This window comes from Pelophylax lessonae (genome assembly GCF_965119305.1).
Source record: "Pelophylax lessonae genome assembly, chromosome: 12".
Classification (NCBI taxonomy): domain Eukaryota; kingdom Metazoa; phylum Chordata; class Amphibia; order Anura; family Ranidae; genus Pelophylax; species Pelophylax lessonae.
In genome coordinates this window covers 77,490,207-77,778,564 of record NC_138779.1, presented here as the reverse complement: position 1 = coordinate 77,778,564, position 288,358 = coordinate 77,490,207, and the positions used below count along the sequence as shown (strand labels likewise).

Genomic DNA, 288,358 nt, shown 5'->3' with positions numbered 1-288,358 from the left:
GGGGTTCTCTTGATCACAGAGCTGGCTGAACAAAGCCAATTATTGACAGAGGGGATGGCTAAGGTATATGTTTTTTTATTGGGTTATTTAAATCTGGGGTTTAGCCTTGGGGCACGCTGAACACTCAACACAAAGCTAACTGAACATGATGGCGCACAGTTTCTTTTTTTTTAGGAAGAACTTTATTTAATTGTCACAAGTGACATTTAATCAAATTCACGCTGCGATGTTGGTATGCAGTAGTTGCTGCTTGCTGCAAGAGTACTGCATGCAGTTCTTTTTTTTATAGCTCACACCACTGCAACCCAGTGGTTGGACCTGACACCATAGGATACCAGGCAGATTACCTTGCCTTTTTGTTGGAGCTGTGCTGGGCAATGCTGCCCAGTTTATCCCATTTCAAGTAATGTGAATGGACCCTTATGTTGCTCTGCTTTTTTTTTTTTTTTCAAATGTTACATTAGAGGTATATAGCAAAAACAATGTGGAAGGCAGCTGCAAAGACTACTTTTGGTGTTCTTTTGCATAAAGGAAGTAAGTGGGTGATTTATTCCGCCAAAGCTTAGTCAGAAGTCCAAAATACCCGTTTCAAGTGGCATTAACCTTTACATAGAGGTGTATTTTTGCATTTTTGGAATAGCAGGTTTCTTTTGTCAAGGTGCCTAAAATATTTAATATAACACCATTCATGATTCATCAGAATGAGTATAAATAAAGGAAGGGAGGTATTCGGTAATGCTTTTGTCAGGGTGACATGCACGCCCTGGGTGTGAATACTTCTATTAAGTGTGTCATTGTCCCAATTATGCTACTGATCTCCCTACCACTCCTTTCCTGGAGCAATGTTGAAAATCATATTATGCTGTCTGTCTCTCTGATGATCCAGGGGGACTACAAACTCCAACATAATCACTTTAGCTACTGGCAGTTGAAGAGCCTTTGCATGTCTCCCGACATTCTGCCCGTGTGTATGTCGCTTTAGCATGAGAAGCCCCTTGTTTTTGTCGGTAGTTAGCTGTCAGTCAAACTACCCATTCATCAAGGCGATAACAGCTTGTCTTCATGTTTCCACAGATATGAGTTGTCACTGTGCAACCTGAAAAGGACAGGAGTGATGCTGAATCTAACTGTGCTGGTTAATAGTATTGTAAAGTATAAAACTATAGTATACAAGGTAAGTAGAGACATCCAAAATGACTAAACTGTTAGTAATCTAACAAATATTGAGTTGTGTATAGTATTATTTATCTTGGGTTAATAAAGTGTATCTAAAGGCTATACTTTTTACATTTTGGATAAAGTAATGAGGTGTTAGGACTCCGTTGTGTCCGATCCCTTCACAATTTTCCAGCAGTTATGTCCTGTGCTAATATGCATTGCGTTAAGCCAGCCAAGTCCAAAGCAAGAACCGACTGACTTTCGGTCAATTGCACAGCAGTCTGTCTGACCACAGAAGCTGATCTAGCGACCAGCTTTTGTTGAAGGGACATGCTGGAAAACCAGCATCCTGATCAGTGTATTCTGGTGGGGGTTCCCCTGTCTGAATACAATGGCACAGCAAGGGAGATTGCCGCACCAACATTGCTTCTTTTGGTGTAACGATCTGTCTTTTTTTTTTTTTTTTTTTTTTTCGTTTAGGTCGCTGAGTTGAACGAAGAAAAACTTGCAGTGTGTACCCAGTTAAAATAAATGGGCTGCCAACACTTGTCAACAGACAAAAATTAGAACAGGACACTTTTTTGCTAATGTACATTACTACAACTGTCATGTATGTTGGGGTACCATTCTAATGAATGGCAAAGCAGATTATTGTTCATTAACGCATATTGGGCTAATGTGTAGTAAATAGTAGGTTACTGTAGCAAGGGGCCTCCACGTTGAAGGGATTCAAAATCTCTTGTTTGTCCCAGTGACCATTGTAACTGGATGATAGATTTGTAGTAAATCCAAAATTTTGAGTTTTAACCAGACTAGAAATAGAGGTAAATATATGGGGACATTGCTTCTAGTGACAAAGAGGGGATTTATCTCACTTTGGAGAGACTTGCATTCACTTCCTGTTTTGTCTAGAGGAAAGGAAGTCGAGGGAAATCCCTTGATGGGAAACAAAAACCCAAACAAAGTTTTAACTATACTCTATCCAAAGTGAAAAGAACTTCAGCTTTAGATATACTTTAGGGAGCAAGCAGACACTAGTTGATCACCAGTCATATCCACGTGTTCATTTTTATAAACTTTTTATACAAAAATACAAATTTATTTTGGGCATAATTCTGGCTACACAGCAAGTAGGAGCACTCAGGTGCCATCTTATCTCATGTAAAGAAAACAGTGATCAAACAGGAAAATCTTACCCCAAAGGATTCTCAACCCAAACAAGGGATGCTAGGGAGGGCTTACATGCATGTGACTATTCCCCATCCTAACCCCACAAATGTTAAGCCGGCCATAGACAGTTTGAATCGATGCCTTAGACGATGCTGAACTGGCCGAGATTCGAACCACGTATGGGCAGGCTGATTGTACCCAAGTTGATTGGTTGATCAACCTGGGTACAACCAGCCTTTCGGATTTTTATTGCGATATTTGACAGCGGCTATAGCCATTCGCAACAATCACTGTGTGTTCTCCCAGCAGGGACAGCTCCCCGCGCTCCCTCTTAGTACAACACAATAGCTCCACGGGAGGGAGTCCCCCATGAACACTGACTGTGGTTGCAGAAAAGAAAATCGTACCATCAATCATGAAGGCCTTGTCTGCGCCCTTCCCTGTTTAGTGGCCCTTAGTGTAATGTAAGGAGGGGATCACTATAAGGCTCCTTTCACACGGTCCGCTGTCCAGTGCGGACCTTTCTCTGCTCAGCGGGGATCGATCCGCCGATCCCCGCTGAGCAGGCAGGTGACAGCTCCCTCTCTGCTCTGTGTGCGGAGAGGGAGGTGTCAGAGCCCCGCTGCTCTCTATGGGGGAATCGGATGAGAGCGGACCGCCTGTCTGCTCTCATCCGATCCCCTGGACGGATGGAAAATAGGGTTTCCATTCGTCCGGATTTCACGGACAGGATCGGATGCGGGTGTCAGCGGACATGTCTCCGCTGACATCCGCTGCCCCATAGGGATGCATGCAGGATCCGATCAGATCCGCCTAAAAAACTGACAGGCGGATCTGATCGGATCGTTCATGTGAAAGGGGCCGAAGGCTAATGGTTTGGTATCAGGAATGTGTAAATAGTGATTGACACTTTGCTCTTCAGACACTTCTTGAAGCATTTTAGGTCACTGGAAATGAATATTGCCCCCAGCACAAAACAATTTTTTTTTTTTTTTTTTCCCTTGCGGACAAATGTCTCATAGACCATTTCCTGTTCACTCCCATTCTGATTTTAATTTGACTAAATTATCTTCAAATTCTTTTTTATGTAATCATACACATATTTCAGAGTTGATTTAAATATTTTTTTATATGCTTGGCACAAAAGCCACAATGATTTATTGGAATGTTTCTCGATAGCTTGTTTTTTTATTCTGTGAAACTACAATTTTTTAACAGTGATCAGCCCATAAGGCGCCACTTGTAAACCACAATTGGAAGTGATTCATTTTCTGGCTCCTTGATAGAGGTCAAATGCATTGCGTGTTTTCCTTCTTTGTAGGGGTGACTCTCCGGAAAAGAGAACAACACGGCGGGAAGAGATCCAACACTTGTTTGCAGTCTGTGAGTGTTTCTTTGGCAGTGTCTTAGCTGGTTGTTGTGACATTAAAGTAGCAATCAGCAAATATACCGCCCTAGAAGTTCGACACATTTATAAGCTGAGAAAATCATGCTGGTGCCAAGACTAGGATATCATTGTGGATAGTAGGACAGTCAGCCTACAGGTAATTATTTGTGGTTATGCTTATTAAGTGGATATAAATTTGAAGGGCGATGTCAGGAATTTGCTTTAAGTTACCTTTTATCCTGTTAAAGAAAATGACAGCGTGAAAAGTTTCCCTCCAACTGGGGGTGGACATCACTCCTGGGCATCCTGTGCTACCGCGGAAGAGTTCCAGGGGGCCTATATTGATGTAGAGCTGAGTCCTATGGAGCTTCCAGAGGTCAGAGGAAAAGAAAAAATGCTGGGACCTGTGAGACCCTACTAACTGGCTGGATCAATGATATGCCCCAGTGTGCCAACTCCATGACCCCAGGTCTTTGTGGGCTGCCAAATGGGTATATTATTGGGTAGAGATGTATGAATATTTTTTTTTCTCACAAAAATGATACCTGTAAAGCCTCACGCACATAGGCTTATGAAAAAAAGTAGCATTTTTTTCTGCCAAAATTTGGCAGAAAAAATGCCTCTAATGTTCCAATACATATTGCTCGTGTATGCATGTATTTGCAGTACATGCATTTATGCGCCTATGGTGTTTGAGCATAAATGCATTATCATTGCCAGTTTGCATGCCGATGTGCATGAGAGAAGCGGCTCTCTCGGGTCTCTCTGCTGCTGTAAATCACAGCCAGTGAGCTAATGATGAGAAAGAGAGGAGGTGGGGCCAAGCTGTGCTTTGTGTGTCAATGGACAACATCCAATCACAGGAGCACAGCTCAGGATCAAGCCTGCTCGAGCATCCCATAGTAAGAGGCTTGCTATTGGGGGCACTTGCAGGGGGGAGGAGCCCAAAGCAGCGGCGGGGGATCCAAAAAGAATAGGATCAGGGCTGCTCTGTGCCAAACGATTGCACAGAGCAGGCAAGTATAACATGTTTGTTTTTTGGGTTTTTTTTAAATGTATTCTGTTAGAATCGCTTTAAGGCCCCTTTTACACTTGTGCGACTTGTGCTGCGATTAGGGACTGCAAAGTCGCATGACAAGTTGTACCCCATTTGTTTCCAATGAGTACCATTCAAATCTGTGCGGCTTCAAATCGCAGAGACTTTAAAGTAGTCCCTGCTCTACTTTGGTCCGACTTTGATGCAACTAGAGGTCAAAAGACCTCAAGATTACACAGGTATTTCTTCAAGTTGCGTCAGTCGTATCTCAAAGTTGCACAACTTTCAGGTCCTACAATTGTGAAAGGGTTCTAAAGCTGAACTCCAGCCAAATATTAAAACAGTCTTTTTCCCAGGTATGTATTCGTTCAGCATTTACTCTTACAGCTAGCATGGATTCCAGAATTTTGGGATAATGGAGTAAAGACTTCTGCACAGCTACAGTGACGATGGGAGAGAAAGAATCCGCATGGGAGGGTCAGCTATCTGCACCAATTAGGACTATATGCTTTGTACAGTACTGTCAGGAACATGGTTACATGATGGAAGAGCATGGGATGACCTTTGTCAATGTGATCTTAAATTGTATAACCATAGGCTGGGAAAGGTTGTGATGCTTAAAGGACAATGAAGGTGAGAAAAATACTGTGTACGCAAGTTAATGCATTTAATGATAGTATTTTGTAAATTTGTTCCTCTTCAATTCACATTTCCTTATTTATTTTGTATATACATTTACATTCAGACAAAGTTGACCGGCAGATGTGGTATTGATGGGATTGTACAAATGATTACAGTGTTTGGCAGATGTACAATACTTAGTTGCTGCTACTGCTCAGTGTTCTAGATTGTTCCAACCCCTGTCACTCTTTCTTTTTCTAAAACACTTGGTCTACAGGTACACAATGAAAAATATTATTCAAGGCATGTGAAATGAAAAATGTTTTCTTCTACCAAGCACTGTCTTAACGTATATCAACCACAATACATTATTCCGAAATCACCCACAATACATTATTCCGAAATTAATTACTTTCATGATGTTTAGCATTTAATTAAAGTGGACTGAGGTCCAAAACCTGGTTGTGCTGTCTGACAGGGGTGCCAGAAACACAAGACTGGCTGAACAAAATTACAAATCCTTTGCCAGCTGTGTATTTAATGGTTTGCCTAGAGTTCAGCTTTAAAGTATAATTAAAGGCAAAACTTTTTTTAGTGTTGGGTAGAGGGGAGAGGGAGTAGACCACCCGTCAGGTTTCTATTACTGGGCTCTCTATTTGTCATATTTACCATTATCACCAAAACTGATAGTGGAAGAAAATCCTAAATGTTGGGGGCACTAACTGGTGACAACTAGGTATTCTCTCACTTTAACCGGATTTCCTCTCACTTTCTTTTTTGTATTTATTTTTTCTTCTGGACAGGAAATGAGATGAAATTTTCCATTGGGACCCAGATGGCAAGAAAACTGACAGGACTTAACCCCCCTCCCCAAACCCCCTTAACTCTAGGCAAATTTTTTTGATAGAGTAAGGGGGCTGGGGAGGGGGGGGGGGTTATAACTCCTGTCAGCTTTCTTGTCATTTGGGTCCCATTGGGAGATTTCTCTTCACTTCCTGTCCAAAAGCAAAAAAAAAGGAAGTGAGAGGGACAGCTTAGTTGTCACCAGGGTCACCATAGTGCCCAGATTGAAGGAATTTCCCTGTATTACAGTTTTAGTGGCAATTTTACATCAATTGATGGCCTCCTGTTATTTCTGGTAACTAGCAGTAAAATAGCTTTATCAAAATGGCAAATGGCACTCAACTGCTACAGCCATTAGTAAGCCAAGCGATGGGATCAAACCCATCAAATGGAAGGATAGAATAAATATTGGAAAGAATAATTATGAAAAGGAAAGACAGACAGAAGGGAATGGTATATTTGCTGTTTCTTCGTTTTGATGTTATTACAAAACGTAGGTAATTTTTTTTCATATATCATTCTTTGTTATTTTGTTTTTACTCTTAATACAATATATTAATTTTTATTTTGTTTTTTAATCTCAATACAATGTACTCAAATGCTAATCTTGTATCTATCATGTACTGAAAGAACTCATACTTGTTTACTATATAAATAAAGTGCTGTTAAACAGAACATTTTAAGGCTTTAATTTTTTTTATTTTTTAAAGAGGTAATTAAATAATTATTGCCAAGTGAATGAATCAGTCTCAGTATTTTCCAGTGAAGGTTATCACCTATTAAAGGTAAACGCAGACGTTCGCTGACTGCTCAATCATTTTGCTGTCCATGTGCTACCTGAAGCAAATGCCTGCAGAGGGTCATTAAAGGGACTCGTGCAAAACTTCTAGAAGTTCTAAAAGGTGGCAGAGGGTTGGCTACACATAATCAGAGTGTAAGGAAACAGTGATGATTTATAAAAAGTAATTCTCCCATTACCACACTTCCTTTTCTGGTTACAGCCACACACGCTTGACACCATCTGAACCAAATACGTTTATCTTGGTCTCATCAGACCACAGGATATGGTTCCAGTAATCCATGTCGTTAGTCTGCTTGTCTTCAGCAAACTGTTTGTGGGCTTTCTTGTGCATCATCTTTAGAAGAGGCTTCCTTCTTGGACAACAGCCATGCAGACCAATTTGATGCAGTGTGCAGCGTATGGTCTGAGCACTGACAGGCTGACCCCCCACCCCTTCAACCTCTGCAGCAATGCTGGCAGCACTCGTATGTCTACTTCCCAAAGACAACCTCTGGATATGATGTTGAGCACGGGCACTCAACTTCTTTGGTCGACCATGGGCGAGGCCTGTTCTGAGTGGAACCTGTTGTATTAAACTACTGTATGGTCTTGGCCAGCTGAGTTTCAGGGTCTTGGCAATATTCTTATAGCCTAGGCCATCTTTATGTAGAGCAACAATTCTTTTTTTCAGATCCTCAGTTTTTTGCCATGAGATGCCATGCTGAACTTCCAGTGCCCAGTATGAGAGAGTGAGAGCGATAACCCCTAATTTAACACACCTGCCCCCCATTCACACCTGAGAACTTGTAACACTAACGAGTCACATGACACCGGGGAGGGAAAATGGCTGATTGTGCCCAATTTGGACATTTTCACTTAGGGGTGTACACACTTTTGTTGCCAGCAGTTTAGACATTAATGGCTGTGTGTTGAGTTATTTTGAGGGGACAGCAAATTTACACTGTTATACAATCTGTACACTCACTACTTTACATTGTAGCAAAGTGTAATTTCTTCAGTAATGTCGCATGAAAAGTCATAAAAAATGTACAAAAATGTGAGGGGTGTACTCACTTTTGTGAGATACTGTATATCCCTGAAGTGAAAGCTACCTGGTAGTTCTGCTAAACATGAATTTTCATCCCCTGCCAACATACATTATATTGCCAAAATATTGGGACGCCTGCCTTTACACATATATAAACTTTATTGGCATCCCAGTCTTAGTTCGTAGGGTTCAATTTTGAGTTGGCCCACCATTTGCAGTTATAAAAGCTTCAGCTCTTCTGGGAAGGCTGTCCACAACGTTTAGGAGCATATCTCTGGGAATGTTTGACCATTCTTCCAGAAGTGCATGTGTAAGGTCAGGCACTGATGTTGGACGAGAAGGCCTGGATCGCAGTCTCTGCTCTTATTCATCCCAAAGGTGTTCTGTTGGGTTGAGGTCAGGACTCTGTGCAGGCCATTTAAAATCCTCCACCCCACACTCTCTCATCCGTGTCTTTATGGACCTTGCTTTGTGCATTGGTGCGCAGTCATGTTGGAACAGGAAGGGGCAATCCCCAAACTGTTCCCACAAAGTTGGGAGTATGAAATCATTCAAAATGTCTTGGTATATGCCTTGCTGATGCCTTAGGAGTTCCCATCACTGGAACTAAGGGGCCATGCCAAACCCCTGAAAAACAACCCCACACCATAATCCCTCCTCCACCAAATGATTTGGACCAGTGCACAAAGCAAGGTCCATAAAGACATGGATGAGCGAGTTTGGATGGAGTCCTGACCTAAACCCGATAGAACACCTTTGGGATGAATTAAAGCGCAAACTGCGAGCCAGGCATTCTCGTCCAACATTAGTGCCTGACCTCACAAATGCGCTTCTGGAAGAATGGTCAACCATTCTCATTGACGCACTCCTAAACTTTGTGGACAGCCTTCCCAGAAGAGTTGAAGCTGTTATCGCGACAAAGGGTGGGCCAACTCAATATTGAACCCTCCGAACTAAGACTGGGATGTCATTAAAGTTCATGTGCGTATAAAGGCAGGTGTCCCAATACTTTTGACAGTATAGTGAATATCTGTCAGGACAATGCACTGCACATCACCAAAAGAACACCATACCCACAGTGAAGCATGGTGGTGGAAGCATCTTGCTTTGGGGCTGTTTTTCTTCAGCTGGAACAGCGGCCTTAGTTAAGGTAGAGGGAATTATGAACAGTTCCAAATACCAGTCAATATTGGCACAAAACCTTCAGGCTTCTGCTAGAAAGCTGAACATGAAGAGAAACTTCATCTTCCAGCATGACAACGACCCAAAGCATGTATCCAAAAAAAAAGGAATGGCTTCAAAAGAAGAAGATTAACATTTTGGAATGGCCCAGCCAGAGCCCAGACCTGAATCCAACTGAAAATCTGTGGGGTGATCTGAAGAGGGCTGTGCACAGGAGATACTCTCGCAATCTGACAGATTTGGAGTGTTTTTGTAAAGAAGAGTGGGCGAATATTGCCAAGTTAAGATGTGCCATGCTGATAGACTTATACCCAAAAAGACTGAGTGCTGTAATAAAATCAAAAGGTGCTTCAACAAAGTATTAGTTTAAGGGTGTGCACATTTATGCGACCATATTATTTTCGTTTTTTTATTTTTACTTCCCTCCACCTCAAAGATTTAAATTTGTTGTTCAATTGAGTTGTACAGTTTATAGGTCACATTAAAGGTGAAAAAAGTTCTGAAATGATTTATCTTTGTCTCATTTTTTTACATCACAGAAACCTGACATTTTAACAGGGGTGTGTAGACTTTTTATATCCACTTAATACACACACATACATATAGTACTGCGTAAAGATGTAAATAAATGCTATAAAGTAAATATGCTTTCAAAAATATACATTTTAATCGTTAGAAATCTAAATCAATCAATATTTGGTGTGACTACGCTTTTCTTCAAACCCGCATCAATTCTTCTAGGCACACTTGAACACAGTTTTTGAAGGGACTCAGCAGGTAGGTTGTTCCAAACATCTCTGAGAATTAACCACAGATCTTCTGTGGATGTAGGCTACCTCAGATTCTTCTTCTCTTCATGTAATCCCAGACAGACTCGATGTTGAGCTCAGGGCTCTGTGGGGGCCAAATCACTTTTAGGTCTCCTTATTATTCTTTATGCTGAAGATAGTTCTTAATGACATTGACTGTATGTTTAGGGTTGTTGCCCTGCTGCAGAATAAATTTGGGGTCAATCATATGCCTCCCTGATGGTATGGTATGATGGATAAGTATCTGCCTGTATTTCTCTGCATTGAGAACACCGATTGGGCAACGTTGAGGACCGTAGATGCAATGGTTGGCCAAGGAAAAACTTCAGCTGAAGAAAGACACGTCAATGCTGACTTCCCTTTGAAGATGTCCAGTAGTACCATCAGCACAGAACTGGCAGAAACCAGTGTGCCCCCAGGCACACCCATCTACTTAGTTCTCCTAATTGAGACAAGTACACACTATAGAGGGATATAATTTGTTCATATTTTGTATAAGAGGTTTGACAACCACTTTAATAAGTAGAGTGCACAATATGCATACCAAAAATAAATTTCTATTTGCATACGAGGTTCTAATGAAGATAATACTGAAGAACATGTAAGTAGGTTATTAACCGGTTGCCGACCGCCGCAAGTACATATACTGCGGCGGTCAGCCCGGCCAGGCAAAGTGACGTACCGGTACATCACTAGCCTGGGAGCCAATAGCGGGCGGGCGCTCCCCCGGAGGCGTGCTCCCGCCTCGGCTCATTCACGGACACCTCCGTGCGTGTGACCGGCGGACCTGATGTCCGCCGGTCACTCGCGATCGTCCGCTGTGAAGGGAGAAAGGCAGGCGGCTAGTGTAAACAAAGCCGCCTGTCATTCTCCCCTGTGTAAAAGCACTGATCTAACGGTCCTGCTATGTAGGACCGTTGATCTGTGCTGTTACACACACAGCCATGTCCCTGCACAGTAAGAAGCACACCCCTAGCGACACACATAGTCACTGCATCTCTAATAAAGTTAACCCCTTCCCTGCCAGTGTCATTTTTACAGTAACAGTGCATATGTAAAGCACTGATTACTGTAGTAATGTCACTGGTACCCCCAAAAGTGTCAAAAATGTCAGTCAAGGGTCCGATCTGTCTGCCGCAATGTCGCAGTCCCGCAAAAAAAAATCGCAGATCGCCGCCATTACTCGTTAAAAAAAATGACAAAAATCTTTCCTTTAGTTAGTAAACGCAATAACTTTTGCGCAAACCAATCAAAATACGCTTATTGTGATTTCTTTTTTTACCAAACATATGTAGCAGAAAACAAATTGGCCAAAAATTTAAAAAAATTTTGATTTTTACATTTTGTTTGGGGAATTTCATATAAAAAAATGTGAAAAATATTGTTATTTTTGCAAAATTGTCACTCTTTTTTTTTGATTATAGCGCATGATCAATAAAATCGCACAGGTGATCAAATACCACCAAAAGAAAGCTCTGTTTGTGGGAAAAAAAGGTACAGCATTGCACAACTGCGCAATTGTCCGTTAATGTTACGCAGTGCCGAATCGCAAAATACCCCCTGGTCAAAAAGGGGGTAAAATCTTCCGGGGCTTAAGTGGTTAAATGTTACCCTTTTACATATTATATTATACATGTGTAATGCACCCCCATAGGAGCCACTAGTTCGATAAGTTCTCTAAAACTGGTTTCTTTCCCAATTAATTGGAATGTCGCCTCTTCCACTCTGACACACCCCATTTCAGTACGGTGAACAACATCAGAGTAAATTGACACCCATTATATTAGAAAATGGATTGGCAAAAAGAAATAAGGTAATATAAGCTGTGACCAAAATGTAATAACACACTGTTCCTTTACAAACTTATTCTATACCAGAATTGCATACAGAAAGCAACACCAGAGGTAACCGGGCCCAGGTTTCACCATATACCCTGACCAACTAAAAGTAGTATTAAACCCAAAAGCTAACACTTATTAAATTGCTGCTTACCAAATTTTAGATGTGATGGCTGCATTTGTTTTCTTTTTACGCTTTTTTCTTCTATATTTTAATCTGGTAATCCCCAGCTAGCAAGTCTGTTGTTTTTCACAGTTCGAGGGCCCCAGCAGAATGTGTCAGTTTTCATAGATAAACCACTTAACACTGGCAGGGGTGATTCAATTGATCAGCGTTTATTTATTCATGCAAATGTTTTATCTCAAAAGGAAACAAATTTTCTGTAACTGATTATGAAGTGTGAGCCGAAGTTTGGCTTCAATTTGTTAGTGGTTCTATATCTGCTAATATATGTATTGCTCTTGCACTAAAGTTTGTGGCGATACCTTACATGTGTGGTGCGAACACCATTTACATATGAGTGCACGACTTACGTATGCATTCTCTTCTGCACGCGAGTACAGAGGAATGGGGGCGCTTTCATTTTTTTTTATTATTATTTTTTTTTTATATTTTTACGGTGTCACTTTTACATTTTTTTTTTATCACTTTTATTCCATTACAAGAAATTTGAACATTCCTTGTAATCGAAAAAAGAATGACAGGTCATCTTTATGGGGAGATCTGGGGTCAAAAAGACCCCAAATCTCTTCTTTACCTTTAAAAGCAAAGGATAAAACAAACACATTTTTGTTATCTTTTGCTATAGAAAAAAAAATTGTTTACTTCTGTCATAGACTGGAAGTGATGTCTCTCCCGGTCCTCCAAGACCATAGAGGCAATCAGAGAAGATCTAGGCTCTCACTGCCTTTGTGACCACCTGGCTGCATAGGATCATTTAGAAACACTAGCGGGATGGGGGGGACGTACCTTCCCGCTGCTTCAGATATTGATCCAGTGGCTAATGAGCCGCTCGGAACGCTTTCCTGAGAAAGCCAGCCGCCGGGTGAAAAAAAAAAGATACCGAGGGTTATGGCTGATAGCTTCAGCCATAACCCCGTAAACCCCCTGCAAACTGCAATGTGTATATACGTATTGCGTGCGGCAAGTGGTCAAACTATAACAGGGTCACCAGGAGTGCTAAAGGACAGCTTAATGAAGGTTAGTATAAACCCCCCGGAGGCTACACTGCCACCAAGACCCCGCAGTGACACTGCTAGGTCCAAGTCTACCTGCAGGGCAGTTTATGTTTCAGTGTGAGCAATGGGTTAACATCCCTCTCACCAGATCTGGATTTTAATGATGGAGGGGGCCTCATGGGTCGATGGCTTGAGCCCTGGAGAACCCACTCTGGAATGCTGCAGATGTAAAAGATGACCAGGGAACCCGCACTTTAACACTGTGGTCTCTGCTGCTGTGGGGCAAGTACCTAGATGGCTCAGTACGCTAGCCACTTCAGCTCCGGAAGATTTATCCCCTTTATGACCAGACCATTTTTTGTGATACGGCACTGCATCACTTTAACTGTCAATTGCGCTGTAAATAGAGCTTTCTTTTGGCGTGTTTTTTTATTTTTTTATGCTATAAACAAAAAAAGACCGACAATTTTGAAAAAAAATAATTTGTTTACTTTCTGCTATTAAACACATCCAAAAAAAAAACAAAAACATTTCTTTATTAATTTAGACCAATCTGTATTCTGCTACATGTTCTACTAGTAATGGTGGTGATCAGTGACCAATAGTAAGACTGCGACAATCAGACACTGACACTTTTTTGGGGACCAGTGACACTAATACAGCGATCAGTGCTAAAAAAATATGGTAATGATTAGGCACACTTGCTAGTGTGTGAAACGCGCCTACCTGTTGTTTTCCACACTGGGATGTTCGGTTATGGGCCATACACACTATAAGATTTTCTGAAGACTTTTTCCTTTAAACTTATCAAAACCATATAATATGAGGTCACACCTAAACACTTTCAATTTGTATGCAATCTGGCAGGCCCTTGCACTACATAGAAAAGGTAAATCTGAAGGAAATCTGACCACAAAAGTTGGGTAGTGTGTATCCAGCTTTAATAAACCAGAAATTTGAATTTTGATGATACTTGAGTGCAGCCATTTCTTCTACATTGATTGTCTGTGGAGGCGAGCCGAGGCGGGCACCTGTTCATCATCAGGCTTCTCATTTCACCTGGTGCAGTGAGTCTTTCTTGTCTTTCTAAAAAAATGTGCACTGTCACTGTACTAATGACAGTGAAGGGTTAACATCAGGGGCGATCTAAGGGTTAAATGCGTTTCTAGGGAGTGCTTGTTAACTGTGTGGGAGGTACTCTAACCATGGGAAGACAGAGATATGTGTTCCTGCTTAGCAGAAACACAAGATCTTTATCTTTCCTACAAACAGAATGGGGATCTGCCTTGTTAACATAGGCAGACCACCGTTCTGCCTCTCTTGGGTCCACTGAACCCGCTGATTGGCTCCCGCTGTGTGCGCGTGTGTGCCCCGGACCTGGAAGTGCAGAATCATGTACCTGTATGTGATTCTGCGCACGGGAGCCACTGCCCCGCAGTAAATGTATGTGTGGCAGTCGGAAAGGAGCTAGCCTGGACGTCTCTCTCTTCCTCAATTCTGGAGCCAAGAACCCTGAGTCTTTCCGAGCAGTTCACTAATGTCTCCTCTCCTCCCTCAGGCCACATGGCTCCCTGGGAGCTGTAGTTTTCTCCCTGCTGTAAAGCCTGTAGTGCTACCTGTACAGTAAAACGACACCTCCCACAATGCTTTTTTAAACAGTGTCTTCTCCTCCACAGTTTGATGTTGTCTAATCAATGGAGCACATGCAGTGCTAATAGGAACATAATGAATGAGCATGTCAGGACTTATTGTCCCACAGCTGTAATCTGTGAAATTTGCTTTTCTTTTTCCATTAAAGGGGCCCACGTGCCAGCACCTGTATACACATGGGTTATGTCGATATGTAAATTCAACCCGTAGGCTAAAGGGTAGCCGGAGGCTCTTATTTTATCAGGAGAATTGTATAGTTCCCAGCAAATTATAGGTTTCTATAGGAAAGAAAGGAGTAGCACTGTCTCCTGATACCACCACCACCACCACCACCCTTGTTCTGATCCTTGTGCCACAGACATATGAAAGCTCATTTCTGAGATGGTTCTTGGATTTAAGGTCGTCTTGGCTAAATCTGACTTGGAGATGACTCCTTTCCTTTGGTTAAAAATAACACAAAATAAATGATGATCATTGAGAAACCTAATAGTGCGGTCATTTGTTTTTCTTAGGAACCTTGGCAGATTTCCCAGGGGTTTCCAGTGGGACTTCTCTTGTTTTGACCTATTCCGTGGGGGAGTAGGCCACATATGTTTGACATTTGTACCTTGGAATGTGGACTAACATTATACTATTTCCCTAGAGGGGAATTACTAGGTCACCGTTGCCATTATAATTTTGGAACTAGCAGTATCTTACTATCCTTCATTTTAGTGACCTTCCTTGACCGCCTCCCCCCCTTCAGCTCGATAGCAATTATTTCTTCAGAAATTATTTTAATTTCTTGCTGCTGAGAAATTTAAGCCAGGTTCACATCAGTGAAGTGCATTTTTATTTATTATTTTGGTGTTTTTAGGTTTGCTGCCATTCAATTCAATTACAATGCACATTTTCTGAAAGCACATCAAAGATGCAGCCTGCAGGATTTTGATGCGCTTTTATGAAAACGTTTTCCAGTAGAGTTTAATGGAAGAGTACCTTAAAACATGTAAAACGCACATAAAAACAAGATGTGCAAAAAACTACACCGGGACCTTAGGCTAAGTTCGCACTAGTGCAGCTGCAGACTTGTATAAAGTACTCGAAATTTCTACTTGAGTAAAAGTACAAGTGCTCGATCAAAAAGTGACTTGAGTAGAAGTGGAAGTGCTCGCAGAAAAAGTTACTTAAGTAGAAGTACTAAAGTATTCAACATTTTTTTTACTTAAGTATTGCAAGTAGTTTTTTCAAAAAATTTGCTACTTAAGTACTAAAAGTAAAAAGTACCAGTAGTTTTGAAAAAAAAATTCTACTCAAGTACTGAAAGTAGAAGTACAAGTACTGTGTCATGTAGTTATTAAAGAAAGAAGTCAAACGTTTGAACATCATATTGTTTTTTATTATTTCAAATGATTAACTTGTGTTCGTTAGTAGTTTCTTGATGCACTTTAAGCGCTGTAGCACCATTTATTTGTTTGTTTCATATTTTCTTTTTATTGGAAAGATTTGGTATAGCAGCTTTTATTATACACAGCCTTTATTTTCCTATGCGCTGATTTACAAATGACATTATACACATTTTTTTGAGCTTTATGCAACCTGCCATCTACTGTTCTGGCAGTGGTAATTTTTTTAAAAGTAACGAGTAACTATGCAGCACAAAAAAAAAATACTTGAGTAGAAGTATCGAAATCATCGAAAAAATGTAGTGAAGTAAAAGTAGAAGTAGGAGAAAGAAATTCTACTCTAGGAAAGTACAGATACCGCATTTCGGTACTTAAGTACAGTACTTAAGTAGTTCTACTTCGTTACTATACATCTCTGTGCAGCTGCGAGGTGATCTGATTTTCTGTGCGACTTGAGTAGTGTGACATTTTTTTTCACATTTTGATGCATTTTTCATTCTAAATGCGTTTTTTTATTTATTTATTTAATTTTTTGTGGATTAGGGATACTGGGGATTTTTCAGCTCAGGGATGCTGGTTGTTACGGAATCGGTGTCCTAACAACCAGTGACTCATTCCTGCTGTCAGTCGGGGATTTTCCTGCACTGGATTAATGCAGGTCACTTCTAAGGCACATAGAAAACAATTGTTTTCTGTGTCCTCTGCACACCACAAGGCTTGTGTGATAAGCAGTGCAGAAAAATTCCTGTGCGACAGGAGTCGCATCTGAAATTGCACTAGAGTGAACGGAACTTGGGCTCTTGTACATTAGGGCATATGGCCGTAAAGGTAGCCGTACAGAGTAAAATATGCCTGTTCTACTCCAAATGCAGTATAATTTTGGCCATTGGCTCAGCACTGGATTAACGCAGCTCAGCTAGGGCACATAGGGCATTGTTTTCTATGTGCCCTGTTCACACCACACGGTTTGCCCACCACAGTGGACACTGACACTAGTCTATATAGTAAAACACTGTGTTTTACAGAGCAGGCTGGTGTGAACCTAGCCATACTGCCAGGGCAGCCATCAGGGGGGGACAGCCCATACACATGTAGGGGGCCCAGGCGTTCAACCAATGAGACCAAGTTGTTGCTGCTGTAGTAACTAGCAATTGCTAAAGCATGGAGGCAGAGTAAGCCGATGCAGGTGAAGGGATGGTCTCTTTGCTGAAAATATGAGGCTGTCTCTTTAGTGGATTGGGATGTGTCTTTGCTGAATATCTGAGGCCATCTCCTTACTGGATTGGGATGTCTCTTTGCTGAATATATGGGGATGTCTCTTTGATGGATTGGATTAATTATCATTTATTAAGTTGTAAGAGTGTTAAAATAGAAGTGGGTGCACTGAAGGACTCGGTGGGATGGCCAGTAGGCGGATTCGGTGTGGCGGCCAAAGGGCAGGCCCTGCGGAATGTTGGTGGTCAGGCCCAGAGGGGTCGAGGCCTAAAGCTGTGTAAGGGACCCCAACATTTCTGATGGCTGCCCTGCATACTGCATACCTCCCAACCGTCCCAGATTGCAAGTCCGGGCAAAATCAAGAAGTAGTTCCAGCACTGGGCTCAACTAACCCTTCTAATGTGGGCACCTGACATGCCTACCCCGCATCTCTTACGCAACATGTTCACCCCCTCTATGGCAGCTGCCATCCCTCCCTGCCAGCTGCCTGTATAATCACTCACTGCAGACTGAGTGATCCCACATCCTCCTTGGCTCTGACATTTTCATGTACACAGGCCAGAAGGAGGAGCCAGGGAGGAGGGACGCTGCTGTGCATAAACCCACGCTTATCTGAGGTCTGTGCAAGAGGGGAAAGACAGTGATTGGGAAGGGAGAGAAGACGGTGACTTCGAAGGGGGAAAAGACAGTGACTGGGAAGGAGGAGAAGACAGTGGCAGGGAAAAGAGGGTAGAAGTCACAGGTAACAAAGTTTCATGCAAGGAGTGATTTGAGGGGAGGATATGCGCTGGGGGCACTTTGGGAGATTGGAGAACTCCTAGAAGGTGGGGGGGAGGGGACTCGTACTTTTAAGTCCCACCTCCCCCAACCCCCCTTACTTTCTAGCACAAGTCTTCTCTGCCCCCCCAGCACATATCCTCCCACCCCCCCCCCCAAAAGAGATACCAGCTGCCATGCCTGGGACCCCAAAAACCCCACAAGAGATGCTGGGCATGCATCTTGGTTACCCAAAATAGTGCACCCCTGCAAGCAGGTTAGTGGAGCCAAGTTCTGGATCTTGTTCTGGCATCTGACTCTAGGATTTTGTTCAAATCTCAGGAAGGTCCTGTCAAATCCAAGATGGTTTGGGGGGGGGGGGTTATTCTAGCAGTGCAGAGAGGATTTGTGCTGGGAGGAGGGACTAGGGGAAGGAGGATTTGTGCTGGGAGGGATTTGAAGTGGGGGAAGAAAGGTTTGTGCTGGAATTAAAGGGGGTAGGATTTGTGCTAGAAGTGGGGACAGGATTTGTGCCAGAAGGAGGGATTTGGGGGAAAGGGGATTTGTGCTGGGAGGAAGTGTCCTGGGATGAGGAGTTGTGCTGGGAGAGGTGATTTGGGGGGGGGGGGGGCGTCGAAGAAGATTTGTGCTGGGAGGAGGGTTTGGGGGAGAGAATTTGTGCTAGTGGAGAAAGGCTTTACGCTGGGAGGGGGAGGTTTTGTGCTATAAGGGGGATGCGGGTTGGGGAAGAAGAGGAATTTGTGCTGGGAGGAAGAATTTGGGGGGTGGAGTAGAATTTGTGCTGATTAATGAGGAGAAGATTTGTTCTGGGAGGGGGAGAGGATTTTTGTTGGGGGGACAAAGATTTTCTCTGGGAGGGGTGAGCATTTTTTTTTTTCTCTTGGTGGAAGGGAGTGGGAATTTTTTTCTGAAAGGGTAAAGTGGGGGATACATTGTATTGTACATTACATACTTCACACCAAAGTGTTCATTGTCTCCGTTACTGGTTTCTAAGCAGTCCCTGACTATTTTAAATCATTTCTTCTGTAAGGTAGGCTCAGATGAAAAAGTGATAGCTCTAATGTATGTGGAGTGTGTGAGACTCTTGCATGTGGCACAGCAATCAAAGCAAATTTTATCCCAGATTTTGTTTATCCATGCCCCTTAATCCCCTCCCACTGTTAACAATTGGGCCACACCCACTTGTTGCTAAGTGTCCCTGATTCTCAAGTTCAAAATTTGGGAGGTATGATACTGCCCCCCTAAGTAATGCAAAGTCGGTCTGAGTAGTGCTCAGTAATTCCTAGGGAGCTTTGTATTCTGCGAATGAATACAAAGTTTCCTCTGGCTGAGTCGAAAAACAGGACGTCATAAGCCTGCCCCTCCGACTCAGCCAATCAAAGGAAGCTTTGTATTTATTCACAAAATGCAAAACTGCCAATGAATAGCTGAGCGTCAATCAGCCCGAGACTGCATTGTTATGAGTGTGAAGCGGGAAGTCTGTGTCTCACAGCCAGAACCCGGCAGTGTGTATGATATGTAGCGGAAGCTACATGCAGTTTATACAGTGCTTAGAGACACTGCAGCACTGAGTGATGAAAATAGCTAGTTTGGACCAGTTTGGTCAAAACAAACTATTTAAAGCGACAGGAAAAATGGAAATCAGCTTTAACCACTTCCCGCCCGCCCTATAGGCGATTGACGGCGGGAAAGTGGTTGCATTATCCTGACCGGACGTCACATGGCGGCAGCAGGATAATGCGATTTGCGCGCCCCCCCCCCCCCGGGGGCGCGTAGAGCGGCGATCCGTGATGTGGCGTGTCACTCTGACACACCGCAACTCCGATCTCGGTAAAGAGCCTACTGTCCAATCACAGCTGGTCACATAGTAAATAGGAAGAGCCGTTGATCGGCTTTTCTTAGTTCGTGCCTGACAGGCACGAGTAGAGGGAGCCCCCCCAGTGCCCTCCCCATCAGTGCTGCCCACCAGTGCCCTCCCCATAAGTGCTGCCCACCAGTGCCCATCATTGCCATCAATCAGTGCCCCCCACCAGTGCCCATTATTGCCCACCAGTGCTGCCTATCAGTGCCCATTAGTGCCCATCAGTGCTGCCCATCAGTGCTGACTGTCAGTGCCCATAAGTGGCACCCATCAGTGCCGCCTATCAGTGCCACCGATCGGTGCCTATCAATGCCGCCTATCAGTGCCACCTATCAGTGCCCATCAATGCTGCATATCAGTGCCGCATATTCATGCCACCCCATCAGTGCCACCCCATCAGTGCCTCCTCATCAGTGTCTGTCAGTGCGGCCTCATCAGTGCTCATCAGTGCAGGGGAAAAAACGTATCTATTTACAAAATTGTATAACATAAACAAAAAACGTTTTTTTTGTTTTTTTTTTTAATTTTTGGTCTTTTTTTATTTGTTTATCAAAAAAGAAAAAACCTTGCGGTGATCAAATACCACCAAAAGAAAGCTTTATTTGTGGGAAAAAAATGACATAAATTTGGTTTAGGTACAGTGTTGCATGACCGCGCAGTTGTCATTCAAAATGCAACAGCGCTAAAAGCTGAAAATTGGCCTGGGCAGGAAGGGGGTGAAAGTGCCCGGTATTGAAGTGGTTAAAGTTCATCAAGCAATACATTTCAATAAGACTTCCCCTAGACCAGTGATGACAACCCTTGGCACCCCAAATGTTTTGGAGCTATATATCCCATGATACTCATGTACTCTGCAGTGTAGTTGAGCATCACGGGAAATGTAGTTCCAAAACATCTGGGGTGCCAAGGTTCATAATCACTGCCCTAGACTGAGATATTGGAGCCAGGGTGCTTGGTCTGGTGCTTGCGGGGATGGGCAGCCTTTGTACTATTTGGGAAGAACCAGCTATGGGGGTAGCGCTACATTATAGCAATCCATTGATCATGTCACTATGTAAGACATTGGATGTACAGCATTGCAGAGTGTCCTGAACAAAAGCAGGAGAGTAAATAGCTCCAAAATATTTAAACAGTGAATCAGACTGCACTATAAGTATGAAAGATGAAAATGAAAGAAACATCAGCAAAGTTCAATAAACCAGCACAATTTTTCCAGCTTTATATTTGGAAATGTAGGGGAATTTAGAGTGACACAGACATTTGCAATACATTTCTGCATTTACGTGTAAAAACTGGTAAATTTTCTTCACTGTGTTTAATGTAAACAATATCTCGTGACTGAAAAGGCCTTAATATTAGCTTACAGAGAAAATACATTTTTTTTTTTGCTCATGAAAAAACATTGGATGCCAATACGCAGATAAAAGAACAAGTAGCAGAAGAACCGATACATACACCCTTTTTTTTCTGGCCAACTCTCTGTAGCCCTCCAACTCCTGAAAATCAGAGCATAGACAAACTCCAACAGCATCCCAGAATGCAATGTCAAGTCCTCAGCAGTCTTTCAAGAATCCCAGTTATTGCTATGTGGGATGCCGGAACAGGCATGTCTGTGTGGTCTTATACAAGTTATATTTGAATAGGCAGTGTCTGATGGCTCCTAAGGACTGGCCTGTAAAATAAAAGTTAAGTCTAATGGTCCTCTTTCTTCCATGCATTTTTAATTTCCAGTGATTTGTTGTTTCTTTCATTGTATTTTGTAGGCATGAGGCTACACTCCAGTCAACCATGGAAAAAATGAGATCCTACGGTTACCTGTAGCTTAACCACTTGCCGACTGTTTACAGTAATCCTACTGCGGCAGTGCGGCTCCCCTGGGTCCAGCAAAGTAGACCTACGTTGCTGGACTCCTAGTGGCCTCAGCGGCACGTGCACACCGCCGGAGGCTCGCTCCCCCTGTGTTTAGACACAGCGGGAGTCCGGCCAGAGAAGGGGAAAGTGTGAGAAGACCCGCCTGCTTATGTAAACAAATCAGGCGGATCTTCTCAGTGACAGACAGAAAGAGATCACAGGATTCAGCATAGCTGAACCTGCGATCTCTGTCTGTGTCACAGAACCCCCTCCCCCCCACACACGTCAGTAAGCATGAGCGCATACATTTAACCCTTTGATCACCCATAGGGTTAACCCCTTCCCTGCCAGTGTCATTATTACAGTAATCGTGCATATTTATAGCACTGATTACTGTAGTAATGTCACTGGTCCCCCCAAAAGTGTCAAAAATGTCAGTTAGGGGTCCAATCTGTCCACCGCAATGTTGTAGTCCCGCTAAAAATCGCAGATCACCGCCATTACTAGAAAAAAAAAAAAAACTATAAAAATGACATAAATCTTTCCCGTAGTTAGTAAACGCGATAACTTTTGCGCAAACCAATCAAAAATATTTAGCAGAAAACAAAATTGGCCTAAAAATGTTAATGTTAACATTTTAGGCTAATTTGTTTTCTGCTATATATTTTTGGTAAAAAAAATTGCAATAAGCGTATTTTGATTGGTTATCACAAATGTTATTACATTTACTAACTACGGGAAAGATTTGTCATTTTTATTGTTTTTTTTTTTTTTTTTTTTTACTAGTAATGGCGGTGATCTGTGATTTTTTGCAGGACTGTGACTTTGCGGCAGACAGATGGAACCCCTGACTGACATTTTTTACACTTTTTGGGTTACCAGTGACATTACTACAGTAATCAGTGCTAAAATATGCACTGTTACTGTAATAATGACACTGGCAGGGAAGGGGTTAACACTGTGGGCGATCAAGGGGTTAAATGTGAGCCTAGGGGAGGGATTCTAACTGGGGGGGGGCGTGGCTTCTGAGATGACCATAGAGACATGTGATCCTATATAGAAGGATCACATGAGCTCTGTGATCATCCCAGGGAGAAGAAGCTGTGTTTACAATACTTATGGCCCGCGCTCGCCCCCTAGACTCCCGAGAGCGAGCGCCATATATGTCTATGCCTTCCCTTAGTAAAAGCACCTCCCCACAGTGAGAAAAAAACATGTAAGGCACACATTTAACCCTTTGATTGCCCTAGATGTTAACAGTATGATTACCCTAGATGTTTACAGTGCATATTTTTAGCCCTGATCACTTATTGTCACTGGTTCCCACAAAGTGTCACTTATGGCACTTTTCCACTGCAAGTACCGGCTCGGCTCTACTCGGCCCTGCTTGGCCCGGTTTGCTTTTCCACTGCTGGTACCGCATGGTATAGTGTCGGAACGGTTCAGTACGGTACGGTATAGGTTTGCTTTTCCACTAAAGTAGTACTAAAGTTAAGTGGGTGGGATAACAACGCTGTGGGTGGGATTCTCTGACCAATCAGTGGCTAGTAGTGACTGCATGCAAAGGATTGTGGGATATGGTACCAGTTTGGTACCTGTTGGAACCACAATCGAGTAGGTACTGTTTTTTCAGAGCCGTACCGTACCGTACCGTTCGGTTCCATGCAGTGGAAAAGCAAACCTATACCGTACCGTACCGAACCGTTCCGACCCTATACCATGCGGTACCAGCAGTGGAAAAGCACAAAAGCGTGCCGAACCGGTACGGTTCCATGCAGTGGAAAAGCGCCATTAGTGTCCGATTTCTTTATTGCAATATTGCAGTTCCGCTATAAGTCACTGATTTGTCGCCATTACTAGTAAAAAAAAAAAAGTCACCTTATTCAACTAGTTACCCTTTTGCCTGATTGTCAATTCATCCTATCCATTACAAAAACTGGATGCTTATCTATGCCCTTTGGATTGGAAATTATTGTTTCCCTATACTGAATTATGCACATATTCTCATAGTTCACTATTCTTGCTGTTACTTTACAGCTCCCTTTCTGGATTTTCTCTCTCATCCCTTGTTCTCTACCCTTCCCTTTCTTACCCAGAAATCTGGATGGGGAAAACGTTCTGCAATAACTTTCAGATACAGAAAACTCCTAGCACTGAACAGGTGGGGCCTCCTCTGTCAAGTGTACCACCATGTTTGATTTTCTGTATTCCCACAGAATAAACATAGCCTGTCTATAAGAAACCCATCTCCTGAACACCTTTACATCAAAATATTTCCATTCCAAATAAAACGTTTTTTTTTTTGGTATCTGCCTCTACTAAATACAGGGGAGTTCTCGTGGCCTTCTTAAAGAATTTGGACCTCTGCTGTTCAAAAAGGATTCCAGACCCACAAGGACGGTACCTGTTTCAAAGTGGATCACTATAAAGTTACAAAATAATATTCTCACATATTATTCCCCTAACTCTTCCCATCTTTTATTTTTGTCTTACTTGCTGAACTGCTACAGGTGGCAGGGGCCTCTAGCCTTGCCTCTAACCCCAAACTAGACTGTTTCTGTTCTCGTTCTTCAGCTCCAAACACATTTTAGAATATTTTGTGGCCTTGGTTTCGTGGACCAACCATGATCCTACCATAATCCTCCATCCTGTGTATCCATGTTGATCCTGGATACTCAAACCTAAAGCAAACTCATGGTCATCAAATGACTCCCTTCCTGAAAAAATGGACAAGTTCTATATATCTACAGAGTACTTCCAGCATACCATCAGTTCTGTCATTTCCCTGATCACACTTTGAGAGACCTACAAAACAGTGCTTTGGGGACACCTGATTGTGTCTCAATGCCACTGGTAATGTGAACTTGAAGCAGTGTTGTATAAAATACACGACCCTTCCAACTTGCACCCGCCTCAACCAACTCTTAAGAGAACTTAACCTATGCTAAATGAACAATCAAAGAACAAATTGCGTTGGGCAAAATAGAAATTCTATGCTCGAAGCAATAAACCAAGAATGATGCTTGCCAAGAGGCTTTGTTACCTAGAGCTATGACCTAAGTTTCAAGCAAACATTCTTTAGTTAGAAACCCGGTTGTATTACTAAAGGAGTTCATAACCCAGCTGACTCATCTATACAACCGTCCTACCCTCATTCTATATAAAATTCTGTGGCATTCTCACTCCCTACTTAACATCTGCCTGTAATTATATCAAACAAGGCCACACAAATGTTAAGGGATGTCATCCAAAGCAAACATAGTTATGCTCCCCAAGCCCTTCACAGACCAATGCTCAGGATCAAGCTACAGGCTTATTTTACTTTTTAACACAGACACGGGACTCCTATCAAGGATTCTGACAAACAAAATGAACCACTTTCTAGGTCAGCTTATAAAGGATAAAGTAGGCTTTATACCCTCGCAACAGGTGGGAGACAGTGTTCAAATTGCCGTATAGTTCATTCATCCAGCCTGTTTTCGTTCTATATTAACAATGCTACTGTCTCTTGACATACATAAGGTATTTGATTCCATATGCCTTTTAGATTGTAAGCTCTAATGAGTAGGGCCCTCTGATTCCTTCTGTATAGCATTGTATTGTAACTTTACTATTTGCCCTAATGTTGTAAAGTGCTGCGCAATCTGTTGGCGCTATTTAAATCCTGTATTATAATAATAATATCATGGCAGTGTATATCCTTCGCACTTTGAAAATCAAGCTTCAACACTGACCTTCTCTCATGGGTCTCTGCTCCCTATCCAAACACAGGAAGATAGACCGCACTCCAAAGTTTAGATCAAACTGACTTTATTGAACAAAAATAACGTTCCATGGTACAGACATCAAAGACACAGGAACAGGAGCAGTTGACGCGTTTCACGAACTAAATTCGCTTACTCATAACTGAAGACTGACATTTGGATGTGTTGCTTAAATGAAGACAAAGCAGCTATATATTGTATGATTGTATTTGTCATATTCATATACACATTTTGGATTGTTTTTGCTTTGCACAATGTTTGTTACATTGTTTCCATTTGTTGCTATTTTGCATACCTTTATGCGTGGAATTTATGTTGGATGTGTTTGTTGAACTAAGTCGCAGCAGCCAGGCATATCATCTATTAGGTGGCTGTTCACCCTTATGGGAGGAGTGATGGGAGGAGTGATTTAATTATGTCAAGTACATTCAGCTGCTTTATCTTCATTTAAGCAACACATCCAAATGTCAGTCTTCAGTTATGAGTAAGCAAATTTAGTTTGTGAAATGCGTCAACTGCTCCTGTTCGTTTGTCCTTGATGTCTGTACCATGGAACGTTATTTTTGTTCAATAAAGTCCGTTTGATCTTCATTGCAGAGTAGGGATGCACCGATCTGGCTTTTTTGGAGCTGATACCGATATCTGACAAGGTGAAATCGCCGATACCGATACGGAACCGATCCGGAGCTACACACAAAGCAAGCGGCTGCAAAGCCGCTGCTTCATGTGTGTGGCTCCTCCATTCACAGGCGGAGTGCATCTGATATCACTCCGCCTGTGAGCCGGACCTAAACAGGAAGTAGCGGCTCCCATCCCATACTAGTACTGCACCTAGTAAGGGACGGCTGAACTTAACCGATCTCCGATCCAGCTATTTTGTCCGGATCGGGGCCGATTTCCGATCCGAATATCGGATCGGTGCATCCCTACTTCAGAGTGCGGTCTTCACTTCAGAGTGCGGTCTATCTTCCTGTGTTTGGATATTGCTGGGTTCACGTGACGTGCACCTGTTGTTTGAAGACTTCATTGCTTGTACCTGAGCGGCAGCAGCTCTATGAGCTATTTGTGATTTTGATCTCTGCTCCCTATGCCAATCCCTCAGCTGCTTTCAAATACATGAGCTTTGAATCAGAACCATTCCCGCACCCTTTGCAGAAATCTCTGATTTGTATATTAATAAAAATAAGTCCAGGTCTTTAACTGTCGCTCTCCAAAAGGATACTCTCTGACAAATCAAATCTATTTACAAATTCACTGGGACAGCTAGTTTACCTTACCTGAGGAGCTTACGCGCTTACTCACAGCAGAGCAATCCTCCTCATTTTCCTCATTGGGCTGGATCAATACGCCCAAAATGACACATCTACCTAAGCTGCTTTATTTCCTTAGGCTCCTGCATATCCTCGTACCCAGTCATATCCTACGTATTGAACTGAATAGGATTTAAAATGTTATTTGACACCACAGACTGGTGTCAAATAAACATTGCCAAGTATGGTATTAAATCTATATATTGTAAGAAGACCTCAGCGTCTGCTCAATAGACAAATATTTTGCCATCATGCAGATTTACATCCTTAATATCTCTACACGCTACAAACAAATTCCCCCAATGGACATATTCAGACATAGTTGAGAACACACCAACTCCCATTTCTAATCTTTTTTTGGTTACCGGAAAAAGGACAGGCCATTCATTATAGACCAGACACTATGCCATCCTCTTCTACTGTGGGATAGAAGAAAATTCTCTAGTGGCCTGGCCTCGCCCCATCCACACTTGGCTGGTGTAGTGAACTTCTCCATTTTCCCTCCAGTCTGTGAAGGTCCACTGGCTTTTGCTGGCGAACCTCCAAGAGTGTGAATTACGTCTACAACTTACTGACATCAAACATTACAGTCTCTTCCCTCCTAAAGGATTGCACAAACACTTCCATTGTCCTCACACCTTTCAAGGACCAAAGCCTTCAGAACCTACAGTGGACATCAAATATTAAATACTATAAACTTTCAGATCTCGTTGGAAATGTTCTCCTGACTGGAGCCTCCCCCTATGCTGCCTTTTCCCTTACCGCTCTTTCAATTTATTTTCTTGCCCACACATCCTATCCCACTGGGGTCTCTTTTGCTCCCCCACCCTGTTTGGCCTTCATGCTGCCTGAACTTCCCCAACAGTAGCACCCATAGGTAGTCAAGCTTAGCAACTATTTTTACTCCTTCTCCCAAAGCAGTCAATAAGAATCACTCTCTACCCTATCTCAAACGAAGGATACACTTCAACAACCACAAAGGTGTTTGTCCTTTTGTAAATTAACATCAGTATGAGGCTCACCAGCCCATCTGTCATTTTTGTTACTCCTCCCGCACCCTCCCCTTCCTTGTTTTCGATCCCTGTCTGAAAATACCACTGCTTGTATCCCAATTTCATTTTTAGTGTGATTTAAAAGGATTCTTCATGATTAATAGATTTCATGCAGTTCAACACAGTCATGTCACTCTTCATGAACCTAATGTATGACAAAAACCTCTTCAGCCCCAGAAGGTTTACCCCCCTTCATGACCAGGCCATTTTTACAATAGGGCACTGCAATCATTTAACTGACAATTACGCTATCATGCTATGCTGTACACAAATAAAATGTAATTTTTTTCCCCACAAATAGAGCTTTCTTTTGGTGGAATTTGATCATCTCTGTGTTTTTTTTTTTTTTTGCGCTATAAACAAAAAAAAAAGACAGACAATTTAAAAAAAAAACAATATTTTTTACCACATGCTATAAAAAAATACCCAATAAAAAAAATATAAAAAAATAAAATGTATTCATCAATTTAGGCCAATATATTTTCTGCTACATGTTTTTGTAAAAAGAAAATCACAAAGAGCTTATATTGATTGGTTTGCTCAAAAGGTATAGAGTTTACAAACTATGGGATATCTTTATTGAATTTTTTTCTTTTTTCTTTTTTTACTAGTAATGGTGGGGATCAGCGATTTTTAGCCGAACTGCAACATTGCGGTGGACAAATCTGACACCAAGTGACACTTTTTGGGGACCAGTGACACTAATACAGTGATCAGTGCCATTTTTTTTAGCTGTACTAATGATACTGGCAGGGAAGGAGTTAACATCAGGGGCGATCAAAGGGTTAAATGTGCTCCTAGGGAGTGCTTGTTAATTGTATGGGGGATGCTTTGACTGGGGGAAGACAGAGATCTTAGCAGAAACACAAGCTCTCCATCATCCCCTCTCACAGAATGGCTGTCTGCCTTGTTTACATAGGTAGACCACCGTTCTGCCTCTCTTGAGAACAATCGCGGGGTGGCGCGAACATCGGGTCCGCTTGACCCGCTGATTGGCTCCCGCCGTGTCCAATCACAGTGGGAGCGGGTTGCCTGTGGGGAGCATGCGCGCCCCAGACCCAGCGAACAGGTACGTGATTTCGCGCAGGAGGGCCGCCCTGCTGCAGTTTATCTGCGTGGGTCGGCCCAGAAGGTGTTAATTATAACTAAAGGCAAAAACGTTTTTTAAGGCTTTACACACGATAAGAAAATCAGAAGTAAAATGACGTCTGACGAACGATCCGACGATTTTCAGATCATTAGTATAGTGCTTTCAACAGCCGATTACAAATTTTCGGACGACAAAAACTGGATGTGCAGGCTATAAAACTTTTATCGTACGTGAACACAACGTCCGATTATCGTTTAATTATTTTAGTTTTTGTATGAAAAAAATTGTAAGAGCAAGACTAGGCATGGCCGGAAATGAAAGAACACAAACAAAACAATGCAACACATTACATCACTTCTGAAGCTGAATTCTGCCGAGAATTGTTGTATGAAAGTAACCTCTTCACTTTCCATATGAGACTCGCATGCAACAAAAAACGGACGAAAATTCTTATCGTGTGTATGAGGCTTTAGATAGAGTTAAGGGGGAGTTGAACAATTGTCAGGTTTTTCTTGCTTTGTGTCCCTTTGAGGGAAATTCACCTTTTCTATTCGACCTGTTTGCCGTATTCATCGAAAGTGAAATAAAATCTCAAATTTAGAGTTGCAACTAGAACAGGAATAGATAAGTACATTTCTAACTGGAACACTAGTTCTGGTGACCCTAGTGACAACAAGAGATTTCCTTACTTTGGATGAATTTCCTTTCACTTTCTGTTTTGGCTATGGGACAGGAAGTGCAGAGAAATCACCCCAATGGGATGCCCAGGCAAAAAAAAAAACTGACAGGGATAACTCTCCCCTGCTCTATCCAAAAGTTTTGCCTTTAGTTCTATTTTTATGTATATCTGAATCCTACATTTTTTTTTCACTTTGGAAAGAGTAGGACTGGTGTTTGCCGTCTGTGTCCTTATTGGAAGATTTATTTATATATGTTTTGAAGATCATTTTGGGAGTATCTTGGATTTTAGTATATATACCTGTGTTGATTGTAAGCTCTTTTAGAGCAGGGACTGATATGAATACAGAATATATATATATATATACATATCAGTGGCGGCTGGTGCTCCATGGGCCGGGGGGGCAGCAGACGGACCGCACCATATACCCCCCAGACCACACCAGGAGGGAGGGCAGGCAGCAGCAGCAGCAAACGATGGCAGCGGCGGCGGCGGCTTCGGCTTCGGCTTCTTCCCCCTGTCTTCTGTGTCTCCTCCCTCCTCCTCCATAGCTAATGGCATGGCTTCTCCTTGCGGCCCAAGCCCGCCCTTTTTTTTTAGCCTAATAGAGCCTCTGGCTCTAATCACATGGTTAAAAAAAAAAAAAAAAAGCCCCATTGAACTCCATGCGTCCGGTGCCCTGCATGTAGATTAGGAGCCCGGACGTATGGATGGGGGGCCCCAATGCACCAACCGCCACCGATTATATATATATATATATATATATATATATATATATATATATATATATATATATATATAAGTGCTGCATAATTACCTGTAATAAATAAAGATATAAATAAACTTGTGTCTGTGTGTCTTTATACTTTCTATGTAATAAAATGTATTAGTTATACAGTTAGCTGCAAAGAGTCTGAGATTTTTTCTATAAATATATATCAGAAGTTCCATGGTAGTCCTTTAAAAGTAGATATTTTTACAGATATTTTCTGCTAAAGGCAGATTTTTTTGTGCGTTCCTACACTGCAACCAGGGAGAACAGGCTGCCACTACTGGGTTAGCTATAGTTATCACTGGAACAGGTGGTCCCCATTGTAAGATTTTGTCTCGCTTCTTGTTCCGGTGACAACTGTAAATAATGGATTTTTGCATCACTTAACAGCAAAGTCCTCCCCCTTCTGGCCATGTTTCAGGGTACAATATCTGCCACCGCAGCAGAGCGAGTTGGAGATCTCAATGAAGCTCAAGTGCAGTGACGTTACCGCATTTGTATTCCATTCCAAAACTTAAGTTCTGTACCTTGGGGGGGGGGGGGGGGCAGTCTATGCATTGCACTTGCGATCCATTGATTATGGCTGCAATACTCTGCAGGTTCTGATGCAAAAATATAATTAATGCATATTTTATATTTTATTAATGTGAGAGAAATGATTGTTTTTTCCAAGAGATGTACTATGTCTCCGTTGCAGTAACAATGCAGGAAAAATAAAGCAAGTGAATCTCTGCAGGGTCACAGGCAACAATAAAACCCAACAGAGGTTTTAACCCTTTCACTTTATATCCAAAGCAAAAAAAAACAAAAGTTGGCTTTAGATATACTTTACATTCTAGCTTTACATCTTTTGTGTTAACACAAGTGTAGCAAAATAGGATTTCAGACACAATGACTGCATGTCCTGTTGTCAGAGGCCAGAACTGTGAGAAACTGGCAAATGGTTTATACATATGTCCTATCACATATGTCAGTTTGTGAGCTCCAAGAAACAGCCATATTTATACTATGCAGGTATAGCTACTGAAGGATAGTGATGAAGATACACTATATTACCAAAAGTATTGGGACGCCTGCCTTTACAGACACATGACCTTTAATGGCATCTCAGTCTTAGTCCGTAGGGCTCAATATTGAGTTGGCCCACTCTTTGCAGCTATAACAGCTTCAACTCTTCTGGGAAGGATGTCCACAAGGTTTAGGAGTGAGTCTATAGGAATATTTGATCATTCCTCTAGAAATGTATTTGTGAGGTAAGGCACTGATGTGGATGAGAAGGCCTGGCTCGCAGTCTCTGCTCTAATTCATCCCAAAGGTGTTCTATCAGGTTGAGGTCAGGACTGTGCAGGTCAGTCAAGTTTCTGCACCCCAAACTCGCTCATTCATGTCTTTATGGACCGTGCTTTGTGCACTGGTCCAAATCATTTGGGGGAGCGGGGATTTTGGTGTGGGGTTGTTTTTCAGGGGTTGGGCTTGGCACACCAGGACATTTTGGGCAATTTCATGTGGGAACAGTTTGGAGATGGTCCCTTCCTGTTCCAACATGACTGTGCATCAGTGCACAAAGCCATGGATGAGCGAGTTTGCGGTGGAGGAACTTGACTGGCCTGCACAGAGTCCTGACCTCAACCCAATCGAACACCTTTGGGATGAATTAGAGAGGAGACTTCAAGCCAAGCCTTCACATCAGTGCCTGACCTCACAAATGCCTATCTAGGAGAACGGTCAAACATTCCCATAGACACACTCCTAAACCTTGTGGACAGCCTTCCCATAAGAGTTGAAGCTGTTATAGCTGCAAAGGGTGGTCCAACTCAGTATTGAACCCTACGGACTAAGACTGGGATGTCATTAAAGTTCATGTGCGTGTAAAGGCAGGTGTCCCAATACTTTTGGTAATATAGTGTAAGTGTCATATACACATTCCAGAACCAAACACACTGGGGTGTGACACAGAAACTCAGCCACATCCCTTCCCATAAGGAATCATCAAAACTAGAGTGACAATAAGACAGGCTGGATGGGTACAGGAATTGGGCCTCTCTCATAAACTCATTTAATTTGTTGAAGCTGAACTCCGGAGTAAACAAATATTGTCTATATACAAGAGGCATGTGCATTTTTAATTGAACCTTCGTGTGATTTGTACATTTTTTCCAGATCTGTGCAGTAATCCAGTGTGAAACTTCTGTGCAGTATCTTCCTTTAATAAAGACCGGTCACTGCTGCTCTCTCTCGATGTGCAGGATGACTGGTCCTGTCTCTGCCCCCACCTGTAATTTTCTATAGGCAGCATGTAGTGGGTGGAGCCTGCTGAGCCCCTCCCATAGCTCTGCTCTCTGTACAGTCTATGTATAGCATAGTGAGGATGTCACTGCTTCTTTTGCTAGGTAGTATCTGGGTTTGAGGGATGGGAAAGATAATTTTGATATTTTTTTGAGGACATGCAGATATCTAGGAGATTCTAGTGGCACAGTTGGGTTCTGGTGTTCTTTTGTATCCTATGGGAAGTTCATCATAAGAGTTTAGAGCAGTGTTTCTAAACCTTTTTTCAGGCAAAGCACCCTTTAAAATTATGGACAATCTCAAGGCATCCTTTCAAATTATAGACAGTCTCAAGGCACCCTTTAACCACTTGCCGACTACTTAACGTACATTTACTGTGACAAAGTGGCTCTATTTCACAAAATCACAATCTGTATGTCATTTAGTTCAAAAGCCACTAGGTGGCTGCTGGCAACCAAAAATGAGTACACCCCTAAGTTAAAATGTTCAAATTGGGCACAAAGTGTCAAAATTTTGGGTGGCCACCATTATTTTCCATCACTGCCTTAACCCTCTTGGGCATGTAGTCCACCAGAGCTTCACAGGTTGCCACTGGAGTCCTCTTCCACTCCTCCATGATGACGTCAAGGATGGTTGATGTAAGAAATCTTGCACTCCTCCACCTTCCGTTTGAGGATGCCCCACAGATGCTCAATAGGGTTTAAGTCTGGAGACATGCTTGGCCAGTCCATCAGCTTTACCCTCAGCTCCTTTAGCAAGGCAGTGGTCATCTTGGAGGTGGGTTTGGGGTCATTATCATATTGTAATACTACCCTGCAGCCTAGTCTCCGAAGGAAGGGGATCATGCTCTGCTTCAGTATGTCCAAGTACATGTTGGCATTTATGGTTCCCTCAATGAACTGTAGCTCCCCAGTGCCGGCAGCACTCATGCAGCCCCAGATCATGACACTTCCACCACCATGATTAACTGTAGGCAAGACACATTTGCCTTTGTACTCCTCACCTGGTTGCCACCACACACACTTGACACCATTTGAACCAAATAGGTTTATCTTGGTCTCATCAGACCACAGGACATGGTTCCAGTAATCCATGTCCTTAGTCTGCTTGACTTCAGCAAACTGTTTACAGCCTGGCTTCCTTGTGCATCATCTTCAGAAGAGGCTTCCTTCTGGGATGACAGCCATGCAGACCAATTTGATGCAGTGTGCAGCGTATGGTCTGAGCGCTGACAGGCTGACCCCCCCACCCCTTCAACCTCTGCAGCATTGCTGGCAGCACTCATATGTCTATTTCCCAAAGACAACCTCTGGATAGGATGCTGAGCACGTGCACTCAGCTTCTTTGGTCGACCATGGCGAGGCCTGTTCTGAGTGGAACCTGTCCTGTTAACCACTTCAGCTCTGGAAGGTTTTACCCCCTAACTGAGTAGGCCATTTTTTATAATTTGGCACTGCGTTACTTTAACAAAAGTGCGGCGCTATACCCAAACACAATTGATGTCCTTTTCTTCCCATAAATAGAGCTTTCTTTGGTGGTATTTGATCACCTCTGGGGTTTTTAGATTTTGCGCTCTAAACAAAAAAAGAGCGACAATTTTGAAAAAAGCACAATATTTTTCACTTTCTGCTATAAAACATTCCCAATAAAAAATTAAAAAAATTGAATTTGTTTTATCAGTTTAGGCCAATTTGTATTCTGTTGCATATTTTTGGTAAATAAAATCCCAAAAAGCGTATTTTAATTGGTTTGCGCAAAAGTTTTAGCGTTTACAAACTACGGGATAGATTTTCTGACTTTTTATTTATTTTTTTTGTTTTTATTAGTAATGGCGGCGATCAGCGATTTTTAGCGGGATTGCGACATTGCGGCGGACAGATCGGACCCCTAACTGACATTTTTGACACTTTTTGGCGACCAGTGACATTAATACAGTAATCAGTGGTAAATAATATGCAGTTACTGTATAAATGACACTGGCAGGGAAGGGGTTATTACTGGGGGTGATCAAAGGGTTAAATATATGCCTATTTGTGCTTACTAACTGTGGGGGGAAGGACTCTGTGACAGGCACAGAGAGATTGGGGTTTCAGATTAGCTGGATCTCATGATCTCTCTATGCCTGTGTGACAGAAGAGCCGCCTGCTTTGTTTACATAGGCAGGCGGCTCTTCTGTCAGTTTCTGTGAAGATCCCGGGAGGCCAGCGGCGATCGTGCCCGCTCCTCCCACGGTCTGGCTCCTGCTGTGTCTAATCACAGTGGGAGCGTGGATCCAGGGGCGCACATGCCCTGCCGAGACTGCATGCATATAATCACGTAGATCTATGTGATTAAGTGCAGCCGAGTCGCCCTGCTGCAGTAAACCTGCGTGGGGCAGTCGGCAAGTGGTTAAAGCATAACTCCACTTTTGTTGAGAAAAAAACATCTCCCTCTGGGTGATCTCTGTACATTGCAAGGATTTTAACAAACTTTGTTGCAGATTCCTACATTTTTGTATACTGGAGAAATCATTGTTTGTGCCTCTGTGCTGAGTGGGTCTAATGGGAGTGGTTTTATAATTATCTGTCAGCTTTGGCAGCTGCAGGGCTCTAATGAGGAAATCTGCTGGGCCTGCATCCCTTTAGACGTGTTCCTATTGGGAGTATCTCACCAAAAATTAAATTTTTATTGCTGGGGATGCCAGAAATCTGACTTGTATCTTAGGCAGACTTCTGGGAAAATTGGGGAACCAATCACACAAGCAGGAAATTATGTTTCTGGGGTGTGGTCAGTATACATTCTGTGCACAGAACAGCTCCAGGTAGCCATATTGCATTGCATTTTCAGAAAATTACAACAGCTGCAGATTTCAAATAAAGAGTGTGTTTGTAGCACAAGATGGTAAATAAAGGTACCGCATCCCTAATCTGTATATAATCTATACTGGGAAAGATATCCCAAAGAATGAAACCGACAGCTAAAACCTGAGGTGTACAGGTAAGTGCTGGGGTAAAAAGAAAAAAAGGAAAGGTATAGGGAAGGAAGGGAGAAAAGAAAGGAGGGAAGTAGGGGAAGGGAGAGGGATGGGAGGAGCAAGGAAGAGAAAGCGAAAGAAAAGGGACTGGGGAAGGGAACTGGGAAGGACAAGAAATGGGGAAGGATAGGACAGGGAACTGTAAGACAAAGGAGGTGAGAAGAAAAATAGGAGGGCTGGTGGGACTTTTAAGGTACCAGGTAATTCAAAATGGTAAAGACATGATTAAAAACTAGAAATGTTTATTGACATAACATAACAGTGTAACATAGATACATATATTTTGACATATACAAATACAAAAGGAACAAATACATGAGACATAAGGCAGTAAATAAATGGTGAGGATGAATGCGTCCAATGATGAACATCAGACCAGTCCCGACATGTTTCACGGGCAACAATGCTCCGTTTCTTCAGGGGAGTAAGAATATATCAATATACAGTGCCTGTATGATACAACAACAGTAAACGTTTGTTATTGGTTCAAATGCATATATGTATATCGACAAACATAAGTTGCATGCCACCATAAAATATCGAGACGCATCCAAGACCACCACCAAGGAAAGACCCACTCACAGACCAGTCGGATAGAAGCACTCCCCAAGAGAAACGTCTCACCCGCGGATGTGGAGGGGCATATGGAGCAGGATAAAGATATAAACTGAAAAAACCTTCACCACCAGGGAAAATGGAGGAAAGTAAAAAGAAATCTGTATATTAAGCTGGTATATATACCTCATTCGATGTATAAGATAGACTCATTTATATAGTCAGGATAGACAGGGTTAAAAGCAGGAGGGCTCAAGTATGGCGGCCATATTGGAACCAACACGCAGGGTAATGAACTATTAAAATGAAAATAAAAAAACGTATACCTGTAATTAGGAATCTATGGAATGACTCTCCAATCATTAATTGGGAAAAAAGAGGGGGAGAGACAGAAGAGCAAAAAGGGGGCTTTACCTGCAAAATAATAAATAGATAGGCCCTTTCTAGTACGGGTTTGTAACTAGAAGTCTGAAAAAGAGCCCAAATACTGGGTTTGTGTGCTGTTATCGCTGGGTCAAGAAAGGCCAGCCGTTAGGCAATTCTATAAAACATTATCGGAGAGATGGAAAAGTTCAAAAATTAGTGAACCATTCTGTCACCAGGTAACAAAAAGCAGTGTGCTACACAATTCTTACCCGCGTGGGACCGCCATACCAACAAACGCCAACTCCTGACTGAATAAGGCATCGAATCCCGCTTGATATGGCCCTCAACCCGACGCCACGCTGCGCATGACGTCATACGCAACGTGGGCGGGTCAGGTCCTCAACTGTGCGCGCATCCAGGGAGGCGCGTGCGCAGTGTCGCTCTTGTCGGGCCACAAACAGCAGCCCAGAACGGCCACAACAGCGCAGATTGAAAAGGAAAGGTCATTTTTAATAACATTCACTTACATTACATTAGGATTTGTTTCGCAATTATATTCACTATATTTTTTCTTTATTTGCTGATTTTTTTCCCCACGAAAATGGAGTTATCCTTTAGGTTTACTGGTGATTCTTATCATAACTACATTGAATTTTTGTTATAATAACATCTGACCACTAGGCGGAGCAGCACTCAAACAAAGTAGAAAAGCAACAATCACAAGTGAAATTTGGAGCCAACGTATTGCTAATGCCCCATTTTCAGACACTTGGGACCATTAAAAGGCAGGCGAATCCAGACACATTTGAGGGGCCTGAATGTGCTGACATTTGCCCTACAGTTTTTTTCTTTATATAAAATAATGTATGTTTATGGAGAGAATAAATCCAACCTGTCAATCAGTGATGACAGATTTTGATCTATCTATATATAATAATACTTGTATTAGCAAGTTGTATTTTGCTGTTCATTATATTTTGCTGTTCATTGTTCTTTGGATGTTTTTTTTTTCCTCCTTTGTATGCCTCATGAAAAATAATAGTTATATTAATAAAAAAAATGCATAGCAATTTGCCCAGTGAAGGTACATGTACATTCCTTCTGTTTGAGTCACTGAATGTTATTTAGAAATTTTCCTTTGCTGGTTGCATGTTTCTCATTGCTCTAAAATGTAAAATACCAAATTTGGCCATTAGATGGCGATTAGTAGCATAGGAAATTCCTTTAAAACCTAGCACCAGCACCATCAAATGGCCAAATGTTATATTTCTGTTTTAAATCAATGAAAAATAATTAAAAAATGGGTGAGTGATATTTCTTTCTGCCAACATCCCTAATATAATTTAACATAACTTAAACAATCATACAAAACTGCCTTTATGGGACTTTGAGCCTGGGTTCACACTATTGCAATGCGAGAACCAGTGAATTCCAGACAATCGTGCATTGGTTATTAAGGCTAGTATGCCAAGTATCAAGATGGGAGTGGGTGGCTGCTTTGTTTTACACATGGTATGAAGGTTCAGTATTTTTCCATGTCTATATTACTTTTTTCTTTTCACCTATTTGAGAGGTTTTTTTTATGGGATACTATATCCTTTGTAGGGGATTTTACATCAGTCCTTACCTTACCATCACTCTTTCTTTTTCCGCTGATGGGAACATTCACATTCAGAATCATAGCAACCACTTGCTTGTCCCTTTTACAAGGGGTTTATATTTAGAATTTAGTTTTCACCATGTATTTTTCATTGGTATGGCTTTTGGGATTTTTTTTTCCTCTGGGTAAATGGATTTTTTTACATCCCCTTTTCCCCCCTAAAACATTTATCATATAGGTAATTAGACCAGTTTAAAATATATATATTTCCTGAAAGAAATGTATTACCCGTTTCTTTCTATCCATCCCTTCCTTTATGACATCCATGGTGGATAATGGATATGCTATTTGTAATGAAATCGAAAAAGTGAACATAAAACGTTGAATGACATAATGTTAGCAATGCCCAAATGTTTTGTTGAACTACAAGAATAATGTTCTATGAGATGATGTTAGTAATGTACAAATACCCTAATGAATGTTTGTATATAATTACAGAATATTTTAAAGGATCTAATGCCCTGATGAAGTGGGGTAATACACTAGGTCCAAAGGCCTAAAGAGAGACTGATATGGCCATTGCATGCGTGAATATGTTTTTAACATACAGTATCTCACAAAAGTGAGTACACCCCTCACATTTGTGTAATTATTTTATTATTTCTTTTCATGTGACAAAACTGAAGAAATAACACTTTGCTACAATGTAAAGTAGTGAGTGTACAGCTTGTAGAACAGTGTATATTTGCTGTCCCCTCAAAATAACTCAACACACAGCCAATAATGTCTAAACCTTTACCAACAAAAGTGAGTACACCCCTAAGTGAACATGTCCAAATTGGGCCCAATTAGCCATTTTCCCTGCCCGGTGTCATGTGACTCGTTAGTGTTACAAGGTCTCAGGTGTGAATGGAGAGCAGGTGTGTTAAATTTTATGTTATCACTCTCACTCTCTCATACTGGTCACTGGAAGTTCAATCTGGCACCTCATGGCAAAGAACTCCCTGAGGATATGAAAAAAAGAATTGTTGCTCTACATAAAGATGGCCTAGGTTATGAGAAGATTTCTAAGGCCATGAAACTGAGCTGCAGCATGGTGGCCAAGACCATACAGCAGTTTAACAGGACAGGTTCTACTCAGAACAGGCGTCGCCATGGTCGACCAAAGTTGAGTGCACGTGCTCAGCGTCATATCCAGAGGTTGTCTTTGGGAAATAGTTGTTTGAGTGCTGCCAGCATTGCTGCAAAGGTTGAAGGGGTGGGGGGTCAGCCTGTCAGTGCTCAGACCATACGCCACACACTGCATCAAATTTGTCTGCATGGCTGTCGTTCCAGAAGAAAGCCTCTTCTAAAGATGATGCACAAGAAAGCCCACAAACAGTTTGCTGAAGACAAGCAAACTAAGAACATGGATTACTGGAACCATGTCCTGTGGTCTGATGAGACCAAGATAAACGTATTTGGTTAAGATGGTGTCAAGCGTGTGTGGCGGCAACCAGGTGAGGAGTACAAAGACAAGTGTGTCTTGCCTACAGTCAAGCATGGTGGTGGGAGTGTCATGGTCTGGGGCTGCATGAGTGCTGCCGGCACTGGGGAGCTACAGTTCATTGAGGGAACCATGAATGCCAACATGTACTGTGACATACTGAAGCAGAGCATGATCCCCTCCCTTCAGGGACTGGGCCGCAGGGCAATATTCCAATATGATAGCGACCCCAAACCCACCTTCAAGATGACCACTGCCTTGCTAAAGAAGCTGAGGGTAAAGATGATGGACTGTCCAAGCATGTCTCCATACCTAAACCCTATTGAGCATCTGTGGAGCATCCTCAAACGGAAGGTGGAAGAGTGCAAGGTATCTAACATCCACCAGCTCCATGATGTCGTCATGGAGGAGTGGAAGAGGACTCAAGTGGCAACCTGTGAAGCTCTGGTGAACTCCATGCCCAAGAGGGTTAACCTTCCTAGCGGTATTCCCGAGTGTGGCTCGGGATAAATTTCAGTGCCAAAAGCGGTAACCCCGAGCCACACTCAGGGTACCGCTAGGAAGATCGCTGGATCCTGGTAGAGGGGTTACTTACCTTGTCACCGGGATCCAGCGATGTATCCCGGCGGTGTGTGGCGGCAGATCTTCCTCCCGATCCACTGTGTGCTCCGGCTTCCGTCTCCTGCGACGTGACGTTCGCATGGGGGTGGAACCGGCGGCAAATTCAAATGTAAAACACACCAAACACACTGATACAATGCAAAATAAAATAAATTCACATTACTTTTCCCCCCCAGTGCCCTTTCCTGCAGTTTTACTGTACTTTTTATGTATATATATATATGTGTATATGTATGTATATATATATACACACACACACACACTTTAACTTATTTATAGTTTTTTATTATATTATAATTTATGATTTTGTGTTTCAAACTTTATCATACCCGAGATGTTATAAAGAAGAACGCACAGGAAAAAAAAAAATCATATGTAAATAGTTGGTTTGGGCTGCTTATTCTTAAGAATTACATGCAAAATAATGGTACCGCTTTCAGCACCTAAAATCCAAAAGAATCATACCACCAGGGAGGTTAAGGCAGTGCTGGAAAGTAATGGCGGCCACACAAAATATTGGGCCCAATTTCGACATTTTCACTTAGGGGTTTACCCACTTTTGATGCCATTAATGGCTGTGTGTTGAGTTATTTTGAGGGGACAGCAAATTTACACTGTTATACAAGCTGTACACTCACTACTTTACATTGTAGCAAGTGTCATTTCTTCAGTGTTGTCACATGAAAAGATACAATAAAATATTTTTAAAAATGTGAGGGGTGTACTCACACTTGGGAGATACTGTATGTATTTTGACTAGGGATAGACCGATTATTGGCAAGGCCGATATCGCGGTGGCTGATATGCACTTTCCCCGATATATCGGTATCAGCCCCAGAACTGGCCGATATTGCAGATATTTTTGTGATGTCATTCTGCCTTCTTACGCCTTGGACAACCTCGTCTGGAGTTGGGACTAGTGTATCACAGCCATACACTCACCCACAGCAGCCCAGTGCCAGCCAGCCACTCACATCCACAGGCCCTGTACCAGCCAGCCACCCACAGGCCCTGTACCAGCCAGCCACCCACAGCCCCTGCGCCAGCCAGCCACCCACCACAGGGTGCCAGACAGATGGTGTTTATCTACTGTACCATTGCTGTATAGTATTTTATTATGTGTATTCTAAATAAAGTATATTTTATATATCTTTTTGTTTGATCTCTGTCTCTCATAGCGGTTGGTCCAGCACCGATATAGCCCTCTGTTCTTTACAATTTACACATTTTTGATTAATCTTTTATATATCTTGTGAGTTAGTGATTACTATACCCTACATATAAAATCCCATTCAGTTTCGTGGTTGTTGTAGAAGTACATGTGATTAATGTGGATCCCAGTCAGCGCACCCTCTGTATCATATGCCAGGTAGCCCCAGTGGATGTGCATTGGACCCTGGGATATATCCTTATCCAGGCCCGGCGTGAACGAGCAGTGTATTGGCAGCCTTATTCCTGCAACCATCTGTATCTGTATTGTTGTTGATCTACTATGTAAGTATAGCATGGAATATGAAATACATGTTGATATTACAGTATATTAGTACTATCTGAATAATGTGATCTACTTAATAATGTCTTATTGCTTTCTAGACTCTGTTTTATCCCTGAAGAAGGAATTTTTCCAAAACGTGTTGGGTTTTTTCCTAAAGTGTCTCTACAAATATGTAAGGCATGACAGCATACTAAAAATGTTTATATATTATGGACACATGGGGTTTTAATACTTTTAGCTGTGTTTATGTAATAACATTGATATTTGGTATATGTAATGTACTTGTATAATCTGTGGATCTTTTTTAATAAACTTGGCAAACTAGCCTTTTATTGAAATATGTATAAAAATAAAATTAAAAAGGTCAACAGACTTTAAACGAGGCTGACCACTTTGCCAAAATTAGTAAACAGAATACATATAATAGATTTACTGAAAAAACAGCAAAGCAAACAGCAATGGGAGGGAGAATGTTTTTTTCTCAAAAAAAGTGGAGTTACGCCTTAACCTTATGTGCGTTAGGCCAATTAAATTCATATTTATCTCAAAAAATATTTAAAGGATTAGAGTTCTTCCTTAAAGTGTAACTCTGCTTTTGTTGAGAAAAAGAAAAATTCCCCTCTGGGTGATCTATGAGCATTGCAAGGATTTTAGCAAACATTGTTGCAGATTCCTTCCTTTTGTTATTCTGAAGGAATCCCTGCTTGTTCCTCTGTGCCTCTGTGCTGGGTGAGTCTAATAGGAGTGGTTTCATATTTATTAATCAGCTGCAGCAGATGCAGGGCTCTAATGAGGAAAGCTGCTGGGCCTGCATCTGTTTAGACGTGTTGATATTGGGAGTATCTCACCAAAAATGACATTTTTGTTGCAGGGGATACCTGAAGTCTGACTTGTATTTGAGTGCAGATTTCTGGGAAAATTGGTGAGCCAATCACACAAGCAGAAAAGATGTTTCTGGGGTGTGGTCAGTATACATTCTGTATACAGAACAGCTCCAGGTAGCCATATTGCATTGAATTTTCAGAAAATTACAGAGCTGCAAACTGGAAAGGAAGAGTCATTTTTAATAACATTCAATAACAATATGACGTGTGTCGCAATCGTATACGCTACATTTTTTTTCTTTATTTGCTATTTTTTTCCCACGAAAGTGGAGTTACCCTTTAAAGTGAACCAGTGCATTGCCTATACACGGCACTTCAACACCTGCTACACGTTTGCGCTCCTGCAGATACATGTGCAAATAAGTACAAGTGTACTGTAAACATCTTAAAATGGGGATCGTAGATCTACAGCCCGGGGTGGCAGTTCACTACAAATTAAGGTCTCGCACTGCATCTCTTGGTCATTAAGGGGTTAAGTATAGCCTTGTTTACCCCCATTTAATAGGAGAGATTAAAATCTTAATCCTTTGATGAAACCCAGATATCAGATAAATCTAAATACTGTATAATTGTTAATTAAGAATTCCAGGGCTGGGCAGGGTTGGAGCTAATATAAAGAAGGAAGCAACCAGGTACGCCTCAGGATCCTGTGTGGATCTCACATAAAGCCTAAGAGAACAATTATTACCAAAGTCATTCGGATTGGTTTTATTTGAGGGATCATTTTTTTATTACCTTGGTTTGCATTGATGGCCAAATATTCCTGAAAGGCCCATACCATAAAATACCTTGTAGATGTGGATTATCCCCCTATATTTCTGGCTTTTATTTTCATTTTCACTGAATCATCTTATCATTTAAGTATACATATGTGTGTGCATGTGTATATACAGTATGTATATATATATATATATATATATACATACACAGTATATACTGACGGTGTCAGTAGAGCAGTGAACACTGTCAGTAGGGCAGAGATTGTTTTTTTTTTATTTATATTATTTTATTTTTTATTCTTTTTTACCCTTTTTTATTTTATAACTTTTACACATTTTTTATGAGGCCCATTAGAGGACTTTGGTAAAATATCAGGGGTTTAAGCAGGGGGAATCTGCGCCACCCAGAGTGATTAGGGTGTGCCCTTGCACACCCTGTGCGCATGCCTATGGATAAGTTCACCTTTGGAAACATGTTACATGTTCCACCTGTTTATAGGGTGGAACATGTACAATAATATGTTCCCACTTCTGCAGCCACTCCCCCATCCCCCACTCCCTGTGACAGCGGGCCAGGGATCTTCTCCATGCATCCTCTGTCATTTGAAAATAACATTATGTGAATAAATGAACTACAAGTACTGACAGCCTTTGAGGCATATTTTTAGCACTGATTACTGTAGTAATGTCACTGGTTCCCCCAAAAATATCAGTTAGGGGTCAAATCTGTCTGCCGCAATGTCGCAGTCCCACTAAAAATCGCTGATCGCCACCATTACTAGTAAAAAACAAAAAAAAAGAAAAATTACAGAAATCTTTCCTCTAGTTTGTAGACGCAATAACTTTTGCACAAACCAATCAAAATATGTTTATTGTGATCAAAAATATGTAGCAGAATACATATATGGAATAAAAAAAGAATAGATATTGGCCCAAAATAATGAAAACTATTTTTTTTTCGGGGGGGGGGGGGGGTGTTATATAGCAGAAATTGAAAAATATTGTTTTTTTTTATTCAGAATTGTTTTTTTTTTTTGTTTATAGCGCAAAAAAATAAAAAATCACACAGGTGATCAAATACCACCAAAAGAAAGCTCTATTTGTAGGAAGAAAAGGACTTCAATTTTATTTGGGTACAGTGTCGCACAACTGCGCAATTGTCAGTTAAAGTAGCGCAGTGCCAAATTGCAAAAATGGTCTGGTCATTAAGGGGGAAAATCTTCCGGTCCAGAAGTGATTAAAACTCCTTTCAGCGCCTGTTTGGAAATGTTAGGCCAGTTTTATACAGACTTCAGCTTGTATAAGAGCGAGCTTGTGTGAATAGCGAGCTTTGACAAAGCATCTGCCGAGTTTTTAGCAAGCTTTGATAAAGCTTTTAAAGTACCATTCAGCTTCAGTTTGTAAATGTTGAACACGGATGCTAAGCAGCTTGCTTAAAGTGGCAATCAGCACTCTCATTAGGATCTGTCTGTGCTCAACATTTACAAACAGGAGCTGAATGGTACCTTAAAAGCTTCAAAAAGCTTTTATCTTAATGCATTCTATGTATTAAATAAAAAACCTTTTGTGTGAAGCAGCCTTCCTAGCACCCCTAATACTTACCTGAGCTCCATCTCTGTCCAGCGATGTCCAAGAGTCCCTCGACAGTCTGGGACTCCCACTCCTGATTGGCTGAAACACAGCTACAGTGCCATTGCATCTATCAATCAAAGTCAGTTAGCCAATCAGAAGAGAGAGGGGGCACGGCCATACGGCAGCTCCCTGCCTGAATGGACAAAAAAAACAGCAGCTTGGCTCGGGAGCCCTCATAGCAAGCTGCTTGCTGTGGGGGCACTCCACAGGAGGGAAGGGCTAGGGACAGCAAAGAGGGACCCGAGTAGAGGAGGATCTGGCCTGCCCTGTGCAAAACCAACTGCACAGAGGAGGTAAGTGTAACATGTTTGTTGTTTAAAAAAAATAAGAGAGACTTTACAATCACTTTAAGCATAGTAAAATAAGTTTACTATGCTTCAGTTTGTGAATGAACAGGAAGCCGCTCAGCAGAGAGCACTTCCCATTCATTCCCTGTCCAGTGCAGCTGAAGACTGGGGAATCTCTGTCCTCTTTTTCTTTTCTCTGTCTCAAAAGGTGGACATCAGGGGTCTGTATAGACTTTTGATATATCATTAAAGCCCCCCCCCCCAACAGGGCTCCTAAAAAAAAAAAAAAAATGTAAAAAAATAATAAAAATAAAGAAACTACTGGTAGAGGATAGACTAAGCAATAGCATGCAATGTCGAGCGCCAACTGCCAAAGCCGGCAGAATATTAGCATGCATAAAGAAAGGGATGTATTCCAGAGATAAAACTATAATCCTACCACTTTATAAAACTCTGGTCCAACCACATCTGGAGTATTCTGTCCAGTTCTGGTAGCCAGTCCTAAGAAGGGATGTGTTGGAGCTGGAGAGAGTCCAGAGAAGGGCAACTAAACTAATTAGGGGATTGGAGGACCTTAATTATGAAGAGTGTCTGCAATCGCTTGATTTATTCTCCCTGGAGAAGAGACGCCTGAGAGGGGACATGATAGCAATTTATAAATATCTCAATGGTGATCTCAGCATAGAAAAAAAGCTATTCAGTCGGAAGGATTGCATGAGGACTCGAGGACATACAAATTATTAATTGAGGATTAGAGGAGAAGCGTTTTAACCTCAGGCAACGTGGGGGGTTCTTTACTGTTAGGGCTACAAGATTGTGGAATTCTCTACCACAAGAGGTGGTTTCTGCTGGAAGTATGGTGGCTTTCAAAAGACTCTTAGACGTACATCTCAAGAATCAGAACATTCTGGGGTATGCGAGATGATTACGGCCACATACACCTACACAGGTTGAACTAGATGGACTATTGTCTTTATTCAACTTCACCTACTATGTACTGACACCGTTCACTGCCCTACTGACACCAATCTCTGTCCTACTGACACCGTCCACTGCTCTGCTTACACCAATCTCTGCTTTACCGACACCGTCCACTGCTCTGCTGACACCAATCTCTGCCCTACTGACACCGCCCACTGCTCTGCTGACACCAATCTCTGTCCTACTGACACCATCCACTGCTCTGCTGACACCAATCTCTGCCCTACTAACACTGCCCATTGCTCTGCTGACACCAATCTCTGCCCTACTAACACTGCCCATTGCTCTGCTGACACCAATCTCTGCCCTACTAACACTGCCCATTGCTCTGCTGACACCAATCTCTTCCCTACTGACACCGTACACTGCTCTGCTGACACCAATCTCTGCCCTACTGACACCGCCCACTGCTCTGCTGACACCAATCTCTGCTCTACTGACACCGCCCACTGCTCTGCTGACACCAATCTCTGCCCTACTGACACCGTCCACTGCTCTGCTGACACCAATCTCTGCTCTACTGACACCGTCCACTGCTCTGCTGACACCAATCTCTGCTCTACTGACACACCGTCCACTGCTCTGCTGACACCAATCTCTGCTCTGCTGACACCAATCTCTGCTCTACTGACACCGCCCACTGCTCTGCTGACACCAATCTCTGTCCTACTGACACCGTACACTGCTCTGCTGACACCAATCTCTGCCCTACTGACACCGCCCACTGCTCTGCTGACACCAATCTCTGCTCTACTGACACCGCCCACTCCTCTGCTGACACCAATCTCTGCTCTACTGACGCCACCCACTGCTCTGCTGACACCAATCTCTGCTTTACTGACACCGCCCATTGCTCTGCTGACACCAATCTCTGCCCTACTGACACTGCCCACTGCTCTGCTGACACCAATCTCTGCTCTACTGACACCGTCCACTGCTCTGCTGAAACCAGTCTCTGTCCTACTGACACCGTCCACTGCTCTGCTGACACCAATCTCTGCTCTACTGACACCGTCCACTGCTCTGTTGATATACATGCATGTGTGCTTGTGCTCTAGGGTGCTTTAGGTTGCGCACACCAATGGGTGCCTTTAACAATGATAAGGGATAATGAGGGACTATATTCTAGAATTTGCTAAGTCAACAGTATCATCAGCAGTAATCAGCACGGGTTTACAAAAGGAAGATCTTGTCAGACCAATCTGTAAACATTTTACAAGGAGGTGAGCTGTGAGCTAGATAGGGGGAGACCTGTGGATGTGGTGTATCCACAGGTCTCCCCCTATTTTTGCTAAGGCATTCGATACAGTTCTCCACAAATGAATCATTTACAAACTGAGGTCTGCAGGCACCGACCACAAGGTTTGTTCTTGGATAGAAAATTGCTTACATGGTCGTGTCCAAAGGGTGGTGATAAATAACGCGTACTGAGACTGGTCTGGAGTGGTAAGTGGGGTCCCCAAAGGCTCAGTCCTGGGACCAATATGGTTCAATTTATTCATAAATAGCATTGAGGACCGAATCATTAGCTCAATCTCAGTTTTTGAAGATGACACAAAAATTAAGCAGGGCAATAACTTCTCATCAAGATTTAGAAATCTTGCAGAATGACCTGAACAAATTAACAGAGTAGTCAACTACATGGCAAATGGGGTTTAATGTAGAGAAATGTTAGGTACTGCACTTGGGGACAAAAAATATAAAGGCAAAATACGCGTTAGGGGGGAAACACCCCGGGGGGGAATCAAGAATAGAGAAAGATGTGGGAGTCTTAGTAGAAGATAGACTTAGCAATAGCATGCAATGTCAAGCTGCAGCTGCCAAAGCTGGCAGAATATTAGCATGCATAAAGAAGGGGATATATTCCAGAGATAAGACTATAATCCTTCCACTTTATAAAACTCTGGTCCGACCACATCTGGAGTATTCTGTCCAGTTCTGGACGCCAGTCCTCAGGAGGGATGTGTTGGTGCTGGAGAGAGTCCAGAGAAGGGCAACTAAACTGATTAGGGGATTGGAGGACCTTAATTAAGAAGAATGCTTACAAGCACTTGATTTTTTCTCCATGGAAAAGAGACGCCTGAGAGGGGACATGATAGCGATTTACATATACCTCCTCGGGGATCTCAGCATAGAATAAAAATGATACAGTCACAAGGAAGGTAAGAGGACACGAGGCCATACAATGCGATTAGAGGAGAAGCGATTTAACCTCAGGCTACGTAAGGGGTATTTTACAGTAAGGGCAATAAGATTGTGGAACTCTCTTCCACAATTGGTGGTAGCTGCGGGGAGTATGGCTACTTTTAAAAGACTCTTGGACGTACATCTCCAAGATCACAACATTCAGAGTTATGGGAAATGAATACATCCACACACACCTACACAGGTTGAACTGGATGAACTATTGTCTTTATAATTCAACCTCAACTACTATGTAACTATGTAACAATGAATGGCACTGCCAGCGCAACGCATCTTTTTCATGCATTTCCTTCCAGAATGCGCAACCGAATGCAGCATGCCGATGCACATCAATGCCACCTGGGCTCAATGCCATAAGTGTGCGCAGCCCATTGGATCAGGGTGTGTATCCCAAAGCTCATGCATGTGTGTCTACATATACAGTATATGGCACTGGCACATTTATCTCCCTGCTGGCACAGTGAAAGAGAAGTATGTAAGCACTTCTCTTATGGCAGAGCCGATAAGAGGGAAATCTTTCCCATCCCCCCCGCTGCCACACACAGCAAAGATGCTAAAGCTCACTAGGTGATTAGGGTGTGCCCAGGCACAACTGGCACACCCTGTGCACAGCCTATGCTCTGTGCTCACCACTTTGCATTATAAATGGACCTTAAACATTAGGGGAATTTTAATCATTGAGTTTACATTTTATTTTTTTATGGAAATGAAGGAAATCTTATTGATGTGCTGCATCTACTCCACTATCAGCGCTGACATTAGAGGCATCCCCAGGCAGGGTGTGTTACACAGAGCGCTCAGTAGAGGGCGCAGTGGGGCGGGATGTGGAGGGCAGTGTGCGGCTCTCCTGTCTCTCGCTGCGGGTGAAGATTTCTCCCATCCAGATAGAAGATCTCTCCTTCCCCTACCGGATGTCCCGGATCAGAGCTCCTCCCCCTACAGGACTGAGAGGAGAGACCGCCGACACCGAGCTGGAGGGGAGAGCCGAGGCAGGTCAGTGTTCCCTCTGCTCCCTATCCCTGTATTATACAATCACTGCTTCCCTCTCCATGGAACTCTCGCTTCATGTCCTACAAATCCGACAAGTTTCTGTCACTTTCTACTTTGTTTACCTCTAGAATTGTTATTTTGTTGCAGGATGAGATTCTATGTTCCCTTCTGTTTATATAAATATTCCTCCTGTAGAGTAGTAACAATGTAGAAGTCAGGGTGGGAACTTAGTATTGTGATGATAAACCTAACAATCAGATCACAGAATCCTGCAATACGATTGGATAAATCATTGGGAAGTTGTACTCCACATTTTTCACTTATTAACCCCTTCTGGATTGGAAGGTTTTACCCCCTTAATGACCAGGCCATTTTTTGCGATTCGGCACTGCGTTATTTTAACTGACAATATCGCGGTGTTGTGACACACTACCCAAATAAAATTGATGTCCCTTTTTTCCCCACAAATGGAGCTTTCTTTTGGTGATATTTGATCACCTGTGCGATTTTTTTTATTTTTATTTTTATTTTTTTTTTGCAACATAAAAAAAAAAAGCGACAATTCAGAAAAAACAATATTTTTCACTTTCTGCTATAAATCGTTCCCAATAAAAAAAATATAAAAATCAAATTTTTCATCATTTTAGGCCAATATGTATTCTGCTACCTATAATCCCAATAAGCGTATATTGATTGGTTTGCGCAAAAGTTATCGCGTCTACAAACTAGGGGAAAGATTTGCCTTTTTTTTTTTTTTTCTTAAAACGTAGCTGCTTTTTAAACAAAAGAAGACTAAGCACTCAAACTACAACTCTGAATGAGCTCTCACCTGCGTCTTCCCATCTAGAAAGATGGCCAAGTCATCAAATGGTGGCAGCACCTGCATGGAGCAGCCATGCCAACGGGATTCCTTACGCCAGTGGTCCTCAACTCTGGTCCCCGGGGCCCACTAACAGGCCAGGTTTGCCAGATAACTAAATTACATCACAGGTGATCTCATTTGCTGCTCAGTGATTGCAGTATTCTAGTCTGCATCTCCCCAAGGTAATGCTTAAAATCTGGCCTGTTAGTGGGTCCCGGGGACCGGAGTTGAGGACCACTGATTACGCAACAAGAGCCCTAAAATTCATCTTTGAGAGTGAGTTTGGACAATTTCGAGCACATTTCTCCCTTTGAAACCTACAGAAATGATCCCTGAAATTATAGTTCATCATTTTTTTTTTTTTTACTTTTAATGGCGGCCATCTGTGATTTTTAGCGGGATTGCAGCAGACAGATCAGACACCTAACTGACATTTTTGACACTTTTGGGGGGGGACCAGTGACATTACTACAGTAATCATTGCTAAAAATATGCACTGTTACTGTACTAATGACACTGGCAGGGAAGGGGTTAACACCAGGGGCGATCAAAGGGTTAAATGTGTCCCTAGGGGGTGTTTTCTAACTGTGAGGGTTATGGACTTAAGGAATGAACACAGAGACCTGTGTCCTTAATAGGAGGAACACAGGATGGCTGTGTTAATTGCTGACAGAACAGCGGTCTGCTGTATTTACAATGGCAGACCGCCGTTGTGTCTCCACGGGGAGCGATCGCAGGTGCCCTGCGGCACTCGCGGCTGCCGGACCCGCAGATCAGCTTCCCTTGTGGCAAATGGGCGTGCGCCCCCACTCGCGGTCCTGCAAAGTGACGTGCAGTTACATTGTTTCGCAGGACAGCCGACCTGCCGCAGTATATGTACTGCTGGCGGTCAGCAAGTGGTTAATGAGTTGCGCCGAATTAAAAAACATCAGTGACTGTTTGGATCTTGACAGCAACCCATGCGCCACATTCCTGGGGTTCTAAAATGTCACACTTTTACATTGCAGTACAACGCATGCGCCAAGTTCAAAGTAAAATGCCGACACTTCGTATCTTACAAAAGTGGAGAGAATTAATTATCACCAACTTTCTTTTGGCGTGCGGAGACAGATTTTTGTGAACAATATCTCACATGCGTTCTAAGCGCCCAGCCACATATTTCAGCCTGTCGTTGAGTTAAACAGGTTGGTAGCAGTGGGCTGAACACTGCACCTGTGCCACCCTTGCAGCCAAAAACCACCCATGTTCCTGGGCCTTTATTATAGAAATGCAGCTAAATTTGAATACTCCTGAACTCCGGTAAATGCACAGTGTGAACTATCATTAGCAATGTCCTAAAAAAACATGTATGTCATTGCAGTGTGAACAAGACCTTTGGCTTCCATTGCTGCCTCTATATATGAATTTGCAAATTATTTAAATACGTAAGTGATTGTCCTGCAACAAGTATGCCTGACTTCACTTGCTACATGTTTACTCTAGGTCTGTGACTCAGAAAGCTCTAAGGCAGCCAGACCAACAACATTTTCAATAGAGATGGTCTCAGGTGTGTTTGAGCTCGATCCCGCCAGGAAGCCAACACTGCACACCGCTAAACACAGGCACAGAGACATTTCCCGGTCCGCAGCTGCACAAATAAGGATTTGTTTGCACTTAGTACTTTATTTGTATATTATTGGATAGCACTTTATTTTATCTATTTGTATATTATTGGATAGCACTTTTATTTATTTGTATATTATTGGATAGCACTTTTATTTTATTTATTTGTATATTATTGGATAGCACTTTATTTTATCTATTTGTATATTATTGGATAGCACTTTTATTTTATTTATTTGTATATTATTGGATAGCACTTTATTTTATCTATTTGTATATTATTGGATAGCACTTTATTTTATTTATTTGTATATTATTGGATAGCACTTTATTTTATTTATTTGTATATTATTGGATAGCGCTTTATTGCTTAATATATACAGTCCAGCAGCGCTGATACCTCACTCAATTCATTTTTTAAAGGACCATTCGTTTGTAATCAGCAGCAGCTAATTATCAGTTGTTTCACTTTATTATTTTATTAATTTACTCCTTAGCGCGGGTGCACACAAAAATTTAGATTCCTGGCTGGATCGGGCACGTGGGAACTCAAACACGCCTGAACCCATCTCTATTATCCAACAATGAAGTTTGTGTTTGTTTTTTGTTTTTGCTATGGAAGGATGTGGAGTGTGTTGAATTATGATATGGTGACACTGGGATTCCTGGCATGCAGCATATTAAACATCAGATCTTGTAAACATGCTGCTAAGAGTACTATAAAGTCTTTGTACATGACTAAGCACACTGGCTTAGTAGTTAACACTACTGCCTTGCAGCATTGAGATGTTTGGTTCAGATCCTGCCTATGACACAATTTGCATAGAGTTTGCAGCACTCCAAAGACATAGTAGGTAAATTCGTTCCTATCAAAACTGGCCCTGGTATGTGAATGTATGCATGTGGAAAAGGGACCTTAGAGTGTAAGCTCCTAAGGGCAGGGCCAATATGAATGTACAGTATGTAAATGAGTGAGTTGTCTGCGTTATATAAATGCCAGTAATAAATAACGATCAGCTGTATACTTTGATGTGTAGAAATGGCCCAGACACACACGCAGCTTTCATTCTGTGTCCGGTGTCATCTGTCAGCCAGTAACCAGTCTGTGTTATTATTCCTGAGATTACCATGGAGGAAGGAGCTAATAAAAAACAGGTGACGTGCTTTAGTGTGCTGGACGCTCCATCCTGTGTATTATCCCCTACTCAGAATAATAACCACTTATCTCCTACAGCCTACTTCTTCCTTTGTCCTTTCTGCTGGCTCAGCATATGAGAGCACACGCTACTATGGATTGCAGATGGGTTAGCTTACTGGAACTGTAAATGGCTTCTTCTGTAGATACTTCTCCTTGGGCACTCTCTAAATGTTGAAATCTTTTCCTGATGTTATATTTAGATCTCTGTATGCATAAAAGAATGAATCTATTATATTAATCTTGACAAATCCTGTGCCCTGTATCTCTCATCCCCTTATCATTCACCCTGTGCCCAGAGTATACTCCGCCATTGGTACCCTTGTGCTGTCTGTAATGGTTTCTATGCTGGGTACAGTGTGTGAATTCCAAACTCCTCCTATGAATTTTGAATGTGAGGATTTAAAAAAAAAAAAATAATAATAATAATTTCAGGAGTCCGGTGTAATGATTAAGGATTGGTTCCTCATTGGTCAGGTCCTGCATTTAACTTGATGAGCTAGAATACCTATTTTAAGGTAGTTCACACTATGAGCTGCATGTGAGTGGCACAGGAACCACACCGCATTCCTGTGCAATTCACATGCATTTTGAATGGACTTATTCCGCATCACACCAAAGTCATGAATGCACCAATTTTCAATGCGCATTGCAACCAGATCAAATGGTCGTTTTGTACCATTCGATTTGGTGCAGGTGTAACATTAAAAAACCATACCTCGTAAAAAATTCCCTACCCTCGTCACTTCCTGTCACATACGTCATGGAACAGCTGAGCAGCTTACCACTGCGCATGCTCACAGCTCCGGATACGTCATGGAACAGCTGAGCAGCTTAGCATTGCGCATGCTCGAAGCTCCGGAGGGTAGGGAATTTTCACGGTAGTGTGTTGCAACGTTACACCGCATCAGCTGTTGCCGCGGGTACATTAAATCATCCCCGATGCAACATGAAATCATCTCCGCTCCTACCCCTGTGACTTCCCTGATCTAGACTCCTAAATGTAAAAGCGGCGGCTGGTCTATGAAAATATATATCACGGAGCCGAAATCTCTGTGATTTATATTTTCATACACCTGCCACTTTTACATTTAGGAGCCGAGATCAGGGAAGTCACAGGGGTAGGAGCGGAGATGATTTCATGTTGCATCGGGGATGATTTAATGTACCCGCGGCAACAGCTGATGCGGTGTAGCACACACTACCGTGAAAATTCCCTACCCTCCGGAGCTTCGAGCATGCGCACTGCTAAGCTGCTCAGCTGTTCAATGACGTAGGTGCACCGGAAGTGACGAGGGTAGGGAATTTTCACGGGTATGGTTTTTTCACAGAACACAGGCAAACACACTGCATTTGCAGTTTGCATTCGGCATGTTGTTAAGGTTGCCCTGACACTCACTGCAGATTGCAAGGGCAGTGCGACTTAAATGTGGTGCGGGAAACGCACAGAGATTGTGAGTTTCCCACTCTGCATTCTAGTGTGAACCAAGGCTAAGTGTAGATCAGCCTTTCTGAACCAGAGGTTGCAAAGGGTTCCTTGTCTAACCACAAATGTCATCACTAATGTTAAGGACATACCTTCTCCAAGATGTAAGCGGTCCCTTGTCCCAATGACCATGAATGCAAAAGACTTTCTGCTGACCACTAATGTAGGGAGAGGCTGAGCCATACAGAATTCTCTTTTGCCCAAAAAAGTATTTCCATCGATACTGGTGTTTTTTATGGTATTTCCTGTACACTGCATGGCCAACCTAATTCTTGGCATACAAGGTGCTGGGGACAATGGTAAATCGTTGATGTAGATGGCAAGGAGGATGTGCTGGCAAGGAGGATGTGCTAACAGGATCTTGGAGCTGTCATTGCTGGAGGAAAACACAGAAGTGAACTTGTCATAAACTGTGAATGCTTATGGTGAAAGCTCACCCCACCAACACATGTTTAATGTCATTTTAGGAAGAGCAGAGAGAGCAGTACTGCTGCAGATGGGCACAATGCTGGGTTGAAAGAGGACTCGGGTAAGTATTTAGGGAGGGGGTGGAGGAGCAGCAAGTAGAAGGTAATGCATGAAGGTTAAAAAAATAAAATGTTGACTTTAGAACCACATTCAATAGTTTCTGCCCTGGACATTCGTCATTCCATTCATTACAGGTCGCGCTGTATCACAACCACAATACCAACACCAAAACAAAGCTCTATTTGTGTGAAAAAAGTGATAAAAATGTAATATGGGTACAGTGTTGCATGACCAGGAAATTGTCATTCAGTGCAAAAATTGTCCTGGGCAGAAAGGGGGGGGGGGGGTGCCCTATATTGAAGAGGTAGTGTGTTAAGGGTGTGGCAGCACATGTGAGCACAAAATAATCTGGATATTTGGAGCATAAATTCATGTGCCCGTGAGCATGAGGCCTTTAATTATCAATAGAAAAAAGCAAGTACCGTATTTGTAGAAGTAAAAAACAATGTGCTTTGCCATTAAGGCTGCTCTCTGTATGATTAATACTTTTGTGTCTCTTTGTAGGGTTTGTACTACGTTTCTATGGATTGGCTGGGGATCCCACGAGAAAACCTTTACTTGTCCGAACAAGTGATTGTTCTGCTGTCTTGTGCCCTGTCTTTCTTGGGTTCTGCTATCATCATCTTTACCCACATCCGCTGGCCAGAGCTCCGGAGTCGTCCACGTCAACTTCTCCTGTTCCTGTCGGTTGCAGACCTGTTATCAGCTGCCTCCTACTTCTATGGAGTCCTGCGTGACTTTCAGGCCTCAACATGGGACTGCGTGGCCCAGGGTGCCCTGTCTACTTTCTCCAACACCAGCTCTTTCTTCTGGACTATGGCAGTTGCCCTCTACCTATACATCACTATTGTGCACTCTCAGCAGAGCCTTGCTGAGCATATGATCTACTGGTTCCATCTAATCAGGTTAGTAGAAGCCATAACCTTTCTGCCCTTAAAGGGAGAACCACAGAAGTCAAAATCCTATTTGCCTGGCTGTCATGCGTACCCTTTTGCTTCAATACTTTGAGGCACTAACCTAGAGCTAGTGTGTTTATATATGGACTTGTGGTACACAGATTAATCTTAGACTTAGTCCAATCTGGGTACCATTTTCCATATTGAAGTTGAATTTTGGTTTTCATTAATGACAATAGAAAAGACTCCCAAACCAGTATAATAATATAGCAAAATAGGGGCTACTATTGCCTTTTGTAAAGTACAGACCATAACCGTCCTTCACAACTCAGTAAGTTTTTGACCAAGAACCCAATATATGCATTGTAATACTTGCCTCTCCTCAGATCTAGCACTGTGTCTCCTTTCTGGTGGGCAGCTGCTAGCACTTCCCAACACCATGGTCAATCAGGAGACAACTCTTATGATTGGCATTTGAGTGATGCATCACAATGGCTTATTCGAGCCTCCCTGCTTCTGTGCTTACCTGCACCCCTGTGTCCTCTCGTTACTCTGCTTTTCATGTGCACACCAGTGCCATTTAGTGTGCTCCGTACAGCCTCGATATTTCCAAGTGTCACCAGTGTGCCCAGTGCTATCTAGTGCTCTCCAGTTCCCTGATAATTTAGGGACTCCATGTGTTCTCCCAGCCCTAGAGTAATCTTGTGACTCCCAAGTGCATTCCCCTGTGCCTCCAATGCAGCTGTGTCTCCACTCCAATGTTTTCCTGCATCATTTGAAGTTTTGAACTATCTCTAAGGGAATACAAACCAATGTCCCTGAAACATCACTGACTGCATTCTTGTTGCAGGTTTAGGCGGTAAACCCAAAAAGCCCCAGAGTTTGTATTTTCAAAAACAACACCGCAGTGGTTCTGTCAGTTGTAACTGGTTATAAACCTGTGACATGAAAAAACGAACAAAGCATATCCTTCTATAGTGTGTACCAGGGCCGTGCAGAGACCTTTGGAGGGGCAGGTGCTCAAAGTATAAAAGGGGCACATGGAACAGGCTTTAAATAGGGCTGTGCTCAAAATATCAATAGAGAATGTATCATGACGCATTCCTTCCTGATATGTGTATCAATACAGATGATTCTGTATTGATAGGGCAGAAAAATTCTATGATATAGCTTTGAAAAAGAAACAGAACAGAAAATACTATTTTAAGTTAAAAAATATTTTGTGTCTTAAGTTGTGCCAACCTGAAGACTTTTTCTTCTGTTTTATACAAAATAATAAAGAAAGTACTGCTGGCGAGTACTGCTCAGATGTTACTGCTGGCTGGTACTGATAGTGGTTACTGTTGGCTCTTACTGCTGGTGGTTACTGTTGGCTGGTACTGCTGGTGGTTACTGCTGGTGGTTACTGCTGGCTGGCACTGCTGGTGGTTACTGCTGGCTGGCACTGCTGGTGGTTACTGCTGGTTCCTCTGAGACGCATCAACGCCAGAGTATGAGGAGCGGCGCTGGAGGAAGCATGCAAGGCCGATGCTTCCTGTATCTCTACTCTCACAGGCAGAGTGCATTTGATATCACTCCGCCTGTGACAGGACTGAGTCGGAACTATGCAGGAAGCATCGGCTTCATTCTGACTCGGGGATACGCTGACAGCCAGGACATTGGGCGGCACTTGCGGGTGTCAGGGAGCCGCAGCCCAAATGTGGGAGACTCCGGCAACTCGCGGGAGACTTGGGATGTCTGCCTTGACAAAAGGGCACTTTGGGCATCAAGGGCAGGTGCTCGAGCACCCTCTGCCCCCCTCCGTTTGCATGTTCCTGGAGTGTACGTGCCTCTATCCAAAGCACAGTGTAATTTCTGTCTGCTTTCTTCTCTCTATCTACATGAGTCACTCCTATATGGTTAAGCTGACACAACAGAATCCTAGTTGATGGTCTCACCCTCCTCCAGCACACAGCAGGTGACTGGCAGCCTCTGATATGTATGTTTCTTTGAGTCTTTCTACATGGGTGTGTGTGTCCCTTCCCTTCACTCAGGTTTCACTAAGCTCTCTGCTTTAGCTATCAATGTGTATGATGTCAGATCCCGCCCCTGCCTTCTGATGCTGAGGAAAATCCTTTGATCTCTGTACTTTATATAGAGGAGAGAGGGCTGCAGACAAACGGGTACAACCTATGTAGGAGGATTTTTGATCTGTGTATCACCTGAGGCCAGTCACTTCGCTGGATATATGTAAGGGTTTACAATCCCTTTAAGTACTGCAGTAATGGTCATCTGTATATTGATCTGGTTGCACACTTACTGCTTTTTTTAGAGTTTCCATATGTTCTGCAGTTTGACAGTCTAATTTCTGTTTGCAAGGTAAATATAGTATTACCTCCGTAAGTTTTAAACACCAGGAGATCAGAGTTATTAGCTTTCAGTAAGGAGTTCATATTGCAGAAAGTGAAACCTAAACTAAATACTATCTTCACCTTTAATTAAATTTAAAGGATAACACAACTTTCATTCAGCAAAAAAAAAAAAAAAATTGTAGCATATACAATTTCTACATAAGTCATGTTGTAATTAAATGTTATTAAAGCTCAATTTTCCTTTTCACTCTACAGCCGGTGTAATTTTCTGTAAAATTCAATGCAATATGGCTACCTAGAGACGTTCTGTACACCATTGGTGTATTGAACACTACCAGAATTGTAATTTCCTGCTTGTGTGATTGACTCACTGATATTCCCAGAAGTCTGCAAGACAAACTTTAGGCACCCCCTGCAATAGGAATTTTTGGTGAGCTACTTCCTAAGGATTAAACAAATTTAAGAATGGCCACACAGTAACCTCTAAGTTCTTCTGGCTGCAGTGCAGTGTTAGGCAGTGGACTGCTTCTTGCTGCACTGTGCTGAAAAAAGTAGTGTATGCAGTACTTAAAGGCCCATAAAGGCCCTAATGATAACAGCCATTAGAACACTGAGAGTGCACCAGCTAATTATAATGGATCTCCCCTTCCCATTCAAAATCACTACCCAAAGGATATGGTGGAACAAACAACTATATTTTCAGAGCAACAAAATGTAGGATTCTGCTGCAAAGGTAGTTAAACTCCTCGCATTGTACATTGATCACCCAGAAGGGGATTTGTTTTGTTTTTTTAACCCAAGAGAACTTGAATTACCCTTTTTTAAAGCGCATCTAAACTCAAAAATAAAAGTGTATTATATTGTAGCCTATCTGTCCCTAGATTAGAGGGCCACAATAGCTTTCTTTTTTCAGGTTTTTTTTTTTTTTTTTAAAGTCTTCACCTGCTAATCCTGCCAGTTTCCTTAGGGTGACTACGCTTTCCCACTTTACTGTATTTATGGAAGAACACTGTGGTCACCCTAAGATAGAAAATGTGTTGCTGGCAAGATCACCTGTTGAAAATGGAAGAAAAATAATGCAGCCACCATATCTAAGGACCAGTGAGCTGCAATAGATCTCATTTTCGGTTTTGGGTTTTAATTTTCTTGCCTCCACTTTGCCGGGATCCTCTGCACATATCAACTTTTTGCTGTTAACCAGAATTACGGTCTAATTTCGTTCTTCCCCTTTTTCCTTATGCAAATGCCGTTCTGAAACCAGTATGATCTGTCAAAGTATTTCACAGGTCTCATTCAAACAAGCATTTATATATCTGCTGTAATAAGTAAATGTAAATAAAAATATACAAAACTAAATTTTTTTGCTGCTTCCTTCCTCATGCTGAGGAAAACTCATTGTGTGTAAATTAAGTTTAATTCCCAGCCTTCACTAGAAATAAAAAGGCAAGTTGATATTAATTTAAAGTTTAGTCCCTTGTGTAAATTTATTTTACTCTTTTATACTAAACTTTTGTTTTTTTTTAGATGTCTTCGACCAATCACAAAAAATGCAGGACTCTTTCCAACCTTCCAATCCTCTCCAGGGATGGGTGGTCCCTAATGGCGTAGTGATGACATTGGTGCCATTGTGTGCACCCTTATGAGTACAGGGTGCCCTGGTGATGCTTGCCCATAGAGGGCAGGTCCATGACACCTTGCCCTTGATGAATGACTGCAAGCATCAGAAGAGGACCAGTCCCGGACCATGCAGTGGTATGGGGACAGTTTGAGAGTAGGACTATTGTAGTCGGAGCTGCCTTTTAATTTTTAGAGGTGGACAATTTAGTTTAATAACACAAAAAATACACTGGATTTGAACTTAAACAGTCCTGATATATTGCATAGTGCTTTATAAATGCTTAAGTTATTAGCAACTCTTCAGGTCCCAGAGGAGCTTTCAGTCTACTGTCATCTACTGCCTCTATGAATACACATTTTAGGAGAGAAGTTCATTTACTTACCGATATTTTTTTTTTTTTTTTTTTGGCGGGGGGGGGGGTCATTTGGGTAGGAAATTGGCACATCAACTGCAAAATATATTAGGATTACAGAGCAGAAAGGCAAGTGTGCTAATCCTTACTCTGTAGCATAGTTTAGTATTAGGAAAAACGGGGTGGCATCTGTATTTACCCAACTGTAGTTCTATGTGGGACACAGTTTAATATTGGGTCACTGTAGAGCCACACCGGCAGTGTCACTCTTAAAATACAATACACAGTCCGATGGTTACATATGCATATTGTTGGAAGCGTTGCAAACCGCGAATGGTGTATATATAGGAACGTGTGTAGCGCAGAGAAAAGCTACCACTAGCCAGCGAACTACAGTTTGTTGGATGATAAATGTAAGCAATATAAGTTGTAAGCGTGTACCCACCAAGCAAAAGTGAGGTCTTTGGGGGGTCAGATCATTTTGGTGTAGTTTTTATATTTATTTCAATCCAAGGCCCCAAACACTCTTAGAAGTAGCAGACTTAGAGAGATGGAATGTAGTTGGTATGCATGTTTGTAAATACAACTAACTGCATTTTACGGGTAACAGGTTCTCTTGGAGGCTTTGTGACCTAAATACAGTATGTGAGCTCACTAAATCTGTTGAAAGAATTGCCACGAGTTCCTGACTGAGCATGCTTACTTGTGTCGGCAAGAAGAATAGCTCAATAGTATTTAACCTTTTGTTCAGTTTCATTATTTCAAAAGTCTACAGGAAGGGTTAGTGAACCATGGTGCCTGCCCAGCTTGCAGCTGTTTATTGTTGTCTGAGGTTTTAAAAGTCAGAAGGAACTTGGTGAATCTAGCAGGAACAGGGAGTGTTTGGAGGGGGAACAACACTTTGTGGGTCATTGAGGCATATTTAAATTCAAATTAATCTCTCAGTTTAAATAGTTCAACTTTTCACAAAAATTGAAAAGAGATTTAACTACCAACACCCTCCACACCCCTCCAGTTCCTGCTTTGTGTACTGCATGGTGAGCAATAATGAGCACTCATTGGTCAGTGCTGGTCATGTGACTGCAGAGACCAGAGAGAAACTCCTTGTTATGGGACACTGTCCTGGAAGAAAGGAGCCTCACATCAAGCCATTACACGTCCTCCAGCACTGTGTAGTGCTGTTTTAAATCAGTGGTCTCCAAACTGTGGATGGGGAACTATTCCTCCCACTGACGCAGAGGATGGGGCGCTATTCCTCCCACTGACACGGAGGATGGGGCGCTATTCCTCCCACTGACACGGAGGATGGGGCGCTATTCCTCCCACTGACACGGAGGATGGGGCGCTATTCCTCCCACTGACACGGAGGATGGGGCGCTATTCCTCCCACTGGCACGGAGGATGGGGCGGCTATTCCTCCCACTGGCACGGAGGATGGGGCGGCTATTCCTCCCACTGGCACGGAGGATGGGGCGGCTATTCCTCCCACTGGCACGGAGGATGGGGCGGCTATTCCTCCCACTGGCACGGAGGATGGGGCGGCTATTCCTCCCACTGGCACGGAGGATGGGGCGGCTATTCCTCCCACTGGCACGGAGGATGGGGGCGGCTATTCCTCCCACTGGCACGGAGGATGGGGGCGGCTATTCCTCCCACTGGCACGGAGGATGGGGGCGGCTATTCCTCCCACTGGCACGGAGGATGGGGGCGGCTATTCCTCCCACTGGCACGGAGGATGGGGGCGGCTATTCCTCCCACTGGCACGGAGGATGGGGGCGGCTATTCCTCCCACTGGCACGGAGGATGGGGGCGGCTATTCCTCCCACTGGCACGGAGGATGGGGCGGCTATTCCTCCCACTGGCACGGAGGATGGGGCGGCTATTCCTCCCACTGGCACGGAGGATGGGGCGGCTATTCCTCCCACTGGCACGGAGGATGGGGCGTCTATTCCTCCCACTGGCAAGGAGGATGGGGCGTCTATTCCTCCAGGGCATTTTATACTCCCACTGTCCACAGTATGGACCCTCTTAAGTCTTAAAGATAGTAAACTGGCACTTTGTTTAGAAAGTTTGGAGACCCCTGCTTTAAAGTGTTAGACTGTTATACCAATTGGAGAGGGCAGTGGACAATGATGAGTTTAAAAGGTGTATGCAGTGGGGACCAAAGGGTTGGAGAGGCTGCTGTGAGTTAGAGCACCTTTTAATTTTTTGTGAAGAAGTGAACTAACCCTTTAAATTGGCTAAACATGTTCCAGGTGCATGAAAACAAAAGCTTATGCTTTCAACAGGGGGCATGTCAGACCTCTGGAGAAAACTTGCTTCTACACCAAAATTGAGGATCCTTTATTGCAGCATGATGGTAGAGGACAGGTCACGATGTGGCGCTTTCTAAAGAAAACAAACTTTCAGATATTGCACGTCTTTTGTTTTGATGGATCTGGAATGTATTTAACTGATTTAAACCCTACAATGGATTAAATAAGCTAAAGCAAACATGCTGTACAAAAACAATGCCACAAGCTATAAAGTGGATGAGTGTAGTATCTCCAATCTTCTTCCATGATGAGGGACATAGGAGGAGCACTATACAGGGAGTGCAGAATTATTAGGCAAATGAGTATTTTGACCACATCATCCTCTTTATGCATGTTGTCTTACTCCAAGCTGTATAGGCTCGAAAGCCTACTACCAATTAAGCATATTAGGTGATGTGCATCTCTGTAATGAGAAGGGGTGTGGTCTAATGACATCAACACCCTATATGAGGTGTGCATAATTATTAGGAAACTTCCTTTCCTTGGGCAAAATGGGTCAAAAGAAGGACTTGACAGGCTCAGAAAAGTCAAAAATAGTGAGATATCTTGCAGAGGGATGCAGCACTCTTAAAATTGCAAAGCTTCTGAAGCGTGATCATCGAACAATCAAGCATTTCATTCAAAATATTCAACAGGGTCGCAAGAAGCGTGTGGAAAAACCAAGGCGCAAAATAACAGCCCATGAACTGAGAAAAGTCAAGCGTGCAGCTGCCAAGATGCCACTTGCCACCAGTTTGGCCATATTTCAGAGCTGCAACATCACTGGAGTGCCCAAAAGCACAAGGTGTGCAATACTCAGAGACATGGCCAAGGTAAGAAAGGCTGAAAGACGACCACCACTGAACAAGACACACAAGCTGAAACGTCAAGACTGGGCCAAGAAATATCTCAAGACTGATTTTTCAAAGGTTTTATGGACTGATGAAATGAGAGTGAGTCTTGATGGGCCAGATGGATGGGCCCGTGGCTGGATTGGTAAAGGGCAGAGAGCTCCAGTCCGACTCAGATGCCAGCAAGGTGGAGGTGGAGTACTGGTTTGGGCTGGTATCATCAAAGATGAGCTTGTGGGGCCTTTTCGGGTTGAGGATGGAGTCAAGCTCAACTCCCAGTCCTACTGCCAGTTTCTGGAAGACACCTTCTTCAAGCAGTGGTACAGGAAGAAGTCTGCATCCTTCAAGAAAAACATGATTTTCATGCAGGACAAGGCTCCATCACACGCGTCCAAATACTCCACAGCGTGGCTGGCAAGAAAGGGTATAAAAAGAAGAAAAGCTAATGACATGGCCTCCTTGTTCACCTGATCTGAACCCCATCGAGAACCTGTGGTCCATCATCAAATGTGAGATTTACAAGAAGGGGAAAACAGTACACCTCTCTGAACAGTGTCTGGGAGGCTGTGGTTGCTGCTGCACGCAATGTTGATGGTGAACAGATCAAAACACTGACAGAATCCATGGATGGCAGGCTTTTGAGTGTCCTTGCAAAGAAAGGTGGCTATATTGGTCACTGATTTGTTTTTGTTTTGTTTTTGAATGTCAGAAATGTATATGAGGGGTTGCTGGTGCCTCAGACCAGATGGGATGGGACTTTATGGGCAAGTAAAGGTGTATAAGATGAAGTAGTGAGCATTGACACTCAAAATAAGGTAGAAAAATATTAAAATACAATAGTATTTAATCTGAAAATACCGATAATATATGCAACAAACATTTGGGTGACAGTAGTGCTTGGGATAGAGGCCCAAGTGTGAGGAAGAAAAAGATGATTCCGTGGAATCAGTGACAGTAGTGTTATTGGGTGACTAAACCAGTGGATTTTTTCGTTGTCCCTTGAATGTTGATTGGGACATGGTCCTAGAAAAAATCCTAAATAGCTGACGCGTTTCGGCTTTCATGTAAGCCTTTCTCAAAGCGTTCAATCACTCAGTCAGTAATCTATAAAGGTAATACAAGGTATAATATGTAAGAATTTTTGGAACAATTCTTAAGATGAGTCTTAGTATTTGAACATAAAGCTTAAAAATTACATACATGGGTGCAGCCATTACTTCCACGCAGAGGCCCCTGTATCCGTTTACAGTCACAGCGGGAATCGTATAGTGCAGGGCCTAGGATTGTAATTGTATCTTAGTATATGTTATATATATTTCAGATGAATCATGTAATCATATATTTTATATGTGTATTCCTTCACTTACAGTTTGGATGCACTGGTGGGAGGTTATTTTCTCCAAAGTCCAGGGGGTAAATTCCCCTCTTTTTTGGGCTCAGATCTAGAGTAATAGATGAAATTGTATATGATATAAATCCAGACAGAGCTGTCCGGTGAATATCCAAAAAACGCCCAGAATTTCATAAGTGCTTGTGACTTAAAAAAAAGTGCTTAAACGGCTTTCTTAGGTGGTATAATACAGCGGTTTTAAAAGTGACTTTTTAGTGCCAAGTTTATTGAGAAGGAATGGTAGTGAGGGCTTTTCAGTCCGTTCAACTTACATGGAGTAGTCCTTTGGCTGGCGCAGTATGGTAGGTACGTCCTCTCCCCTCCGCTGGAGGGAAGTGAGGATTACCTGGCGTTCCCCGGCCTTATGAAGCCCTTCGCGCATGCGCATTGCGCATTGCACGTAGACGGGCTCCGTAACGGCGTGACGTAGGCACCATTGTCTGCGCCTGCGTGAGCTGGATGCGCACGCAGGCTGCAACCCCGTTGCTGGGGACGCCGTTTTGGCCGCCGACACAGAAAGAGGAATCATCTTCTCCCCGAGGGGATAAGTTGGTCCTGATAGTCCCCTACAGCGGTAGGGGTTACCGTGCCGGGTGTGACTGTGCGGTATACCTGGACTGATCTGCAGAATTTTGGCACACACCCTTGTCTTTACAGTACATGTTATAATTTATACAACGTCATATAGATATTTCACAATCACAATACTGAAGATCTTGAGATAGATGGATAGGCTGGTTAATCTGTCTTGCCCGAAGCGAAACCTTGGGAGGCATGTCGCCCATGAACACAAAAACCGAATGCCTAAAGTTACCTTTATGGCACTCGAAAGAATTCATATACCACATCGTGGGGGGGATTGGAATAAGAAATTACTTCAGATGGAAATGAGGTGGATTAGACGCCTCCACGCCACAAAACCTCCTGGCTTGAATGAAAATGAAAGTTTCCGCCCATTTCTTGAAGGTTTCGCTTCGGGCAAGACAGATTAACCAGCCTATCCATCTATCTCAAGATCTTCAGTATTGTGATTGTGAAATATCTATATGACTTTAGATACACACAATTAACAAATCCCCCTTCCCCTCCTCCTTCTTTTTTCCTGAGTATTAGTGTTAAAAACAGCACACCAGACTAATACTGCTTTTAGATCAGTGTCTAGGAACCCGATTACATAGGGACATGACCCGGGGGCGATCTGTAGTCCGACGATCAGGGCTGTCCCTCCTTAACCCACGGCTACCCATGGTGGACTTATATTTAATACTGCTGTTAATTATATATATTTTATTTCATTCCATAAAGATCTTTTCTATATACATATTATTTTTTTGAATCCAATTTGATGACGAATGTATATTGTTGTATAAATTATAACATGTACTGTAAAGACAAGGGTGTGTGCCAAAATTCTGCAGATCAGTCCAGGTATACCGCACAGTCACACCCGGCACGGTAACCCCTACCGCTGTAGGGGACTATCAGGACCAACTTATCCCCTCGGGGAGAAGATGATTCCTCTTTCTGTGTCGGCGGCCAAAACGGCGTCCCCAGCAACGGGGTTGCAGCCTGCGTGCGCATCCAGCTCACGCAGGCGCAGACAATGGTGCCTACGTCACGCCGTTACGGAGCCCGTCTACGTGCAATGCGCAATGCGCATGCGCGAAGGGCTTCATAAGGCCGGGGAACGCCAGGTAATCCTCACTTCCCTCCAGCGGAGGGGAGAGGACGTACCTACCATACTGCGCCAGCCAAAGGACTACTCCATGTAAGTTGAACGGACTGAAAAGCCCTCACTACCATTCCTTCTCAATAAACTTGGCACTAAAAAGTCACTTTTAAAACCGCTGTATTATACCACCTAAGAAAGCCGTTTAAGCACTTTTTTTTAAGTCACAAGCACTTATGAAATTCTGGGCGTTTTTTGGATATTCACCGGACAGCTCTGTCTGGATTTATATCATATACAATTTCATCTATTACTCTAGATCTGAGCCCAAAAAAGAGGGGAATTTACCCCCTGGACTTTGGAGAAAATAACCTCCCACCAGTGCATCCAAACTGTAAGTGAAGGAATACACATATAAAATATATGATTACATGATTCATCTGAAATATATATAACATATACTAAGATACAATTACAATCCTAGGCCCTGCACTATACGATTCCCGCTGTGACTGTAAACGGATACAGGGGCCTCTGCGTGGAAGTAATGGCTGCACCCATGTATGTAATTTTTAAGCTTTATGTTCAAATACTAAGACTCATCTTAAGAATTGTTCCAAAAATTCTTACATATTATACCTTGTATTACCTTTATAGATTACTGACTGAGTGATTGAACGCTTTGAGAAAGGCTTACATGAAAGCCGAAACGCGTCAGCTATTTAGGATTTTTTCTAGGACCATGTCCCAATCAACATTCAAGGGACAACGAAAAAATCCACTGGTTTAGTCACCCAATAACACTACTGTCACTGATTCCACGGAATCATCTTTTTCTTCCTCACACTTGGGCCTCTATCCCAAGCACTACTGTCACCCAAATGTTTGTTGCATATATTATCGGTATTTTCAGATTAAATACTATTGTATTTTAATATTTTTCTACCTTATTTTGAGTGTCAATGCTCACTACTTCATCTTATACACCTTTACTTGCCCATAAAGTCCCATCCCATCTGGTCTGAGGCACCAGCAACCCCTCATATATTATACATATAGGGACGGTGGCAGAACCTACTAGAGTATATGTGTTCAAAAGAAACCTCCCCCCCTCTGTCAGAAATGTATATTTGTGAATGTTGAGATGTTATATTGGTTTCACTGGTAAAAATAAATAAATTGAAATGGGTATACTGTATATTTGATTTTTGTTAAGTTGCCTAATAATTATGCACAGTAACAGTCACCTGCACACACAGATATCCCCCTAAAATAGCTAAAACTAAAAACAAACTAAAAACTACTTCCAAAAATAGTCAGCTTTGATATTAAGGAGTTTTTTGGGTTCATTGAGAACATGGTTGTTGTTCAATAATAAAATTAATCCTCAAAAATACTCATTTGCCTAATAATTCTGCACTCCCTGTAATTGATCAGCGGTTCCAGCAGTCATTTAGCCTAGGACTATGAAGCAGTGGATTGGGACAAGTAAGATAATTTATACAAGCCACTTCTGTTTTACTAATCCCTCTTGGGTAAGCTACTTTGCAGTAGTTTTTAGAAGTCAAAATTTACCTTAAACTAGTGTAAGATCTTTATTCAGGTTCTTATTGTTGTATGTTATAATGCCTTTCTTTTCCCATTGACATGTCTCTTCACTTTGGCCTTGCTTAATTTTTCTGGTTGCCATGGGTGAGTCTTGTTTGTACAGGCAAATGGAATCGTCCTATTCTGACTGCAACTGCAGTTACGCAGACAAGCCTCAGTCTCAAGAGACTTACTGCAGGCAAGGAAAAGTGAAGAGTGCTTTTCGTTAGACTATGACCATAGAGGTAATGGGTGCGGCAGTACAATGCTGCCACCTAGGTGATCCTGCCAGTTACACACTTCCTGTCCTACGGTGACAATATTCACTCCCTGGACAGTATTTGTGTCAGCATAGGACAGGACTACAGAATACCCCCTTCTCTTCCTTTTTAAATAGGGGGAAGGTATTCTGTAACACACAGATAGCTGGGCACAATTAAACTCTTAACCACTTAAGCCCCGGAAGATTTTACTCCCTTCCTGACCAGGGCCTATTTTGCGATTCGGCACTGCGTGACTTTAACGGACAATTGCGCGGTCGCGTGACGTTGTACGCAAATGAAATTGACGTCCTTTTTTTTCCCACAAACAGAGCTTTCTTTTGGTGGTATTTGATCACCTGTACGATTTTTTTGATCATGCGCTATAAACAAAAAAAAGAGCGACAATTTTGCAAAAATAACAATATTTTTCACATTTTTTTTTATATGAAATTCCCCAAAAAAATGTAAAAATCAAAATTTTTTAACATTTTAGGCCAATTTGTTTTGTGCTACATATGTTTGGTAAAAAAATCGCAATAAGCCTATTTTGATTGGTTTGCGCAAAAGTTATTGCGTTTACTAACTAGGAAAGATTTTTGTCATTTTTATTGTTTTTTTTTTTTTAATGAGTAATGGCGGCGATCTGCAATTTTTTAATTTTTTTTCTGGGACTGCGACATTGCGATGGACAGATCGGACCCTTGACTGACATTTTTGACACTTTTCAGTGACATTACTACAGCGCTCACACGCGCGGGGGGGGAGGGGTCCGTGAGCGAGCGGGAGCTCCCTAGAGCCTCACAGGCTAGTGACCTACTTTACTTTGCCTGTGAGGGGCTGACTGCCGCCGTATATAGTCGTGCGGCAGTCGGCAAGTGGTTAAAGTGGAGTTTCAGTCATTTTTTGTTTATTAAAAGTCAGCAGCTACAAAAAGTGTACCTGCTAACTTTTATTAAACATATACTCACCTGTCCCACGATCTAGCGATGCGGCCCTCTGAACCCTTGGTTCTTTCCCCGGCGCAGGCATCACAAGTGTGTGCAGCAAGCTGTGACATGCCAAATGTGGCATGTAAGGGAGCGAGGAGTCCTTAAAGTGGAACTTTTGGGTGGAACTCCCCTTTAGGAGTGCAGTACAAGTAGAGAACCCTGGAAGCTACCAGCTCGTCAGATTTCTGGCCAGATAAAGCAGTATACACTTCAAATGTTTTGTTTTACAAACCAAAAAAGGAGCAAACAATAGGCTAAGCGCCGGTTCACACTACCGCGACGCTACTTCCCGGGGCGACCTCCGAGATCGCGGTGCGAGCAGCGTGCCGCGACCTCGGAGCGGCCGCCACGGACTTCATAACATTGAAGTCTATGACGGTCGCCTCCTGGTCGCCCCAAAGAAGCTCCGGACCCTTTTTCTAGGTTGGAGCGACTTGTGTCGCTCCTAATAGAACGGGTTCGCAGCTTCCCTATGGGAGGCGACCTGCGGCGACCTGTGAGGCGACCACAGGTCGCCTCCCATAGGCAAGGGTCGCCCTAGTGTGAACCGAGGCTTATTGTAAGGGTTTATATATACTTTAAGGCTCCGTTCACGTCTAGGCGTTTTAGGGCGTTTTTGGTGAGTTTTTCTGCTCTAGGATCAGCTCTCAAAATGCCCAACAAGACCAATCCTATTCATTTCAATGGCCCCTGTTCACATCTGAGCGTTTTGACGCTGTAAGCAAAACGCCCAACGCTCAAAAAAGTACATGAGCTTCTTTTTGGGCAGATTACAGGCGTTTTCCATTGGTTTCTATTCAATCTAAAAACGCCTGCACAAAAAACGCCTGTAAATCGCGGTAAAAATCGCGGTAAAAAAACGCGCGAAAACGCTACGCTCAGGTGTGAATGTAGCCTAAAGGGCCAGTTTTGAAAATCGTTGTATTTATTTTTGTCCCACTAAATCTTTACATCTGGGGGTACTGCAGATGGCACCTCCTTTCCCTTATCAGGCCACCTGCCATAGCCATTAAGAGGTTGTCCCATTCATGAACAGACACACATTGGATAGTTTAAATCTAAATAGAATCAGCTGAGTGAAACTTGTTGTGGGGACAGGTAAAAGCTAAGAACCCCAATAGCAAAATCTCCGCACTGGTGTTCCCAGAAAATAGGAAAGTCAGTAGGTGATTGAGCTCAGCAAACTCCACTCAGGACTAAAGTATTTGAGCTTTGAATTGTGTCCCAAAAACGAGTGGAACAGTGTTTTTTTTTTTTTTTTGTATACATTCTGTAAACAGACCTCTGTTATGCATTTGTGTAGATCTTCATTTGTTGGTGTTTGTAATTTTACGCATTAGTTACAGTTTTATTAGATTTACTTGTAAAACATGTTTTAGGGCAGTCAGATTATTGCTTACAGTAAATCTGAAGATCTTCATGTGACTAGTTGGTTGATTGTTGGTTCGGTAGCCACAAGGAAGAATGCGGCTATCTACTGTCCAAGAGAAACAATTATTTCATTGATGTGAATAGTTTAAAAGTTCATTTAAAAATGAACATTTGTATTGAGGTTAGGTGTACTGTTTAAAAATATGTTGCATTGCAGTATAAAAGAGGTAGTTTTTAAACAGTGTGACAGATGGAGGCTCTGTCACTGGGAGAATAAAAGAAAATGTCACACAGGATTCCCATTAAGGGTTAATGCGAGGCTCTGGACTATAATTTCTCCAGATTCTGTAGTTATGGTTTAGAACTTTTTAATCCTGTGGGTGGAGTTTACTAAACTGATGTTTAATGTCTTTTCTTAACATTCATAAAAAAATCTTGGTCTACAAATAGAAAGTTATATTTGAACTACAGGCAAAACTTTTTTTTCTTTCCTTCATTGACGGACACAGCTCCTGATCTTCTTAGCTATTGGTTATTACTGCCTCCTACAGGAGTAGGACACTAGGCAGAAAAAAGTCTGACTACGTCTATGGGCAGCCCCAGGGGGTATACTCCCTCTCTCTGCTATAGGTACTCAGTTTTTTTCCTGCCTAGTCAGGAGTAAGGACTTAGTTCCTTGCTGGGATCTCTGGTCCTGGCAATTTTTTTTCTTTTTAGATAGCTTTTTTTTTTTTTTTTCTCCTGAGTTTTTCCTGTGAGATCTACATTCAACTGTCTGACTGGGTGATGGGCTGGATAATCTAGATCCAGTGGTCACCCGAGTCTGACCAGCGAGGCGCGTGCAGACCTCAGCTCCGCTAGGTTGGGCGCAACATAGCCCCATCGGATGGGGGCTGGCCTGCGAGGTCGCATACGACCGGGTCTCAGGCCGAGTCGAGCCGTTCCTCCGAGCCGTTCCTCCTGGTCTGCCAGCCCCTCATTTCGATGGCGAGGGGTACTGTCTGGAGCGGTGCCGCCTGGTTCCTGGTATGGTGAGTAGGTGTCTTCCCCCCCCCCCCCCCGGAGGATTTTGGGGTGGACATGGGCCCCTCCATGGGATGGTTGGACCCCTGGGTTACCCTCCTCCTCTTCAGGCACCCCACTTTCATCTATTCCCCCCCCATCCTACCTCCCCTCCACTTATGCTGGGGATGTTGGGTGGTCTGGTCCACCTCCTGGGGTGGGAGCAGGGCGCTATGCTGGTGATGGGGGGAGGGGGGTGCGCCCAAACAATCGGCTGTATGGGGGGGCTGTACCTGGTGGGAGCTCTTGCCAGGGCCCCCCTTCCTGCCTGGGCCTGTCCTTGAGGCCTAGGGATCCCTCCATGGTCCCTGGGAGCCTCGTGGTACCATGCAGGACTGCCACTTTCTTGTAGCCTGTGTGCTCAATGCACAGCGGCCATGTTTGTGTAGTCCGGTGGCCATTTTGCGGTGGTTTGCCATTGAAAATAGCGGCGGCCATGACAGCGGAGCCTTGTGGGTGGCAATTTTGGCGATGGGAGCCCCTGGTGCTGACTCCTGGATCTTTTGACTTTCTGATCGCTGCACGTGGAGTGCAGATTATCCTGGTGGCTGCAGGTGCCTGTTTCTGCTGGGTGTTGAGTCCGGTGGGGTCCTCTCCCTCTCTGCTGAGGATTGCTTGGTGCTTGTGCCTGGCGACCGGGTGGTGCTGCCAGCACAGTGGGGGGGGGGGGTTGTCCCTTTGCAGTATTACACTTTTTGTGGGGTCCCCCTGGTGACTCATGGAGTCTTTGGAGCAAATCACCCCACCTGATCCCCTAACTGAGGCTACGGGGTCCTCTGGGTCCCAACCATCCATCGATGCACTGATGGCGGTCCTGGAGTCCTATGTGTGCCGGTGGAGGTGGCTTTCGGGGCGAAAGGCTGCCTTTGCTGAGCTGGCGGACCAGCTGTTGCAGGGGCTGCAGTTTCTGTGATGCCTCTTTGGATGCGACTCCCCTAATGGCTTGGCTCTCTGTTTCAGCAGTGGTCCTTCGGCGTGTCTTTTGGCTCAAATGCTGGTCTGCAGACCAGACTTCTAAAAAGGCCTTGACTAATCTCCCCTTTCAAGGAGATCGCTTGTTGGAGCTACCCTGGATGACATCATTAAAGGTCTTGCATGAGCAAAGAGTACCTTTCTTGCGAGGCTACTAAGGGCAAGGACCCTCATCGTAGACGTGGGCCCTCCTTCTCGGCCCATAGCAAAAAAGAGAGCAGGGTCTGAGACTGCTTTATAGGTAACGCACCTCCATCCCTATTCGTACATGAAAAGAAAAACGCCCATGGGACTTTGAATGGGGTGGGTACCGTAAGCCATAAATACTGCATTTTATTTTGTCATACAATACACCGTAGACAAGATACAACAGTAAAAATACTAAAAGTATACATATAGGTCCATAACGGTATAAATTGCGTATTGGTACATAAACATCTTGAGGCTCAATGCATTTTGTGAGATTCGACTCACTTCTTCAAGAGCAGATGCGTATTTGGTCTATAAATATAATACAACATAGTATCAAAATACAATGCAGTAATCATAAAATTTAATTTTAAAATGGACCTAAAGGCGGATAAGTACTCACATCGGCTGAGCCGGGATGAGAGACCTGTGCAACCCCCAGGTAGCGGCCGAAAACGCCTGATCCGGGAGTTGAAGGAGTGGAACAAACAAACAGCCTCCAAGGGGGGACATGTGGGAGATAAGTGTTGTATATCCAATGTGGGAAGATATCCCTTGTGATCCATAGCGGTTTGCTGTAAAAAATATATGTGTATATGTATATATGTATATGTATGTATGTATATATATATATATATATATATATAAAGAATATGTAAAAATAATGAAATAAGGTCATCTCCTATATATAGTAATGGAGTAAAGGAGGTATCTGTGTAATATACATATAGTAGAGCACAAGCAGGAGTATGAAGCAAGAGATAAAAAGATCAAAGATGTATAGTGAAACAGATGGAGACCAGGGAAGTGGAGGAAAAAGAAACAATAATACCAATAGAGAGTGTGGCAAAAAAAAGGGAAAATGTGAAATCCATAGGGAATAAACAAATATACCAGAGTGAGTGGAAGTCTTCCAAGGCATACAAATGTGAAGCCAGTGGTGTGGGATGATTCTCCTAGGTGACTGAGTGAGTCTGCAAATTCTGGGGCAAAAACCTCCCCTATGTACCCCCAAGGAGGTGTGGTGAGCGCCATGCCCAACGCCATGTGGGAGCGGCTAATGAAAGACATGGACAGACACCTGTGGGCGGGTGTCGCCTCAGGGGAAGAAATGGAGCCAAAACTCTGGTTTCCCCAAGCCTACAAAAGGTGGAATAGTCGTGGCTGACGCAATGGCGTCACTGGGGTGATCGTCAAGCGTCGGGCACGGTGCATGGCGCCGATGTGAAGGTGGCCCCGCCCGTCCATGTAGTGAAAAGGAGGGGACAACAGGGGAGAGAAATCTCCCCAAATCACACATCGCAACTCCCGGAGCAGGCCAGACCAACCACCAGAGGGAGCACAGGTCAATCAGTACGGTCACAGCAGACGCATAATACCAACAATGAGGCTGCAAAATAAATAAAAAACATGTTTGCGTGAGAGGTAGAAAGTAAAAAATGAGCATCAACCATGGGTCTAGGTTGAAACTATGGCCAGGGCATAATCAGACCCCAATGGACAAATAGGTGTCTTCCACCTGGGTTCAATGCAAAAAAGAGAGCAGGGTCTGAGACTGGACCCTCATCGTAGACGTGAGCCCTCCTTCTCGGCTCATAAGATGGTTTTTCGTCCCTCAGGGTCGACTGACAATGACTCCAACCCTTTCAGGGCTTCCTGGAGGATCCAAACGAACCTGGTCTGGCAGGCCGAGAGCGGGCTTCTCCCAAGATGTAGACAAGGCTCCTTCAGCATGAAGGTGCACTCTCACCCATATCGGGGGTGGAGGAGCATCGTCTTCACTGGTTTCCGGACCCGTGGACTTCCCTGGTACAAGACAAGTGGGTCCACAAAGTCATTTGGTTCGGCTACAAGATCAAGTTTTGCTCTTGTCCCCCCGGCAAGGTTCTTTCCTTCCAACTTGCGCCTGTCCCCAGACCGCTTACAGGGTCTGTTTGGGGTGGTACAAGACCTGTTACGGCAGATTGTATGGCTGAATTTGCATCGCATTTGGACCAAAGTCGTGCAGGACCCTTTTTTGGTCTGCACCAAAATCGAATCGCATGGGTGTTCACACCTATGCGATCTGATTCCTGTCCAAATTGACAGTTCGTACTGCGATATGCAAACTATTTTGGTGGTGTCATTAACTTTATATTGACACTCCCAGCAGTTCGCATATTGCAGTGTGAACTGCCTGCGAGTCCGGTGCGATGCGGAAACCCGCAGTGGATTCGCAGGGTTCCGAATTTCCCCAAACCACACATTTTGATGTGGATGGGGGAAACCTCCCCTCTATGCTGTTGTGTTCTGATGGCAGGGAGCCTTCTCCACTGACAGATTACAATCTGTATAACCATGGTGCCCATACATGAACCGAAATTCGGCCATTCCAAGCTGAACTGTCTAAATTTCGCTCAATGTATGAGCGGCTTAAGACTTTTTTTGTTTTTCTAGAGAGGGCACAACAAAAGTCTTTTCAGACACACATTTTTTATTGAAACCTTGTATGAAACAATCTAAAAAGGGTGGGGGGAGTGGTTATTCACTTGTATTTATAAATTTTACCATGATATAAAAAAAATAGGTTTTAGCAAGGTAAATAAGACGAGGCAGTGAAAAATTTGAAAAAGAGTGCACAGTGTCACCTGCTGGATGAAAACCAGAAGTCATTTACTTAAAATGTATATATATTTTTTAATCGTGGCCATAAAGTGCTTATAAAGGCTTCTACCTTACTGCATTCTCTTCAGATAAGATAAAAAAACTTCATGTGCATGTTCTCCACATTTTTGTTTTTTTTAAAGAACCTCTACAACCACTTTAACATACCCACCTTTTACCATTAGGAACTCATACACACATTACACAGCCATACAGCGTAAAATACCACATTCGGAAAAGAAGTCGGACGTCCATGTACAGGTAAATACCAATGCATAGCGGTATCAAAAGCATGGCTGGGTTCAACCACTCACTTGTATGGCAGGCTATACGTGCCACTTGCAGCCCATCTCGAGCATGGCCCAGAAAATGAGTAAAATTATAAAGAAAAATATAAAATGTCTGTTAACACCTCACGTGCATGAACCCTAATGGAGTATGTTATAGGTACAAGCACTACAGACTGTTTAGTGTGTAAAGACTCTAACCATGCTGCTTTAAGCCATGCCCAATATTCAGTGCAATTTAACTACGCCCATTCTTGTTGCAGTGCGGTTCATGTGCTGCATTTTTTCTCCATCCCAGGGTGTCCCTCATTCTTGAGTTACAAAGATGAGAGGTATGCACTAAGCAGCTGTGTTAAAGTGTTGAAATAGAATAATGTAGTTCTATTTCATCACATTTGAAGATGACTCTTGACTGCCATGTTGTGTAGTACTCTGTGTGAAGTGCATGTACCTCACGCATGACAGTGATTACACAGTGTACTCAGCACACAGCCACTCTACAGTGTTTTGAAACTGAAGATTCATGAAAGATCCCTTTATGATAGTGGAACCACAGAGCAACAAATATAGGCTTTGAACTCCATGGGTAAACATGCAAGTAAATGATAAACAACCACTGGGAACATATCACTTATGATTGCTAGGCCTACAGGCACAACACGACTCCATTTTTAATACAAGTACAATATAAACTATCTAGAAAAATTGGGTTTTTGACTCACTGTAAAATCCATTTCTTTAATGTTCATTGATTGACACAGCTCCTGTCATTCTTGACTATTGGGTTATGCTTCCCCCTACAGGAGTAGGACACTAGGCAGAAATAACTTCTGGCTACACCCATGGGCAGTCCCAGGGGGTATACTTTCTCTTTCTGCTGTAGTCACTTAGTTTTGTTACAAGCAGTGTCAGGGGAATTATATCTCCACAGGGGGGTGGGTGCTGTGTCCGTTTAATGAATATCAGAGAAATGGATTGTACGGTAAGTCAAAAATCACATTTTCTCTTCATTCATTGATGGACACAGCTCTATTAGAACGTCCCAAAGCAGTGTCAAACATGAGGGGTGAGAAACAGCAAAAAAATTCTCAAGGCTAAATAGTCAGTGGCCCACCAGGCGACAAGGGCTCAACCAAAACAACTGGAGCCCACCTGAAAAAAAACAATACACCCTCAAATGGGATCAGGTCCTCTTAACAGCAGACTGCAAAACCTTGCGACCAAAGGAAGCATCCGCAGATGTCAACACATCCACTTTATAAAACTTTGTAAAAGTGTGCACCGACGACCAGGTTGCCGCCTTGCAAACCTGCGTCACTTGATGCCTGATGACGGAAGGCTCAGGGGGCACTAAGTGCCCTAGTAGCATGCGCCTTAACAGGGAAAGGAGGAATCTGACCCCTGATGGAATAGGCCTTAACCACCATCTGTCTGATCCATCTGGAAATGATTGCAGAGGAAACGGACAACCCTTTGCAAGGTCTATCCATGAGCACAAATAGAGAGTCTGACTTTCTGAAAGACTCCGTAGCTGCCAGGTACACCCAAATTGCCCAGATCACATCCAAGACATGCAAGGAAATTTCCTTCGGATGTTTAGGCCTGGGACACAGAGAAGGCAATACAATGTCTTCATTCAATTGAAAATCAGAGACCACCTTAGGAAGTTATGACGGACAGAGGCGAAGCACCACCTTATCCTTGTAAATCACCAAATAAGATGAGCGACAGGATAACCCCGCCAGTTCCAACCCCCTGCGCGCAGAAGTGATAACCACCAAAAAAGGCCACCTTCTGGGTCAGTGTAAGCAGGGGAATCTCCCGAATATTTTCAAAGGGAGGCTTCTGTAGAGCTGAAAGCATCAAATTCAAATCCCAAGGCGGCAACAGAGCCCGCACTGGAGGAACCAAATGTCAGACACCCTGAAGAAAGGTACGCACCAGGGAGCGTGTGGCCAAAGGTCCTTGGAAAAAGACTGCCAAGGCTGAGATCTGGCCCTTGATGGTACTCAAGGTCAAATTCTGTTCAACTACCCGTTGAAGGAAGGTTAAGATACAAGCCACGAGAAGGGAGGAGGATGAACCCCAAGAGACTTTCACCACGCAATGTACGTCTTTCACATACGATGGTTGATCTTCCTAGAGGTAGGTTTCCTAGCTTTTAACAATGTAGGAACCGCAGACTCAGACAAACCTCAATCCTTTAATACTTGGTGTTCAACAGCCAAGCCCTCAAAGCCAGCTACTGTCGAGCAGGATGGAAGTTCGGTCCTTGGGACAGCAGATCCTCCCTGAGAGGAAGCTTTCAAAGAACGTCGGCGAACAGCCACACTGGATCAGCGTACCAGGCCCGGCGAGGCCAGTCCGGTGCCACTAGGATGGCCGAAATCCCTTCTGGGCAGACGCTTGAGAGGAGGGAAGTCGTAGATCAGATGATACTGACCCCATGGGGCCACCAGCGCATTTGTGGCCTCTGCCAGAGGATCCCTTGACTGAGCCACATACCTTTGCACCTTTCTGTTGAGCCGAGACGCCAACAGATCCACCTCAGGAGAGCCCCACTGGAGACACAGCTAATGCAACCCCTCTGGATGAAGGAACAACTTTCCTTTGTCCAACATCTTCTGACTGAGGCAATCTGCCTGACAATTTTCCACCCCGGGAATGTGTACGAGGGACAGGGCTGGAACGAACCGTTCTGCCTACCTTAGAATGCCGACTACCACCAGAGCTACCAAGGCACTTCTTGTGCTCCCTTGGTGATTGACAAAAGCCACGGCCGTGGCATTGTCTGATTAAACGTGCACTGGGCATCCCTGAAGATGATCCGTCCAATGATCCAGACAGACGCTCGGAGTTCCAGGACATTGATCCGTAGTCTGGACTCTTCCAGTGTCCAGATCCCCTGAGCAGAATGCTTGCCGAGAACTCCTCCCCAGCCGGACAGGCTGACATCCATGGTGACCACTGTCCAATTCAAAGAGAGAGAGGATTTTCCCAACCGGAGTGCGAAGCCACCATTTCAGGGACTTCTTTGTACCCCGACTCAGCCGGATCTGATTGTCCAGAGACTGCGAAGTCCTGTCCCATTTGGTCAGAATCTCCCTTTGCAGGGACCTCGTATAGAACTGTGCAAACAGAACTGCCTTGAAGGTAGATACTATCGGGCCCAGCACCCACATGCAAGTCCTGAGGGGTGACCATTCGTTGGACAGCAGGAGCAGAGGCGTACCTAGGGTCTTCAGGGAGAGAGGGGGGGGTGACGGGGAGAGAGGGGGGTGACGGGGAGAGAGGGTGGTGACGGGGAGAGAGGGGGGGAGAGAGGGGGGGAGAGGGGTGGTGACAGGGAGAGAGGGGGGTGACAGGGAGAGAATGCTTCTGGTACCTGAGAGGTACCAGTCGAACTCCTGCAGCTGCAGGCATCACCCCAGTACCGTTTTTTTAGAGCCGGCGGTTGCGTGACTTTGAGGTCACAAAAGTGTGAAAGGGGCCTTCAGTAATTAAGGTATAGTGTGCCCCCTTTCAATGCAGAGAGACCAGCGTGCCCCCTTCCAATGTAGAGAGACCAGCGTGCCCCCTTTCAATGTAGAGAGACCAGCGTGCCCCCTTTCAATGTAGAGAGACCAGCGTGCCCCCTTTCAATGTACAGTGACCAGCGTGCCCCCTTCAATGCAGTGACCAGCGTACATGCCCCCTTCAATGCAGTGACCAGCGTACATGCCCCCTTCAATGCAGTGACCAGCGTACATGCCCCCTTCAATGCAGTGGCCAGCGTACATGCCCCCTTCAATGCAGTGGCCAGCGTACATGCCCCCTTCAATGCAGAGACCAGCGTACATGCCCCCTTTCAATGTAGTGACCAGCGTACATGCCCCCTTTCAATGCAGAGACCAGCGTACATGCCCCCTTTCAATGCAGAGACCAGCGTACATGCCCCCTTTCAATGCAGAGACCAGCGTACGTGCCCCCTTTCAATGCAGAGACCAGCGTACGTGCCCCCTTTCAATGCAGAGACCAGCGTACGTGCCCCCTTTCAATGCAGAGACCAGCGTACGTGCCCCCTTTCAATGCAGAGACCAGCGTACATGCCCCCTTTCAATGCAGAGACCAGCGTACGTGCCCCCTTTCAATGCAGAGACCAGCGTACGTGCCCCCTTTCAATGCAGAGACCATTTGCTTCACGTACAGATGTGCTTGCTGTCAGCACTTTATAAACTGTATGTAGCATCAGATACATACAATACGCAGCTCTGTGTTCTGGCAGTGGGACAGGGATTTCTTGTCCCACTCCCAGAACAAAATTGAGTCGGGCTGAGCACTACTCAGCCATTCACAGCCTTGTATTTATGCCAGATATACACCTCCGCAGACAGCTGGAATATACATTTTTCTGGCATCAGTTAGAGTAAACAGTGCCCCATCTTTGGGGGGGGTGATAGTGCCGCATGGTTGGTGTCAGTGGCAGGAATTTTTCCACCATGGTTGGTGTCAGTGGCAGGAATTTTTCCACCATGGTTGGTGTCAGTGGCAGGAATTTTGCCCCATGGTTGGTGTCAGTGGCAGGAATTTTGCCCCATTTATAAAAATACTCACGCTATGGTGAAAATGAAGTCAAAAAAGAGAATAATTAGCAGCAGCTGTGCACCAAGGGTGAATCATTTGTAAACATGAAAAAAATAATAGCGCTAGCATCCATATAAAAAAAAAAAAAAAAATATATATATATATATATATATAACAGTCCAAAAAAAGTGATATAATCAATCTAAAGTGCTGAAGTGCTCCACATAAATTAATTCTGTGATGTGACGCACACCTCCTTTTGTTTTCCTCCTTACCAGAATAAATGGACCCCCAGCTTTTCAGTCTGGGAGTCAAACAGGCTTGATTTTAATGGGACTGATGGGTCCCAAGGAACGGATCAAGAACTCCCCAGTAGCCTCTACGCTGCTCCAGTAATCCTCAAGTTCGAAACATAGAGAAGGAGCCAGTAGTGAAGTACTGTACAAAGAGAAGGAGCCAGTAGTAAAGTACTGTAGGGTTGCAGTTTATTGGCGCAATAAAAACATTCATACAAAATGGTAGCAGTAAAACCGCATGTAAACAGCACTAGGCTTCCGCGAACGCCGTAACCATCATGTGTTCCACGGCAACCAGGAGTGATGCCGTTACAACTCGAAACTGGAAATGACGTCAACGTGTTTCACCCTCCCACTGGGCATCACCAAGAACCTACAGTGGGCAGAATGAATGATGTTACATATCAATCAGATGAATAGTGCTCCAATGGCTGCATTAAGACAAGCAAAGGGATGCAGTTTGGAGACCACTGTTCTAGAGGCTACAGCCTAGTTGCCAATAAATTTTCAAAAGGGACACTGGCTTTTTATATTGTAAACTTTATTACCAACTCTTTTTAACAATAAATCGTTTTCTTTTATTTCTTTATATTTTCAGATTACTGATCTTTAAAGTCTAGCTGTTGCTTTATGGCTTAGCATGGTATTATGTGGAAGACTATGGGATTATTCTAAGGGAATTTGAATGCTTTGTTGTTAGATCTCATAGCTTCCAAAATTTGTTTGCAAGGTTTGTAGTTTGACCAGATTACCCAGCTCAGGATTGAATGAAACTCTGTGCCCATTTATCCCATGAAAGGAGCTAATTACAGACCTATTAATGGTAATTCATTCTTTAGTGGCTAAATGAGAAATAATGTCTTATTGTTCTTCTACTGGGCTACCCTAAACTGTTGAAAGCTGAGTTGTTTTGAGTAACTATTTTAAAGCGCAACTGAACTTTTAGAGCCGGGTCACACTGCCGCGACCTTATGAGGCGACTTGTTAGCCTGACTTTGCGCGTATTTAGCGCGACTTGTATGATAGACGACTTTGTACCACTTTGTATTTGGCCAATCAGAATATGATGGTTCTGGGTCGTGCTCAATCACACAAAAAAAAGTTCTTAAAAATTGTCGTTTTTGATAGAGAGCCAATTATTGAAAACATTTAGATTTCTTTGGATTAGTGTCTGGGGGGGTCTAAAAAGTGTACCTGTGAAGTTTCAGCTCTGTAGCATGTCCAGAACAAGAAAAAAAGATAATTTTTCTTAGAATTTTTAGTAGCACAGGGATAGGACTCCGCTCCTTTTACACCTGGGCGTTTTTTGTTGTAGGCGTTTTATTGGGCATTTTTTGGGCGTCTTTGGAGGCAGGCATGACATCTGAACTTCTGTATAGGGGTATATAGACACACACACATATATGTATATATACACATACACACATATAGGTGTGATAGGAGCGGAGCCCTATCCCTGCAAATAATGAGGGCTCCGCTCCTATCACACCTATATGTGTGTATGTGTATATATACATATATATATGTGGGTGTGTGTGTGTATACAGTGCCTTGCGAAAGTATTCGGCCCCCTTGAACTTTTTGACCTTTTGCCACATTTCAGGCTTCAAACATAAAGATATAAAACTGTAATTTTTTGTGAAGAATCAACAACAAGTGGGACACAATCATGAAGTGGAACAAAATGTATTGGATATTTCAAACTTTTTTAACAAATAAAAAACTGAAAAATTGGGCGTGCAAAATTATTCAGCCCCTTTAAGTTAATACTTTGTAGCGCCATCTTTTGCTGCGATTACAGCTGTAAGTCACTTGGGGTATGTCTCTATCAGTTTTTCACATTGAGAGACTGAAATTTTTGCCCATTCCTCCTTGCAAAACAGCTTGAGCTCCGTGAGGTTGGATGGAGAGCGTTTGTGAACAGCAGTTTTCAGTTCTTTCCACAAATTCTCGATTGGATTCAGGTCTGGACTTTGACTTGACCATTCTAACACCTGGATATGTTTATTTGTGAACCATTCCATTGTAAATTTTGCTTTATGTTTTGGATCATTGTCTTGTTGGAAGACAAATCTCCGTCCCAGTCTCAGGTCTTCTGCAGACTCCATCAGGTTTTCTTCCAGAATGGTCCTGTATTCGGCTCCATCCATCTTCCCATCAATTTTAACCATCTTCCCTGTCCCTGCTGAAGAAAAGCAGGCCCAAACCATGATGCTGCCACCACCATGTTTGACAGTGGGGATGGTGTGTTCAGGGTGATGAGCTGTGTTGCTTTTACGCCAAACATAACGTTTTGCATTGTTGCCAAAAAGTTCGATTTCGGTTTCATCTGACCAGAGCACCTTCTTCCACATGTTTGGTGTGTCTCCCAGGTGGCTTGTGGCAAACTTTAAATGACACTTTTAATGGATTTCTTTAAGAAATGGCTTTCTTCTTGCCACTCTTCCATAAATGCCAGATTTGTGGAGTATACGACTGATTGTTGTCCTATGGACAGAGTATCCCACCTCAGCTGTAGATCTCTGCAGTTCATCCAGAGTGATCATGGGCCTCTTGGCTGCATCTCTGATCAGTCTTCTCCTTGTATGAGCTGAAAGTTTAGAGGGACGGCCAGGTCTTCGTAGATTTGCAGTGGTCTGATACTCCTTCCATTTCAATATTATCGCTTGCACAGTGCTCCTTGGGATGTTTAAAGCTTGGGAAATCTTTTTGTATCCAAATCTGGCTTTAAACATTTCCACAACAGTATCTCGGACCTGCCTGGTGTGTTCCTTGTTCTTCATGATGCTCTCTGCGCTTTAAACGAACTTCTGAGACTATCACAGTGCAGGTGCATTTATACGGAGACTTGATTACACACAGGTGGATTCTATTTATCATCATTAGTCATTTAGGTCAACATTGGATAATTCAGAGACCCTCACTGAACTTCTGGAGAGAGTTTGATGCACTGAAAGTAAAGGGGCTGAATAATTTTGCACGCCCAATTTTTCAGTTTTTTATTTGTTAACAAAGTTTGAAATATCCAATAAATTTCGTTCCACTTCATGATTGTGTCCCACTTGTTGATTTTTCACAAAAATTGACAGTTTTATATCTTTGTTTGAAGCCTGAAAAGTTCAAGGGTGCCGAATACTTTCGCAAAGGCACTGTATATATACCCCTATACAGCAGTTCAGATGTCATGCCTGCCTCCAAAGACGCCCAAAAAATGCCCAATAAATGCCTGCAACAAAAACGCCCAGGTGTGAATGAAGCGGAGTCCCATCCCTGTGCTACTAAAAATTCTAAGAAAAATGATCTGATTTTTCTGGTTCTGGTCCAGAAGCAGAAAAAACAGGTAATTTTTCTTAGAATTTTTAGTAGCACAGGGATGGGACTCCGCTCCTTTCACACCTGGGCATTTTTGTTGCAGGCATTTATTTGGCATTTTTTGGGCGTCTTTGGAGGCAGGCATGACATCTGAACTTCTGTATAGGGGTATATACACACACACACACACACACACACACACACACACACACACACACACACACACACACACACACACACACACACACACACACACACACACACACACATATATATATATATGTATATATATATATATATATACACATACACACATATAGGTGTGATAGGAGCGGAGCCCTATCCCTGCAAATAATTTCATATCCCTGCAAATAATTTCAGGGATATGAAGGAGCGGAGCCATATCCCTGCAAATAATTTCATTATTTGCAGGGATAGGGCTCCGCTCCTATCACACCTATGTGTGTATGTGTATATATACATATATATGTGTGTGTGTGTGTGTGTGTGTGTGTGTGTGTGTGTGTGTGTATATATTTTCTGGTTCTGGAGTCCAGTGGGGAATGCCTGGCTAATACATTTCCTTCTTCTTCATGGAAAGTCGGATCACAAGTCGCTTCAAATAAGATAAGGAGGCGACTCCCATTGAAGTCTATGGGACAAGTCGGATACAAGCCGCCTCAAAGTAGTACAGGACCCTTTTCTGAAGTCGGAGCGACTTCAGTAGTGCCAATTAAGACGGCACTCATTGATTAACATTGCTTTTGTTATGTCAAGCGACTTGGGGCGACTTGAGGGCACACAAGTCGCGGCAGTGTGAATGGACTCTTAGTGTAAATCCACTAAATACATTATAGGTACTTCGAAACAAAAGGTGTACAAAGTTTTAGGCCCCGTTTACATGAGTGGACCGATTGGGTCAGTTTTTTAGGTGGACCCGATTGGACCATCCATTGCCTTCTAAGCAGCGGCGGATGTAAACGGACATGTGTCCATTTACACCTGCCGACATCCGATCCTATCTGCTAAAAACCAATGGATGGGGGATCTGTTCTCCATCTAATCTGTCGCATCGGATGATGATTACAGAGGAAAGTGGGCTGTGTCTATGTCCTGTCTGCAAAGGGAAACGGATACGGGCCTGTCATCTGCCTGCTTAGCAGGGATCAGTGGACAGATCCGCTGGCGAAGTCCACCAGCGTGAAAGGTCCCTTACAGCTGTTTTTCTTTAGAAAACAGCCACAGCCTTGGTAGAGAATCCTGTCCCCTGCCAGCATTCTGCAAAGCAGGACCCTTTCTGTCTTTATGGAATCAGTAGTCTTTTTGCAGATGTTCAACACACACCCCCTGCTAAGTCAGACCTATAACAATGCAATCAGCAAAGCTCATGCTTGTCTGCTGATTGGAGAGCTTTAGTTCTTTGCAGCTACTGAAAATGAATGGAAAGATTATATTATGCATTTTGTTTCTTATTAAAAAAAAATTAAAACATTGTTGATCTGTAAAATGTCATTCTTCCTAAGGATGAATTGCATGATGATAAAATGTTGGCTTTCTTACCTTGTGATTTTGAGGACCAGGGTTCATTTCCCCCCAGAAACCATGCACTGCGTGGAGTTGGTTCCCCCCTGTGCTTTTGTGACTTCTCTCTCGGGGGGGCCAATTTCTCCATAGCCCATACATTTATTGGTCATTGGCTTCCAGGGCTACACTCTGTTTATGATGAGAACAATATACTCCAAGCTCCTTCAGGAACAGAGTGATATGAATTGTCTATGTACTTTGAGTGCCAGTTCATACATATGCAATGTCAGACATCGCATGCGATTCGGAGCGCACTGCTCTGCAAATCACATGCGATGTGAGTTCAGCCATACAGATTGCATGGCTGAATTCGCACCGCATTCAGACCAAAATTGCACAGGACCCTTTTTTTGGTCCGCACCAGAATCGGATTGCATGGGTGTTCACACCTATGCGATCCAATTCCTGTCAGAACTGACAGTTTGCGCTGCAATATGCAAACTAATCTGGGGGTGTTAACTTTGTATTGACACTCCCAGGAGTTTGCATATGGCAGTGTGAGTTGCCTGAGAGTCGGATGCGATGCGGGACCCCGCAGTGGATTTGCAGAGTTCCCACATCGCACCAATGTGAACCATGCAAATTTGCAGTAGATTGCTTTTCAAAGGATGATGAAAGGAGGTTTGTGGTAATTCAGAAGGTGAAACCGCTGCCTCCTGATACCCTTTTTTTTTTTTTTCTTTCCTTCTTTCTTTCTTTTTCCTTTTCTTTTTTTTTTTCTTTCTTTTTTTTCCTTTTTCTTTTTTTTTTCTTTCTTTCTCTTTCTTTTTCTTTCTTTCTTTCTTTCTTTCTTTCTCGTTTACTGTCGAATAGAGATTTTTGCATTGCAGGACCATGCTGGAACTGAGAGCCAAGTGTTTTACTTGCGGTAGCAATGCAGTTTCTTTCATTTACCTGGGAGAGTTTGGCATGTCACCTGTCAAACACTGCATGTCACATTAAAATTGCCACACAGTGATGCAAAGCATCACAATGTCCATTTGTATAAGGGCAGAGGGCTACGGTAAAAACATGGATCAACCAACTGTTTTTACTGCCCCCTGACTGCAAGTGTGACAGGAGCCTATTTTTAAGTGCTATATAAATTATGTCTGAATTCTCAAACCAAAACATAATCTGCTTATGTATTTGTAAATTATTTTTAGGTTTTCTAAATAGTCACAAATCTGGCTTCAGGTTAGCCTTCTGTACAGCATAGAAAGTGGAGAGGCACCACTTTGAGCCTATCGGGGCTTTGTTGCACTGTTCAGCTATCAACACTGTGAGCATGCTTTCAAGAGCAGAGAATAAGTAGTTAATGGCACCCCAGACATGTTTGTCACACAAAAAAGCACGTAAAAAAAAAATAAAAAATGATTCCTCACACCGAGAATGTAGCATTATGTGATATTTCTAATGTTCTATACAGCTTCTTCTGCCATGAAACCGTTTTGTTTCCCTGTTCCAGCTGTTCCATATTCTGTCATATTGCACAATATGTTTGTTTTTTGCAAAACTTAATAAAAATCATTGAAAGAAAAAAAATAAAAAATTGCCCGAAGCTCAACGCTCAAAGGTGCATGAGCTACTTTGCCACGCATAGGACAGCCTATTCAAATTAATAGGCTGCCCTATGGGTGTGGCACAAAAAACACTCATTGTGTGCTGCAATTTCAGTTGCATTTACAAAATGCTAAGGCCCCTTTCACACTATCCGTCCGTCGGACGGATTCCGTTTTTCTCAGCGGGGGATCGAGCCGCCGATCCCCCGCTGAGCAGGAGGATGACAGCTGTGTCTCCACGCTGTGTGCGGAGACACAGCTGTTCCCCATGCATCTCTATGGGGGGAAATCGGATGGGAACGGACCGTCGGTCCGTTCTCATCCGATCCGCTGGACGGATGGAAAATAGGGTTTCCTTGTGTCCAGATTTGACGGATCGGATGTCAGCGGACATGTCTCCGCTGACATCCGATCCCCCATAGAGATGCATGGGGGGACCGTTAGTGTGAATGCAGGCCCCTTTCACACTTGTGTGACTTGTCCTGTTATTTTAGACTGCAAAGTTGCATGACAAGTCATACTCCATGATTGCCAGCGAGTACCGTTCATATCTGCGACTTCAAGTCTAAACAACTTCAAAGTATTTTCTGCACTACTTTGGTCTGATTTTGATGCTTTTTGAGACAAAGACCTCAAGATTACTCAGGCATTGCTTTAAGTCCAGTCAAAATCGCAGTAAAATGATGCGGCTTTTAGGTCGCACAAGTGTGAAAGGGGTCTTTAAGTGTATCTAAACCCAAAAACCAAATACTAATATATTGCAGCTTATTAATCCTCATATGTAGTGGCTGCATTTGTTTTCTTTCTCAAGCTTTTTCTCTTTACTGTTACCTGGCAATGCTGCAAATAACACACTTTTTCTATCAGTGGTGGCCCGTCCATTGGGCGTGCAGGGTCGCCGCCCCCCCCCCCCCCCCCCTTACCCATGTGTCCGGCCTCCTAATCTACATGCAGGGCACTGGACGCATGGATTCTAATGAGGGTTTTTTTTTTAAGCACATGATTAGAGCCAGAGGCTCTAATAGGCTTCAAAAAAGGGTGGGCTTGGGGCGCAGGGCACTGCGCCCTGAACCCACCCATTGTGTGACAATAGCAAATTAATATTCGCTATTGTCACACGGAACCTCCTCCTGGCCAATCTGGAAGCGGGTCCTGAGACCCGTTTCCTGATTGGCCGAAAGGAGAAGCCATGCTATTGGCCAAGGAGGAGGAGGAGGGAGGAGAGGCAGGAAACTTAGGAGAAGCTGCCACCGCTGCTGCCTGCCTGCCCTCCACATATTCACAGTGAGTGAGTGAGCCAGCGACCGGGAAGGGGGGGGGGGATTGTTATGGTGTGTGGGCTGGTGTGGTCCGGAGGGGGTATGGTATGCTCCATCTTCTGCCCCCTCCCGGCCCATGGAGCACCAGCCACCACTGCTTTCTATCCCTTTACGTCCACACTTGCTTCTCCTTCGTATCTATGTAAGGAGCCATGGTTCTCCCAAAGGCTGGGCCTCAAATGTTTCCCTTTGTTTATCTCTGTTACATGGTGGATTGATGGGACTAGCAGTTTAAAAAAGAGAGAGAGCTTTGACAACTCACAAGAGGTAAAAAAAAAGTACACTGCATGTAAAAATGTACACAGCTTGAAAAAGGAAAACCAATGCAGCCATCACATCGAAGGACTGATGAACTGCAATATATTACATTTTTCCTTTTGGGTTTAGAAACACTTCAACGCTAATAGAAAAAGTGGTTACAACCTCTGCCTGGGACAGAGGTGTATGAATCACAAAACCAACTGAACAGAATCACAAATCTTTTGCCAGTTAGATCAGCGAACCGAGACTTAATGTCAAATTACCTTTAAGGTTTTATTCTACACTTGTCTTTTGTCTTTGAGGTTGGGGTCAGAGTTAGCAAAGGTTAAAAGGAGCCCCTGGTCCGTTGTGTTCCGCAGCTCTGGCACCGTGTCCTGACATCAGGTGGTTTAAGAACAGACACAAGGTTATTAGACTGTCACCAGACGCAATCTGAGATGCTCCGGCTGATGAGATGGGACTATTTATATCTGATTGGAAAACATTGAGAATCCTAAATCCTGCTGCTTGTTCTCTTCTGTGTTTCTATTCCATCCTTCACATCTCTATTTAAATTAGAAAGCAAATTATGAATGGTCATGTTTTAGGTTCTTGTTAGAATTAAAGCGCTGACTTTGGTTGTTTCAGCCTTTTTTTATCAATGCTTTAGTCCGTAAAACCCAGCAGAGATTCCTAAACTGGCCAAACACTATATGAACTTTGCTCAGTGGGTGGCAGTATTGGCCACCTCCCATCCTACATTTTTTGATTGAAAAATTTAAGGAGCGCTGCAGAACAATGTCTAAAACTGGCTGATAAAAAAAAAAAAAAAAAAACTGTTAGTATATGGCCGGCTTAATTGTCCTCTGGTCTACAAAATGTTTTTAATGCTGTCGGTGTCTCCATTTCTGAAAGATTACTCATAATAAAGTCATATTTCTCATTTCCTGTTCTAGTCATAACTTTATACCAGGACAGGAAGTGAGGAGAAATCCCCCAAATGGGGACACAAAAAGCAGAGGCTCCACCTCCTATACCACATTCAAAAAGTTTGGCTGGAGTTTTAAGTGTTAAACTTTTAAGTTTTATGTTTTCTGCTCCTTTGAAATGATGTGCAAATGAAAATATGCACTGGGAATGTGCTTATAGTTATTTGTATGCTCTTTTTCTTTATCTTTAAGTGCCGGTTCACACATATGTGATGCAGGAATCCTGCGAATCCACTGCAGGTTCCCGCTAGGGGTGCACCGATCCGATATTGGGATCGGATATCGGCCCCGATAATGACAAAATAGCTGGATCTGGGATCGGAAAAATTAACAGATCCACGGGCCGATCCAGGTTTTTTTTTTTTTTTCGTCACAGCAGAACCTATGTCATTCGTCAGCTTCACGTGTGTCGAATGCTAGAATCAACATAGAGTGAGGCAAAGAGTTCTACTGCTACATTTTATTTATTTAAAGAAATTTGATTACATTCTATTTTGAATGCACAATTGTTTTTTAAATAAATAAGAATTCAATACATTACATAAATCTGTTATTTTGTATAAGTTATGTTTAGTTAGTAAAGTCTGGTGCCTGTCTCTTCAAGGGAGGTATAAGGTGGAAGGTATACAGATTTATTCAACAATAATACTGATTCTGTATCAGTATCGGGACTGAAAAAGTTGGATCGGTGCACCCCTATTTCCCGCTTCGCACTCGACTCGCAGGCAGTTCACACATCCATATGCAAATTGCTGGGGTTGTCAATACAAAGATAATGACACCCCCAGATTAGTTTGCATATCGCAGTGTGAACGGTCAGTTCGGACATGAATCGGATCGCATAAGGTGTGAACACCCATGGGATCCGATTGTGGTGCGGACCCAAAAAAAGGGTCCTGTGTGACTTTAGTCCGAATGCGATGCAAATTCAGCTATGCAATCTGTATGGCTGAATTCGCAATGCAAAGACATTGCATGTCTGACATCGCTGAAGTATGAACTGGCACTAAGAGTACATGTAAACTCTGATATATGTTAACCTAAAATGGCAATTGACCTTTTTCAGTTAAAGCAGAACTTCACCTAAAAAGGTATTTTTTTTTTTTGGGGGGGGTGAATACCTAGTTTTGATAGGTACCCACTCCGGCTTCCACTGGAGTCGCTTAAGTGGTCCCTGCAGTAGTTGACTCCCCCCGCACCCGCATCCACTTGGGACACATCACATGTCCAAGGAGGCTGTGGGTCCATTCACAAAGCACGGCGCTTGCACAATGGGGAGCCAGCTGTGTAGCTGCAAGGAGTCACAGCCAGCATCCCACAGTAAACAGGACTCACGTTGGGGACCTAAAGACCAGTGAAGAAGTGGCCCGGAGGAGGACCGTGCTGGATCCTGTCCAAGTTTGTCTTTTTATTAAAAGTCAGCAGCTTCAGTATTTGTATTTGACTTAAAAAAAATTTTTTCACACTGAAGATACTCTTTATTTACTTCCTCATAACATTAATAGATACTGATTGTTTTTTGTCTGTTTAAAACATCCAAAATACCCTTTGATCCTGCCAGTTTTCTCCATACAGCCTTTTTTCCTGTTTTCTTTCAATGCTAACCAAGACATGACATACACTCCTTGCCAGTACTGGGAACAGGACAGTTCCATAGTCAGCCTGTGAAATGACAGCTTGACACTCCCCCTAGTGTGATTAAAGCAGAACTACACTACATCTGAGCTCCACAACCCAAAAATGCTATTTAATTCATTTTTATTATTCAAAGCAAACTCACCCGTCCATCCATGTCTTCATGCTTTATTGTGCTGAGAAATCCCTATTTCTACTGCACCCCCACCTCCCTAGCATTTCTGACTGTGGCCATTTTTTCTAAATTTCATCAGCGATATGGCGTGTGCATGCATATGGTATTACAGTGATGTGCTGACTGTACTTCACAGATACTTTTCTTTCTCTCCCATAGCTGGGGTGTTCCACTGGTGATAACCGTCGCTGCAGTATGCCTACAGAAGATTGGCTATGACGCATCCTATGTTTCAGTGGGGTGGTGCTGGATCAATATAGATGCGGAGGACAGGCTCACATGGATGCTGTTGGCTGGAAAAGTGTGGGAGATCCTGGCTTACCTGGTCTTGCCTTTTCTCTACATCCGTATAAAGAAGCACATTGGCAGAGCGGTATGGTACTCTTCATTCATCGCTCTTAATGTCTCAACATTTAATAAACAGAAATACAAATGGAGGAGAGATCCTATAATCCAGTGATGGCGAACCTTGGCACCCCAGATATTTTGCAGCTACATTTCCCATGATGCTTAAGCACTCTGCAGTGTAGTTGAGCATCATGGGAAATGTAGTTCCAAAACATCTGGGGTGCCAAGGTTTGCCATCACTGCTATTATCTGTGTCTGTAGGTCTTCTAACGCCTATGTCACTGTTTAATCCTATAATGCAAGGGTCAGAGGATAGAACCACGGCATTCTGTTCTGCCATTAAAAACTATAAAAAGGTTTCTATTTTGGCCATAGTTTTTCTTTTCAATCTAAAGGGATCCTGTTGCTATTCTAAAATATTAAACCACAAGCATTCTTAAAAAAAAAAAAGAAAGAAAAACATTTAATACTTAACTTTTCAACAAATCTTAGCTATCTGAAAGAATCATGAGCATCACTGATATCCACTTCCAGGTGTGTTGATAGCCAGGACTCCCCTCCCCCAAGTGCTATGGTTTCTCCTGCTTGCCACTACAATACTACAGGTCAAGGTATTGCTAGAAGGGTCAGCAGGAGGAACCACAGCACATGACTCATGTTACTGCGGTTTAAAATTTTTAATTATGTGGTCATGAACTTCAATCCACTTATATTTTGCTTCCACTGGTTCCTTAACCCCCCCCCCCCCCAATCAACATGCTGATAAAATTGTTGGCAGTCTGGAAGAGTAGTTGTTTCTAAGCATCTGATGCTGAGCCTTCTTGATTGAATTAGATTAAATTCCACTAGAATGAAAGCGGCAGGCCAGTGGTAGTAAGGGTGGGGAGGAAAGGGCTACAAGATGCTGGGCATCCTGCAGTCTATAAGTGGGTTGTTATGTGACTTGCTACAACACACTATGAAAAGCTCACAGCCTGCAGTGAAATCAGAGTAAGCATTCTCAGTACAAGTAAGGAGCCTGTACAACTGTGCAAGACCAAAAGTAAGACTGGATTTTAGCTTTAAAGTGGTTGCAAAGGCATGACCTCTTTTTACCCTAATGTACTCCCTGCATTAACGTAAAAAAAAAGTCCCAGTAGTTGTATGCCCCCCTTACTACCCCCCCCCTTCTAAAATACACACCTCAGTCTTCTAGCACAGTGTTTCTCAACTCCGGTCCTCAGGGCACACTAACAGGCCAGATTTTAAGTATTACCTTGGGGAGATGCAGACTAGAATACTGCAATCACTGAGCAGCAAATGATATCACCTGTGATGTATTTCAGTTTTCTTGCAAACCTGGCCTGTTAGTGTGCCCTGAGGACTGGAGTTGAGAAACGCTGTTCTAGCACCATGCCCATCAGCAGTGGCCCTATCCGCTCTCCCTGCATTCACAGGACAAAGAGGCAGCAGTGGGGTCCATTGGCTCCTGCAGCTGTCAGTCAAATGCTGTGAGCAAAGTGGGGGACGAGGCCAAGCCAAGCTGTGTGTGTCTATGGGGACACACAACGTGGCGTGGAAAGGAGCCTGCACATGCACCCCCCAAAGGACTTGCTTTTTATATGGTGACACACAGAGAAGAGGAGTGCCAGTGAGGGACCGCAGAAGAGGAGATTCAGGTTAGGTGTTAACATTTTAGCCTTTACATCCACTTTAAGCCTTTCGTTTCTACTGATTTTCTCATGCAGTGTGTCAAAGTACAGATTTATTTATGCAGTGGATTGTGTTATATAAACTAATTACATGTTGCAATAGCTGCCATGCATCTGACATGTGGATGGAGAAATGATTTTGTGCGTGATAGTTTTCCCAGGGTGATTAAATCTAATTATCAGTTAATAATCAGTCATTCCGACACGTGGACAGGCAAGCACATTGAAAAGACTGACTTCAATATTGTGAGTTTTGATTGGCTCCTGTGGGTTATTGCATTTTGCTCCTAGTGGTTACTTCTTCACTGGCTGAAAATCCCCAATGGAGCTTTTAGTTTTGTACATCATGAGAAATAATGGAGAACTGTTTTCTACAGCACAGTGTGTGTATGTATATATGTGTGTGTGTGTGTGTGTGTGTGTGTGTGTATATATATATATATATATATATATATATATATATATATATATATATATATATATATATATATATATATATATAATAAACTTTAGTTGTCCTCCAGAAGTCCATATACAGATCATTGTTATTTGTGTTCATGTGCTGCTATCATTCATGATGTGACCTTCTCTCTCCAGCATAGGGCTTTATCGGAATATCGTCCAATCCTGTCTGCTGCTCCTGTTTACCAGCCCAGAACTATAGCTGACAAAAAGCTGGTCTTCATCCCTGTTATATTCATCTTTCTCCGGATCTGGAGCACCATCCGTTTCATCCTGACTCTTTGTGAGTCCCCAGCAGTGCACAACCCCATCCTTGTGGTTCTACACGTAAGTAATGTTTTATTATTCCAGCGTAAACTGCAACTCTAAGTGACAAAGATAAATAATAATTGCACTAATTCTATCCAGAGAAAATCGCAGAAAGTTTGCACTGTTTACTTGTAATCCGAATTTTATAAAAACCCATCAATTTTCTCTGTGTCCTGGGCAGCCTCCTATCAAATACTGTGTGCTGTGCAACCTCATTCTAAAGATCAAGGTGTTCTAAACTACAAGAAAGCCAAATTTGTGAAGATTTCTATATAGGACCATTGATTAGTTAAGGCTATTGCCAACTGTTTGGATTTAGAAAAAACAAAATGACCGTAGTAGGTAGGCTGCCTGTCTGAAGAAGGTTAAATGCAGCATTTTAATTATTTTCTGGAGTGTAGCTGTAAAACACACCTTTAAAAAAAAAAATAAAGACGGCTAAAAATAAAATGATTACTAAAAGCCCAACTCCAGGCATTTCAGGAGAATGCAGAGTGCTAAAAGTAAGGCATGTAATCAGGTTGTTTAATCCCTCTGGATAATTTATGTAGAATTCAGGGTTTCTAATTGCCTCTTCTGCTCTTTAACCACTTCCATACAGAGCAGTTAGACCCCCTTCCTTCCCAGACCAATTTTCAGCTTTCAGCACTGTCACACCTTGAATGACAATTGCTCAGTCATGCTACACTGTAACCAAACAAAATTTTTATCATTTTTTTCACACAAATAGAGCTTTCTTTTGGTGGTATTTGATCACAACTGGGTTTTTTTTTCTTCGTGATATAAGCAAAAAAAGAGCAAAAATTTTGAAAAAAAAACACTTTTTTTTTAGTTTCTATTATACAATTTTGCAAAAAATTAATTTTTCTTCATACATTTGGGCCAAAATTTATACTGCTACATATCTCTGGTAAAATTAACCCAAATTAGTGTATATTATTTAGTCTGTGTGAAAGTTATTGAGTCTAGAAGCGATGGTACCAATTACTGAAAATTGATCACACCAGATGTACTGACTGCCTATCTCCTTTCTTGAGGCCCTGAAATGTCAGGACAGTACAAATACCCCCCAAATGACCCCTTTTTGTAAAGTAGACAGTCCAAGGTATTTAGTAAGAGGCATGGTGAGTTTTTTGAAGTTATAATTTTTTCCCACAATTCTTGGGAAAATTAAGAAAAAAATTTTTTTTTCTTTTTTTTCCCAAAACGTTGTCAATTTATAAGCTATTTCTAACACATAGCATGTACACAGCAAAAATGACACCCCAAAATTCATTCTGTTACTCCTTCTGAGTATGGTGACACCACATGTGTGAGCCTTTTACACAGCCTGGCCACAAAAAGAGACTCCACGTCCAAGTAGCACCATAAGGCGTTTTAGGAGCATAAATACACATAAAACTTTCTTACTACCTATCACACTTTTCAAGGCCCTAGAGCACCAATACAATGGAAAAGTCCACAAAATGACCCCATGAGTCCTACTGATGAGTACTGATGGGTACTGATGAGCAGGCGGCAAGTACTCGGGTACTTCAGGCGTCAGGTACTCTGATGAGCAGGTGGAAGGTACTCGGGTACTCTGATGGGTAGGTGACAGGTACTCAGGTACTCTGATGACGGGTACTCCGTTGACAGGTAATCAAAGTATCCGAGTACCTGTCATCAGAATACCCGAGTATCCGTCATAAGAGTACCCGAGTACCCGTCATCAGAGTACCCGAGTACCCGTCATCAGAGTACCCGAGTACCCGTCATCAGAGTACCCGAGTACCCGTCATCAGAGTACCCGAGTACCCGTCATCAGAGTACCCGAGTACCTTTCGTCAGAGTACCCGAGTACCTGTCATCAGAGTACCCGAGTACCTGTCATCAGAGTACCCGAGTACCTGTCATCAGAGTACCCGAGTACCTGTCATCAGAGTACCCGAGTACCTGTCATCAGAGTACCCGAGTACCTGTCATCAGAGTACCCGAGTACCTGTCATCAGAGTACCCGAGTACCTGTCATCAGAGTACCCGAGTACCTGTCATCAGAGTACCCGAGTACCTGTCATCAGAGTACCCGAGTACCTGTCATCAGAGTACCCGAGTACCTGTCATCAGAGTACCCGAGTACCTGTCATCAGAGTACCCGAGTACCTGTCATCAGAGTACCTGATGGTGACAGGTACTCGGGTACTTTGATGGGCTAGTGACAGGTGCTCTTTATTGGGGGGGGGGCAATCAGTGTGTTTAGGGTGCACTGTATTTGGTAACTAGCTGTTACCACAATCTCTTCCTCACACAGGATCAGTGTGTGAGGAGGAGAACACGGTGACAGCTAGTTACCGTGTTCTCAGTTGACATTTGTGACCGGCTGTGATTGGACACAGCCGGTCACGTGGTAAAGAGCCAATTTCATTGGCTCTTTACCTAGATCGGGGATCGACTCTGTCCGAGGGACGAGCCTCGTCCCCGATCGCTGCTCTGCGCGCCCCCGGGGGCGCGCATTGCAGAGAGAACGAGCGGCTCGTGCAGGAGCCGCTCATGTGATCGGCTGTGACTGACACAGCCGATCACATGGTAAACAGCCAATATCTATTGGCTGTTTACCTTGATCAGGGATGGGCTATGTCCGAGGGACGAGCCTCACCCCCGATCGCCGCGCTGCGCGCCCCCGGGGGCGCGCAGTAGCAGCTAGAGCGGGCGGACGTCATATGACGGCCGCCCGGAACGGTAAAGCCATCCTGCCGGCGTCATATTACTATGCGCCAGTATGGATGTGGTTAAATTTCTACATATTTAAACCTAAAATGAATATTCATCCAGGGCCAATCCTATTGTTGTCCTTTTATTAGATCCTTCTTGAGGACACGATTAGGAAAGACTTTACAGATTCCAAAACAAGACCCATTACATTATTGAATATTCTAATTTTGTAAGGGGTTTCATTCGTCCTACTCAGTCGGCCTTACTTAACCACATATTTGGGAACTAATAAAAAGTGCCTGGAACAAATTTTGTCTCAAGTGGAGTGCAGCCAAGCTTTTAACTTTCATTTTCTAATCTGTGTGGAACAAAAATGAAAATGAAAAATTGAAAAATTTGCTGTTATGAGCATTGGCACCAGTTAGGATAGCACTTGTCTCAGACACGTTTTAATAATCCCTTCCCTTTGCCTTATTGTAAAGACGCTACAGCACTTTGAGTATTAACACACAGTCTACACAATAACTAGTCTTTGATTTTAGATTATTGTAGCTTTCAAAATTATAAGCAGATAAAGGTGCAAGAAAACATTTTAGACGTACTTAAAATGTATTTAAAGCTAAATTATTTAAAGTTTTGTCTAGAATGGGAAAGGATAAAAACCTTGTCATTTTTTAATTGCTGTCTCTGTCCATGCTGGTGAGATTCACCCCTCTGTTCCTGTTGTCACTGGGACATAGTGATTGAAAATCTAAAACAGAAATAGAGGAAGAAATCTTCCATAGGGGACATTTTTTTTCCTGCGGACAGCTGTCTAAGAGGGATTATCCTTTGACTTTGAAGACATTTTCTTCCACTTTCTCTTGTGACTGTAGGACAAGAATTGAAGGGAACTCTTTCCAATGGAACAAAAGTATAAAAAAAAACTGCCAGTGGTTCTAACATTTTCCTACTATGTCCAAAACTAAAAGAAAAAATGAAAGGAATGTTGTTTCTGATTTTAACTGTGGCATAATGTTATCAAATATAGCTTACATAAGTACTAGATGCAGAGCAAAGCATTCAGCACCATTTCTTGACTCACAGTAAGTGTTTCGGAAAGAAGTAATGGAAATTCATGTGGCAATATTCAGTTTGACCAGAAGTACAGTAGAGCAGCCTGTTTCAACCAGGGTGCTTTCAGGTTTCTTCAGGGGTGCCTTGGCAAAATGCCTAACAATTGCCCAAAAATTGTATATAAGCCAGCGGGTGGATCAAGCCTGCCTTTTTGTTACACAAAGCTGCAAGTTTCCATTCTGCACCATTCCAACATTCTATCTGGTATCCTAACAACCAATGACGTCATTGGTTGATAAGGATGATGAGCGCCTGTACAGCATCCTTATTTGCCCCTCTCCTCTGTCAGCCCTGGGGTCACATTAGCGGAGTGAGGGAGAAGAGAAACCTTGGAATACTAGTCAGTACTGGTGTGCAAAGGTGTGTTTGCTTTGTAATAATAAATCGCCTCTAATGTTGAGTGTCCCATGTATGTGGATGTTGCTTTGTTATGTAAAAATATTAGTTTAGTTTCTTACATTTTTAGAATGGGGTGCCTTGGCTGGAAAAAAGGTTGGGAAACACTGCATTTGAGTACGTTTTTAAAATGTACTCAAATGTGTTATCATACAATGCTTAATATTCCTATACTTGGTATTTCAGTGTTCAAGTAAAGTGTAGCACTTTTAGCTCAGTTTTAGTTGAAAAGAGACCATCCCATGTGTGAGTGCATTCATGCAAAATATTATGATTTTTCCATGTCCTGATCCTGTTTATTTTTCTGCATTTGCAGGGTATTGGAAATAGCTTCCAGGGTGGCGCAAACTGCATTATGTTCGTTTTATGTACACGTGTCATCAGAACCCGTCTGCTGAAATCACTCTGTTGGTGCTGTTACGGCTCGCCTGGCTCTGGGGATGTCAGAGAGAGTGCCGTCTCTGAGGGATATCCGTCAGGCTATGGTTCCACATCGGGATTGCTTGACAGCCAGAAGTGGACACCACATCAGCCTAGTACTTGATTGTGCTGCAGGATCTTCAGTCCATCCAGAGGGTCTTCTTTGTCTTACTGATAGACTTCCGTCTGCACAGGCAGACCTTATCGCTTTCCCTGGCTTTGACAAGTGTAGTTACAATGACAAGCTACCGTTAATGGAGCTTTAATGTACCCTGTGTAATGAAGTTGTTAAGATGCACAGGATTGAGAATCTGTTCTATGCACTTACCATGAGGTTATTTTCTATGCAATGTTTATCGTACAGAATTATTGAAAATGTGCACTTTGGAAAACCACTGTTTACAATTCATTAGAACTGTGAGCTGGCTGTATTAGACATTTTCAGTCATTTCTTGGTGCTTATTTATAAAAGCTATTCCAAGAGTATTAATGTCATGTTTAACCCGCAGCATCTATTCAGTCTTTTGAAGTCTGAGAGTATCTTTCTGAGTGGCTGCTATGGGTTGTAACGTTTTCAGAACCTGTGCAGGTGTCTTCCTGATTACTCAAACTTCTCTTATTCTGCCATTAAGGCTAAAACTGTTTTTACATGTTTCTAATAAAATTTTTGATAATCTGAAACTCTGTAACCTTTGGCAGACCTGGCCATATCTCTGTTATGTTAGTTTACTGGTCCAGTTGCATAACAGCTGATCCCCCAAATTCATCAAATATTTGGTTACATGTGGTCATGCTAGGATTTATTACCAGACTACAAATACTTATCTATGCAATTTTTTTTCAAACTGGTGACAAAATGTCTTAGGTTTTGCCTACAACAATGGTATTGTGTACGTGTTTTGGAATTGAGATATTAGTTGTATTAAGGTTTAATCCACCTGTTTTGGTTGGATGAATCATTGTGTGCCTTTGTACATCTTTTATGAACTTGGTAAGACATCCCTACTAGAGGTGTTAGCTGTGGCCTCCTGCCTGTAAGAAAGCCAGAAATTAATCTTTCTTCTTCCTGACCCTTGTTTTCTACCATGTAAAATACATGGCAGTGAGTGTTGCCTCCATGTAATGTTAGGCAGGTGGACAAAGCAGAGAAATCCTATTAGAAGATCTTGTCTGTATTCCCAAAAAGGAGATTTGGAAAACTGGTTGATAATTTAGAACAGTGGTCCTCAACCCTGGCCTACAGGGCCCACTAACAGGCCAGATTTGCAAGATAACTGAAATACATCCCAGGTGAGATCATTTGCTGCTCAGTGATTGCAGTACTCTAGTCTGCATCTCCCAAAGGTAAACTTAAAATCTGGCCTGTTAGTGGGCCCTGAGGACCGGAGTTGAGGACCACTGATTTAGAAGACCTGTATTACCCCAAGACTGAAACCGTCACTGGGACAGGAACTGAGGGAACATCTCCTCATGGAGATACAGAGCACAATAAAAGCCTGACTACCTAAAAAAAAATAAAAATAAAATAAAAATCTGGTATTTACATTTAAATACAGTGGGCAGCCTTCTTCATAAAGGTCATTGAAGAAGAGCTGTCAAGATGTTTAGCCTTAAAAAATAATGCTCTGTAGATCTTGAATGATCCATTGTGCCACAAAGTGATACCTTTTTCAGGATTCTGAGTTTTTCCACTCGGAGGCCCCATAACAGCTCTGTTCCCTGTGATTGCAATAGGTTGATGCACTTCTGATGTTCTGCCACTATCTACATAATTGTTCCAAATGCATATACTCGTTTTTGCTAGATCAATTCTGGTGTTTTTAGATAAAGTGCCCCCTTTATAGAACCTAGAGGCCATGTGATTTTTCTACAAACTGATGTGAGCTTTATTAAATAAACTTATTTACTTATTTATACATATTGAACTTGTGTTTTTCCATGGTTTAGAGATTTGGATCGTAGTGATCTGTGCATCTGTTGTATGTTCTGCAGTCAGTAAATGGTTAATGGCTTACATCTATTTCTAATGATGCTTAGATGCCTTGCCAGTCAGGTAAATACCTGTCACCTTGAACAGTGTCTATATGATACATTTCCCATAGGCATGAGATTAAAGCTGACCATACACTGGAAATTTGGCCACTTTCAGCAGGGACTCATCAAAATTGCCAATCAATCACACAATCTACTTCTGTCGACATGTTGGAAATGTTTTCCCTATCAATGGCTGCAGCTGATCATTGGGTGCTCCTGTTGGAATACAATGTCCTTGTGGGGGAAATTCCTTCATCCACCTCATTTTGTGTGGATGGAGGAATTTTTTTTAATAATTGGAGATAAAAAAAAAACTAACCATGTATGGCCGGCTTTAAAGGACGTTGTCTGATCTGAGTAACATTGAGGTAAACTCCATCATTCAAATTTCTTACAAGCTTTGATGTGTTCAAGTAGACCTTGCACTTCATGCAGGGTCCACTTTTTAAATGTGTCCCCACTCTACCTTGCTAAAAGTAAAAATTGAAAAAAAATAACCTGTAAAGGGGAAAAAAGTTAAATGTTTTACTTACCTTTTCCTTTGGCTTTGCGTAGTGCAGGAGATGACAGGGAGTGGGGAGCACTCCAAGTCACATAAGAAGATGCTGCAGCAGTGTTGGGAGCATCTTCTCACTAGATTTAGCCTACTTTACATTCACCAAATATCTCTGGAAGGAGGATGACCGCATATTATTTTATATGTATAAGTATTTTATTGCCTGAAAATACTAATTTATATATAATACACATGGTTTAGCAAACTAAATGTCTTTCAGGTATGGTTTACATCTGCATTAAAGGCAAAATTAAATACACGCAGCAACCTTTATAATGTACATTACATGACAATGGACGGCATTTATCGGCTTCCTGTAGGCAGACCAGCTTTGCCCTGGCTTTTAGTTGCATTACATTTTTTCTTCACTAGAGGGCACCACTGTAGAATGTTAGATATCCAAATGGCTATGCACTTTGACTTCAGCACAGTGTAGTAAGCAGGAAACTGACTTGTAAAACATAATTTATAATAGGAGATCACTTTTACTTTTACTTTTACTAAAGCTTTATTGTTGTTAAAGCATAAGAAACAGAGCCAGCAAGTAGACAATTACACAACATATGAAATGTAAGTATGTATGAGAATAGCACACATAACATAGTCATAGTTTCATACTATAAGAAGAGTGAATGAGTCCAGAAGTTCACGATATCACAAGAAAAGCAAAACTACAACCCATCATATTAGAGTATTGTCTCTAGAGGTTACCTTAAAGGTTGTTTTTTTTTTTTTTTTTTTTTTTTACCCCGACACTTCATATTCCTGATGTTTCTGTCGTACTATGTACTTGTATGAGAAAATAATCCTGTTATTTGTAATTCTTCCTTTGTATGAAATTCCTGGTGTTCTGCTAGTCCCCCTGCTTTCCTAATAAAAACTGACCACACTAAGCAGGAGAGCAAACTGTGTTCAGTTCTCTAGCTATGCTGGGAACTCAGTGTGCTCTCCAATGATCAGACTTGTCCTTACGCCCCCCCGCTGCACACCGGGAAGCTTTGTACTGCTGCTCCCCCACCCCCAGCTCTTATGCAGCTGAGAACAGAGGGAATGTGATCACTTATAAAATAAAATAAAATAATTAGAGATTGGCCTGAACACCCCCCTGTTCATTTTGCACCAGAACATCTTGAACAGGTAAAAAGTTCTAGCGAACATGCAAACTCCATTAAAGTCTATGGGACACGAACATGTACAATTAAAAGTCCTCATTTTAAAGGCTTTTTATGCAAGTTATTGCCAAAAAAAGCATATGGGGACCTGGGAACTGCCCTGGGGGACATGTATCAATGCAAAAAAATGTTTTTTTTAAAGGAGCAATAAACATGAAAAATTCCTTTAACCACTTACCGCATACTAACGTAGGTCTACGTCGGTAAACTTTGCGGTAGTGTACCGGGATGATGCCTCTAGCTAGAGACACCATCCCAGTACCATGGTTTGAAGCCGACGGTTGGCTTTCCGTCGGTACCGACCGATGCGGCTCGGGAGCCGCTCGATCGGTACCCGGGGGGGGGGCGGGAGGGGACGTCCCCCCCCCCTCCCGCCACTTTCCGTGGCTTTGCTCGGGGCTCCCGTCCCACCGGGAGCCCCGAGCACCCAGCCGGCGCGTCCGCCGGCTGGATGGAGTCCCGATGAATGCCGGAAACGGCATCGATCGGGTCTCCGTTAACGTAACCCGGAGGCGGCGTCCATGACGTCACTTCCGGGTTACTGTGCTGCAAAAGGCGGCAAATTTGAAAATCGGCTGTATGCAAAAACGCAGTTTTTGTCGTTTTGCATACAGGGAAGTGTAGTGGAGGGGTCTAGGGTCTTTTAGACCCTCGATCCCTCCATAAAGTGTACCTGTCACACATATTGCTGTCACAAGGGATGTTTACATTGCTTGTGACAGCAATAAAAGTGATCAGATTTTTTTTTTTTTTTAAAACTGTAATAAAGTTAAAAAAATAAATAAAATAAATGGGAAAAAAAAATAATTTAGCCGCCCCCGTTAGCTCGCGCACAAAAAAAAACGTATACGCAAGTCGAGCCGCAAATGAAATCGCTGTTCAAACCACACATGTGAGGTATCGCCAGAGCGTGAGCAATAATTTTAAAAAAAGAGCTACACTCTAACTCTAAACTGGTAACCGTTAAATAAATTTAAAGCGTCGCAGATTGAGATCTCTATTGACCGTAGTTTGTCGCCATCCCACGGGGGGGTGCAATTTTAAACTGTAACATGTTGGGTATCTATTTACTCGGCGTGACATGTTCTTTCACAATATACAAAAAAAATGGGCTAACTTTACTGTTTAGTATTTTTTAAATGCAGTGAAATGTGATTTTTCAAAAATTTTCCAAAAAAAATGGCGCTTTAAAGACCGCTGCGCAAATACCGCGTGACAAAAATGATTGCAATGACCGACATTTTATTCTCCAGAGTCTTTGCTAAAATAATATATATAATGTTTGGGGGTTCTAAGTAGTTTTCTAGGAAAAAATACTGGTTTTAACGTGTGAACAAAAAGTGTCCGAAATAGGGCTGGGGCTTAAGTGGTTAAATATTGTGCTTGGCGTGTCCCCTTAGTCTGCCTGTAAAGGGGTGCATCTGTACGATCTATAGAGCCTGCTGCAGCAATACTGACATTTCTAAAGGAAAAATTTAAAGTTGCTCGTGGTTGTAATATATTGCCAGCTTAGGGCAGCACAGATAAATATGCAAAAAAATGGCGTGCAGTTTGCCCCATCCCCCCCCCCCCCCCCCCAGTCCATACTAGGCCCTTCGGATCGTGTATGGATTTTAAGGGGAACCAAAATTTTTTTTTTTTTTAAAAGGCATAGGTTCCCCTCCAAAATCCATACCAGACCCTTATCCGAGCATGCAGCCTGGAAGGCCAGGAAAGGGGGTGAGGGAGAGGCCCCCCTCAAGGACCATACCAGGCCACAATCCCTCAACGTGGGGCGGTGGGTGCTTTGGGGCAGCGGGGGCTCTGCCCCCACCACAAAACACCTTGTTCCCATGTTGATTGGGACAAGGAACTCTTCCCGACAACCCTGGGCTGTGGTTGTCGGGGTCTGTGGTGGGGGGGGTTATCAGAATCTGGAAGCCCCCTTTAACAAGGAGGCCCCCCAGGTCCCAGCCCCCCCATGTATATGGGTATCTGCTACATCGTACCCCTAGTCGTTCACCAAAAAAAATGTTAAAAAGAAACACCGGAAACTGTTTGAGAAATCATTTATTAAAAAATAAAAATAGTGTCCCTCAATGTAAATCCATCGTCAATCTTGACGTCTGCCGGACCGGAAAAAAATAAAAACGCTCTGCCTCCTGGGAGGCCTTCCGCCCTCTGCCTTCTTTTCATTTTGAAAGTTCTTATATGGGCAAGGGTGGGGCCCCCCGGCTATATCACCCGGTGGCACTGCCCCCTTCTGACGTCACACAATGTCAGAAGGGGCGGTGCCACCGGGTGATGTAGCCAGGTCGCTCCGCCCCTTGCCTATATAAGAACTGTCAAAGCGGAGAGAAGGCAGATGACAGGAGGCCTCCCCTATATAATTTGGGTCCGATGGATTATGGATTTACATGGAGGGACACTATTTTTCTATTTTTTAATAAAGGACTTGTCAAAAACTTTTCTGTGGTTATTACTTTTTGATACTTTTTTGGTGAATTGGTAGGGGTAGGATGTATCCGATACCCATTCACATAGGGGGGATGGGATCTGGGGGCCCCCTTGTTATCGTAGGCTTCCGTATTTTGATAAGCCCCCCACCCGCAGACCCCAACAACCACAGCCCAGGGTTGTCGGGAAGAGTCCCTTGTCCCCATCAACATAGGGACAAGGTGCTTTGGGGAGCACACCAAAGCACCCTCGCTATATTGAGGGTAAGTGGCCTGGTATGGTTCAGGAGGCCTGCCAGCCTGCTTGCTCAGACAAGGGTCTGGTATGGATTATATATATTTTTTTTAATTTTGGTGTGAAGTTCCCCACAAAATCTATATCAGACCCTTGGGTCTGGTATGGATTAAGGGGGGGACCCCACACCTTTTTTTTTTTTTACTTGTGTCATGGGGTTCCCCTTAAAAGCTATACTAGACCAAAGGGTCTTTTTTAATTTACATTAATTTAATTGATATATTTTTTTACATATATTTTTTAAAATTCAGCTCTCAGCAGGGAAGACTTAACTACCTATTGACTGTGCGCTTGGCGGGCGAACGTTCCGCTAAGTGCCAAGAAAGTTCAGGTGAATGGGCGATGTTCAGGCCAAATTTATGCTGGGCCCAAACTAGGGTTGCCACCTCACAGGTTCTGGAGCAAATTTAACACAGAAAAGGCACTAAGTGAATTTAATTACCACCTTAATCAGCCACAGAACCTGTGTAATTAATGTGTTCTGTTTTAAAGGGATGAGGTGGCAACCCTAGCCCAAACCGTTCGCCCATTCCTAGTTACTCTTGCTGGGCGCAGGAATGGGCCCTGCTTTTAAAATTTTAAAAGGAATTGAAATTACATGCACCTGTCAAACAGGTGCAGAAAAATTGGGTCTTGGGTGTTGGTGCACTAAACAAAAACATTGTTGGAAGCTAGCATAATCAAGATTCAGGAATAGGATAGGTAGCATAGGCAGTCTTCCAAGGAGCCCAGGTTCCTAGCAAATTCAATCAGTCACATCAGCATCAGGGGCTTGATAGCTGCTGTTGTTCTAGGACTGATTCATTTTGATAAATGTCAGCTGGGCAACAGAATCTGTGGACAGACACACTCTTTTATCTGTCACAAAATGTCCAGCAGCACTGAATGTCTGTTCGGAAAGCATGCTGGAAGCAGGACAGGCCAGTAGCTCGTTTGCATATTAGGCAAGTTCTGGCCAGTGGTCTATCTTCAAGACCCAGTAACCTAGTGGATGCTCAGTTGGAAAGGTATCCAAGTCTGCTCTTGCCACTAGATAGTCCTGCACCATATGATGCAGATGCTGCCGGTGGTTGCTCAAACAGCCCTGGGTGCTGAGGACTAAAGAATTGTTTAAAGGCATCAGTCAGCCGGCTGCCTTCTCCACCTCTTTTTCTTTGACTGAACAAAGCCTCAGAAACAGCTTGTCCAGGAAATGGTAACCTTCTAGTGTCTGGAAAGGTGTTACACAAAATTTTCTTCAAGGCATCCTCAAGATGTTTCATCCTCTGCTCCCTCTGTGAAGGCAGGATGAGCTCTGCAACTTTACCCTTGTAACGTTGATCAAGAAGGGTTGCCAACTAGTAATAATTACCCTCCTTGATACCACCAATCCTCAGGTCCTTTCTCAGGCTTTGCAGAATAAGGGGGGGTTATTTCTTTTGCATTTGCGCGCTATTCTTTTTTAATATACATGTCTTTTGGTTCATAGCTGCAGCAGCTTTAGAAATACATGGGTATGCTCCCCCAATTTTTTTGCCTGTTTATTATGTATTCGGTCTGACCAGACTATCGAGGTTGAGCAACCCTCCCCACCCCCCCACACACACCTGTACTCAATCAGTGTCCACCATCTAGTGGATATAGTAGGAGTCCCCTTTAGTGCATTTGCACATCCTTCCCAGCAAGGAGTATTATCTCCAAGGGTTAGGCTGGATTCATCTCTTTTTCATGGATAGTGTAGGACCCACTGATAATGGGGTACTTTGATGCAGTAGTGGGCTTGAGCACGATATGGCCATATGGTGGGACCAAACCCCCATTTTTATTTTTGGATTGTCTTCAGATTTGGTTATTTCTCTTGCATTTGCGCGCTATTCTTTTTTAATATACATGTCTTTTGGTTCATAGCTGCAGCAGCTTTAGAAATACATGGGTATGCTCCCCCAAATTTTTTGCCTGTTTATTATGTATTCGGTCTGACCAGACTATCGAGGTTGAGCAACCCTCCCCACCCCCCCACACACACCTGTACTCAATCAGTGTCCACCATCTAGTGGATATAGTAGGAGTTCCCTGTAGTGCATTTGCACATCCTTCCCAGCAAGGAGTATTATCTCCAAGGGTTAGGCTGGATTTATCTCTTTTTCATGGATAGTGTAGGACCCACTGATAATGGGGTACTTTGACGCAGTAGTGGGCTTGAGCACGATATGGCCATATGGTGGGACCAAACCCCCATTTTTATTTATGGATTGTCTTCAGATTTGGTTATTTCTTTTGCATTTGCGCGCTATTCTTTTTTAATAAACATAAAGATATAAAACTGTAATTTTTTGTAAAGAATCAACAACAAGTGGGACACAATCATGAAGTGGAACAAAATTTATTGGATATTTCAAACTTTGTTAACAAATAAAAAACTGAAAAATTGGGCGTGCTCTCTCCAGAAGTTCAGTGAGGATCTCTGAATGATCCAATGTTGACCTAAATAACTAATGATGATAAATATAATCCACCTGTGTGTAATCAAGTCTCCATATAAATGCACCTGCACTGTGTCTCAGAGGTCCGTTTAAAGCGCAGAGAGCATCATGAAGAACAAGGAACACACCAGGCAGGTCCGAGATACTGTTGTAGAGAAGTTTAAAGCCGGATTTGGATACAAAAAGTTCCCAAGCTTTAAACATCCCAAGGAGCACTGTGCAAGCGATAATATTGAAATGGAAGGAGTATCAGACCACTGCAAATCTACGAAGACCTGGCCGTCCCTCTAAACTTTCAGCTCATACAAGGAGAAGACTGATCAGAGATGCAGCCAAGAGGCCCATGATCACTCTGGATGAACTGCAGAGATCTACAGCTGAGGTGGGAGACTCTGTCCATAGGACAACAAGCAGTCATATTTTGCACAAATCTGGCCTTAATGGAAGAGTGGCAAGAAGAAAGCCATTTCTTAAAGATATCCATAAAAAGTGTTGTTTAAAGTTTGCCACAAGCCACCTGGGAGACACACCAAACATGTGGAAGAAGGTGCTCTGGTCAGATGAAACCAAAATCAAACTTTTTGGCAACAATGCAAAACGTTATGTTTGGCGTAAAAGCAACACAGCTCATCACCCTGAACACACCATCCCCACTGTCAAACATGGTGGTGGCAGCATCATGGTTTGGGCCTGCTTTTCTTCAGCAGGGACAGGGAAGATGGTTAAAATTGATGGGAAGATGGATGGAGCCAAATACAGGACCATTCTGGAAGAAAACCTGATGGAGTCTGCAAAAGACCTGAGACTGGGACGGAGATTTGTCTTCCAACAAGACAATGATCCAAAACATAAAGCAAAATCTACAATGGAATGGTTCACAAATAAACATATCCAGGTGTTAGAATGGCCAAGTCAAAGTCCAGACCTGAATCCACAGAATCTGTGGAAAGAAACTGAAAACTGCTGTTCCCAAAACGCTCTCCATCCAACCTCACTGAGCTCGAGCTGTTTTGCAAGGAGGAATGGGCAAAAATTTCAGTCTCTCGATGTGCAAAACTGATAGAGACATACCCCAAGCGACTTACAGCTGTAATCGCAGCAAAAGGTGGCGCTACAAAGTATTAACTTAAGGGGGCTGAATAATTTTGCACGCCCAATTTTTCAGTTTTTTATTTGTTAAAAAAGTTTGAAATATCCAATAAATTTCGTTCCACTTCATGATTGTGTCCCACTTGTTATTGATTCTTCACAAAAAATTACAGTTTTATATCTTTATGTTTGAAGCCTGAAATGTGGCAAAAGGTCGCAAAGTTCAAGGGGGCCGAATACTTTCGCAAGGCATTGTATGAACACAGGGAGGGATCCTGTGTTCCTCCTTTTTAGGAACACAGGTCTCTGTGTTCATGCAGCAAGCCCATCCCCCCACAGTTAGAAAGCACTCCCTAGGGATGCATTTAACCCTTTGATCGCCTCTGGTGTTAACCCCTTCCCTGCCAGTGTCATTAGTACAGTAACAGTTCATATTTTTAGCACTGATTACTGTAGTAATGTCACTGGTCCCCACAAAAGTGTAAAAAAATGTCAGTTAGGTGTCCGATCTGTCTGTGGCAATGTCGCAGTCCCACTAAAAATCGCAGATCACCACCATTAATAGTAAAAAAAAAAGAAAATTACATAAATCTTTCCCCTAGTTTGTAAACGCGATAACTTTAGCACAAATGAATCAATCTACACTTATTGGGATTTTTTTTACCAAAAATATGTAGCAGAATTCAAATTGGCCTAAAATGATGACAAAATTTGATTTTTACATTTTTTTTTTAATTGGGAATGTTATATAGCAGAAAGTAAAAAATATTGTTTTGTTTTTTTGTTTTTTTTTCAGAAGTTTGCTCTTTTTTTGTTTATAGCGCACAAAATAAAAACCACAGAGGTGATCATATACCACCAAAAGAAAGATCCATTTGTGGGAAAAAAAGAACATTAATTTTATTAAAGTACAGCATCGCACGACAGCGCAATTGTCTGTTAAAATAACGCAGTGCCGTATCGTAAAAAATGGCCTGGTCATTAAGGGGGTAAATCCTACCGGTCCAGAAGTGGCTAAGCAGATGAATTTTAAGACTTGCACACCTATTTATGTGGAATGCATTTAACAGATATAAACTGGAGGTCCATTTGAGATTTTGGGCACTCAAGGTTCTGTGCCTGTATAGGGCTCTTGAGGTTCAATTTTGGCTACTCACATATTTACTGCAGTACAGCCATTCATATACAGTATGTAGTTTACTACAAAATGTGAGCTTGGAAAAATACCAATTTAAATGGTGTTGGCATGCAACCCATTTCCAGCAGTTAAGCCAACAGGGTGTGTGCATTAGCTGGCATAATGATGAGGATACATTTACTTTATTTAGTGTGTGTGTTATGAGAACGCAGCATATAACGTGGCGCTTGATCATCCTATAGGTGAGTACATGCAGATACATTGGTAAGATCAAAAAACTACGAATTCTTTCAGCACTCACAACAACTCAAAGGGTATGTATGTATATATATATATATATATATATATATATATATATATATATATACATATATACCCCTGACATGTTTTTACTGCTTTTCAATGCGACACTAGGAAGGTTTCTCCCTCAATTCCTCTCCTGGTGGCCACACTTTTGCTAGATATGAATTAAGAGAAAATCTCAAACAGTAACACAGATATAATTTGTAAAGTATTAGAAGACTAGAGCTCCTATCTGTTGCATCTTTTTTTTTAAAGTTTTGTCTGTACTTACAGTTGAAAATAAGAGATCGGTATTCAGTCTATCAGTTATTTCAGTTATGGGTATCATAAACAAATTCTAGCTCCTAATATCGCTTTAGGAGTTTAAGACATCAGGAAGTCAAGATCTGGCACCTGCGTACTGTTTGTAAAACTAAAGCCCCGTACACACGATCAGATTATCGAACGATCAGTTGTCCGTTTTTTGGCATGCTAATCTGATGTGGAAAGTGAAGAGGTTTTTTCATACAAATTTTCCCGAACAACAGAATTCTACTTCAGAAGTGATGTCATGTGCTGGATTGCTTTGTATGTGTTCTTTCGTCTCTGAGCATGCCTAGTCTTGCTCTTAAGATTTTTTTCCGTCGAAAACTATACTAATGAGACGAAAATCGGACGTTGTGTTGACGGACGATAAAAATTTTTATAGCCTGCACATCAGGATTTTTCGGCCGAAAAGTCGGAGTCGGCTGTCGAAAAGCACCATACTAACAATCGGCAGATCGGTCGTCAGACGAAAGTTCCCTTCAGATTTTTCTATCGTGTGTACGGGCCTTTACAAGGAATCCTCCTGCTGAAGATGAGATCCTTTTGTAATGGCTATTATGGGTAGGTGGTCCCAGGAATCTGGGTGTACAAGTCTTGATTTCAGAGTGTTATCAGTTTTGGGTAGATTAGTGTCATTGTAACTTTATAAACTGAATTTTTCTAAAGTGTTAAAGCGTTTGTTACCGCATCACTTCATATTCCTAATATGTGCCTGCTGTACCATGTACTTGTATGAGAAAGTATCCTCTTCTCTTTGTATTGCTTACTTTGTGTAAATTCCTTGGTGTTCCCGCTAGTCCCTCTGCTTTCCTATTAATCTGACCACACTAAGCAGAAGAACACACTGTGGTCAGTTCTCTAGCTATGCTGGGAGCTCAGTAAGCTGCTGTTTCTCTTCCCCTCAGCTCTTATGCAGCTGAGAACAGAGGGAATGTGATCACTTTTAAAAAAGGGAAAAAAGTATTTATAATGTTTTTTATAGCTATACAAAACTGTTTTGCCTTTTATTTCTATTTAAAACTGAATGAGTGGTTTTACAAGGTGATAGTTTACAATCACTTAAAAAAAAAAAAATAATAATTAGATAATTGTTACCATCTATAAAAAGAATCTAAGGGTGGATGAAATCTAAAACGTTACCATTACACTGTCAGTAAATATCAACATTGTAATTCCTATCATTGGAGTTTATCTCCTTTAGACTGAATGTGGTTATGTAGCAACAGCTTATTTCATAATACTACAGAATGATATGGATCAGCCCTTGTCACTTCAGTTCATGATATTACAACTACTGTAACCTTTTTCTGCAATTTGGTGAGCAGGCAAATTTAAAGCGGTAGTATCCCGCTTTTTGCCACTTTTAACTACAGGTAAGCCTATAATAAGGCTTACCTGTAGGTACAATTAATATCTCCTAAACCGTGCCGGTTTAGGAGATATTTGCACTGCATGCAGCCGCTCACGCGAGCGGCGCATGCGCTCTGAAGGTCCTGCGGACCTTCAGCTTTCCTTACCGGGAGCTTGCCAGAAAATGACTTCCGCGCGTGCATGGAGTGACGTCATCGCGGCTCCGGCCAATCACAGCGCTGGAGCCGCCGAACCCGGAAGAGATGCGGAGGGATCATGTCAGCTCCCACAGCGGTGTCCGGGGGTCCGTGTTGGGGCTTCGTTCTAAGGTAAGTAATTCATAATGAGCTAGTATGCGATGCATACTAGCTCATTATGCCTTTGTCTTGCAGGGTTTTTTGGTTTTTTTTTAGGTTTACAACCGCTTTAAGCAGATCAGTTTTTTTAGCAGCAAAAACACATCACTAATCATCAGATTTTCTTTCATATACAATTAGTCAGCTGCCTAGTTACTGCAGACAATACAAATGAGTCTGGTTTGTAATTTCCTATAGCCACATTTTTGTATCATAAACAGTGCGAAGAAGAAGTTTAGATTGTTTTTTGCATTGTTTGGAAACAAAACGATACAATCTGGAATTTTCAAGCTAAAAAATGAAAATTATATTTGTCAGCAAAATATTAAAGTATGCAATGGACAATGCTTCAGACATAAATAGTGAAAAGCTATCAGCGCAATAATGTGAATAATGAACTATATATCAATTATATAAATACGTGAAAAAATGAATCAAAATTACACTCTAAGAGCGAACTGATAGTGATCAGCGCAAACACTAATTGTGTTCCCACTGCACAAAATATGAATCAAAATAAGAAAAAGTGCTGCGCTAGATCATATATACGTGCCAAATAAATACACAAATCTTTGCTCTGAAGCCCTTGCTGATGAAGTCAACGCCCTGCGCGCTGACGTAACGCGTACAGGGGGGGCCTAGCTGTCGACGTCACACCCTCTCTCTCTGTCTTCACAACCGCTGTTATACTTGCACAGTTGAGTGCTGGTTCTTGTAAGTAGATTCGTATGGAATAAATTGTTTTACTGTAACGCAGCAGAGAGCATTAGATCTCCTGTGTTTTATTTCATTCCCCACCTGGTCCTCCTTGTATGGGTGTATGAGCCACTGGATCCCAGACACTTCCTCTGTTTTATCCTGCTGATCATTCATTGCCCCTGTAGGGGACTGCTGTATCTGACCCTGGGTGACTCCTGGGTCAGAACCTAAGGTGAGAGGCTTGGATTTGTGGTGGTGGAGCACATTCACGAAGGGGGTTTGCGTTTGAGATTACAACATCACTTTATCACATGGACTTTCATTTGGTTTATATTTATGGGATCATTTGAAATATTTTTTTAAGATTTGTGTTTTAATTTGGCACGTATATATGATCTAGCGCAGCACTTTTTCTTATTTTAATGCTTCAGACATAAATATCAGTAAAAACATTTTTTTTTTAAATCCAATAATATAATACAATTTCAAGATTATTAAAAAAGGCAACATCCCATCAAAAAAAAAAAGCAGTGGTCTCTCTGCAGAGGTTTAGCATACGTTTTTGATGGTCTCTGAGCCCCGGTTCACACTTGTGCGATCACAGAGATCGCATGTAATTTGGAGCGCACTGCTCCTAAATTACATGTGATCTCATGTGCGGTGCAAACTGTATGGGTGAATTCGCACCGCATCCGCACTAAACACGCACATGACCCTTTTTATTATCCGCAGCAGAATCGGATCGCATAGTGGTTCACACAAGTGCGATCCGATTCTGTCCGAACTTGCAGATCGCACTGCGATATGCGATCGCAACTGGGGGTGTCGTTAACTTTTAATTGACAACCCCTGCATATCGCATATGGCAGTGTGAACTGCCAGGGGTGCGGATGCGATGCGTGATCATGCTGCATATTCACAGCGTTCCCGCATCGCACAAATGTGAAACGGGACTGAATGTCTGTGAGGTGATGGCTATGGTATGCATTCTTCACAGATTGTGTTTGGATTTAGTATGTGCCTGACATAGATATCACATTTTCCAAGATAAACAAGGCTAGTTTTAATCTAGGGGTGTAGACAAGTCGTGAAGGACATTATGTTATAGATTTCCAGATTTTTTTAAATTTTGTATATGTAGCAGAATTCCCAGCCGTTTTGCTGGTTATGGGTCCGCCAGGGTTACTGCTAACAACAACATCACATTTAAGCATGTTCTCAAAGTGTGAGCGCTGAGACAAAGAACAGTCCAGTATCTCTGGGTTTTATGTTTATTGTGAACTTGGATGGGATAAGGGATGAGTGGGATATTCCTCTGGCTCAACTATGCACAATTTTAGTGGGACAACTGAAAAATGACTATTAGCGCTGACTTGACGCTGGCTGGATGCTGGTCAATGCCGGTTCGGTTAACGCTGACTTGCTGTCTGTTAACGCTGAACTGACTTCTGACACTTTCATGTGGCACAAAGTCCTAGTTAAAGCTTCCTTCACCCCTCTTCACTGAGGTATCTACTTATAAGACCGCTGCATTGCTTAACACTTCAGGGCCCACACCGGCACCCTCTTTCACATACACATATCTTCAGGGCTTAAGTACTGGCACCCCCTTTTCAAGCCCCCTCCACTGGTTAGCTGGCTCCTGGATCCCTCCGACCTTCTGGAGTGGTCCCCTATCCTAGACAGACCCCTGGGCAGTTTACAGTACTCACAACACTGCTTTCCTGGAAATGTCTGCCCCAGCAGCTCTACTCGGTCCTCAGCACACTGGATCCCTCTCTGCAGCTCAGCTCAACCTTCTGTCCTTCAGGCTGACCGCCAAGGATACCTTCACTAGCGCTGACAGGAGGAGAGACAGCCGTCACCCTCCTCCTGGGACTCTGCTTCCTGCCAAAGACACCCTATCATGTGCTCCCCTCAGACTTATACCCCTTCCCAGGATGCATTGCAGCAGATTCTGCCCTCTGGGATAGATACAAGCCCTGGTGTGCTATTAGCCAGGTTTCCTCCACATTCCAATGAGAGCCCTCATTGGACACAGTGGGGAGACTCCCCAAGCTCAACAGGCACACCTAGAAACACATGACAGCCTAGCTGAACAATCAGGCCCCCCTGATAAGCAGGCCCCCTTATAGTTTTTCCTAGAACCTACCTAGGAGGGTGCTACATATAGGACTACAGATTATCGATGACGAGTAACTCGCTTTTATACAGTAAAGTCTGTAACTGATCCTCCTGTTAGCAAGTGTACATGCTAGATAAAACCACTACTAGGTCTAAACTCTGAATAGACAACCTACAGTTTGCTATGTATGGAGTGAAAGGATGTTAATGCCAGTAGAGATTGCTCCAGGTATAAATATTTTACCTAATTTTTAATCATTTTATTTTATTCGTCTCAATAAAAGGGTCTCATCAAGAGTTGACAGCCAACACGTTTTGCTCAAAAGCCCAAAACGCTCTTCGTATTATCCTAACCTCTTCCCAACTGAGCTATAGCCTAAAGACAGCTATGGCGCAGTCATCCAGTTCTGGGAGGGAGTCCATGGATGTCCTCTCAGAACCATGCCCCCTGGTGTGAGCATCCCCACTCTCTCTCTGATTGCTCTGTCCTTCAGACACAGCTGATCATAGATCATAACAAAAGGTCCAATCACAGCAGCCCTTTACCACATGATCAGCCGTGTCCAATCACAGCTAATCACTTGGAAAAAAACGTGCAGGTTTTCAGCATTCCTTTCCTCACGTGTGAGGAGAGGAGAGCCGGTAACCGGCAATTCTGACACAGCACATTTACACTGATATCGGGGCACTGGTTATCCATGCAGCTTCATCAGTGCACATCAGTAAAGGAGAAAAATGATTTATTTGCAAACATTTTTAAAAGAAGGTAATAAAAACTTATTTTTTTTAATTTTTGGTCTTTTTTTTTCGTTTGTTTAGCAAAAAAAAACCCATTGGTGATTAAATACCACCAAAAGAAAGCTCTATCTGTTTCGAAAAAATGATAAGAATTTGGGTACAGTGTTGCATGACCTCACAATTATCATTTACAGTACAACAGCACTGAAAGCTGACAAATTGGCCTGTGCAAGAAGGGAGTGAAAGTGCCCAGTATTGAACTGGTTAATAAAGATCTTTTATTAGTCCAAAAAAACTGTATATCTAGACTAATCCCTACAGCTTTGCACTTTCATTCTTTCACTCCTCCTTATTTTTAGTGCTTTCCTGAGAGAAGCCACAGCAAGAGGGATGCAGATGGAAGAAGGCGTGTCAGCTTTTGCATTCTGCTTGCCGTTGGTTGCCTTGGCAAAGTGCTCACAGCTGAGATATGCTGCAATTATCAATCAGCTGTCTCCTTCATAGCTGTTGTGGGATCAGCCATGACAGGAGGTGAGCAGGTCAGATCTCATAACTAGGATTAGAAAGCACTTTTAAACATGAGACAGCCTCCCCCGAATTGTGGCCAAAGGCTCTGCGGGTCTCCATACTTTGACTGAGCTCTTTCTGCATGCTGTTGCCGCTGCGGCGCTCTGCCAGGTCTTGCTGGGCTCCATGGTTTGGGATATCTGCATGCGCGGTCTTGGTTGCTTTCGGCTTATTGGGATGGATATAACAATATGTTGATTTTATAAAATGCTGGTGATTTTGTGACTCCTTACATCATTGTTGTCTTGGACTACACTATTCATACATCCCTGAAGAAGGAATAAAATCCAGAAACGCGTCGGGTGTGCAGCTATGTTGCTATATGAGTAATCTGTTCACATACATATGCATTAGTGTCTGTAAACACAGTGACAACCTATTATGGAGTATTTTTAGGGCTAGCCACCCTTGTTTGTATGTTTCACACTTTTTTGTATTTTGTAATTTATTTTACTGTAGCACTGCCCCCTAGAGGACTGCTGAAGAATGACACTTTTGGATTCCCCTGGGTTACCCGTAGCAACTGGTTGCAGAAACGTATCACTTTAACCACTTGCCGACCGCTCACTGGAGCTCTACTGCGGCAAAGTGGCTCGTTCCAGACCTACGTCGCTGGACTCCTCCCCTTGTGGGTGGGTATTCAGTCACAGCGGGAGTCGGGCCAGGGGAGGAGTGGCAGTGATCACCGCCGCTCTTCCCCGATCGTTGGGGAATCGAGTTTGGAGATCCGCACGCTTGTGTAAACAAAGCGGGCGGATCTCCTAAGTGACAGACAGTGACAGATTGCAGGGTTCAGCATAGCTGAACCTGTGATCTGTCCCTGTGTCACTCAGTCACCTCCCCCCACACACGTCAGTAAGCACCAGGCATACATTAACCCCTCCCTCTCCAATAAAATTAACCCCTTCCCTGCCAGTGTCATTTTTACAGTAACAGTGCATATTTATAGCACTGATTACTGTAGTAATGTCACTGGTACCCCCAAAAGTGTAACAAATGTCAGTCAAGGGTCCGATCTGTCCGCCGCAATGTCACAGTCCCGCAAAAAAAATCGCAGATCGCCGCCATTACTCGTTAAAAAAAAAAACACCAAAAATGACAGAAATCTTTCCCTTAGTTAGTAAACGCAATAACTTTTGCGCAAACCAAACAAAATACGCTTATTGTGATTTTTTTTACCAAACATAGGTAGCAGAAAACAAATTGGCCAAAAATGTAAAACAATTTTGATTTTTACATTTTTTTGGGGGGGAATTTCATATAAAAAAATGTGAAAAATATTGTTATTTTTTCAAAATGTATGCTCTTTTTTTGTTTATAGCGCAAAAAGTAAAATTGGCACAGGTGATCAAATACCACTAAAAGAAAGCTCTGTTTGTGGGAAAAAAAGGACGTAAATTTCGTTTGGGTACGGCATCGCACGACCGCGCAATAGTCAGTTAAATTCACACAGTGTCGAATCGCAAAAAGTGGCCTGGACGTAAGACAGCAAAATCCTCCGGTGGTAAATTGGTTAAGTTCTTGGCTCAGTCAAAGATCAGTCCAGGGGATGTTGTTTTTGTGGTTTTATTGTAATTGGGATGGGAGAAGGGATGAGTGGGATACTCCAACTGTTAACTATTCACAATGTTGAGGACTCTAAACTTGAGAATGCGGCAAGGCCGCTGCTTCATCCTGCCACTTGAATGAAGATGAGGTAAGTGCTTCTAATAATATTTCTCTTCAGGGCACTCTCCTAGTTCCCTCTTTCTAACCGGGCTAGCTGACACCCGTCCACTGACTCTACACTCCGGAGTGGTCCCCTTCCTGGGCAGACCCCTGGGCAAGTTCCTCTGTACTCACGGACACTGTTTTTCCAGATTCAGCTGTGCCCCAACTCCGGTAGTCAGCTTCTCCTGGACCTCTGGGTTCAATCTAATGCCCCTGGTACACCAGGCCGACTGCCTGTAACCACCACCAACTGTTGCAGAAGAGGAGGCAGCCGCCACCTTCCTTCTGGGACCTGGCTTCCCACTCAAAGACCTCTCCCTTATGTGCCCATGGTTTTTATACCCTGTCCCATAATGCACCACTGTCTGTGCCAACCCACTTGGACAGTACCAAAAGCATGTGTATCATTGGTCAGGTTTCCTACAGCATCCAACGTGCCTCCTCATTGGATCTGCTGGGGACACTCCCTGAGACCAGATGAATACACACTGAGCAGGCCTAACTACCAATCCTGCTCCCTGATAAGCAGAGTGCACATAGGTTTTGCCTGTTGCTCTTCTGATAAGCAGACAGAGCCAAAACTACTCTTTCTACCTAGCACCTGACTAGGAGGGTGCTACATTACTTTTTGTACAACAGGTAATTTATTGGATTACCAATAACCATTAGGATAAAGACCAATAAAGTCCCATTAGGGGGGTTCTTCTTCTCCCTTTTTCCTGTTGTACCAGGGATGTGGGTCTTATTCGGTATTTCCTCCATTCACTAGCCGTTCCTGTTTTCCAAACATGAGACAAAGTACTACATGTACTTTGTCCCATAGGGGACAGAACTATAAAGTAAAAATAAATGATAACTCGTTCATTTCAGAATCAAATTGCCATGTATTTCAGAAACAATTACCATTTTTTTTTCTTTTAGAAAATATTTATTTAACTATTTTTGTGGTGTCTCAGTTCTGCTGTTATCCAAAATCTCTGCAGGCACTTCCTGTCTACATACGTACAGTAAATGCATGCACTCCTGCGGCCGCTGCATATCATTGCTCAGGGCTTGCTTTCTGATGGCTGGTGATAATGGTGGAACATGAGTGTGCAATAGGCATTGGCAGGGCTGCTTATAATATCCACAGGAAGCAAATATGGCAGAGTGACAAGGAATACAAGCAAATAGGAGGAATTTCTGTTTCTTAGGGTTTTTTAGTATAGAGATCTGAATGTGCAATTTTGTATCTTTATGCAGAACAGAATTGGCAGAGTTGTGTAAGACTGTACTGGGCATTCAGTAAAGTCCGTCCTCTATGTCAGGGGTGGGGAACCTATGGCCGGGGGGCCGTATGCAGCCCTCAAACTCATTTGGTCTGGCCCCCCATGCAACTGAGCCTGTGTCTCCCAGCTGATCTGTCAGAATGGAGCCGATGCTTCCTGTATAGTTTTGGCTCCGTTCTGACAGTCTGAGTGAGTCACAGGCGGAGTGATATCAAATGCACTCCGCCTGTAACCAATACAGGAAACCTTGCCTCTTCCTCCAGCGCTGCGCCGCTGCTAGCCAGCATTTCCCGCCAGCAGCACACACAGCTGTACCAGCCAGAGCCAGCAGTACTCACAGCAGTACCAGCCAGCTGTACCCACCAACAGTACCAGCCAGCAGTTCTTTTTCAAAACTTACCACCACAAAGAGTCGACTGCTCTCCAGACTAACCGACGCAAACCTGGAAAACCAGTTGCCAGTAGCAACATCATCAATACCAGCTAACATCACACACCTCACCAAAGAGAAGCAGTTTCAGCCATCACATTAGGGGCGAGTTAATTAAATGTTTGACCAAATATAACAGGCACATTTTTAGGTTGATAATTTTGTACGGCCCCCGAATGATTTTATAAATACCCAAATGGCCCTTGGCAGAAAAAAGGTTCCCCACCCCTGCTCTATGTAGATGCTTATGCAACCATATATTCACCATTTGTTTACCAGGATGACACAACCTGTTGGCACTGTAATAACAGCACGGAGTTTGAATTGGTGTACAGCTGGGCAATCAGTTCTATGCTATCCAAAGTTCAGTATTTGAAACTGATCAAAAACTGTGACTACATGTAAATAAGGAAAGCAATAATAATAATTTGAGTAATAATTGTAAAATTGCTTACACAATCAAAATAAAACTTGTGTATATATGTATAGTGGCGTGCACTTCCTTGACATTCCAGTCTAACGACTATTTCTACATTAACAAACATACAGTTACAGTTAAAATTAGTTCTGAAACATTCATTTAGGATTCTGTAGCTCCATGCTTATATTAAGCTACAACCATAATTTTTACTTCAGATACTTAAAGGGGTTGTAAACCCTCTTTTGCTCTGCTCTGTGCAATTGTTTTGCACACAGCAGCCCCGATCCTCTTCTTCTGGGTTGCCCCGCCGGTAGTCCCCTGATCTTCATTGTGTGCCTCCATGGAAAGCAGCTTTCCCTGGGGGCACCTATGCGGGCTCCCTCTTGAGTTCCGCTGCTGTATCCATTGACACAGACAGCAGTACTCGGCCCGGTCCCCCCGCTCCAGTTTCACTGGATTTGATTGGCAACAGCGGTCACGATTGGCTCCTGCTGTTCTCAATCTGTTCAATGAGGAGAGACAGCGGCTCAAACTGCTGCGCTTGTGCACATTGCTGGGTCAGATCAGGCTCAGGTAAGAAAAAGGGGGGGGGGGTCGCTGCAGCACAGAAGGTTTTTCATCTTATGGCATAGAATGCATTAGGGGTGAAAAACATTGAGGCTTTACAACCAGTCCAAGTTCTTTAAATCAGCAAAAGGGATGGTACACACATTAATGTTCCTTGTGCTGCTGGCTGGTCTTTTAAAATGCAAAGTTAAAATTCAAAGTCCAGTACCCCCCTCCCATTACCCCTGCAGCTGTAATCTTCTGGTGCTGCGAGGGTTAATATACCTGCTAGACCTTAAGTGTACCTACTATACAAAATCAAATCCAATCTGATTGGTGAGGAAATGCCACATCTCTCAGAACATTATAAAAGGATTTTTTTTGATGATTGGGATTTTTAAGGCACATTCAAATATTTACTCAAATGTATAACATAAAAATTAAAGATATTTATTGTATCAGATAAAAAATACATTGCATATTACAATAAAAACAATTGATAAGTTGATGGCATAACAGTACATCCAGACCACCATAAATTGCAAGATAGGCAGCAAAAGATGCCTCAATATTGCAAATAAGCCCCAACGCATTTCAATTCTCAAAACACATCTTTATCAGGGGGAGAGAATGAGGTGGATGTATCTGAAATATAAATAAATAAAAAATCCTGTGCTGCCACACACCTACCTATATTTGAAAATAATTTTGGAAGCTGCTACTATCACTTATAATGTGTTCCCACGTGTTCAATATGCAATAAACTATAGTGGAGCACTATTCCACCCCTCACACTTTGGTACATTTTTTATTACATCTTTTCATGTGACAACACTGAAGAAATGACACTTTGCTACAATGTAAAGTAGTGAGGGTACAGCTTGTATAACAATGTAAATGTGCTGTCCCCTCAAAATAACTCAACCCACAGCCATTAACTCCTGCCCAAGAAGGTTTTGGTCTTTCTAGGTAGGAGTGCTACCCACGAAGCCATTGAGATGAGCACAATAATGCTTTGAATATACAGTAGTACCACGATTAACGAATGAGCATTGATCAAGAGAATCTATAGTCCCCTAAAATACAAATGCAAGATCATTGCTAAATTGTCAAAAATTAGTAGATATGACTTGTTTTGCTTCTTCTGCTGATTTTTATATTATTATCATTGATGTAAGAGTTATATCTCTATTCTATATTTGTCAAGCTTTTTTTTATGTCTAATTCGTATTTTATGAAAATGTTAAGTTCTATTTACAGTATATATGTTCATTCTATAATCATGGTACTTCTTTATATTCTAGGTATAATTGTACTCAGCACAGTGGCTTAATCTTTAGCACTCTTAGCTAGCAACACTTAGGTTATGAGTTCAAATCTCACCCATGCTACCATCTCCCCAGATTTGTACTGGCAAACGCATAGGAGCCATCAGTGAGAGATAAATGGTATCACGCTGATGGCAAATATGCTTTCGCCTACGCACATATCAATTCGCCATTGAAACTTTAGGGAGGCGATGGGAATTAAACCCATGACCTGACTGTTGCTAGATCAGAGTGCTAACCACTAAGCCACTCTGTTGATCAGATTTATACCTAGAATATATTGTAGTAATATAATATAAATAAAAGCATAAACATATATAACTAGAAATCAGGATTTTAATAAAATGTATTTAGACATTAACAATTATTTATCATATAATAGAGACCTAAGAGCCTGGTTTGGATTGAGGGGACCCCCAAGCTGATTTTTTTTCCCGATCAAATTTGTGTTGTTACACCCACATGTGCCACTCCACAAAGCTATGTAGAGTTCCCTGAACACAATTAAGAGCTACCTCTAACTTTCTAACTGTTACTGAAGTGGATTTGTATTTTTTAAATGTTGCAAAGCTAACAAGAATTAGAAGTAGTTAGCAACTCGTTCATTTTAGGTGGCTAAAGGTGGCCATACACTATACAATCTGATTGTACCAGCTCTGTACAACCATCTTTAGATTTAGTCTATTGAAATTTATGCCTCCAGACAGCAGTAATCTGGGCATATATTTAGTATTATGGGTGGTGCCCCTATCCTTAATTGATTATTCAAATTGGAAGGATTGGGAAGACAAGGATTTCGGGCACGTTAGATCAAATAAAATCAATTTTTATTTACGAATTGACTAAAATCAAAGATCATACATACATACATGTGTAAAATACGAAAGGCGGTTCCCCATCCGGGGAGGAAGTTTGGGTTTGTTACTAGGAGCTTACGTGGGAATACAAGTGGCTGAACAATATTGGCTGTGTTACAACACAGCAGGCACACAGTGCTTGGGTATGGATGCTGAATAAAATCAGATTACCTATATCGTTTTATAAACGACTATCCACTACTTTGCGAGCTCCCTATGAAACCATAACAATCCTCCTCGTTACATATCAAGGATGCTGAGACCTAGGTCTCATCATACAATATACAGAAAAGTGTAGTAATAGCTCTAGACGAAGCTTTCTGAAGCAAAGCGAAACATGTTGAGCAAAATACTAAATACATTATGATGAAAACTTGAATACAACATCAGTTGACCCGCTCGGCCGGCACCTTATGGTTTCGGGTATCCGTTAGCAGGAATCTCCTGATGTAAAGTATAAGTGCAGTGACTGTCTAATTGTCCTAATACTATATATACTATTCTGTATGAAAATTGTGATTCCATCTATTGTGAACCGTATATTACATTATTCCATGGACCCTGTATTAGGTCCTTTCGTATTTTACACATGTATGTATGTATGATCTTTGATTTTAGTCAATTCGTAAATAAAAATTGATTTTATTTGATCTAACGTGCCCAAAATCCTTGTCTTCCCAATCCTTTCATCTTTAGATTTACCAAAATGATATAATGGGAGGACACACCAGCTATCCGATCACTCTGTATCCAATCAGGCACTACATAATTGATGGCAGATCTAAAGTAGATTGTACAATCAGATTATATAGTGTATGCTGGGCTTGACAGAACCCAGGACAGGCTTCTCTCGTTTTCAAAAGTACATGAGGAAGGCAACGCATGAACCACACCGGGATGCAATGGATAAAGGAGTCAGGTGAACATCCAGTATAGAAAGGGTTAACAGATTATTGGTATTGATAACCGGAAAACAAAGTACATAAAATGCTTACATCCCCCTGGGCTGGAGTAGATAAGGGCACCTGGCAGCAAGTAACACGAGTGTGAGGAGGTCAGTCTCCCAGGACTGCTAAGCAGTGTGTGCACAATGTCGGAATCCAGCCGGCGCTGCCTTCCTCATGTACTTTTGTCCGTATCAGCACCCTTCCTATGCTCATTGGCTAGCAGCAGAACAACCGTTGGGGAAGCTCACAGGCTTACTTCTATCCCTCCACCATACAGGCACCCCAGGAGCACCTGGTTTGTGAGTATTTCTCTTGTTTTCAATACTACAGCTCTATCCATATAGGCGATTATCTGAACTCTCATTATCTGCACTCCCCAAATGAACAGATCTATGCAAGATGAATTTAAGACAAAAGTAAAAATGTAATTTTATTGAAATAATCATCCATCACAAAACCTCTGGTATTGGAAAGGGAGGTAATTATAAATCTTCCAATATGAAACCTAATTCCCATGATAATTGCCTAAGAGGGGATTTTTCCTAACTTTGGAACAGGACAAAAATTGAGAGAAAATCGTCCTCACTAAGACCTTGAAGAAAGGGCTATATTCATCTCTTACGCTATCTACAACTAAAAAAATATAAAATAAAAAGTTTAATCAAGACATACACTTTGGCAATCCTCTAATAATACATTCATGTATACCTTTATTCAAAGTTGTAGCTTCTTGCTAAACCTCTTACAGTCAAATATACTGCTTTAAAGCTGCACTCCAGGTAAAAAACTTTCAATTTAAATATATTCCGCAATGGCTAGAAATATTGATCCAATGTGTGTGCACTAAATGGAATATTACCTGTGTAGAGCCTTAAATTTAGCCTGTGCATAGAGCAGAGCTGTAGGAGGGGCCCATAAGGCCCACCCACTGTGGGCTGCCTGTAGAAAATTACAGGAAAGGCGGAGACAAGACCAGTAATCCTGCACAAGAAGAGAGAGCAGCAGTGACCAGTCTTTAACACAGAAGTTTCATACTGGATTACTGCACAGATCTAGAAGAAAAAAAAACACAATAAACACCAAGATTTAAGTAAGAACACACATACCTTCTGCATTTAGACAATATTTACTTATCGGCTTTAAATACTCTGACCATTGACCTGAACCACTCTGTTTATCTGGCTATTGATAAAGATTCCGTTATTGTAGCGTATTAATCTGTAAATTGCTGATTATGGTTGTTCTTAAAGGTGGTTGCCAATACAAACAGAACACAACACAGAGAACAGAGCAGATTATATTATACGATTTACTTTGCAATAAGCAATCTCCAACAGCAGACAGACTTTACTGTCTCAAATCTAACAACAAGCTGCACACGTTCATAATGAACACACCCATCTTTAAAGAATGCCTATGATTTGAAGTGTATGTTACCCTAAATATTTATTTTTTTCTATGTGTGTGTTCACATATGCGCAGTTTATAAATTATAGTCTCCGTCATTTTAATTCATTTTAATGTACTTCTTCCATCGGAAATACCTGGTTGATCCTGCCAGTCACCTTTCTTCTTTGTTCTAAACTGACCACACAAAGAACAGAGGCTGATCTGTGGTTTTGTGGTCAGTTTCCATCCTCTGCCTGGCCATTCAGAGGTACAGGACACTTGGCAGACACACAGTATGCCTCTGTTGGTTAGTCAACCAACACACACCCCCAACCAATCACAGCCTGCCTCTGGCACACACCCCCTCCAAATCACAGATAGACTGTTAAATATGCCCTCTGCCCAAGCACAGTCTGCATATTGCCTAAGGCTGAATAGATTATAGGGGGGATTTTCTAAAACGGATGCACACAGAATCTGGTGCAGCTGTGGATAGTAACCAATCAGCTTCTAACTTCAGCTTGCTCAATAATCTTTTTCAATAGCTGATTGGTTACTATGAACAGCTGCACCAGATTTTGTGTATGCCAGTTTTAGTAAATCCCCCCCCCAAAGTTTCCTGTAACCACCCCCCATCAGGAAGAAGAGATGCATGGCAGAACTTTTTTTCCTTGTAAAAAAGGTAATATAGAGCATTTCTGAAACTAAGCAAATGGAGTTATGGTACCTGCATAGGTATAACTGTATAAGAAAGTGTCTATAATATACTACGTTTACAACTACTTTAAGAGCTATAAAGCTTCTACTGCTGACATCATTCTTAAAGTGATTGTAAACCCTTATATATACCCAGTGAAGTGACTGGCCTCAGGTGATGCACAGAGATGAAACGAATGCTCTGACATAAGTTGTACCTGATTATCTGCATTATTCATTTCTCTACATCTGTCAGGGCCCAGATTTGAACCCAGGTCCTTAGTTGCTTCTGACAGTGCTTCTTCTTGCTGAGCTATCCAGCAGCTGATATCTATGCATTCTAGATCTGTGTGGTGACCTAGACCTTGTCCAGTTTCCTGCCTAGTTCCTTGCCCAGCCTCCTGTGAACTCTGAACCTTTGGCCACTCGTTTGTACTTCCTATTTAAACCTGATCTGGAAACTTCCTGATGCCAGATTATTGTGCTTTTGCCAAGATCTAGCTTTGTGTGCTTCATCCTCCCGAATCTTCTACTTGGGTACCGACCTCCAGCTACGTTCCAGGACTACGCCTCTGCCTGCTGCCATTTTGCCCTTCAATGCTTGTGTACCGACCTTCGGCTAAAGACTACGACTACTCTTCTGCTTGCTCCCTCACTCCGGCTGATCTCTTGTGTACCAGACCCTGCTTGTTGACCACGGTTGTGCTGCTGCTTCCTGCGACTGGACTCTGAGCCTGACCCAGTAATCGTGACAACATCCATTCAAAGTCCAGAATTGTTAAAGCTTGTCTAAGCTGTAAGAAAAAAAGGACAGAGAGCTCAAGTTACACTCTGCAGGGCTCAATGAGGAGCGCTCCAAGAGCTGATTGGAGGAAAGGGACACTCCCCCCCCCCCTTTTTACACAGCACACAGGAACAGAGTTGTGGCTGTCAATCAGCTGGAGCTCTCTCCCCTGTCACTCTTTTTTCCCTGGTGTCAGGAAAACTTTTCAGAAGTGATTCATGCTGATAGTAGAGGAACGAAGCAGCAGACAGAAATTACACTTAGTGCTCCTACTGAGACAAGTACACACTGTAGGGGAATATGGATTGTTCATATTTCATGTCTGAGGTTTACAACCATTATAATGCTGGGCACACACTGAAGATTTTTGGTAAAGTGACTATCCAATATTAGCCTCGCAATTATTCATTAGCGATTGCTAAACATAGAGAACAGTTAAGTGTACCATATACAGTGCCTTGAAAAAGCATTCATACCCCTTGAAATTCTCCACATGTTACAAGCAAAAACATACATTTATTTGAATTGGATTTTATGTGATAAACCAACACAAAGTGGGAAATAATTGTGAAGTGGAAGGAAAATGATAAATGGTTTTCAAAATGATTTACAAATAAATATGTGAAAAGTGTGGTGTACATTTGTATTCAGACCCCCGGAGTCAATACTTTGTAGAACCACCTTTCTCTGCAATTACAGCTGCAAGTCTTTTTGGGGATGTCTCTACCAACTTTCCACATCTAGAGAGTGACATTTTTGCTCATTCTTCTTTGCAAAATAGCTCAAGTTCTATCAGATTGGATGGAGAGCGTCTGTGAACAGCAATTTTCAAGTCTGGCCACAGATTCTTAATTGGATTTAGGTCTGGACTTTGACTGGGCCATTCTAACACATAAATATGCTTTGATCTAAACCATTCCATTGTAGCTCTGGCTGTATGTTTAGGGTTGTTGTCCTGCTGGAAGGTAAACCTCCGCCCCGGTCTCAAGTCTTTTGCAGATTCTAACAGGTTTTCTTCTAAGATTGCCCTGTATTTGGCTCCATCCATCCCTCCCATCAACTTTGACCAGCTTCTCTGTCCCTGCTGAAGAAAAACATCCCCACCACATGATGCTGCCACCAAAATGTTTCACAAACTGCAAATGGGAATTCTTATGGCTTTCTTCCAACAATGGTTTTCTTCTTGCCACTCTTCCATAAAGGCCAGATTTGTGGAGTGGGCGACTAATAGTTGTCCTGTGGACAGATTCTCCCATCTGAGCTGTGGATCTCTGCAGCTCCTCCAGAGTTACCATGGGCCTTTTGACTGCTTCTCTGATTAATGCTCTCCTTGCCCAGCCTGTCAGTTTAGGTGGACGGCCATGTCTTGGTAGGTTTGCAGTTGTGCCATTCTCTTTCCATTTTCAGATGATGGATTGAACAGTGCTCCGTGAGATGTTGAAAGGTTGGGATATTTTTTTTATAACCTAACCCTGCTTTAAACTTCTCCACAACTTTATCTCTGACCTGTCTGGTGTGTTCCTTGGCCTTCATGATGCTGCTTGTTCACTAAGGTTCTCTAACAAACCTCTGAGGAATTCACAGAGCAGCTGTATTTATACTGAGATTAAAATACACACAGGTGGAATCTCTTTACTAATTAGATGACTTCTGAAGGCAATTGGTTGCACTAGATTTAAGTTAGGAGTATCAGAGTAAAGGGGGCTGAATACAAATGCACACCACACTTTTCAGATATTTATTTGTAAAAAAGTTTGAAAACCCTTTATCATTTTCCTTCCACTTCACACTTATGTGCCACTTTGTGTTGGTCTATTACATAGAATCCCAGTAAAATACATTTAGGTTTTTGGTTGTAACATGACAAAATGTGGAAAATTACAAGGTACTTTATTAGGAATCAATTGCTAATGATAGCACAATGCTCCAACACTTTGTAATCAATTGCTACTACATGCAATGGCACGTTTGGCAATTGCTAATGTTTAGTTATGGGGGATTGTGCTCATTTTTAGTAGCATGATGGCACTAACAAAAATCACCTGTGAAAAATTGGATGTGGGGATGCCAACACCTACCGTCATGCTCAGAGGCTGTGAGGGAGGTGTGTAAGCATAGACCCACCAAAGGATTGGGACTTTAAAGGCATAGACATATGGTGGGAAAATATAGAGAATATGGACCAATATATAATAAAACATCAACTTTATTGAAAATCACATAACAAAATTGTTAAAATTAATAATTCAACAGATACATCAAAGCAGGTAGAAAATATACAAAAAATACAGAAGAAGTACATAAGAACCAAAAAGCACAATAATGAAAGTCAACAGGGTCCTACATGTTTCGCCGATATGATAGGCTTCTTCAGGGACCAATGATATTTGTGACCTGTTTTATGGTTCTAAGCGACAAGACAAGCAAAATTAATTAATCAGATGTTGTGGAGGTCAATGACCACAAACATAACATATGTACAGTGGTAAAAGGCTCACATATACAAACAAATGTATATAGCATATTGCTAACCAATAATTAAAATTGATAAATATATCCATTGACAGCTACAAGGGTCCTGGGGTAACGGGCAGCCACATGGGGTATATCGGCCCAAGTCACAGAATGACAAACAGCCACATGCCTCCAGGATTTGGCAAGTACTGGACCGGGCTGAGGCCAACAGCAGGTATGCAGTATTCCACAGAGAGGACAGGGAATATGTATCCAAGCCTCTAAAAAACGGAAAGAGATTGAACAAAAATAATGATCATAGAATATTTGGGCTAGATACTCGTATTTCAATATATAATGCAGTGATTAATAGAAGGGGTGTGCAAAAGACGGTAGTCCAAAGTGGATAGATAAAAGATGAAAAAAGGGGGGATATACCACTAAGAACAAAAATTGGGTAATGGAGCGCTAAAAAATTGATTGAGTGATCTTTTATCCGGAAGTTATGAGTGAGGGACCATCAGTGTGAAAAAGGTGTGCCAGTGAGGACTAATAGAAAAAGTGAGCCCGGAATAAAGGGGTATGATGTGCATATAAATCATATATCATGCAAAGGGTCACGGAGTGCTCGGGAGTGAAAGGTAGAAGGAAGGGAATGAGTTCAAAAAATGGTTTACCATTGTTCCAATTGGGTCAGGCAAAGGAGAATCCTCCGTGTCTCAGAAATGCCGCAGCGTCAGGTAGTCTCGCCGGAAGTGACGCGGCCTTGACCGGCCTCTATAGGTCACTTCAGGCGCGGGCGCCATCTTGCGGCGCGACCAGCGTGAACCGCAAACAAAGCGATAAGCGCTGGCAACGGGCCGCGAAAACCGGCCCCGTGGAGGGGCGGGTGCGGGGAACATCAGGAGGAGGATCGATGGGAATTGCCTCACTCCGGGCCCCGGCTTGGCTTGGCTTGGCTTCATCATGAAAAAAATTACTCTTTTTTTTTTTTTTGGGTAGATGTGAAGTCTGAGGCCTTTTTGACCCCAGATCTCACAATAAAGAGGTCCTGTCATGCTTATTTCTATACAAGCGATGTTTACATTCCTTGTAATAGAAATAAAAAATATCAAAATTTTTTTTGTTTTTTAAAACTGTGTAGAAATAAAAAATAACAAATAAAAAAAATTAAATCGCCCTGTCCCCGTTAGCTCGTGTTCAGAAGCGTACGCATACGCAAGTCCTGCCCACATATGTACACGGTGTTCAAACCACACATGTGAGGTATCGCCCTGATCGTTAGAGTGAGAGCAATAATTTGAGCCATAGACCACCTCTGTAACTCTAAACTGGTAGGCTGTAGAAATTTTTAAAATGTCGCCTACGGGGATTTTTAAGTACCAATGTTTGTCGTCATTCCACAAGCAATTTTGAAGCATGACATGTTGGGTATCTATTTACTCGGCATAACATTATCTATCACATTATAGAAACAAATTGGGCTAACTACTGTTTTTCTTATTTTTTAATTCAAAAAAGTGAATTTTCCGTTTGGAAGACCGCTGCGCAAATACGGTGTGATAAAAAATATTGCAACAATCTCTATTTTATTCTCTATGGTCTCTGCAAAAAAAAAATATAATGTTTGGAGGTTCTAAGTAGTTTTCTAGCAAAAAAAAATTATTTTAACTTGTAAACAACAAGTGCAAGAAATAGGCCCGGGCCTTAAGTGCTTAAAAAAGTAATTAAACAGATCTTTTTTTTTATACAGGGAATACAGGAAAGGTAGGAGAAGGGGGGGGGGGCATTTTTTAAAAGTTTAACTAAAGGCAAAATGTTTTCTTTAGTTTTGGATTGTAGGGAGGGATTAGAACACCTGTCAGTTTTTAATGCTGTCTGTGCTTCCATTAGGGGGATTTATCCTGTCTATTTATCCTGTTTACCAATAGCTTTGAAAGTGAAAGTAAAAGAAAAATAACTAATTTTGGGTTGTCCCCAGAAAAGTAATAGAGGGGAAATCTTCCAATAGGGACACTTGTTCTGGTGACCTGAGGTCGCTTGGATTCTTTATCACAAAAAATGGTTACAGGAAATTGTATTACAATGTCACAAGTAATTAAAGGTAGTCCAAAGGCACATTGTTGTGTTGCAAAACTGAGATACTGGTGCATTAACAGCCCATTCAGACTGGCGCGACACGACTTTGTGGGGCAACTTCGGCGTGACTTGCACGGACTTTATACAATTGAAGTCAATGCAAGTCGCCTCCAGGTCGCCCCAAAGTAGTACAGGACCCTTTTTCTAAGTTGGAGCGACTTGTGTCGCTCCTATTAGAACGGGTCCTGTACTACTCAATGGCGACCGACCGACCGCGACTTGTCAGGCGACCAAGTCGCCTGACAAGTCGCGCTAGTCTGAATGGACTCTAATGGTAATAGATCTACATCTAGATATTCTGATGATGCTCTGAAACTTTGTAATAACTGGCTAGAAATTCTATTCAATTTGTAGTTTCAGATGACTTTGTTGATCTTTCTGCACAACTCTGGGCCATGCAAAATGGGATCAAATAATAATATAGATTTTTTGATAACTCCTTTAATGCTTGTATTTGGGCCACTGTTTCAAAAGCTTTCTACTTTCAGAAAACAGGGGAAATTATCAGCATAGAGAAAGAGGTAAGAAAAACTCTAATTTCCAGATTTAAAAAGGTATGTAGGCACCATGGGTATTTATAGGTGTGCCTAAGTTGGTTTAATTGAGCTTCAGCAATATTTAATGAGAGTGCCTCTATTTTAGTAGGGTTAAATATTGTTTGTGCATTTTATGTGTTTTAACTTGTGCAGTCATTGTTATCTATTTTACCTCCTAAGGGCTCTTTCACACGGCCGCTCCGTGTGAAAGCTCCGCTGCAGGACTTTTTTTTTTTTTTTTTTCAGGGAGCGGATGACACTTGACCACCCCAGCTAGTCCTCTGGCTCCGCTACTGCTCAAGACTCAATATCCTTTCCTTTGGCAGCAAACATCTCTTTCCCACTTAGGAATTCACCTAACCCCCAACACTTCCTCTCTCTATAAGGCAAACTATCCGACTTTATTTGCTAAACTTTTGGAGGATGTGAAGAGGTGGTGTGTTGTGAACTTGTCTTGGATAGGGAGAATAGCCTCTGTAAAGATGACAGTCGTACCTAGGCTGTTATATTTTTTAAGAACTTTGCCTATCCAGGTCCCCGGTAATGCAACGCGACAACTTCAATCAAGAATGTTCTAATTCATCTGGGGAACAAAATGTCACAGGATAGCATGGGCCACAATGTATGTCCCCAAGGAAATGGGAGGTTTTGGAGTGCCAGCCTTTAAGAAATACTATGTGGCGGCTCAGCTAGCCCAATTGTGCCATCTCCACAATAGACATTATAGGCCAGACTGGGTATCCCTAGAGGCCCAAGCTTGCTCTCCACATGCAATGGATTTAATACTCTGGATTCCTTTGAGATATCATAAAGCAATTTTGTGCCCTACGCTCTCCCACTCTATACATTTGTGGGATATGATTTGTAGGAGATGGCCTCTGTGTTCCTGTGTGGTGTGACCCATACACCTGCTGCTCCTCATTTTGGCAACCCCTTATTTCCACCTGGTATGCAATCTGAAGGCTTTGGCTGGTGGTTGAATAAGGGAATTTACCACTTGGGGACTATATTGACCATAGAGGGATTCGCTCTCCATCTTACTTTATAAACAGCCTGGAAATCCTCCCCATTTAGTATTTTTATTTACAGCAAGTTTACCATTTTCCTAAAACATTACAGAAAAACAACTCTGACCTAGCAATACGTACCATGGTTGAGAACAGGTGCATGCAGGATGCCTCCTTGTGCAGGGTGTGTTTCCATGTTGTATGAATTATTTTCCAATCCCTCGGTTAGTTTAACTTACCAGACAGCGTCGGAGGGGGATCAGCACATAGCTCCTGAGGCGGAGGACTGGTGTAATTGGAGCACACAAATTCGTAAAGGCATTTTAAACATTGCTCTGATCGGGGCTTGCTACAAAGTGCATGCCAGATAGTACTTGGTCCTGGAACGTCTTGCAAAAATGTATCTGGGTACATTGGCCTCCTGCTTCAGGCAATGTGGCCAGATAAGTCTGTTTCTGTTCATATGGTGGACTTGGCCCAAAGTGCACCTGTTCTGGATGAGGGTACATTCCTTGATCTTTTCAGTTACAATGGTCAATATTACTAAGGATGCAAGCATTGCCCTACTAAAAAAGCCAGTTGAAAATGTCCTGAGATATACACAGACCTTAATATACTACATGTTTTTAGCAGCCAAAATTTCTATTGTAACAGCTTGGAAAAGTCCAGCCTTAGACATAGCTTTAATGAAACGTAAATTCACATGAATTATGTTAAACCAAAAAATAGTGAGTATCTTAGTATTTAGATGCACTTGTGTCTTTTTTCAACCTAACTATGTAACTATCTTGCTAGACAAACAACCCCTCTTCAACAAAATCAGGTTCCCTTGGCTCACCTGAACACACAGTGTTGACTCCAGTAATAATTGGCGATAGATTCCCGGATGGATTCATCTTTCCCCTTTTTCATCTATATCTTTCTTATTTTCACCACTGGTCCCCCCCCCCCCCCTTCCTTCTCCATTCCTTACTTATGTTTAATAAACTGTAGGGAATTTATCTCCAATAAATGACTAAAATGTTCTATGACAATGGGGGGGGGGGGGGGATTTAAATCTAATAACAAAAGTTAAAGGTTCTATCATTTTGAAGAGCTCTTTGTAGAGGTTACACATTTTTGATATAACTATTCATCATATGTTGATCTCCCCCAACACCATGGTCGTATCAGCCTACTTGCTATTGCCCTTTTACGTTCCCCTTTGTATTTTTGTTATGTATTTATGTTGTTGAATGTACAGAGCTTAATAGCGAGGGTTGTTCGCCGCTCTGCTTTGAAATGCCCCTTCCTTATTACATAGTTACATAGTTACATAGTAGGTGAGGTTGAATAAAGACAATAGTCCATCCAGTTCAACCTGTGTAGGTGTGTGTGGCTGTAATCATCTCACATAGCCCTGAATGTTCTGATCCTTGAGATGTAAGTCTAAGAGTCTTTTGAAAGCCACCATACTTCCCGCAGAAACCACCTCTTGTGGTAGAGAATTCCACAATCTTGTAGCCCTAACAGTAAAGAACCCCCCACGTTGCCTGAGGTTAAAAACGTTTCTCCTCTAATCGCAATGTATGCTCTCGAGTCCTTACGTACTCCCTTCGACTGAATAGCTTTTTTTCTAATCTTAGATCCCCATTGAGATATTTATAAATTGCTATCATGTCCCCCCTCAGGCGTCTCTTCTCCAGGGAGAATAAATCAAGCGATTGCAGACGCTCTTCATAATTAAGGTCCTCCAATCCCCTAATCAGTTTAGTTGCCCTTCTCTGGACTCTCTCCAGCTCCAACACATCCCTCCTGAGGACTGGCGACCAGAACTGGACAGAATACTGTAGATGCGGTCGGACCAGAGTTTTATAGAGTGGAAGGATTATAGTCTTATCTCTGGAATACATCCCTTTCTTTATGCATGCTAATATTCTGCTGGCTTTGGCAGCTGCCCCTTGACATTGCATGCTATTGCCTAATCTATCATCAACCAAGACTCCCAGATACTTCTCCATTTTTGATTCCCCCAAGGGTTCCCCTCCTAACGTGTATTGTGCTTTTAAGTTTTTAGTCCCCAAGTGCAAAACCTTACACTTCTCCACATTAAACCTCATTTGCCATGTCGTTGCCCACTCCGTTATTTTGTCCAGGTCATTCTGTAGGATATATGCTTCATGCTGTGCAGTTATTGCCCTGCCCAATGTTGTGTCATCTGCAAAAACTGATATCGAACTACTGATCCCGTCCTCAATGCTGTTTATGAATAAATTGAACAAGGTTGGTCCCAGGACTGAGCCTTGGGGGACCCCGCTTACCACCTCAGACCAGTCTGAGTATGCGCTGTTTATTACCACCCTTTGGACACGCCCTTTTAGCCAGTTCCGTATCCAAGAGCAAACCCTGCTGTCGATAACTGCAGACCTTATTTTATAAATTAAGCGCTGTTCAGAAAACTTTCAATAAAAACAATTGAAGCAGAAATCAGACTCTTTACTATTATGTTATCCTGGGAAAACAAGTAGCAATAGTGATAACATAATTTTTAAAAAAGTGAAAATAAATCACTTATTAATTTATCCCTTAGGGAATTTATAATCTGCTCCTACGATTATAGTCCTAATAAACATTGATTTGGTTATTAATCTGCTAAAAGACTTGGATAACAGACAAACTCATATAGATAATGCGTTTGAAAATTCATGATTATATTCCTGTAAACACCATGCAGTGTGGTTAAACATTATAGAAAACCGCACTGCTTGCTCTTATTTTGTCAGTGAGTTGTGCTTAATGGAGGAAAAAAAACAAAACGGTAATTTCTCTTGATTTGATAACACGATCAAAGTTCAGAACAAATGCCCGTTAACATTCTGTGTTTTCACAGTGTTGGCTGGTGGATTGTGAGGACTGAGGGGCTCCTGCAGGAATGGCAGACCTGGAAGAAAGCAAAGACAAGCAGGTGGAGAGAAAGGGGGTAAGTACATCCCACCTTATTCTAAATGAAACAAATTAAACCCAGAACTAAAAATACCAAAAAAATAATAATAATAACTTGTAGTAAACAATAATTCATATAATGCAAAGCTTAAAAATAAAGTGTTCTTTTAAAGGGAAATGCTAATTGGTTTTGTTCAGCAACACAATGAGAAAAATACTAATGTAATGTGAAGGGGAGATCTTATCTTATTTTTTTATACTAAACAGTAATGTTTTGTTTTTTTCTTGGAGAACAGAGTCTTCTCAACCACTTTTCTATTCACAAGGCTTAGTGTGAATTCATTTTTCGAGAAAACTTAGATGTACCTATATATGTAAGGCTAATTGTACATACCCAAACAGTTGTTGTGCTTATAAGATCACAAATTCAAGTTAAAACAAAAAGTACAGCACAGCACATAAAAATTGTGCTAATCCACTGTATTGAAACAAAGTTCATATCGTGCAAAACAAAATAAAATGCTCTGTACCAACATTTTTTTAAAATAAGTGAAAAAATGTCCATGTGATAATACATCCAGTGATGAATGAATAATTCTCTTCTGTAGTCATACATCTTCAACCAAACACCTCTGTGGAGATGTATCTTAAATTAACTGCTAGACCTACAATGATCAGCAGTCTTATCACACTTAATATCAAGCTTCTTGCTCCAAAAGCAATCCACAAATCAGTGTAGGGCAACATGACTCATAAAAGGAAGAATAGAGGGATCTCCCGTATCATATCCTGTGTAGCAAGTATTTATTAAAGCCCAACTCCATTAAAAAGTAAAAATCCCCCCTTGCAGTGGTGCACAGCGTACCGTGAGGGAAAAAAGTATTTCATTCCCTGATGATTTTGTACGTTTGTTCACTGACAAAGAAATGATCAGTCTATAATTTTATTGGTAGGTTTATTTCAACAGTGAGAGACAGAATAACAACAAAAAAATCCAGAAGAACGCATTTCAAAAAAGTTATAAATTGATTTGCATTTTATTGAGTGAAATAAGTATTTGACCTCTTTGCAAAACATGACTTAATACTTGGTGGCAAAACCCTTGCTGGCAATCACAGAGGTCAGACATTTCTTGTAGTTGGCCAACAGGTTTTTGCACACATCTCAGAAGGGATTTTGTCCCACTCCTCTTTGCAGATCCTCTCCAAGTCATTATGGTTTCGAGGCTGACGTTTGGTAACTCGAGCCTTCAGCTCCCTCCACATATTTTTTTATGAGATTAAGGTCTGAAAACTGGCTAGGCCACTCCAGGACCTTAATGTGCTTCTCATTGAGCCACTCCCTTGTTGCCTTGGCCATGTAATTTGGACTTTTGTCATGCTGGAATACCCATCTACGACCCATTTTCAATGCCCAGCTAAAGGATGGAAGTTCTCACCCAAGATTTGAGAGTAGATGGCCCTGTCCATCGTCCCTTTGATGCGGTGAAGTTGTCCTGTCCCCCTAACAGAAAAACAACCCCAAAGCATATTGTTTCCACCTCCTTGTTTGACGGGGGATATAGTATTCTTGGGGTAGTAGGCAGCATTCCTCCTTCTCCAAACACAGTGAATGAGTTGATGCTAAAGAGCTAGATTTTGGTCACATCTGACCACAACTTTTTCATCCAGTTCTCCTCTGAATCATTTCAATTTCCATTAGCAAACTTCTGATGGACCTGTACATGTGCTTTCTTGAGCAGGGGGACCTTGCGGGCACTGCAGGATTTCAGTCCTTCACAGCGTAGTGTGTTACCAATTGTTTTCTTAGTGACTATGGTCCCAGCTGCCTTGAAATCATTGACAAGATTCTCCCATGTAGTGTAGGCTAATTCCTCACCATTCTCATGATCATTGAAACTTCATGAGGTGAGATCTTTCATGGAGCCCCAGACCGAGAGAGATTGGCAGTTATTTTGTGTTTCTTCCATTTGCGAATAATCGCACCAACTGTTGTCACCCTCTCAGGAAGCTGCTTGGCGATGGTCTTGTAGCCCATTCCAGCCTTGTGTAGGTCTACAATCTTATCCCTGACATCTTTGGAAGGCTCTTTGTTCTTGGTCATGGTGGAGAGATTAGAATCTGTTTGATTGATTGATTGCTTCTGTTGACAGGTCTCTTTTATACAGGTAATAAGCTGAGACTAGGAGCACTTCCTTTAAGAGAGTGCTCCTAATCTCAGCTCATTACCTGTATAGAAGACACCTGGAAACCAGAAATCTTGCTGATTGGTAGGGGATCAAATACTTATTTCACTCATTAAAATACAAATCAATTTATAACTTTTTTGAAATGTGTTTTTCTGGATATTTTTGTTGTTACTCTGTTTCTCATTGTTAAAATAAACCTACCATTAAAATTATAGACTGACCATTTCTTTGTCATTGGGCAAACATACAAAATCAGCAGAGGATCACATACTTTTTTCCTAACTGTACTTACATATTATGACACACATGCCTCTCTGTTCAAAGCGGCCTTACGCTGTCTTTTGCTACTCCATCCACAGACACTGTGCACCTCCTCTTTCGCCTTTTTTACATGTGCACAGGAGTAACATTGTCAGGGCACTCAGCTCCAGTCTCGCAGTTTTCCTGATATTGGAAATGAATCAGTAGTGTACACTGCACTACAAACGTATCACAGGCAAGGTTCATAAAGTAAGAAAGAAGGTATCTTTTTAGCTAAAGGGACAAAGAGACAAAGAGACACATGTCTCTTCTGCCCAAAAAAACTCTATCTCCTAGAAATTTCTTATTGTAAGTTTGGGGTGATTAAACTTAAGTGGTAGGTGCGTTTGCAATGGGCATGGCAGCCCACTTTTATTTAAAAGAAAGTGAAAATTCATACACATATATCTTACACAGAAGGTTCTAACCATCACTGAAAAATATAACCTTCAGCCTCCGGTCCCTCTTGTGGCAGCTTCACTGCCCTGAATACCTCTGCAGGGTCTTCCTGACCATCAAACACCTCTTGGTCTTCCTGACCATCAAACACATCCCAATGGTATGCACAGATGATGAACTTTAGCTCTGCGTCTTTTCCTTGCAGCTCCCTAGCTGTGCTTGTCTCACATGGACTTCCTCTCAGGCTTGGGCCTTCCTCTGGCGTAAACCACCAAATTACCAAGTAGCACGAGGTTCTCCTAATAAATTATATAATGTTCTACTTTAAAATATGAGCTGATGACCCCCAGATCCAAGCACTATCTATGCGAAGTAGTACACCGGTTGGAATAATTTTCCTGATAGTGACCAAAATAAGTACAATGTTTCAGAACCTCACAGGGCCGCTACATCAAGACATATGTGATAAGTATGGAAGACTTCATCATCGAACAGAAACTTTACCCTTACCATAAAAATTACAACAAAGGTGACTTTAGAAATGTTTACTTCTGGCATACTACAAACAAACATCAAGGTGATTTTTAGAAACAGTTTATTGTACAGTTCTTTTAGACCTACAGATGGGAATAACTTTTCATAGTAGAAAAGTAATAGTTTGATCAACTGTCATGTACAGACAGATGCTTACCTGTACATTTATTTCATGGTATTCTAATAATTAAATTTAAATAGTGTAAAACAAAATGGTCAACATCTATTCAGGTAACAATCTGCTCCTCCTTTTTTAAGCGACTGACAGCAACACTCGTCTTGGTGACTCTGGTGGCGACGATCGGGTCATCATTTCAGTATGGGTACAATGTGGCTTCTGTAAATTCTCCAACCCCTGTGAGTACTTAAGAACTTCATTAAAAGCTTTTGATTTGTAGAATGGTGGCATAACAAAATCACTTTAAAACTGTAGATAAAGCAAAATCTTATGTGGAAGAAAGGTAAAGCTGTAGTAAAGTATTTTCGGTAAGGAAAAACCATGGGCCCCCCTGCCTGTTTAGGTCATAATGTACTAGTATGCACTGCATATTAATACATTATGACAGACTTACCTAAAAACAGAGCCCTCCAGCTCTGCGCTGCTAAGGCTCTACCTGGTCCCTGGTACTTTGATCTTCTCCCTGTCTTCCTTCCTGGTTTTGTATCTTCAGCCGCTTGAATGGTCAGGCCGAGATGATGTCACTCCTGCGCATGCAGTATGGGCCACTATTTATGATGTGGCATAAATAGTGGCCCATAAATGTGGTCTGAGCTGTGCATGTGTGGCTCAGAACACATTACCTGCTCATAGGCGGGGGGGGGGGGGGCAGCTATGACAGAAAAGACCTCTAGAGTCTCTTCTGTTATAAAAACCCTGCCTGTAGGTGATTTTTGTAATTACTGACTCTACTACCACTTTAAGGTAGAACTAATCCCTCCTATACTTTACAGCCAAGGAAGCTGCTATCTTAGCCTCTGTTTGATCTACTGTTTCCATGATGCTGCACTTGTGATCAGTTATGACACCGGCCATGTGATGGCTTAACCACTTGCCGACCGCCGCAAGTACATTTACTGCGGCAGTCAGCCCCTCCTGGACAAAGTGACGTAGTACTACGTCGCTAGCCCAGGAGCCTGTAGGGGGCGAGCGCGCGCCCCTGCTCGTTCCCCTGCATCCCTGCACGTGTGACCGGTGGGTCCGATGTCCGCCGGTCACTCGCGATCTCCCGGTGGAGAGGGAGAAAAGCAGGCGGCTAATGTAAACAAAGTTGCCTGTCATTCTCCCCAGTGTAACAGCAGAGATCATACTATCCTGCTATGTAGGATCTTATGTCTCTGTGGTTAAATGAAAATCTCCACCCCTTTACCGTTAAAAGCATGCCCCTAGGGACACATTTAACCCCTGCCTCTCTAATAAAGTTAACCCCTTCCCTGCCACTGTAATTTTTACAGTAACAGTGCATATGTATAGCACTGATTACTGTAGTAATGTCACTGGTACCCCCAAAAGTGTCAAAAATGTCAGTCAAGGGTCCGATCTCTCCGCCGCAATGTCGCAGTCCGGCAAAAAAAATCGCAGATCGCGGCCATTACTCCTTAAAAAAAACAAACAATAAAAATGACATAAATCTTTCCCTTAGTTATTAAACGCAATAACTTTTGCGCAAAAACCAATCAAAATACGCTTATTGCGATTTTTTTTACCAAAAATATGTAGCAGAAAACAAATTGGCCTAAAATGTTAAAAAATTTTGATTTTTACATTTTTTTTGGGGAATTTCATATAAAAAAATGTGAAAAATATTGTTATTTTTTCCAAATTTTCGCTCTTTTTTTGTTTATAGCGCAAAAAGTAAAAATTGCACAGGTGATCAAACAGCACCAAAAGAAAGCTCTGTTTGTGGGAAAAAAAAAGATGTCAATTTCCTTTGGGTACAGCGTCGGACGACCGCGCAATTGTCCGTTAAAGTCACCCAGTGCCGAATCGCAAAATAGGGCCTTGTCAGGAAGGGGGTAAAATCTTCCGGGGCTGAAGTGGTTAACAGTTCAGTTGAGAGCTAACATAAGCACACTAGTAACGGTTTCAGTTATTATTTATGACAAGCCCTGACTGTAACTGTTTTGAGAAACAGCTAAATTGATGAGTTTAGTTCTGTTTTAATTGAGTTCTATGTATACATTTTTGTTTTTGTGCACACTCCTGTTCCTTCTATTACTTAAAGCGGAGATCCACCCAAAAGTGGAACTTCCGCTTTAAGGCCTCCTCCCTGACTCCTGTTTGTGAAACAGAGCTTTTGGGGAGGAGGGGGAAGGGGGGGGAGAGTAGGCACCCGATTTTGACAGGTACCTGCTCCCACTTTCGTTCCGATTACCTTAGGCGATCGGAAGCAGAAGTTCTCCTTCCCGAAGTCTTCTGGGACACATGACAGGTCCTAGAAGACTTCGGGACCAGTCACAGAGCGCAGTGCCGCTCGTGCATGCGCAGTGGGCATCTGGCTGTGAAGCCGCAAGATGTCACAGCCAGGTGCCCATAGTAAAGATGCCGACGCCGCCGAGGGAGGACACAAGGAGAACATGGCTGGGGTGAGTACACCTCTGTATCGTGGGGCAGGTGAGTGGCTGTGTATTAAAAATCAGCAGTTACACTTTTTGTAGCTGCTGACTTTTAATAATAAACAAAAAAATTACTATAACTCAGCGTTAACAAGTCATGGTGGAGTAGATTTACAGCAGAAAAAAACGTAACTAGTCCAATGCAATGGAATAATTCCCTGTTCTGCTCCTGCATGATGTGTAATGTCATTTAGGTGAATGTAAGGGGGGCCTAGACATGTGATTAAACACAGTGTACAATAGCTGCTATCCAGTTACAAGAAATTAAATAAAGATGGTAAAAAAACCTGTGCTGAGAAAAATATGTAGGATATTAGTCCTCGCATCTCCTAAAAATGTTAGTTGTTTGGTTATCATGCTGATCCAATGGCTTCAATACATTCTGATTTAGTAAACCTGGAACAAAAATGCTGTTCTGACTTCACTTACTGCACATTTATTCCGAGTGTCCTAAACGTTGAAGAAGGTTAGCATTACAATAGGACAACTAGCATTTTCAGATGAAGGTTAGCAATGACAGCCTGTATCATTGTCTTTGTGCAGTCTTCCATCAGCTCATCTTCAATACCCAGGTTTTAATTAGCTTGGAATTGTTGATTTATGGTAACCTGTCGTAAGATCAGTTTGTAGGCTGCCACTGGTAAGCCTTACCTTTGAAAATGCAAGTTATCTGGCTGTCATAACGATGGTTCGGCTTAAAGTAAAAAGTAAAGACTAACATTAACTATTCTTAAAAATGTTCCTTCCCTTCTCCTACTTAGCCTGCATACCCCGTATAAAAAAAGATCTGTATACTCACCTCTTTTTAATCCACTGTGGCCTGGTCGCATGATCCTTGCAGCTCCGTCTCCCCCTGCCTAATACAATAGGCAGCCATGGTCCACATGCTTTCAAATGCTTCAGTACAACATCCTGCAACTCAGCTACAATGTGTGAATTAACCACTTGACCTCCAGAAGATTTACCCGGCCATTTTCTTGCGATACGGCACTGCGTTATTTTAACTGACAATTGCGCAGTTATTTTTCTCCACACAAAGAGAGCTTTCTTTTGGAGGTATTTGATCACCACTGCATTTTTTTATTTCTGGCGCTATAAACAAAAAAAGACCGACAATTTTGAAGACAAAAAGCAATATTTTTGGCTTTCTGCTATAAATCATATACAATAATTTTTATTTTTTTTTTAATTAATTGAATTTCCTGACAGACTCCATGGCAGCCTACGTATGGGTTAACCCTGCCTCCACTCCTCCCCTATAGGACCCAACTCTCATAAATCTTTGCTCTGAGTCAGCATCCGTGTTCCTTTTTTGTCTTCCTCCTAAGGACCATAATGGTTGAAGTCTTACCTTGGATAAAGTGTCCACAATCGAGGCCTGGTTGTTCGGCAAGCTGTGCCCTGGAAGACATGTGGAGTCTCCAGCTATTATCAGGGTGGAGAAGGGCAATGGATTTGGTGCCATGTGGAGTCTTCAGCAGTCCTTAGCACTGAGTCCCTGGGCAGGAGTAACCCAGGGACGCCAGGCCGGAAGAGAAAGGCCGGATTCTGCTACATGTGTTTAGTAAAAGAAAATCCCAATAAGCGTTTATTGATTGCTTTATGTGAAAGTTATAGCGTCTACAGAGTATGGTATATATTTATGGAATTTTTATTTATTTATTCATACTAGAAATCCAACTTATAGTAGGACTGCGATATTGCGGCGGACAACCAAACGAATTGACACTTTGCAGGAACCAGTGACACTAATAAAGTGATCAGTGCTAAAAATATGCGCTGTCATTGTACTAATGACAATGGCTGGGAAAGGGTTAATAAATCTAGGGCAATGGGCATCAAAGGGTTAACTATGTGCCTAGCCAGTGTTTTTGTGCACTATGTTAGGTGTTTTTAGTAGGGGAAGTGATGGATTTTATTGTCTGCTTTGCAGGAACACAAAATCCATCCCTTCCCCCTGTCAGAACGTAGATCTGCCTTTTTTTACTTAGGCAGATCTTCATCCTGTGTGTTTTTAAAGTGATTCTGCACAGGAGAGCCACCCTGTAGCTGTAAATCTGCTATGGAGCAGTCCTAAAGCGATTCAACTATTAGGGTCCATGCACACTAGGCAGCAAAAAAAATGCACCAGAACTGCTGGCAGAAAAAAACAACATACAAAAATGCTCATATTGTACATGCCTTTAGGTGCATTTATGCGTGTTTGTGTTTAGAAGCGCATTTCCCCTAAGCTCTAGAAAAAAATGCACACTTAAATATGCTTAACACGCATAAACGCTGCGTTTAGGTGTGTCAAGCGTTTTTTCCTGTTCAAAAGCTCCTCTCAAAAACACACTTTTTTTTTTCACCCTGTAAACACTCCTCTACAAATATGCATGTAAACACCCAAATGTCAATGGACACATAGGCTAACATAGAGTTTCTTCTACAGGTTGAAAGAATGAACTCCAAACGCCTGTATAAACAGCACTTTTTATGCACAGCGTGCATTAGACCTATGGCTCTGTATATTTTTTTATTTACATATGCTAATTCCAGGTAGGGGCTGACTGGCAACTTTCGGCTCAGGGGGCAAGTACAAACCAGAGGCCCATGGTGCAGCGACTCAGCCCCCCTCCCACTCTCCCTCTTCCCGGCCTCCTCCTGATCCCCATTCCAAGCTAACTCTCTGCTCCAGGTACTCTCTACTCACCAGCCAAATCCGAGTTCCCGACCTGGCCAGCAGGGGGCAGTTGGGGGTAGCTGAGACAGCTCAGTCGTGGCTGCCTGGGAGAGGAGAGTCTCCAGTGGGGCATGGAACCAGTCTCTGCTCAGATACACTCAGACTCTGTCCTTGTCTTCATCCTGCACTCAGTAGGTCAGCAGTGGGGACTTTTTACTTCTCTTCACCAGAAATCCTTTAGGCATGTCTGTGGCAGAAGGAGTGTAGCCTTTTTACGGGGTAATCAGAGCGGCCCGGGGGGCTATTGCCCCCCTGGCCCAGTCCTCCCCTGATTCCAGGGCACATATCAGGGGTCAAAACTGCCAGCCAAGCTAAAAAAAAGTGCAGGAAAGAGCCATATAGTTAACAAGCCTTCCTTTACTCATCTGGGAGTCTAAGAAGAAAAATGAAATGTTTGCACTGATAGTAGCCCTAGAAAACTATAGTTCAGTACAACTGCTCTAGAGCATTTTCTATGTTGATATCTAAATTTCTAACGCTGTGGCGCGTGTAAGATTATACAGAACAATAACATCACCTAGTGGCCAATTTTAATAAAAACAGTATTCAGGCCTATGATTTATTTTAACACCTTCAAAGTAATATATCTTTCATGTATTTACAAATCATTGGCTATTAGCATGCCTATAAATAATATGATTTCTTTGCCTGTAGTTCATGAAGAAATTTTACAACGAGACGTACAGCAGTCGCTATGGGACTACCTATACTACAAGTTTACAGACTGTGCTCTGGTCTCTTACCGTGTCCTTATACCCACTAGGTGGATTCTTTGGCTCTTTATTGGTGGGGCCTCTAGTTAGCAAAATTGGAAGGTAAGTGCAGAATTGTGTTCTAAGGATATCTAAACACAAAACAGAACCATTGCCTAAATTCTGTTCACTTGTAAGCAGTGATGAGCTTGGACAGGATGAGAACCTATATGTGTGTGACCCTGCCAAGCAGCTGTCCCCTTTGTGGGCCAAACATCCACAGCCGGGGCATTCCTCGCCCCACAGCTACACATATATTTACTCACCAGCCAATTTATAAGGTACACCGTTTAGTTGCTTGGTAACAAAAATTGCTAATCAGCCAATCGCATGGCATTCATTTAGGCATCTAGATGTGGTGAAGACGACTTGCTGATGTTCAAACCGAGCATCGGAATGGGGAAGAAATGGGATTTAAGTGACTGAACATTACAAGCTGGTCTGAGTATTTCAAAAACTGCTGATCTACTGGGATTTTCACGCACAACCATCTCTAGGATTTACAGTGAATGGTCCGAAAAAGAAAAAAATATCCAGTGAGCGGAAGTTGTGTGCACGAAAATGCCTTGTTGATGTCAGAGGAGAATGGGTAGACTGGTTGGAAAAGATAGAAATGCAACAGTAACTCAAATAACCACTCGTTACAACCAAGATGAGCAGAATACCATCACTAAATGCTTAACACATCAAGTCTTGAAGCAGATGGGCTACAGCAGCAGAAGACCCCACCGTGTGCCACTCCTGTGACAAAAGAACAGGAAACTGAGGCTACAATTCGCACAGGCTCACCAAAATTGGACAATAGAAGATTGGAAAAACGTTGCCTGGTCTGATGAGTCTCAAATTCAGATGATAGGGTTAAAATTTGGCGTAAACAACATGAAAACATGGATCCATTCTGCCTTGTATCAATGGTTCAGGCTGGTGGTGGTGGTGTAAAGGAGTTGGGGATAATTTCTTGGCACACTTTGGGCCCCTTAGTACCAATTGAGCATCATTTAAATGCCACGGCCTACCTGAGTATTGTTGCTGACCATGTCCATTCCTTTATGACTACAGTGTATCCATCTTCTGATGGCTCCTTCCAGCAGAATAATGCTCCGTGTCACAAAGCACAAATCATCTCACCACTGCTTTCTTGAACTCCAATGGCCTCTACAGTCACCAGATCTCAATCCAATAAAGCACCTTTGGGATGTGGAGTAAGGGGAGATTTGCATAATGGATGTGCAGCCGACAAATCTGCAGCAACTGCCTGATGCTATCATGTCAATATGTTTCCAACACCTTGTTGAATCTTTGCCACGAAGAATTAAGGCAGTTCTAAAGGCAAAAGGGGGTCCAACCTGGTACTAGGAAGGTGTACATAATAAAGTGGCCGGTGTGTATGCCTCTTGGTTACATGCGGCTACAGGGTGGGGAATGGTCCGGCTGCAGATGATTGGCCTGTACAGGTGACAGATTCCTGGCGGGCTCACTCACGTGAGTTCAGATCCTAGTCCCAACACACCCAAGGCTATCATCAATTGTAAAAGGTTTCCTTGTTTATTAAAATTTGCCTCCGTATTTGCCTCCGTATATTAATTATTATTTAAAAAGACAACGCAAGAAGGCACAAGTAAATTGGAGAATACCGGTCAGCAGCGAATGAGATTTTATGTTTTATTAGAGAATAAGAATGGAATATATGCTGAAAGCCAAGGTAAGAGAGGTATCTGCCGACAAAGTGGAAAATTTATAAAACTCAAAAAGGTGAATTGCTTTGTCTACACTTTGATGATACTTAGAGAGAATGTGTGGGCTAGTTTTGTTCTTCAATCGCTCAAAGTGGTTAACTACGAAATGAAAGCCAATCATAAGAATTGAAGTGATCTGATTATTGTACATGGCAAAGACAAAACACTGTAAAACTGAGGAAAAACTTAATGGTGTCTCTTTTATTGAAAATAATAGAGTATGCATAGTGTATAGGAAATACTCCTTACAAAATCTACAAAATACAATGCATTTTAATAAACCGTGGAAATTAAAAGTCCTTCTGAACATTGTCTCTGGTTGTCTTAGGAAGGGAACCTTGCTGCTCAACAACGTATTTTCCATTGTCCCTGCTATTTTAATGGGCACCAGCGTCCTGGCCAAATCTTTTGAGGTCATCATTGCTTGCCGTCTGATAATAGGAATCTGTGCAGGTAGGAAACCATCACGGGAAAATTATAAAGTATACAATCCTGGTAAAATGAGAGGCTCTTTATTTTTGGGGATATAACAGTACATGATATATGGAATAAATATGTGGTAGCCAGCGAGGTGACAATGAAAATACACCAATAATCTAGGTGTTAATGTTATTACATGGAATTGTTTTTTAACATGATCCTTGTCAAATATCTGATTGTGAAAATACACTCCTGCATGGTCCGACTTGGTATTAGACATGTGCAGAACGAAAAACTTTGTTTAGTTTAGTTTCGGATGGATTTGTTTAAAAGAGAAGTATGGGGTTTCTCTTTTATCATCCATTTATACTTATCTAGTATATATATTCAGTGGATGGAACCATATAACTATTCAATATAGCACCAAAATCCCATTTAAAATATATAAGGAAAGAAGGGAGAACTGGGGACTTTTAAGGTGCGATTCTCTAAAGTTTCCAACATACACATGGACCAAAAAACTCCATAGAGTACAAATATACAAAATTTTTATTTCTGTATACAAAAAAGAGAAAAGAAAAGGGTTTTAAAATCACATCAGAAAATGTTAAAAACAGTAACAACTGCGCTTTAGTTGACCGGTTTTGCCAAAATTGGTTTTTCAGAACAAACACTGGTGATGCTCTCCGGCTAAATAGCTGAATACAAAAAATATGTAAGTATATACAAAAACAGTGCATAATTACAACAAAATATGCAGAACCTCATATGCGAACCAGTATCGGGGGGTGGGGGGGGGGGTGGGAGCGTGACCTGTTTTCAAATGATCAAAATGCTTCATTACTTCATCACATAATATCTTGGCATCAATATATAGATGATGTATTTATGATCTGGACGGGATCAGAAAGTGATCTGTTGCAATTCTTAAATAGTTTGGAAAACAACTCTTTCAATCTCAAATTTAACTTTAACTATCATCAAAACAGGATTATTTTTCTGGACAGAGATGTTCATGAAAGAAAGTGGTCAGGTTTGTTCCACTTTGTACAAGAAGCCGTCTGCGGGGAACGCGATTTTACACGCCAGCAGCTCACATCCTAAGACGTTAATTCAAAGCATTCCTTACAGTCAATATCTAAGACTTAGGCGTAATTGCACATTGGATTCAGATTATTTAAGAGAGGCTAATGCCATATGTCAACGTTTGTTGGCTCGGGGTTACACCAAAACCTGTCTTAAAAAGCCTTCAATAGAGCGTCGGGTCAGGATAGATCTTCTCTCATTTATAAATCTAAAACCAATGACATACAGACAACCACCACAAGGATAGTTACGAAATATAACAGGCAACATCGTAAAGTCAAGACTATATATAATAAATTCTGGTACCTTTTGACATCAGATCAGAAGATCTAGAAATCTATAAAACCCTATCCTGAAATTACATTTAAACGCTAAAGGTCAAAGGTCATTACGTGATGGCTTGGTGCATATTAGCCACCATTCAGTAGGTCCCTCAAAAAAAGTCATGCTCACGGGATCATTTCCATGCGGTAGATGTAATTATTGTGCTTTTATATTGAAGGGCCATGAAGTTTTACTTCCAAATAACTCCATCTGGAGCCGTAAATATAGGTGTACTTGTCAAACCATAGGGGTCGTTTATCTTTTCAAATGTAATTGCAATGCATTTTACATAGGTAAAACCAAACGACCATTCTTTAAGAGAATTAGAGACCATGTCTCTTTAATTAGAAATAAGAAGATGGAGACTCCTATCAGCAGGCATATAAGGCTATCCTATCAGTTTAATCTCAAATCCTTTGTTTTTTTTTGCCCTTAAACATGTACCATCAGATGAAAGGGGCAGAGATATACTGTAGACAGAAAACTGTTGCAAATTGAAACACAGTGGATATTTTCCCTAGGGGACACCCAATATCCGGGGCTAAATGAAGGAATGAGCTTCAAGCCCTTCCTGTAACCAATATGGACTAGTACTGTATACTGGACTGTCGTTTACACTGTCAAGGTGTGAAGGGATTTTTTTCCCTTTCTTTCTTTTTTTCCTTTTTATTTATTTTTCATTTTTTGTTCTGCACTTTGGGCTACTTTTATTTATGGTTGGTGGCAGTTATGACCCCGTGTAAACATTGGGGTGTCACTTGTTGTTTATGTTCTTTAAAAAAATGTCATGTGTATATAAACATATAATGGTGACATGCGTTTTTTGTATCGCATATGATTGCATGTGATTATCTACTGTATATGCAGTTTTCCTCTTAAAGCTTGTATTGTATATTTTTTTGTGGAATTATGTTTGTAATGAACAATTATAATGTAAGTGGTGGGAGGAATAATGAGGCTTCTCTGCTGTCATGTTGAGCCCCCTTCCAGCCGTGGTGCGTGGCGTGTAGCGGGTGGCTGCGCGATTTGGGGATCAATGGGGCCCCGCCGGGTGCAGTGACACCACGCATTGGATTTCCTTTACGGACGCTTGAGGCATCCGAAGTTGCCATAGCAGCCCATCCAGTCCTTTGGACTTGTGTGGGTTGGCGGTGGTGCGTGCCTGCAGTCGTCGCCCACTGGGGATGTGTCACTGTGCACCGTCTGGCAATCGATGGCTGGGTGCAGTCCACAAATATCCGCCCTTCTCCTCCACACAGATGAGGCAGCGGGACCGCACCTCTCTGGGCGGAGATAGGGCGGCTTGTGAGATAGCACTGCGCAGGTGCCACCCCCACTTCACGTCCACATCCAGCTGATAATATTCATTATCGCCTGGATGAGAGGGAGATTTAAGCTGCACATAACACCAGTACAATTCAGGGTGTCTTTGTGATCAGACTGCTAGTCCTAAGGTAAAAAAAAAAAAAAAAAAAGTATTTTAACAGACATTAGAAGGTATGTAGTTTAAAAGGTTCCTTTTTCTGTTTAGTTCCTTTTTAGGCTTTTTGGAGCCTCTTGGGATTGAAATTGAAATAGGAAGATAAATGGGTGGGGATTTTTCCCTCTTTTGAGTTCTGGGAGACTTTGATCCCAGGCTGAAGTGAGAGACATTGTTTCAAGTTTAAATTGACAGTTGCAGTCTGGACTCTGAATTAAGCTCAAATCATATATGTAAGTTGGTAACAGAGAATATGATACACATCCTTGGATTGAAAATCCTTTTTATAAGTGGGCTTTATTTGTTTAACCACTTGCCTACAGGGCACTTTCACCCCCTTCCTGCCCAGGCCAATTTTCAGCTTTCAGCGCTCTCACGCTTTGAATGACAATTGCGCGGTCATGCTACACTGTACCCAAATTAAATTTTTATCATTTTTTTCACACAAATAGAGCTTTCTTTTGGTGGTATTTAATCACCTCTGGGTTTTTTATTTCTTACAAAAAAAAAAAGACAGAAAATTTTGAAAAAAAAAAAGTTTTTCTTATTTTCTGTGAGTAAATTTTGAAAATAAATAAAATTTTCTCCTTCACTAATGTGCGCTGATGAGGCGGCACTGATGGGCACTGATAGGCTGCACTGATGGGCACTGATGAGGTGGCACTTATGGGCACTGATGAGGTGGCACTAATGAGGAGGTACTAATATGCCGCACTGATGAGCACTGATAGGTGGCACTGATAGGAGGCACTGATGAGTACTGATAGGCGGCACTGATGAGCACTGATAGGTGGCATGCTGGGCACTGAGAGGTGGCACTGCTGGGCAGTGAGAGGTGGCACTGCTGGGCACTGAGAGGCGGCACTGACGGGCAGCACTGATGGGCACTGAGAGGCGGCACTGATGGACACTGATGGGTGGCACTGATGGACACTGACGGGTGGCACTGATGAGCACTGACGGGCAGCACTGATGAGCACTGATCAATGCCCACACTCAGTGCCCATAGTGCTGCTAGTCAGTGCCCATCAGTGCCTAGATGAGCAGGCACTGATGGGCACTGACTGGCAGCACTATGGGCACTAATGGGGGGCACTGATGGCGGGTAGTTTTGGCATTTTATTTACCTTGTGTAATCAGGGCACTGGTGATCAGTGCCCTGATTACATTTCTATGTGTCCCCTAACCGCTGATCGGCTCTCCTCTTCCTCACACTCGGTCTCTGTGTGAGGAAGGAGAGCTGGCAATGAGATATGATCTCATATGTTTACATTTGAGATCATCTCTCATTGGACGTTCCGATCACGTGGCAAATGGCCGCTGTGATTGGCCATTCACCACGATCTGTGATTAGCTGTGTCCAAGGGACACGGCCGACACAGATTTTCCCCGATGTACGCTCGCAGGAGCGCGCAGGGAGCCTGTTACTGGGAGGCCGTTTCAAGACGGCCTCCCGGAAATTAGAGCCCGTGCTGTAGCCGTCTTTCGGCTATAGCGCGGGCGGGAGGTGGTTAATAGGTTATCATTTAGTTGTTCAGGCAGTTGTGTGGCTGTCTCCCTCCTGCGGGAGATCAGCTGTGGTGAACTGCTCTCCCTGGTGGAGGTCCTGACGTTCTCTGAATCCTCGGGTCCCTGCTGCGTGCACGGCATCTAGGTATGGAGGTACAGTAGTTGAATGAGGCCTCATCTAGTAAACTTACACTGCATATTTTTTTGTAATTATGCACTGTTTTTGTATATACCTACATCATTTTTGTATTCATCTATTTAGCCGGAGAGCTTTACCAGTGCTTGTTCTGAAGAAGCCATTTTGGCGAAACCAGTCAACTAAAGCGCGGTTGTTTACTGTTTTTAACATTTGTGATTTTAAAACCCTTTTCTTTTCTCTTTTTTGTATAAAGAAATAAAAATGTTGTATATTTGTACTATATGGAGTTTTTTGGTCCATGTGTATGTTGGAAACTTTAGAGAATCGCACCTTAAAAGTCCCCAGTTCTCCCTTCTTTCCTTATACTTATCTAGGTGGATGCAGCATCTATTTCCTTTTGGTTTTTGATTTGATTCCAATTTTCCGGCTGTATTCAAATCGAATACGAGAATTAGTTAGGTACTACTTGTTAATAGACTACTTAAATATTTGTGATTTTATCAGATAAAAATACATTTTCACTACATAACAGCCTCCATTATGAATATGTAACATGAAATTATAGGTGGGTTATCACCATTATTATATATAACAATTGTTGCACTACAAGAGTAGACCCCAAACACCTTGATGCAATTCATGAAATACCACTAAATTCCTCTAATGTAAATTATGGCGGCAACTGTATGCGTTGTTAAAATGGTAATTACTATAACTAACATGAAACTCACGTGATCGAAGATACTATCTTTTTGTATACCTTAAGATAAACACGCATAACAATTAAGTTGAGTATAGTCAGTACAAGCATGGTATGCATTCACATATGCACACCATCCTCTGCTGCCAGAATATGGCTGAGGGGGGCAACAAGTAGCATCAAAACGAGTATTCTAAACATATACGATGCATTTAAAGGCAGCTAACCTTCTCATCATTAATTAATGTAATCTTTGAAAATAAAGGTGGCAGTTTTATTAGGTAAGTTAGTGGAAGAGCTAAGATTAGCATACAAAGTGTAGTAATAGTAACCCTAACCCATGCCAAATCATTATATTTATTTTTCAGTAGAGATAGATTAGTGGAAGGTTATTTCAAGTTGAATATGAATATGAAATATGAATAAGAATAACTTTAGAGCAGAGTTCCATCCACCTGTGGTAAAAATAAAAGTCAGCAGCTACAAAAAGTATAGCAGCTGACTTTTAAAAAACAGCCACTCACCTGTCCCATGATCCAGCACTAAGCTCACAACAGGCAGTCTTACCTGCTGTCTTCGCTCCCCAGCACTGGAATCTTCACTGTGGGCACCCGTGGACAGCTTGCGGCTTCACAGTCAGATGCCCACTGCGCTTGCAGGAATCGTGCTGCACATCGTGAGTGGTGGATGCAGTCTTCTAGGACCCGTCAGTGTCCCAGAAGACTGCAGGGGGAGGTAGGAAGAAGAACTTACATTGCTGAGCGCCGCGGCGCTTGGAACAGAAGTGGGAAACAGGTACCTGTAAAAATCGGGTATCCCCCCTCCTCCACGCTCCTCAAAAGTGGCAATTGTGCAAGAGGAGCGGGGGATGAGTCCTTAAAGCGGAACTTCCCCTTTGGGTGGAGTTCCGCTTTAACCACTTAAACTCCCGATGATATATCACCTTCATAAAAAGGACATTTTTTTTGCAATACAGCATTGCGTTACTTTAACTGACAATTGCGTGGTTTTTTCCCTCGTCGTCTTTCAGGACAGCCACCTCTGAGAGACCTTGGCTCCTCCTTTCTCAGGAAACACTGCCTCAACTATTTAGATTTAAATCCCCTGTCAGCTGGTGCCCTTCAGTTCTGGTGTTTCCTCCGGTGGGGAGACATCGCCAGGAACCAGGGCTGAACAGCCAGGGAGGCTCTCCAGTGACAGCTAAGGATCTGGCTAGGGAGCCCGGATTACCTTTTGGGCTGCCTGGCATCACCCCAACTTGTCCTCGGGGGGGGTCTGAGAGGGCAGCGCTGCAGAGGTGCGGCCGGTCCTCCTGCATCTTGCGGTTAGCAGTGGAGCGTCCGGATGGACCAGGTGGCAGATGACATCACTTCTGGTGAAGAAGGTCACTTCCACCGAAGTCCCGCGGCTTCCGGTTCCGGCTGCGGGGGATTTGGAGAGCGGCCAGGCGATAGGCTGGTGGAAGCCGAACGCTGGGGGACAGCTGGAAGCACACAGGCTTGCGACCACTCCTGAAAATGTCAGAGGCACAGGCCACAGGGACTGCTCCAAGTGAAGCCAGCACCATCCATTCTAAGGTACAGAGAACCGTGGGGTGGTGTTCCCTTACTTCTCCCAGTAGCTCCATGGTGTAGTTCCCCCCTTGGTAGTCTGGAGGAGGTGATCTGTGGTGGTTGTTCTGGGACTCTGGTGGTGGTCGGTCCTAGGCACACTCCTGAGGGGGCATGCTGTGCTTGCATGTGTTGGGGGCCCAGTATGGGTGCTTAGTCTTTGTCCATTTCTTTTGTGTTACAGGGTAAGGCCTCAGACAAATCTAAATCGCCACATAGCTTCAAGAGAAGATGCCCATCATGAAAGGCTACTATGGGGGAATCCTGGACCAAGGCTCTTTGTAAAGAGTGTGTTGAGGGGCTAGTCAGGGAACATTTGGCGGAGCACGGTACTTATCTACCTGCATCTGTCAAGGAGCTTTCCAGCACCTTTAAATAATTTAAAGATTTATTTTCGAATTTACAGTTTCCTCAGCCCCAGACCCCCCTCATCCAGCACAGCAGGAGATTGCTCCACCCCCACCGACGGTACCCTCCACTAGTGGAGGAACACGGGCGGGACGCTGAAAAAGAGGGTGAAGAGCGTGATAGTACACCTTCCGACTCACAGGGGGAGTGAGAGAGAGAAGGGGTGGATGGTGAATCCACTAGAGCTTCTAGGTACAAATTACCCTGGAAGAGGTGGAGGATCTTTTGGGAGCTATCCACGCCAGTTTGAGAATCCAGGAGGAGAAGAAGACTTTATCTCTTCATGACCAGATCTACCAGGGCCTAGGCGAACAAAAAAGGAGGGTCTTTCTGAAGTCCTTGTGGAAGCAGTCAAAAAGGAATGGTAGGATCTGGAGAGAAAGCCTTTCTTTTCTTGAGCTCTGAAACTGAGATTTCCCTTTTCTGGGGAAGACACGCCAGTGTGGAACAAGTCAAGAAAATTGGACGCAGCCTTCTCTTAGGTCTCAATGCACACAGACCTAGCATTCGGGGATATCGGCTCTCTTTCTGATCCCATGGATAAAAGGATGGATTCTCTCCTTAAAAAGACCTGAGATTCCTCGTTGGGGAATCTTAAACCCTCCCTGGCTATGACGGTGGTTGCCCGTAATCTGGATTACTGGCTAACCCAGATTAAAGCGCACATTGAGACTGGCAACTCAACGGAGACAATTCTGTCTTCCTTTCCTACACTTCTACAGGGCTTGGCTTATATTGTGGATGCGTCAGCCGAATCTGTACACCTGTCCACTAGATCTTCAGCCCTGGCCAAAGGAGGGCTCTTTGGCTTAAAACTTGGCAGGGTGATAGCAGGTCCAAGGTTAAGCTTTGCAGGATTCTCCTTACAGGGGATCACCTGTTCGGGCCAGGCTTGGAAACTGTTCTGGATCGGACGGCGGACAGGAAAAAATCCTTTCTGGTCAAGCGTGGACGCAATGAACATTTTAAAAAGAGGTCTTACTCTCAGAAAAAAAATAATTTCTGTCCCAAAGACTGAGGGGCAGAAGAAATTTTGGGACCAAAGGGGCAGAGGCCGAGGGGGAGTGATTTTTCGCCATCATGAACAGCCCAAGAAAACTCAATGATGAGCTGACCACAGGCTATCCTTCCCCCAAACTGCTTCATGGCCTCTATAGACCTAAGAGACGCCTACCTGCACATTCCCATACCTGAAGGGTGTCAGAAGTTTCTCAGGTGGGCCAAAAGGATGGCAGAGGGCACGTTACATTTGCAATTTTGGACCCTTCCCTTCGGCCTGTCCTCTTCCCCCGGCATCTTCACCGAGGTCATGGCAGAGGCCTTGGCTTACTTGCGGCTCAGGGGCGTTTCAGTTATTGCCTACCTGAATGATCTTCTCCTGTTTACCCTCTCTCAGGACCAGTTGTCCAGGGACCTACCTGTTTTAAGATTCCTGGAGCACCTGGGGTGGCTCCTGAATCTGGAAAAGTCCAGTCTAGTGCCTGCACAAAAGGTCACCTTACTGGGCTACGAGTTAGATTCCACACTTCTGAAGGTCTTTCTTCCTTTTAAAAAGAGTCAGAAGATAACAGGGCCATGAGCCTGTTACAGAGCAGTCAGCTTATATTGGTAAGACAAGCCATGTCGGCACTGGGGTTGCTAACAGCCGCAATTCCGGCGGTACAGTGGGCAGAACTTCACTTTCACCCTCTACAACTGTTTATCTTAGGGGTGTTGGACTGCAGTCAGTGCTCTTTAAATTCCATGGTGCATGTACCTGTATGGATAAAGAGATCCCTTTGGTTGTGGAGAAGGGTCTCAAACCTGTCTCAGGGTTTCTCATGAGTCCCTTTATTGTCCAAAGTGGCACAGGTTGGGGAGCACACTTGGACTCCCAACTCGTGCAAGGGTCCTGGAGGAGTGAAGATTCAAGGCGATCTTCAAACTGGAGAGAACTGAGGGCAATCGAGCTGGCTCTCAGAGCCTTCCAGACAAAACAACAGGGACACAATGTGCAGGTTCCCTTGGACAATTCCGCAGCAGTTGCTTATGTCAACCGACAAGGGGGGACAAGAAGCAAGCCTCTGTGGGCTCTAGCAGAAAGAATTCTTCAGTGGGCCGAAGCCCAGGTGCTGTCAGCGGTTCACATGAAGGGAGAATTAAACCAATTGACCGACTTCCTGAGCAGAAAAACCTTAAAGGAAGGACGCCAATATGCATTCCACCTGCGTTCCAAGATGTCGGAAGTGACGTATCACGTAGATCCTCCCCCCCCTCCCCAACCTGTTTCGTCAGCAACGTCTGACTTCATCAGGGGTCACTTCCGCCATGTTGGAATGCAGGTGAAAAGCATATCGGCGTCCCTGCCATATTAACAAGTTCCCTTTTGATCTGCAACATTTGTAAGTGTTTTTAAATAGTGAGTGACCAATAAATGCTTTAATACTACACCATGAAGGGTCTCCTGTCTTTTCCCTAACTATATATGGTTCACCACTCTGGAGATATCTCCTGACTGAACTGTAATGCAACTGTGGAACATCTATTCTCAATGAGAGGATTTCCTCCCAGTGATCTATTATGCATTCTAAATGCCTGTATCTGATGAGTAAGGAGTTTATCTGATGGTGGTGAAAGATGGCACAGCCTACTTTTGCTGTGTGGAGTCACTTAAGAAGATTTCTGCATTACCTTATCTCTCTATTTGGTTAATTTTCAGTATCAAAAGCGGTAACCCCGAGCCATATTCGGGATTACCCTGTAGTGAAACTTACCTTGTCCCTACAATCCCCTGATGTCCTTCGGCCGATGCCGGTGTTCTATCAGAGTACTGCTACTTATCAGATTCTGCAACCGGAAGTGACGTTCAGATGAGAAAACTTGCTGAGCATTCGCCATGCATTCCAACATTGGCACTATGCATTTCAATAGCTTTCCTAATGTGACAGAACATTAAGCAGCAGCAGACAAGTTCTTCCACCCAAGCAACTCTTTAATTTCAGACTGATTTTAGCAGTAAACTAACCTTCTATACTAAAATAGACAATTTCATCGCGACCGAGTGAAAAAGTCTATTTCACTATATAATGTGGGGTGTAGCAAGATGGACGTCGCCCCTGGGAAATTAAAGAAAAAGTACATAAAACATGACATGACACATTGTAATCTGTTAGGAATACATTATCGTTTTAAACCCTTTCACCTCAGTTTTGTCCCTAGTGCTTTGTCCAGTGCCCTGCCTGCACTTTTACTGTTTTATTTAGGGATGCACCCAATGTTCGGCGGCCGAACATCGTTCGGCCGAAAATAGAAAAAATAGCACTTTCGGTGTTCGGCCGAATAAGTCAAAAGGCCGAATAATTTTGTGCCGAATAATAGGGCTGAACGATAGTCGATATGATATCGACTATCGTTCTGTGGCCGTAGGCAATATTCATATCGCCGAGGTCACGATATTTACAGGGGGAAGGGACTCAGAGGAGGACTCACAGACTTCCGTGAAGCCGGGACACTTCAGCGGTGAGCATACATTACATTACTCACTCGTGCACTGCAGCCCGCCCCACACATTCAGTGAGTCTTACTCTCCTCCCTAGTTTTTTCAATGGCACATTCAGGAAGCCAATCACGCCGTGATTAGCTGCACAGCGAACCAATCACGCGTGCCTGCACACCTGATTGGTTCCGATGTGCCGCTACTCACGGCGTGATTGGCTTCCTGAATGTGCCATTGAAAAAACTAGGGAGGAGAGTAAGACTCACTGAATGTGTGGGGCGGGCTGCAGTGCACGAGTGAGTAATGTATGTATGCGTTATAAATATGGGGGTAGTGGTGCGCTTCAAGGGATAACCCTTATATCTCTATATAATATGGGTGGGTGTATCTAAAAGTGTTGAATAAATATAAGTAAAGATGAAAGTGCAGGTGCGTAGTGTAGAACACAGAAATGTGTGTTGGCTCAATAGGTAAATACAAATGAAAGTGTAAATGCGTAGCGTGAGTCCCAAAATAGGGTGTGGCAATCAATAAATATTGGAATACTTCCTATTAGTGCTTATAAAAATATATAAAGTATATATAAGATGAAATCGCATCCAGTAACAATCTTCGATCCAATTGTAAACAATAAAAAAATCTGTGCTCAAATAAAGTGCTGCATGCTATATATAATATAATAAAAAGGTAAAAAAACGATCTGTGAGCAATTTATGAAAACATTAATAAATAGTCCATATATATAATAGTGAGTAATATATCTTCTTAGTGACTGTGCTTCACCGATAAATAAAAGTGACTGTGTGCTCCTTCACCCGTGTGTCACCTTTATGTGCTCTAGCCTCTCACCTTATAGGCAAGGAAATCATGCCTTTAATATCTGTTCAACCTTTTCAATGAATTCTGTTTGCCTTGCTGTGGGTCCTTGATCCCTTTCTGAAACCGGTATGTTGGATTCCTTATTGATATTAGTTTGGTTCACTTTCCTATTCCTATCCTCTTTATCCGGTGTTTATAGTGCCTCAGAAACAGAAACTTATCATGGTGTAGTATATCCAGCTGTTTATTTAGAGTGTACAGTGTTGCACTTACATTTATGGAGAAACGTATTCAGCATATATGCAAAACAACCTGAGGAAGTCACGTGACCTCGTGACGTAACGCGTAGGAGGAGCCCTATACCCGGAAGTGACGTGACGCCAAGGCACGATCTCCACAGCGGCGGTTGTTTTGTATACATGCTGAATACGTTTCTCCATATTATATAGAGATATAAGGGTTATCCCTTGAAGCGCACCACTACCCCCATATTTATATCAATTAACTGTTGTAGTATCAGTCTCAGTGGAGCTGCAGCAAGGGATCCCTGATGACCTCAGACAGCGCAGGGATCACACAAAACCCTAATGTATGTATGCAGCTGTGCTCCTTTCCAGGCTCCTACTAGTCCACCTCCAGCCTCCTACTACCACCACTATGAGAGACTGTCTGTCACTGTATAATCTGATCGAGTCCACACTGACACTGACTGACTGTCACTGAGTAATTGATGTTACCACATTAACCCTGACCTGCCCAGTGCCCTGTATCTGCAATTAAAATTTACAAGGCTGCCTGCATGCTTCCTGATTTCCATTCCCAGCATCCTTCCCAATCCCTACAGTGTCACTAACATTAACCCTATGGTACAAGGCTGCAGTGTGCACTGAATCCCATTCCCTACAGTAACATTTAGGGAGAGAGAGAGACATGAGAGGACAAGAGAGAGAGAGAGAGACATGAGAGGACAAGAGAGAGAGAGAGAGACATGAGAGGACAAGAGAGAGAGAGTGAGAGGACAAGAGAGAGAGAGAGAGAGAGAGAGAGAGAGAGAGAGACACGAGAGGACAAGAGAGAGGACAAAAAATTGGCAAAATAAATGGAAAAAATGTGAAACACCGCGTTCGGTATTCGGCCTTCGGCCTTCGGCCAAACATTTTATTATTATTCGGCTTCGGCCAAGAATTTCATTTCGGTGCATCCCTAGTTTTATTCCTTTTATTTTTATTAATAATTTACTAATTAATTAATTTAATTTATTAATTGATTTATTAATGTATTAATAATTTCTAGTCACTTTTACTGTTTCATTCCTAAGAATTACAGGCCTACAATATAAAACAACATATTTCCATGCAAAACAATGTATCACTTTCACATTCAAAAATACTGACTTAGTGCCGGTTCACATTACCGCGGCACGACTTCGGGGGCGACCTGTGAAGTTGCGTGCACCGCAACTTCGGCGTGACTTGCACGGACTTCATATAATGAATGTCAATGCAAGTCGCTCCGATGTCGCCCCGAAGTAGTACAGGAACTACTTACTAAGTTGGAGCGACTTGAGTCGCTCCTATTAAAACGGTTCCCGTAGCACTGCATGGACCATGACTTGTCAGGCTGACCAGTCACCTGACAAGTCTCGGTAGTGTGAATGGGCACGTAGGGTCCTTTCACATTGTCCGTTCAGTTTTTTTCCTCCGCTCAGTGACTTTTTTTTTTTATTTAAATGGACACGGATGCACTTTTGGAGTGTCCGTTCCGTTTGTCCGTTTATCATCCCATCCGTTTGCGGATGATAAACGGAGATAATGTATGTCAATGGGATTGCGGATGTCAGCGGATGACACCGCTGACATACGTTTTTGCGTCCGTTCCATTTTTTAAACAGAAGAAAAATAGGGTTCTCTTCCGTTCCAAAAAACAAAACTGATCGGAAAAGACGTAAATCGGATGTCAGCGGATGGTCATGCGCTGACATCCGCAATCCCATCGGCATGCTGCATTATGTCAGTTTTTCATCCGCAAACGGATGGGATGAAAAACAGACATACGGACCGCCCGTGTGAAGGGACCCATAATCAGACTGCCAGGGAGGTTAAGCTACTTTTTGATAATGTAATTTCGTTTTTTCACTATTCTTCTGGCTTGTTATGGCTTACAACCAGCTACTTAATATTTGTTATGTTTGTTATATTGTGTCACAATTTTTTTATTAGTGATTTGTTTTCTCACCAATTTTACTAATTGTTTGTACACATTGTGTGGTAATTGACATTAATTACACTGTCGGGTTTAAACGAGTGCAATCCAGAGTGCGCAGGTAGAGGGTACTTAGTCTATTTTATAGGTAATCAATGTCATAATGCTTTATTTTTTTATTTTTATTTTTTTGAGAAATCACTTTGAAAACTACCCCCTAGCATCTCAAGCCATGGCCATCTTGAGTAAGGGCAAATGATTTATGTAGCATTTACTGCCTGTAATCCATCCGCTCTTAGCTCCAGCATGCAGGCAAGAGGGTGTGCTTAGTTGAGAAAACCCCTTCTCCAGAGGAAAGAAAAAAAATGTCCATGAAACCTTTGTGATGTATGACATCATTTTGTCCTAGGCCAGAAACCAGAAAGTACCTGAAGAAGTAAAAAAGTTTAAAGTGATTGTGAGAGAAAAATGTTTATTTAAAAAATGAACAATCATGTCATATTTACCTGATCTGTGCAGTGGTTTTGCACAGAGCAGCCCCAAACCTCTGGGCTCCTCCCTCTTGCCCCGATAGTAAGCCACTTGCTATGTGATCTATTGTGATCTATTATGCATTCTAAACGTCTGTGTCTGGTGAGTAGGGAGTTTATCTGATGGTGATGGAAGATGGCACAGCCCACTTTTGTTGTGTGTAGTTACTTAAGAAGATTTCTACATCACCTTATCTCACTATTTGGAGCACTTGGAGGTTATGTATGGACATTCCTATACTATTCTAAGCTTATTTTTTTTTTGAAACTGTATTTTTATTGAAAATTTGAGATGTATAGGTACAAAAAATAGCCTTTGGGCATTCCTCAGCTAATAAATAAAACATAGAACTACTAACACTTCCTATTATAGAACCCCCCCCCCCCCCCAAAAAAAAGGGGGGGGGAAGAAACAATACACATTTCATACACCTCTGTCATTCTCTTACAAAATCACTTCAAGGGTTGATGAATTATAAGGAGATTCCTGTTCCCTGCCAGAGTGCCAGACCTTCTCAAATTTCCTAGGGCAATCCCGGGACAAATAAGTAGCTTTTGTATAGGGAGTACAACCTCATTGATTAAACGCTTCCAGAAGGGCAGATTAGGGGCTGTGTCTGATTTCCACTTGAGCATTAACGCTTTCCTGGCATAAAATAATAAGAGACCCAAGAGAGTACACATCGCCCTACTAACAGTCAGAGAGCCACCTAACCCCAGGAGGCAAACACCAACTTTTACAGGGACCTGTATAGTAGGTAGGGTAAATATAAACTGGGTCACTTACCGCCAGTAGCTACTAATCTGAGGGCACTCTCAAAAGATATGGGCAAATCCAGCAGGGTCACTAGAGCATCAGCAAGAGGAAATAGGGTATATACAATGTAGTCCTTGTGGTGTAAAATAAATTCTGTGCACTATTTTAAATTGGATCAGCTGGTTTTTAGGCGCTATTAGTGCTTGAAATGGGCAGTCCCAGAAATCTTCCAAGTCCTGCTCCTCCGAACGCCACACAGTTAGCAGGGCATCTAGTCCCACATGAACAGAGGGAAGTAGTGACTTGTAGATCACAGAAAGTGTTTTTTTGAGAGTGCCAACCTGGAGGAGAACCTCCAAATCATCCTACTCCAATCTAAACAAGGAGGACCCAAATTGCGCTGCATAGGCGTGTCGGAATTGCAGGAATCAGAAGAAGAAAGCATTAGGCAGTGTCAATTTATCTTTCAACCTATCAAATGTACATAGTGCAGTCCCATCACAAATATCTATAAGGTATCTGATTCCTTTAGCAGCTCAAAGATTGGGGACTGGTAAGGAATGAAATTCTTGTAGCATGGGATTGAACCGATGCGCAGTTGATGGGGACCTTTTACCCCTCACTATATTGGGTTTAGTAATGACAGCATGCCAGGCCTTAATAACTGCCCTCATGGCGGCTGTAAGGGGCAGGTGAGAAACTCTCAGACTCCTGTAAAAGAGATTACGGAGGGTCTTATAGGATCCTGAATGCACAGCTTCTAATACTACTGAGGCATTTGTGTCAGAGATAAGCCAGTTATAAGCATGGGTAAGCATGGCTGCCAAATAGTAGGTATAAAAGTCTGGGCATGTTAAGCCCCCTTGCGTCCAGAGTCTGCATAAAACTCTCCTGCTAAATCAAGCTGGTTGGGATTGCATATAAAGGAGACTATAAGTTCACCTAATTGTTTAAAAAATGATTTCAGTAGCCACTCTGGGGCATGTCTAAGGCTGTATAATAGAACTGGAAGGATTTTAATTTTAATTTAATCAATTCTCCTTATAAGGGATAAAGAGAGATGTGACCAGGCTTTCAATCTCTGTTTATACCACTGAGGAGCTGGGGACAAATTAAGATGTCTAAAATCCTTAGTGTTGGGAGAAATATTGATCCCTAAATATTTAATAGTCTTTGCCCATTGCTAAGGAGCATTGGGGTCAGCCAACCTTTTAGCCCCTTGGTCAATCAGTAACACAAGGGATTTACCCCAATTATTACGTAGACCCGAAAAGGGCCGCAAATTGGTCCAGGGTCCGTAGTGCTTCCAAAAGTAAAGGGCCAGGGTCCCATAGAAAGAGAATTAAATCATCTGCATAGAGTGCTACCTTGTCTACAATGGAGCCCACACGAATCACAGCTACCTTATCGGATGCCCTCAATGCCTCCGCCAACAGTTCCGTGGCCAGCACGAACAAGGCAGGGAAAGAGGGCACCCCTGCCTTGTCCCCTTCTGGATTGGAAAGGGAGATGACAACTTGCCATTCAGCTTAATGCTAGCTAAAGGGACTTTGTATAATATCTCAATCCACTTCCGAAAAACCGGGCCAAAACCAAAGAACTCTAACACCTGCATCAAGTAACCCTATTGACTATGTCAAAAGCTTCTAAGCTTATTTTAAGCTGCTTTTTGATAATGTGATTTTGTAAAAGAGAGCACGGATATTCATTTTGTTTTTTACCATTATGACATAGATGGATAGGTGAGTTTGCTTTGAATATGAAAAACAAATTAAATAGCATTTTCAATTTGTGGTGCCCAGATACAGTTAAGTTCCAGTTCAAATACTGTACATCTAAAGGCATAGTGGTAAAACCAAACTACACATGCTGCTACAGAATAAATGAGACTTCGGCTAATTACATTTTATATATTACTATTTACTTTACACTAACAGTCATTTCATTACTATAACATAATTACTGTATATTGATTTTTGCCCAGGTTTATGTTCCAATGTTGTCCCCATGTACCTCGGAGAAATGTCTCCTAAAAATCTTCGAGGCGGTATTGGAGTGATGCCTCAGCTGTTGATTACCGTTGGTATTCTTATGGCACAGATTTTCGGGATCCGATTCATCCTTGGAAATACAAAAGGTATATTATTGGCAAATATGTAATACTACATACAGTATAGAATCCAAACTTTCTCAGCAATCAATCCTATTAGCCAACAAAGAGTTCTAATGGGCAAGCAACTATATGAATAAAAGAAATGGAAATATTTACAATATGTCAAGAATTTTACAATTTACCAAGAATGAGGTATGTTCATCCAGAGGACAGTACAAAGGACAAGGGGATATACAGTTAGTTGCTTATGGAGTCGAATTTTACTATAAGTTAAGAGAGTTATTTACAGCAAGAGTGTGTAAGAGGGGCCAGATGTTCGGTACCCAAAGTGAAGTAAATGCACATGGAGACCAAGAAATGCTCAAAGTTCCATCAAGGTGGCAACAGGGCCTGAATATCACAGCTAAACCCAGTACGAAAGTACTTTACAGAAGGACTTGTAGTGCACGGTTTTAATACTGTAGAATACAGGTTAATACTGTAGAAGACAGAAGGCAGGTTTGCGATACCTGACACCATCTGACAAAGGAGGTGACTGGTAGGTGGTGACTGTTAGACTGGTAGGCACCCAAAAGGCAGAAGAAAAGAGATCCAAGGTAACAGCTCAGGTGTAAGGTCCCTGCACTGTTCCCAGGGTGGGTTTCCGTCCCTGACCTAACCACTTTGCAAATGGGCACCAACTACAGTGGAACAGTGCTTATTATTAGCACTGCCCTCACTAAGGGTGGCCCCCGAGGTCATTCAGTGCAGCAACATCCAGTCAGGCGCCTGCTACCCTGATGAGGCCTACGGAGGCTTCAGAGGGACAAGAGTTTTGTCTCCTCCCTCATCCTTTCTTCAATGAGGCTGTTGTAATAGTGACACCTGTGCAGGAAGGCTAACCTACACCTGGCTATACTCCTCCCCACTTTGACAGATGCAGTCCTCAGCATCAGGCAATAAACAAATAAAGATAACAGAATACAACATTTTCATAAGGCACAATATAATGAAAGTGAGAACAGGTAACTTTACACAACATAGTCAGAATACTTTGCCAGCAACTGCCCTTAGTTAGACCAGATAGGGCATACGACAGGCGTGCAGGATCACAGTTTGCAGAATGTCCTGTTGTTTAGTAGGAATGCAAACTTGATGGTAAAACACATTATCTTGTACTTCCAGCTGGCCCAAAGCCATAGCAGAACCCTAGGCCTGTCCAGTAACCCCTGATATTCCTGGGAAGTTGGTTTCTGCTGCCAAGAGAAGAATCATTGTATCTGGGAAACGTCAGGGTCCTTCTGGTATAGGATGGCCTATTCACCCAGGGTATATTCCTCAAGTATGTTTGTTGCCCCTGGGACAGGTGCGCAGAGGAAAGCTGTTTGGGCAAGACAGGAACAACCTCTAAGGCCTGCCATACATGGAGCGAATTTCTTTCCTGCAACCACAGGTTGACAGGGGAATTACTCCTGCCGGGCCATTGTCTTTTCCCAGTGGAAAAGGGCGGGGGAAGCCGTCCCTGCTGGGAGAAGACCATGATTATTGCTAGCGGCTATAGGAAGCACTAGCGATAAATGCAAGAGAATCCAGCAGGCTGGTTGTACCCAAGTTGATTAAATGATCAACTTGGAACATTCAGCCTGCCCATTAACTGTTCGAATCTCAGCTGGTTCCTGCTGAATTGGCCCAGATTCGAGCCTAGTATGGCCAGCCTAAGTGTTCTTGACTCAGGTCTATATCTTCAATGGGTTTCTTTACTGGGAAACGAGAGAGGGCACCAGCATGACTAATAAACTGCCCTGGCTTGTAGTATATCTTGTAATTAAAATAAGCCAGCCGTGCGAGCCATCTTTGTTCCAGGGTCAGGATCAGGGTCCAGGATCAGGATGCAGGGACACAAGAACGCAGGTCAGGGGCACATGGAGACAACACCAAGGCAGTGAGGAAGAGCATGCACAGGGTTTAAAGCGGAGTTCCGGGCTCAAAAACAAGTTTGGCCCGTCTGCTTGCTGTGACTGCCCTGAAAAACAAACGGATGCTCCCGATTTTTTTTTTCTTTACTTACCTTGTTTTTGAAGAAAGTATACTTACCTTCCTTCTACTTCCTCCCCCCTGCGGCCGCGGCCCGCGCCGTCTCTTCCTGTTTGCGATGACTCCTGGGAGCTGAACGTCATTGCTCCCAGGAATCAATGCGCCTGCACCGGCCCCGCTTGTCACTTCGGGTGCAGGCACGTCTTTCCCTGCTAAACAGCTTCTGGGCATGCCAATACCTGGCCTCATGTGGTGAGAGTATGCAGCCAGTTCTTGGAGGATGAGGGAATTGATAGCATTGAATAGCCCCCACTGAGTACCATTTTGAGTGGCTGCAATAAAATTTCAGCAAAATGGAAAAGCCTGCTGCATCATTTTTTCGTTGGTTGATCATTTTCATTTCCATCAAAAGATGTGGCATCCTTTTGTTTCTAACACATTACCCAGTTCATATCAGTATAGATATCCAGCATGGTATTTTTCCACATTAAGATCTGATGTGTTTTCAAAGTGTTCCTTTAATTTTTTTGAGATAGATATATACACTGCTCAAAAATTAAAGGAACACTTTTTAATCAGAGTATAGCATCAAGTCATTAAAACACCTGGGATATTGGTCTGGTTGGTTAAGTAGCAGAGGGGGTTGTTAATTCGTTTCAGCTACTTTGGTGTTAATGAAATTAACAACAGGGGCACTAGATGGGCAACAATGAGACAACCTCCAAAACATAATTGGTCTACTCATCTTTTCTTACTGTTTTTCACTATTTTTGCATTTGGCTAGGGTCAGTGTCACTACTGGAAGCATTAGGTGATACCTGGGCCCTATAGGGGTTGCACAGGCATTACAACTCCTCCAGGATGGCACATCAATACGTGCCATTGCCAAAAGGTTTGCTGTGTCTCCAACCACAGTCTCAAGAGCATGGAGGAGATTCCAGGAAACAGGCCAAAAAACGTCCTTAACCCTTCAACAGGACCAGTATTTGCTTCTTTGTGCAAGGAGGAACAGGATGAGCATTGCTAGAGCCCTAAAAAATGACCTCCAGCAGGCCATTGGTGTGAAAGAGGTTGTAAACCCACTTTGTTGACATTTACCTATAGGTAAGCCTACATTAAGGCTTACATATAGGTGCTATAAACATCTCCTAAACTTGCACCGTTTAGGAGATATTTACATTGCATGCAGTTGATGACGTCATCGGCGCATGCGCTCTGAAGGAACGGCCACCCATGCCGTTCCTTCAGATCCCAGTGCCGTGAACGGCGGCTCCCGCGTGCATGCGCGGGAGTGATGTAATCGCGCCCCCGGCCAATCTGATGGCCGGAGGACTAGATCCAGGAAGCAGGATGGCCTAACATGTCGGCCGTCCTGTCGGCACTGAGGGGGCTTCGTTTTAGGTAAGTACTTCATAATGAGCTAGTATGCGACACATACTAGCTCATTATGTCTTTTTCTTTACAGGTTTTTTTTTTTTTTCAAATTTTTTTAAACGGGTTTACTTCCTCTTGAATGTCTCTGACCAAACAATTAAAAACAGACTTCATGAGGGTGGACTGGGGGCCCAATGCCCTCTAGTGGGCCCTGTGCTCACTGCCCGACACTGTGGAGCTCGATTGGCATTTGCCATTGAACACCAGAGTTGGCAGGTACTGGCGCCCTGTGCTTTTCACAGATGAGAGCAGGTTCACCCTGAGCACATGTGACAGACGTCAAAGGTCTGGAGAAGCCGTGGAGAACATCATGCTGCCTGTACCATTGTTCAGCATTACCGGATTGGTGGTGGGTCAGTGATGGTCTGGGGAGCCATATCCATGGAGGGACGCCCAGACCACTACAGGCTAGACAATGGCAACCTGACTCTCAATAGGTATTGGGATGAAATCTTTGGACCCATTGTCAGACCCTATGCTGGTGCCGTGGGTCCTGGGTTCCTCCTGGTGCATGAAAATGCCTGGCCTCATGTGGTGAGAGTATGCAGCTAGTTCCTGGAGGATGAAGGAATAGATACCATTGAATAGACCCTAAGCTTGCCTGACCTAAATCCAAAAGAACACCTCTGGGACATTATGTTTTGATCCTTCTGACGCCACCAGGTTGCAGTCTATTCAGGAGCTCAGTGATGACCTGGTCCAGATATGGGAGGAAATACCCCAGGACACCATCCATTGTCTCATTAGGAGTATGCCCCGACATTGTCAGGCATGCATACAAGCACGTGGGGGGGGGGGGGGGTCATACAAACTACTGAGTACCATTTTAAGTTTCTGCAATAAAATGTCAGCAAAATGGACTAGCCTGCTGCATCATTTTTTCACTTTGATTTTGGGGGAGTCTTTGAATTCAGCCCTCTGTAGGTTGATAATTTTCCTTTTCATCAAATGATGTGGCATCCTTTCATTCCTAACACATTACCCAGTCCATAGCAGTATAGATATCCAGCATGAGATTTTTCCAAGTTGAGATCTGATGTGTTTTCAAAGTGTTCCTTTACTTTTTCTGAGCAGTGTATATATACAGTAAAACCTTGCATTGAGAGTAACTTAGTTTGTGAGCGTTTTGCAAAAAGTTTTGTATAAATTTTGACTTGATAAACAAGCGATGACTTGATATACGAGTAGAGTCATGTCACAACTGAGTATAAAAGAGAAGAGAGTGCCTCTAAGTGTAGCAATATGGTAACATTTATTGAAGGTACAACATTTAGCAACTCACATGGTTGATGATTAAAATGGGCACATCTAAGTATGTAGGCATCTGGGGTAAAGCTGTCCACATAGACCATCCTCCGCACCGCCATCGACGTCATCCCTTCCACACTGCACTCCACGAGCGCTTCAACCCTTGCTTTCAGATCGCCCTACTGCAGAGTAGTCTTCCCGGTCACGACTGCAGACTGACGGCGGTGAGGAGGATGATCTAAGTGGACATCTTTACCCTGGGTGCCTGCATTCTTAGATGTGCCTCTTTTAATCATCAACCATGTAAGTTACTAAATGTTGTACCCTCATTAAATGTAACCATATTGCTACTTTGAGGCGCCTCTCTTCTCTTTTTTACACTGTAGCTCCTGCTGGATTTCGCTTCTAATCCCCTTGTGGAGGCCGCCATTTGTCTATGAACATTGCTATAATCTTTTAATATGGACTAAAAACTGAAGGATTTATGAATAAATGGTTGTGGAAGAAATCATCTGAGTCTCCATTATTTCTTATGGGGCAATTCACTTTGATATAAGAGCGCTTTGGATTACAAGCATGTTTCCGGAGCAAATTATGCTCGCAATCCAAGGCTTTACTGTGTGTGTATATACAGTATATATAAATATATATATATATATATATATATATATATATATATATATATATATATATATATATATGTGTGTGTGTGTGTATATATATATTACCTGTCCCAGGTAATTTATATTGTCCCTGGAAGCGCCTGTTGATCAGGCTGCTCATAAATGTTACGCAGAAGTAGTGCAGCTGAATGGGAGACTTATTTCAACTCTGCTACTGTGGCCTTAAGTTTGAAATTCCCTTTTTAATTTTCTGTAATTCTCTCTATATTGAGTAGACTCTATAATCTGATAAGTATATATATATATATATATATGTATATATATATATATATATATATATATATATATATATATATATATATATATATATATTTAAAGCTTTGTACCACTTCTCACGCTCACAATTTACACAGGTTGGCCAATACTGCTGGCTCTCACCGGAATTCCTGCTGTACTAGAGGTTATTCTACTTCCCTTTTTTCCTGAAAGTCCAAGATACACACTGCTGCACAAGGGCAAGGAGGAAAAAGCCAGAAATGGTAAGCATTGGCTAATGTAGAAAAATGTATTAACTCTTTCATGACAAGTGTTTTTTTAAAGCGTAGATGCATAGACCGAATCTGTCAGTGTCAGAATGTGTTAGTAAAAGTATAACTAAATGCAAAGCTTTTTCTTTAGTTTTGTATAGAGTGGAAAGGGATTGTAACCCCTGTCAGGTTTTTATTGCCGTGTCAGTGTTCATCCTCTCTATTTGTCCTGTTAACCATTAGTAGCGAAAGTAAAAGGAAATCCCAAATTTGTGGTTGTCCCTAGAACAGCAATAGAGGGAAAATCTTCCCATGGGGTCACTAGTTCTGGTTCAAGGGATTAACTTAATTTGCAGGGATTTGCTCTCACTTCCTGTTTTAGCTATAGGACAGGAAATTAAGCTAAAAGGCACAAATGACAAAAAGTGAACCAACAAGGGTTATAACCTGCCCTTACTCTATCATAAATCTAAAAAAAAATGTTTTACCTATAGTTCTACTTTAACTTGACAATAACTCAGTGACTAGTTCATTGTTTGACAGTAGGCCTTAGAACTAGGAATGGCTAGGAATAACCACATACTTGGTTCTCTGTAACAAGAATTATTAACTCAATTTCATTGCGGGCCGCATCAGCATTATAGTTGCCCTCAAAGGGCCGGTTATATCTGTAGGATTAAAGGTCCAAAGCACTCCACCCCCCTTACACGAGATGTCAAGCGTCACCCACCCTTCCTTACATCACAATGTACCCCCTTACCTTCTGCTCCTGCCAGGAAGATGCGGATGGATCAGGGAAGAAGTGCAGGGTCTGGAGGTGAATCAGAGGAGGGCTGGAGTCAGCTTCCAGAGTCTGCTGAATGCTGAGACCAGGGGAGAAAGAGGCAAGGTGTTGTTGCGGCTGCATAGAGAAGTGCAGGATCTACAGGGGCTCTTGGCACCTCCCCTCCAATGACTGCCCCCTTAGAAAGCCACTTTCTATGGAGCACTCATACTGGCTCGTTCCCAAGCCTCCCTGTCTGCATCTATTGACACAGAAAGTGGGACTTGCCCCGGCTCCCTTGTTACTGGCTTTGATTGACCGCAGCGGGAACCAATCGCTCCTGCTGCCTCCGCAAAGTTTGTGAGACCAGAAAATGAGGGGAGAGAAGAGCTTCAGACGTGTTCAGCGGTGGATCGAAAAAGGGCCCAGGTAAATAAAAGGGAGAGGTGAGGGGGGATAATGATGCCTAAACATTTTTTACCTTAATGCAAAGGATGCATTAAGAAGTAATAGAATAGAATAGAATAGAATAGAAAAACAATAAAACCATCTTCCGGAATTCATATTTTGAAAAGAATGAATTTGCATTTGAATAGAAAAGATTAGAATAGAAAAGAATAGAAAAAAAATAATAGAATAGAACATAGGAGAATAGAATAGAAAATAATAGAATAGAGAATCAATAGGATAAAATAAAAAGAATATAATATATACCGTAACCATGTTCCGAAATTCGAATTTCAAATAGAATGAATTCAAATTAAAATAGAAAAGATTAGAATAGAATGGAATAGAATTGACAGATAAAAGATTTTTACCAGAGATTAGACATACATATAGCTCTATATAAGAATACTATAATTCCCTAATAGTCACACTTATCCACCCACCCTGATGCAGTTGGGTGGTGGATTGTCTCGCCATAAATTGCATTAGACGCAGGTGTGTTTTCCAGGGCAACAGCCTGCTTCTTCAGGAAAGTATTTGATGGCGAGCTTCTCCAACAATAAACATATAATAAACAATATCTTCATACAACAGCTGTCATTTTCTGCCCATTGGATCTGGAGAGGTCCCAACTAATCAAAGGTCATCATAAAGTTTAGATATATCGTATATCATCAATCAAGTAGTCTCTGTAGAGGATCAACAAATGGGAGAAGTCAGGAGAAGTCTGAGCCAGTGGAGAGCCTAATGGTTACGCATTCATGGGGGTGGAATGCATTCCACCTATTGTTTATTTATTCTATTCTCTTATTTTCAATTCTATTTTTTTCTATTATTTTGGATTCCATTGTTTTGGATTCTATTTCTTTTGAGTTTAAATTTATTCTATTTAAATTTAGAATTTTGGAAGACGGTCATATTTTTTCTATTTTATTCTGTTCTATTGCTTTTCTATTCTATTCTCTTATTTTAAATTCTATTCTTTTATTTTATTTTTCTATTATTTTCTTTTCTATTTTGTTCTAATCTTTTCTATTCAAATTCATTCTATTCAAAATTTGAATTTCTGAAGATGGTTAGGTTATATTATTTCTATTCTATTATATTTTCTGTTCTCTTACCTTCTATTCTTTTGTATTTCATTGGTGTGGATTCTATTCTGCACTGTGACAGATGTTGTGCATGGGGCACTGGTGATACCCTGTGACAGATGTTGATGGGACAATAGTACGCTGTGACAGATGTTGATGGGACAATGGTACACTTCGACAGATGTTGATGCGGCACTGGTGCATTGTGACAGATGTGCATGGGGATCTAGTTGTACCCTGTGACAGATGTTGATAGGACAATGGTACATATGGTAAATGTTGGCGGGGTAACTAATGCACTATGACAGATGTCGATGGGACAAAGGTGCAGTGACAAATGTTGATTGGGAACTGGTGCACTGTGACAGTAGTGCCTGAGGCACCAGAGGTACTCTGTGACAGATGTTGACAGGACAATGGTACTCTGTGACAAATGTTGATGGGGCACTGTGATACCTTGTGACAGATGCTGATGGGACAATGTTACACTGTGACAGATGTGCATGGGGCACTGGTAGTACCTTGTGACAGATGCTGATGGGGCACTGGTGGTACACTGGACTGATGTGCAAGGGGCACTGTGGTACCCTGTGACAAATGTTGATGGGGCACTGGTGCACTGCGACAGATGTGCATGGGGCACTGATGGTACACTGTGGCAGATGTGCATAGGGCACTGTGGGAACTGTGACAGATGTTGATGGGACATAACTGTTATATTCTTTCTATTTTATTCAATTGTTTTCTATTCTATTTAGTTTTTTTCTATTCTATTCTTTTGTATTTTCTATTCTATTATTTTCTATTATATTGTTATCTTTTCTATTCAAATTCATTCTTTTTGAAATTAGAATTTCGGTAGATAGTTATAATATACCATCTTAAGAAATTAGAATTTCGAATAGAATTAATTCAAATTTGAAAAAAATAGAATAGAAAATTAGAGAATAGGAAAGAATAGACTAGAAAAACAATAGAAGAGAACAGAATAAAATAAAAAAAAATATATAACCATCTTCTGAAACTCGAATTTCAAATAGAATGAATTTCAATAGAAAAGATTAGAATATAATAGGAAATAATAGAAAACCATATAATAGAATAGAATAGAAAAGAATAGAAAAACAATAGAACAGAATGGAATAAAATAGAAAGACTATATAACCATCTTCCGAAATGAGTTAATTTGATTTCGTATACATAATATTAGAATAGGATAGAAAATAATAGAAAATAATAGAATAGAAAATAGGAGAATAGAATAGAAAATCAATAGAATAAAATAGAAAGAATTAAACGGTTATATTCTATTTTATTCTATTCTACATTATTGGTTTTCTATTCTTTTCAATTCTATTCTCTTATTTTCTCTTCTATTTTTTTCTATTAATTTCTATTCTGATCTTTTATATTGAAATTGATTCTATTCGAAAGGCGAACTTCGAAGATGGTCATATTCTTTCTTTTTTTTTTTTTTTTTTTTTTTGTATAATCAATTTTTATTGAAAATAAAAGTGCAATAACAATCGACAAAAATACAAGAACAAAAGTATACAGGATGGATGGGCAGAGCACTGGCACAAGCATATAGAAAAAAAAAAGGACACAACATAACATCGAGGCGACTCGCCTCAAACCCCAGCTCACATCAGAGGAGCTGCTGAGTGGGATCGAAGACCCTCGGCCGGGGTCCGGCCGCTAAGTAACCAAAAACTGACGGGGCCGGGGCTCTCCCAGGCCTGGGCATTCGGCCCCAGTTGGCCCAACCCCAAACCCCGGAGGGGGCAGGGGAAGAGAGAGCCCGGACCACCAAACCAATCTACACACTATGGCCCACCACTCCAGCATCGAGGATCCCCATCCAGAGCATCAGAGAAGGGGGGGGAGGAAGCTTCGCCAGCCAGAAACAAAGAAAAAAGAGATAGAGAGAAGAAAAAAGGAAGGAGAGAAAGGAAAGGGAAAGAAAAAAGAAGGGGGGGGAAGGGGGGGGGGAAGAGGGAGGGGAGAAAGGGAACAGGGAGGTCCGCGCCTGGCGCCCACAACTCACACCACCGACAGGGTGAGAAATGTAGCTAGGTAGTAGGAACCTCCGAGGCCTGTTGGACTTGTCGGCGGAACTCAGGATCGGCCAGCGCCAAGAGGGCCACGTCCAGACTGGAGGACACAGGAAAAGAATTCGGGGCGTAAAAACGCCACTGGGACCAGGCAGCATCAAATTGTTCCTTGGCTCCCCTACAAGTCGCCAGCCACTCCTCAGCCTCCATAATCTCCTTCACCTTACGAAGCCAGTCTGCTTCACTAGGGACCCTGGAGGTCTTCCAATGGATCGGGATAAGGCGCTTAGCCACATTGAGCAAATGTGGGAGAGCGCTTCGTTTGTATTTCGGAATGGGCACCAGAGGGGCATGCAGGAGAAAAAGACCCGGGGAGTCCGGCAGGTCCACACCGGTGCCAGCCCGAATGTGTTGCCGAACCATATCCCAGAACGGGCGGAGCAAGGGGCACGACCACCAGACATGGAGGAGCGTCCCCCTCTGCCCACAGCCCCTCCAGCAGCCATCCGAGACCCCGGGGCAAAACCTGGCCAGAGTGGCTGGGACCCTATACCACCTAGTAAGCAGTTTGTAGTTATTCTCTTGCGTTTTTGAGTCTACCGAGCTAGAATGGGTCATGCGGTACATTCTATGGAGTTGTTCGGGGGAGAACTCCAGATCCAAGTCTCTCTCCCATGCCCGGATAAAGTAAGGCTTTGAGGGGGGCCTGGCCGACTCCAACAACTTATACAGAAAGGAAATTAGATGCGGCTGGGGGTCACGGGCCGCCCATAGACGCTCAAAGCCAGTAAGCTCGGTCCTGATCTGCGCCCGCTGACAAAGCGAGGCCACGAAATGGGACAGCTGTCGGTGCCTCCAGAAATCAAATGGAAAGCTCCCATAGCGATCACGTAGTGTCCCCAGGGGGACCAACTGCCCATCCGACCAGAAACGAGCCAAGCTGACCTCACCGTCGCTGGCCCAGGAGCCCAGAAACGATAGCCGCTCACCCGGGGAGAACCAAGGAAATCCCCCCACTGGAGCCAGCGGAGAAGTGGAAGGGGCCAGAGCCAAGGCCCCATTCAACCTATATATTCTTTCTTTTCTATTAAATTTTATTCTATTCTTTTTCCATTTTTTTATTTTCTTTTCTTTTATTATCTATTCTATTATTTTCTATTATTTTGGATTCCATTGTTTTGGATTCTATTCTAATCTTTTCTATTCAAAATCATATTTATTCTATTCGAAATTCCAATTTCAGGATATGGTTATATATTCTATTTTATTCTATTAAATTCTATCCTATTCTTTACTATTTCTTTATTTTTATTATTTTATATTCTTTTTTTATTGTATTTTTTTTAATTGATTTCTAATTTTTTCAAATTTGATTTTGATTTGAATTTTTTTTTTCAAATTAAATTCAAATTTGTTTCATAATTCGATTCAAATTTTGGTTCATTATTTTGGATTCATTTAAATTTGTTACTGTTGTAATTCAGTAATTCAGAACGTAATGAATTGCACATGTCTAGTCTGGCCCATCAGTTGTTTGCATTCCCTCCTCTGCACTGCAGCAGTATTGGCTGACACAGAGTAGTCAGTTCATGTGACCAGACTGGAGCAGGCTGAAAATAAGTAAGCATATGCATCTTTATTAGAGGTTAGTAAGCATTGGTGTTAGGAGGGGGAGGAAGAATTTGTAGGATTAGTTAGGTTATCCAAGATCTGCTGAAAAGCATTGTTCAGTTTTCTGTAGAGAATATTCTATATCCTGGAGGGCTTTTTTTTAATTAAGATATATTCCCTTCAAACAGAGCACTTTATGCTTAGTTCACCCTACTGCGACCTGAAAGTTGTATGACTTACGGTGCAACTTTCTGGTGATTTGCTGTTGACTTGAGTACTACTTGATGTGACTTTGAAGCGAGGGACAGGCTACATCGCAGGGAATGCCTGGGTAATCTTCCTGTAATGTTGGATCCAAATGGCATTAATATAGATGAGGATCTGACTTGGAGGCGACTTCCATTAAAGTCTATGGACACAAGTCATATAGAAATCGCCTTGAAGTAGTACAGGAACCATTTCTACAGTCGGAGCGACTTCAGTAGTGCTAATTAAGACAGCTTTCATTGACTAACACAGGATTTCACATGTCATGCGACTTGGGGTCTCACAAGTCGCATCCTAAGTTGCTGCAGTGTGATCCTAAAGGTGTCCCGTTTCATTTGTGAGATCTAATCTGTTCTTCTGTGTTTTGGTTTAGCTACACTTTAACCCCTTACTATTGACGTAACACATATATGCAATGTCAAGGAGATGGCTGTCTTTTGTGGAGCCAAATATATGCGGCATGTTTTTGTGGTGGGAAATTACTCAGCTGAGCTCCCCCCCCCCCCCCCCCCCCCACTGACAGCTCCTGGTCTTGGACCAACAGCAGGACTGGCTTTCATTTAGGTGATCACTGTTATAGCTAACCAGTGATTACTAGTTTTAGAATCCTCACCTGTATTTTTCCTCTGTGAGTAAAAAAATACTTTGCAAGCATTTCTCCTCACTAGAAGAGAAGTCTGATAAAATAAATGTCTGTTTAATAAATAAATAAAGACAGATCAAGGCTTGATCTAGTTTAGTAAATTTAGGTGGGATTAAAAAGTGAAATGCGCACTATTTCCTCTAGGCCCTGCTGTGGGCAAAAATAACAAATCATGCACACATACAGTATTTGGTATCCTTTCGCATGTCAAAAGTAAGAAGTCAGGAGAATTTATTTTAGTTTGTTTTTTTGGAAGTGAATCATGGAAATGGAAAGAAATACACTGTTAAAGATTTAAAAATGATTGGTTTTACTACTTTGGGCCAGTTTATTTAATACATCATTTGGAGATATTCATTCACTCATAGACCACCACACCTAGGCTCAATTTGTCCTAAATAAAAAAAAAAAAAAAAAAGTACAATTCACTGGAATACACATGGTAGCTGCAAATTTACAGTGCCTTGAAAAAAGTATTCATACCCTTTGAAATTTTCCACAGTTTGTCATGTTACAACTAGAAAATGTAAATGTATTTTATTGGGATTTTATGTGATAGACCAACACAAAGTGGAACATAATTGTGAAGTGAAAGGGAAATGATAAATGGTTTTCAACATTTTTTACAAATAACTATTTGAAAAGTGTGAGGTGCATTTGTATTCAGCCCCCCTTAATCAATACTTTGTAGAACCACCTTTCGCTGCAATTACAGCTGTAATTCTTTTTGGGTAAATCTCTACCAGCTTTGCACATTTAGAGAGTAAAATTTTTGCCCATTCTTCTTTGCAAAATAGCTCAAGCTCTGTCAGATTGGATGGAGAGCGTCTTTAAACAGCAATTTTCAAGTCTTGCCACAGATTCTCAATTAGATTTAGGTCTGGAGATTTACTGGGCTATTCTAACATATTAATATGCTTTGACCTAAACCATTCCATTGTAGCTCTGGCTGTATGTCTATGTTCTAAGATTGCCCGGTATTTGGCTCCCTCTATCTTCCCATCAATTTTGACTGGCTTCCCTGTCTCTGCTGAAGAAAAGCATCCCTACAACATGATGCTGCCACCACCATGTTTCACGGTGGAGATGGTGTGTTCAGGGTGATGTGCAGTGTTAGATTTCCACCACACATAGCTTTTTGCTTTTAGGCTAAAAAGTTCTATTTTGGTCTCATCTTACCAGAGCACCTTCTTCCACATGTTTGCTGTGTCCCCGCCCCCCCTCCCCCCACATGGCTTCTCGAAAATTGCAAATGGGACTTCTTATGCTTTTCTTTCAACAATAGCTTTCTTCTTGCCACTCTTCCATAAAGGCCAGATTTGTGGAGTGCACAACTACTAGTTGTCCTGTTGACAGATTCTCCCACTTGAGCTGTGGATCTCTGCAGCTCCTCCAGAGTTACCATGGGCCTCTTGGCTGCTTCTCTGATTAATGCTCTCCTTGCCCAGCCTGTCAGTTTAGGTGGACGGCCATGTCTTTGTAGGTTTGCCGTTGCTTTCCATTGTCGGATGATGGATTGAACATTGCTCCGTGAGATGTTCAAAGCTTAGGATATTTTTTCATAACTTAAACCTGTGTAGCACTGCCCCCTTGACGACTGCTGGAATGTGTACCTCGGGATCCCCTTGGGTTACCGTTAGCAACTGCAGCATGCACAATTTAACTCTTTTCTTCCTGGCTCAGTCAATAAACAGTCTAGCGGTTGTAGTTGTTTTTGTGTTTTTATTTTAAATGGGGATGGGAGAAGGGAAGAGTGGGATACTCCAGAATTGAACTATTCACAAAAAAGATGAGGACTCCTGTCTGTAGATGCAGCCAAGCTGCAGATTCACCTTGCCACTAGATGAACTTTAGGATTAAGTCTCTGAGTAGATGACTTGATTGAGTAACTATCTTCAGGGTACTCGTCTAGCACCCCCTTTCACTCCACCAGCTGACACCCGTCCTCTGACTATACTACTCCAGGGTGGCCCCCTCTCAGGTCAGGCCCTTAGACACGATCCCCTGTACTCATGATACTATTTTTCTAGGGTCTCCAGTGTCTCAACCCCTCCAGTCAGTTCTCCTGGACCTCTGGGTTCAGCTCCTTCCTTCTGGTCCACCAGGCCGACCTCCTGTGATCACGCACCAACTGCTACGGAGGAGGAGGCAGCCTCCACCCTCCTTCCGGAACTCTACTCACCAGCCAAAGACCCTGAGCACATGTGCTCCTGGCTTTTATACCACACCCCAGAATGCACCGAGACAACCAGTCTGTGCCATTCACTGATGCTGTATCAAAACCTGTGTACCAATTGGCCTGGTTTCCCTGCACTGTCTAATGTGCCTCCCTATTGGACCTGTGTGAAACACTCCCTAGACCAGATGAATCACACACTGAGCACCATGAGCAGACCTAACTCACAGATCCTGTTCTCTGTTAAGCAGAAAGCAATATAGAATTTGCCTGCTGCTCCTCTGATAGGCAGACAGAGCCAAAAACAATACTATCTCTCTAGCACCTACCTAGGAGGGTGCTACACCTGCTTTAAATTTCTCCACAACTTTATTCCTGACCTGTTTGGTGTGTTCCTTGGCCTTCATGATGCTGTTTGTTCACTAGGGTTCTCTAACAAATCTATGAGAGCTTCACAGAACAGCTGTATTTATACTGAGATTAAATTACACACAGGTGGCCTGTATTTACTAATTAGGTGCTTCTGAAGTCAATTGGTTTCACAATATTTTAGTTAGGGGTATCAGAGTAGAGGGGCCTAAATACAAATGCAAGCCACACTTTTCAGATATTTATTTGTACAAAATGTTGGAAACCATTTATCATTTTCCTTCCACTTTACAATTATGTGCCACTTTGTGTTGGTCTATCACATAAAATCCCAATAAACGACATTTACGTTTTTGCTTGTAGCATTAAAAAATGTGGAAAATTTAAAGGGGTATGAATACTTTTTCACTGCACTGTATGTACATTTATAAGTTGTTCTTACATAAGTTGCAACAGTAGGTTCAGACATTAGATTTGTTTTACCTTTTGTATTATAGGGGCTGTGTTAACTCATTAAGCTGAAATTCCTAACCTACTTTATTTTTCACAAAGCCTTAAAGCGCTTGAGAGGTTGGGAAGATGTCGATAGCGAAATCCAGGAAATATATCAAGAGGATCAGTCAGAAAAGGCAGAGGGGCGCCTGTCAGTCAAAAACTTGTGTTCGTTCCGTCCACTACGTTGGCAGCTCATCTCTGTCATTGTTTTGAATATGGGGCAGCAGTTGTCAGGAATCAATGCAGTGAGTGATGGAAATGTTACAACTTTTCTTGCAATCTGATCATTTTAGCCAATTCCCACTATTAAAGCTTCTTACATGCATGTTTTATGTCTTAGGCAGCCAACACAACCAACAGGTTGAGTGAAAAAAAAAATTATCCGATTCCCCCATCCACAAATTGGAGATGGACGGAGGAATCCTTCTTGCAGTGCTATTTTATTCTGACAGTGGGGAGCCGTCAAAATACAGTTGTCAGTGTTGCTGGCTATAGCCGGCGGCACTGATTGTTTGGGAAAAATCCAACAGACTAATTGTACACAAGTCTAATTGTGAACAACCAGCCTGCCCATACATGGATCGAAATTCAGCCGGTTCCTGCTGAACCAGCTGAACTCCAGTCCAAGTATGGGCGGCTTTTGAAGCCAGGCAAAACTGCCACATAAAAACCACAACACAATGAAGCTCTCAAAGATAAAATCAGATGAGTAAGGCCTCTTTCACACGGTCCGCATTCCATTGCGGACCGTGCTCTGCTCAGCGGGGATCGATCCGCCAATACCCGCTGAGCCGGCAGGTGACAGCTCCGTCTCCGCACACAGTGCGGAGAGGGAGGTGTCAGAGCCCCGCTGCTCTCTATGGTGAATCGGATGAGAGCGGACCACCTGTCCGCTCTCATCCGATCCCATCCGATCTGATCCCCTGGACAGATGGAAAATAGGGTTTCCATCCGTCCGGATTTCACGGACAGGATCGGATGCGGATGGCAGCGGGTGTCAGCGGACATGTCACCGCTGACATCCACTGCTCCATAGGACTGAATGGGGCATCCGATCAGATCTGCCTAAAAAACTGACAGGCGGATCTGATCGGAACGCCCGTGTGAAAGAGGCCTTACACATTTCTAGCTATTGTTTATCTCCCTTTCAGTTATATCTTCATGTCATTCAAATGCCAATACAGCTCAATTTAGATTAGATGCTTTTTATTATCAATATATTAACCACTTTAGCCCCAGACTATTTGGCTGCTCAATGACCAGGCCCTATTTTGCGATTCGGCACTGCGTGACTTTAATGGACAATTGCGCGGTCGTGCGACGCTGTACTCAATCAAATTGATGTCCTTTTTTTTCCCACAAATAGAGCTTTCTTTTGGTGGTATTTGAACACCTGTGCGATTTTTATTTATTTTTTATTTTTTGTGCTATAAACAAAAAAAGAGCGACAATTTTGAAAAAATAACAATATTTTTCACATTCTTTTATATGAAATTCTCCACAAAAAAAATGTAAACTTAAAATGTTTTAACATTTTAGGCCAATTTGTTTTCTGCTACATATTTTTGGTAAAAAAAAATTGCAATAAGCGTATTTTGTTTGGTTTGCGCAAAAGTTATTGCGTTTACTAACTATGGGAAAGATTTATGTCATTTTTATTGGTTTTTTTTTTTACTAGTAATGGCGGCGATCTGCGATTTTTTGCGGGACTGCGACATTGCGGCGGACAGATCAGACCCCTAACTGACATTTTTGACACTTCTGGGGGTACCAGTGACATTACTACAGTAATCAGTGCTAAAAATATGCACTGTTACTGTAAAAATCACACTAGCAGGGAAGGGGGTTAACAGTATGGGTGTTAAATGTGTCCCTAGGGGCGTGATTCTAACTGTCAGGGGGCGTGGTTTGTGAAGTCATCACAGAGACATGCGATCCTATATAGCAGGATCACATAGCCTCTGTGATCACTTCAGGGAGAATGACAGACGGCTGTGTTTACATCAGCCGCCTGTCCTTCTCTCTCAGCTGCGGGAGATTGCGAGTGGCCGGCGGCCATCGGAGCCACCTGTCACACGCACTGGCTCCCCGGCTGACGAGCAGGGTGTCACGGAACCATGAACCAGACGTACAACAACAGATAAGTGAAAATAAGACAGCTTTATTGAAAAACAAGCTATAAAGCAAAAGTCCAAACGGATGGCGAAACCGATGCAGAGTCTTTGCGAAGCCAGGGGTCAGGAAACAGCAGGGTAGTCAGACGAAGCCAGGATCAGGAACCAACAGGGTAGTCAGACGAAGCCAGGATCAGGAACCAACAGGGTAGTCAGACGAAGCCAGGAACAGGAACCAGAAGTAGCAGCAGTCTTAGTAGCATGTGAACACAGGAGGACCAAGCAGGGAACTGAAGCCACAGACCTCCTATATATATGAGCTAGGCATCCAGCTCCTCCCAGTGGGAAGGAGGAGCCGCAGGGTGGGAGGCTACAAGAAACCCAGAAACCAAGATGGCCGCCAGCACATGTCAAACGAAGGAGAACAGCAAGAAGGTAAGACCATGACAGTACCTCCCCCTCAAGGGCCCCTCCTCCGCGGAGTAAAGAACGGTTTCTGAGGGAAGCGTGCGTGGAAGGCTCGGAGCAAGGCAGGAGCATGGACATCTGCGGAGGGAACCCAGGAACGCTCCTCTGGACCATAACCACGCCAATGAACCAAAAACTGCACCCGACCGCGGACCAGGCGTGAGTCCAGGATATTGCTCACCTCATACTCCTCACGATTGCCCACTCGGACCGGACGAGGCCGAGGAACCGAGGAAGTGAAACGATTACACACCAGAGGCTTCAACAGGGAGACATGAAACACGTTGGAGATCCGCATGCCAGGAGGAAGCGCAAGGGCATAGGCTACCGGGTTTACCCTGCGAAGCACCCGGAAGGGACCAACAAAGCGAGGCGCCAGCTTGGGAGTGGGCACTCGAAGGTTGAGGTTGCGGGTGGACAACCATACACGGTCTCCGGCCTGGTAGGAAGGAGCAGGCGCTCGTCTGCGATCAGCCTGGAGTCTCTGGCGCTGCGCAGAGACCTCAAGGGACTTCTGGATCTGTACCCAAGAAGCACGTAGGACGGAAAGGTGATCCTCCACAGCCGGAATATCCTGGGGAGAGAATACCTCCGGTAACACGGCAGGTTGGAACCCATAGTTGGCCATGAAGGGAGAAGTCCCAGAGGAAGAGTTCACCGCCGTGTTCCTGGCAAACTCAGCCCAAGGCAGGAGGTCAACCCAATTGTCTTGGTGATCGGAGAAATAGCAACGAAGGAATTGCTCCAAGGCCTGATTGGATCGTTCTGCGGCCCCATTGGACTGAGGGTGGTAGGCCGAGGAGAAGGAGAGATGAATCCCCAACTGGGAGCAAAAGGCGCGCCAGAACCTGGACACAAACTGACTCCCCCGATCCGACACAATCTCCTTGGGCAAACCGTGCAACCGGAAGACCTCCCTGGCAAAAATCGTGGCCAACTCCTGTGCAGAGGGTAACTTCTTGAGAGGAACACAGTGACACATTTTGGAAAACCGATCCACAATCATGAGAATGACCGTATGGCCTCGGGATGCAGGGAGGTCCACAATGAAATCCATCCCCAGGTGTGACCATGGGCGCTCTCCGGTGGCTAAGGGTTGCAGAAGGCCCAACGGAAGGTGCCGAGGGGACTTACTCTGGGCACAAACGGAGCATGCCGCTACATATGCGGCGATGTCGGAACGTAGGGAAGGCCACCAGAACAGACGTGAAACAGCCCAGGACAGCTGATTCTTTCCAGGATGCCCCGCGGTCTTGGAGTTATGGTAGGTTCGCAACAACCGAGTGCGCAACTCCTCAGGCACAAAACATCTGCCGTTGGGTCTCCCAGAGGGAGCACCAGATTGAGCCGCCAAAATCTGCTCACCCAGGGGAGAGGTCAGGCTGGTGCGAATGGCAGCCAGGATCTGATTCGGAGGTATGACCGAAGTCGGAATCGACTCCTCCCTGGACAGGTCGGAGTACTGCCGTGATAAGGCATCAGCCCTGATGTTCTTGGAACCGGGTAGGTAGGAGACCACGTAATTAAAACGTGACAAGAACAGAGCCCATCTGGCCTGACGTGGTGTCAATCTCTTGGCCTCAGAGAGGTAGGTCAGATTCTTGTGGTCCATCAGGATGAGGACCGGAACCACCGAACCCTCGAGCAAGTGCCTCCATTCTTTAAGAGCCTGCACGATGGCCAATAACTCCCTGTCACCAATCTGGTAGTTGCACTCCGCGGAAGACAGTTTCCGGGAGTAAAACCCACAAGGAAGCAGAGGACCCTCTGGTGTTCTACGCTGAGACAGAAGGGCGCCTACTCCCGTCTCAGACGCGTCCACCTCGAGTACAAAGGGCAACCCAGGGTTGGGATGCGACAGAATCGGAGCCGACACAAAGGCGGACTTTAGAGCCTCAAAAGCTCGGATGGCCTCGGGCGGCCAGACCTGGGAATTACTGCCCTTCCTGGTCAGATCCGTGAGAGGCTTGGCTAGCATGGAAAAGTCCCTGATGAACTTCCGATAATAATTGGCGAAGCCCAAAAAGCGCTGCAGGGAGCGAAGACCACTGGGCTGGGGCCACTGTAAGACAGCCGAAACCTTCTCAGGATCCATGGAGAACCCCTCAGCGGAAATGATGTAACCTAAGAAGGTTACCTGGGATCGGTGAAATTCGCATTTCTCAAGCTTACCGAACAGCTTGTTCTCTCGTAACCGTTGCAACACTCGTTTGACATCCAGAATGTGGGTCTCCATGGACTCAGAATATACCAAGATGTCATCCAGGTAGACCACCACACACTGCTGCAACAGGTCACGGAAAACATCGTTGATGAATTCCTGAAAGACTGCGGGCGCATTGCACAGCCCAAAGGGCATAACCAAGGATTCATAATGACCGGTCCTGGTGTTAAACGCGGTCTTCCACTCATCGCCCACCTTGATCCTTACGAGGTTATATGCCGCCCTCAGGTCGAGTTTGGTAAAGACCGTGGCCCCTTTAAGGCGATCGAACAGCTCGGAAATCAAGGGTATCGGGTAAGCGTTCTTGATCGTGATGCGATTGAGACCCCTGTAATCGATGCAAGGCCTCAACTCACCGCCCTTCTTTTTCACAAAGAAAAATCCAGCCCCTGCCGGGGACGAGGATTTGCGAATGTGTCCACGTGAAAGCGCCTCCCTCACGTACTCCTCCATGGCCTCATTCTCCGCTACCGACAGTGGATAGACTTTGCCACGAGGAGGAACGGCACCAGATTGTAACTCGATGGCACAATCGTATGGGCGGTGCGGAGGTAGGGCAACCGCGCGCACCTTATCGAATACATCCCGGTACTCCTCGTATTCAGGGGGCAACAGAGAGTCCGAGGAAGTACACAGCAACTTGACAGGCCCATGGATGCAACTAGTCCCACACTGCGGTGACCACGAGAGGATCTCGGCCGATCTCCAATCGAAAATCGGATTATGCTTCTGGAGCCAGGGGTACCCCAAGACCACCGAGTAGTGTGGAGACGAAATAACCTGGAAGCAGACCGACTCTCTGTGGACGGCACCAATGGCTAACCCCACTGGAAGGGTCTCATGAGTCACGTGTGGCGGCAGAAGGGGTCTGCCGTCTATCGCCTCAAGAGCCAGAGGAGAACCTCGAGCCTGCAGAGGAATGGAATTGGCGGCAGCGAACACACTATCAATGAACAAACCACCAGCACCAGAGTCCACCAACGCCTGGGTCGTCACCGAGCCCCCGACCCAGGAAAGGACAACAGTGATCAGTGGTTTGTCAACACGGGAAACCGGGGACGAGGAGACTCCACCCAAGATCTGCCCCCGACAGGATCTCAGGTGCGAGCGTTTCCCTGGACGGTTCGGACATGCCAACCGAAAATGCCCACCGAGACCACAGTACATGCATCGGCCCTCGCGTCTCCGGAGTACCCTCTCCCCCTCGGACAGGCGAGCAAACCCCAGCTGCATGGGTTCACCCCCAGACAAGTCATCCCCAGGAGGCGTGGGAGGAGAGGGAGGCACGGGTGGGACAACAAAGGTAGGCGCCAATCTGTTAGGAGGCCTCCGCAGACTCTCCTTAAAGGAAGGTCTCTCCCTGAGTCTGGTGTCAATCAAAATCAGGAAAGAAATAAGAGACTCGAGCTCCACTGGTAGGTCCTTAGCTGCAACCTCATCCTTCAAGCCATCCGAGAGACCATGAGAGAAAGCAGCGACCAGAGCCTCATTATTCCAGCCCACCTCTGCTGCCAGGGTACGAAACTCAATGGCGTATTCAGCTACGGATCGTGAACCCTGTCTGATGGACATAAGGAGCTTCGCAGCAGAGGCAGCACGAGCCGGCACATCGAATACCTTCCGAAGAGAAGCAACAAAACCGGAAAACTCGGCAACCACCGGATTGTTGTTCTCCCATAAAGGGCTGGCCCAGGCCAAGGCCTTGTCCGAGAGCAGCGAGATTAAGAAGCCCACCTTTGATCTCTCAGTAGGAAAGGCATGTGGCAGCAACTCGAAATAAATGCCCACCTGGTTAAGGAAACCTCGGCACTGAGTTGGCTCTCCCCCAAAGCGCTGTGGAAGGGGGGCAGAACCGGACATACCCCGAAACACCGCGGGCGCAACAACAGGTGTCGGGGTAGACTCTGGCGCAACAACCGGAGCGGCAGTAGGAGCGGACCCAGGAGCGACAACCGACCCATCGGCAACGGGAGCGAAATGAACCATGCGTTCAAGCAGGGTTTGCAACGCCACGGCGAACTGACCCAACAGGTGATCCTGCTGATCAAGTCTGGCAACCAGCGTGGGTAGTGAGGATGGCCCTGTACCGTCAGAATTCGTGGCCTGTGGTACCGTGCGTTCAAGCAGGGTTTGCAACGCCACGGCGAACCGACCCAACAGGTGATCCTGCTGATCAAGTCTGGCAACCAGCGTGGGTAGCGAGGATGGCCCTGTACCGTCAGAATTCATGGCTTGGTCCTAATGTCACGGAACCATGAACCAGACGTACAACAACAGATAAGTGAAAATAAGACAGCTTTATTGAAAAACAAGCTATAAAGCAAAAGTCCAAACGGATGGCGAAACCGATGCAGAGTCTTTGCGAAGCCAGGGGTCAGGAACCAGCAGGGTAGTCAGACGAAGCCAGGATCAGGAACCAACAGGGTAGTCAGACGAAGCCAGGATCAGGAACCAACAGGGTAGTCAGACGAAGCCAGGAACAGGAACCAGAAGTAGCAGCAGTCTTAGTAGCATGTGAACACAGGAGGACCAAGCAGGGAACTGAAGCCACAGACCTCCTATATATATGAGCTAGGCATCCAGCTCCTCCCAGTGGGAAGGAGGAGCCGCAGGGTGGGAGGCTACAAGAAACCCAGAAACCAAGATGGCCGCCAGCACATGTCAAACGAAGGAGAACAGCAAGAAGGTAAGACCATGACACAGGGGCAGGAGCGCGCCACCAGTGGCACGTGCTTGCCCCCTACAGTCTCCTGAGCGAGCGGCGTAGTACTACGTCGGTTTGCCCAAGAGCGGCTGCCTTCCGCAGTAAATCTGTGGTGGGCGGTCATTAAGTGGTTAAATGCACAAAAACTTACATGGTAACACTCTGTCAACAACAATAAATACATGCATATGCTTATCCACACATACAGCAGCAAGAAAAGGTATATGAAATCCTTAGAAAAGTATGTGAACCACTTGGATTCAACTGGTTTTCTGCAGTAACTTGCCATAAAATGTGATCTAATCCTAATCTAAGTCACAGCTTTAGATAAACACAATCAGCTTAAGCTGAAAACACACAAACAATTATAATTTATCATGTCTTTTTTGCACACATCCATTGAACATTCACAATTCTGGAGGAAAAAGTAAGTGAGACCTATGAGTTATTAGCTGGTCAAACCCCCTTTGGCAACAATGACTTCAAGCAATCATTTTCAGTAGCTCTGGATCAGACCTGCACATTGTTCAAAGGAGGAATTTTTGACCATTTATCTTTACAAAACTGCTTCAGCTCAGATACATTTGTAGCCGGATGTCTGGGGTGAACGGCATCAATGTAATTTCACAGCATCTCTATGAGGTTCAGGTCTGATCTCTGACTGGGGCCCTCCTAAAGGTGCATTTTCTTTTTTTGAAGCCAGTCTGTAATGCATTTACTACAATTCTTAAGGTGATTGTCCTGCTGAATCACCGAACATTTACTATGCTTCTGCTAGAGAACAGCCACCCTGGCATTATCCTGTAGGATATTTTGGCAAACTTTGGAATTCATTTTCTTCTTGGTCATGACATGTGGTCCAGGCCCTGAGGCAGCAAAGCAAGCTCAAATCATGATGTTCCCTCCACCATACTTCACCACTGGGATGATGAGACGAGATGTTTTATCAGTCCACAAAACGTTTTCCCAGTAGCATTGCAGTTTACCAAGTTGCTCTATTGCAAACTTTAGGCTTGCAGCATTTTTTTTTTTTTTTTGAGAGCAGTGGCTTCATCTGTGGTGTTGGACACCCTGCCTGTTCAAAGATTTACGTATGGTAGACTCATGAACAGGGATGTTTGCCAGTTCCAGTGATGCCCTCAAAGTTTTAGCTGTTACTCGCTGGTTCTTCTTTACCCATTGAGGATTCTGTATTGTGCCTTGGTAGTCATTTTTGGTGTCCACTTCTAGGAAGAGTGACCACAATACTAAACTGCCTCAATTTATAGACAACTTGACTAACTGGTGACTGTTGGATGCCTGAACACTTTGAGATTGCTTCGATCCCTTTACAGCTTTATGCAGGCTAAATACCCTTGATCATATGTTTGTGGAGAGCTCCTTTTTTTGCTAGGCATAGTTCACATCAGCTGATGCTTCTTATGAACAGCAATCTTAAAATGTTTGAATGTATTTTATCAATCAAAGTATCTCTAAACCACACCTCTGCTTACCTTTTCCTCTGGCACTGTGAATGTTTACCGTGATTGCAAGGTTTTGAATATATGTTTTTAAAATAATAAACATGTTATACCCACCTACTCTGTGCAATGGTTTTGCACAGAGCAGCCCCAAACCTCCTCTTCTGTGTTACCCTGCGGTGTTCCTGGATCCTCCTCCTTTTCAAGTGTCCCCATAGCAGGCCACTTGCTATGGGTGCACTTGTGCTGGTTCAGTCCTGAGCTGGGTTGTCTGTATCTATTGACATGGGCTTTGGCCCTGCCCCCCATTCCCTCTCCACAGGATTTTATTGGCAGCAGCGGGAGCCAACAGCTGCTGTCTCCATGTTCTGTGAGGAGGGAAATAGAGCAGCTACTCTGGGGTACAGTGCTGGATCAAGATAGGGCTCAGATAGGTATTTCGGGGGCTGGGGGGAGGGGCAGATAACAGAAAGTTTTTTACCCTAAGAAGAATGCAGTAAGGTGTAAAATATTTATAACCACTTTAGGGGGTTCAATAAAGACACGAGAAATTAGAAATGTTTGTGTGTTTATCAGCTTAAGCATATTGTGTGTTTCTATTGTTTTGACAAGATCACAGTTTATGGCAAATTACTGCAGAAATCGAGTTAATTTCAATGGGGTTCGCATACTTTTTCTTGCCAGTGTATGTATATATGTAGCCAGGTGCTGGCAGCTTTGTTCCTACTGTGATGTTTGAAACAGCCCAACAATAGAGAGCTGTGGGTCTCAGTTATGCCTGCTCGCTCTCTCTGCTCCTCTCCCCCCCCCCCCTTTTTTCTCTGTCACCTGGCTGCTTTTAAACCCAAGGGCCTCCAAAGGAAAGACACAAGCATGAGTGGTACTCTGGGATGCGTAGTCACAGAGAAGGAGCGCCTGTACTGTGGACTTGATAAAACACAGTGGACCAATGCCAGCAGATGACATGACTTCCCATATCATCACAGACTGTGGAAAATGTTGCATTTCATTTGAAAATCAAGGTCCCAGAGTCTGGAGGAAGAGTGGAGAGGCACAGAATCCAAAATGCCTGAGATCCAGTGTGAAGTTTACGCAGTCAGTGATGATTTGGGGAACCATGTCATCAGCTGGTGTTGGTCTGCTATGTTTTATCAAGCCCAAAGTCAGCGCAGGCCTCTACCAGGAAATTCTAGAGCACTTTATGCTTCCCTCTGCTCAACAGCTTTATGGAGATGCTGATTTAATTTTCCAGCAGGACTTGGCACCTGCTCACACAGCCAAAAGTACCAATACCTGGTTTAATAATCATGATATCACTAGACTTGATTGGCCAGCAAATTGGCCATAAGGCTACGTTTCCACTAATGCGCCTACAAAGTCGCGCGATTTCAAGCACTGAAGTCGACCAAAAGTAGTGCAAAAACCTTTTCTCAACTTGCTGCGTCTTGAGTCGCAGCAGTTAGAACGGTCCTAATTGAAATTAATAGGTTTTGACTTGTCATGCAACCTGACATGTGTCAAGAAGATGCACAACAAGTCGCACTAGTGGAAACGGGGCCTTACACCTCAGCAGTGCCACAGGCTGATCACCTCCATTGATGCAATAATTTATGCAAAAAGGTGCCCTGACCAAGTAATAAGTGCATACTTTTCTGTACATGGGCATACTTTTCAGTAAGCCAACGTTTCTGTTTTAAAAATCCATTTTTTTATTGCTCTTATGTAATATTGTAATTTGATGAGATACTGAATTTTGGGCTTTCACTTGCTGTAAGCCATAATCATCAAAATTAAAAGAAAAAAATGCTTGAAATATATCACTCGGTGTGTAACACATCTATATAAAATGTGAGTTTCACTTTTTTAACAGAAATACTGAAATAAATTAACTTTTTGATGATATTCTAATTTTATGCGATGCACCTGTGTATGTGTGTGTTTATATGTATTTGTGCATAATATATGTATGTATATATAATATATATTTATATACTATACATATACGGTAGATATGAGTATACACTAAAATACATACTGTACATATATTACATACCAATAAAATGTAAGCAATAGCCCAGGTATATAATGGAGCAATGAATTGTACAGCTCTGGGAAAGAAACTGTATTTCAATATGTTAGTACACATACTCCTCCAATATATTTCATGTTTAATAACTTGAATTTTGTTTCCTTTCAGGTATATTACTATGCAGACAGTATATACAGAGCAGCTGGAGTGGCAGATGACACTGTTCAGTATGTCACAGTGGCAACTGGAGCTGTCAATGTTTTAATGACACTGGGTGCGGTGAGTTCTGTGGTTGCTCAATGACCATAGATGAGCAGATTTATCCTGGGGAACAATAAGCACGGAGGTATCTTTCTGTCCTGCTCACTTCGATATTTGGCTGATGATATAAGTGGCACATACAGTGCATCCAGAAAGTATTCACAGGGCTTCGCTTATTCCACATTTTTTAATGTTACAGCCTTACTCCAAAATGGATTAAATTCATTATTTTCTTCAAAATTCTACAAACAATACCCCATAATGGCAACGTGAAAAAGAAATTTGTTTGAAATGTAGCAGGTTTTCCAGGCATTGGGCCTGATGTGGGTCTGCCATGGTTACCGGTAACACCTTCAATCCATTTAAACTGAATACCCAAGTGTGAGATTGGAGACAATGACCATTCCGGCATCTTTGGTTTGTTTTGTTTATTTGATATTGGGGATGGGAGAAGGGAATGAGTGGGATACTCCTCTGGCTCAGCTAGGTACAAATGGGACACTTTGTGTAAAAATGCCTTTCAGCGCTGTATTGACGCCGGCTTGCTGGGTGTCAGCCTGTCCGTGGCTTGGCAAATAGTCCGCACGGCTCCTCCTGTGGTCGACTTCTGGGTACAGGGGGGTAACAAAGGCGACGCATTTGCGGAGCATGCGCTCCTTCTTCAGGCCTAGCCTAGCCATATCCATAGTGGACTTAAAGCGGTTGTAAACCCTAGAAACAAAAAAAAAACCTGCAAGACAAAGGCATAATGGGCTAGTATGCATCGCATACTAGCCCATTATGTGTAACTTACCTTAGAACGAAGCCCCGACACGGACCCCCGGACATCGCTGCGGGCGCTGCCATGATCCCTCGTCGTCTCTTCCGGGTTCGGCGGCTCCGGCGCGGTGATTGGCCGGAAGAGACGGCTCCGGCGCGATGATTGGCCAGAGCCGCAATGACGTCACTCCCGCGCGCATGCTCCCGGCAAGATAATTGAAGGTCCCCCCGGACCTTCAGAGCGCATGCGCCGCTCGGGCGAGCGGCTGCATGCACTGTAAATATCTCCTAAACCATGCCGGTTTAGGAGATATTATTTGTACCTACAGGTAAAAGTGTCAAAAAGCGGGATACTACCGCTTTAAATAGGACTGGAGCTGTATCTCCTGGGTTCTAACTATCAAAGCTTACAGCAATCACTTTAATATGAAACTAATATGGCACATCTTCATTAAACAATAGGATTAAAAGCAAATATGAAAGGATAAAATGTATATAAGGAATAAAAATTGTCTATAGAGTTTAAATAAGGAAATATTAAGAAATGCTGGAGAATATATATATGTATATATATATATATATATATATATATATATATATGTATAGTGTTGATCGAAAGTTTGGGCACCCCAGGTAAACATTTGTATTAATGTGCATAAAGAAGTCAAGGAAAGATGGAAAAATCTCCAAATGGCATCAAATTACAGATTAGACATTCTTATAATATGTCAACAAAAGTTCGATTTTATTTCCATCATTTACACTTTCAAAATAACAGAAAACAAAAAAATGGCGTCTGCAAAAGTTTGAGCACCCTGCAGAGTTAATATCTTGTACTGCCCCCTTTGGCAAGTATCACAGCTTGCAAACGTTTTTTTGTAGCCAGTCAAGAGTTTTTCAATTCTTGTTTGAGGTATCTTTGCCCATTCTTCCTTACAAAAGTCTTCCAGTTCTTTGAGATTTCTGGGCTTTCTGTCACGCAGTGCTCTTTTAAGGTTTATCCATAGATTTTCAATTATGTTGAGGTCAGGAGATTGTGAAGGCCATGGTAAAACCTTCAGTTCACGCCTCTTGATGTAATCCCCGTTGATTTTGAGGTGTGTTTAGGATCATTATCCATTTGTAGAAGCCATCCTCTCTTTAACTTCAGCTTTTTCACAGATGGCATCAAGTTACCATCCAAAACTTGCTGAAATTTTATTGAATCCATTTTTCCTTCTAGTCGTGAGATGTTCCCTGTGCCACTGGCTGCAATACAACCCCAAAGCATGATTGATCCACCCCCATGCTTAACAGTTGGACAGAGGTTCTTTTCATTAAATTCTGTGCCCCTTCTTCTCCAAACGTACCTTTGCTCATTCCGGCCAAAAAGTTAAATTTTAACCTCATCGGTCCACGGAACTTGTTTCCAAAATGCATCAGGCTTGTCTATATGGATAGAATTAGCTTTAAAGAAATGCTAACTACAGCGCTTGCTGGTGAATAGTATAGGAATGATACCAAGTGTATATTTCAATGATTCAGGTAGTGGTAAAAAAATAATAAATATCATACAGTATTAAGGCTATAGCAATATTAAAAATAACCAAAAATAAATAAATAAATCGTGACTGTTGGTATATAAAAGTCCAATATAATATAAAGTGACTTGGTGCTCAAGAAGATCAAAAATAAGTCCTTAAAATGGTTCAAATGCAATTCAAGGTGCAGGTGCTTTAAACGTGATTGTCCTTAATATTCTGTGACATCAATCCGTTTCGCCGTGATTTGTGGCTAGATAAAATCACTTACCAGAACCAGTGGGTCCTATGTGCTTTACAGCACTAGGACCATTCGCGCTTAGGTGCCCACCTGGGCTGGGATGGATTCCCCCTTTTTTCCTCCAAAGGCTGGTCTGGATTAGTAAGCTGGATCCTCCTCACATCATGGTAGCATGGCCATTTTAAAGAAAACAAAAGGCTCCATATAGTGCAGTATGTTCAGAATAAGTTTATTACCCACTACAATGGGTTAAAGGCAAGGAATTTGTATAAAAAGTAAAACCGTGGTGGTCAGTGGTCAGCTTGTGCGGGCTGCGCGTCCCCTTTGCAGAGTGGCCAGCGGTGCTTCCGGCTTGCGTTCCAGCTGACCCAACGTGATGCCGCTCTGCATTCCAAACTGACGTGTTTCGTCACGTCCGGTGACGTCTTCAGGAACTCTGGACGTGGGGCTCTGTTGGATTGCCACCTATGGAGAAGACTGGGAGTGGACAAAGGTAGACAGCTCATAAGTGGCATTGGGTTGGGGAGGCTGATGAGATGGGTTCATAATGGGTAGGGGGGGTTGGGTGGTGGATGAGGGATATGCCGAGAGGAGGCAGATGGAAAGGGGGACCGTTTTTTCTTACAATTGAAGACCCAGTTGAAATTGTAGTCATCTATGTCCCTCCGAATTGTTCCAAGTTTGGTTTGGAGTAGTATGTCTGCTTTATTTTTAGTGTGTAGTTTCAGAGTATGTAGCCAAGAGGCAGGGATGTGATGTGTGTTCTTGCCCAGAATTGATATATTATGCTGAAGTGCTAGAAATGTTTTCTTCATATTTTGATTCTCTTTGTTTGATTATGGTTTGCATCCATTTACGGGTGCAGAATTCTGATATTTGTGACCACTCTTTGGTTAGCTCTGCTGATAAAAAAGGGCATGTTTTGAGGACCCTCAAGCCTCCAGGGGAAATCATATTAGAAATGTACTGGGTAAGGAAAAATTTGTCCCATCACTAGTGGTTGGCGGAGTCTATAAGTTGTTCAATCTTTTCCGAAAGTCTGTGCAATATGTTTTAATTTGGCTAGGAGGTAATTGAAACTGTTGTTTGAAAAGATCAGAGGGGGAAAAAAAACATATAGCTCATCAAGGATGCCATATTTGGCCTAACACCAATCTGTCAATGCAGCTCAATATATTATTCTTGATAAAGACAGCAACAATATAAATAAATCATACTGGCGCAGAGTAGACAGGAGCTGGCCCTTGTGGGTGATGGAGTGGGGATAGCAGAATAAGTGGCAAGTCAATTGTACCAAATGTAATACATATAGTCCATTAAAGGATTAAACAAGTCAATGTGAGGAAATAAAACTAAAACCAAAAATAACAAAATATAATATAAAAATATATAATAAAAAATAAAAAGAGCATAAGTAATAATAAAAAAATAATAAAATTATTATATAAAAAATAAACCTAAAAATAAACATAAAAATTAAAAATGTAGATCAAAGGAGCAAGGGCTCAAAACACTGATAAGTGTAAAATCACTTACTCACCCAGCGCTAAAATAAACTGATAGAACTGCTATTTAAAATGAAAACCATAAAGGTAAAGCTGCTGCTATAATGAAAGGAAATCTGAAATAGGGTGCAACAAATACAGCTAGCATGGACCAATTTGTAACACTAGCAGCGCTAAAGCGTAAAAATCATAAATAATGCTTAAAAGCTAATGGCTGGAAATAGTAAAAAACTAAAACATTCAAAGTCCATCAGTGTTCAAAAACTCCTGCTGATGTGAAGGTAAGCATTCAGCCAAAGTCCAATCCCATGTACCCGTGCAGTGATAACATGGAAAAGAGTGCGGCTAATGATAATGTCCGTGTACCACCACCAGCAAGCCGTGATCACCCGTCAGATTGAAAACTCACCAAATCAAGGATATAAACAGGCATGTACATATCAATGTTGGCTCCTCCACTCAGACCGATAGCAACCACCGCTTGGCTCTTTAATGCGAAACCTTATCTTGTGTGTTGGGGATGGTTTCGATGATCCAGACCTTGAGGCACAAAGAAGACTTTTGGTGATGTTTTAGAAAATGTCGGGGAACGCTATGCTTATCATTCCCACCCTCTACAAAGCATTGGTGTTCCCCGAATCTTTTCCTCAAGGTGCGGATTGTCCGACCCACATTATGTGAGCCACAGGGGCAGGAGAGGCAATATACCACGAATTGAAAAAGTTCTTAATGGGGTAAGTATGATCTTTGACCTTGAATTCTTTCTGTCCGTAGGTCACATGTTTACATGTTAGGCATGTATCAGTGTTGGAAAGCACTTTGCCTATCAGGGGGATGAGGCTTGGTCTAGTGTCGCTCGGTCCTGGTGTACATTTTAATTTGCTGGGGGCCACTAGGCTTTTGATTTTTCTGGCTTTCCTATAGACAATTTTTATTCCTTATATACTTTTTATCCCTTCATATTTGTTTTTAATCCTATTGTTTAACCACTTGCCGACCACCGCAAGTATATATAAAGTGGCGGTCACCCCCGTGCAGGCAAAGCGACGTACCGGTACGTCACTAGCCTGTGAGCCAATAGGGGGCGAGCACGCGCTGTCGGAGGCGTGCTCCCGCCCCCGCTTTTTCACGGACACCTCCGCGCGAGTGACCGTCGGACCCGATGTCCGCCAGTCACTCGCGATTGTCAGTTACAGTGGGAGAAAGGCAGGCGGCTAATGTAAACAAAGCCGCCTGTCATTCTCCCTTTTGTAACAGCAGAGATCTAATGGTCCTGCTACGAAGGACCGCAGATCTCTGCTGTTACACACACAGCCACATCCCTGCACAGTAAGAAACACGCCCCTAGGGACACACTTAACCCCTCCTTCTCCAATAAAGTTAACCCCTTCCCTGCCAGTGTCATTTTTACAGTAACAGTGCATATGTATAGCACTGATTACTGTAGTAATGTCACTGGTACCCCCAAAAGTGTCAAAAATGTCAGTCAAGGGTCCGATCTGTCCGCCGCAATGTCACAATCCCGCAAAAAAAATCGCAGATCGCTGCCATTACTCGTTAGAAAAAAAAACAACAAAAATGACAAAAATCTTTCCGGTAGTTAGTAAACGCAATAACTTTTGCGCAAACCAATCAATATATTGCAATTTTTTTTACCAAACATATGTAGCAGAAAACAAATTGGCCAAAAATGTAAAAAAATTTAGATTTTTAAATTTTTTTTTTTTTGGGGAATTTCATATAAAAAAAATGTGAAAAATATTGTTATTTTTTCAAAATTTACGCTCTTTTTTGTTTATAGCGCATGATCAAAAAATCGCACAGGTGATCAAATACCACCAAAAGAATGCTCTGTTTGTGGGAAAAACAGGACGTCAAATTAGTTTAGGTACAGTGTCGCACGACCGCGCAATTGTTGTTAAAGTCACGCAGTGCCGAATCGCAAAATAAGGCCTGGTCAGGAAGGGGGTAAAATCTTCCGGGGCTTAAGTGGTTAATGAAGATGTGCCATATTAGTTTCATATTAAAGTGATTGTTGTAAGCTTTGATAGTTAGGACCCATCAGAGACACAGCTTCAGTCCTATTTAAATCCACTACCGATATGGCTTGGCTAGGCCTGAAGAAGGAGCACATGCTCCGCAAACGCGTCGCCTTGCTTACCCCCCTGCAACCCGGAAGTTGATTACAGGAGAAACCGCGCGGACTATTTGCCAAGCCACGGAGAGGCTGACATCCATCAGTCGTGTCCCGGTCTAGAGCAGTCGCCAAGGCCATCCTGATGCCTCCCTCCATCCAGGGGACTTTTTGACACATAACGCCAGAAGCCTTGTCCTTTACTCAAGTGTGAGTACATGTAAAGAGTACATGTAAACTTCTGCCATAATAAATACATGATGCTGCACTCAGATGGCGCTTGTGTTTTTTCCTCAAGACTTTTAGTGTATAATGCTACAAGCTTGGCACACCTGTTTTTGGTCAGTTTCTCCCATTCTTCTTTGCAGTACCTCTCAAGCTCCATCAGGTTGGATAGGGAACGTCTGTGCACAGCCATTTTCAGATCTCTCTAAAGATGTTCAATCGGGTTCAAGTCTGGGCTCTGGCTGGGCCACTCAAGGATATTCATAGAGTTGTCCTGTCGCGACTCCTTTGTTATCTTGGCTGTGTGCTTAAGGTCGTTGTCCTGTTGGAAGATGAACCTTCGCCCCAGTCTGAGGTCCAGAGCACTCTGGAGCAGGTTTTCATCAAGGATGTCTCTGTACATTGCTGCATTAATCTTTCCCTCGATCCTGACTAGTCTCCCAGTTCCTGTCACTGAAAACGATTCCCACAGCATGATGCTGCCATCACTATGCTTCAATGTAGGGATGGTATTGGCCAGGTGATGAACGGTGCCTGGTTTCCTCCAGAAATTATGCTTGCCATTCAAGAGAGAGTTCAATCTTTGTATCCTCAGACCAGAGAATTATCTTTCTCATGGTCTGAGAGTCCTTCAGATGCCTTTTGGCAAACTCAAGGCAGGCTGTCATGTGCCTTTTACTGAGAAGTGGCTTCCATCTGGCCACTCTACCATACAGGCCTAATTAGTGGAGTGCTGCAGAAATGGTTGTTTTTCTGGAAGGTTCTCCTGTCTCCACAGAGAAACACTGGAGCTCTGTCAGAGTGACCATCGGGTTCTTGGTCACCTCCCTGACTAAGACCCCCCGCTCAGTTTGGCCAGGCAGCCCGCTCTAGGAAGAGTCCTGGTGGCTCCAAACCTCTTCCATTAATGGATGATGGAGGCCATTGAGCTCATTGGGACCTTCAATGCTGCAGAAATGTTTCTGTACCTTTCCCCAGATCTGTGCCTCAATACAATCCTGTCTTAGAGGTCTACAGAAAATTCCTTGGACTTCATGCTCTGACTTGCACTGCTATCTGTGGGACCTCATATAGACAGGGGTGTGCTTATCCAAATCATGTCCAATCAACTTGAATTTACCACATGTTAACTCCAATCAAGTTGTAGAAACATCCCAAGGATGATCAGTGGAAATGGGATGCACCTGAGCTCAATTTTGAGTGTCATTGCAAAGGCTGTGATTACTTATGTACATGTGATTTTTTTCGTTCTTTCTTTTTAATAAATTTGCAAGGATTTTAAACAAACTTATTTCACGTTGTCACTATGGGGTATTGTTTGTAGAATTTTCAGTAAAATTATGAATTTATTCCATTTTGGAATAAGGATGTAATATAACAAAATGTGGAAAAAGTGAAGCGCTGTGAATAGTTTCCAGATGAAATGTAGGTGGTTCTTTGTTCCTTATTTTCTCAATAAAGGAATGAAGGATCAAGAGCTGACCACATGAAGCATTTCCAGCAAGCTGAAAATCTGTGTTTATTGCCAAGCATCTTAAGCCCCGTACACACTCTCAGATTATCGAAAGATCTGTCGTCCATTTTTTGTGGCATGCTAGTCTGATGTGGAAAGTAAAGAGGTTATTTTCATACGAATTTTCCCGTACGACAGAATTCTACTTCAGAAGTGGTGTCATGTGCTGGATTGTTTTGTATGTGTTCTTTTGTCTCTGAACATGCCTAGTCTAGCTCTTAAGATTTTTTTTCCGTCTAAATCTGTACTAATGAGATGAAAATCGGACGTTGCTTGGACGGACGACAAAAATTATATAGCCTGCATATCAGGATTTTGTCAGCCGAAAAGTGGGAGTCGGCTGTCGAAAGCACCATACTAACAATCCGAAAATCGACAGATCGATCGTCGGACGAATTTTCCCTACAGATTTTCTTATCGTGTGTACGGGCCTTTAGATTGTCTGAAGGCTCTCTAAAGCTGGCCATACACTAGTAGATTTTTGAACGAATGTTCATATGAAGACTGGTACAAACATTCACACAAAAATCCACAGCATATGTGATGACTTGATAAATGTTTGAAACTACATTGAATGTTGTTTGCTGTTAACATTCGTTTTTGAAATCAATAGACTTTCCCCAACAAAAACCACACACACTATTAGAAATTTGTTCATTCTAGAAAACGTTTCCAGCCTGCTCCTTCTAATTTTCTGTAGTTGAGAAAAAAAGTCAGTTTAACCCCTCTAAGCCTTAGAAAATCAACCATTCATAAAATGAAAAATTTCAACTGAAATTCTATTGGTATATGGTCAGCTTTAATGACGTTTAAGGGGGTACAGAAAGATATGACCATAGAAAGGAAAGATATTTTGCAAAGTACAATGGAGTAAATAGTTTCAGGACTGTGTGTTTTATTATCTTGAAGTGGAACTATTGGCAAAATCTAAAATTATATTTCTTTCCCATAATTTCATTTTAAGTTTGGGTTTCCACATCCATACTTTTTTGCATAGTCTTTTATAATTAATGCATTTTTATTGTTTTCTGTAATATGATTCCTAATTTTTATCTGCTGTTTCAAATTCTTTGTGACTGCTCTGCAGATAATATAAATGTGTCTTGTCTTCACTCTGTGGTTGCAGGTCTTCATTGTGGATTCATGGGGTAGACGACTGTTACTGCTCATAGGCTTCGGGATATGTTGCATTGCTTGTGTAGTGTTAACTATTGCTGTGGTTTATCAGGTAGGAATGCTGTGTTTTTTTTAAAGACTATACACTAAATATCAGGTTTTGAACACTGAATTGATCATAAAGTAAAGATCTAAATCACTATCAATGGTTGCTTGTTGCTTGATCTGAGGATCTCAGATCCGTGAACTTTCCTACTTCTTTAGCCGTTTCCAAAGCTTCCTTCCCCAAAACTGCACCCTGTTCTGCAAAAATTGAAAGATAGTCAATAGCTAAAACCACATTTCCATCTCTAACCATCCTCCTAGATGAAGATGTATGCCTACCGCCCTACAGAGAGCAGTGACAAATGACAGTCACTACAAGGGCAGAGATGTCATTGATATGCACACTGTTGTTGACAGCCTGGCTTCACCTTCTATATTCTGTACGAGAGACAAAATGGTGAAGTCTAATGGTGAGATGCAGTGGGGAGGATCCTGACTTGTAACAAACTATCTGTCTATGAACTAAAGTGGACCTTTGCGCTGCCCTGCCTCCCCCTCTAATACAAAGGGACAATTTGTTTTTGTCTATGCACAAGCAAAGACTGCTATTAGGGAAGTCCAAAATCTGAAACCTTCCTTGTCTTTGGATGTATATAGAAAATTACGGGTGCAAATGTGCCAATGTGCTCTCTGGCTGGACCCAAAGGTGGGGCAGAGCCTGTGGGTACATCTGCGCATGCCCCACAATGGTAACACCCGAGGGGGAATCGCAGAGCAACCTGGGAGGTGGACTTTGTTCTGGGGAAGTACCGCTTTCTTTTTTTTATTATTTATTTCTATTCTTTTTATATTTATTTTGGAAAGTTAAGTATAAAACAGAGCCAGTTGGGCATACCCTGGCTCATTTAAAAAAAGAATGGGACAACTAGAAAAAGAAAGATTGCCCAAAAAAGCGCCATTGACTAGAGTAGCAGGGGTATAACATTGGATGGATCAACATAAATAACACAGAAACCAATTCCTTTTTTTTCCCATAAAATTATCAAATGTATTAATTCAAAAGATAGGACAAAGGTTTCAGTGAAATATTAAAATAAACCATAAAAATGAAATAGGGGAAGGCTGTCAGATATTCTTAAGCCTCATCAGCGGGATGCTTGACGTTTCAGACAGGAGTGTAAGTGGCGTAGTTGCACACAGCCATACGCCACAACAGTACATGCACCACCCAGCTGACCAGACACCAGGCTCCATCGATCAACTGGAAGCCACTCACGATGGTGTACTGTAGCCGCACCTGCAGACCAGACCATGATAGAAGGATAGAGGTAAACTCCCATAGACGGAATGGTAGTGTCTAGGCAGACAGGGAACCCCCAAGCAAATAGGCAGGGTGACTCGGCTCCGTGCTTCAGAGCCCCAGCTCAAGCAAGCTGCAGCAATCCAAAAACGTAACGTTTACGCGTTTCGCTGGACACAACCAGCTTCGTCAGGACATGACTTTCCGGTTCTATCCTATCTTATGGACCGTTATTTATGTCATTTATTCATGTGATTACTAATTATTGCTCACAAGGTAGCTGCAGCTTACCAAAAGTATGTGTTTTTGTTTTTAATTACCACGTGGTTTATATTTATAGTGGTGAGGTGGAAGGTTTGTTTTAATATTTCACTGAAACCGTTTGTCCTAACTTTTGAATTAATAAATTTGATAATTTTATTAGGAATTGGTTTCTGTCTTATTTATGTTGACCCATCCATTGTTATACCCCTGCTACTCTAGTCAATGGCGCTTTTTTGGGCAATCTCTCTTTTTCTAGTTGTCCCATTCCTTTTTTATATGCTGTAGTTTTGCCATTTGAGTTCCGCTCTTTTTGAGCGAGTGGGTACTATTTATATTATAATTATTAATTTTTGATTATTTGTACCTTTCCTCTCCTCGTCTGTTGTTCTATATACCCTGGCTCATAGTACATACAAAAAACATGAAGAGAAAATTAACCAAAAACAAGTGATAACATCACCAATTACAAAACAATAGAAGTGAGCTCGAGACCACCAATTAGGAGTAAATACAGGGATACAGTTTTGGAATCTTTGGGTTCTCGTTCAATGCTGAAAGACACAAACAAAGCTATATAGGTCCAGAACTGCCATAAACAAACACAGAAGGGGGCTATGGGGGCCCTCTAACCATCAAGCACTCAGTATGTGGGAGAGGTTTAAATAGAGGTATCAAGGGAGGCATTAGTGGACAGAGATTCTAACCACATGTCCCATACCTTGTGATTTTTTTTTTTTCTCAGACAACTTCACAATGGAGTAGGTCTGTTCGCGCTTTTCCCCCCAAGGGGTTAAACATTAAGGGTTATACCGCTCCCTCCTTGCAATACCTTCATCATAAAATCAGAGGAGAAATAGGCTCCAATAGTGTGAAACCTTTTTTTTTTTTTTTTTTTTTAAAGCAACTTCTTATATACAAACCCAATTCCATAAAAGTTGAGACAATGTACAAATTTTGACTAAAAAAGGAATGGACTAATTTACAACTCTCATAAACTTATATTTAATTCACAATATAATATAGATATCATATCAAATGTTGAAAGCGAGACATTTTGAAATGTCATGCCAAATATTGGCTCATTTTGGATTTCATGAGAGCTACACATTCCAAAAAAGTTGGGACGGGTAGCAATAAGAGGCCGGAAAAGTTAAATGTACATATAAGGAACAGCTGGAGGACCAATTTGCAACTTATTAGGTCAATTGGCAACATGATTGGGTATAAAAAGAGCCTCTCAGATTCGCAGTGTCTCTCAGAAGTCAAGATGGGCATGGGATCACCAATTCTCCCAATGCTGCGGTGAAAAATAGTGGAGCAATATCAGAAAGGAGTTTCTCAGAGAAAAATTGCAAAGAGTTTGAAGTTATCATAATCTACAGTGCATAATATCATTTGAAGATGCAGAGAATCTGGAACAATCTCTGTGTGTAAGGGTCAAGGCCGGAAAACCATACTGGATGCCCCTGATCTTTTGGCCCTTGGACGGCACTGCATCACATACAGGAATGCTACTGTATCGGAAATCACAACATAGGCTCAGGAATACTTCCAGAAAACATTGTCGGTGAACACAATCCACCGTGCCATTCACCGTTGCAAGCTAAAACTCTATAGGCCAAAAAAGAAGCCATATCTAAACATCATCCAGAAGCGCAGGTGTCTTCTCTGGGCCAAGGCTCATTTAAAATGGACTGTGGCAAAGTGGAAAACTGTTTTGTGTCAGACGAATCAAAATTTGAAGTTCTTTTTGAAAAACTGGGACGCCATGTCACCCGGACTAAAAAGGACAATGATAACCCAAGTTGTTATCAGCGCTCAGTTCAGAAGCCTGCATCTCTGATGGTATGGGGTTGCATGAGTGCGTGTGGCATGGACAGCTTACACATCTGGAAAGGCACCACCAATGCTGAAAGGTATATCCAAGTTCTAGAACAACATATGCTCCCATCCAGACGTCGTCTCTTTCAGGGAAGACCTTGCATTTTCCAACATGACAATGCCAGACCACATAACTGCATCAATTACAACATCATGGCTGCGTAGAAGAAGGATTTGGGTACTGAAATGGCCAGCCTGCAGTCCAGATCTTTCACCCATAGAAAACCTTTGGAGCATCATAAAGAGGAAGATGCAACAAAGAAGACCTAAGACAGTTTAGCAACTAGAAGCCAAGAATGGGACAACATTCCTATTCCTAAACTTGAGCAACTTGTCTCCTCAGTCCCCAGACATTTGCAGACTGTTATAAAAAGAAGAGGGGATGACACACAGTGGTAAACATGGCCTTTGCCCAACTTTTTTGAGATGTGTTGATGCCATGAAATTTAAAATCAACTTATTTTTTCCTTAAAATTATAAATTTTCTCAGTTTAAACATTTGATATGTCATCTATGTTGTATTCTGAATAAAATATTGAAATTTGAATCTTCCACATCATTGCATTCTGTTTTTATTCACAATCTGTACAGTGTCCCAAATTTTTTGGAATCGGGTTTGTACATCCATAAAAACCATTAGCTATTGTGCTCACATTTGCCTGTGCATTCTGCCCTGTATTTGGGTTAAACAGCGTATTTTTATAAAAAGCCGGTTCCACTATAACAAATGCGAACTGCGATCGTTCTCCCAGTCGGGTTTCCCACCACTTCCGTGTGTACCCAGCGGAACAACGTCACCCGGGTGCAGGGCGGAATGCACAGGCAAATGTGAGCACAATAGCTAATGGTTATTGTGGATGTATAATGTATAAATGTTTACCGCGCTAACAATAGTACCCTGCAGCCGGCAAAAGGCAATTCGTAACAACCAATGATAAAGATAATGCAGCGCTGTTATTAAATATGCAATTATAAATAAATACAATGAATATGTGAAAGATAATCTGGACCTTAAAGTCACTATGTGAAAATGGTGCAAAAGTATGCAAAACAATTGCAAATGTATGTTAAAGTGCCTTATAACATAAACAATATTCGTGATCAATAAAATGCATGATGCCAATAAATATGATAATAAAAACGAATTATAAATTAAATATTGTCCATCTAGTTCAAAGAAAATTGATAAGACGATCTCTGTAGCTTATGAAAAGTCCACTAAGGTGCGAAGTGCAAAATCTCCTTAGGTGAAATAATGTTATCTCTGGTGTATGTGACCACCACCGATGTATGAGGTAATGAGGGGGCTTACCAGAAAAATAGGACCCAATAGAGCTTACACTCTTCAGGTCACTCATGTATATAAAGAAGAATGGTTGTCACTGTATCTCTGATGCTGGAATGCCTTCAGGAACAACCTCCAAACACATCTCATCAGCCGTGTGTGAAAATCAATGGATGTCCTCTTGGTATCACAACCGGGATATCCTCCACATAAGCTCAATAAAACAAAAATCTCACATAGTGTGTACCAATAAAGAAACCATTTATTTTAAAAGTAGGAACACTTACAGTATTCAATAGGAAAAGCGCTTGGGAATGGCATTTAGAATCCTGGACAAAGTAAACGCAACACCTGTAGCTGAACTGACGCATTTCGTCTCATAATACATCATCTGGGGTGTCAAGCTGCTGGTGTTGCTACAATAAATACCTTTCGGGGGGGGGGCCCACAGTTAGACTCAGTCGTAACATCTGAATTCAGCTCCGCCGTATGCTACCCGACACTTCCTGTGTGTATCAAGATGGCGGCGATGCGTGCTCTCCAAGCCTCGTTTTGGAGAGCATAGAAAGTTAACACTGGCTATAGGCATGCATTCCAAACCTCACTATCAGTTCTGATAAGGAACAACAGGCGCAAGCCAGGCCTCGCTATGGGAGTGTTATGAAAGGGACATAACTAATACATCCACATTACCAGCTCCAAACCAGCCCAACCCATTTTTTAGTAGGGAGGAAAAGGCACCAGTAACTGTCAATTAAACCAGTTATGATGAATAAATATACAAATCAAAAAACAGGAAAATATGTATAAATTCTAGACTCCGTAAAAGGAGTACATGAATAATGACTCGTATGTTGTAACTAGTAACTAATACGTTTGATGAGAATAATGTCCATTGTGAAAACAACACCCGAAATGTACTTAGCATCAAATGAACATAACAAATTACAAATTCAAAATGAATAATAATATTAAATGTATAAAAATAACTAGAACCTGAAAAATAAAAAGTAGATAAAAAAATGATAAAAAGATAGTACTATCAAATATGTATGAATAAAACCAAAGTGGTGTTGATGTATAGAGGGTAACAATGCCTAAAAGTATGCATTGTTTATAAAGGCATTGGTGTCCCATTCTATATGGGGAATGGGACTGTAATTCATAAATCCAAAAAGTTTCAAGACATGAAACCCCTCTAATTCTAGATTATCCTCTCCATGGGGCCATATAACAATGAATAATGATAAATTCTGTACCCTATGGGTCTTTGTTGTGCATTCACGGTAATGTTTTCCAACATTATGATTGGTCTCCCCTTTCTTTATGTTTGCAATGTGTTCATTCATCCTAACGTTAAAAGAACGGATGGTTCTACTCGCATACTGTTTCTTGCATGGGCAAGTCAACAAATAGACTACGCCCTTAGTTGAACAAGTATGAAACTGCTTAAAAAGGTATGTGTGGTTAGTAACAGTTGATGTGAAACTTTGTGTTTTGACTCTCCCTCTCATATAGTGTAGACATGTGTTGCATTTTTTGCATCGATAATAGCCCGTCATTTGATGGGAAAAGGACAGACTAACCGGGGGATTAATGACATTGGGAGCAATTTTATTTTTCAAATAAGGTACCCCTCTATAAATTACCTTTGCTCTACTTGGTAAAAGTGGACCCAGAATGCGATCATTTTTTAAAACATCCCAATGTTTGTTAAATATTTGTTGTATATGTCTGTGTTGAATAGAGTAGGAAGTAAAAAAGGCCAATTTATAATATGTACGAGTGAGTCTAATTGCAGGGCGCTCCCCCCCGAAAGGTATTTATTGTAGCAACACCAGTAGCTTGATACCCCAGATGATGTCTTATGAGACGAAACGCATTGGTTTAGCTACAGGTGTTGCATTTACTTTGTCCAGGATTCTACATGCCATTCACAAGCGCTTTTTCCTATTGAATACTGTCAGAGATGTATAGTAACTAAGTAGAACTACTTCACTACTGTACTTAAGTACCGAAAGGCGGTATCTGTACTTTCCTAGAGTAGAATTTTTTTCTCCTACTTCCACTTTTACTTCACTACATTTTTTCGATGATTTCAATACTTCTACTCCGATATTCTTTTTTTGTGCTGTATAGTTACTCGTTACTATTATAAAAATTACCACTGCCAGAACAGTAGATGGCAGGTTTCATGTGTATTATCAGTGCATACGAAAATAAATGCTACTGTATGTATAAATAAAAGCTGCATTTGAAATAATAAAAAACAATATGATGTTCAAACTTTTGACTTCTTTCTTTAATAACTACATAACACAGTACTTGTACTTTTACTTTCAGTAATTGAGTAGCAATTTTTTTTCAAAACTACTGGTACTTTTACTTTCAGTACTTGAGTAGCAAAATTTTTAAAAAAAAAACTACTTGCAATACTTAAGTACAAAAAATGTTGAATACTTTAGTACTTCTACTCAAGTCACTTTTTGATCGAGCACTTCCACTTCTACTCAAGTCACTTTTTGATCGAGCACTTGTACTTTTACTCAAGTATGGGTTTTGAGTACTTTATACAACTCTGATACTGTAAGTGTTCCTACTTTAAAAATAAATGGTTCCTTTATTGGTACACACTATGTGAGCTTTTTGTTTTATTGCGCTTATGTGGAGAGTATCCCGGTTGTGATCCCAAGAGGACATCCATTGATTTTCACACACGGCTGATGAGATGTGTTTGGAGGTTGTTCTTGAATACTGAAGGCATTCCAGCATCAGAAATACAGTGAGATTTTGCACTTTGCACCTTGGTGGCCTTTTGTGTAAGCTATAGAGATCGTCTTATCAATTTTCTTGGAACTGGATGGACTATATTTAATTCATAACATTTTTATTATTGTGTTTATTAGCATCATGCACTTTATTGATCACGAATATTGTTTATGTTATAAGGCACTTCAACATACATTTGCAATATTTTTGCACACTTTTGCACCATTTGCACATAGTGACTTTAAGGTCCTGATTATCTTTCACATATTCATTGTATTTATTTATAATTGCATATTTAATACCAGTGCTGCGTTATCTTTATTATTGTGGTTGTATGTAGAAAGTTCCTTTAATTAAAAAAAAGGTTTTTACACTATTGGAGCCTTTTTCTCTTCTGATTTTATGATTTCCCTGATGGTATTGCGAGGAAGCAGTGGTATAACCCTGAATGTTTTACCCCTTGAGGGAAAAAGCGCAAATAGACCAACTCCATTGTGGGGGTCAACTCTGTCTGGTGAATTCTTGAGTGCGGTGGTGGCTCATCGAGGTGGAGTGGAGCACAGGAGCACTTTGTGATTAGCAAAGCACTTCATGATTGGGAGAGTTATTATTTTTGCACAACTTGCATGGAGCACCTAATGTAGCATTGATTATAACACAAAGAGGAGAAGAGTGGAAAGTTGCACTTTTGATGGACATTATTGATTTAATGGACTTTTACATTAATGTTGCACCCTAAACAACACACTTTCTGAATTTTTGATGATTGGAGCACTGTGATTTGATACAAAAAAAAAAAAAAAAAGATCTAGCCCTAGAGATGGTTATCTTGAGCAGAATATCAAATTACTCAGCAAAAACTATTGCAATTGGAATACGTAATAAACAGAAAATCATTGAATTATAGCACACTGTAAGTTACCCTCAAAGTAGATGAAATGGATTGCTTGGGCTGAAAGGATATGGCCTTAAGATGGCTGCTGGCTAAACCCTCAAAATGTCTACCGATGGGTGGAGTTGGTTTAAGTAAAATGGAGCCTGTGTTTCAGAATGGAGATGACCTTTAGATGGACATAAATGGTGCACAGGAATGGTGATGAGTCCCCAGAGATGGATGAGGTGTGTAGCGTATTCAGGATGGAAAATGTGTGTCCATTGATGTGTAAAGGTGGATGATGTGTGTCCTGTCTACCTCTGAGCTCCTTATTTATCTAGTCAAAAAACATCTAATCTATGGGTCCTCCCAGATGTTGTAGTTAATGTTTACCAACTTCTAATTGGAGAATCATATTATCGATTAACCATTCGCTTGCATAATCAATAACTTACTTGATCACTAGATGGCACTCTGAGACTAGAAAAACCTATTAGGTTTTGGGGAAAAAATTGATTTATTGGATCTCATGTTTATAGGATAAACCCCAATTTTATACTTAGATTGCTTTAAATGTTACTTTCTTTAAAGGGTGTATAGATACCTTCCTGTAAGGGTTTGGTGGCATTATTAGTGACGTTTAAATTTTGGTATATTAACTAAACATGAAACCTTGGCTACAAGGATGGAATTATCTATACAACGATCCATGTTTGAATATTATTTATACTTCCTAAATTATTTTGTATACACTTTAAACTACTCCCATTTTGCTTCTGGGAATGTATCAAATTATGAAATACACATGTATGTTATTACAATGATTACAGGGAAACACATAGACTTGGTAATTTTATCTTAATCATTATTGCATTCAATTGAGATCATTATGCCTTGTATATATAAGATTCCATACGATTTACCGTATTTATCGGCGCATAACACGCACTTTTTCCTCCTAAAAATAGCGGGAAAAAGTAACAGTGCTTGTTATACGCTGATATAAAAAAGAAAAGTCCAGGAAGCATCGCCGAGAGGTAGAAGGGGATGGGCGGCACCGAGGAGAAGGAAGGACGAGCCTCCTATGCCGACATCTATCATAGGCGCCGGGACTTCCGATGACAGCGCGTCCTTCCTTCTTCTTCTCGGTGCTGCTTCCTGGACATTTTTAAAAGTGATTCGGATAGTGTCACTGGCGCTGGCGAGGCTGCAATTATGGGCACTGAGCTGGTGAGGCTGCAATTATGGGCACTGCGCTGGCGAGGCTGCAATTATGGGCACTGGGCTGGCGAGGCTGCATGTATGGGCACTGCGCTGGCAAGGCTGCATTTAAGGACACTGCGCTGGCGAGGCTGCTTTTAAGGATGCTGCGCTGGCGAGGCTGCATTCGTGGGCACTGCGCTGATGAGGCTGCATTCGTGGGCACTGGTGAGACTGCATTTGATTTTAAAAAAAAATGTTCTGAGTTCAAAGCTGTTTATTTGAAAGTTCAGCTTTTTTCCTGAAATTTCTCTCCTAAAATTTAGGTGCGTGTAATACGCCGTGTTATACGCCGATAAATACGGTAATTATTTTATTGTAGTAATATTGAAATATAGAACAGTGCCATTCTCATCTGTAGGGATATTTCAGGCATTTTATTTTGCTAGTTGAGTTCTTCCTTGTGTATCTTCTCGTGTGTTAATAGTTTTGTCCACAAGTGAAACAATGCATAGAATATACACTATACAAAAAGTCCTGTCTCCTTTAGCTGCTGAAATAACAATAAACAATGCAAGGCCAGATGTACTGCAGCCTTTGTGTACAACCAGTAATAAAACTGGTGGGTCTTGTTTGTGGAGTAAATCTTTTCATCATTCTCAGTTCCGAGAGTCCATGACCTTTATTGACTTGTACGCAACTTGCTTGCAGAACAAACATTTCAAGCTGCAGACCTATTTTCCCTGTTATGTATCTGGGAAACATTAACATGACCCTGTATCTAAAAACTAAACCAGTTTTAATTCAGAAAGGCTCTGACATTCTGGATAGATAAGTGGCTTTGTGAAGTGGAAGAGCTGAATTAACCAGCCGTTTCCAGAAATCTAGGGTAGGAGCGAGAAGTTCGGCTTTAAAGTGATGACAAAATGCATATAATGATGGTAAAAATTATAGGCAAATTGCAGATCTTCAAACAGTGGCCTATCGGTTGTAAATAAAACAAATGATGATAAAAGTGTGGATCACTCTGGGGTGAAATCTCAGATTTAAAGTGACAGCAATTAGAAGAGTGAGAACAAAAACAATCCACTTAATTGCTAAAATATGCAAGATACGTAGAAATGCTCAAAAGCACTAACCAATATCCCTAAATCAGAATATATTTATTTAAACCTTACATTTTCACAGCACTTTACATTCATATCGGTCCCTGCCCTCAATGAACTTGGAATCTAAGGTCCCTAGCTCACATAGATGCATGAGAATGTATCAGCATTTTTGAGAGATTGCATCATGTAGAGGAACAAATACTTTAAAAATAAATAGGAAAATCGAAAAAAGGCTCTTTGTAAGGATTACACTCTTGTTTAAATGGCTCCTGTCTTAACTGTCTTAACTGTCTTAGTATGTGTAAGTATGAATGTGAGTTAGGGACCTTAGATTGTAAGCTCCTTGAGGGCAGGGACTGATGTGAATGAATAATATTTATGTAAAGTGCTGTGTAAATTGACGGTGCCATATCCTGTAAGTACCTGTATTAAATAATTAAATTATTAAAATGTAATAAATATGAGTTTATATAAATGTTGACCCTAATTGCCTTTTAGACCACTGTGCATTGGATGCCATACCTAAGCATAGCCTGTGTGATTGTCTATGTGATCGGCCATGCCGTTGGACCAAGTAAGTAGAACATGATTGTGGCTAATTAAGTAGGTAAACACAGCTTCAAAGCAAATTAAACAACTGCAAACAAAAATAAAATTAAATGGGCCTCAGAAGTGCCGTAATGTACTTGTACAGTCAGGTCCATAAATATTGGGACATCAACACAATTCAAATTTTTTTGGCTCTATACACCACCACAATGGATTTGAAATGAAACAAACAAGATGTGCTTAACTGCAGACTTCCAGCTTTAATTTGAGGGTATTTACATCCAAATCAGGTTAAAGGTGTAGGAATTACAAAAGTTTGTATATGTGCCTCCCACTTTTTAAGGGACCAAAAGTAATGGGACAATTGGCTGCTCAGCTGTTCCATGTCCAGGTGTGTGTTATTCCCTCATTATCCCATTTACAAGGAGCAGATAAAAGGTCCAGAGTTTATTTCAAGTGTGCTATTTGCATTTTGAATCTGTTGCTGTCGACTCTCAATATGGGATCCAAAGAGCTGTCACTATCAGTGAAGCAAGCCAATGAAGCCATCATTAGGCTGAAAAAAACAAAACAAAGCCATCAGAGAGATAGCAAAAACATTAGTTGTGGCCAAATCAACTGTTTGTAACATCCTTAAAAAGAAAGAACGCACCGGTGAGCTCAGCAACACCAAAAGACCCAGAAGACCACGGAAAACAACTGTGGTGGATGACCGAAGTATTATTTCCCTGGTGAAGAAAACACCCTTCAACAGTTGGCCAGATCAAGAACACTCTCCAGGAGGTAGGTGTATATGTGTCAAAGTGAACAATCGAGAGAAGACTTCACCAGAGTGTATACAGAGGATTCACCACAAGATGTAAACCATTGGTTAGCCTTAAAAACAGGAAGGCCAGATTAGAGTTTGCCAAACATCTAAAAAAGCCTTCACAGTTCTGGAACAACATCCTATGGACAGATGAGACCAAGATCAACTTGTACCAGAGTGATGGAAAGAGAAGAGTATGGAGAAGGAAAGGAACTGCTCATGATCCAAAGCATACCACCTCATCAGTGAAGCATGGTGGTGGTAGTGTCATGGCGTCGGCATGTATGGTTGCCAATGGAACTGGTTCTCTTGTATTTATTGATGATGTGACTGCTGACAAAAGCAGCAGGATGAATACTGAAGTGTTTCGGGCAATATTATCTGCTCATTATAAGCCAAATTTTTCAGAACTCATTGAAAGGCGCTTCACAGTGCAGATGGACAATGACCCGAAGCATACTGCAAAAGCAACCAAAAAGTTTTTCAGGGAAAGAAGTGGAATGTTATGCAATGGCCAAGTCAATCACCTGACCTGAATCCGATTGAGCATGCATTTCACTTGCTGAAGACAAAACTGAAGGGAAAATGCCCCAAGAACAAGCAGGAACTGAAGACAGTTGCAGTAGAGGCCTGGCAGAGCATCACCAGGGATGAAACCCAGCGTCTGGTGATGTCTATGTGTTCCAGACTTCAGGCTGTTATTGACTGCAAAGGATTTGTAACCAAGTATTAAAAAGTGAAAGTTTGATTTATGATTGTTAATCTGTCCCATTACTTTTGGTCCCTTAAAAAGTGGTAGGCACATATACAAACTGTTGTAATTCCTACACCTTTCACCTGATTTGGATGTAAATACCCTCTAATTAAAGCTGGAAGTCTGCAGTTAAAGCACATTTTGAAAAGTCTGCAGTTAAAGCACATTTGCTGAAATGTCTCAATTGACTGTCCTGTTCCCCCTGATGGATGTGTCAAGGGTCAAAGTTCTCCCCAATGTAAACTAATATGGCCGCCGCGAACATCGCCATATGTTCGCAATATCGGCGGACTGCGAACAAGCAAAGTTTGCCGCAAACCTACCACCGGGCGAACCACAAGGCCATATCTACAGGGCATTATATCTAAATAAGGGAGAGTTAGTCTTAGGTTTACAGGCAGGGTTAGTTGTTAGTTAGTGTAAGGGTTACTGGCAAAGTTTTGTCAATGGTTCTGGATTAATGTCAATGACATTAGTTTGACATCAGTTTGATATGCTTCTGAGATCCTTTCCAATTCATTCACAGGTACATTAACCACTTGCCTACTGGGCACTTATACCCCCTTCCTGCCCAGGCCAATTTTCAGCTATCAGCGCTCTCACACTTTGAATGACAATTGTGCGGTCATGCTACACTGTACCCATATGAAATTTTTATCATTTTTTTGGTGGTATTTAATAACCTCTGGGTTTTTTTATTTCTTACTAAAAAAAAAAGAAAAAACAGAAAATTTTGAAAAAAAAAAGTTTTTCTTATTTTCTGTGAGCAAATTTTGAAAATAAATACATTTTTCTCCTTCACTGATGTCTACTGATGAGGCGGCACTGATGGGCACTGATAGGCTGCACTGATGGGCACTGATGAGGTGACACATATGGGCACTGATGAGGTGGCACTTATGGGCACTGATGAGGTGGCACTGATGAGGAGGTACTAATATGCCGCACTGATGAGCACTGAGAGGTGGCACTGATAGGCGGCACTGATGAGAACTGATAGGCAGCACTGATGAGCACTGATAGGTGGCACTGCTGGGCACTGAGAGGTGGCACTGCTGGGCACTGAGAGGCGCACTGATGGGCACTGAGAGGCGGCACTGATGGACCCTGATGGGTGGCACTGATGGATACTGAAGGGTGGCACTGATGAGCACTGATGGGCAGCATCATCAGTGCCCACACTCAGTGCCCATAGTGCTGCTAGTCAGTGCCCATCAGTGCCTAGATGAGCAGGCACTGATGGGCACTGACTGGCAGCACTATGGGCACTGAGTGTGGGCACTGATGGGGGGCACTGATGGCGGGCATTGTGGGCAGTAATGGCATTTTTTTCTTCTCTTGTGTAATCAGGGCACTGGTGATCAGTGCCCTGATTACATTCCACTGTGTTCCCCTTACCGCTGACGGCTCTCCACTTCCTCACACTGCAGTCTCTGTGTGAGAAAGAGAGCTGGCGATGAGAGATGATCTCATATGTTTACATATGAGATCATCTCTCATTGCACGGTCCGATCACGTGGTAAATGGCCGCTGTGATTGGCCATTTACCACGATCTGTGATTGGCTGTGTCCAAGGGACACGGCCGACACAGATTTTCCCCGATGCGCGCTCGCGGGAGCGCGCGGGGAGCCTGTCACTGTTTAAAGACTGCCTCCCGGAAATTCCGCGCTGTCCGCGCTGTAGCCGTCTATCGGCTATAGCGTGGGCGGCAAGTGGTTAAACCTGCAGTTGACCTCCTTTTGACCTGCTTCAAGTGTATTTTTTATTCAAATAGACTTTTATGGGAATGCAAAATGTTTTTGTAGTGACCAAAAGCTTGTCGACTCAGGTCCTCAGGATGTGTTTGTTAGTGTTAGGGTTTCAAAGTGGGCTGTGGTAGATGATGGCTAGGGGTATATCATCATGCTTATCAAAAGTTGCCACTGTTACACTCCAGGAGCTGAAATTTAGTGTATCAGTCACTTAATATGTAGGATAAAATGCAATTTCTTTTTGCCCAATAGGTTCAATCCCATATGTGATTACAACTGAGATGTTTCGCCAGGCTTCCCGTCCTGCAGCCTTTATGGTAGCTGGAAGTGTTCACTGGTTATCAAACTTCACTGTTGGGCTCATATTTGAATTCCTTATGGTAAGAGCATGTTCATCATTTATTGGATTCTGAAACTGGCCACAGACATAATGATAAATAAACAATCAATTATGGATTCAGTAGCTCACTGGAAAATTACTATTTGACACAACAAAGATAAAGATACATTTGGCCAAACTTACTGGATTTTCTAATAGGCTCAGCTGTTTTTTTTAAAACAATTGTTCATTGATCAAACACTGAGACTTAAGAGTCTAAAGGTACAGGTCAATATTTGAATGGTATGGGGCCAACCTAAGCATCTCCTGTAATAAAAATTATTTACTACTGAACAATAATTGGTACGTGTGTAATTGTCATTAGAAGAAAATCTCTATTATGATATGGAGACTGTTCCCTTCTCTTTATGTGATTTTTTTTTTTCTGTGACAGAGTGGATTGGGCTCATACTGCTTCATTCTCTTTGCTGCCATCTGTCTTGCAACATTCATCTTTATATATTTTATTGTTCCTGAAACCAAAGGAAAAACCTTCCTTGAAATCAGTCAACTAATGGCAAAGAGAAATGGACTTGAAGAAAAAACAGACTCTAGGGAATTTGAAGACCTAACCTCACCAACATCCAAGAGCATACCGATAGAAGAAGATGGCATCATCAAAAGTGCACTGTGACCAAATGTTTGCGCTGAGGACTCTCTGTAGCCATTTGCTTAGTTAGGATGTGGCATAAGAAATCTTATTGAACTACAGGGTTTTCAGAACAGTCAGTCTGGCCTAGTCAGCTGTATTTATGCATAACAGCAGGTATTGTATAATATCAATGGCACAACCGTGATGATATACGGTATCTGTTTCCAATGCAAAACAAAGTGCTCTCTATGATGAAATCTATGTACCCGATGCCCTCAATTTATTGCATCAGTCACATCTTGCTAATATGTGTTTAATGAAAGTAGATGTTTTCCTTTTTCTGAAGAAGGACATATAGGCCCCTGAGGTACATTTGCCTATTTGCAATAGCGTACATTGTGAATTTTATTTGGCACATCTGTAACAATGTCAGCTGTGACCATTATTTATCCCATTTGCACCCACTTATTGCAGTTGGAGTCTGCTCTACACAAGCCAAGAATGTGAAGTTCTTTGTACTGTTAGGAAGCTTGTGTGCCTCATTTAATACATTATTTCCTTATTTCCCACACTGTGGATTTGTAATATTAAATAAAAAAAGTAACTAATACCTTTCAAGCATTAATTTTTTTTGTGGCTCCAATTTGTTACTATTATAATTTGACTGTTAGTGCCTTAAAACAAAATAGTTTTCAACACAATCAAAAAAAAACTAAGAGCTAGTTTCACATTTTAGGATAGTGAATAGAGATATGCAGATCATGTCTTTATGCCACTGTGGACGATTATGCATCATCCTTATGAACCTATATTTTATAGCATAGGTTGAGTCTAAATTTACAGAGGGGTTTATCCAACTTGCTTGCAGCTTATTTTTGGTTAGTTGTTCACTATAAGTGCAATAAATGATAAATATGGTTCTGTGGTCACTTTCAACACAATTCCAAAAAACAAAGAACTTATTCTTCATTTGAGAACAGAGAGCAGGACCTTCTTGCCTGTGGTTTACTGTGCATCCAGAGCTGCATCCAGAATACCACATGCCCAACCCGACTTAAAGTAACTCCAAAAGAATGTGCCCCCTGCAAAAAAGATGGTTAATTCTAACCTCTCCCACTGTCTATGCTACTCTTCAGCCTTGTACTGCACAGATACCACTGCACCACAATCCACCAATTCTGGTAGTGTTCCTCTGCTGAAGGACACCTTTTGGAGCCAGAAAATATGAAGGCTATTGACACACCCCTTCCATAGTAAACTGCGGCTGTTGTAAAAAAAAAAAAATGCAAGAAATGGCATAAGTATTACATTGCTCACTTTGGAACAAAGCCCTCCAGTGCTTTGCTGCTGCTGGGTCCGCGCTCCGGCTATGTGATTGGCCAGAGCCGCGATGACGTCACTCCTGAGCATGTGTGCGGGAGCCCTCGTTCTGGCACGAAGCTCCAAAGCTCAGGCAAGGTATGTCGGACCTTCAGAGCACATGCGCCGGTGATGAAGCTAAACGGTGCACATTTAGGAGATATTAATCTTACCTACAGGTAAGCCTTATTATAGGCTTACCTGTAGGTAAAAAATTACTAATTACTTTCCATCCAGTGACATACCCATACGTCGCTGGACTTTCAGTGGCTATATCGGGATGATGCTTACCCCTGCAGTACCAGTACCCTTTTATAAGAGCTTGCGGTTGGCTCTCTTTTAATAGCAATCAGAGCTGCAAACTAGCCACTCGGTTGCTAAAAAAAGCAGTGGGAAATGACCACCCCTTCTCCTGCCACCTTCCTGACAGCCAAGCAAAGCCTGGATCGGCTTTCATCGGCTGTTCATAATAGTAACCCAGAAGCAATGACATGACATTCTTCTGATTTACTCAGAAACAATCTGCGCCATTTTTTTTTTTTTTTTTTTTTAAACATTCAAAAACATAGATCTTGGTGTTTTGAATGCTTTTAAGTGCAGATGAGGGATTTGGGGTCTTATAGACCCCAGATCTTTTAATAAAGAGGACCTGTCACTTGCCTATTACTGTCACAAGGATGTTACCATTACTTGTGACAGCAATAAAAGTGATTAAAAAAAAAATGTATAGCAACAATGTAAAAAAAAAAGAAATAAATATTTAAAATAAAAAAAATGTAGGTTTCCCTGTTCTGTGCTCACGTAGAAAGGCGAATGTGCTCTTTGGTCCTTCATGCACGCAAACAGCGATCAAATCCCACATGTGAGGTATCACCATGAACGTCAGATCATGGGAAGTAATTCTAGCACCAGACCTCTTTAAATCTAAAATGGTAACCTGTAAAGTCTTTAAAAGTGTCACCTATGAATAGTAAAATTGACATTATTTGTCGTCATTGCACGGGCATGCAAAACTTTGAAGCGTGACATTTTTGATATCTATTTACTCAGGGTAATATCATCATTTATATTTCACAAAAAAAATTGGGTTATGTATTGTGTTTTTTTCTTTTAAAATTTTAAATATTGTATCTTTTCCCAAAAAATTACATTTGAAAAAACGCTGTGCATGTGCAATCTGACCATCATATGATTGAACAATACCTGTTTGACCTCCCAGGAGGTGGTGCTGTTACATTTTTGTGGGGAAGCAGAAGGGCACAAAACACACCAATTTATTCTCTTATGCCCCGTACACACGTGCAGATTATCTGAAGACTTTTGTCTGCAGACTTACCAAAACCATATAATATGAGGTCAAACCTAAACACTTTCAATTTGTATGCAATCCGGCAGGCCCTTGCACTACATAGAAAAGGTAAATCTGAAGACAAAAGTCTTCAGATAATCTGCACCTGTGTACGGGGCATTAGGTCTCTGTGTTAAAAAAAAATACATCATGTTTGGAGGTTCAGAGTAGTTTTCTAGCAAAAAATACTGATTGTTACACGTGAACAAAAAGTGTCAGAAAAGGCCCAGATGAGTTGGTTAAAGTGTCATTTTCTAGCAGGGTGCAAATAATGAATATGGGCTATGATGATAAAGCAGTAAATCTGAAATTCACCCAATGATTGCTGCAGGTGAATCTTCCAGGTGCATGTATTTTACATGACAGTGATTAATTCACCACCAATAAATGTTTGGTTAAAGGTAAATTCACTACTTTATAAATATATCCCTGAGTTTGGGTTCACGCCAGCGCTGCTTTGAAGCCAACATCCCTGCGTGACTTCATCATGGCTTGCATACGACTTCTTTAACAGAAGTCAATGCAAGTCACGTTGAAGTCACACCTAAGTAGTGAAGAAACCTTTTTCCAAGTCGTGGCAACTTAATTCGCACCGATTAGAACAGTTCTATTGCTGTTAATGGTGCGTGACTTGTCATGCGACTGTCGCCAGGGCTGGCCCAAGACATTGTGCTGCCTGGGTCTGAGAATGAAATGCTGCCCCCCCCCCCAAAAAAAAATTCACGCCCTCCAAAAGGCCCCCACATTCTATAGGACTATGAAAGCAGTTAGAGGGGTGTGAGTGTGTACGGAGTGACAGCAAGAGCAGGACAGAGCAGTAGACACTGGGCAGATGAGCGCACCAGGCTTTCTACTGTCAAAGTGCCACAGTGCCCTGCAGGGCTGCGAGCATGGTACAGGAGAATGCAGTGCTGCGGGCATGGTACAGGAGAATGCAGGGCTGCGGGCATGGTACAGGAGAATGCAGTAATGCTGACATGGTAAAGGAGAATGTAGGGCTGCGGGCATGGTACAGGAGAATGCAGTGCTGCGTACATGGTACAGGAGAATGTATGGCTGCGGACATGGTACAGGAGAATGTAGGGCTGCGGGCATGGTACAGGAGAATGCAGTGCTGTGGGCATAATACAGAAGAATGCAGGGTTGTAGGCATGGTACAGGAGAAAACAGGGCTGTGGGCATGGTACAGGAGAATGCAGGGCTGCGGACATGGTACAGGAGAATGTAGGTCTGCGGGCATGGTACAGAAGAATGCGGGGCTGCGGGCATGGTACAGAAGAATGCGGGGCCATGGGCATGGTACAGGAGAATGCGGGGCTGCGGGCATGGTACAGGAGAATGCGGGGCTGAGGGCATGGTACAGGAGAATGCAGGGCTGCGGGCATGGTACAGGAGAATGTGGGGCTGCAGGCATAATACAGAAGAATGCAGAGCTGTAGGCATGGTACAGGAGAAAACAGGGCTGCGGGCAGGGTACAGGAGAATGCAGGGCTGCGGACATGGTACATGAGAATGCGGGGCTGCGGACATGGTACAGGAGAATGCAGGGATGCAGGCATGGTACAGGAGAATGCGGGGCTGCGGGCATGGTACAGAAGAATGCGGGGCTGCGGGCATGGTACAGAAGAATGCGGGGCCATGGGCATGGTACAGGAGAATGAGGAGCTGCGGGCATGGTACAGGAGAATGCGGGGCTGTGGGCATGGTACAGGAGAATGTGGGGCTGCAGGCATGGTACAGGAGAATGCGGGGCTGCGGGCATGGTACAGGAGAATGCGGGGCTGCAGGCATGGTTCATGAGAATGCGGGGCTGCGGGCATGGTACAGGAGAATGCCCATAATTAATAAAATTTTGACTTGATAAACAAGCGATGTATTTATATACAAGTAGAGTAATTTCACAACTGAGTATTAAAGAGAAGAGAAGCACCACTAATTGTAGCAATATGGTTACATTTAAAAGGAACAACATTTAACAACTCACATGGTTGATGATTAAAACAGGCACATCTAAGTATGCAGGCATCCGTGGTAAAGCTGTCCACATAGACCGCCCTCCGCACCGCCATCGACGTCATCCCTTCCACCCTGTGCTCTGCGAGTGCTTCAAGCCTCGCTTTCAGACCTTTCTACTGTAGGGTAGTCTTTCCGGTCACGACTGCAGACTGAAAGCGGCGAGGAGGATGGTCTATGTGGACAGCTATATTTTGCTTCTAATCCCCTTGTAGAGGCTGAAATTTGTGGATGGACTTTTTATGGTTACACAACACATTGCTATAATATTTTTATTTGGACTATAAAATTAAGGATTTATGAATAAATGGTTGTGGAACCAATCTTCATATTTTTTATGGGGAAATTCGCTTTGATATATGAGTGTTTTGGATTTACAAGCATGTTTCCGGAACGAATTCTGCTCGCAATCCAAGGTTTTACTGTATATCTAAAATCACAGCCAAACATCTGACCAAATGTATGTTTTATCTTCTTTTTTATTACTTGCAAATAGCACAGATCCAGTTTATATACTGATCAAATATTATTGAAAAACAGTCACACAAGCTTAATTAATAAGGCAAAGAGCAACGGACAGCAAACCACTGCCACCAATCAGAATGTATCACTAACTGTTTTGGAAGCTCTAAATGAATGAAAATGAAATCATTTTGCAACACTTTTCATATCATTACTGTTTCTGGTTTTATCACATAAGCTCAAGAGTAACAATATCTTGAAATATGTTACAAAGAGGGACACATTTAGAAAATTTAAAAAAAAATAAAACACAATGTTGTTTATTATTACCAAAACATATTTAGTGTTGCAATGAATACATCACAGCTAGGGATTACAAATGTACATAATTCACTGGTTTTACATAAAATATATGCATAAATGATTTTCCTGGTTAATCTGATCTTATCAAATTGATCATTTGTACATGTAAAGTAAACAATTTAGATATTTTACTGCATATCATATACAGACTCACCACTACGATGGTGGGAACTCACTCCAAAAATATATATTTCAAAAACAAAGAAAAAGGAAAAGCAGTACTGCTGTTCTCTAATATATCATTTATAAGAATTCTATATTTTATAAATAGTTTAATTACAGTATAATACTATAAAGCTCAATAAATAGGTTAAAGCAGTATTAATTTGAAAAAACAAAAACAGGAATTTATTGCAGCATACCAGATCTTACATTTACTGGCTGCAGTACCTTTCTTTTCTTTTTTTAGGCTTTTTTCCCTTTATTTTCACCTTGTGATGTGGCCAGTGACACACTTCCTGTCTTAGGGTGTCTCTATTCCGGATGGAGGAGCAACAGGGACACCTTCAGACAACAGCATTATCAGTCTGAGGAGAGGGTCATCCAGCGCCCAGGGCAAAGATGCCAAACTTCCTAGCCTTGTAACAGACTGAAGGTGCCCCCATCCCTACAGTAAACCATTGGGCCCAGGGCAGCCGCATCTCCAGGCCCTGGACTTGATAAACATACTAAATCCATACTCTAGCTTGTAAGCAGGTGCTTACAGAGTACCCTTGAAAGTATCGCTGCTGCTGTAATAATTGCACTGTGTGGTTATGCAGAAAGTCCAGGTTGCCCAAGATGGGAAGGGGTTAAAAATGTCTGAGCTCTTTCCTGGGTTTTTTCTGGGTCCCTCCCATGTTGCGGATGGATAAATAGAGGGGGAGGGCTGAGGACAGAGATAAAAGACTGGGGCTTGGCTCACATGGGAACTGAGAAAACTGCTGAATGATGTAGTCCTGTCAGAACACGGGGTCCCTGTTACTGGGTCACCCACATGGGATCTCACCTGGAGCCAGGAAACTACCAGCAGTAGTCTTGCACAGCAGGACTTTATTTACTTTCAGGGCTGTCTTTAGTATAGACTGGACCCTGGGCAAATATTTTCTTGGGCCCTACCAAATGCACTTATCAACTATTTGTTGGCAGTGTGGGCTCAAGGGGCAGCTGCTTTAGGCCCCACAACAATGGCAGGGCCCGGGGAAGCTGCCCATTTTGCCCTGTGTTAAAGACAGCCCTGTTTACTTTGGGGGAAGGTATGAGCCAGGCAGTCTGAATTAGGTAGTTAGAGATGAACATTGTTATGTTTTATGTGTGCTGTGCAATTGGACTGTACCACTAAATGTTCAGTAAAGGTGCATTAACTGTTTCATGCATAGTCTGAAGTTTATCTAAAGGAGTTTATGAAGATATATGGTGTATCCAAAAGAACAGGGCTTGTAACACATGTACAGGGATAAGGAGGAGAAGCTAGAGGGCCACGAGGAACGGTTAACCATACAGAGGAGTTGGCGGGAAGTCATGTCTAAAATTTGGTTTCTATGGGTAACCAGGACTGGTGGAAATGTTGTAGCAGCTAGTCAGAGGGATTGAGGAACCAGGCATTGGTTATGTTTCCTCTGGTAGCGAGGGGTCGGTCCTGGGGTTGGTGTTTGGACTCCCTCCCTAGCAGTTAGTGCCCTACAGCATTCAGGATGGAACCCCAGGCATGGAGACCCCATGGACCTAGCTGCAGGTACGGGAGAGTGAGGGAGTTAACTGTGCATGCATAGAGATCTGTGCTTAGAGCACACCGGATCTTTAATCTGCCACTGGGAGTGAGGTGGCAGGGCAGCTGGGCTAGTGGAGTATGACACAGGCTCTGAGGTGTCCCTCTCAAAATGCTGCATTAAGGAAGACAAGTGCACAATGTCAATGGAGAAGAGTGACTCACAGTAAAGAGTCTCAAGTTAATGTTTATCTGTGCAAGGTAAACACCTCAAGTTTAAGTACAGGGTGTTGCCCTAACTAGGTACTTTTACCCCCTTCCTGCCCAGGCCAATTTTCAGCTTTCAGCGCTGGCACACTTTGAATGACAATTGCGCGGTCATGCAACACTGTACCCATATGAAATTTTTAAAAAATTTTTCACACAAATGGAGCTTTCTTTTGGTGCTATTTAATCACCACTGGGTTTTTGATTTTTTGCTAAACAAATTAAAAAATCCTCAAAATTGTGGAAAAAAAACAAAACAAATTTCATAGTTTGTTATAACATTTTGCAAACAGGTAATTTTTCTCCTTCACTGATGTGCGCTGATTAGGTTGCACTGATGGGTAATGACACACTGCACTGATGAGGTGGGACTGAAAGGTGGCACTGATAGGTGGCACTGATGGGCACTGATAGGTAGCACTGATGGGCATTGATGAGACGGCACTGGTGGGCTCTGATGAGGCTGCACTGATAGGCAACATTGATATATAGCACTGATAGGTGGCACTGATGGTCACTGATAGGTGGCACTGATGGGCACTGAAGAGACGGCACTGGTGGGCACTGATGAGGCTGCACTGATAGGCAACACTGATGGACTCTGATAGGTGGCACTGATAGGCAGCACTGATAGATGGCCATTATGGGCAGTTTGCAAACAGGTAATTTTTCTCCTTCACTGATGTGTGCTGATGAGGCTGCACTGATGAGCAATGATAGGCTGCAATGATGGGCACTGTATTGATGAGGCAGCACTGATAGATGGCACTAATGGGCACTGATAGGTGGCACTGATGGGCACTGATGAGGCTGCACTGATAGTCAGCACTGATGGTCACTGATAGGTGGCACTGATAGGCAGCACTAATAGGTGACACTGATGAGCAGGCACTGGTGGGCACTGATTGGCAGCACTAGTGGGCACTGATAAGCAGCGGGGGTGGGCACTGTTGGAAACGGAACTGATAATCAGGGCACTGATAATCAGTGCCCTGCTTGTCAGTGTAGATGTCCCTTTAACACAAGCTGTTAATCAGCCCTCTTCTCCTCCCCTCATGCTGTCAGCATGAGGAAAGGAAATCCAATAACTGGCTTGTGCTGCCATGTGTTTACATCGTTCTTACATTATCTATCATTGAACACAGCTGATCACATTGTAAAGGGCTGCTGTGATTGGCCCTTTACCCCCATCTGTGATCAGCTGAGTCCAAAGGCCCACGGGCAGTGCGATCACAGGAGGATGTCCATGTACGCCCTCCAGACAAAGTAAGCCTGTGCTGTAGCCCTCTTTCAGCTATAGTGCGGGTGGGAAGTGGTTAATGATGATCTTTGCATGTCCACGGCCCTGCCTGGTCCCGGGCACATGTGAGAATGTTGGCGAGCTCCACAACCTACAGCAACTGTTTTTTCCTTTTGGGTTTTACATAAACAATAGCCAACCATTGTAAGTACCCCTGTTAGTCTTAAATGGTTTGTCTCAGGCCTTTAACAGCCGCTTTTACTCGACTGTCAGGTTTGTTAAAGGAGGTTGAAAAATAACAGACTTACTGGTCAGATTACCAGGTGAAAAAAAGAGAAAAAAAGAAAAACGAATGTTGACACCACATTTAAGAATAAATAGGCTGCAGTATAATACATTTTTTTTTTTTTGGGTTTAATATCGCTTTAAGGTACTACATTTAAAACCACAGATTTAACTCCAAATATGCCTATATCTTTGGCTATCTTAATTGTTCAGGCCAGAAAGACGTTACTCCCATGCATGCGCACAAGAGGTTTTTTTTATCCCAGCACCAAGATGTGCCAAGAAAGCAAATTAAGCAGAACTACACTGTATCTGAGTGCCACAAACGAAAAACTCAAGAAACAAGAAAAACACCACACTAGCTTTCCTAGCCACAGCCGTCTTAAGTAAGGGCTAATGATTCATGTAGCATTTACTTCCTGAAACCCATCTGCCCTTACCTTAGGCATACAGGCAGGAGGGTGTGCTTTCAGTGTGCTTAGCTGAGAAAGCCCTTCCTCCCCTTCTCCTCTAGATGAAAGAAAAAAATGCCCATGAAGACTCCTGGGATGTATGACATCATTTTGGCCTAGGCCAGAAACCAGGAAGCAACTAAAGAAATGTTAAAAAAAAAAAAGGGTTAAAACAATAAATTATAATAAAAGTATAGCAATGTAAAGATTAAATATAGTTCATGTTGACTGAGAAAGCTTAGTTCCAGGATTAAGTTCTGCTTTGAAATGCACATCATATGGGAGAAAATGAGATGTCATTTACAGACAGGGAAAATTTGGTGTATAGATCTATAGATATATGTCCAGAATCTCTAACTGACTGCAAAATCCATGTGTGAGTGGAGCACTACTGATTATATGAAAGATAGAAGGGAAAAGAAGTGTTGCTTGCATAGATTGAAATACAATCACAGAATACATTGCATACATGTTGAAAGCCTTGAATAAATATTTTAAGTTTTAAGCCCACATAAGAGAATTGGGGCTGTTTGGCTCTCCTGGGTTTATAGAATATGTGTGTTTTTCATATAGCCATATTTAGAGTCATCTTTGATGTTTTTATTCAGAGAGTGAAAAATGTAGTGCCTTAAAAAGATATTAAACCCTCCCTTTTTTAAGCACTTTCAACAGCTGATTTATCAACTTATTGAGTGAGTATGCAGCTTGCTCATCTTTTAAGCCTTGCCTATACTTCCGTTTAAGCTGGTGTCATGACCATTCCTTAGGATCCCAGTTTCAGGATGGCTCCTTTCTCTTGCAGCATCCCATGGAGCCAACTTTGCATCCAGGGATTAGAGCTTTCCCTACATTGTGTGCATCAATAGAAACACACAGTCCTGTATCCTAGGATAGCAAGGCATCCCCTGCTCCTCCCTTTTCCAAACTAAAAGGCTGGTTGGAAACTGCACTGTCCACAGTTAACTCTTTCCTGTGAAGACTGGAAATACAAGAAAACAACACTGAAAGAGCAGGCGCCATTGACACAGAAAGGTGTAAAATGCATGTGCTATGGTAAGAATTTTAAGAAATTGTTTACTGGGGAATGTTTACTTTACTGAGTTCAACATGTTAAAGTGGTTCTAAAGGCAGAAGTTTTTTTTTTAAATATAATAATTATATAAAAATATATAATTTCAATAAAATGCGTAAAGATAAAAAACCTTCTATGTGCAGCAGCCCCCCTCATACTTACCTGAGCCCCATACCGATCCAGTGATGTACATGAGTGCCTTGGCTGTCCGGGAATCTCCCTCCTGATTGACTGAGACACAGCAGCGGCGCCATTGGCTTCTGCTGCTGTCAATCAAAGTCAGTTAGCCAATGAGAAGAGGGAGCAGACAGGGCCAAACCATGGCTCTGTGTCTGAATGGACACACGGAGCTGCGGCTTGGTCCAGTGCCCCCATAGGAAGCTGCTTGCTGTGGGGACACTCAAAAAGAGGGAGGGGCCAGGAGCGCCAGCAGGGGATCCGAGAAGAGGAGGATCCAAGCTGCTCTGTGCAAAACCACTACACAAAGCAAGCAAGCCAGTATAACATGTTTGTTATTTTTAAAGAAAAAAAGATGAGACTTTAGTATCACTTTAAGCTACAAACACTGAGAGTTTATTACTACCTGTTTATTGATATTCATGGTGTTTTTGATAAACTGTAAAAAATATAGAACTTTTAAAAATAAATAGATACATCAGAAAACAATGATACATGACCATAGGAGAACTGTAATCAAAATAGCAGGGGTGAACATACTTACTGTGCAACCTGTGCAGTTGCAGAGGGGCCCTAATGGAAAAAAGGGCCCTATCAAAGAAGCCTAAAAAAATTCCTGCAATAGAAGAATTAAGCCTAAGGCATCTTTCATACAGGCATTCCATCAGAACTTTTATGACCAATTATTAGGCAGATCAAAAATGACTGAAATGTATCCCTATGGGCAGCCAGGTGTAGGCAGATGTGTACACATTTACATATAGGTTTGTTCAGGTTAGTTGGACCGAATGCAAGAAGTTTGTTTCCAGATCTGCTATTAACCAGATTTGGGTGGATATATGCATATGCTCATCCACTTACATCTGGCGGGTCATAGTAATTTGTGAGTCTATTTTTTCTCCACCAAAAGAGACAAAAATGTAACAGAAATGCCTTGTCACATACGGTGCCTTGAAAAAGTATTCATACCCCTTGACATTTTCCACATTTTGTCATGTTACAACCAAAAACATAAATGCATTTTATTGGGATTTTTTTCGATAGACCCACACAAAGTGGCACAAAATTGTAAAGTGGTAGGAAAATGGTAAATGGTTTCCAAAATATTTTACAAATAAATATCTGAAAAGTGTGGCGTGCATTTGTATTCAGTGCCCTTTACTCCGATACCCCTAACTAAAATCTAGTGGAACCAATTGCCTTTAGAAGTCACCTAATTAGTAAATAAAGTCCACCTGTGTGTAATTTAATCTCATATATATATATATATATATATATATATATATATACACACAGCTGTTCTTTGAAGCCCTCAGAGGTTTGTTAGAGAACCTTAGTGATCAAACAGCATCATGAAGGCCAAGGTACATACTAGACAAGTCAGGGATAAAGTTGTGGAGAAGTTTAAAGCAGCTAGTTAGGTTATAAAAAAATATCCCAAGCTTTGAACATCTCATGGAGCACTGTTCAATCCATAATCCGAAAATGGAAAGAGTATGGCACAACTGTAAACCTACCAAAACATGGCCGTCCACCTGAACTAACAGGCTGGGCGAGGAGAGCATTAATCAGAGAAGCAGCCAAGAGGCGCATGGTAACTCTGGAGGAGCTGCAGAGATCCACAGCTCAGGTGGAAGAATCTGTCCACAGGACAACTATTAGTTGTGCACTCCACAAATCTGGCCTTTATGGAAGAGTGGCAAGAAGAAAGCCATTGTTGAAAGAAAGCCATAAGAAGTCCTGTTTGCAGTTAGTGAGAAGCCATGTGGGGGACACAGCAAGCATATGGAAGACGGTGCTCTGATCAGATGAGACCAAAATTTAACTTTTTGGCAAAACGCTACGTGTGGCAGAAAATTAACTGCACATCCCCCTGAACACATTATCCCCACTGTGAAACATGGCGGTGGCAGAATCATGGGGGGGAGGGGGGTGGCAGCATCATCAGGGCAATCTTAGAAGAAAACGTGTTAGAGTCTGCCAAAGACTTGAGACTGGAGTGGAGGTTCACTTTCCAGCAGGACAACGACCCTAAACATACAGCCAGAGCTACAATGAAATGGTTTGGATCAAAGCATTTTCATGTGTTAGAATGGCCCAGTCAAAGTCCAGACCTCAATCCAGTTGAGAATCCGTGGTAAGACTTGAAAATTGCTGTTCACAGACACTCTCTATCCAATCTAACCAGGCTTGAGTTATTTTGCAAAGAAGAATGGGCAAAAATGTCACTCTTTAGATGTGTAAAGCTGGTAGAGACATCCCCAAAAGGACTTGCATCTGTAACAGCAGCAAAAGGTGGTTCTACAAAGTATTGACTCTGGGGGGCTGAATACAAATGCATGTCACATTTTTCACATATTTATTTGTAAAAAAAAATTGAAAATCATTTATCATTTTCCTCCCACCTGACAATTATGTGCCACTTTGTGTGGGTCTATCACATAAAATCCCAATAAAATACATTTACATTTTTGGTTGTACAGTGACAAAATGTGGAAAATTTCAAGGGGTATGAATACATTTTGTAAGGCACTGTATATGACATTATGACATCCATTTTTTTCTGTCCTATTGGAGAGGATGGCACCCACACGAAAAGGGCATAAATCATGATAATGGACAGATCATAGGTATTACAGAAGATCAGCTGACACTGGTGATGTCAAAAGAAGTGGAGAGGGTATTGCTGCTGATGTCAAGACTAAATGAGTCTGTAAATGATGATCTTAAATGAAGGCAAGCCCAGGAACTGCATGAAAAGCTTGCGGTGCATAAATTGTAGTCACGGGTAAGGCAGCACTATGTATAACAAAAGAATGAGCCCAGAAGAAGAGCTTTTGGTAGGAAATCTTAAGGTGCCCAAACTTTATTTCTCGACAGGAGCTATCTGAGTTTAGTCTAATTTGGCCAATCCAGTCTCTAGATATAGGTCTATTTTAAGTATGCTCTATAAATGTATATATAGACTGCACTGCCAAAAATGTAAATCAAGATTACTAAACAGTTTACGACACATAAAAATGCAAAAAAATAAATAAATCAACAGCACCAAAAAAATACAAGTTATGCCCAATGTATCAGTAAGTCCCATTTAAATAATTGTTGCTTAAAAAACAAAAGTTAAGTGAACAGGTGCTGGTGCCATTAGTAACAAATAAACATGTGACCACTTCCAGGTGCTCCAGGTGTCCCCACATGTGTACACTCACCACAATGGATAGACCTTCTATTGCTAAATGAGTCCCACTGCGCTATTTTTTGGTTAGACCCACTGTGTATTTTGTCACCAACTTGACCATTCACATGTACCAACATGTGATTCCTTGCCATACACCGCCACTCAAAAAACAGTATCAGGGAAAAGGTTCATTGCGCAAAGCAGTCAACTTTATTAAATCATATAAAACCTTGCAATTACACCACACTCACATGTACTATATACAGTATGTGCCTAAGGACCGGCACCGGGTACATACAGCACTTATAGTTAAGATGGCCGCCACCACCCTGAGACCAGAAGCTGGCTTACGCTCCAGGGATGGGATGTAAATTATCGGCTGCATAACACTGCCTCAGAACACCTTTTGTTGCTGATACATTTGACATTAGTTGTATTTTTTTTGGTGCTGCTCATTTATTTATTTTTTTTGCACTTTTATATGTGGTAAACTGTTTAGCAATCTTGATTCACATTTATGGCAGCGCAGTCTATTTACACATTTATAGGGTTCACAAATTTGGAAGTTAGACACATTTTGAAGACTGCAACAGCCATATTCACATTCATCTGTGTTCCCCTTTCTTGTCTTTTTTGTTTTTTTTGGGCGTTTTTTTCCCTGTGGGGCAGAGTTTTAATTGCTATCTATTTTAAAGCGGAAGTAAACCCATTGATTTTATAGTTTAAAAAATGAGTTAACGTTCCCGGCATGCTGCAAATGTTAGCTATCACACTGCTTGTGCTCTCAATCAAACTGTCAAACCATCCAATAGATGGTGTCATAACTGATCACATATGCAGCTTTATGGCAGTTGCAGATTAAACATAGGCCAAGATGGCAGCTTCCTTGGCTGAAAACAGGGTTTACTTCCACTTTAAGTATGACAGTAATCAAAAGTATGAATGATAATTCTGACATGCAGTGCTGAACAATGCTCAATGGTGAATCTTGTTCACAGGTAACAATGGAAGTATCTAAATGGAGTAAAAATGTCTGGTGGGGCAAGACCCACAACTGAAACAAATCTAAACACGTGACATTGCAAAGGCTGCTTTAAGGGGAAAAAGACAGATGGGAGACCTTTGTTAAGGCAATTTAATTTTGTTTGAAAAATGGGTGCCTGCCGAAAGAGTTACCCAACAGGATGGTGGGCACTAGGTTAGGTTTTAATTAGATCCAATTGGAACATGATAAGATTATGCATTTAGAAGCACAACAAAGGTTTACTGGTTGCATTAACTATTGGCTGTTATTTATGTAGCCAAAAAACTTTACTGTGATTCTACTGGCACAAGCTTCTCGCAGTCCTATTGGATCCACATATACCATATATCAGACAAAACTTTCCCTGCTGGTGATAAGTGCATGCTTTTCAGTCGCTCAAATTAAAGTATCCTTTAAAGAATCTACTGAAAGTAAAAACTGTACCAAAAAATTGTGACATAGGTGACTGAAATCTCAAATGAAGGCCAGTCTGTTGTATATAGGTATTTAACAGAAAGCATTAAATACAGGCTTATTATTTAAATCACCAAGATAACACAGCATTCCCTGTGACCATGATTGTTTGCAAAATGGCAAAATATTAAAGGTTTCCTTGCTTTGGCTAAAAAATAGACATGTCTGTGGCCAACGGACTGTTTATAAAAGAAAATTGCACTAAAAGTAGTTTGGAGCAATCAAACAGGCAAAGTAAATTATACAAATCTATGCACAATAGATAATGCTTGATAAGGCAAAAATGGCATTTTGATTTTGCCAGCCTGCATAATCCTTAGTAGTTATTCAGAGACTTTATTCCCTTAGTCCCAACTGTAGGCAGCTGGAATAGTTTGGCATATATTGGCTTTTGTATGCAGCTAGGAGTCACAGTATACAGTAGATATGCTGTACTTTTTTTCACATGCTAGTATGTCATGGATCTAGACTTTCTCTATCTCAAGTGCATGTTAGGGACAGGGAGGTGACAGAACCTATTACCAAGGGTTCAGGGTTGAAAACAGTATTCATGTTTCATCAGGTACAGAAGATGGGACTGAAAATCAGCTTCTGGAAATGCTTCTAGATTATAAAAGGCTAGTTTATCAACAGCTGTTATCTGGCTCAAGAATAACCCCTCCTGCTATGATCATGGTGGTCTCTCCCCAGGAAATGATATCCCCTTTAAGACTGAAAGCTTGACACTTGCTTAAAGACATTATCTCTTCAGCACTCAGCAGATAACTCCAAAGATTGAGATGACTTAACTTTCCATAGAAACTATTTTTAAATATTCCCATAAGATCAAAGCGTTCCTTTGCCAGAAGAGCCACCCCTCCTGGTTTTATTGTGTACCCTTTCTGGGCAATCTTCTCCTTGCCTTGCAGGCCACTCGCAAAGAGATCTGTTCTTCCCGTTTCTGAGTCCCAGCGCAAACAGTAATGCACCCAGTCTTCAGTTGTATGGTGTATATTAAAGTCAACCAGTGTCCCTCCCACCCACAGCCTAACATCAGACCCTACACTCAGGACAAGCTCATTTTCAGAGTTTGTAGTGGAGTAGGAAAATACTTTTTGAGTGCCTTCGGGTTTGGTTTTTAGCCACGAACAGAGAGTGAATTTGGTCAGCAGGAGAGGTTTTGATAGCTGGATTTCAACATAACAAGCTGGGTACTTCTTAGAAAAGTGGAAAGATGGATAAAACTGTACAGCAGAAGCACCTGAAAGAGAAATAGACAATTCACGATGTAATGGAATGATATTAGAATGTTTAAAAAAAGATAAACATTAGCCAGTGATTTACTAAGCAGATATTTATGACTGCCAATGCATCCCTAACAGGAAGACCTTCTTAAAACCATTGTAGAAATATTGGAAAGGTGTACCACAGACACGTGCACTAGAATACAGTAGCTAATAGACAAGATGTTCCTTGCAAGCAGCCTTAGGCAGCGTTGTCTGTAGGTGTCTTACACACTTAATGATCAGAAGTTATTAAATATCTTTGAGCATCTCATCCCATAAATTCTAACATAGTTCAGTGGCAGGATAGCTTATAGGGAACCAAGGCCAACCTACGACACACCCTGTGTTCTTATTCTAAAGCCTCGTACACACGCAATGAATTTCCGCCGACCGGTCGTCCGTCTTTTGTCCAGAGTGGTGTCTGTTGGTTGGAATGTGCTCTAGACTGCACATGAATTTTCCCGCACGACAGAATTCTATTTTAGAAGTGATGTTATGTGTTGGATTGCTTTCTTTGTGTTCTTTCATCTCTGAGCATGCCTAGTCTTGCTCATAAGATTTTTCCCCATCGAAATCTGTTCTAATGAGACGAAAATCGGACGTGTTTTAACGGTCGACAAAAATGATATAGCCTGCACACCAGGATTTTTTCGGCCGAAAAGTCGGAGTCGGTTGTCGGAAGCACCATACTAACAAGCTGAAAATCGGCAGATCGGTCGTCAGACGAAATTTCCCCGGCCGAATTTCTACTCGTGTGTACGGGGCTTTACTCTCCCCTGAGAGGTATGGAGGGCTAATGTTAGTTATTTCTTTATCAACCCTGAAGAGGTTGGGTAGTGGCATTGGGGTTTTCACACATAGTTGAACTTAGTTTCAATTGCATTTGTATGTTTACTGTATATTTGTATACAGATGTCCCAAGGATGGCCTCCACTCTCTATTTGTAAGGTAAGTGACCAGGTGCTAACTTGTAAGGAGATATCCATACAAATCCAAAAATGTAAAGAGGCAGTCATGGGCGGAGATAGGGCAAAGACAATAAAATGCTGTTCCTTCACCTTTACTCCAAGCCCTGTGAGTGTTTGTATACCTTTTTGAATTTATATGAAGATAGATAGATAGATAGATAGATAGATAGATAGATAGATAGATAGATAGATAGATAGATAGATAGATAGATAGATAGATAGATAGATAGATAGATAGATAGATAGACAGATGCACAAAAAGAGAGAGAGAGAAAGTGAAAGAGAGAGAGAGCGAGATAGCGAGTGCATGAGAGCGAGCATGCAAGATCGAGCGAGAGAGAGCGAAAGAGTGAGAGAGAGCCAGAGAGTGAGAGAGAGCCAGAGAGTGCGAGAGAGAAAGCATGAGAGAGAGCGCAAGAGAGAGCGAGAAGAGAGCAAGAGCGAAAGAGCGAGAGCGCAGGAGAGAGAGAGAGCGAGAGTGCGGGAGAGCGAGAGAGAGTGAGAGGGATATATCACTTGCCTGATCGGCCCTTCAGAGGATCAGTTGCCACCCGTTTCTTCACATCTAGAAGTTCAGTCTCAATCAGGGTCAACTTAGTGGTGATCTCATGCTGACATACTTCACCTGAAGATGTACAAGATGTACAGGAATAAAGGACAAATCATGATCAGAAAAGTAAAAAGAATTATCATATCAAAGTATTGTTTCACTCCCACTGACTAACTGAGCCGATTCCATTACCTAATTTATAAAATATGATGCATCCATTCCATCCACAATACCCTGTACTGTCTTATAGTCTTCCAGAAACATTACACTCCAGTACTTTATTTACTAAGGCTGTACTCACCTTTTGGCATTTTTACACGAAAGGATGCCTGTACAACACGGTCATTGAGAGGCTGAGCATGGCGATAATCATTGCGCAAGGTTTTATTGTGCCAATCCAACAGAGTGTTTTCCAGCAGCTTAATCTGCAGAATATATTGTACTTAGATTACCTATACAAGAAATAGTGTCATATATTTGCATGATATACCGTATACATATTGTATAACTGGTTTCAGCCTTTCTTTGGGAAAACTCTAATAATGAGCATGAAAATCAGCTACATCTAGGACTTTCCCACTGACCCCCAATGTAAGAGGCACGTCTCCACGGCCAATCAATGTAAGAACAGCTTTTCTCCAATGACCAGGGCCGGTACAAGGGGTGGGCAGGAGGGAAGGCTGCCCTAGGCGTCTGTAGCATGGGAGGAAGGGGGGGCACTGCCAGGAGTGTTTCTGCACCTATTAGCTGGCAGGAGAGAGCAGGATGTGCTCTCTCTCTCTCTCCTCCCCAGCTTCACACTCCTGTCACTGTAGCACTCATCAGATCGGGACTTCTCTTTTGGCTCTGCCTCATCTTGAAATGTCAGAGCGGAGGAGAGGAGCCTAGGAAAAGCCGATTTCTAAAGCTTTGCATGGACAGCAGGTGGGAGAGATGCTGAAGGGGAACAAGATCGCAGCTCAGGGATGCCACTGGATGTCAGATCAGGACTACACAGATTTTGTTACCGCGTCTCCTCCCAGGAAACAATGGTGGGTAGGGGGCAGGTAATGGAACTCTGTATAGTCCCAATCTGACATCCAGTGGCATCCCTGAGCCGCAATCTTGTTCCCCTTCAGCATCTCCCCCGCCTGCTGTCTGTGAAAAGCTGTAGAAATCAGCTTCTCCTGGGCTTCTCCTCTGCTCTGACATATCAAGATGAGGATGAGCCTCAGAATAGGAGAATCACAGAGTGATGTGCCATGCTGTATCTGAGGTCTGCATGCCTGAGGAAATTACTTCTAGCTGGGATCGATATGGGAGGGGGAGGGGGGTTGTGCTGGGATGGGGAATTTGAGAGGTGACAGGATAAGATTTTTTCTAGCAGGGTAATTGGGGGAAGTGCTAGGAGGGGTGATTTGTGCTGAGGGGAAAGGGGGGAAGAGGATTTGTGCCAGGAGGGGGGATTTGGGGGATTGTCTTTGAAGATATTACTGGGATATGGGGTATTTTTGCTAGGGGGAAAATTTTGATTGGGGAAGGGAATGACAGGGGTAAGATTTGTTCTAGGAGGGGAAGTTTTGGGGGGGGGGGGGGGGTTCTAGGGGGGATTTGGGGGGGGTTGTGCTGGGGGGATAGGGGGGAGAGGATTTGTGCCAGGAGGGGGGATTTGTGCTGTAGGGTTGGGGGAAAAAGGATTGTGCCAGGAGGGGGGGGGGTATGTCCTGGTTAGATGGGGGAAGAGGATTTGTGCTAGGAGGGAGGGGATTTGTGCTGTAGGGATGGGGGGAAAGGATTTGTGCCAGGAGAGGGGGATATGCCCTGGGGAGATGGGGAAGAGGATTTTTGCTAGGGGAGGGGGGTATTTGTGCTGTAGGGATGGGGGGAGAGGATTCATGCCAGGAGGGGGGATTTTTTCTGTGGGGTTGGAGGGAAGAGGATTTGTGCTGTGGGGATGGGGGGGGGGATTTGTGCTGTGGGGATGGGGGGTGAAGAGGATTTGTGCCAGGAGGGGGGATTTTTGCTGTGGGAATGGAGGTAAGAGGATTTATGCCAGGAGGGGAGATTTGTGCTGTGGGGATGGTAGGGGGGAGAGGATTTGTGCTAGAAGGGGGGGGGTTGTGCTGTGGGAATAAGGGAAAGAGGATTTCTGCAGGGGGGACAGGGGGAGAGGATTTGTGCTAGGAGGGGGATTTGGGGGGGGGGGTTGTGTTAGAAGAGGTGATGGGGGGAATTTGTGCTAGGATGGGAAATTTTGGGGCTGTTAGAAATGGGGATGGGGAGGAAATTTATGCTAGTAGGTGTGATTGGTGGTATTTGTGCTAGAGGGGGAAATTTTGGGGGAGGATTTGTGCTAGGAGGGGGAATTTGATGGGATGTGCTAGGGTGATTTCGGAGTTTGTCCTGGGGGATGGAGGGGGGGGAGTATTTGTGCTAGAAGGGGGGATTTGTGCAAGAAGGAGAATTTTTTTTGGGTGGGGGGATTTGGGGGAGAGGATTTGTGCTAGTAGGGATGATTGATGGGTATTTGTGCTAGGAGAGGGGGGGGTTATGCTAGGAGGGGACATTTGGGGAGGGGGAGATTTGTGTTTAGAGGGGGGATTTGGAGAGGAGAGAATTTGTGCTTTTAGGGGAAATTTGAGGGGTGAGAATGTGTGCTAACGGTGCTTTTTTGGGGAGGGATAGTTGTGCTAGCAGGGAACATTTGGGAATAGGGAGGCTTTGAGTTTAGAGAGAGGATGGGGGGAAGGATTTGTGCTGGGAGGGGGAATTTCAGCAGGGAGAGGTGTGTACTGGGGGGGGGGGGGTTTGTTTGTGGAAATATTTGGCTTGCAAAGGGAATGTATGCTTAGGGCTAAGTGCTCCTCTGCCACTCCATTCCTCAGTTGTAGTCCCAACCTTGTAAATACCTTGAGCTTCTGCCATATAAATCACGTGCTACCCCATACTTGGGGGCATTAGATATTTACAGAGGTCTTTGATGGAGCAATGGAGTGGCAGGAGAGAACTACCAGCAGGTAAGGAGTTGTTCTTTCAAGAGAACCTGCCAGTTTGCCCTAAATGGGCACAGACAAATTCTGGCCCCTTTCTGTGATCATTAATTAATGTTAGTGTGGGAATTTTACCTGGTTTTCAGACAGGAGCACCTTTGAGTCAAACACGGTCCATAGCACATTCTCTGTACAGGGAGGAGTCGTCAGAGAACCCTGGTAACGATAGAAGTGGTCCAAGTTTTCAGGAAGCATTGCCAGGGGATCAAGAGTTTTTACTTTGGTCTCTTGGCCTGAACACAAGAGAAAAACTATATCAAAACCACTGTATCATTTAAAATTCAGGAAGGGCCTGTTCATACTGCCCAATCAAGTCCACTGACAAAATGCCAGTCACTGCCCTATGTGTGAAAAAAAGCCCTAACAGGTGAATGTGACCTGCAAATGATCTCTTTATGACCTGCATTTGACCTGCTTTAACCACTTTCCGACCGGTGTAACGCGAGAAAAGCCTACCCCGTGAGAAAAGCATACCCACGTCACTTCCTGTTAGAAACCAAATGGAACAGCTGAGGAGCAGACTAGTGCGCATGCTCGGAGGGTATGAAATTATAACGGTAGTGTTTGTAACTTTACACCGACGCAGCGGTAAGAGCTCGGCTGCAACATGAATCATCCCCGTTCCTACCACTGTCACTTCCCTGATCTTGGCTAATAAATTTAAAAGCGACGGCGGGTGTATGAAATCTAAATCACGGAGATCTCGGCTCCGTGATCCGCTTTTACATTTAGTAGCCGACATCAGGGAAGTGACAGGGGTAGGAGCGGAGATGATTGTTGTTGCAGCGGAGATGTTTTAATGTACCCGCCGCAACAGCTGATGCGGTGTAATGTTATAACACACATTCCATACATTCCATACCCTCTGAGCATGCGCACTAGTAAGCTCCTCAGGTGTTCGCTGACCGGAAAGTGACGAGGGTATGAAATTTTCATGGTAGGTTTTTTTCACGGAACACTGGGCCATTGTAAAAACACGGCCGCAAAGTGGTTGTCTAGTTCTGGGAGGGCATACATGGACGTCCTCCCAGAATCGCGCTCCCCCTGGGGAGTGTCCGTGCTCGCCGGGTCCCGGGGACCCGATGCATCACGGATCATGGTAAAGGGCCAATGAGAGCGGTCCTTTACCACGTGATCGCTCCGTCCAATGACGGAGCGATTACTTCACAACAAACCGGTGCATGTCCGGTTCATTTCTCTCCTCTCCTCGGACGCTGTACATAGCAATCGATACAGCGTGCGAGAGGAGAGAAACTGCAGCTGCACGCCTCCTCTGCCTCAACTGTGCCCCATCAGTGCCTCATTGTGCCCCATCGGTGCCTCATTGTGCCCCATCAGTGCCTCATTGTGCCCCATCAGTGCCTCATTGTGCCCCATCAGTGCCTCAGCCTTGCCCCATCCATGCATCATCCGTGCCTGATCCATGCATCATCCATGTCAGATCCGTGCCCACCCATACCACCTCAGTGCTCATCCATGCTCATCCGTGCCACACCCGTGCTCATCCATGCCTCATCCATGCTCATCCATGCCTCATCTGTGCGACATCTGTGCCTGCCCATGCTGTCTCAGTGCTCATCCATGCTACATCCATGCTCATCCATCCCACATCTGTGCCCGCCCATGCCACCTCAGTGCTCATCCATGCCACATCCATGCTCATCCACGCCACGTCAGTGCTCATCCGTGCCACATCCATGCCACCTCAGTGCTCATCCGTGCCACATCCATGCCACTTCAGTGCTCATCCGTGCCACGTCAGTGGTCATCCGTGCCACATCAATGCCACGTCAGTGCTCATCCATGCCACATCAGTGCACATCCATGCCCCATCAATTCCACATCAGTGCTCATCCGTGCCACATCCATGCCACGTCAGTGCCACATCCGTGCCACATCAATGCCACGTCAGTGCTCATCCATGCCACGTCAGTGCTCATCCGTGCCACACCCATGCCACTTCAGTGCTCAACCATGCCACGTCAGTAGTCATCCGTGCCACATCAATGCCACATCAGTGCTCATCCATGCCACGTCAGTGCTCATCAGTGCCGCATCCATGCCACATCAGTGCTCATCAGTGCCACATCTATTCCACGTCAGTGCTCATCAGTGCCACATCCATGCCACGTCAGTGCTCATCCGGGCCACATCCACGCCACATGCCACATCAGTGCCACTACAATGCTTATCAGTGCCCTACAGTGTCTGACAAAATTGTAATGGGAAATCAGGAAATGACGGTGCTCCCTGCTTGTTGGGCCTCTGTATGTGGCCAGGCTGTGGAAAAGTGTCACATATGTGGTATCGCCATACTCAGGAGGAGTAGCAGAATGTATTTTGGGTTGTCATTTTTGCTATGTACATGCTATGTGTTAGAAATGTCTTTTAAATGGACAACTTTGTGTAAAAAAAAAATGCGTTTTGGTTTTCTTTCCACATTTTTCAAAAACTTGTGGGAAAAAAAGGACATGTTCAAAAGACTCATTATGCCTCCTAGATCATGTGTTGGGGTGTTTTCTTTCCAAAATGGAGTCATTTTGTGGGTAATTCCATTGTCCTGGTGCTTCAGGACTTTCAAAAGTGTGATAGGTCATTAGGAAATTATATGTGTAATTTTTGCTTCTAGAACGCCTGACTGTGCTCCTTGGATGTTGGGCCTCTGTATGTGGTCAGGCTGTAGAAAAGTGTCACACATGTGGTATCGCCATACTCAGGAGGAGTAGCAGAATGTATTTTGGGGTGTAGTTGCAAGTATGCCCGTACAGTGTGTAAGAAATAACTTCATAATATGACCATTTTGTGAAAAATATATATATATTTTTTTTAAATCTTAATTTTGCAAAGAATTGTGGAAAAAAATTACAACTTCAAAAAACTCACCATGCCTCTTACTAAATACCTTGGAATGTCTACTTTCCAAAAAGGGGTCATTTGGGGGGTATGTGTACTGTCCTGACTTGTTAGGGTGAGGGTCTCAAGAAATGAGATAGGCCGTCAGTACTTTAGGTGTGATCAATTTCAATGATTGGCACCTTAGCTTGTAGACTCAATAACCTTCACAAAGACCAAAACATGTATACTTATTTGGGTTATTTTTACTAAAGATATGTAGAAGTATAAATTTTAGTCAAAATTTATGAAGAAAAATGACTAAATTTGCAAAATTTAAAACCAAAACAAAGAAAAATGCATTTTTTTACAAAATTTTCGGTATTTTTTCATCATTTATAGCACAAAAAATAAAAAACCCAATTATGATTAAATACCACCAAAAGAAAGCTCTGTTTGTGTGAAAAAAAGGATGAAAATTTCATATGGGGACAGTGTTGCATGACTGAGTAATTGTTATTCAAAATGTGAGAGTACTGAAAGCTAAAAATTGGTCTGGTTAGGAAGGGGGTTTAAGTGCCCAGTGGGTAAGTGGCTAAGCAGGTTTTTCAGGATCACCAGGTATCTCACACAAGTAAGCAATGCAAGGAGAACAGGATATGTAGTAAAGAGGTACAGGGCTTGTGCAAGGATTGTTGACACTCTAGGCCAGTGATGGTGAACCTTGGCACCCCAGATGTTTTGGAACTACATTTCCCATGATGCTCAACTACACTGCATGGGAAATGCAGTTCCAAAACATCTGGGTTGCCAAGGTTCTCCATCATTGCCCTAGGCGAAACCTAATTTTGCCCCCCTTCCCCCCCCCCCGCTAGGAAGAAGGGCCAAGAGGAGTGAGCTGGGCAGGGGTGGTGGTGAGGGAGGGATCAGTGGCAGTGGTGATGGGGAGGATTAGTTCAGTGGCAGCGGTGGTGGTGAGGGGGGAAAGATCAGTGGCAGCGGTGGTGGTGATGGGGGTGGGATCAGTGGCAGCGGTGATGGTGATAGGGGTGGGATCAATGGCAGCGGTGATGGTAAGGGGGGAGGGATCAGTGGCAGTGGTGGTGGGATCAGTGGCAGCGGTGGTGGTGAGGGGGGTGGAATCAGCGGCAGCGGTGGTGGTGAGGGGGGTGGGATCAGTGGCAGTGGTTGTAGTCAGGGTGTTGGGATCAGTAACAGCGGTGGTAGTGAGGGTGTTGGGATCAGTGACAACAGTGCTGGTGAGCAGGGTAGGATAAGTGGCAGCGGTGGTGGTGAGGGGGTGTGGGATAAGTGGCAGCTGTGGTGGTGAAGGGGGGTAGGATCAATGGCAGTAGTGGTGATGAGGGGGTTGGGAACAGTGGCAGAGGTGGTGGTGAGGGGTGGTTGGAGCAGTGGAAGCGTGGTAGTGAGGGGATTGGGATCAGTGGCAGCGGTGGTGGTGAGAGGGTTGGGATCAGTGATAGTGATGGCGGTGAGGGGGGTGGGATCAGTGGCTTCGGTGGTGGTGAGGGGTTGTTATCAGTGGCAGTGGTGGTGGTGAGGGGGGGTGGGATCAGTGGCAGTGGTGGTGGGGAGGGGGTTGGGATCAGTGGCAGCAGTGGTGGTGAGGGGGTTGGGATCAGTGGCAGCAGTGGTGGTGAGGGGGTTGGGATCAGTGGCAGCAGTGGTTGTGAGGGGGTTGGGATTAGTGGCAGCAGTGGTGGTGAGGGGGTGGGCTCAGTGGCAGCTGTAGTAGTAAGGGGGGATTAGTTTGTCGGTCGATTCCTTCTCAGCCTCTGTCTGTGCCTCTTCACACTTGCCTCAAAGGATGCCTCTTCTGACATGGGGTCTCCTAGCAGATCTCAGAGCTCATCCCCCTTCACTGTATTGGGGATCAGCTGGTCAGCTGACTTTCTGCTTTGGTTTCTGCCCCCCCCCCCCCTAACTTCTCCAGCTTCTCTCTCTGCAGCTACGGGGAGAGAGGATAGGTGGGGCGGTCTGCAGTGGCACTGCTCAGCCTCCCCTCTGCGTTGAACAGTGGCGGAACGGGCCCCTCTCAGTGGCAGAATGAACAAAGAAACAGACGGGCGGACGGGCCCCCTCACAGTGGCAGGTTGGGCGCTCCCGACTGATAAGCGCTCTAGGCTGGCGCCTACCTTGCCTGTAGGTAGCCCCGGCCCTGAAGAGGTACCAGTACATGTTAAAACATAGTAACACAGACATATCAGGAATAAAAATGTTGGGGTAACATACACTTTAAATCAGTCCTGAGTAAAGAGATGCTGGAGGTGGGATGATTTTCTTTACAATGTTAAAAATGATCATGTGATTATAGCAAAGGCAACACTTTCCATTTGCCATTGTTTGCCAAAAAAAGAGTACTGACATGATTTATCTCCTTAGCTACAGAGTAGAAGCAAATAAGAATCTGATATAAACATTGCAAAAACCCTTGGGAAAATAATTCTATTTGCTTTGGAGCTGTCATTTTTCTTCAAGAAAATCAAAAATGAAATTCTTAGTGGGCATGTTATGATGTTAAAGTGGAACAGCAGTAAGTAGGCATTTGAAGCAGGAAGGAGGCAAAAAGGAAATGTACACTTATCCTTCAAATAAGGGCAACTGCACAAAAGCAAATTAGTACTGTACCTGCAAAGCGAATTGTAGCAAGTCTGGAAATTACGTCACTATAGTATGTGTTTTCAAGGTGGCCATCCTAGAAATGAAAAGAAATAAATGCTGATCTGTAAAAGTTTAAAAAAAATACAACACTCTAATGCCCTGCACGTAGGATCAGAAAATCAAATGAAAAACACAATTTTCTAAGCGTTTCTACGATAATCTAATATTGATAGTACACACAATTCATGCAAAATAATCAGATGGGACAAGCAGGAAAATTTTTCTCATGCTATACCAGATTGTGCGATTTTCATTTAATCAGTACAGTTGTCGTCTGAAACACATTACATTACTTCCAAATTTTTTTTCTGTCGTACGAAAATTTTTGTTAGTAACCTCTTTTAATTTCAATATGAGACTAGCACGCATGCATGCAAAAAAAAAAACGGTCGATCATTCGTCCGATGATCTCATTGTGTGTATGGGGCTTAAGACCTCCTGCTTATGGCCGTATGAAAATATGCTGAATTTTTTCCCACCAGAACTTGGCAGAAAAAATGCCTCTAGTGTTGCATTTTTATGCATGTTTATGAGTGAAAACTCCTCTCTGAACGCAGTTTTGGGGCATTATTTTTTTTGTAGCACCCTAATAGATAGGTGCTAGTTAGGGAGGTCAAGTTTGCTCTGCCTGCTTAACAGGGGAGCAGCAGGTAAACCATAGTCTGCTCCATCTGCTTATCAGGGGATGGTGATCAGTAGTTAGAGCAAAAAAATGGTCCAGGCGCTAATCCTTTAGATAGGTTCCTGAGGGGCCATAAAGCCAAATGGCTGTGGTGATGCCAGTAGAAATAGTAGCTGTTACACCCAGGCTGCCAAATCCCTAACACGGGATGATATGCAAACTGTCAGAACTGTAAAAAAGAGGGATGGCGCACTGTGGTGTATATGTAAATAATTCTACATGGATGGAAATTACTTGCAAGCGGCTATTGGAATATATCATAAAAGTTTTAATGATAACAAACATAAAGTTAAAATAACAGCCAAACCGATCCTGGAGTCTCTGGTGTCTCTCTGGGGTGCTGTAGGAATCCCATGCTGTGGATGATAGAATGATCCAGACCCAAAGGATGGTAACGAGAGGGGGGAGATGGCGTGGAAACCTCGGGATGCAAGAGGACGTCACCGCGGCTGGAGAGGACCAATTAGGTACTGTGTGCGGCCGCTACACAGACCTAGAATCAGATCTACCGCGGTTGCCGGAACTGTCGCACAGATGACGTCACCGGAAGTGACGAACAGAGCTCCAGTGGAACGCTTGGCTGGATGTGGAAGGTGACCCGCACGCTTCTGGTTTCACGCAACTACATGTTTCGCGCGCATGCACTTTGACAAATCGTGTAGTTTCGGCAACCAGATGCGTGCAGGTCACCTTCCACATCCGGCCAATCGTTCCACTGGAGCTCCGTTCGTCACTTCCGGTGACGTCATCTGTGCGACTGCTCCGGCAACCGCGGTAGATCCGATTCTAGGTCTGTGTAGCGGCCGCACACAGTACCTAATTGGTCCTCTCCAGCCGCGGTGATGTCCTCTTGCATCCCGGGGTTTCCACGCCATCTCCCCCCTCTCGTTACCATCCTTTGGGTCTGGATCATTCTATCATCCACAGCATGGGATTCCTACAGCACCCCAGGGAGACACCGGAGACTCCAGGATTGGTTTGGCTGTTATTTTAACTTTATGTTTGTTATCATTAAAACTTTTATGATATATTTCAATACCCGCTTGCAAGTAATTTCCATCCATGTAGAATTATTTACATATACACTGCAGTGCGCCATCCTTCTTTTTTACAGTTCTGATCAGTAGTTAGGCCTGTTGCATGTGTCCATGTGTGATTCATCTGGGCTGAGGGAGTGTCCCCACTGTATCCAATAGGGGAGCCTGTTGGACAGTGGAGGAAACCCAGCCAGTGACACATAGGCTTTTATAACTATCCCAGTGGGTTGGCACAACAGTGGTGCATCCTGGGATATGTTATAAAAGCACATGTGACAGGGTGTCTTTGGGCGGAAAGCCAGGTCCCAGGAGGAGGGTGATGGCTGTCTCTCCTCCTGTCTGTATGGAAGGTGGTCACAGGCGGTCGGCCTAGTGATTCAGAAGTGTGGTGCTGAGCCAGGAGGTCCAGTGTATGCTGACAAGTGGAGCTGAAGGCTGAGCAATCTTGGGAAAAACAGGATCCGTGAGTACCAGGAAGCTTGCCAGGGGTCTGCCCAGGAATGGGACCACTCTAGTGGAGAGTCAATGGACAGGGGCTAGCACGCACAGCAAGTGAGAAAGGGGGTGCCAAGTTAGGACCCTGGAGAGAAACTAAATCAGGATCATATTCTTTATCTTCACTTCAGTGGCAAGGTGAAGCAGCGGCCTTGCTGCACACACTACAGCTAGTTGTCCTCAAGATTTGTGCATAGTTTATAGTTGGAGTATCCCACTCATCTCTTCTCCTATCCCAGTTCCAAATAAAACACAAAAACCAAATCCCCTGGACTGTTCATTGTCTAAGCCAAGCGTTTAAAGTGATACGTTTCCACAGACTGTTGCTACGGGTAACCCAGGGGAATCAAGAATGTGCAATTCTCAGCAGTCCTCTAGGGGGCAGTGCTACATTTTAATACCCCTCAAAGCTGCTCTAAAAAATGCCTTTAAGGGGGGGGGCATGGCTGGACATGGCGGCATGAAGATGCAGGGTTCCTGAGCTCAGAGGCTGCCGCTGCTATCCGTGGCTCTGTGGCATCATTACCCCACAAAACTCGAATGCCCAAGCATGGCACTCTATGTAGGGTGACCTGAGGATCAAAATCTGCCACTATTCAGCGCTTCCTGATGCCCGTTGCTCCCCGTATGAGATCGTCATCCCGGGGGAACATGGCGCCTACAGACTCCACGAGGGACAGCTCTGCTCCTACTTCCTCCAATGCCGACTGCACGGTAAGACTACTGCTTGTTTCTGAGTCTCAGCTGCCCTCTTCACTTCCTCCTTCCACCTTCTCTGAGATCCCTGCGGTGTTCAGGGAGGATCGTTCTCCCAGCCCTGCACCAGAAAGCCAGCATTCACTTGCTCCTGCAGCTGCCTCCATCTCACAAAAGCTATGGTCTGAAAAAATCTCTCTGTGGTGACATACACAAAGTGAAACAATCTGTATTTGTCCTGGAATCTAAGGTTGCCACCTTGTCCTCAGAGCAGGGATCTGTCCTGCAACACATTGCATCCTTAGAAGAAACACGCTCCCGCTGCCAACATAAATTCTCCCGTATTAGCCTCCAACGCGACAACCTCAAAAACCGCCACAGGAGAAACAATATCAAACTCCGCGGTATCCCTGAAGCGATAGGGACTGCTGATTTAGGAGCCACCGTCATGGAGATTTTCAATTATTTAATGGGTAAGCCTGCCTAATCCCCTATTGAGCTGGACAGAGTCCACAGGGTTAACAAGGGGAACGCTCTCAACCCAGGGATGTTCTTTGCCATGTGCATTTTTATAACCTCAAAGAAGAGATCATGCGCAGGGCCTGGAATAGAGGTCCTATCCAGTTCAATGGGGCTACTGTGCACGTTCTCCCCGACTTGTCCCAACGGACCCTCTTTATGCGACGCCAAATACGGCCCCTGCTGGAGAAGGTCCGTGAGTGTGGTGGATCGTATGTTTGGGGCTACCCTTTCAGCTTTTTCATTCATCTAAATGGTGACAGTTTTTCTCTCCGTGACCCAGAACAGTTACCAGACTTGTTCGCCTTTCTGGATGTGCCACCTTTGTATATCCCGGACTGGTTGATGGTCGACTTACCACCTACTCCCAGACCTCTACCCCAAAGGAGACGCCATCCTCTAGAAACAGACCTCAACCGTCTTCCAACGGTCCCCTCTCCAGTGAGTTTGGATAACAGGACCTGAGATTGTTTTGGCATACGCCTTAGGGTACCAAGATACCTTCACCTGGCTGTTTCAGCTTACTGAAGGGTATGGTTCTCCTCCTTGCCTTGATCATATATCTATATGGAGTTGTCTACTGTTATCCCTACTTGTCTCTCTCCCCCCCCCACCCCATTTTTTCCCCTTTAAATTGTTGTCTCCCCTTGTCCAGTTTCCCCTCTATCCCCCTCCCTATCCCTGGCCCTTGACAGTCCAGTTGCATATTGATCTTGAATGTAATTCTCACATAGGGGCAATGTGGTTCATGTGGAAGACCTGGACATAACCCACTTCCTCTTCCCACCATTTTACGACCCCTCAGTGGTAGCCACCTTCTTGCCCCCTACACCCTGGATTTCATTTTATTTGAAATAGTTTTCCGCCTGGAAAATTTTATTCCTGCCTGCTGTTAGATACCCTGGATTGCCACCTGTGACTTTCCTACACATGTAGCTTTCCTGAATGGGTCTTTCACATGGCTCCCCCCTTTTTTAGCCCTTTGTTTTAGCACTTTATTATAATGGGTTGTTGTTAGTCACCTTCTATACTGACTTTAAAGTGTTTTGCGTGTTTATGTCTACAACCAATACACAGTTCTATCGGTATTATTTGAATATTCACATTATGTTACCATGCGACACCTGCTGCTCACCCGTACATGTGCTAGCTTACTTCCCCCGACCTTAGATGACAAGGATTCTGTCTAGCTCCCTAATACTGACCTAGATAGATCTCTGTAGGCTATATTTATCCTTCTCTTGATTAAGTGCTACGTTGGGAGTTCTCTCCCCCTCTTTTTTACCTCTCTTTACCTCTATACCTCTAAAGCAAGGGATATCTGTTTCTATACCACTCCCTCTCATTCTTCTTTTTTCACCTCCCTCCCCCCTTTTTTTTTCTTTACAGGACCCAGGCACTGTGACATACTGCTTCCGGGATAATCTCACAATGACGTCTCTTCACATGTGTCCCTTCAATGCCAGAGGTCTCAATGAACCCTCCAAGAGATTGCAAGTCCTCTATGGATTTCATAAATCCAGATAGGAATACTCATTCTCCAGGAGACTAATTTCCATACTGACCACATACCTGTACTATGCAACAAATACAGCCAGGTCCATAAGTATTGGGACATCTACACAATTCTAATCTTTTTGGCTCTATACACCACCACAATGGATTTGAAATGAAACAAACAAGATGTGCTTTAACTGCAAACTTTCAGCTTTAATTTGAGGGTATTTACTTCCAAATCAGGTGAACGGTGTAGGAATTACAACAGTTTGTATATGTGCCTCCCACTTTTTAAGGGACCAAAAGTAATGGGACAGATTACCAATCATAAATCAAACTTTCACTTTTTAATACTTGGTTGTAAATCTTTTGCGGTCAATTACAGCCTGAAGTCTGGAACGCATAGACATCACCAGACGCTGGGTTTCATCCCTGGTGATGCTCTGCCAGGTCTCTACTGCAACTGTTTTCAGTTCCTGCTTGTTCTTGGGGCATTTTCCCTTCAGTTTTGTCTACAGCAAGTGAAATGCATGCTCAATCGGATTCAGGTCAGGTGATTGACTTGGCATTGCATAACATTTCACTTCTTTCCCTTAAAAAACTCTTTGGTTGCTTATCAGTATGCTTTGGGTCATTGTCCATCTGCACTGTGAAGCTCCATCCAATGAGTTCTGAAGCATTTGGCTGAATATGAGCAGATAATATTGCCCGAAACACTTCAGAATTCATCCTGCTGTTTTTGTCAGCAGTCACATCATCAATAAATATAAGAGAACCAGTTCCATTGGCAGCCATACATGCCCACGTCATGACACTACCACCACCATGCTTCAGTGATGAGCTGGTATGCTTTGGATCATGAGCAGTTCCTTTCCTTCTCCATACTCTTCTCTTCCCATCAATCTGGTACAAGTTTATCTTGGTCTCATCTGTCCATAGGATGTTGTTCCAGAACTGTGAAGGCTTTTTTAGATGTTGTTTGGCAAACTCTAATCTTGCCTTCCTGTTTTTGAGGCTCACCAATGGTTTACATCTTGTGGTGAACCCTCTGTATTCACTCTGGGGAAGTCTTCTCTTGATTGTTGACTTTGACCTACCTCATGGAGAGTGTTCTCAATCTGGCCAACTGTTGTGAAGGGTGTTTTCTTCACCAGAGAAAGAATTCTTCGGTCAACCACCACAGTTGTTTTCCATGGTCTTCCGGGTTTTTGGTGCTGCTGAGCTCACCGGTGCGTTCTTTCTTTTTAAGGTTGTTCAAAACAGTTGATTTGGCCACACCTAATGTTTTTGCTATCTCTCTGATGAGTTTGTTTTGTTTTTTCAGCCTAATGATGGCTTGCTTCACTGATAGTGACAGCTCTTTGGATCTCATTTTGAGAGTTGACAGCAGTTCCTTTCCTTCTCCATACTCTTCTCTTCCCATCAATCTGGTACAAGTTTATCTTGGTCTCATCTGTCCATAGGATGTTGTTCCAGAACTGTGAAGGCTTTTTTAGATGTTGTTTGGCAAACTCTAATCTTGCCTTCCTGTTTTTGAGGCTCACCAATGGTTTACATCTTGTGGTGAACCCTCTGTATTCACTCTGGGGAAGTCTTCTCTTGATTGTTGACTTTGACCTACCTCATGGAGAGTGTTCTCAATCTGGCCAACTGTTGTGAATGGTGTTTTCTTCACCAGAGAAAGAATTCTTCGGTCAACCACCACAGTTGTTTTCCATGGTCTTCCGGGTTTTTGGTGCTGCTGAGCTCACCGGTGCGTTCTTTCTTTTTAAGGTTGTTCCAAACAGTTGATTTGGCCACACCTAATGTTTTTGCTATCTCTCTGATGAGTTTGTTTTGTTTTTTCAGCCTAATGATGGCTTGCTTCACTGATAGTGACAGCTCTTTGGATCTCATTTTGAGAGTTGACAGCAACAGATTTCAAATGCAAATAGCACACTTGAAATTAACTCTGGACCTTTTATCTGGTGCTTGTAAATGGGATAATGAGGGAATAACACACACCTGGCCATAGAACAGCTGAGCAGCCAATTGTCCCATTACTTTTGGTCCCTTAAAAAGTGTGAGGCACATATACAAACTTTTGTAATTCCTACAACTTTCACCAGATTTGGATGTAAATACCCTCAAATTAAAGCTGAAAGTCTGCAGTTAAAGCACATATTGTTTGTTTCATTTGAAATCCATTGTGGTGGTGTATGGAGCCAAAAAGATTAGAATTGTGTTGAAGTCCCAATATTTATGCACCTGACTTTATTTCCCTACTTGGCATCACAGTACGTTTGCCCAGTCTAAATCAAGAGGTTACATCCACTGTTAAGCAAGAGTGGATGTGGAAGTTAAATGACTCCCTACTCCAAGATACCTTATGCTCTACTGAGATTACCGAGCCCATTTTATCTTTGACCATCCACAAGATGAAACCCCCTTACCCACCCAATAGGAAGCCCTAAAATGTGTTATTAGAGGGGTCTTTATCAAACATGGTACCAGACTTAAAAGATCTCGCTCATTTCAAATACAGGAGTTGTTGAAACAGTTTGCCCTTTTAGAATCTTCTCATAAGTGTTCTGGGTCCCCAGAATGGACTTGTCCGATGCTGGACATCAGTTGCTACAACTCCTCCATTTGAAAACCCTGTCCATTAAGAATTGTTCTCACAAACTATTCTATACAGAGAGGGACAAGCCTGGCAGACTGCTAGCGAGGACCCTTCACGCTAAGCATGGATCTACCTCCAGTGCAAAACTGAAAGGCCCAGGTGGCCGACACACTCATCACCCTAAAGAGATAGCCGGTCTTTTTCAAACCTTCTATGAACGCTTGTACAACTTGCCCACTACTCCCCCCGATGTCTCTCGAGATACTTTCCTATCCAAAATCTCAGAATACGTCTCTAACACGGTTCTTCCTACCCTCTCTCCATCTGTAGTGGCCGACCTAGATCAGCCTTTTTCTGAGGAGGAATTGTTAGGGGTCACTTCCGCACTCAAACCCAAAAAGCCCAGGTCCAGATGGATTTACGACCCGGTTCTATACATTTTTTCAGGGTCCCCTTTCTTCTTTCCTCACTAAGACCTACAACTCTATCTCTGGTGATTTGTCTTTTTCTCCCCAAGCCTTGGAAGCTCACATCACAGTATTTGTGCATGAACATAATATTTAAATCACAATACATAATACCTTTTTAAAAATTAATGTGCAATCAGTGCAAAAAAATGTGCATGAACAATAAGTCCTTTAAAGTGCTGGTTATCTTATTCGTCCAGTGCCAGTATGTTCCAACAAGTGCCGTTGTGCTCCCCTCACTGACTAGTGATGGGTTAAGCGCCTGTGTTTCAAAAATAATCCTCCAGTGGGAAAAATATTTTTTTTCTTTCTTTTATGACTCTGGCAGGTAGGTCAAAGAACCTCATATGAGTGTAGGGAGATAGAATCCAGAGAAATACCTAGTGTAATTTTGTTTCTATTGTTAAAAAAAAACATATAAAAACATATAAAAGCCAATTGCGCACTTACAAAATTCTCCTCTTGCATCCAGAACGGCGTCACTACATGCTCACATGCAAGAGGAGAGTTTTGTAAGTGCGCAATTGTTTTTTTAATAATAAAAACTGAATTACACTATGGATTTCTCCTGATTTTATCTCCCTACACTCATATGAGGTTCTTTGACCTACCTGCCGGAGTCACAAAAGGAAGAAAAAATATTTTTTGCCACTGGAGGATTATTTTCTAAACACAGACGTTTAACTCATCACTAGTCGATGAGTAAGGGCACATAAGAGCACAATGATACTTGTTGGAGCATACTGGCACTGGAAGAATAAGATAACCAGTACTTTAAAGGACCTGATCGTTCATGCACATTTTTTGCACTGATTGCACTTTAATTTTTTAAAAAGCATTAAGTATTGTGATTTAAATATTATGTTTCTGCACAAATAATGAATAGAGATACATATGAAGCACTTTATGGTTAGACAGCACTGGGTACAAACATAAACATACCTTAGAGGAATATACACCTTACAACCCAGCAGCAATCTTGTAAACGCATTGCACACACTACATAGCGTTGGGATCATAATATTTTAACATTATGGGGTATTTTTTGTAGAATTTTGAGGAAAATAATGAATTTAATACATTTTGAAATAAGGCTGTACCATAACAAAATGTGGAAAAATTAAAGCGCTGTGAATACTTTCCGGATACACTGTATATTAATATACTAAGTTTCTAACCTGGGGTACCACATTCTTGGGAAGACAAAGCCAAACCCCAAGATATGGTTTTAAACTCTTCCCAATATTTTGCTAGCTATTTATGTGTAATGATACTGGTAACTATTTCTAAAGCATAAATCAAGTTCATGATTTTGGACCCAACCACTAAATGTGTCTACTAGATTTACATCTTGTAAACATACAAAATTACATTTGCCACATTCCCTAACTTTTACAGCAAACATTCCTAAAATAAGTAATGATATTTTTTAAGTACTTATAGATTATAAATTATTTTCTTTTGTATATGTTCTCAACACTTTTTTGCGGTTTAGTTTATTGAAAGAGTGTAGTAACATGGGTTATACATTCTTTTATGTATGTTTGTCTGCACCTTTTAATTGCCTACAAATATTTTTTAGCCAGGTCAAAGTTTTTAAATAATTAAAAATGTACCACTCTTTGAGAAACATAAACATATAACTTTTGGACAGAACTTGCCCGTAAAGACCAATTAGGTTTCATAGTTCACTCTCTCAAAATCTAAGAATCGGATTGGCCACTATGGGTAGGTTTTTAATTCAGGTAAAGAAGGTTCTTTCCCCAAGTTTTTATATAACTTACCTCATAAAGAAATGCAAGCACAGCAAGGCCTTCAGGCTTATCCACAGCCTCATCAAAGCTACTGTATAACTCTGAGTTATAGTGCACAATGTGCAGCTGCAATGACAATTGAGGCGACATTAGTTTTAATCGATTAGCATGAAATGCATAACACACAAAAAGAATGATATGTAGCGCTCACCTCTGCCATGTACCTCATTCCATCAATAGTATGCTCCGAGCCGCTAGTTTCCAGGTCAAGACCACCCCAGTGCAGGTGCATCTGTACTGCAGTGTACACATGGGGGAGCCCTTTCCTTATTTTCATTGAGGACGGTAGTTGTATCTGCACTGAAACGAAGAACACATCTTTATCACGTACAGTCTTTGATGTTAAAGCTGAAATCCAGAAATTATCTTTATTGCATACTTACGTTGGTCCAGCTTGACACAATGAAAACATGAATATCTCACATTTGATGGGCTGTTGGGGAAGCTGACAATCACTGTAGAGGTCTGTGCTACCCATGTGATACCAGTATTCTTCGGGGTCCTGTACAAGCAACTTCCACTATGCACACTGACCACAGGAAGTCACCAGCTCGGCACTGCTGCCATTCATTGAACGCTTTGTACGTTTTTTCCATGAATACAAGGCATTCTCTGATTGGACAAAATTACATTCGTAATATTACTGCCCCTCCTCTTCATATCATGCAATTAGAGAATGCCTTCTGTGCATTGAAAAAGATACAATGCATTCTGTGAATGGTGGCAGTGCTGAGCAAGCGACCACATGTGGTCACAGTGCAGAGGGAAAGCCACTTACACAGAATCCCATCAGGGTGGGAAACATCATAGCATTCATTGTAGTAGTGCTGACTACTAAAGTGATTTTCAACTTCCCCAGCAGCTCAACAGGTATGAGATATGCACACTTACATTGTGCCAAGCTGGACCAATGTAGTTATGCAATAAAGAACCCTCCCCTCTGTTCTTGCTACTTTCCCATTTTGGGCTGGAGGTCAGAGTGTTGTTATGACTTTTGGGACAACGACTAGCATTTTCCACTTTTCTTTCTTTTATTTTTAGTGACTCTTTGTGATGGTGCCTGGGTGGACACACTCAGTCTAATAGCATACATAAGTGCACTATTCTTATGTCCGATTGCTTACTCTGGTTTTTTTTCTTTGTTACTTTTTTAACCACTTGCTAACCGTATACTGTACATATTTGGTGGCAAAGCGGCTCCCCTGTGCAGGATCACGTACCTGTACATGATCCTGCACTCCTGGGTCTGGGACGCGCCCCGACGGCGACCCGCTACAGCTGTGGTTGGACATCGCATCCATCGGGACTTGCCAGTCATTTGGGAGACAGGCAGAACATCGATTTGCCTATATAAACAGGGAAGATCACCATTCATTGACAAGGGTAGGCTGTGATCCTATGTTTCTGCAAAGAGGGAACATGGATCTCTGCCTTCTCACAGTACAAGAACCCCCAACACATTTAGAAAGCACTCCCTAGGAACGCAGTTAACCCTTTGATCGCCCCTGATGGTAACCCCTTCCCTGCCAGTGTCATTAGTAAAGTGGTCCCCAAAAAGTGTCAGATTTGTCCACCAAAATGTCACCGTCCCGCTATAAGTCGCTGATCACTGCCATTACTACTAAAAAAATAAAATTAAAAAATAAAAATTCCATATATCTATTCCAAAGTTTGTAGGCACTATAACTTTTGTGCAAACCAATCAATATACGCCTATTGGGATTTTTTTTACCAAAAACATGTAGCAGAATACATATTGGCCTGAATTCATTCCTGTTTGATTTCTCTGATTGTGCATATATATGGATGCACCTATTTGTTGCTTCGGTATGTATGGGATTTACAGGCTTTGATACTCCAGTGCTCTGACAATACCCTTTGCATACGCTGTTTGTTGGGCGGTACTTCGCCTCTGTATTGGCTTGACAACTGTAATTTGCATGTGCATTTTTATGTGCAAGTTTTAAAATAAAGTATGCAATAAAGTTAATTCCTGGAGTTAAACTTTAAATAGATATTTGGAGCCACCCTTAAGAAATCTCTTCATTACCTCCTTCCTTTTCTCTTGGCAGGTGTGTCTCAAGGGTAAGGCTACATAAGAAATCCTTTTAGACCCCATTAAACTTACTCCTTTGTCAAAAACATTTATTTAATGCATAAAGAGGTAAGCGCACTCTCTTAAGTCTCAAAGAGCAGGAGAAACAATACTGCCTTTAGCTGTCAAAGGTGCATGTAAAAGTGGAAGATGTAGGTTATATGGTATAAAGAAGGGGCCCGATCCGAATGCTTAAACAGCCCAATATCAAGAGAGCACCAACCCGGTGGTCAAAAAGCAAAAAAGTACATAAAAAGTTGGCATTTGATGGTGGTCCCTGGATATATATACTCACATCAAATATTCACATAAATATATTTGATGTGAGCATATATATCCAGAGACCACTATCAAACACCCACCTTTTATATACTTTTTTGCTGCATATCAAAGTGCCTACAGAAATAGAGAAAATTTGTAAATGCTTATACCAAGGAAGATGCCTGCTGCGGTTGGGCAACTTCCTTGATCTAGGCATTTACAAATTTTCTCTATTTCTGTAGGCATTTTTTTTGCCGTAGGCAATTTGTAAATGTCTAGACCAAGGAAGATCCCCATTTCCACACCATGGGATCTTGCTTTGCCCAGTGTGCTCTGGGGTCTATATGAAAGGTGCTTAGAAACAGTTTTGTGATCTGCTTACTTGGTCCCTGAAGAAGCTATTACAAGAGCCTTATCGCTCAGTGAAACGCGTAGGATTCACCAAGTCACACTGTTCCTACTTATGAACATGATGTTATTATTCTGGATGCAATATTTACCCTTTTTATGCTTGCACACTATGCTTTTAATGTGTATCATTGATGGATTCAATAAAGTTATTTTTTTATACACAATATGCTGTATGTTTACCACTGACTACCCCCAGCCTTTAAAATCCCACTTTTACAAGGTGGTAGGTTAGTCTACTTCCCTGTCCCTTTTGGACTGGAATACTGTTGACAGCCACCCCTGCTGTTTTTTTTCTTATTCTATGGTTTCAGGGATGTAGCTGTGGTCGGCTGTCATTAGAGCCAATATCATTTAACTATTCCTAACTCTCGTCATTGGTAGGGAAAGTATGTAAGCAGACCTGTCTTCATGAATACTGACCACCCCAAATGCAAATCATGTAGCGTCACCATTAGGTTTGCTGTCTGTACCCATTACCACCCCTGACAGCTATGATTTTTTTGGAGGTTGAACAGCTGTCTGTTTAAAATATTACATACAAGAGTGATGGTTAGACGCACATAGAGAATACAAAGCATCAAAAGCTCATGTCATTGAGGTGGCGTCCCTGGTCATTCGGAACACTTACCTATTAATAGCCAGATATAACCTAAAGGTTGTATTCAGAGTTCATGCTAATACCCCACAAATCCGTGCCTGCCCACTGCATGTAAATGTACTGAATTCTTTAGCTACACTGTACCAGACCTTTGTAGACAACTGACAAGAGGAATTGACAGGCATGGCAGCAACCCCTTTTGTTTCCTTTTTTCATAATATTATAGGAAAACTATACATATTCTATGTATTTTGAATACAATGCATATATACTGTATTCGTGAACTATTAACAAAAAGTGAACTGACAGCCTAATCCTTTTGTCAATGTTTTACTTTGGGTGGCGTTATCATGCAAGCCCTTAAAATAATATATATTTGGCTGTTTAAAAACAGAGCCGCTTGTACTTTGCCATCATTGTACCTTTTAAGCAAATAGTGTTGCTTTTAAACAAATAGTAAGAGTTTTGTTGTTCAATGCTTCATATTTTGGCAGGATCAGAAGACTTTGGCAAAGCATGTGGGGGCCACCATCATGGGAAATGTAAGTCAATATTTTTCAGGGGGCGAGGAAAGAGTGGAGTTTCAAGTGGCAGTAACAAATATGCAGTATCAGTTGTTAAAGTAGAACTATAAGCAAAATTTTTTTTTTCATTTTGGATAGAGCAAGGGAGGGTTATAACCTGTGTCAGATTTGTTTTTGCCATCTGTGTCCCATTGGAGAGATTTCTCTTCACTTCCTGTCCCATAGCCAAAAAGGAAGTGAGAGGAAATTCCTGCAAATTAAGTGAATTCCTTGGGGTCCTCCAGGTCACCAGAACTAGTGTCCCTGTTGGAAGATTTCTGCTCTAAAACCTTTCCTGGGGACAACCCAAAATACTGAATTCTTTTTTTTTTTTTACTATCACTTTCAATAATAATGATAAGCAGGACAAATAGAGAGGGTGATTTCCCCTAACATGGGCACAGACAGCAAAAAAAACTGACAGGGGTTCAAATCCCTCTGCACCCTATCCAAAAAAAAAAAAAGTTTTGCCTTTATTTATACCGTAATTTATTTTGCACTACGAAGATAACATCAGATTGAGTGCTGACATATACACTATACAAAGTAGGAAGCTTCTGCACTTTGATTGGTCAAAATCCTTTTAATTAGCTGCTGCATGCGCCTAATGTTGGATGTGTCTAAGATAAAAATTCCCCAGGGTGAAGGTGGTGCCTGTCTGTTCAGAATCTGACCAAAGTTGAGCACAGGCTGTAATAGCTCTGGGGAGGCTGTATATCACATATATTCTATATCGATATACAGTAAATAGAGATTGTCTGCTCATAATTGCTATACTTTGCCCACTGCTCGTTGTCTCAGTGGATCATCCTGTTTGAGCTCCTTTGATGAAATTTAGTTGCTGACTTACCTGAATGACCGTTATTGGTGATTGTGAAATCTCCAGTCAATGGCCCATCATACCCTTCAAGGTCAAATAAGGACATTTCGTTGTTGTATACAACTTTCTTTTTTTGGATGTCGATGGGAGATTGGTGTTTTGCGCCACATAGCGGATACTTTTTTGCCCAGTTTGCTTCATCCACCTCTCCTTCTGTCAAAGGTGTATAAAATATTCAGTTAAATAGAATAACCATCCGTGTATGTAAATTAACCCGTAGGCAATTTGTTAGAAAATAACTTCAAACCCCCAAACATTATGCATATTTTTTTAGCAGAGACCCTAGAGAATAAAATGGAGATCATTGCAATATTTTATGTCACACAGTCTTTGCGCAGTGGTCTTTCAAATGCAATTTTTTGGGAAAAAAATAAAATTTAATGAATTAAAAAAAAAAAACAGTAAAGTTAGCCCATTGTTTTGCATAATGTGTTATGCTGAGTAAATAGATACCTCATATATCATGCTTTAAAATTGTGCACACTCATGGAATGGCTAAAAATCTCCATAGGCGAAGTTTTAAACATTTCTACAGGTTATCAGTTAAGAGTTACAGAGGAGGTTGTGTGCTAGAATTGTTGTTCTTGATCTAACGAGCACGGTGATACCTCACATGTATGGTCTAAATACTGTTTACATTTGCAGTCACAACTTATTCCGGCTTCGTTTGAGTCTCCGGGCAGCCGGCGGACGTGGTGGGTGGTCTCTCGGGCCTCCCAGTGAGACGGGAGAGCCCGGGGAAGCCGCGGAAGGTGATGGAAGGGGGGACTTCCCTTCCGCTGCTTAGGATAGCAGCAGAGCGGCTTATTAGTCGCTTTGGTTGTTATCCCAAATAAGCCAACCAATGGCTCTAAAAAACGGTAGCAACGGCAGCTATAGGCATCACCTCGGTACAACCCCTTCAAGTCGATGATAAATAGCTGAACTATTGTACTATTCTACTGTAAAAGCTTTTTGCCTCCATTGGGTAAGTGCCCACAGGAAGGTGCTATAGTGGTTAGTGGAGTATATATTATGTCATATGTTGTGTGCTGGTCGGCTTAGCTTGAGGAAGGGGGTACGCCTCTAAAACGCGTCAGTTTGTGGTATCGTTTGTCAGGTTATGAGATTCCTGCACTGGATTGTGTTTTATAGTAATTTACGCTCTTATACTTTCAACTTTTGTGAGTATCTATTTTGTCATCATTTGCGTTTCAACAAAATTAATCTCTGATAATGAATTAGGCATTTGCCCCCTCCTGTGTTCTTTTTTTATAGTTATCTACTGGATTCTCCAGTCTGATGAGGAATGCATCAACTGAGCATCCTGACAGATGTCCATCTGTTCTCACTTATGGTCTGTTTTCTATTCAAACTTCAGCAGAACTCTGGGCATTGGAGGTGATTGTGTGTTTTGTGGAACATGTACCATGTTCCAACTCCTGCCTCCTTTCCTCCCGATCCCCCTGCCTTTCACAGTGGACGGGTACCATGTACTATGAGCGCTCATTGGCATGTCCTCCCTCTTTCAAACAGAAAGCTTGTACAGGGGTACGAGCTGAAATCTGGAGGACATGTCTCCAGGAGCCTACATTACACCTGTGATCTAATCATGCTTTCCAGACTTCTTCAGGAAAAGATAAGGAATGCACATTTTTTTCTGTGTATTTATTATTTTTTCTATAAAGGTGAATTTATCCTTTAAACCCAAACGCAAACATCCATCTTATTGCAGCTTACCAATTCTTGGATATGTTGGCTGCATTTGTTTTCTTTCATAGGTTTCTATTTGTCATTTTGGATAGAGTAAAGGAAGGTTATAACCCCATTGCGGAGATTTCTTTTCACTTCCTGTCCCATAGTCAAACAGGAAGTGAGATGAGAGGAAATCCCTGCAAATTAAAGGAATTCCTTTGGGCAGTCCCAGATCACCAGAACTAGTGTCCCCCATGGGAAGATTTCCCCTCTATTACTTTTCAGGGGACAACCCAAAATTTGGGATTTTCTTTTACTTTCACTTTCAATGATAATTATAAACAGGACGAAAGGGGATGGTGAATTTCACTGATGGGGACACAGACAGCAATAAAAACTGACAGGTGTTTCAAATCCTCTCCGCTCTATCCAAAGCTGAAAAAAAAAGCTTTTCCTTTAGTTATTTTTAAATTCATCTGGTGATCCAACCAGTAAGTCTGTTTTTTTTCAAAAGAACAAAATGTCTTTCCGATGTATCAGTTAGTAAGTTGAGACAAACTATTTATCACTGAATGGGGTGCTTACAATAAGTAGCTTTTATTTTAGTATGTTAAACTTTTATCCCAAAAGGAAAAACTGTTGGTATAACGTCTTATAAAGTGTTAGCTAGAGTACAGTTTCAATGTGTTAGTATATCTAAGGCCCCTTTCACGCTTGTGTGACCTAAAAGCTGTGCAATTTTGTCACAATTTTCTGACCCAATTTTGCAGCGATTTGTTGCCGTGCAAATAATTATTTAGTAATAGTGCTGCGCTCCCAAAACCAAAATTCGAAATAAAAATAGTGAAATGGCAAAATGATATCATATAAATATAAAAACAATATTGCCAACTACATTAATGTTTATAAAACACTCTTTGTGAAACTTCTTAAAATTTGTGTGTAACTTGAGTCACATATGTGATACAAATTAGTGATACTATAGTCCACATCCATGCATTATAAAGTGATATATGTTTATGATATTCTTCCCCGTCACCGAGATCCTTATTGTGCAAAGTCCACACTTTTCCTTCTCCTTTAGTGCAATGTCTTTTGAAAGGCTGAATCCGTGTGTCACCACAAGAACAATGCTCCCCCCCCCCCCCCCCTCAGTAGGGTTCTCACTTTAAATATTGGGACCTTGCATTTAAGCTTGGTCAGAATGCATTTTTTGGCCTCTCCCAGGCCGCGGGGGTTAATATCCAATGTACCCCCACTGGTGACTCCTTATCTCCACTCTTCTCTCCTCTTAGTGGTATCAGATTCCTGGTGCTTCCAGTGCACACTCCTGGTTGCTGGTGCCATCTGACCACCAAGTGCCATGGGGAGGGGCAGATGCTCCATGCATCCCTATGAGGCAGCGGATGTCAGCTGACACCCGTTGCTATCCGATTCTGATCCTGTCCGTGAAAAGGCGGTCCGTTCTCATCCGATCTCCCCATAGAGGACAGCGGGGATCTGACAGCTCCGTCTCTGCACACAGAGCGGAGACGGAGCTGTCACCCGCCTGCTCAGAGGGGATCGGCGGATCGATCCCCCCGCTGAGCAGAACGGACTCCATTCCGTGTGAAAGGACCCTAATGCATGGTTGTGGACTATAGTATCACTAATTTGTATCACATATGTGATACACACAAATATTATGAAGTTTCACAAAGAGTGTTTTATCGACATTAATGTAGTTGGCAATATTGTTTTTATATTCATATGATATCATTTTGCCATTTCACTATTCTTATTTAGAATTTTGGTTTTGGCAGCGCAGCACTATTACTAATTGATTATTTGCATGTGACACTTTTTGAATGAGAGGGTGCTAGGTGCCTGCAGCTCTTAATCAGATTAAACACTAACGCATTAACATCATTTTTAGTAGCTCGCAGGACCCTCAGGCTAATTTACAGATTTTTTGCTGTGATTTTGGCGCGATTTTGACTGGACTTAAAGCAATGCCTGTGTAATCTTGAGGGCTATGGACCTCAAAATGCAACAAAGTCAGACCAAAGTAGTGCAGGGACTACTTTGAAGTCGCACAGATTTGAACGATACTCATTGGAAATCATGGAGTACATCTTTTCATGTGACTTTGCAGTCCTAAGTCGCAGGACAAGTCACACAAGTGTAAAAGAGGCCTAAATCTGTGAGTTCATCTAATAATCCCCTCCCCCCCAGACTGACAATGCTAGTTTCCAAAGGAGTCCCTGTGCTCCTTCATCCAGAGTGTAGGCACTCTAATACAGAAGGTGTGTTACTGGCCAGATCACCAGGTGAAAACAGAGGGAAAAAAGTCTAAAAAAAAAAAAAACTAGTGCAGCCACCAAATCTAAGGATTGTCAAGCTGCAATATATTAAATGTTTTAATTTTCGGTTTTGTACCATTTTAAGAAATTGTATTAAAGTCAAACTATGGCCTACCACAAAAAAAAAAAAAAAAACACAAATACCTCTTGATCTTACCAGTGAAATCCACTTAATGCAACTGTCAGGGAAAATATTTACAAGTAATATTTTAGGCCTCATGCACACTTTTCTCAGTGTAAAAAACACACCCAAAGCCATGTTTTGCACGTTTTGACGCATCAGTCATTTTTTATTTATTTTTTTTTAGCTGAAACGCTCTTCTTTTGAACACGCAATGTTTTTTTTTTTGTTTTGTTTTTTTCAATCTTCTAAACGCTCCTGCCTTTAAATGCTTGTAAACTCCTATGTGTTCATAAACACATACTGTAGGTTGAAATGGAGGGACGTTTAGAGGCAAAAAAGTCAAACGTCCTTTAAAGCGCGTTTTTGACACCCAGTGTGCATGAGGCCTTAATGTATTACAGTAACTTAGAAAGGCACTCATTCACACTGGCAATGGCATACATGCTTTTATAGGACATTTCAAAATGCATATGATTTTAATGGCATAATTTACAGTTTGCATTTACAGTGCCTTGAGAAAGTATTTGCCCCCCTTGAACTTTGCAACCTTTTGCCACATTTCAGGCTTCAAACATAAAGATATAAATATGTAGGAAATCTCAAACTGGATGAGATAATATAGCGCTTGCTGGTGTGTGCAGGGAGCGGTGGGAATAAGCTTACAATAAAAATTATTTTCCTAAAAACTCTAAAACTCTAAAAAGACTGTACCCTTAAAACATAAATACCATGAGAGTAAATATAACAATATAAATAGTGTGCCAAATCAAGTCCAACAAAAATGCACAGTGTAAAATAGTAAAAGTAAAATGCTGAGTGAGATTCAAAAATAGTTCATAGGTGTCTCAGTGATGGGTATTTCAAAAGAGTGCCAAAAAAGGAAAAAAGTGCAAGTGCTTGGTGCTGGATCCTCCAATGGACCAGGGAATCCAATCATGCAGATGGTAAGAGGTAAGATGTAAACTCACCAGATAAGGTGGGTTTCAACTGCCCTACGGCAAAGAGACCAATAACGCTTTAATGACCCTCCAGGTCAGAACGATGGTGACTGCTGGACTCCAATCCCTCCCGGCCGGAATCCCCCATGTGGGGTAAAAGGGTTCCTCACGGTCCTCCAAATTAGATTCAGGGAACAAAAAGGACAGGCTCCGGATGGTGCAGTACCATTAAGGTTGATTTATTAAACTTTAAAAGCAAACAATAGATACACAAACGCTGTACAGAGGTCCTCTGAAGACGTCACTACGCTCTGACGAAACGCGCGTCAGGTGGAACGCACGCCGTCAGCCCGGAAGTCAGCCTGGAACGCAAGCCACTCTCCACGCTACAGACATTCACAGGCGGGCTCTGTACAACGTTTGTGTATCTATTGTTTGCTTTTAAAGTTTAATAAATCAACCTTAATGGTACTGCACCATCCGGAGCCTGTCCTTTTTGTTCCCTGAATCTAATTTGGAGGACCGTGAGGAACCCTTTTACCCCACGTGGGGGATTCCGGCCGGGAGGGATTGGAGTCCAGCAGTCCCCATAGTTCTGACCTGGAGGGTCATTAAAGCGTTATTGGTCTCTTTGCCGTAAGGCAGTTGAGACCCACCTTATCTGGTGAGTTTACATCTTACCTCTTACCATCTGCATGATTGGATTCCCTGGTCCATTGGAGGATCCAGCACCAAGCACTTGCACTTTTTTCCTTTTTTGGCACTCTTTTGAAATACCCATCACTGAGTCACCTATGAACTATTTTTGAATCTCACTCAGCATTTTACTTTTACTATTTTACACTGTGCATTTTTGTTGGACTTGATTTGGCACACTATTTATATTGTTATATTTACTCTCATGGTATTTATGTTTTAAGGGTACAGTCTTTTTAGAGTTTTAGAGTTTTTAGGAAAATTATTTTTATTGTAAGCCTATTCCCACCGCTCCCTGCACACACCAGCAAGCGCTATATTATCTCATCCAGTTTGAGATTTCCTACATATTCACTTTGCACTTTATAGCAGCTGCTTATCCAATTATTGTATCTTTTTTTATATAGTAGCCACATTACCTATCTTATTAGGCACTCCTAGGCGCGAGGAATATATTCGATTGAATATATACATTTGCAGCATAAAGATATAAAACTGTAATGTTTTGTGAAGAATCAACAACAAGTGGGACACAATCATGAAGTGTAACGAAATTTATTGCATATTTCAAACTTTGTTAACAAATAAAAAACTTAAAAATTGGGCGTGCAAAATTATTCAGCCCCTTTACTTTCAGTGCAGCAAACTCTCTCCAGAAGTTCAGTGAGGATCTCTGAATGATCCAATGTTGACCTAAATGACTAATGATGATAAATAGAATCCACCTGTGTGTAATCAAGTCTCCGTATAAATGCACCTGCACTGTGATAGTCTCAGAGGTCCGTTTAAAGTGCAGAGAGCATAATGAAGAACAAGGAACACACCAGGCAGGTCCGAGATACTGTTGTGGAGAAGTTTAAAGCCGGATTTGGATACAAAAAGATTTCCCAAGCTTTAAACATCCCAAGGAGCACTGTGCAAGCGATAATATTGAAATGGAAGGAGTATCAGACCACTGCAAATCTACGAAGACCTGGCTGTCCCTCTAAACTTTCAGCTCATACAAGGAAAAGACTATTCAGAGATGCAGCCAAGAGGCCCATGATCACTCTGGATGAACTGCAGAGATCTACAGCTGAGGTGGGAGACTCTGTCCATAGGACAACAATCAGTCGTATACTGCACAAATCTGGCCTTTATGGAAGAGTGGCAAGAAGAAAGCCATTTCTTAAAGATATCCATAAAAAGTGTCATTTAAAGTTTGCCACAAGCCACCTGGGAGACACACCAAACATGTGGAAGAAGGTGCTCTGGTCAGATGAAACCAAAATCAAACTTTTTGGCAACAATGCAAAACGTTATGTTTGGCGTAAAAGCAACACAGCTCATCACCCTGAACACACCATTCCTTCTCTGTCAAACATGGTGGTGGCAGCATCATGGTTTGGGCCTGCTTTTCTTCAGCAGGGACAGGGAAGGTGGTTAAAATTGATGGGAAGATGGATGGAGCCAAATACAGGACCATTCTGGAAGAAAACCTGATGGAGTCTGCAAAAGACCTGAGACTGGGACTGAGATTTGTCTTCCAACAAGACAATGATCCAAAACATAAAGCAAAATCTACAATGGAATGGTTCACAAATAGACATATCCAGGTGTTAGAATGGCCAAGTCAAAGTCCAGACCTGAATCCAATCGAGAATCTGTGGAAAGAACTGAAAACTGCAGTTCACAAAGGCTCTCCATCCAACCTCACTGAGCTCGAGGTGTCTCTCGATGTGCAAAACTGATAGAGACATACTCCAAGCGACTTACAGCTGTAATCGCAGCAAAAGGTGGCGCTACAAAGTATTAACTTAAGAGGGCTGAATAATTTTGCATGCCCAATTTTTCAGTTTTTTATTTGTTAAAAAAGTTTGGAATATTCAATAAATTTTGTTCCATTTCATGATTGTGTCCCACTTGTTGTTGATTCTTCACAAAAAATTACAGTTTTATATCTTTATGTTTGAAGCCTGAAATGTGGCAAAAGGTTGAAAAGTTCAAGGGGGCCGAATACTTTCGCAAGGCACTGTATCTGCACTTAGCTGCATTTTGAGCAAATGGTATTCTGTGTATCCAGAAGCAGATTGGATGCTCTGAATAATGGATAAGTGTTTACGCAGGTGAACTTGATCTGGGAAACATAATATTTAATTTTATTTCCTAGATAATTTTGTCTGCATTTAAAAAAGTTAAACGCAGAAGTGCAAGTAAGAATGTAGTATAAGGTGGTCACATTTTATTGCAATCACAACACGATTGTTTCAATATTCCAGTGGGATCAATTTAAAAAAAGTGATTGGAAATGTTTGAAAATGTCAATTTAAATAAAGTTGTAACATATGTGGTATAATAAACTTTTTTTTTTTTTTTTTTACGAACTGAAAACTTAACAGTAAACAGGTAAAATATAATTTAGAGTCCTTTCAGACTGATGTGCTTAAAAACACAGTATGTCGTTTAGAAAAACTGGTTGCCTGACTTCCAGCATACACCTGTGAAACATGAACACGTTACTCAAAAACACACCTGCGGTGCGATTTTGATGCATTTCCCATGGATTTCAATGTAAAGTGACGTTTTAGTGTGTTTTTGAAGCAGAGCACCAATGATACAGCATGCAGTACTTTTCAAAATGCACCATGCCCGCAGGAGTGAGGCCTGGTTCACACTGGTGCGACAATAAACCAGACTTTGAGAGCATAAGTTGCAAGACATGTAAAAAGATCAATGATTCCCTATGAGAGCTGTCCTAACTGGTCCCACTTATATCAGTCCAACTTTGGAAAAGGTTCCTGCACTACTTTGGTCAGACTTCTGTCTGATTTCATCCCATAGAAATTAATGTAAGTCGTATCCAATTCGGATCAGCATCTTAACTGATCTGACTTGTGACATGCGACTTGTGCTCAGAGTCAATGTTAGCACTGCAAAATGTATTGAAAAAAAAAAAATCAAATCCATACCAGACCCAAGTTGCACTCATCTCAAGTCAGATCCTGTTCAATAAAGTCTGACCAATGTTGCAGGACAAAGTCGGATGGGAAGTTGCGGGACTTTCGTGTTTCGTATCAGTGTGAACCCGTCCTTAAATGGAAATGTTTTACTGCATTTTTGGTGCATTTTTAAACTGCGTTTTAGCATGGCAAAACTGTACCTGTGTGAAAGGGGTCTTAAAAGCTCTGGAGATTCCTCCCGTACTCCCATTATAAATCCAGAATTTACCAGACCTAGGAATTTTCCTGACTGGTCCCCTCTAGTTTATATACTGACATTCTCTTTTATTCCTCTAAACTGGTTTTATTCTAAGTTAAAGAAAATTAGTTTCACCAAGTACGTCATAGCAATTTACAATTATACTCCCTCTCTCCAATCCTATATTGGTTAAACCTTGAATGCATGATATATAATTACAGTGTCCAGTGATGATATTTTAATATTTAGATATTTTAATATCTTTATAAATGATATAGGGTCTGGGATTAAAAGAACCATTTCAGTCTTTGCAGATGACACCAAGCTTTGCAGTGGAATAACTTCCTTACAGGTTGTCTCCAACTTACAAGCAGACCTCAATGCACTGCTTCATTGGGCAACTATGTGGCAAATGAGGTTTAATGTTGATAAATGTAAAGTTATGCGCTTGGGGGCTAAGAATATGCATGCATCATACATACTCGGGGGAGAAGAACTGGTTGAATCCATAGTGGAGAAGGATCTGGGTGTTCTGGTAGATCATAAGCTTAATAATAGCATGCGATGCCAAGCTGTGGTTTCCAAAGCAAGCAAAGTCCCTTCTTGTATTAACAGAGGCATGGACTCCAGAGAGAGAGATATAATTTTGGCCCTGTACAGATCATTAGTAAGACCTCATCTGGAATATGCATTTAAGTTTTGGGCATCAATTCTCAAAAAGGATATCGGGAACTGGAGAAAGTGCAGAGAAGAGTAACCAAACTGATAAGAGGCATGGAGGAGCTCAGCTATGAGAAAAGATTAGAGGAACTGAATTTATTCTCTCTTGAGAAGAGGAGATTAAGAGGGGATGTGATCAACATGTATGAATACCTAAGGGGTCCATATAGTGAACTTGGTGTTGTTATTTACTTTAAGTTCATCACAGAGGACAAGGGGGCACTCTTACGTCTAGAGGAAAAGAGATTTCGTCTCCAAATACAGAAAGGTTTCTTCACAGTAAGAGCTGTGAAAATGTGGAATAGACTCCCTCCAGAGGTGGTTCTTGCTAGCTCACTAGATTGCTTTAAAAAAAACCTGGATTCTTTCCTAGTTGTCAATATTATAGCTGGCTACTAATATTTATAGGTAAAGTTGATCCAGGGAAAATCAGGTTGCCTCTCGGGGGATCAGGAAGGAATTTTTTCCCCTGTTGTAGAAAATTGGATCATGCTTTGCTGGGGTTTTTTTGCCTTCTTTGGATCACCTGCATCCTATATAGGATTGTGTTTATGGGATTATATGGTTGGGTTTTCTTTACTGTTTTTTGTTTTTTTATTGGTTGAGCCAGATGAACTTGTGTCTTTTTTCAACCTGACTAACTATGTAACTATGTATATCTAGCTATAGAGCCCTAGAATGACAATGACCTGTATAAATGTGTAATTGAATACTCATAAAATGCAATGTGCCAATTTCTACTGATGCATCTATGACCTCGTTGAATCTTATAAATATTGAATAGAAAAAAGAAAAAAAAAAATCAAAAAATCTCTGGAGATGCCCAAAGCTTTTTTTTTTTTCACTTCTGGTCAGATGTGTTGAGCATGGTTAACATGGTAAGATTTCTTCTAGATCATAAATTGTACCTGCTTGGCCTAATGGATGATGAGTTGATTCTAATAATGGATACCTGTACACAGGACATTGTTTTATTCTGGATGGGGGGGAATCGCTTCCGCTGAGCTATTGTATTCTGCCAGAGAAGGGGTTGCCCGGCTAAATTTGAAGAACTGTGGGGGGATTGAATAAATGTCCCTTGTTTAACCTCCATCTCATTAATTACTAATAGACTAAAAGAATGGGGGCATATCCTGTTAATACATATAATTCACAGTGTTTACTAATCAATGGACAACAGATGAAGGCTAATGTATGTTTCAGAGAAGTTATGAATAGTTATCATTTTTGTATTTTTTTATTTTTCTGTGGTTGGGAGGGAGGAAAAAGGAGGGATGGCATCTAGACCATACTGGTCCCATTTGTTCGTACACTATGAAAAAATATGCCTGGTTTAAAAAAAAAAACAATGAAATAGACACTTATTGTAGACAATCATTTTCACTGGATTGAATGTAAAGATATTAACAAACAAGTGTATGATTGAACGTATATTCACTGAAATCAATATTTCCAAAAATGTAATTTGGCTACAATAAAAATACATAAAATGTATGTGTGTGATCTGTGTGTGAGATTAGTTTTAGATCCAGCAAGTTGGGAGACAGACTCAACAGGAACAGCTTTTCTCACCCCTGAGACCAAGTTTTATACTTATGCTAGCAACTTTTTTTTTTCAGCAAAAAGGCACAAAAGCATGATCACCCAAGCATGTAGGTTAATGTTTACAGGGTGTGGCCAGATACATCAAAATCATCTATATAATAGTATTTCATCTTTATGTGTAACTTAGGCAAAAGCAGCAATATATAAATGGAAACAATAGAAAGGACACTTGATCAATATTTGTCATCAATGTTAAAAACAAATTCAATACAAACTTGGTATATGAGTCCTAGTATATTTATATGAGTCCTAGTATATTCTACCCTTTTCTATGCAACCCCAATTGACAGAGCTGACAATTAAGAATTCATGTTTTTCCGAAATCCCATACTATAAAAAACATATCTGTTTACTCAATATCATTAGACAGTATAAATACAATTTTAAATAACACACTAAAGAATAATAAAGTTATGATTTTTTATAGTTACCCTATAAATAAATCACAAAGGACCCAAAATAGGCTACAGACCAAATTGTGTTATTTTCACACATGACTTACCTTGGTATGTCCACTCCACCACATGGGAGTGACAAAGGAACAAGAGAGAGAGAAGTATATAGAAGCTCAGCTGCATGGAGCACCTCATGGCTGGTATAGAGTGTGTGTGCCTTGTAGGACGGTGACCTGGCTTATATTCTACAGCTCTGTATGTGTAAATACCAATTTAAAAGTCTGCAAACGATGATTCTCCCTCCCACTCTACAAATAGGCCAGTCCCCCCCCCCCCCCCCACCCACTCCTCTCTTCTATTTACCTAGAGGAAAAAGAGTTCATATCGCAGATCTACCCATAAGAGGCTTTAATTGATTGACACGCAGAAGCTGGTTAGGTTTTATTAGCCTGGTTTGCGGAGTCGATGTCATCACCCCACCCTGTGCTGTGTTCTTAACCTATCTGGGAATCACTGCCTGTAATGCCTGTTTTTACTTTATGTGTACAGCTCCCAGGTCAAGCCCCAAAACATACAAAATCTGCCAACCTGTTAAAACAGTTACTGGAACTAACTATAATAGAACTGCTGGAGCAAAATGTGCCTTTGGCACTATATTGAGAGATGTGTAGATGTACTGGCAAAACAGAGGACATAAATGTGACACAAGTGTAAATTTCCCTATGGAGTGGAGCCCCAAAACGCATAACCACGCCCCATGATGGAGAGACATCATCACCTCATCCCAGCGGAGAATGCCGAGCCACCTGAGGACATCGAGAAGCCACTCTACAGCGTACCACGCGGTTTAGCTTCCCCAGCCACAGCGCTCCTATCTGTTTCTGCCTAGCCGCTTCCTGGCTGAACTCTGCATTTCAGAAGTGTATCAAGCAAGCCAAGGACACCCAGACCTTAATGCAAACCATGCCACTGGCCTCTCCATTCTCCAGTGCTTCCTTCTCACCAGCTGCTTGCCTGACAATCTCTCCTAGAGACGTTATGACTTCCACAGATGACAAGCCAATACTTCCTCCATCAAATGTGAGTTCTATATTTATTCATCACTGCCAAAAAGCTGTTTCCATTACTCCACATTACTCCACACTCCCCTACTTTTTTCTGTTTTATTTTTTTCTGTAATGACACAAGTGTAACACAGGGTAATATTACTGACTGCAGAACTCTTTTCCTTCCACAAGATGGCAGTGACAGCTGTGTCTTGTTTAGCTAGTAACTGACTTCATGCTGAAGCACTCAGGGAGATGTAGTCTAGAGGAGGATCCGAGCCACAGCCATAACTAGGAGGCAACTACAATACCCATGTAGGCCTGAGAGCAGAAGGAGTCACATAAAAAGGAAAGCCCGGGAAAGTGCTGTGCAGTTGGGGAGTGTGCCAACCAGAGTAGGAAGGGGAAAAAGTGCTCCACTATGTTGTGCTTGCCGAGTGGTTCCTATGTTGAGTTTGCTGGAAACTGTTGTTCCTAAAAGCCAGGAGGTTGGACTAGATAGATTTTGCTGCATGATCCTCCATTCCGGTGCTCCCCCTAAGATACTTGCTGTGATCCATCACCCAGATCCACTGAGGATCCTGCGGCTATCATCAGTCAACTACATGAAAGGGGGCCCCCCATTGTTCATCGAACCAACCACCATTAGCAGATTAGTGAGGAAGAAATTGCAGAGAGGGTCAAAGACCCTATGTTGCATGCATCCATATTCAAACAACTTACAGTCACAGACACCACACCTGCTGCTGTGTAAACTTCTCATTCTGTTTTAGACAGGGCCTAACACAGTCCTGTTGCCTGTTCTGTGCCCCAGAGTGCTGACATTGTGCTTACCCTTCTGTTTAACTACTGCAGTCGTGCCCACCATTACACCTGACTATTACCACTTTGCACATCTTGGCACCTGGCTGCTGCAATTGGGCCTGCCTCTTCTACGTATCCATCTTCACCAAAAGAGTCCATTAGGCTCAACCTCCTTGATGTATTGCTCCAACACCTAATTCATTGAGAAATCTTCATTACCTTGTGTGCCAATGTTCTTAAAGGGCCCCAACATAACCAATAGAAGATCCATCACAAAGACTTATCCAAACCACCCTATCCTGAGGGCATAACTGTGCTGAACTCTAATTTTTTATCTTGCAGACATAAACCTAGCCCATTTGTTTGAGAGCTCTTAAGTGGCGCAGCTGGTCCATGTTTTGTTACTCATGTTTGGTCACTTGGGGCAATTTATCTTATGCGTAGAGCTACTGTTTATGCCCTTGGGGTTGCAGTATACAGTGGAGTCACAATTTTCTACAAGAAGACCTGCCAGGTCAATTAAGCAGTCACTATTGTTTTATTGCTGATTGACATTCATGTGCCAATATACTCAGTTTTATTACTTTAACCTGCCAATACAGTCTATTTATCTTTTAAAGAGCTGTGCGTATCTGCTGGGGTTACCAGAAAGGTATATCGGTGGCGTCAGCGAGGGTGAGGCCTCACATATGGCTTGATCAGTTCAGAAGCCCCAAATTACCAGTGGCTCCTGGGGGGGGGGGGGGGGGGTAGCGCTACATAAGCATTGGTATTGTTCAAAAAATATCTGTTAGCTCCACATATATATATATATATATATAAGTAATACATTTCAGTAAGGACTAAGAGCATACAAGTTATCTGATTTAATAGGCAGGGTAAGTCAGATCAACCAAATGTTGGTGGGTGCCCATGGATAGATGTAATGAAGAGTTTTTTTTTCCAGATCTGCGCAAACTTTACCATTTTGTCAAAATGCATTGGTGTCAATAGGGAAGGTGATATTATGTTGTTTTTTTTTTTTTTTTAATCCAATGGGCTTTCAATGCTTTCTTCTGGACCTGTTCTTGTGTCATAAATGGTGGTCGCTCATTAGCCTCTTTATTTTTAATTTTTTTTAATTGAATGAAAACAGACAGCAAAAAAGAGTATAATAAAAAAAAATTAAAAAATGAATGCAGCAATACACAGACAAACACAAAGAACATGAAGGCCCCTTTCACACAGGCTTTCCGATCAGGTCCGCCTGTCAGTTTTTTCAGGCGGACCTGATTGGACACTCCATGCACCTCTATGGAGCAGCGGATGTCAGCGGTGACATCTCCACTGGTAACTGCTGCTATCCAATCCGATCCTGTCCGTGAAATCCAGATGGATGAAACCCTATTTTCCATCTGGAGGATCGGATCAGATAGGATCGAATGAAAACGGACAGGCTTTAAAATTGCGCACGTCCGTGCAGAGGCAACAAACTACATACATTTTTAAAAGCCTTTACAGGTTACCACTTTAGATTTACAGAGGAGGTCTACTGCTAGAATTACTGCCCTCGATCTGACATTCACGGTGATACCTCACATGCATGGTGCAACTGCTGTTTACAGATGACACGAGACCGATGCTTGCGTTCGCCTTTGCGGGGGACAGGAGTGCTTTAATTTTTTTTTTTTTTATAATTTGTTTTGCCTTTTTAGTTTATTTTTACACTGTCCTTTTCTTATTTTTATCCTTTTTATTGTTATCACAGGGAATGTAAACATTCCCTATGATAGCAGTAGGTAGTGAAAAATTTTGGGTCTATTAGACTCTAGATCTCTCCCGATGTAGCACTGTCCCCACAGGAACTGCTGAAAAGTGTCTAGACAGGATCCTCTGGTTACCAGCACACAGTTACCTTTAGATAAAGTCCCTTGATCCCTCCTTGCTCCTGATGGCTCGTCACACAAATGAACAGCCTAGGGGTGTTGGTTTTTTGTTGTTTATTTGTAATTTAGATAGGAGAAGGGAATAATGGGATACTCCAACTGAACTATTCACATTGGTTGAGGACTTCTATCTTCAGGACTTTCTTGGTAATTAGGAACAGCCAGGCTGTTGATCCACACTGCCACAAGTGTAGATGGGTTAAGTCTCGATCTCTTTTACTCTCTGACAAGATGACTTTCTGAACGAAAACTTATCTTCAGGACACTCTCACTAGCATTTCCTTTTAACTGACACCCATCCACGGACTATCCTAGGAGCAGGGGTGCCCCCCCTCAGGTCAGGCCCCTTGACACGAGATTGTATTCACTGCACTGCAGAGACAGATCCTCTAGTGTCTCCCTTCTCAGTCAGAGCTTCTCTGGATCTCCAGGTTCAGTTCCTCACTGCTACTCTCCAGGCCCTCATGACTACCCCCTGAGGCAGCATGGCAATTCTACAGAAGAGGAGGCAGCCGCCCCCTCCCTCCAGAACTCCGCTATCCAGCCGAAAGACCTCAAGCACATGTGCTCCTGGCTTTTATACAGTATCCCAGCATGCACCGATGCACTTTCCTCTGCCAAATCACCAGGGCTGTATCAAAAGCATGTATGCTCATTCATCAAGTTCCCTCCCACTGTCCAACATAGGGATAGTGCCCCCCCTATTGGACTAGCGTGAAACACTCTCTAGACTGAATGAATTGCATTCTGAGCACAATTAGCAGACAAAACTAACAGATCCTGCTCTCTGGTAGGCAGAAAACAATATATATTTATGTGCAGCTCTTCTGGTAAGCAGACAGAGCTCAAACTATACTTTCTCACTAGCACCTACCTAGGAGGGTGCTACACCAATTTTGCCAATGGCACTGTTTATATCCAGTGAAACTGAAGTCATGAAATGCTCATAGCTTCCAGTTTCTAAGGCCATAGAGATGATTGGATCCATTCTGGTCTCCGATTGGCTCTATGGTCAGCTGGCAGAACCACCGGCTGCATTCTCGGGTTCCCCAGTGGGACAGGAGAGACTGAGAAAACCAGAGAAGGTGGGAGGTTGTCCCATCCCACTGCTTGTAAAAGCAGTCTAGCGGCTAATTAACCGCTAGGATTGCTTTTACATGAAAGCTGACTGCTGACTGAAAAAAACCATACTAAGATGATGTCTAAACTGCAGGCATCATTCCGGTATAGCCACTCAAAGTCCAGCAACATACCAATAGGCTGCTGGTCCTTGTTGGGCATATATTGTAATATTCTTTTTTTTCCATGCAGCCTGTGGGCTGAACTGAAAAAAAAAAAACTACCAGATTCCTCCATTCACATCGATCGATGTGGATGAAGAAATCTCTGCCATGAAAAGTGAATAAAAATATATGCCAAAGCATAGGAGATGGGGTGGACACAGAGGGCGGATTCCCCTATGCTTTGGCATATATTTTTATTCACTTTTCGTGGCAGAGATGCTTTTTTTTTTTTTAACTGCGATGGTGCAATCACCTCCTACAGCAATGGAGTCACAGATTTATGTATTGTGAGAGCAAACCCTGTTGCTGTCAAAATAAACAAATCAGTGCTGCAGCTGAATGGCTTACATGCAAAGCAAACAACGGTTAACAATAAAACACAGTATCAATAAAACTTTAACTCAATGAAACAACTTTATTTTTGCAATCTGTGCCAAAAAAAGTGCCAATTTGCCCCTATGTCCACCTTTTCCCCTATGCTTCGCCATGTATGTTTTTTTTTTAACTGATGAAATCACCTCCTACAGCGCTGGAGTCGCTGATTTTACATATTGTGAGAGCAAACCATGTTGCTGTCAAAATAAGCACATCATTGCTGCAGCTGAATGCCGTACCTGCAAAGCAAACAATGGTTAACAATAAAACACAGTAACAGTACAATAAAACAGTAGAATGACATACCTGCAAAGCAAACAATGGTTAACAATAAAACACAGTAACAATAAAACATTACAAAATAGCATAAAATACAGTAAAATAGTAGGGGCAATAAAACAACAACTTTATTTATTTTTTATTTTTTTTATGTTTTTCTTTGCCTTTTTTTACACTTTTATTGTAACTATAAACGTTCCAGGTTAGGGTCTCTCAAAATGTAATAGCCATCTAACATCTTTCGAGATCTTGTGTGAAAGTGTGCTCTAGACTGTGCTGTGCTGTACCTTTACCCTATACTGGCGGTCACTAAATGGCGGCCCGCGGTCCATTGACGGCCCGCGCGATGCTTCCGCCCGGACCGCGAGCCCGCTACCTATGTCCTTCAGTCCCCCGGCCTCGCTCCCTCCTCGCTCACTGGCTCGCAGCTCCTGTCGTTAGGCCGCGAGTAGGGGGCGTGACGTCACGCGCGCGTCCCGCCCCCTGCTCCTGACTGCGGCTCCCTCACACTCGGGCAGAGAGTTAGGTCGTGACACTATGTGCACGCCCCGCCCCGCCCCCCTGTTCGCAGCTTTTGGCTCAGCTCCTGTCCTGGCTGCAGTTCAGGTATGTGGAGCACATTTGGGAGAGAATAGCTGCACAAACATTAGTGTGCAGACTGGCATATTTTGCCATATTTTGCCATGCTCATTAGAGTGGCCCATAAAGTGCCCCATAAAAAAAAATGTGCCCAACAGAGTGCTCCCTAGACACAAAATGTGCCCATCAGCGTGCCCCTTATTTTATGCTAAGGGACATGCTGATGGGCATATTTTATGTTAAGGGGCACTCTGATGGGCATATTTAATGTTAAGGGGCACGCTAATGGGCATATTTTATGTTAAGAGCAACGCTGATTTAAATGTTTTGTTTTGCCCTTCAGCGTGCCCCCTAACATAAAATGTGCCCATCAGCGTGCCCCCTAACATAAAATGTGCCCATCAGCTTGCCCCTAACATAAAATATGCCCATGAGCGTGCCCCTTATTTTATGTTAAGGGGCATGCTGATGGGCATATTTTATGTTAAGGGGCACTCTGATGGGCATATTTTATGTTAAGGGGCACGCTAATGGGCATATTTTATGTTAAGGGGCACGCTAATGGGCATATTTTATGTTAAGAGCAACGCTGATTTAAATGTTTTGTTTTGCCCATCAGAGTGCCCCCTAACATAAAATGTGCCCATCAGCGTGCCCCCTAACATAAAATGTGCCCATCAGCGTGCCCCCTAACATAAAATGTGCCCATCAGCGTGCCCCCTAACATAAAATATGCCCATCAGCGTGCCCCTTATTTTATGTTAAGGGTCACGCTGATGGGTATATTTTATGCTAAGGGGCACGCTGATGGGCATATTTTATGTTAAGGGGCACTCTGATGGGCATATTTTATGTTAAGGGGCACGCTAATGGGCATATTTTATGTTAAGAGCAACGCTGATTTAAATGTTTTGTTTTGCCCATCAGAGTGCCCCCTAACATAAAATGTGCCCATCAGCGTGCCCTCTAACATAAAATGTGCCCATCAGCGTGCCTCCTAACATAAAATGTGCCCATCAGCGTGACCCCTAACATAAAATATGCCCATCAGCGTGCCCCTTATTTTATGTTAAGGGTCACGCTGATGGGTATATTTTATGCTAAGGGGCACGCTGATGGGCATATTTTATGTTAAGGGGCACTCTGATGGGCATATTTTATGTAAAGGGGCACGCTAATGGGCATATTTTATGTTAAGAGCAATGCTGATTTAAATGTTTTGTTTTGCCCATCAGCATGCCCCCTAACATAAAATGTGCCCATCAGCGTGCCCCCTAACATAAAATGTGCCCATCAGCGTGCCTCCTAACATAAAATGTGCCCATCAGCGTGCCTCCTAACATAAAATGTGCCCATCAGCGTGCCCCCTAACATAAAATGTGCCCATCAGCGTGCCCCCTAACATAAAATGTGCCCATCAGAGTGCCCCCTAACATAAAATGTGCCCATCAGCGTGCCCCTTATTTTATGTTAAGGGTCACACTGATGGGAAAATTTTATGCTAACGGTCACGCTGATGGACACATTTTATGTTAAGGGGCACTCAAATGGGCATATTTTATGTTAAGAGCATGATGGACACGTTTTGTTTTGCCCATCTTTCTGAGTCATAGCTCAGACTTCAGATTCGGACCTTGGCCCAAAGAAAATTTTAGCGACCGGACCTTCTTGAATTTGAATTCATTACCCCTGCCCTATACTAATACTCCACTAGTCTGTGGTAGCGACGGAAACAGTCACCGATGCAGAGACCAGGTTCGCCAGGATGGGGGACAAAAATGGCGGGTGTCACGTCTATATCTGCGCTTGGTACAAATACAGCATATTTTTTGGGGTGTTCTTTGGGTAAGGGGTACCAGGGGGGACATCCAGAAATTGCCTCTCATGCAGCTGGCTCACTGCATCTTAATTTGGGCAATTAAGTATGGCGCCATCATCTGGTCATTGAAGTCCACCCCTCCCATTTTATGGTATGCTGCTTGCTTCATTTAGAGTCCCAAACCAAACCCCCCCCCCCCCCCCCTCCTTCAATGACTGAGTAGGGATGGAGGTGCGTGACTATAGCTGGTAATTCCAATGAAAGCTATATGGCTACTATTTCAGTGTAGAGACAGCAAATGTAGACGGTGTGCAGCAAACATATAGAGTGGTTGAATTCTTTGGTAATATCCTTAGTTATTTACTATTAGTATTTACAGATTACATTAGATGGTTACAAGTCCTTCTTGTCACACGTCTTGTGGGCATACACGGTTGTCGGGTTTGCCGTCTGTCTAAGGGAGCAGCGATGCGCTCCGGGAGCCCTCCCCCTCCACCTCGCTCATTGACGCAGTGGTCTGGGTGGGTTTCCTGTTGCACATCGGTGCCTGGCCTCCCGCGCCGGAAGTGTGACGTCAATACACTTGGCACCATTATGTCAAGGCGTGGCTTTATCATCGGTGTTCTCATGCTAGGAGGGTTTTGGTGCCAAGTGCCTGGATGATCATTGTGGCGCCTCCCCTTCTCTTCGAGCGCCAACATGACAATGGGAGTTAGCCATGGTCTAGCTGAGGGTATACAAACCATCTCTTTGAAGAAAACACATTTTTCTTTGCTTCCTTTTTCAATTCTTTGGGTCATTTTGTACTATAATCTGGGTTTACTAGGAGGTACATATTTGGTGATTTTTGCTTTATGACTTTCCTTTGTTTTTACTTTGGCACTGACTCCATAAGCTTTGTGGGGTGACTGTACTCTGATTCCATGCCCTCCATACTTTTTCAATTTCATTTTTTTCACTTTGGACATCATGTCTATTTATATATTTTCTATTTGTTTAATGCACATTTGTGGTTTAACTGAGTTCTTTTATCCTTCCTAGGTTTGGGACTAATTAGCAATCACTACCCAGGACATTCAGGCACAAGTTACTTTTACCCACATTGATCATGTATTTATAATTACATTTTTATAAAACCCCTAAGATTGCTTGTTTTGTCACTAGTGACTATACAATGGATATCCTAATTTCCTGTCCTGCTGATGATTTACCAGACAAGAAGTAAGGCATGCCTCTTGGGCATGAACTTGAAAATAAGGGAGAGTTCAGTGAGGTAGTGATCCGAGGTGCTCTAAGCCAAACCATTAACAGTGAAAAAAGCTTCCTTTTATTTATTTTTTTAGAAATCATACTTACCTAGGTGGATGCAGAATTGGTATGATGCATTGCCACAGGTATGCATCTGTTTCCTGCCGGCTCTAAGTCCGAGAACTGAGCGATCAAATACCACTGATCGCTTGGTTCTTAGAGCTCTGTGAGCAGAGAGCTGGTGACTGTCAGTCACCAGCTCTCTGCTCTGCCTCCTCACGCTCACTGGAGCGCTGGGCTGTGGAGGGGGCGGGAAAAGCTGGATCAGGCTTTCAGCAGCTCGCTGGGATGCTGAGCCAGGTGCCGGTCCAGGCTCCTGGGTGGATCCCAACCATATGGTCATGATCTTTCCCCAACCTGGACTGGCTCTGTGACATCAGCCGCCAGTGGGCTTCAGCCCACTGTCTACTGAAAATAGGTCACAGGAGTGAGAACTGCACTCCTTTGATCCACAGGAAAAGTTCAGCCAAATAAGCTTTGGCTGTACTTCTGCTTTAGAAGTTTGGTTAAACAAAATCCAGGTTTCCTCATACCTTTAAAATGTGTTTTGATCACTGCCTCAAGCAAGAGTCCAACATATAAACCTCAGCACAATCATAAAAAATAAAAAAAAATGGCTCCCATTACATATAGTTTTGCACACATTGAATATAGACAGAGAGCTTACACTTTGTCTTAGCCTAACTTAAAGAAGAATTTCAATAAAATAGTCAGCAACTAGCAACTGTTTAAACACTTTGGTGAGAAATATGTAATGTCAAAAATAATTTACATAGTACAGGAGTCTGTAAGGTATAGTGCAGGGATAAGGGGTGTGCAAGGTTCAGGATTACTTAACGCACAGAGGGCTGCAGTCGGTGTTTGGTTTAGGAATATCTAACACAGAGTGCAGGGATCCAGGGTGTGTAATACAATGTGTTCAAGGTTCAGGTAACACACAGTGCTGTAATCAGTGCCAGGTTTAGGACTACATAACACACAGAGAACAGGGTCCAGGTGTGTGTAATGCACAGAGTACAGGGGACAGGAGTGTGTAATGCACAGAATGCAGGGGATAGTAATATTATGCACATAATGCTGAGGACAGGAGTGTTATGCACAGAATGCAAAGGACAGGAGTGTTCTACACAGAATGCAGGGAATAAGGAATGTTATGCACAGAATGCTGAGGACAGGAGTGTTATGCACAGAATGCAGGGGACAGGAATGTTATGCACAGAATTAAGGGGACAGGAGTGTTATGGCAAGAATATGGAATATTATGCACCGAATTCCGAGGACAGGAGTGTTATGCACAGAAAGCTAAGGACAGGAGTGTTATGCACAGATTGCAGGGGGCAGGAGTGTTTTTCACAGAATGTTGAGGACAGGCGTGTTATACACAGAATGCATGGGACAAGAATGTTATGCACAAAATGCATGTCAGGGGTGTGTAAGATCTATATAGAGAAATCTGGACCTCCTTCATCCTGCTGGGGATCCCTCTAGTGAAGCATCCTAGAATTCTATTTGCTTTTCCCACTGCATGGCCACACTGTTCACTCATTTTGCATTTGCTCTTGAATTTGCAATCATCTGAAATAGGTGCTCCCAAATCCTCTGTAGTGCTGGCCTACTCTATACCCCCAAAATAGTGTTCTCTATGAAGGGAGTCTTTTTTCCTAGGTGCATTTAGAAACATTGAACTGCAGTTTCCACCGCTTTGACCAATCTTCAAGCAATGTCAAATCATGTTACAGACACCACCAGGGATAACCCTATTGCACACCTTTGTGTCATCAGCAAAAATACATACCTTAGCTTACCCACCAAACCTTTAATTATATCACTTACATATATATTACATAGAACAAGACCTATTACAGAGTCTTGTGGTACATTACCAGAGACTGGTCTCTGTTCCAAATAAACACCATTTACAACCTCACGCTATCCTTTAGCCAACAGCATATTCACTGAACCACCCAAGGGCTAAGTCCTAGCTTGTACAACTTTTTTATTAGATTATTATGTGGAGCTGTATCGAATGCTTTGCTGAAATCAATATAGGCTATGCAGGGCCGATCCTGGGGTCACAGGCGCCTGGGTGCAGAAATATTTTGGCGCCCCACGTGGGCGTGGTCATCTTACTAACTCCTCCCCTTTAAAATGTTTCTATGGCAACAACTCCACCTCTCCAATATTCCTATAGTAAACCACGGAGGTGAAAATATCCTTTTGTGAAGGTGGTAATATCCTGCAGCACAGATTCCAGCACTTGTCGGGTAGAAGGAAAAATAGATGAGGCGAAATGCTGTCAAATTCTTGAGGAAAATATACTGCCCTCTGCCAGAAAGTTGTCAATGGGTAGAAAGTTTACCTTCCAACATGGCAATGAGCCACAGCACACAGCAAAATTGACCACACAGTGGTTGAAGGAGAAAAAATTGAATGTCCTTGGGCAGCCTAGTCAGAGCCCAGACTTAAACCGCATTGAAAATCTGTGTAATGACTTAAAGACTACAGTCCACAAATGGTCAGCATTAAATTTAACTGAACTTGAGAAGTTCTTGCAGTGAAATAACATCCTTACAGAATGTCTTCAACTTACAAGTCCACCCCAATGCACTGTTTAATTGGGCATCTACAGGTGATTCTCATAAAATTAGAATATCATTAAAAAGGTAATTTCAGTAATTCAATTCAAAATGTGAAACTCATATTTTATATTGTCACATTACACACAAAATTATATATCTCAAGCATTTCTTTCTTTATATTTTGATAATTATAGCTTACAGCTAGAGAAATCCTCAAATTCAGTATCTCAGAAAATTAGATTACATAAAGCCAATAAAACAAAAAAGAATTTTTCATACAGAAATGTTGGGTTAGTGAAAAGTCAGTCCATGTACAGTATAGAATGCACTCAATACATGGTTGGGCATGGCATGGAGGGGATCAGCCTGTGGCACTGCTGAGGTAATATGTAAGCCCAGGTTGCTTTGATAGCGGCCTTCAGCTCATCTGCATTGTTGGGTCTGGTGTCTCTCATCTTCCTCTTGATAATACCCCCCATGTTCTCTATGGGGTTTAGGTCAGGTGAGTTTGCTGACCAATCAAGCACCGTGATACCATGATCATGTGACCAGGTATTGGTAGATTTGGCAATGTGGGCAGCTGCCAAGTCCTGCTGGAAAATGAAATCAGTATTTCCATAAAGCTGGTAAGCGGAGGGAAGCATTAAGTGTTCTAGAATTTACTGCTAGAGGGCTGCGCTGACTTTGGACTTATTAAAACACAGTGGGGCCAACACCAGCAGATGACATGGCTCCCCTAAATCCTCACAGACTGTGGAAAATGTTGCGTTTCTTTTGGAAATCAAGGTCCCAGCATCTAGGGGAAGAGTGGAGAGGCACAGAATCAAAGTTACATGTGGTCCAGTGAAGTTTCCACATTCTGTGATTATTGGGGAGCCATGTCATCTGCTGGTGTTGACCCACTGTGTTTTAAGTAGTCCAAAGTCATTGCAGCTCTCTACCAGGAAATTCTAGAGCACTCCATGCTTCCCTCTGCTGACCAGCTTTATGGAGATGCTGATTTCATTTTCCAGCAGGACTTGGCAATGCTCCCACACTGCCAAAACTACCAATACCTGGTTTAATGATCAAGGTATAACTGTGCTTGATTAGCCAGCAAACTCGCCTGACCTAAACCCCATAGAGAACCTGTGGGGTATTGTCAAGAAAGAGAGAGAGAGAAAAAGAGAGAAAGAAAGGAGAGAGAGAAAAAGAGAGAGAGAAAGGAGAGAGAGAAAAAGAGAGAGAGAAAGGAGAGAGAGAAAAAGAGAGAAAGAGAGAGAGAAAGAAAAACAGAAAGAGAAAGATGAAATGTAACTGTAACCGGGAGAGATTTCTATTCACTAAAAAGGCAGGCACCATTTTACCAGTACCACATAAAAAAATAAAAAAAACATATGGATGCCTAGCTACCTATGACCAAATACATATGGCTACCTTCGACTCACCTTGAAGCACACAATGTGCTGTGCAGCTGTGGCAGGCAGGCAGGGCACTGTGTTGTCGCTGAGGGTGACTGACCTTGAACTTGAGGCCGAGGTGCCACTTTCTCCCTTCAGGAGAAACCAATGTGATTTTTAGATTATGCGCTATTAATGAAAAAACAGCGTCAATTTAAAAAAAAAGAAAAAAAGTAGTATTTCTGTGTAGCGCTCAGTATTACCAAGAGCACTACACAGATAAACTAAAAGTAGGGGGCAAAATTGACGCTCTTATTTTCGTTTATAGAGCATAATCTAAAAATCGCATCAGTTTCTCCTTTCTCTTTCTAATGACTTATAATGGGACTGCGATAGTGAGGTGGGAAATCTGACACTGACTGACGCTGGAGGGGAACTATCCAACTGACGTGGATATCACCAGTGACATTTAAGGCGTTGTAAACCCTCTTTTTTTAAATAAAAATAACAAACATGCCTATACTTACCTGCTCTTTGCAATCGTTTTTCATAGAGCAGCCCCAATCCCTGTTCTTCTGTGGTCTCCAGACCCCTCCTCATCTTCAGGTGCCCCCACGGAAAGCCTGCCCCTCGCTCCCGTGTGACTAGATTTGACTGACAGCAGCAATAGCCAATGGCACCTGCTGCCATCAATCTGTCCAATGAGGAGAGAGACAGCGGCTGGAGCCACTGTACTCGTGCACATCTCTGGATTGGATCAGGCTCAGGTGAGAGAAAGGACGGGGGGGGGGTCTGGGGGGAGCTGCAGCACAGAATGTTTTTTACCTTAATGCATATAATTCATTAAGGTGAAAAACCATGAGGCTCTACAACAACTTTAAAACAGGGATCAGTGATAATACTAAACACAATCACTGGACTAATGACGCTGGCTGGAAAGGGGTTAACATCTAGGGTGATCAAAGGGTTAAATATGTGCCTAACTATGTGTAATATGTGTAAAGTTTGCTGCATTGCAAGGATGAGAAACACAGAGCTTGTTCCCTGTGTACAGGGTTCTGTGTTGAATGTCAACACGGAGCTTTAGGTTGTGATTGTACACAGACAGTTAGCATTTCTCACCCATAAATCATTGGCCGGGACTTGTTGACAGGCTCCCGCTGTGTACAAGTGTGCCCCAAACCCGGAAGTAGACAGCAACGTATGGTACATTGCAGTACATTGCGGGCGGGCGCTAAGTGGTTACTACATTTAGCCATGTCCTCCTCTTTTTGTGCTATGACACAACACTGATGTTTTTGGCCTCCTTATGTTCATTATTATACAGTTCTTTAGCAGCTACACTTCATTGACTCTCCACATTGCTGGGTTTTTTACTCCTTCACTATCCTACTTATGTACTTCTTCAGTAAACCATATTGTTTTTTTCTTCAGTTTACTAACTAATTTGCCTGACTTATAATCTAGTTGCCTCCAGGAAGGTAGACTTTAAGGCTCATTTCACACATCGGAGTCCATCGGCGGATATATACAGTATATATATAAAGCTTTGATGCTTATTCTAGATATGTACTCTAAAGAAGGTATACCTGTGCTAATTGTTACTATACTACGGTATTGTTTGAGGTTCAGCAAACAGTTTAGTTCATTCATTATTGATAAGAATGGAGAGCAGACCATCAAAAAGTAAGGACAAATGTGGTGCTCTAAAAATAGGTGAGAAAAGGACTAAAGAGCTTGAAATAGCAGGAAAGGATCCTAAGCAAATTAAATTATCTTTTGCGGTGGTGAGTTAAAAGTTCAGAAGTTGTGTAGAGCAGGGGCAGGCAACCTCCTGTTTTCCAAATGTTGGGTGACTATAAGTCCCATTAATGCTCTTACAGCCATGATATTGGTAAAGCACCATGGGCGATGTTGTATAGAAAATCTGCATTGCCGAAGGTTGCCTTCCCCTGTTGCAGATTATAAAAGGGACATGAAACTCTTTTTTAAAAAGGTAGTTGTTCTGTACGTTTCTAGTTTAACATACAAAACAAACTTTTCCGAGACCTGCTTCTGCTTCTTAAAGTGGAAGTTCACTCTCTGAATAAAAATTGATTATTTGTAATCATTACGCTGCTAGAATTAGTTGATGGATAGGACAGTATTTCATATTTACTTAACTTTCTTTCTTTTTTTTTATTTGTTCAGTTACTTCCTGCTTTCCAGGCCTAGGCACATTATGTCCAACATCCAAGGAGTGTTTGGGAGGGGAAGTGGAGAGGATGGGTTTTCTAAGCTAAGTACACCCTCCTGCCTGCTTGCCTGTGCTAAGGGCAGGTGGTTTCCAAGTTGTAAATGCTACATGAATGCTCAGCCCTTATTAACCACATCCCGCCCGCCCTATAACAAAAAATGGGCATGAGAAACTACTAAGGATGCCAAAAATTGGAAAGATGGTGGGCTAAAGATAAAGTCCTTAACTGGCAATTTGGAGAAACACACACTCTCTTTTTGTTCACTTTAGAAGTTTTTTTGTTAATTTCACAGTTTACACAATTTGATTCAAAGACTACGTCGGAGGCTACTTCTCTGTCAGAAAACCTTTGTTTGTTTAAGACCATTTTAACTGCCATTTTTGTCTATTTTTGATGTTATTGGCCCTGTTTCAAGATATCGTCAAACAAGTGGTCTTTACTATATGGTTGCATGGAAAATGGTGGAAAGTACAGTTGACCAACTAAAAAAAATTGAATTTTCTTATTAAGAAGAAAAAGCAAAGCACTTCGCAAAGAAAATAAATTACATGATGGTAGAAAGAGAAGGCCTTGATTCCCTGGAAGTTGAGTCACAGCTCTAAGAGAGAAGATTTTGGGGAAAATGATATACAGATGCATATGTCTGGAGAATCATCAGTTGATGAGAGCCCTATCTCTGAAACTCAACGTTTTCGAGTTGATGTTTTCAGACCAACTCTGGACCAGATCATAGGAAGTCTGAATGAACGATTTTCTGAGAACAAACAATTAGTTCTGGACTCCCAATTCTTGGATTCTTGTTCCTTTGACAAAGTCAGAAATTATCCAAATGTGTTAGAGGCAAGAGCACTACAGAGAATTTCTCAGTTGGCAAAAGTGGATGGGTAATGTCTGAAAACTGAGTTACTGAGCTTTGCCAACTTTTTCCCACATCTTACAGAAGATTAAAGCAGCAAGGTAGACATAGTTCGTCAGCAGATATAGAGTCAGAACATTGTAGGAAATCATGGACCGTTTAGTACCGGTTCACACTAGGGCGACCTGTGAGGCGACCTGGTCGCCTCACAGGTCGCCGCAGGTCGCCTCCCATAGGGAAGCTGTGGACCCGTTCTAATAGGAGCGACACAAGTCGCTCCGACCTAGAAAAAGGGTCCGGAGCTTCTTTGGGGCGACCCGGAGGCGACCGCCATAGACTTCAATGTTATGAAGTCCGTGGCGGCCGCTCCGAGGTCGCGGTGCGAAGTAGCGTCGCTGCAATGTGAACCGGCGCATAAGGAAAATGATAAACACACTTGGCAAGCGTTTGTCCTCAAACAAGCTCTCAAAGTGTGTTTTGTTGAACATAGCGGTTGAACTCTTTGGTTGTATGAACGCACCCTCTTTTGTTACACCAAGTCAAAGCTATTATTGGGATATAGAAAACTTTGATCACTTCTACACTTCTTGACTACAAGGTGCACACTCACAATGTCCCGAAATCACAGACACCGATTTAACAGAAAGCTTAGCCACATTGCCAGCTTTAGATGGGAGCTCCTTGCCATGCATGGCTGCAGAGGAAGAACCAGCGAGTAATACTGAGCCACAGGCTACACAACAGATCTTCTATTTCTTGGTTCCTGCTGATTTAATTTCACATGTTGTCATACAGGATTGTGATACAGAAATCGTGTATGACTTACTGAATTGTGTACAAGAAATAGATATTACACCTTGTATCCTCTGGGACAGTTATGATCTCCACGAATCAAACAAGAAAAGGAGTTGTGTGCTTGGAAATGAAACCTTGGACGATGGTGATACAGAAATCTCCTTGTATGATTTACTGAGCTATGTAGATGGAATAGATGCTACTCCTACACCTAGTATCTTCTGGGACAGTTACGATCTCCACAAATCCAACAAGGAAAAAACGTGTGAGCCTGAAAAAAACTGGAACACATCAAATGAAGAATTCTGCAGCTTTGAGGATTTGATGCTCATGGAAGACATAATTGGTTAACTTGTTGGGGTTCTGGATATGTGTAAAGGACATTGTGCTTTCATGCCATTCTTCCATCATCCATGATAGTGTTATGAGGATGTATCCACACTATCCGAAGAGAGAGCGAAACCGGTATCTTCTACACCATGGATTGGTAGAAGAAAAAAGTCTCTTGCATTTTTTTAGGACTCTGCTATGTACATCTGTAATATGTCCCCTTAATCTAAAGGTATAGGGGACCTTAACTGTAGCCCATAGCCAGAATTTAGATCTACAAAGTTCCAAGTCACAGCTACTATCAGTCAGACCTACTATTGTCAAAATCACCTACTCCACTAGGCACACTGGGGTTGATTTTGCTGGGACTAGTGCGGACTTTGGTGCAGCTGTGCATGGTAGCCAATTAGCTTCTAACTTCAGGCTGTTCAATTAAGCTTTGACTAAAAAACCTGGAGTCTGATTGGCTTCTATGTAGAGCTGCACCGGATTTTGCACTCTCCAGTTCTAGTAGGTTAACCCCAGTTGGCTCCTGATCATCTAGCTTTCTCCTCACCTATCTGACACATAAACCTTCACAAAAGCTCACTGATTAAGCACAGAAGATTGCTCCTGATCATGTCTATACGTTTCTGATTGGTGTGTACCTACTTGTTTTTGAGGCCCCCCCCCCCCCCCCCAATCACTATGGTCAATATTTATTGTGGGAACCTGATCTAATCAGGTCTAGTTGCCTCTACTGTAAATGTCCTTTGAATATTTTTTAGATTTCAGAGAACCTGCAATTGTGCAGAATTACATTTTCATGGTTCCTCTCCTAGTTTGCCCTCCATGGACAAGCACAGTTCAACTTAAATGTCCAGGTAAAGAACCAGTCTCTGCTTAGCTGTTGGGTATAATCCCAAGTCAGAGCTTGCACATTTGTCTCCTGCTCCTATGTGATGGCACTGGCCCCATCATAAGGAATCAAACTATCGGGTATTTTAGTTACTCATGGCAAGGGAAAAAAAATGATTATATGGTACTGGGAGACTGGTCTTTAAAAGCAAACCAGTGTTTTTTGCCTGAGGTCTGGATTGACCACTGGGAATCTCTACTAAAAGCCATACCATCAATATCCCATATTTCACTATTGAAGTTTTGATTGCATGCACATGA

General features: G+C 42.6%; 3 protein-coding genes and 1 pseudogene across 4 annotated transcripts; 3 read left to right on the top strand and 1 right to left on the bottom strand.

The window, feature by feature from the left end:
• The first annotated feature begins 49,414 nt into the window (after positions 1–49,414).
• On the top strand, positions 49,415–99,836 carry GPR157 (G protein-coupled receptor 157). The gene is made up of 5 exons (XM_082273143.1): positions 49,415–49,581; positions 55,756–56,156; positions 91,849–92,062; positions 94,326–94,517; positions 99,019–99,836. The coding sequence occupies exons 2-5, from the start codon at positions 55,774–55,776 to the stop codon at positions 99,244–99,246; spliced, it is 1,017 nt and encodes a 338-aa protein (XP_082129269.1). The 5' UTR covers positions 49,415–49,581; positions 55,756–55,773; the 3' UTR covers positions 99,247–99,836.
• A 10,762-nt stretch (positions 99,837–110,598) lies between these two features.
• On the top strand, positions 110,599–217,201 carry SLC2A5 (solute carrier family 2 member 5). Its single transcript, XM_082274287.1, has 13 exons — positions 110,599–110,617; positions 136,128–136,217; positions 139,860–139,958; positions 145,591–145,751; positions 147,753–147,877; positions 164,868–165,020; positions 170,728–170,853; positions 180,815–181,002; positions 191,925–192,035; positions 201,041–201,142; positions 212,256–212,331; positions 215,873–216,000; positions 216,394–217,201. The coding sequence occupies exons 2-13, from the start codon at positions 136,170–136,172 to the stop codon at positions 216,631–216,633; spliced, it is 1,557 nt and encodes a 518-aa protein (XP_082130413.1). The 5' UTR covers positions 110,599–110,617; positions 136,128–136,169; the 3' UTR covers positions 216,634–217,201.
• A 14,778-nt stretch (positions 217,202–231,979) lies between these two features.
• CA6 (carbonic anhydrase 6) lies at positions 231,980–269,870 on the bottom strand. Its single transcript, XM_082273142.1, has 9 exons — positions 269,714–269,870; positions 257,906–258,088; positions 253,279–253,427; positions 253,098–253,193; positions 243,286–243,352; positions 237,880–238,037; positions 235,077–235,200; positions 234,746–234,850; positions 231,980–233,232 (listed from the first exon to the last, which is right to left on the bottom strand). Exons 1-9 carry the CDS (start codon positions 269,799–269,801, stop codon positions 232,619–232,621), a joined length of 1,584 nt encoding a protein of 527 aa, XP_082129268.1. The 5' UTR covers positions 269,802–269,870; the 3' UTR covers positions 231,980–232,618.
• A 16,628-nt stretch (positions 269,871–286,498) lies between these two features.
• Positions 286,499–287,389, top strand: LOC309568580 (annotated as a pseudogene). The gene is made up of 2 exons: positions 286,499–287,203; positions 287,300–287,389. The product of its transcript is annotated as an uncharacterized misc_RNA (transcript).
• The last annotated feature ends 969 nt before the right edge of the window (positions 287,390–288,358 follow it).

Coding starts and splice junctions, on each gene's coding strand:
- GPR157 (XM_082273143.1), top strand. CDS start 55,774: ATGGATTGGCTGGGGATCCCACGAGAAAACCTTTACTTGTCCGAACAA. Junction 56,157..91,848: donor TACTGGTTCCATCTAATCAG/GTTAGTAGAAGC, acceptor TCTCTCCCATAG/CTGGGGTGTTCCACTGGTGA. Junction 94,518..99,018: donor CCATCCTTGTGGTTCTACAC/GTAAGTAATGTT, acceptor CTGCATTTGCAG/GGTATTGGAAATAGCTTCCA.
- SLC2A5 (XM_082274287.1), top strand. CDS start 136,170: ATGGCAGACCTGGAAGAAAGCAAAGACAAGCAGGTGGAGAGAAAGGGG. Junction 136,218..139,859: donor AGCAGGTGGAGAGAAAGGGG/GTAAGTACATCC, acceptor TCCTTTTTTAAG/CGACTGACAGCAACACTCGT. Junction 201,143..212,255: donor CTATTGCTGTGGTTTATCAG/GTAGGAATGCTG, acceptor ATTGCCTTTTAG/ACCACTGTGCATTGGATGCC.
- CA6 (XM_082273142.1), bottom strand. CDS start 269,801: ATGAGGTGCTCCATGCAGCTGAGCTTCTATATACTTCTCTCTCTCTTG. Junction 243,353..253,097: donor TGCTTGCATTTCTTTATGAG/GTAAGTTATATA, acceptor TTTCATTTCTAG/GATGGCCACCTTGAAAACAC. Junction 235,201..237,879: donor TGCTCCTGTCTGAAAACCAG/GTAAAATTCCCA, acceptor TATATTCTGCAG/ATTAAGCTGCTGGAAAACAC.